The sequence below is a fragment of the Thrips palmi genome, unplaced genomic scaffold (genome assembly GCF_012932325.1).
Source record: "Thrips palmi isolate BJ-2018 unplaced genomic scaffold, TpBJ-2018v1 HiC_scaffold_1, whole genome shotgun sequence".
Classification (NCBI taxonomy): Eukaryota; Metazoa; Arthropoda; class Insecta; order Thysanoptera; family Thripidae; genus Thrips; species Thrips palmi.
Genome location: NW_023144620.1, coordinates 2,953,518 through 3,229,351, shown reverse-complemented (window position 1 = coordinate 3,229,351; position 275,834 = coordinate 2,953,518). Strand labels below are relative to the sequence as shown.

The following is a 275,834-nucleotide window of genomic DNA, read 5'->3' as shown; positions in this document are numbered from 1 at the left end:
GAGACGGGGGGAGAAGAAGAATTATTTAATAACCACTCCCGCATGAGGAACCGGCTGGAAGCAGACAGATGATGCTGCAATGTGTCTTCCTCATTCCCCGTGAAAGATGAGGGTGGGATCTTATTCGGAGGGAGGCAGGGCTGACCCACGCGCGCCACCTACAAGGCTTGCTGCAAGGGGTTCCCTAATGGTCTTCTAATGGCACGCACCGACCGGTTTTCGCACTCGAAGGTCTCCGCCGACGCACTGCCTCCACCTTGCCGCACAGCCTTGACACGCGCCACGCGGGCCCAAATATGCCGTCCGAATTTCTCATCCCCAATTGGTGTTGGCCGGCCGGCACGCGTGCGGGGAAGGGGGACATGGATTATTTTGGCGGAAGCCCGGGCAAACCACCCTGTTGCACGGGTCCACCCCTTACGCCCCAAACCACCCAGTCAGCCCCCACACAGCCATTAATTACATCGGCTTGTAATTTTGCGCGGTCAGCAATCAAAATGAAAACTCACCGCAGTTTGTGTGCGCACGCGCGCCAGCCCTCGGCTACCTGTATTTCTTCATTTTGTGAGATTTAACGCATTTTACATGTCTGAAAACAGTGCTCGAGTGCACTCATGACGCCGTTTGTCTAATGTGCTCAGGTACACTCAATATGTGGGATAAGCAGAATATCTCTCAAAAATTTATATTAAAAAAAGCTCCGAAAGAAATAAAACAATGCCGCGTTTTCCGATACGCTTGGCCGAGTCGTTCCACAGCGCGGCGTCGGTAAAAATGGCGTAGCTCCTCCCACAAGTCATTTCTTTTGTTTTGTCCGCCCCGCCGGCGCCGCCATTGGAGGGGGAGGCGGCGTGGTGGGGGCCGGCGGCGGGGGTGGTGGGGGTGGTGCGGCCGGCACGCGTCAACTTCTGATAGCCGTGCGGGTGGATCGGGGTGGAACGGCATGGCCGCCGCCACCTCAGGCCTTTTTCTAAAAAATGACAATTACTGTGTGCACTAATCCACGTAACGCTGGTCGGTCGCCTTGTCTGCCTAGCGTGTCAACGCTCTATCCCGTGCGCTTAAGGCCCAGGCGGCGTGGTAGCTCAGCGTGGTAAACCTCCGCGCTGACAATAGCCGTATCGAGTTTTCCTCGTTTTGAAACTGTAGAGCTTTGGACGAGCGCGCTCTGAATTTTGGGAACCGGGTTGCCCAGCCTGCGGTCCCCGCGCGGGCTCCGGTCCCAGCCCCGGCCGGCCCTGATGACCAGTCGACACTGATCCGCTATGGCTTCTTTGAGCAAACTACATTCATGGAGCTATTTGCCTCCTAGGATACTCAGGATGTATGAAATCCGAGCCCGGCAGCTCTGCTGCTGTGGGGACGCTCGCTCGCTGAACCCCCTCCCTCTCCCTCCCTCTCGCCGCGCCGCTCTCTCCGCGCGTCCGGTTTACTTTTCCATCATCTTTCCATCTCTCGTTTACTTTTCCATCGCAGTTCCCGTTTTCTATCACGGCGCTGAAGGGCGGCGCGAGCGGCGCGCCTTTGGCGTGTTTCACGGGAATTATACTTACCCCGCTTCTCCCGCTCGCTTTGTGTTTATTCGTTAATTTAATGAGTTTCTCTTTCCTCGGCCCGGGCAGTCGGGCTGGGCCCCGCCTGCCTGGCACACACCATATTTTCTCCGTCCGAGTTTGTTTGCCAAGAGTTTATTCCATGTCGTGTTTTTGTAGCCTCCGCGCGCGCTGTGCCCTTTTAATTATACTTTTGTGAATAGGAAATTGCGTTTCCAGTCGGCGTGGTGGAGTCGTCGAGCACGCCAGCGAGAACGCCGGCGAGGGGGGCTCCATCCCTCACGGCGAGGGCAGAACAGAACGCCACGCCACTGTGAATCTGATTTTCGTTGAAAACAAAAATTATCACAAAATATGTAATTAAAATACGAAGTCAAGCCAAAAAAGGCAAAATATTGAAAGAAAGCATTGGCGAACCCCGAGTCACAAGGACTGCGTTTGTGCTGCATGTGCGTGTGTATGTATGTGTAGGTGTGTGTGTGTGTGTGTGTGTGTGTGTGTGTAGGTGTGTGTGTGTGCGTGCGGCCGAGCCTCGAGCACGCGAGGGAGTGCAAGAGAGTCGAGCCGCGGCGCACAAACGTGTGGAATCCGGCTGACTAATACGGCTCGGTGATGTGGCCGGTCGCTTCGCTTTAGACAGCGGGCAGCCTCATATCTCTTCCCCGTGGCGCTGCCTGCGGCTGTGTGTGTGTGTGTGTGTGTGTGTGTGTGTGTGTGTGTGTGAACGGCGGCCTCGCCAAGCGGCAGGGCGGCCCAACACGCCCCGGCGACGACGACGCCCCCAGCAGGCACTGCCAGGCAGTCCACTTGTCGTTTCTGGTCGGACGGCCGCGTTCATATAAACGGCGCGGAACGCCGGAATGGCGCCCTGGACAGCAGTACCTGGCCGTGGCGTGCCGTGGCGTGCCGTGGCGCGCCGCTCCCCGATGCATCCGCCGCACACACGTCACGGGGCACCGACCAGCACGGCACAAGGGCGGCGTCGGAACGATGCGTCGGAACGATGCGTCGGAACGATGCGTCGCGACGGCCGCCTCATTCAGTCCGCCGGAACGCAGCGCTGCACGTCCCTCACTGTTTGCGCCCCTCTCTTCACTATCCCCGTTCCGGGCCCCGGACTCCGGACGGACGCGCCGCCGCCAGCGCGACGCCGCCACACAGTGGGCCAGAAGACCGGTGGAGGCGGCCAAAACTCTAGACGCGTTTTGAGCTCCAGAGTCGCGAAACAGGACTCGAACCGAACGTGTGACCCCACCGATGGATCGCTCTCCAAACGAGGAATCCATTGGTGGGGTCACACGTTCGGTTGGAGTCCTGTTTAGCGACCCTGGGGCTCAAAACGTGTCTGGAGTTTCGGCCGCCTCCACCGGTCTTCTGGCCCACTGTGCGCCGACCTGCGCGAGGCCATGCCGGCCAGGCCGACGGCCAGGCCACCAATCACGTTTTGTCGTTTTGTCGTTTGTCCGCGGCGATAACGACCGTCGGACCGTCAGCAGGTGAGCGGTGCTGCCGGGCGTCCGGCCGGACTGCGCAAACTCCCCCGGCGGCAGGCAGCCCCGGGCTCGACAACGAGTACACGACGGATGTGTGCACGACGCCGTTCCGGAGGAACGGGTGTGGGGCGCTGCTGCTGGGATAGCGCACCGCGCACCGCGCGGACAAAGAAGCACCCCGTCGTCGATGCCCCGGAAGGCGGTGTGCCAGTTATGGGCACCCGATGGCGGCGCTACAATGGGGCGTCCATACTACTGCCGAGGGACTCCGGGTTTCACCCGCGGAGACGGGCGCGTTCCTCGAGACTCTGTTTCGGGAGGCAACTTCTTTGAAGACAGGACGCCAACGACGCCAAGAAGGGCACGAAGGGCACGAACGAGGCCGCGTCGATTGGCCGGTGTCCCGGAAATGAAAAGACTGATGGCGCGGCCGAGTCCTGGGGGACGTCCTGGGGGACGCGGTGATGGATAGCGCGCCGCACCGCCGCCCCGCCCCGCCCACACTGCTGAAAAGACCGGGCGAAGAGGAGGTCGACCTGCAGGCCGTGCGGCCGTGCAGGCCGTGCCTGGCAGGGCAGGCGGCTCACCACTCCCGGGTGCCATTCCGAAAGCGAAACTCCCCTGGATAGCAGTATTCCGGCGGCCTTTAAAGCTCTAACGACCCTTTGAGAATCGCGCCACTGCTAAGGGCTGCCTGCCTGCTCGGGCGGGGCGGCGGGGCCATGCGGCACGGCAGTGAGCGGGGCTCCACGTTTGTTTTCGATCAGGACGCAATAAAACACGGACTGGGCTTAACTAGCTCGCGGGCCGACGACGCCTCCCCCGCCCCACAAGGCCCCGCCAGCCCCGCCAGCCCCGCCAGCACGAACGGCGTCATTACCAAGTTAAGCCCCGCCGGAAGAAAAGTGGCAGTCGCGGCAGAAAACACGATTCAGTCCCATCCGCCCCACCTTCGCACGCGATTCGCCCGCTGCTCGAATTTGTTGTTTTGCGATACTGTACACAATTTCTATTTTTAACTGCCGTCCCCCGTTTTCGCGCCTCTTTTTTGGCAGCGCCATTGGTTGCAGTTCAGCCGCGCGATGAGACAATGCGGGGCCTAGTCATCTATCACAATAAATAATGAATAATAAGAAAATAATAAAACATCACAGCTATGCAAAACGCGGCCGATACGGTAGTGTGCTCTATGCACTCCTCTCTCCCTCTGTCGCCCACACTGCCCACACGCACCCACACTAGTTCGCTCACACACACGACGGGCTGCAACATCCGCTCATTAATCGCGCATTTTATTTTCCTCTCGTTTCCGCTATTCATAAAATAGTTTTGCAAATGGCGCTTGGATAGCTGATCGCAGCCCCTGCCCCGTCCCCGTTTCTATCACACACACACATGCACACACACACACAGCCGTCCTTCCCCGGCTAGTTGTACACACCCTAGCGCCCCCACCCCCAGGCCAGCTAGGCGTAGGACAGCTCGCATCTAGCTCATCATTCGAAATCCATATCCACCACGCCTGCGGTTTTGCTATATTTTTAGCTCGCAAACGTGCTGACACTGACGCAAATGCGTCACTGCAAAAACGATGGACAATTTTTTTCGGAATCCTATTTTCGCCTTGCATTTTCATATGTTTCTATTGAACAAACTGACATTCTTTCCCCGCCTTGTTTTCTCATACAACATTGCCGCGCCACTGTTCGGCCCCTCCGAGCGGCGCCATGCCTCTCCCCCCGGTGCAGCGGCCGGCCGTCCCAGCGCGCAGGCCTCGCAGGCCTGGCAGGCCTCGCATCGCATATAAACGAGGCCTAGACCAGGCGGAGCTAGGCGGAGCTAGGCGAGCGGCTAGGTCTGGCCGGGGCCGCCGGCCAGTGGGGAGGCTAGACAAGCCCAGGAACGAACTAGACGCGCTAGACGAGCGGGGCGGGGCGTGGAAGCGGGGACGAGAGTGATGGGGAACTGGTGAAAGGATGAAAGGGGAACCAACTGCACGCTGCACTAGCCACGCCTGGCCACGCCGCGCCACGCCCCGTCGCGGGGCCGCGGTGTGCTTTAGCAGCGAGGGATGCGTCCCGCGCGGCGAGGCACGACGAGTGTGTGACGGCCCTTAGCGACCGGGGGAGAGGGAGAGAGGGGGGGGGGGAGCGACGTGACAGTGCGTCGTCCAGCCAACGCACCACGCAGTCCGCGCAGGGCATCTGTCTCTCTCGCACCGGTACGGAGCGTACCATGAGTGCGAGAGAGAGAGAGAGAGAGAGAGAGAGAGAGAGAGAGAGAGAGAGAGAGAGAGAGAGAGAGAGAGAGGCCTCCCGCTCGGAATCAGTCCACAGACACGGCGCGCAGGAAGGAGTGACGCGTCATGACGACGCGATGCCCCCGCCACCCCCGCATCGCGCGCCGGTACACTGCCACGAGTATCATCTCCCTCTCCCTTTTTTTCTGGGACTCGCTTCTTGGGGATTCTCAAGATTTCCAGCCCCCACACTACTACTGATTGTCATGAAAAAAGTTGCTGCTAATCCATTACTGGACTCTGTTTGTCCGGCTGGTGTGGCATGGCAGGCGGGGAGGCTGGTGGTACCGTCCGCGTCCCCCGGTACAGTGACGTCCTGCGGAAGCGCAGTGCTGCAGCGGCCGCCGCGCCGTGCCCAGCCGCGTTATCCTCGGCGTTTATAACACGTCGTCTAATAAATCTATCCGCGACACCCAGCCAGCCCAGGGCTTGTCCAGGGCCACTCACGTGACCCTACGCTGCACTGCTAAACGCGGCCCATCCATTTAGCAACAAAAAATGTAGCTTGGCCCTTTGATGATTTTTGGCCACGTTCGCTGCCTTGCTCGGCTGTCGTCAAGTGACCTATCGTCCGGAGGCCTTGGCTCGCCCCAGCACAGACCAGTCGCCTAGAGCAAAGTGGGCCAGAAGGCCGGTGGAGGCAGCCAAAAAAGTCTAGGCGCCTTTTGAGCTCCAGAGTCGCTAAACAGGACTCGAAACCAACCGAGTGACCCCCACCAATGGATTGCTCTCCGAACGAGGAATCCATTGGTGGGGTCACACGATCGCTACTAGTCGCGGTAAGCGACTCTAGAGCTCAAAACGCGTCGAGAGTTCGGTCCACCTCCACCGGCCTTCTGGCCCACTGTGCAGAGACGCCTCCCCGCTTACGGCCGGCCCCGCGGCGACCCCTTGGCGTCGATCAACCGGCCGGGCAAAGTATTCCCAACGAGAGCCATCGAGGGTGCGAGCAGCGAGCCCAGCGCGCCCAGCGAGGGAAGGGAAGGGGTGGAGCTTAGAGGGTGGACGGGGGTTGGCGGCGCTCCCCGCGGCTGCCCCAACCCCAACCCCGCTCGCTGCAACTGCAGTGGAAAAACCGCACGGGGCGTCGCGACCATGCCGGCTAGCTCGCCTTTCTCATTTATTTACAGCCACTTGATTTATTTCACGTCTAAAAAACTTTGCTATTTCAATGAAAAAAAAATCTTTTTCTCAATAATTCCTCTGCGGACCTTTATTGTAACTAGTGCCCACAACCTACAATTATTTTTAAAAACTGCTTAAAATGCAAAAATTAAATTAATTGCTTAACAATAAACTTCATTAAAATTGCACAAACCCATTATTTTCCGAAAAGTCTGCTCGGGAAAGTCGCTTCCTCTTCCCGCGCCGTGTGCAATATGCAGGCTGATGAGGCCGGGCCGTCCCGCCGCGTCCCGCTCGGACTTGGACGATGTCATCAGGCGCCGCCGCGCACTTTGGCGTTAAAAATTGATCGCGCGGAGAAAGGGGGCCGCCATGGCATGCCGCCATGGCCGCGCGACCGCACGTATCACGTCGCAAAAGGTCTTCTCTCTCTCTCTCTCTCTCTCTCTCTCTCCCTCGCTCTCTCTCGCCCTCTCTGGCCGGAAAATATTTCGAAATGAGGCAGTGAATATTTCATCGGGTGTGGACGAGCCCGGCGGCCCAGGCAGGCGGGCCAGGCGGGCCTCGCCTCGCGCGGAGAGCGGCCGAGAGCGCGGGGATGACCGGGCCGGGCCGGGCCGGGCCCAGCGCTCCATAATGCACGACTTTGCTTAAAGTCGCGGACGAAATCCGCTCAGGGTGGACGGCCGGCTGTGAAAACGTAAGGGCAGCGCGCCGAAAAGTCATTATTAAAACGACGTCGAGTTTGGAACGGCCCTCGCGTGTGTGCTTCTTTTCCTATGTGCCCACCATACCCCCCCCCCCCACCTTCTCGCTGCTCCTTGTCTTCTTCTTCTTCTTCTTCTTCTTCTTCTTCTTCTTCTTCTTCTTCTTCTTCTTCTTCTTCTTCTTCTTCTTCTTCTTCTTCTTCTTCTTCTTCTAGTCCACTGGGGGCTCGCGGTGTCGACGCCTCTCCCCCCCCCCCTCCCGCGGGGCAGCCACGCTGTGCGCTTGCGTCCCATGCATTGCTGAGCAGTTTTTAGATTTTACGACAATGTGCGTGTATGTGTGTGTGTGTGTGCGCGCGGCGACGCCAACGACTGCGGCACCGTCTCCCCCGCGGCACCTTGGCGCCGGAATAGGCTTGCATTTCTGACAGGGCCCCGCCCCGCCCCGGTGGTAATTTGCGACGCGCCTTGCGTTACGGTTTGCGGAAACAAAAGAGCCGCGCGATATTAGACGCAATTACAAACGCGCATGACAAACGTGGAGGACGGCGGCGAGGACGACGAGGACGGCGAGGACGACGGCCGAGATAAGGGACTGCAGCGCGGCGCGCGTGACGCGTGTGACACCGGCGGGGCGTTAAACGGGACAAAGAAAACGTTAGTGGCAGTAAAGCCCTCGCTGCGAGATTAGGCGACATGTTTCGCGCGGTGCAGGGCCGAGCAGGGCCGCCACCGCGACGTCGAAGACAAGCGTCTTCGCCTTGGTCTCCGCCGCCATCGCGCCTCCACCGCCAAAGTCTTCGATAGTATCGATGCATTCGATACCGTGCCAGCTCACGCCGTGCCGCCGCGGTCTTCGTTCGATGTCGCCGCGCCCCTGGAGGGTATGCTCGTGGAGCTGCACTCCGGACACCGCAGCGTGGCGGGCTTGCCTATCTGAGCGCCTGACGGGCCCGCCTAGGCAAGCCCGCCACGCTCCGGCGTCGCGCATCGGGCACTCCGGCAGGCGCCAGGGTCGGCTGGAATTTCTCCTCTGCCGTGTCTTGGCAGTGGAGTGAACGGCCGCGGGTGTGTTGGGGGCCGAATCGGCACATGCGTTGGTGGCCCTCTGTCTCGAGTCCGCTCTCGGCGCTGCCCACGGATAGGCGGAGGCGGGCACGGATTTGGTCACTGCCGGAGCGGGCCCCTGTCGTTCGGCCGGCGTTGGCGGACACCGTTGGCGTGGCCGTCTGGCCGCGTCAGCCCGGCCAAACTTTCTTATTTTTATTTCGAAAATTCAAAATGTGGCTGACGCTGTCGTTGTTAATGACATGGTCTCCAAATCGGCGACCTCGTTGGAGCGGACTAGAACGAAGCGGCGAGGCCGGGTCGCTGGGTCGGCCTGATGGAGAGCAGGGAGGGCCGAGGCGCAGCAACGCGCAGCACCTCCGAATCTCCCGGTACAACAAATAAATGGAGGCCTGCCTGGGCCCCGCCACGCCCCGCCGCGCCCCGCCCCGCCACGCCACGCCACCCATCTCCTCGCTAATCTTGTTCGTTTTCTCTCCTTCTTCCCCGCTAACGGCACGCTATCTCCTGCGCGCAGTACACTATTAATCAAAGCCCTGCAAGGCGTGGCGAGGCGCGGCAGGCGCGGCAAGGCGTGAGGTGGCGGGGCGGGGCGGGCCGAGGCCGAGGCGCCGGGGGCCGAGGCGCCCCGCGACGTCGTACAGTACAAGAATAGCAACAGAAGCATCTCCGGAGTGATAAATCCACGGCCAGAGCTCTTCAGTCCGGGATTACAATGCACGCATGCACGCCCGCCCCGCCCCGCCCCACCCCGCCCCGCCTCACCTAGAAAAGGGAACGCCGCGAGGTGATTGCACCCGAGGCTGAAAGGGGCTGAAAATGGCCGGCCGTTTGGCGGGATAGCGAGGAGGTAGGGCCCCGTCGAGCCCGAATACCTCCGGAGTAGTGATTCCGCGGGTGGAGTGGTCGCGGCGCGGCGGGGAAGCCTCGGGGAAGCGGTCCCACATGTTCACCGCGTTACCGCCGTGCGGCTGTGCGACTGCGTGCGGCGTGGTTGTCGCCCAAGTTGGGGGTTTGTGGTTGCAGCGCGCGGTTTGTTCCGTGATGAATGAATTATCAGCAGTTCCCTCCGTGTCTCCTGGCTGCCTCGGTGCGACGAGGGCTGATCCTGGCTGAACCTCGGGTCGCACCTTGGAAGCAGGTAAGGCGTACTTTCGGAGCCCTGGAGGCCCGAAACGAGGCCCGAGCCCGGAACGAGGCCCGAAGGGTGGCGGGTTCGGTTCCAAGCCGTGCCGTTGTTGTGGCTACACGCTTTCCTTGCGACGGGTCCTTCGGGCCCAACAGGCCCACCAGGCCCTTCGGATCCTAATTGATTAATTAACCGTCCGGAATGCCGACAGACGCCTCAATTTCCATAGCCTTTGTCGCCGAGGCCCACCCCGCCCCGCCCCGCCCCGCCCCGGCATGGCAGACACGCCGCAAGCACGCGGTGGCCACACGGATCAGCCCACCGCGGCGTTTCTTCTCCGGCCCCAAACAAACACGTGTTTACCGCACGGCCCCCGCCCGGTGCTGATTATTGTTTCCAGTGGAAAGGGAACGAATTCGGGCCGCGCCAGCGAGAAGTTGAAGTTGGAAAGTTCACCTTGGCGGGGCCCGGCCCGGCCCGGCCGTCGGGACTTGGGCCGTCCACCCACTAGAAAGTCCGCTCGTTCCGTTCCTTCCCCCGCTGTCGTGAGAGCGCGCTATTACCAACGGCGGAGGGGGAAAAATGGGGGATCGCTTCTGATTGGCGCAGCCCTGGCAGCCCTGGCGGCCCTGGCGGCGCGGCCGGGGCAGCACACTGCGAGGCGGACTGCGAGGCGGGAACTGCCAGGGACATTAAGAAAGGGGAGGGGGACTTTAATTAAAGTATGACGCTTTCTTCCTCCCCTCGCCTCTGCTCCTTCTTATTTTTTGCCACTTGTTTAGTAAGAAGGCGGGGGAGGGAAGGAGGCCGAAGGGGTGGCGCTACGGGGCGGGGCGGGGCGGGGCGGGGCGCACCAATATAGCCCGGCACGGCACAACCCTTCCTTATTTCATTTTCTTGAGTCATTTTTACCATCCATCACGGGGGTGTCACGGCACGCGAACGAGGGCGCGAAGGGGGTGGGCGAAGAAAGTGGGAAAAACGGAGGAGAAAGAGAGAGTCGGCTCCGTGGAGGGAAAGGAGGGTGAGGGGCGGTATGAAGAGGAATATCCATCCGAGGTGCCGTCCCAGAGTCCACAGCGCCGCAACTAAAAGTAATGCAATTGCTTTAGGCTGGGATCGGGGACGTCGGGGACGTCGGGGACGTTCGTGGGACGGCCGTGGAGGCCGGCCAGACCGGGCAGACCGAGCAGGCAGCCGGGGCTCGCTTATTGATCGCAATGTAAGAAGGGTGAAAAGACGCGGAATAAGAAAGAGACCTCGCTCGCCTCGCCTCCCCCTCCCCTGCAACCCTCTGGGCCGGGCCGGGCCCTCCGGGCGGCGGGCGGCGGGCGGCCCGGGCGCCGGCACTACCCTGCCTGGCATGGCCTGGCCTGCCTCCTCCACCCCACTTTCTTTCGTGCTCGCGGGGAAATAAGAACAACGGCTTGTGACGAAGGAGGGGTGGGGGAGAAAAATAAGCCTCGGCGCGTGGCGGACAAGGCGGTGGGTGGGACGGCCCGGCACGGGGCCCGCGCGTGAGCTGCCTGCCGAAAAAGAGGACGTTTCAAGGGCAGACGCGCGGAAAGAAGCATTTCGGACTATTTGCCAGTCAGGATCCGCTTCGCGACGAGTGACTTTATTTCGGGGACTTTAATTCTTTATCCGACTATGCAATACCTTCTCTGCTGGTCCATACGACTCTGGAGCTCAAAACGCGTCCAGAGTAGTTTTGGCCGCCTCCACGAGGGGTGAATCACTTAGCGTTCTTCACTCTAAAAAAAGTAACAGAATTTTGTATCATTTTTGATGCAGGATTTTGTATCACCTGCATTGGTTACAAATATTTGTATAAGTGATATAGAATTTTGTATCAGATGTGCCGGTTACAGAAAAATGAATCATTTTGGAGCTTGATACAGAAATTTGTTACATGAAGGTTACAATATTATGTTTGTAACATAACTGATACAGAAAATTGTAACTGGATACTAAATTCTGTATCAGAGATTAAAACATAATGTTTTAACGGCAAAATTGAACAGCAGTGCCCATAGAGACAAGTTAAACTTAGAGTTTTCGTGTGCTTTTATTTTTCCCGACTCTGAATAAGAGATTCAGTCTCGTGTATGCTTGGCTGGCAAGGCCTCCGTCCCTTACCACGCGCGCCTCAGGTCACCGGCTACCTGCGCCGCTCCCTCCACGGCGTCCGCACAGCGCAGTTGGTAGCGTGGCGGGCCGCCAACCCAGAGTTTGGGGTTCGATTCCCGACTTCTCAAAGAACATCTGGGGAAGTTGTGACTCGAAGGATGGCATAAGGACCTTCAATCAGACCCACGGAGACTACGTTCGAACAAAATTCTCATTTTGAAGCTTGATTTGGAAGACTAACGACTGTTTACAAATTTTGTAACCGTTACGAAATTCTGTAACCAAGTTACAAAGAAAAAAAATTGTATCCATCGTGATACAAATTTCTGTAACACATGTTATTGAAAAAGCTGCGTAACCATGTTACAAAATTCTGTACTGATTTTTTTTAGAGTGTTGTGTACACATGAGTACATGTGTACGGGTGAGTACACCTTGTTTTACTCATAAATTTCACATTTGTAAGCATTTTTAGGCTTTATTTAGCGTTTTAAACGGCACTCAACGCCAAATCGGTCGAAAAACTAGTGAATTTCACCCTTTTTAAACTTGTGAGTACACTGAGTACGGGCAAATTTGTACACGTGAGTACACTACTGATTCACCCCTCGCGCCTCCACCGGTCTTCTGGCCCACCATGCATCGGTCTATCTCCCTCGCATCGCCATGGAGCCCCACGAGTGCGTGAGAGCGAGGGGCCGCCCGCTCGGAAGGAGTCTAACGGCGAGGGCCAGAAAGAACGGGGAGGCGCAGCACTGCGCGGCACTGCGCGGGGAAAAGAAAACACTCTGGATCCAGCTTCATTCCGAATTCTTGGAACGGGACGAAAACTTTGGTGCGCCCGCCTGCCGCTGCTGCTGCTGCTGACAAAGTTATAAAGTTTGGTCTAACTTCAAGGAATGGACGTCAACAAACGGCTGCTAACTCACACAACGTTTAATTTATTTCGCCCACTTTTCATTCTACCCCCGCCCCCTTTTCTTCCAATCCCTCCACCGCTCTGCGGCTCCGAAAATATTCCATAGTCTCTGTCGCCGTTCGTCAGGATTAAAAGCTTCGTCGAGTTTAACGACGGGATGGCAAACGTAGCTCTTGAGACGGATAGATAGAGGGCAGGCTGCAAAATTTCCGAAAGAAACCGTTTTTAGTGTTGTTGTTTCAGGTTGATCGCGGCGGAGGCGCCGTTCTAGACGGCAGCGTTCCCTCGCACAACCTCGACGACGACGTCCTGGACCACCGCAACAAGCAGAAGCAGGTCCAGCTTGACCCTCCAATGGACACGTCGACTGCCGGGCAATTACACGCACACACACACAGTCACACCCACACACGCACCGCGGGCCGGTTCCACGCAATGCGAAATGATAATGCTTGACCCTCGCCAAGTAAGTGGACGCACGAATCCACGGCAAGCGACTCGGCCACTACACTGCGACTTGCAGGGCAAGGGGGTGGGATCCCACACACCCACGCACACACGCACACACACTGACACTTGTCGCGGTGTCAAAATAAGCATTCATCTGCCAACAAAGCCACCGTGTGTGTGTGCGTGCGGTCAGTGCGATGCGTGCGCGGGGGTGTTGTTGCGCGCGTGAGGCGGAGGTGGCGGGTCGGGCCGAAAAACCTGCGCGACCACCACCCACACAGGTCTTAGACACTCACCTCCCAAACCCGTTTCCGGACGCGGGCCGTACGCCGACGGCCCGACACGCCGACCCCTCGCGCACACCCACCCACACAACACCCTCGCCTACACCTGCAGCGACGGCGGGGCGGGGCGGGGTGGGGCGGGGTGGGGCGGGGCGGGGCGGGACCCCCGCGGAGAACAGGCCAAACTAGCCGCGCTGGCCGCGCGCACCTGATAGCCGCCCGGCGCGCCACTCAAAAACTACCCCTGCGTTTTATTGGACGCCACGGCCAGATAAGCGAGGGAAGAAAAAGGGTGGAGGGGGAGAAGGGCTGAATGGCTGAGATAAGAAAGAGAGAGAAAGAGAGAGAGCGGCGGCGCCCTCGCACTGTTAACCTGAGTTTTGCGTTTCTGCAAGTGACAAGCTGCTACTTTTATGAATTGAGTCGCTTGCGAGCCTCGGCATTCTGTCCATGCACCTCGAACAAAGGCAATTTTGATGATGCTTTGCCGCTTTGCGGAGAAGCACGTGGGCCTTGCGTTGTTTAAATTTTGAGGAAGGTGTTTGTTTCCCTTTCGTGCATGGACGTGTTTGCCCCGGTGCAAGCCTGCTTTGCGGTCTGCTTGCAAAATTGCAAGGCAGCCCTCACACTCACGCAAGAAAAATGCAAGGGACATCTTGCGATCCAGCTTGCACTACTGCAAGGCAGCCCTTGCATCTCCATGCAAGCCCCGCATCAGATGCGCTCTTCCTCCTCATCTTCTCTTGTCATTGATTCCCGGGCTGATGGCGGGTGGGTGGTCGGGCCGAAAACCTGCGGGGACCACCCCAACTACAGCTTGTCTTCGACCCACTCATATCCCAAACCCGGGGGGCGTTGCCGGATGGTGGGCCGTACGCCGACGGGCCCGAAAACGCCGAGGCCCTCGCGCAAAGCGCCTGCATTGCCAAACACCTGCATCGACGGCGGCGGCTGGGCTTGGTGTGCAAAGCGGGGTGGCCGCGGGCGGGGCAACCCCGCGCGAAACAGGGTCCTTGCCGCGCTGGCCGCCAAAAACCTGATGCCGCGGCCGGTTGCCCAACCCAAAAACTTAAACCCTTTGCGTTTTCATTGGACGCCACGGCAGATAACCCCGAGGGGCGAAAGGGTGCAGGGGGAGGGGTTTGCATTTTCCCTTGGCCTTGCACTGGCAGAAGAACAGGGGGAACGGCGGCGCGGGACGCGGCCTGCGATGCGCCCCGCTCCCTCTCTCTCTTTCTCTCTCTTTTTATTCGCCGGGTCTTCTTCTTCGCGCCCGGTGGCGCCTCGCTGCTTTTGTTTCGAGTCGCGGCGGGGGAGGGGGGATATGGGTTCCCCTGGGACGCCACCCCGCCCCGTCCCGCCCCGCCCCGCCCCGCCGGGGCAAGAGGATCGTTAGGAAAAAGCGCGCCCCGGCATGGCCGGGCATGGCAGCTCTCACGTGGCAAACTGCACTACTGGAGTCGACGCTCGCCCTGGCGGGCCCGGCGAGTCGCCCCGACCCGAACGGCGGCGTCACCTCGCCATGGCGCCGCCTGGCTGAACACAGCGCGCGTGGACTTCCCCGGACTCCTTTTTGAACGTGTTTGCTCCGCACACCGCACCGCGTCGCGTGGGTTCATACGCGAAACGAAACTGCGCGAGGAACTGTCTCTGTTTTCATTTTTAGGGGTTCCCAAGAACCCCTATTGTCCGAGGTCCGTGGATTCTTCCCCCCCCCCCTCTCCAATTTTCAAATAAACAACTCTAAACTATTTCAACCATAAAAAAAACGAAAATTCCAATTTTTTTCGAAAATTCATCGTGGAAATTTTCCGTAAACGCGAAAAACATAAATTTGCAACAATCGAAAACGAGAACCGTTAATGATATGAAAAAATGGTTCAAATAAAAAATGTGCCACTCCTCAAAACTAAACCTCCTGGCTCATCAAAGTAACAAGAAATCGTATATGTTCTGAGCAAATGGTCAAAACATGAAAAAAAATCTCCATGGCAACGGCATGGTCCCATCGTACCACCCGTCAAAATTTAAAGTCGCCCATTTAAAAAAATCTAAACGCCGTGAAATTTGAAAATGCTAATGCTAACACATTGCACGGTGTCTCAACGTTGGAACATCTTTAAAGTCTGTCACTACTAAAAAGTTCGTAGCAGAAACGACGCATCAAATTAATTTTCGTGGGTTGGCACCAATATGCTTCCCGTCTGCGCCCTTTCGAAAATCGCGAGGCTGAAAGAACGAACAGGCGCTCATTGAAACTGCCCCTCCATTGTTGCTGAGGTTGGATTGTTTGGCATGCTCTCAAAGGCTGCGGTTGTCTTGTCATGTTTTCCTCGATTTTCAACCAGTTATGGAAACGGGAACACCGTGCAATGCGATTAGCATTGGAATTTTTATCTTTTCGCGGTGGCTGCCTCCTCCAGCCCTATCGCCGGCTGGGTGCGGACGGCCCGGGACGGCCCGCGGGCATCCAGGCGGCGATGGGGAGCGCCGGGGCCTCCAGCTCGCTGCCCCCCCCCCCCCCCCTTTTCGCTCCGCCCTGCTGCTCAGGGGACAAGATCGGGGAATATAAATGCCAAATTATAACTCTTGAAGCAAGTCCCGAGGCGGGCGAAACGAAACGATGAAAGCAGATATTGTAGCCATACGCATGGCGCGGCGCGGCGCGCTCTCGTCTCGGGGCGGGGCGGGGCGGGGCGGGGCGGGCGGGGGGGGCGGGGTGGGGCGGGGCGGGGCGGGCGGGGCGGGGCGGGGCGGGGCGGGGTGGGGCGGGGTGGGGGGGCGGGGCGGGGCGGGGCGGGGCGGGGCGGGGCGGCGGGGCGGGCGGGGCGGCGAGGTTCTGGCGGACGCGCTAAATGACTTCCCCGACGAGGAAAAGGGTCTAAGACGCGGCGCGGCGGACGGGGCAGAAAAGAAGGAGGGGATGAAGAAGACGGGGGAGTGGCGGCAGCGGCTCGTCATGGCCGGCACGGGGAGGCTCTGGGGACGCCCGCCGCCCGCGCCTCGCATCGGAAAGAAGTGGATGGAAGAGCATCAAAAACAGAAGCGGCGAGGGAAGGGGATTTAGGTGAGGCGGGGCTGGGGGTGGGGGTGGGGGTGGGGGGAAGGCCAGCGAGGCGTGCGTTTCGAGGATGAAGCCTCGGCTCGGCTCGGCACCGCGGCCCTTCAAGTGGAAGACTTTCTTCTGTGAATGAGGTTGGTTGGATAGGAGCCCGCGGCCCGGCCCGGCTCGGCTCGGCTCGGCTCGACCCATCAGCTTCAGCCGCGTCTATCTTCGGAAAGGCTTGTCTTGTCTCTTTCGCTGGCACGACAAAGAAATGGGGTGCACAGTCGGCTGAGCACATCGCCTTGAACGCATCTCGCGGGACGAAGAGCCCGAGGGCGGGACAGAGAGAGAGAGAGAGAGAGAGAGAGAGAGAGAGAGAGAGAGAGAGAGAGAGGGGGGGGGGGAGGGGGCGCAAGACCAGGAAGGCGATGAGCGTCCCAAATTTTCCGATACGCCGGCCTTCGAGACCAGCTGGGTGCCTGGCGGCCCTGGCGGCCCTGGCGGGCCTGGCGGCCCTGGCGGGTAGGCAGCCTCTTAGACAGCCCTGACTTTGCTGAACGAAGTGAACCAAGCGCGCTCGCTCCGTCCGCGCGAACCAACGCGGCCTGAAGGTCACGTCTGAATCACCCCGCGTTGACATTTCGCAGCCATCGCGTCGTTTTCTTTTCGACGCTGCAAATTACTCGTCTGCTCGTGGAGAGGGGAAAGGCGGCGAGGCCCTGCGCCTTCAATTAAAAGTAATTATCACCCCGAAAATTAACTTGCCAATTTCAACACCTCTCCTCTCCTCCACTGTGCGGCGCCGGGGAAAGGTGAGGCTGCCCCCGGAAACTTTCGGCACTCTTCGGCCGTTCCATTTCGCCCTCGCTCCCAGTGTGCTCGCTCCACGGCGGCTCGGCGACGCGAATCCAAAGAACGAAATACGAGCGGGATATAACGCGCGGCGAAAGTTTGGCGCTCGCGAAAATATGACGCATAAATTGTAATCATTTGGAGCGGCGCTGTGTCAGTTGGTTACGGCGACGCCATTTTGTCTGGTCGCTGTAATGCACACCGCTAAACAGACGCGGTTCTCCACTCTAGGCCGGCGGGGCTGGCTGGCTGGCTAGAGTCCCCCTCGCCCGCGCCTCGCCGCGCTCCTTCCGCGAGCCGAGCCGCGCCGCCCCCATCCCGCTAGAAGTGTGCGCGCCTTTTGTTCGAGAATCTAACGAAGCGTCCATTTTTATCACGAGCACGCGAGGCGAGGCCGAGAGGGACTGCCATTATCCCTCCCTTCACCGCCCGGCCCACCGCCCAGCGACAACAACCCTTGCTTTTGTTTTTCCCGTTTTCCCTTCTTTTCCCGTCCGGCTCCTGATTAATGCCTTTCATTATCACGCGCCGCCGATTTCGCGTTATCAGCAGAGCGCTTTTCGGAAACCATGCTGTGTTCTTCTGTTTTGTTGCCATTATTTTTTTCTGTTTTTGTTTTTCAGTGTGCTGTCTCGGGGGCCCACTTGGCGCGCGTCCCAGTGCGGCCGGCCCCGCCCCACCCCAGTGCAATGAAGCGTCTGCTATCTCTCCGTTTCTTCTGTAATTATTTCATATGCTGCGGCCACTGCCAGTATAAATCTCTATAATCCGCCGTTATGGCCGAGCCGGATTTGTAATTGCTTAACAATAAGGGCCCCAGCATGGCGCGCGAGGGGCCAGTTTTACAGCATTTGTTTCACTCGGGTCGCGAGCATTGCGGGCCCTCTTTTTTCGCGGAAGTTTTGTTTTGAGTGTAGAAGCTTTTTCTTTGCCGGCGTCTCGGTGTGGAAGTACGCTGGAGAGCTCGATCGGCAGAGCGCCAGGTGGTCTCACCTGGAGGTCCTGGGTTCGAATCCTGGGCCGGTGCCGCGCGAGGCAAAGGCAGTGCAAAGGCCCAACGCAAAAAAATAATCTTGTAATCATAAGGTAACTTTTTAGCCAAAAATAAAAAAAAAAAAAACAATGCCATCGTCAAAAAATAACTACCGTAACAAAAAAAAACAACTTAGTTTAAAAAAAAAACCGTAATTGTATAATTTAAAAACATTTCTAAAGAAAAATGGTAATTTTCAGGGGCAAAGTTTTTGGGAGGCAAGCCTCGGCCCGGACGCTGGAGTCGGAGTCCTTTCCGATGGGACTTAGCAAAGAACCTCGCGCGCCGAAAGAAGCAAAGAGGGAAGGGGGAGTTAAAGTTAAGGTGGTAGTTGGAGGAAGGCGGGGAGGCGGGCAGACGGCTGCTGAAATTAAAGTGAGATTTTATGGAAATTCTTAACTTTACTTCTTCTCTGTGCTCCTTCGTGGAGCGCTCTCTCTCTCTCTCTCTCTCTCTCTCTGTAGAGACGCCGTCCCGAGTCCCTCTCGCCCTCGCAGCGCTCCAACACCTCCAGCCAAGCCCCCTCGAGATTTTAATGGTGCATCAGCGACGAGTGCCGCGCCGGAATTCTTCGAGAAAATACATTATTTTTGCCCCGCCATACTCGTGCCTACCCTCCGCGACGACCTATGCCGGCCGAACTTATCTGGAATGCCTTTGACGCCGGGGAGAAGAAACCGAACCTGCGCTCCGCCTCCGCCTTACGATGCTTTGCGATGGCACGAGCGAGATGTCGGATCCTTTCTTTCTCCACGTCGATAACTCTCGACGCGCAAAAAAAATGCGCTGAACGCACCTGCCACCTGGCCGAACATAACCTTGTTGGCACCACGCTGCGAAGGGACACCGTCTTCTTTCGAAACATTGCCGCCTTATCTCGTGCCCGTTGTGTGTGTGTTACGTGTGTGTGTGCGTGTGTGTGTGTGTGCGCGGTAAGGCGGTGTGTGAGTGAAGTTTGCGGGTGTGAGCGTGCGTGTTTGGCACACCGACACCATATATCTCATACACTGGCGTGTGCGTTTCGGCCCACTAAATTACCGGTCGATCGCATTTAATCGATAATCGGGGATCACCGCCTGTGGTGTCCCGCCCGGGCTGTCCATTGAGCGCGACACGCCCTCCACGCCGGCTGAAGAAGAAGAAGAACGAGAAGAAGAAGAGAAGAAGAAGAAGAAGAAGAAGAAGAAGAAGAAGAAGAAGAAGAAGAAGAAGAAGGCCGCCACGGCAGCTTGGGCACGGCGATCATCACTCCAACGCGTCGTCGTTAGATCGTCGGCCCGTACAAGACACGGTCCCACACGGTCCAGCAGCCGGGCTGTGGGTTTTTGCTCGGCGCGCACGGCGCGCACACAGAGGACACACATGGCGTTGTTTGACTAGAGCGAACGGACACTCGAGAGGCGTTGGCCGCAAAAAAGGTGTCCGCCGGCCATCTGCCGAGGCCGCGGCCGCGGCGCCGAGTTCAATGATTGGCCGATTGGCCACGCCTGTCGCCCCGACACGCGTCATCTCGCATGCGCTAAGCAGCGGCAAGGCCCTGAAGGGGTTATACCGAAAAAAATAATACGTGTCGAAGGCTTGCAACGTTTAACGCGGTCTGTCTGAAAAGCTGCTCCCGCCCCAGACACCACCCGCGCTTACACACACTCACACACACACACACACACACACGCACGCACCCACGTATAACATTGACACCTCAGACTTAACACCTGTTGCGCGTCGCGAGGAGGACGCATACCTCCAAACATTCGGCAGCCCACCCCACCCCCACTCGGCGCTGCCTCGCCCGAACACACTCACACACACTGACACACTCACACACACTGAACACTCACACACACGGCGGCGCGACGCACACACAGCGTGTCACACGCCCACCCACACGCACACTGACAGACCGTCCTGGAAAAGAGAGTTGATTCCGGTAATCCCTGGCATGGACGATGACGTCATGTGTTGGGTATCCGCATGTACTTCATGGCTCTGAGTGCGAGAGAGACAGACGAACGGCTTGGCGGTGCATCGGCCCGGCGTCGGGGACAGCTGCGGCAAGAACAGCAGTCAGGCGGCGCCTCGCTGGAGCGGCTGTGGAAGCGCTGGAAGCCTCGCTGGACACGGAATGGACGCGCCGGGCTGCCGGGCTGCGTCCGCCGTCCAGCATCCATCTTTGTTTCGGACTGCAGTGGCGTGGCGGCGGCGCCATGGCGGCGCGCAGGGGGGGAAAACCACACTTCAGCACTGGGCCTGCATCCTAACGCAGCCCTAAGAGCCGCTGGGAGCCGCTGGGAGCCGGTGCACAAGTGCAATTAAGTGCATTGCGTGGCGTGGCGTGCAGTGGCGTGGCGGCCGGCCTGACGGACTCATTGTCCGCGCGGGGGAGGCGTACGGCACACACACACACACACACACACACACACACACAGACGGAAGTAGAGAGGCCCCACGCCCCGTACGTGACCCATGCAAATTTACCGCTCCTGGAGGGAAGACAACCAATCGGACACGGCCGCCGCGCCCCGCCCCGGCCCGCCCCGGCCGGTGTAACGGGTATGGTGTACCCCCCTCGGATGTGTACCCCCGGTACACCAAACCTAGGCATGGTGTACCCCCCGGTACACCATTCCTAGGAATGATGTACCCCCCACCCTCGAGGCCAGGGGGTACACCAGTCCTAGGAATGGTGTACCGGGGGGTACACGATTCCTTAGGCATGGTGTACCGGGGGGTACACCATTTCTTAGGCATGGTGTACCCCCTCCCTTGAGGACAGGGGGTACACCAGTCCTTAGGCATGGTGTACCGGGGGTACACTATTCCTTAGGCATGGTGTACCCCCACCCTCGAGGACAGGGGGTACACCATGCCTAAGGAATGGTGTACCCCCCGGTACACTATACCTAAGGAACGGTGTACCCCCCCGGTACACCATACCTAAGGAATGGTGTACCCCACTCGGCGTCAAGGCCTTTATTTCCAGACATTTTTTGGAAAAAATTATTTCCAGATATTATCTGGAAATGCCTTTTGATTTCCAGATATTTATCTGGGATTTAACATTCTCCAGATACTCTCTGGAAAAGGTAGACATTTCCAGACAAAATCTGAAAAAAATAACGGCATTTCCAGATAATACCTGGAAATGCAAAAAAAATATCTGGAAATTGCCAGACATCAAATTGACCGTGTGTCCTCAAGGGAGGGGGTACACCATACCTAAGGAATGGTGTACCGGGGGTACACCATGGGGGGTACACCATGCCTAAGGAATGGTGTACCCCCCGGTACACTATGCCTAAGGACTGGTGTACCCCCTGTCCTCAAGGGAGGGGGTACACCATGCCTAAGGAATGGTGTACCCCCCGGTACACCATTCCTAAGGACTGGTGTACCCCCTGTCCTCAAGGGAGGGGGTACACCATGCCTAAGGAATGGTGTACCCCCCGGTACACCATTCCTAAGGACTGGTGTACCCCCTGTCCTCGAGGGTGGGGGGTACACCATGCCTAGGAATGGTGTACCCCCCGGTACACCATACCTAGGTTTGGTGTACCCCCGGTACACGATGCCTTGGGTATGGTGTACCGGGGGTACAGGCCAGCCGGGGGGTACAACAACCCGGAGACACCGGCCACGTCCGCCAGGTCCTTGACGTCGGCCCCGGCGTCGGCCGGCGGCTCTCCTCCGCACTCGGCGCACCGCAGCAGCGACGTGCACTCGTGCATCACGGGCAGGATGGCCGGGACGGCCAGGGACGGCACACCGCGTCGTCCCCTTGACGTGTGGCAGCCACGACGGCGGCCCGGCCGAGCTGGCAGGCAGGCAGGACGATGTCGGGACGACGGCAGGACAGCACGCCGTTAGTGGATTCCCTCGTTCTTGGAAGCGGCCGGACGTCACTACAGAGATATGATTCGCAGTCGGAGATCAAAGTTTCTGCTTCAACGATTATTGTCCATTATTGTCCTCCGGAAAATCAACGGTCCAGTTAACCGCAACCAAAATTCACCCCCGACCCGCAAAAAAAGCTGCCACAACTAAATAAATCTTATTTTTGTTCTCACCGCGGGAAATAATGGAGGCAAGGGAAGCGTAATCAGTTCGCGCCTCGGCAGGCAGCGCGGCAATCAGCGGGGCAAGGTGAAAAATGGCAGGTCTGCGAACGCGCAAAGTTTACTTTCGGAGAATTGAATTAAAGGCCGAGGGTTATTAGTTTCTGCACGAAACCCCGCGCACTGCCCCCCCCCTTCTCCCCAATCCAGGGGCCTTTCTCTCTGTCTCTCTCTCTCTCGCCTCCCCACCAACCCTTGTTCCTAAAGGGGGGAGGGGGTTCACCCGGAACGGAAGCGGGGGTTTCGAAACCTTTGCAAACTTCCGCCACGGTCGGCCTAAACAAAACACGTCGCATGCCGCGCGCAACAACGCGCGCGAGACATGAGGCAATTTTCTTTCCAATGCTTTTTTGTTTGTTTGTTTGTTTGTTTGTTTATGCTATTCGGGATAATTGGAGTAAGTAAGTAAGTCGTAAGTGTATGCAGCGAGGGGGAACGCCACGCCACGCAAAAACGGAATAGAAGGTGGAGGGCGCGAGGAGGGCCCTCGTGCGCCATCAATCTTTTTCGCCTTCTCAGGTTGCACGCCCTTCAGCCCCCCCCCCCCCCTCCTTCCACTTCGCACCTCGTCCTTCATCAACCGGCGCGGCCTTCTAGCCCTTCCACCCCCTACTCGTTACTCCCTCTCTTTCTCCTTTCCCGCTTTACCTTTCGCTATACTTTTGTGCGCGCGCCAAGTTTGTAGGCGTGGAAGGAGGGGGTGGAGGGGGGGCAGTACCGACTGCACGCAGCGGGGCGGCAGGGGAGGTTAATTTTTCTTCATATCAGCAGTTTCGCGCTGCCGGCGACGCCGCGCCGCGCCCCGCCTCACCTACTTCCCGCCCCGCCCCACCCCGCGCCGCCCCGCCCCACCCCGCCCCCGAGGCCCCCGACCGGTAGTGGCCACGCCCCTTCTACAAGTCATCCGCTAACGAACGAATTGTGTGCTCCGGCCCCATTCATTTGGACGGCATAAACTAGAGGCACGTTCAAAAATGCGACTTGCTTGCATCGGGCTTCGCGGCCGCTCGGCGCGGCGTACTTACTGGTCGAAGGCGTCGGGGAAGCAGCCTTAGATGAAGCTGCACCGCCACGGGCGGGCCGGCCTCGCTCAGCGTCTCTCCACACCATAAAACCCCCAGCCTAGCCCGGTGACTTGCTCTACGCGATGTCAACTTTGGTCCAATAACAACGTGACAGGTCAGGCTCATCGAAACCCCCCCCCCCCCTCCCTCTGCCCCTCACTCGCACACGCGTACGCTCGGATAAGCGCCCTCTCATTCGCCCCGTCAGTTTGACTCCGAGCTGTCACGCCTCGTTAATTTTCTTCGGCGTTTTCATCGTTTTAATGTTCGTGCGCGACATTTCGCTGCTCCGTTTCGCGGAACGTCACAACGCATCACTCCGAGCGTCGCGCGCGTTCGCAGGCATGAGGACGTCCGCGAGTTTTGCGAGTGTTTGTCGGGACTTGTGAGCGTGTTCGAAAGAGTTTGGACGGAAATAAAGGTTTGTCGGCGTTTGGACGGGCGTTAGGGGTGGGGCCAGGTCACGAGGCGAGGCTGCGCTGTGCGGCTACGCGGCGCCTTGGAGAAGCAGCGAGGCGGCGGTGAAAACGACGCCCGCAACCTCCACTTTTATGGCGCCAGTAAAATACGACGCCAAGTCGTTTATCCAGGTCACGGAGACAGCGCGCCCTGCCGCGCCCTGCCACGCCCTGCCACGCCCTGCCACGCCCTGCCACGCCCTGCCACGCCCTGCCACGCCCTGCCACGCCCTGCCACGCCCTGCCACGCCCTGCCGCGGTCGGGATTTATTTTGCACGCAAGACGAGGCGGGGACGGCGCGGCGCCGCCTCCGCCCGAAATGGGTCGAATCGACGGGGAATTTATCGGGAAATAGTTGGGAAAAATGGTCCGAGATTGTCGAAGACAAAAAGAAAAGTGTCGGAGATTTTACAAGATTGTCAAGTCGGGACCGATCATGGCTCGAATCGTCCGAAGCCATCCAACAACGTGCTGGTTTTTAAGACTCTTCTTTTTGCTGCCCAATCGTCTCTGAACGAAGTTCGATTAAATTTCGGCAAATCTCAGCGGGCTGAAAAAAAATTGCTGACTGGGCTCGAGGACTTATCACGGAGGTTCAAAATCTTTCAGAAGAGCTCCGCAGCGATGCTGGCGCCACCAGCGATGTGAAAACATTTTCAAATAAAAAGTTGGCCGCCCCCATAAAGTCTGGGCCGCAACCATTTCCAACTTGCGATGAAGTTTTCCAGCACGGCGCCATCCGCGTCCGCCCGTCCGCACCCCTTCTCCCCCGCCGCGCCCCGCCACCTTCGCCCGATATGGCACCGGGATGGCGACCGAATTATTAAAAAGCATTTTCGAACTGCCGATAACAGCGACAGTGCAGCGGGGCGCTGTTGAATTCGTTGGATTGCCGCGCGGACAAAGGCCTTCTTCGCGTCCCTCCGCGCCTCGGAGCGCATCGATTGCGCCGTCCTGGCCGTCCTGGCAGTGGCGTCCCCTCCACCGCCCCGAGCGAGAAACAATGTCTGCCATCTTGGAAAAGCAGCGTTTCTTCCCGCCTCCAGGCACTGCTTATTCTTATTCCTCCCACCGCCCGCGTCCTCGCCGTCCTCGCCGTCCCCGGCGTCCCCGCGCGGCCCTCGCCAACTCCGAAGCCACCCCCCCCCCCCCCACCCCCGGCCTGGCCTCGGCCCGGCTGGGACTTTCTGCTCTCTTTCTGAATCCACCCATTTTCTTGGCAACGACCCACCCCCTTCTCTTCATTATGCTTTAGCTCCACTCCAAGTCGGCCTCTGGCCCGGCCTCGGCCCCGGCCCGGCGCCGCCTCCCCTCCAGGCCCGCCTCCGGGCGTCTCCAGGCGCCTCCGGCCTCCGGGCCAGACGTCCCTCTGGGGAATATTTCAGCAAAGTTTTTATCTCCCCCAAGTAATTGACTTCGATCGTCGCCGCCATTCTTCGGCGCGTCGCCTTCCCCAGCGCGGGGGCCGCCCGTAAGCCCTGCGCTGCGACCTCCTCGCGACCTCTGAGCCCGCCGGGGGGCACCCCGTGTCTCTGAAACCAAGAAACGAAAACATGGAAAATTTGCTACCAGTAGTTCTACATAGGAGGGTGCTTTTTATTGTTGTCATCCTCAGCTAGCCAGCAGGGCCGTACTGTCCCCAGCGACATATGGACGTCGCTGGCGCCGTGGCTGTCCAGCCCCTCCAGCCCCTCCAGCCCCTCCAGCCCTCCAGCCTCCGCCCTCCAGCCCGTCCAGCCCCTCCAGCCCCTCCAGCCGCTCCAGCCCTCCAGCCTCTCCAGCCCCTCCAGCCCCTCCAGCCGCTACAGCCCCTCCAGCCCCTCCAGCCGCCCCAGCCCCTCCAGCCCCTCCAGCCGCTCCAGCCCCTCCAGCCCCTCCAGCCGCCCCAGCCCCTCCAGCCCCTCCAGCCGCCCCAGCCCTCCAGCCCTCCAGCCGCTCCAGCCCCTCCAGCCCTCCAGCCGCTCAGCCCCTCCAGCCCCTCCAGCCGCCCCAGCCCCTCCAGCCCCTCCAGCCGCTCCAGCCCTTCCAGCCCCTCAGCCGCTCCAGCCCCTCCAGCCCTCCAGCCCCTCCAGCCCCTCCAGCCCCTCCAGCCGCTCCAGCCGCTCCAGCCCCTCCAGCCCCTCCAGCCCCTCCAGCCCCTCCAGCCCCTCCAGCCGCCCCAGCCCCTCCAGCGCTGCGCCCTTGTGTCCTACAAGGCCGGCCGGCCGTGCCGCATTGTTCCCCAGCCGCTTTAAAACACGAGATAAAACGCAGAGGACTGCTTGTTTTTGTCCGGAGTGGAAAATATAGCCGGACCAGCAGACGACTGCCCGGGCCGCCCCTCCGGGAGCCCGGCTAGAGGCCCGAGGGTGGAGGAGCGGGGCGGGGCGGGGTGGGAGTGGTTTCACAGCTGCTGCGGGTGGACTTGGGCGACACTAAGCACACCGCTGGGTAAGACCGCTCGAAACTTTAGACACTATGCATTTTAAAAATGCTAAATTCAGCTATGAAGTAGAATCCCAACTTTTCATTTTTTTAAAAACCCTGTAATTTTTGTTATTTTTGTAACTTTTTTTTTGCGATTTCACTGTTTTAAAATTTGCATGAAACTGACTATCGAGCACACAGCGTCGGAACGGTGCTAGAAGAAATACGGCATCCTTGGCATGGTGCCGCCCCCGGCCCGCCCCCACCCCCAGCTCGGATAAAGAACCTCGGGGCGGAAGGCGGCGGCACACGGAAGCGGCAGGCAGGCCCGACAGGGTGGACTTGTTTCGGGCGAAGGTTTTTGGGGTACTTAGTCACTCCCTTTTTAATCCTGACTGCTAAATCCGGCGCCAACCGCCCGGCCCACATCAGTCCCGCCCCTCGCCAGGTCCGCCCCCGCACCGCCCCCGCACCGCCCCCGCACGCCTCCCGGGGGGCGGCGCGGCTGGCGCGGCTGGCGCGGCGGGCCACCGAATACGGATGGGCTATGCAGCCACGCCTTAAGAGGATTTCTCGCGTTGACGCAACATGTATTCAGTTTCCGAGTGGATTAAGGAGACCGCAGACGTTTCGTTCTTAAAAGCAAATATACGACTGTTGCCCGGACCCACCCACCCCTCACGCACACGCACGCACGAGCACCAACACACACAGGCAGGCACGCAAGCCCTTTTCAAATAATTGGCCTGGATTTCACCGAACCCTTGGCTTCGGAATGTGGATCGGATCGGTGCAGAAAGCAGCAACGAGACGATAACTTTTTTCTGATTTGTTTGAGTTTTATGAAATGGGTGCGCGCCTGAGAATTCCATCCTACCCACCCAGGACGTAAAGCACGCGTAGGCGCGCGCGGCGCTGTCATTTTAAGTTCCACGTCGTCACGAAAGCCTCCCCCCTCCCTCGCGCGCCCAATCTTCGCTTTTATTCAAGTCGTAAAACTCTGGTGCCGCTTTATTGCAATGTTGCATACATCCATCTCAAAATTCTGGTCGACGAGATTTTGTTTTACGGCCCCACCGCCCTGCTTTTCATATGCAGGCAGCGCCATCACGCCGCGGAGGGGCGGTTCGCTAGAAGGCGGTGAGGATTTTGCGTGACTGTACAATCTCGGTGGTGTTGTCAACGGCAAAACAGTAGCAAATATGCGCGCTGCGGTGCATCTTAAGCTGTATTGTCAAAACAAGATAAATGGAAGTAAAAAGAATTTGCTTGACGAAGCTGTGACGACACCTGGGACTCAACATTATGCCGCATCCCACAATCGATTTATTTTTACCCTTTTCGCTTGGATCACGGGACTGACATGCTCGCAGAAGCGGCTCACGCGGGGTCTTCGTCTTCCGCGCCGAGACAGGGGCGCCCCCTTCTGGCCGTGGCTTGGCCTCCGCGACGCCCCCGACGCCCCACGGAGGCTGCGGGTCGCCACCACTGGCGCCACCTAGCGGAGCGCCGCCGAAACAGCGCCCCAGGCGGCCGCCACCGAAGTCGCCGCGTCGTCCCGACACAGAGACCACATCATTTCTACCAACTTAATTTTTTTTCTAGCGGTGCCGTCACCGTGCCGCTACACTTGGGCCGTCCCACATCGAGCCTCAGCCGGTTATTCCCAGCCTGGGCAGACTGGCGCACTCAGAGAAGCAATTGCCGAGTGGTCTATTTCCAGCGGCAGGCCGGACAGTACTCGACGCCGCTGGCGCCGCTGGCCGCTGAAAGACGGCCACGTGTCCGATAACGCCGCGACGGGCCGCGCCGCGGGCGGGGTGCGAACCCGCGACCTTTCGCTCTCCGCCGGGCCGCCAGGCCGGCTGGCGAAAGTGGCGGCATCGCACGCCGCCCGGCACCCAGCAGAGTCGCTCCGTCTCTCTCGCACTGGTGGGGCGGCCCGCTGGGTGCGAGGGAGACAGAGAGTCGGCTGGGGGCGCAGGCAGGCCGTTCCTTTCCTTCGGTCCGCGGCCCGTCCAGGCCGTCCAGGCGGCTGGCGGAAAAGAGCGAGAAAGAAAAGGAAAGAGAGTGGGGATGGCGCGCCGCCCCGCAAGGGGCCCCGCGGCGCCCCCGCTGCCCCCCTCGGCGCCCTGCCGCCGCGCGCCATTGGCGGAGACCGCGCCAGGCTCCTCCTCCGAGGGCCCCCCGCCGCCACCTCCGCCGCCGCCGTCCGCCGGGGCCCCGCGACGCCCCGCGACGCCCCGCGACGCCCCGCGCGCGCCCCACCCCACCCCACTGCTCCACGCCGCGCCGCGTCCGAGCGGACCCACGGAGCGGAGCGCGGCCCGGCCGGGGACAAGGACCGGGAGAGCCGACGGCGAGCTTGGGCACGCAGCGGAGCGGAGCGCCGAGACGCCGCGCCAGGGCCTTCATGTGGGCACGCGAGCACGAGCAGCGTCCGAGAGTGGCGCCGATGCGTCTGGAGGATTCGATAAAGTCACTTGGACAATAAATTGATATTCAAATGCAAATGGCATAAAAGTAACTAAAATTATAAAAATTGAAATTTTACTAAATTAGTAGGTAATTACAAAATCTAATCAAAAAGCCTGTATTAACTTTTCGGCAAAAACAATGATAACGGACGCCAGGACGGTGATTGAAACTGGAATTCAAAGGGAGGACTCCAAATGGGTAATTACTGTGCACATCGCGACCGGTGACCGCGCCAGGTACGCTTTCGGTCCTTTCCGCTTTCACACACACACACACACACACACACACACACACACAACGACAAACACACTCGGTTCCGCAATGAGGACAGCTAAAGCTAGCCGTTTATTCAATGCACGCTGCTGGCTCCGCGCACATCCTCGTCTGCTTCCAGGCCATCCGGGCCATCCAGGACATCATCGTATTGTTCTAGCCCGTTTCCCACGGTGGCTCGACGGGGCCGGGTCGTCATCGCGGAGGCAGGTCCTCAACAGGTTGCTTATGCCGGAAACAAAAGGTGGACCCCTCTCGTTAGCCACAAAAAAACAACGGAAGGGTTCCCAATTTTTTCCTGCCGCCACCTCGTCTCTCTCGCACTCGGTGCTCGGCGCCCAGCAGAGCCCAGGACCTCGCCCGGGGGTCGTCATCAACACTTTTCATTGTTTTGAGGAGCGCGTTAATTTATGCAGATCAACCTGCCGAGGATGCAACCTGACGGTCACTGTTGGTCCCCACGGCGGGTGGCCCGGCCGGCCAGGGTGGCCACCACCCAATCATCCAATTACAAGTCGCTGTGTTTGTTTATCGGCGCCGCCGAGGCGTTTTTGTCGTCTTCCCCGTTGAATAAACTGCGCCGCCCGAAGGCCGAAACTATCGCCCACGATCGGCCGCACATAAAGTTGCGGTAATGACCGTGGCTCGGGTTCAAGTCCCGTCGACGGCGCCCTGTTTTTTCGGCGCCGCCCGTTGGACGCGCTCCAGTGGCCGCTGGTAATGGCCGGCAAGTGTCCGGCCGGGCGGGCGGGGCGGGGCTGGCATATGGAAGGACATAAACACTGTCTGGAAGGAGGCCCCCGCCACCACTCTCCGGAATCACATGCGGTGACCTTTCTTCCGGCTGGTCCGCAGCAAGACGTCGACGGCGTCCTCGGGGCTGCGGGGGCCGCGGTCAGGCCGCGTCCGGCAAGAAGCGGAGCATTACGGTGGAGCGCCAGACAGACACGGCGCAATTCGCTGCAGACTACGATGAACAAAACCGACCCCAAAGGACGGCGGCGTCCTGGAGGACACCCTCGGCGCCCACCGCCACCCAGGACGCCGTCGAAGAATCCGGGTCAGCGCCGCGGCGGTTGGCAGTAAACAGTGGCGAGGTGGTGTCGTCGAGAAGTGGGGCGACGCAAGTAAAGCTGTACGAAGCAGCGAGGCAGGCGAAGCAGAAGCACTTGAGCCTGACTCATATTTCAGGGTCCGTTTTTGCCTCCACGGCCCACAGGGCCCAGAGGCCGCCGCAGGCCGCCGCAGGCCGCGCTGCAGGCGAATGTCTCATCCGGGCAGTGGGGCGGCGAGACGGGGCTCCTCAAGACGTCGCGACGCCTGTCAAAAAAATCGTCCTGCGGCTGGGGGTGCACCAGTGTCGCTTTTAAAGGGGGAGGCAAAAACTTCCCGGGATTCATCATCGGCACAGGGACGTCCAATTCCAACCCCAGCAGCTCCGCAATCAAGTCGGCCTCAGCCAGCGGGGGCCTCTGGGGGCTGTGGGGCCTCTGGGGCCTCACCACCGCCTGCCGACCAGGCCATCCGCCGGCACGGGCGTGGCCGGGTTGCCTACCCAGCAGGCTGCTGGCTGCCTTAAAGGTGGGGAAGCAAATGCTCTCTGGCTTGAGCAAATGCTCTTCTCTTGGAAATCGCTTGGCGGGAAAATGCTCTTGGCGGGAAAATGCTCTTGGCGGGAAAATGCTCTTGGCGGGAAAATGCTCTTGGCGGGAAAATGCTCTTGGCGGGAAAATGCTCTTGGCGGGAAAATGCTCTTGGCGGGAAAATGCTCTTGGCGGGAAAATGCTCTTGGCAGGAAAATGCTCTTGGCGGGAAAATGCTCTTGGCCGGAAGAAATGGGGTGGATAGCTCACTGTGGCACGTCTTGGACCGACGGCTGGCCCGGCCGGCGGGCTGGGCAGGGTTGCGCCGAAGGCAGCGCTGCGTCACTGTCTTTGGTCTCGGTCGGCAGAGAGGGCGCGGTGCTCGCCGCCACGGCCACGGCAGCGCCACGGCTCACTCATTGCTTTTCTTCTTGTCCATTAAGCTGCGAGAGGGGCCCTGGTAATGGGGCGTGGTGGAGCCCAGGCGGGGTGCGGCGGGGTGCGGCGGGGTGCGGCGGGCCCCCAGCGGGGCGCAAAGTGGACCCCACATGGGGCCCGCATTATTATTGCAAGCACAGTCATATTCGCGGGTCTGTCGGGGCGGCCATGTCTTGCCTTCGTCGACACGCGTGTGGCCTCTTCAAACGCTGGCGCCTATTTTTGCCAAAGAGCCGCGTTCGGCACATGAAATACAAGGCACTGACTGCCCCCCACGGAGACATCCGTCGCAAGTTTTGAACTATTGCCGCCAAACATACATCGACTTGCGTGCCCAGTGTGGAAGCCGTTGATGGCCTCCGCGAAGTTGGCCGCCATGGTCTCCGGAGACGTAGAGGGAAACAGGACCCAACTACAGTCGAAGTGTAGCCCACCAAGCGATGAGGAAATGTCGTGCCAGAGCACCCAGCCCGGCGCGGCGCGGGCTACCTCCTCGCCATCTCGCCATCGCGTGGGAGGGCATTGTTGTCCGTCAACAGCCGCCGGAGCGTTGCCACCACCGCGAGACTTTCACCAGCAACTCGCTGTTTTCCTTCCCAGAACTGGCATGACTCGCACCCCGCGCGAGGCTAACTGACACAAGTTCCCTTCCGCCCTGCTTGTACAAAATTCCACTCTCGTGCTGGGCGGTGCTGCGCGGTGCCCCCTGGTGCCCCCTCACCTGCCGCCCGCCCTTCACCGGCGAAAGGTTACAGTCATTGTTGTTGTTGTTTGCTGCGTGTTTTGGCGGCCACATTACTTTCTTGGCCAAGTCGAGCAATTTGTTTGCGGGTTATTCCGACTCCATTGTTGTCTTAATTGTAGTTTGAGCGTTCTTGTGTGTGCATGCATGCAGACGGCATACCTGACCGAGCCGGGCCTGGCTGGGCCCTACACTGTGTGAGCGCGGCGCGCCACCAGCCGCCACCAGCCGCCAGCACGAGGAAGCAAGATTGCAGCGAGATAACTCGAAAAATTATTATCACCGAGAGCCTCCAGGCACGCCGAAAAAACGAACTGGCAGTAGCCAAAACAAGTTAATTTTTTGGAAAAATATTCTGCGAGAGAAGAGTGAAAGTGTTCGTCGGAGTGGCGCTCTGCCTCGGCGCAGGCAGGAAATATTCGTGGCCCGGGCGGCGCACGCGGGCGGGTGAACGCACTTTCACGGCCGGTTGTCTGGCCGACTGTCCGGCCGACTGTCCGGCCGGCTGTCCTGCGCACGCCGCCGCGATTTCAAACACGTAAAACCCGCGTCCCTCTTTCCCCTTTTTCCTCCCTCATGGAGTCGGCATATTTTCTGCCGCCGCCGGCACCGCATCGCGTTATAGTTAGTAAGTCCACCCTTTGGGGAAGGGTCCGGCCGCATCCGGGCGGGGCGGGGCGGGGCGGGGCGGGGCGGGGCGGGGCGCGGCGCGGGGTAGTCCGGCAGGCCACCGCGCCGCGTCGCGCCGCGTCCATACGGTCAGTCTGACCCCGAGCTGACCCCTCCGCGACGGCGAGGCAAGGCGAAGCGACGCACCGGGCGGCACATCCGCTCCCTGGCTACGGCGGCCGAGGAAAAAGCAGAAGGGTGCACCGAGGGGCCGTCCCTAAACAGCAACGCTCAAAAAAATTATTTCAGAGGAGGTTTTTTGTGAGTGTGGTGGAGTCGTCGCTCTCCGAGGCCTCTCGGAGCCGATGTGTTATTTCGGCCTTCCCGAGAGCGCGCGCCGTGCCGTGCGGTCCAGCCCGGCGGGGCGAAGAGTGGGTCAGGCAGTGATGAGCGAGCCAAAAAGAGAGATGCCTTAATTTAATTATTTTCGAAGCCCCTCAGAGAGCCCGGCGGGGCCGGCGAGCCTCCCTACGTGGCGCCCGGCGGCGTCCCGGACAGCCCCGGACAGCTCTGTCAAGCCGCGCCTCGCTCTCTCGCACTCACTCGGCGCGCCCGAAAAAGGGTGGAAGTATTCATTCATTCCGTCATCAGACGTAATGCGAGAAAAACGCGGTGAGCCGTCCGAGCGAGCCGGCACAGCTCTGCTGCCTGTCCTGTCCCTCTCTCCGTCGCTCCCCGAGGGCGTGCTGGCCTGGCCGGCCAGGCCGCGGCCCGGGGCTCAAAGGCTGAGCGGTGTCATCAGCGCGTCGCGTGGCCGTCTCATTTTTCCAGCTTTTATCACCGCTTGAGCCGCCTGTCCAAGCAGAGTGTCCCGTGGTGGGACAATTTGCTTTATTAACTAACGAACGGCTGCCCCCTTGGGCGTTAACTTTGTTAGACATTTTTCTCCTCCTTTATTTTTTTGGCATGTTTACGTGTGCGGGTCTGCTGTGCTGGGTGCTTTGTCGGTGCTGGCGTGGGGCAACGGGCCAGGGCCGCCAGAGGTCGAAATAAGACCTCCCTTTTGCCGATGCGGTGAATTTCGCGCAGCGCCGCCGTTTCGTATTGAAAGCAGAAAACACGGCCAGGGCCGCGAAACCGCGGGCTTGGCCACGGCACAAAGACAGAGAGAGAAAGCCATTCCAGCGGGCAGAGGCCGGGGCGCGAGGCCCGCCTCTGAACGAACAAAAATATTCCTTTATTTATTTAGCGTCCGCCCAGCCGAGCAGCAGTAATGTGCACCTGAGTGTGCGGCGCGGGCGGGGCGGGGCGGGGCGCAAACCAACCCATTACAAATGTTGGGAAGCGCGAGTGCCGGCCGGGCTCCGCTCCCTCCCGCGGAAAAACCCTCGCTTCCTCTCTTTTCCGTTCGGCCCCAAAAGCGGCGAGGTCGACCCCACTGGGCGGGGCGGGGCGGGGTGGGGCGGGGTGGGGCGGGGTGGGGTGGGGCGGGGCGGGGCTCTCTGGCCGGCTCGGGCAAACAAAGTAAAATTGAAAAATAAGCGCGGTGGGAGTGACCCCGGCCGGACCCGCTGGGCCGGGCTGCCCACGCAAAGGGCCCTTGGCTCCCTTCCTCTGCGGTGGTGTATACTTTTACGCTGTGGGGCGAGGCGCGCCGGGACCGCAAGGGGTGCATGTGTTTTTCGGGAGGGATTTGGCTTTATCGCGACTTGGCGGCCACTACACTGCACATGGGGCGCGAGGGGCGCGAACGAGACCTCCCCGTAGCGGGCACGCCGACAAGAAGTGACCACTGCGTCTACCGGGGACGGAGGGTGTCAGCCACTCGGTTGGCCCAGTTTTAAGAGTGTATCAACCACACCCACTTGCAGTGTCTTGACTCAAATATTTTCTCGCACCGGTCGACACTGAAGGTTGATTTTCGAGGATCGTCCGAAGTCATCGTCAGGATGCTCGAACCGTTCGGTCTGCCTTCCCTCTCGTCGCGAGCCTTCCCTTCCCCGCGACGTGCGCGCCATCCGTCGGCCGAGCCGCGAACCGCGTGGCTGCGGCAGGGCGAGGGGTGCCACGCCACAAGGCTCATGTAACCGCACTTTTAATTCGCTCAGGGCAGGACACTGGTGGGGAGGGGAGGGAGGCGGCAGCGGAGGGGAAAGTTGTAATTCTGCTCGTATCATTCATATGAATAGTTGCGGGGGGATCCGCTAGGTGCCGCCACAGGCCGACCCCGCTGCGTCGCGCTGCGTGCCGCGGAAGCGTAGAGGCAGCCCGATGGAAAGGCCGAAGCGGCCAAGGCCTTCAAAGGACCGAACTGTCCGCATTTATTCTCCACCGATTACTCACTTGAGCCCTCCTGCAGGCCTTGCTGCAGGCCTTGCTGCAGGCCCTGGACGTGAGGGCACAGTGCCGGCCCAGGCGATGCAACCATTTGTCATTCGAACAACAGCAGCGGCGCGCCACCGCCTTGTACGAACGGCGCTGCGAACGGACACAACAGAAGGCGGCGGTGAGTCGGTGCGGCCGGAAGGCGGAAGGCCGGAACCGGAAGAGAAGAGGGCGGTGCTTTTCACGCCGAATACTATCGGCCGCGGCACGCGAACACGCCTGCTCTCTCTCTCGCTCCTACTGCACCACTCTGTCCTTCTCTCTCCCACCAGTCTACAGGGGGCGCTAGACAGCACTAAGAAATGACCGCCGTCAACGCTCACATGAGAGAGCGACTTCAAGGAATGAAACCAGCGCGGCCTAACGGGCCACGGCCCCACACCTGGTCACGGCGTCCCCGTCCAGGAGGCCGGCAGGGCAGGGCAGGCGATGACCCATATTTTTCTCCCCCGCCGCCGACCAAACACCTGGACAGGAGGGTTCGATATCGAGACATCGATACCGCCAAAGGAGTACCGGGCGGCGTGGACAGGCACCACGACAGCCGGAGCGGCAAAAAAGAACCTGGCGCGGTGCCCCCCCCCCCCCCCCCCGCCGGACATGATCCGATACCCATTCGTGGCCGCCTCCGCCTCGCCTCGGCGATGCATCGAAAACAAACACAAGGCGCGCCCCGGGCCGCCCGCGCTACCCGTCCGAAACCGTCCACGGCACCGTCTCTCTCGCGCCAGGCTCGCAGCTGCAGCGCGACGAGGACGGAACGAGGCCCTGCCGCGCCAGGCTCCAGGCGTCGGAGGGAGTAGCCGTCCGACACGGATAATATTTTATCGGGAAACAAGGCGGTCACGTATGGCCAGCTTCCGGCATTATCCACGCTGCGTTTTATTGTTTCTTTTTTTTTGTGGCTGGCATTCCATGGGGCGGACCCAGGATGTGCACACGGAAAGCTTCAGTTGAAAATTCTGGAGTTTTCGCTTGAGCTTTGCTTTGTGCTGCGCGTCCCGCTAGGTCCACCCTGCCCCCACGGCCATCCCAGCAGGACTATGTGCGCTGCCTGCTGGCTGGTCACCTCACGGGGCCGAGCATAGAAGCAGTTGCGCCAGGCCAGGTGGGGATCACACAACGCACTAAACAAACACACAGGACAAGTATCGGGGTCCCACGCGGGAGAAAGCCCACTGACCTATTTTCCGGACACACCCTGGTCGGGCCTAGTGAGAAAGACAGTCACGATGATGCCTCCACGTGGGAAGTGGCGGCCACCCTAGCCTGGCGAGGAGTGGGGACTCGGAGCGCCGCGGGGGTAGGCAACCCTTTCGACGCGGCGGCATCGCCATAGTCCGTCTGCGAAGGGGACGCGCGGCGCGGCGTGGCGCGGCCTGGAGACGGCGATACCCCGCGCCCGCGCGCCGCGCTCGGGCCTCCTGCTTCCACAGCGGAGCGCGTGTTCTGTAAGGAAACGAAGTTATTTTTCGAAAAAAAAAAAATTCAGGGAACTGCTGGGATTAAATTTTGTTATCAGCGTTTTCTTCTTCGAATGAATGCTCCTCAACGAATCCGCCTCTGCGGTCACTTTGAGATTTGACGTCTTAAGTTTGTCGTGTCAGAAAAACAATAAAAACTAACTGGCCGAGTTTTCAGTACACCTTCTGCTATCGATGTATGGCACTAAGCAATAACGAAATTTTCCCGAATGTCGTTCGAAAACGAGCTGGGCGCCCGTTGACTCTCCCGCCACGGGAGTCGAGTCGGAGAGAGACGGTGACGCCATCTAGCGGCGTCGGCGCGAACTCGGTCGGGACGGCGCCGCCGCCGCCGCCCGCTCCGTCGATACTGCGCGCGCAGGGGTGAGCTCGTGTTCCCTGTTCCTTCTTTCAGAACGAAGGAAGAGAGTTTTCTGTGTGGCTTCTCACTGAGATAATGACCTTGTCATTCACGAAAAGGTTGTGCGCGATGCTAGCGATGCGATACGGCAGGTTTGACCAATCAGGCATACGTTAACCTAACAACTTCTTGACGTTTTAGACGGCGCGCGTATTCGTTATTTTCTTTTCTAATTTTCGTGGAATTTGTGGGAAAAAATGGGAGGTACTTGTTGCTTTATGAAAACGAAACGAAAACACAGGGGAAAAAAATGTTGTTGTGACCAGGCTGAGGCGAGAAAATGATCGGTTGGCGTGATGGGCGTCGCGTGCCGAGCGGCACTCGGCAAACAAACAAAAGGCGGCGCGATGCACGGGGATGCACGGCGATGCGTGCGCGCCGCACCTTTTGTCTCTCCGCCTTTGTGTTATTAGCGTTTCGATTAACCAATTTGCTGCCCGTCCGTTCCGCGGCTCCCCTTCCCCTCCGAGATGTTTTTTTCTCACGTACGTATACTGTAGGATGACTTCTAAAGTCGCACTGTTAATTGGAAACCTGAGAAGTTAAAAAAGAATTACTTAAAAATTTTCATTTCTGTGCGAACCAGAAACAGAAACATAACCTGTTAAAGTAAATATTATCAAAACTTAAATTTAAAAAACTTTGAGATGGAAATTTTTGCAGCGGGTTCAGGCTGCTCACGCCTTGTGAAAATGAATTGGCACTGCGGCACACCGCGAGCCTCCAACGCAACGCCCTCGTCAGGAGAAGAGTATTGGCGCTGGCGGGCTTCGGGCTGGAGGGGCCAGAAGGGGGAAGGGCCAGAGGGCCAGAATGGGGTGCGGTCTGAAAGTCGTCTCGCCAGCGAGGGCGTTCTGCAGGGCGTTCTGGCGACCCCGCGGGCTGCCCCTTTTCCTGCGGCCGTGTCTGTCAGTCCCTCTGAGACCTCACCCGTTCTCTTTCCGTCGCCCCTTCGTCCCTTCTTCGCTCCCCGAGCGTTCTCGACGTCCTCCAGGATCAGTTGGGAGTGCCAGGCTGGTCCCCGCGGCGCCCGACGAGCCCGACGCGGCGCCCCCAGAGGACGTAAAGTTGGCCTTCGTTCCGCTTGTCGACTTGTCCACGCCCTTCCACGGTCATGGCTTTATTGTTCCTTCGGACTCAACCGGAAGTTCGGCCGCTCCCAGGTGGACCAGTCCAATCAGAAAGGCCAGCAGCTGATGCCGGCACACTCCGAGTTAGTTTTTCGGCGCCAAAGTGTCGGAGCGCGTTGCATGTTTGAAGAGTCCGCAGCTTTTAGCGGGCGGCCTGGCCATGCATCATTCAGGAGCCTGGTTCGTCCGCACGGCCAACTTTTCCGGCCGACCCCTGAAGCCAAGGCCCGAAGGCCCGAAGCCCACATCACACGTACCGCAACTTTTTGGCCCCCGTCCGAGCCCCCCCAGTCGGGCTGGGCCCTGCCGTGAGTGATTGGGACTCGTTGGGACTGGAAGTGTCCCGACAAGTCTCCCGATTTGCAAACTTTTCAGCGCCATGGCCGCCGGAGTGGCGTTCGGATGACCCCACCGAGGGCCTCCCGGGGGAGCCCCGCAAACTAACCCAACGAGGTGGGGCGGGGTGGGGCGGGCCTTCATTGCGCACTACTTCTATCCGGCAGCAGCAGGGGCCCGGCGTGGGGCCTTGGAAGCCCTACGGCGTGTCACGTGGCACGTAATGAGAACAAGAAGAAGGAGGAGCAGGAGGAGAAAGGAAACACCGAACACAGCGGAATAATCCTCGGCCCGCAAATAACGCTGCAACGTCCCTCCGTTTTCCGTTTTCGCGGCCCGTTTTTGCTTCTGCACCTCACGTTATCATCCGCGTTCGGATCTGCGATGGCGGCCAAGTCGTTTGGCAGCTCCATGGGACCGTTGGCCGAGCCTCAGCGCCAGGTTCAGCGCGGTGCGCCGAGGGAGGAGGCCTGCGAAGAAGGGGAGCTGAAACGGCGGGGAATCGACCCCCAAATGAAAGGCGTGCTTCTCGACATCGAACGGCGGTCAACATTTTTCCGCGCGCTGCCGACGCGCGTTGAGGTCTCCGCGCGCAACGCGAGTGGAGAAAAATGAAGCCTCGTGAGCCTCAAAGCTGATTCGGTCCTAAAATCTCTCGGGGAGAGCGCTGGGCACGCTGGTTGCGCGCTGGAGTCCGTCCCGGCACTTTCGACGAAGGCAGCGCGACAGGCAGGGCGCGACCGGACCCCCGAAAAATTTGAAAACTTGTCGGTGCGGGCCTGCGGGGTGGGTTAGCCGGGCTGGCCGGCGCATGCCAAATGCGTGCCATTACCATACTGGCCAGCACGCACGCCACGCACAAGGTATATAATGATGCCGAATCACAAGACGACTGTGATTAGAATGCGCGCAACCCGTTTTCCAGGACGGGCCGGTCGCGATGGCGCGCTTTGAGGGTGCGTTGCGTTGCGACGCTGCGTCGTTGCGTTGCGTCCGGCCGAGCCGAGCCGAGCAGCCGAGTGGACGGCGGCCAGCCGAGCCAGGTTTCGGCAGCCGAGCCGAGCCAGGGGGCGCTGGCCCGGCTGTCCGCTCGTCACTGCATGCCAATAAGGTGGACACACTGGTCGAACGACTGCGTCTCGGCCAGCTGCCGGCCGGCCACCCGGACACAGACCCCAATGTCCATGGCAGTTGCGGCCTGACGCAGAACTCGCGAGTGCTTGAGGTCCGTCAAAGTCTGCCCGAGCTCTTTTACTTGATTTTCCCTCAAACTCTCTAATTTGTACGACTTTGTGACCGCTCCAAAAAACGTGCAGAAGTTGTTTCCCTCCCTTTTTTCCCATTTTTCTTCCGCTTGGCTTTCAATATTGAAAAGTAACGGCCGCTGTCCACTACGCATTCTTTTTTCCGATATCACTTCCAGTTCACAGGTGACCGGCAGCCTCGCAGCGCGAAGCGATTATGCTAAGTGGCAGTGCTCGCGTCACCTGTCTCCGCAGAGGCTGCAGCTGCAGAGCCATTCCATGTTGTATTTTTGTTCGTTTCGAGCTGAAGAGCTAGTATAGTGCGTGCCGTCGTCGTAGGCGCGGGGCATTCGTCATCAAGGGCTATGCCTGCCGCGGACATGCACGCGGCTGCAGCTACAATAACGTTTTGACTCAATCTCCAGCAACGCGGCGAGGAGGGCCCTCCTGGATGTAAATGGGCGTGACAGGGCGCACACTTTACGCGGGGCGCAAGCGCACGCACGCACACACACACACACACGCACGCACACGCACGACATGCACTGACCCACAATAAACCAGCGCTTCACCCTCCAGTTGTGTTACGAATACTACGGTGGTCAAAATGATGCGAGTTGCGGCAAGTTGAGCGCGTGCGTCCGTGCGTCTACCTGGCCTCTCCTCCGCGGACAGAGAGGGCGCGCGGCGCTCCGGGGGAGCGACGGAGACAGAGAGACAGGCAGACGGAGGGGGGGAGGGAGGTTGAGAGGATTGTGACAGCGGTTCTGTTCTGTTCGCAGAGAATTTCCACTCCAACGATGAAAGGATTCATCATCGCGAGTCTTTGCCAGCGGCGCCACGTCTACTCGCTTCATACGTTCGACGGCACAAACTTTGCGTTTGGATTCCCCCCCCCTTTCCCGACGCACACACATAGTGCACACACACACACGAGTTCTGCTGCCATGCAGGGAGGCTCGGCGTTCGTTGGAGGCGCGAGAGTGAGAGCAAAGTTATTGGAGAGGTGTGCCAGGGACTTAGGGCACGGCACACACAAGCACATATACCACGACACGAACGCGGACACACGACAGTACATCTACACACACCTACGTCTACACCTACACACACACACACACACACACACACACACACACACACACACACACACACACACACACACAGAGTTCCTCGCTCACTCGCACTCGGGTGGACGCTCCTCGATTCATTAGGCATTACCTTATTGTGGTTCGGCTCGGCGCGCACGGCCGGCCCGGCCTGCCCTCGGCCCGGCCGGCACAGCAAGGCTCCGCGTGTCGCGACAGTGCAGGCAACGAGAAGAACGAAAGTGCCTCGACGGACGCAGAAAATGAAACTAAATATTTAGATACGAACCCTGGCCGCATGGTTTCTCCAAAAAGCTGTTATCGAACTGATCGGAAATTTTCGCGGGGGCGGGGGGTCTGGTCACAACTTTGGCGAAAATCATCTCCTGGCGGAGGGCAGTCCTAGAAGCGCGTGCTGTCCGTTCTGGCCCGGGCTCCGCGATGCACACGTCTTGTTTGCAGTAGAAGTGAGGCCCCCGCCAGCGGCCAGGATGGCCAGTGGGCAAGGGGGGGGGGGGGGGGGGCACCGCGGTGCGGGTCGTCTTGGAGGAGCCCGCGCACGACGAGGCGCGACCCGCGGCGACCCGGGCCACCCTTCCCGCGGCAGGTTTTCTCCGGCGGGACGGCGGCGTCCTCGCGGTCCTCCTCAAGGTGTGCGTGACCCTCGCCGTCGGACAGGTTCCCACAACGGCCGGCCCGGCCTGGTGGTCATCTTGACCCCCGCGACTTCCAAAAACGGCGTCCCGATCGCAGAAGCAGGTTTTGGTTGCTGCTGAGATAATCGGCTTGGCGCATGGGAATGAAGACGGTCGGCTAGAACAACGTTCAGCTTTTGCGATCCCAATGCGTTTCCGGCAAAGCAAGGCGTGTAGTAACACGTGGGTTTTTTCATTTTTTTTTAGGACTGGCATATAGACTGGTAAACTATATCGTGTCTTAAAACATTCTGTGGATGCTAGAACGAGGTGTCAGACAAGACTCGCGTTGAACATCACATACACACAGCCTGGAAGACTGCCTCCCTTGGCATCGTCGCGAAGAAAGTCTCGCCCGAGGCGGCAATTTACCCAACAAGTGTGCCCCCTCCCCCCGCCATCCCCCCGGGCCGGTGGTCAAGCGAGTCCGGAAGGGGGTTGACCAGACAAGAAGCGACGCGACTGCCTGGCAATGCCACTCATTTGCAATCGATTCTAGCAGGTTTTCCCACGTCCAGGAAGACACCAACTGACCACCCCCCTCCCCTGCCCCTGTTTTGCATACCGACCGGACAGGCCGCACTCCGTGGACTCCGTGCACTCCGTGGAGCACACCGTGGTGCCTGGCCGAGTATTGCGCCCCGTTATTATTATTCTAATACGCACGCCGATTTTTCCGTGTCGTTTCCTCCTCCTCCTCCTCCTCCTCCTCCTCCGTCCCCCTCTCCCTCTCGCCCGTCTTCGGCCGCTCTCTGTCGTCTGCATATTTATTTATTCGTCCACGAGGTGCGCGATGACCAGTCCGTCAGTTGCGTGGAGGTGCTCGTCGAGGCCAGCGGCCTGCTCGTCGGTCGTGGTGCGCGAAAGAGGCAGGACTGCAGTTTAAGGTTTAAGGATGGACGGTCAACAAACGGCTCCGGCATTTGACGTTGGCGAAATTCTACGAAAATGGCAGCAGAAAATCATCTCCGGAGGATGTGTGTGTGTGTGTGTGCGTGTGGTGGATGAACTGTTCACGTAAAGTGCTGCCAACCTAGCGGAGGAGGCGCACGAAATTTCGCAAATGGAGTTTCTGCTCGGATGCCGCGGCGTTCTTGAGGAGGTGAGTTTGTTGGCAGTGTGGAGGCAGGGAAGCAAGGCGAGCTAGCACGAGCTAGCAGGGCCCATGGAGTGGAAAGGCTGCTTTTCTCTGCGGCATTTTCCTCTCCTGCCAGCCCAGATTCCTCCCCCCTCCCTTCCGCTTCCTTCGCCAGGGGCGCATGGCGGGCTGCGCGCGCAATCTGATATTAAAGTCTGGAAATAAGACCGCCAGGCCCCGCGCCACGCCACGGCGCCACGGCGCCTCGGCACAGCGCGATATTAAACTCTGCAGACGTCCATAATTTGTAGCGGGAAGGCCGACCCAAGCAGCCCACGGCACACCAAGGGGGTGGGCCTGTCCCGGCCCGTCCCAGCGTGTCCTGCCCGGCCGTCACAGTCGCACGCGGTGGGGTGGCGTCTCCTTTCGGGTGTGGGGCTCATTGCTCCGCAAGAAAGCACGGGCATGCTGCAAAAAAAAAAATGGTTCGGAAGAGATCTACGTCTAGACGTAGGGGTAAATTTTTAGCAGTTATTTACCATTTGATGACTTTTGCGTTTGAATACAATTTAAAAGAGCCACGCGAGGAGAAAAAAAGCAAAAGAACAAAAACTGGTGAAGTCACAGTGTATTTTCAAAATAGCGTTACTTAAGGAACCTCTTAAAAAGTCGCATGCTAAATGTGATAACAAAACATTTTTCTAAAAATTGGAGGAGTAAATTTTGCAGGTATGGTATTGAATTGCCCACTTGGTCCGTTTTAGCAGGCTGCCCAGTGTGCCGACCACACGGCTCCCCTTTTCAGCCGGCATTCCAACGAGTCGAATTTCCGAACGAATCCACAGCCCCGAGCCACACGGCCACACAGCCGCGCGCTAAACTACAACTCTCCAGGCGCTTTGCAGGCCGCGGCGGGGGGCGGGCCGTGGCGGCCCCCAAGTTTAAGGCGTCCCTGAGCACGCCCCGCGCCCACCTATACGCCCTGGAAACCGCCCCGCCGTGCCTGCCAGCTGCCTGCCAGCTCGGTCTGTCCGCCTGCGCGCAAAAATGGCGACTCTAATGGAGAGAACCGCCACCCCTTCCCTTCCACCCCGAGCTCTAATTGTACGCCGTACTGTCTTCTGGGAGGTGACGCCTTCGCCACGCCGGCTCGGCTCCCCCACCCCCACCGCCTCTCTCTCTCTCTCTCGTTCATTACCGCCATCGTAAGTTTTAAGCGTTTCTGCGTCTCCCGTTTCATTTGGAGTCCCTGATGTCCCCGGGCAGCCCACCCCCGCGCCCCGCCGCCCCCGCCTTAGTAGCAGACTTCTCCCTCTCTGCTCCTTTTATCTGATTTGCTTTCTGCCGCTCGTTACTCTGAATAATTTATCTTTTTCCTTTGCGTCTTGGAGGGTGGCGGGTGGATAGGGGTGCGGGAGCGGCCGAATGAAACTAAATCAAAGAAAGACCGGGCCGGAACGGTTTGCGCCCCTCCCCTCTCGGCCTCTCGGCTCGCATGGCTGCGATCGCACAGTGGCCGCGTGGGGCGTCTGGAGACTGCAAGGATTGTTACCGAAAATTCAATTCTATTCTGAATTATTTTTGAAATAATTAGAAATTATTGTATGCTTTGGAGCAGTTGGGCTAGACTGTGCCCACAGGCAGAGTTTGTACCACGATGTGGCGGAGAGTGACAATGGGTTGACTATACTACTCATTTTAGAACCCCCGTCGTTGCAGCTGGTTCGCCATAAAAACATCTTCCATTTTTAATTTCGTTTCCAAACCTCAGAGAATATGAGAATGTGCCTTCATTTGTACTGCCCCTTTGAGTTTAGTTCCAAAATTCGTAGTCAAAGCCGTTTTTCTTCGGGGGAAATTCCCGTTACTCCGGTCGAATTGGCCCGTTCAAAGTCTAGGCCCCTCCGACTCGGCCCGCTCGGCGGCCAACTTTGCCGCAGTCGGCAGTAAAACGAGCCGCGGCCCGCTTTGGATTAAAAGCGATTAAACGGCCCGGCCAACAAGGACTCGGCGAGGACTCGGCGAGGACTCGGCGCGCACCTTTGCTCGGGGCAGTTTCGGACCGAGTTTCAGAGGCGGGGCCGAGGCGGGGCACTCTCTCTGCCCGCCGAACGTCCGTTTGGCGGCGCTGGCAGAGCCACACGGAGCCAATCACTTTGGGAACGGGCCACTCTGGGTAAACCTAACCTAACACATGGCGAATCAACTTTATTTTCAAATTTCGCAATTCAAAACGTTACTTACTGTGGCAACATCACCGTCTCTATCTTTCAGAAAAAATCGCGAGGAAATGGGATAGGAGATGTCGCTAGTCGTTCGAGATTGTGTACTTTCTGCTTTCGGCCGTGCTGACGCGACCTTAGGAGGCCTCACAATAGTGTCACGCAGTCCAACAACTAAAAAGCCGCACGTCTGGAACGGGGGCCCGACACCACCCCGACCTCCACGACAATGGGGTTGCCTACCCCGCCTCGCCGTGCCCCACGGCCCCGCAGTCGTACACTCCATTGCGAGAGCGCCTCGCCGCCCTCGGCGCCGCCGTCTCTGCGAAACTTACGTCGCCGCCGTACGCCCTCGGTACGCCCTCGGTACGCCCGGTGCTCCGGGAAGCAAATTGAAATTCAAAACAAGTTGCGCTGCCGAGTCTGCCGCGGCGCGCCTCGCGCGCCTCGCGCCTCCGGAAGGGCTTGCGCGGCTTGCGCCGAATAAGTAGTGCCCCGCGTCCTCGTCGTCCTCGTCGTCCTCGTCCTCCGCGTCGACGCGTCCTCCGCAATCAGCCCTAATTGCGAGCGCAAGGCAATGCACACAGTATTGACGCAATACGGCCAAGTTTGTAATTCGGCCGTATTTGCATACGTCATATCCATGGAGAGCAGGGCCCGGCGATGGCGAAGGCGCGAGCAAGCGCGCTTCCCTAACTGTGTCACAACCAGCAAAAAAAAGTTTTCTCCTCCATTTTTTTTTTCACAATTTTTGGCTTATTTTCATTCTTTTGGACCGATTTTTTGCCTTGCGGTGTAGTTTGGCTAGAAATTCGTGCTCCCGCGCGCGCAAGGAGAAGGGAGTGAGAAAGAGAGAGAAAAGCCAACTCACGGGGGCTGATCCTGCTCCCACACACTACAACCACTACCCCTGGAAGAGCCCATAGCCCGGGCCGTGAGGGCGCTGAGCCGAGGCCGGAGGGCCGGGGCAGGGCCGGGGCGGGGCGTGGGGGGAAGACCAACATGGCCTCCATAACCTCAAAGGGTCGCGGCAACGACTCGGGCGCCCTTCTTAATGCCGCAGGGGGTGGGAGGGAGACCGATAAGGAAAAAGGGTGAGTTCTCCGCTCGCCTTGTGAGCAGGCAATGCTAGCAGGCAGGGCGCGGCCCAGGGCGAGGCGAGGCCCTGCGAATGCTGCCGGTGTTTATACTACTTCCCAACCCTTTATCACCCCCGGCTCGGCCCGGCCCGCCACCACCGCCTTCCCTCCGGACCGCGCCGCGCCACCCGGAGCCCTGCCAGCGCCTCTTTTCCGCAACTACCCCATTCCCCGCATCTTTCTCCCCCTTTCCGCTTCTTCTCCTGCTTCGCGCAAAAGGGCAAAATGGAAAGGAGCAGAGGAGAAAGGACGGCGGGAAGGGACGGGAGGTTCTCAAGTTTTACTAGTGCGACTGGTGCGGACGGAGCTCTGGGCGCTTTGCCCCGCCCCATCCCACCCGCCCCGCCTCCCCTCCCGCCGCAACTTTCTCAGCTTTTCAGAGAGGGAACTTATTTCGTTAGTACGCCACAGCGCAGAGGCGGCCCCGACGGGCCCTGCCCTAGTCTGGCGTAATCACGGAGTGCCCTGTCGGAAACTTTGTGGGAACAAATGGAGAAAACAAAGTTTTTTGAAAATAATTTTCATGGTTTAAAAGAATAGTTTTCTGTTTTTTTTATGGGCATTTTTTTTTTTTTGGAAAACAACGACCGTCAAGTATGGTTGAACCGACTGAACTAGGCAGAAGGTCAAGAAATGTCCATTTTATGGGTGCCCAGGCGGTCACATTGAATAATCCTGCCTTTTTTCTCTCCTTTTCTTTCGAAATCTTGGCTGGGTTTGACGGGTAGCTCAAGCAGCGCGCCGAATGCGGAGCACGAAGTCGCGGAAACCACGGCGAAGTTGTCGACGAAATTAGTGTAATTTAAATGCCATAATGTAACTGACAGATGCTGCGGGGCTGGCGGGCGAGAGCGCCCGGCAGCCCAGAAAGAGGGGCAGGGCGGAGCTCCGCTGGCGGCGCAGGCAAGCCAAGACAGGCCCGTGATGGATGGCAGTTTCGGGATGGGGAAATGAGAACGCCCAGCCTTCCTTGGAGCATTTCGGCGATGACAGCGCGCAACTTCTCGGAACCCATCAACAATTTCAAAAGTTAGCAAAGTCCCGGGAATATTTCGAGGACTCTGCCCGTCAAGTTTGCGCGTCTCAATCCCGCTGCTGCTGTGGCTCGTGGATTCTCCCCGTCCTCCGGGAGATCTCGCTCTCCGAAGACGTTTCTCAGAATTTCCCTCCAGTTTGGCTCGGAGGCCCGTTTGAAAACGTCCGCGTGATTTAGACCCGCGCGTGGCTCGGTCCACAATAACTCAGCCATCGGCACGGGGCGTGACGCGGCTAGCACCACCATAGCCCTGGAGAGTCAGTCCAGCTCAGGTCGATGCTGGTGGGCGAGAGAATACCATTAAGGGCGTCTAAAACTCAACGTACGTTGAAAACAGAAAATCACGGAAAATCAAGTATATACCGCCCTTGCAGTTTTCTTTGTTCGAAGATATTCCGACGATTTTCATGGGGTGAAATGCAGTTTGGTTTTCATCACCCGGTGCGGCAGCGGCGGGGTGCGCTTTACGGCCCAAGTTAAATCAAAATATCTCAAACAGTCTCGCGGCTTTAATGCGTCAAGATATGAAAGCATTCCGCCAGTATACGTTGCATTTCCGCGCTGATGGTTCGCGCGGCGGGGCAGGCGAGGCGGGGCGGGGCGGGGCGTGGCGGGGCGGGGCGGGGCGCGGTACCCTGTCCTCAAGTCCCACCCGAGGCGGCGGTGGCAGCGGCCCGGCCCTGCCCGGGCAGTATACAGTCGGATATAAAACAAATATGGCGCAGTATTCTTAGGTTTACGAGCGCGCGCTCGCCCCGAGCACGCCTCGCTTCACTCGGCTCCACCCACTTGCCTGCCTTGGTGGCGCAAAAACAAACGAATCTGTACTTTGTGCACTATAAAAAATACAAAAATAACAACGACAACATGACAATTTGAGCAAGTCGAACCCAAGCTAGGCCAGACAGATACAAGGCTTTAGAGGACTGCCTTAGACCACTGGCACGCAGATCATAGGTCAGGTGTGCATTCGCCAACGTTCCGACTGTCACGACATCATCGATTCTGTGAAATCAAAATGCACCGGATGACCCCGTGCGTTTCTACATAAATCTAAAACTGTGTTTTCTCTCGTGTCGCACGCGACCGCTGGCCGCGTTCTTCCCTTCACCCGGCTCGCCTACACTCCAAATCCAGGGTGTCTAGAAACTATACGCCTTAGGCGTATGCCACAGAAATGGAACTGCCTTAAGGCGCCTTGATTCTATACGCCAAAGGCGTATACCCCATTGAGCACCTTTTGCAGATAGAAGTTAGCATGTGAGCACCATTGGTCGAAGGAAAGGTGCGTGCATCGTACACACCCTGGATCATAGGCACTGAGCTCAACAGGACTCAAGGTGCGTAGAATGTAAACACCCTTTAAGGCCTCGGTAGGCATGGCCTCGGCCAAGGGCGGTGTTTGCATTCAACGCACCTAGAGTCCTGTTGAGCTCAGTGCCTATGATCCAGGGTGTGTACAATGCACGCACCTTTCCTTCGACCAATGGTGTTCACATGCTAACTTCTATCTGCAAAAGGTGCTCAATGGGGTATACGCCTTTGGCGTATAGAATCAAGGCGCCTTAAGGCAGTTCCATTTCTGTGGCATACGCCTAAGGCGTATAGTTTCTAGACACCCTGGATTTGGAGTGTAGCTGAGGCCGGCCTGCCCTGCAGGATGCTGGCGGTCCAGCCAGGCCGAGGCAGACGCCGTCACCCCTCGCAAGGAGGCGGGCGGTGGGGGCCGTGGGGTGGCGGCAAATAAGAAGGGGTGGCGAAGTAAGAAAAGAGGGTGTGGCGCGTGCCGACGGAAGGGGAGGGGCGGCGCCACAGGGTGCCCCTCGCGCACCGACCTCCACCGCGGTTTCACTCGCGAGGCCGTTTTTACCAACTCGCAGGTTTAGCTTGGTCATGTCAGACCCTGGGGGAGCTGAAGGACGGCCATGTCTCGTTTTGCAGTGCATATGTATGTGTCGGGCCCGAAATGGCATACGATCATGTGTGGTCTAGCCTTTAATGGTAATGGTAACGGTTGGCAACTTGGGACCAACCTGTCCAGTCGAGAAAACCAAGGCAATGTTTTCGAAGTAGTTCGAAACGACGTGGACGGACAGTCTGTGAGATACCGCGGTCTGGCCCGTAATGGTAATGGCAATGGCGGGTAGGCCGCGCGGGTGCAGCGGTGTGGGCGTGTTGCCTACCCTGGGACTGCAGGGGGCTCGGGGGCCCCGTCTGCTGTGACTCCTCCAGAGAAAGACGTTTAACCTCGCGCGTTTTCGTGCCCCCTCCCCTCCTTCCGAAATTGGTTAAATCATCAACTGGCTGGCGGCCGGGGCTGCGCGGAGTCCAAGACTGAGGCGGCGGAAGGCGGCCGCGGAGCCCGTCGGGGATCCCGTTGGGGAGCCCGGCGGGGATCCGGATCCCTTTGCAATAAAGATGGCAGACTAATGGCGGCCTGCCTCGCGGCTCGCAGGCGTGCCAGGCGCTGCCAGGCGCTGCCAGGCAGGCTGGCGGTGAAAGATGATAAATATGGAAAGGGAGGCTGGCAGCCCTGGCGGGGCGGCCCGAGGGCGGCCCGTCGAGCCAAGGCGGCCAGGCCAGGCAGCGCCACGCAGCCAAGGCGGGGAGGTGCCAGAGGGCAGAGCGGAGTGGCTTACGAGAAATAAGATTAGAAAACGAACAAAGGGGAAGGGAAGGGTGACAATGGGCCCTGGGGTGGCTCAAGGCGCCCTTCGAACGCTCGCCCCGCCATCACGTCCCTTGCAGGAAAACTCAGGAAGGGCTTGGGCGCAGCAGCGCGTGGCGAGAAGGTGACGTCACGGCCCTCGCGTCGCCGCTCGCGCCCCACGTGGGGCACCCCGTCCGCGGGGGGTCCGCGTCGAGGCACCGCCATGCCCCGAATACGTGATTTCGAGACTAAAGGCCGTGCGACGCGGTGCGACGCCGCGGGGGAGGGGCGGGGCCGGGCGGGGCAGTCGCCTTGCAGTCTCTTGGAAGGTGATCAACATTTTACCCGTTTAGAAAGGCAGCCCCTTCCCTCGCTGCCTTGCCATTCCGGTCACAAAGCCAGCAGCGCGGCGGCGCGGCCCTGAAGGCTCACTCCGAAGGGTGCGCTTTCGCCGCACTGCCTCTCTCGCACCCGCGGGGCGTGGCGCAAAGGTGCGAGAGAGGCAGTGCGACGGAGCGCCGCCCGGAGTCATCCCGGCGGCGGCACGTACATCGGGAATGTGCTTCGCTGGCGCCCGTCCGCCCCGTGCCACGCCCTGCCACGCCCTGCCACGCCGTGCCGCGCCCTGCCACGCCCTGCCACGCCCAGCCGCAGCGAGACGCTGCCAGGGCCGCCAAGGCGAGGCGATAGCGCGAAGAATGACTTTATCGCGACTGGCCCGAGATTTGTGACGTTGGCAGCCAATTTTCGTGCGCGGTGGGTGTCCCGCCCCGTGGTCCTCCCCTGGGACTGGGACCGGCTGAAAATGTAAAATTATCAATTGCGCAAAAAGCAATTGCTGGTTCTAACAAAGGCTTATTCATATTTTAAATTTGAAATGCTGAATGTTTTGAAGGCATTTTCAGAATTTTTCACAGAGCGGGTGGGATGCTGGACAATGGACGCGCCCGGCGCGGCCCTGGTGCCACCTCTACCGCCCGCCATCGTTTCCTTGCCTTCCTATTTCGTGCCGCGGCGCCCGTCCCAAAAAAAGCGCCCTCTTTCCGCGCAGCCAACCAGCGGGCGCGGCGTCGCCCAACCCCCACCCCGCCCACCCCGCCGCGTCCGCCGCCGCTCCCCGCAGCCCGCCTACCGCGCTCGCCCCACCCCGGTACACTGCGGAAAAGCAAAAAAAAAACTAAGATCCGAAGTGCTGTTGTTTATCGACACGACTGTGGAAAATACAACGACAACGCACTAAAAATTTTCTAAAACGCAAACAAACATTATGCATAAATTTGTTTTGAACGCGCAGGAGGCGGCTGCAATTAAGTTTCAACTTGAATGGCAATTTTGAACTCCAAGCAGTGACTTGAAAAACGATTCGGCGTTTCGCGGAACACGTCGAGGTTGCCGGAGGTCCCCGGGGCCGGCACCGTCTCAAGGCTTGCTCGAGTTTGTCGTGATAGGGAGGGAGGCCGCGGAGGCTGGGCCGGGCTGGGCCGGGCTGGGCCAGGCTCGCGACGCCTTGTCGATAAATTATAGATAAGCCTGTGCATGGCGCGGCATGGCACGGCCGCGGCCCTCCAGCGATCTTTGCCACCCGTACAGAACGACGCGCCAAGAAAGGACTCTGTTAGAGACGTCGGTTCTGTTTCAAAAACATCTCTCAGTTAACATACAACAGAAAGATTGAAAATTCTCTCAAAGTGGATTTCCTACAGGATTTGTTAATACTTCCTTCACTCTCTTAGTTTCATCTGTTTGATTCATGCTCCAGCCAAAGAAAACTAAAAACAATTTATTACCGATAAAAGTAGAACCACTGATCGGTGGCGGGTGGTATTCGAACCCCCGATTTTCGAGGCCAAAGCGTCGCAAATGGGCGTGCTGATGGCGAGGTAAAGGCACGGGGCGGCCCCCTCCCGGCGTGTGGGGGTAGTCTAAGATATAGCCTAGCCTAGCCTTTCCTGTGAGAATGTTAATTTGCAAACTTTGTCGGCGCCCCAGCCGGGCCGTGCCGAGCCGTGCCCTGCCGTGCCGAGCCGGGCCTCTGCTCCTTTCTCCGCATCGCTGCTTTCCTATTTTCCCGCCCCGTCTAGGCAGGGTAGGCGCTAGGCCGGGCAGCACTCCAGCGGACGATGCGTGATTAATGGTGGAACTCGGCCCGCTAGCCCGCCGGGCGCGAAGAAACTGATACACGACGGCTACACTGGAAAAGCTGGACCGATCATCATTATGTTTTTACCCTTCATGACCAACTTTGTAAGGCTACCGCTCCCAAACTATTTGCGGTCAAAAGCCTTCCCGAAGCAGGGCATGAAAGAGTGGGGTCTTAAGAATACTAGGACGCTGAGGAAGGCCTTTTACGGCGACTAGATATGACAAAGTGGTCACCCAAAGTCAGCAAAATCAGCAAATTTCCGAGATTCGACCACTTTTTGACCAACTTGGTCGGAAAATCGTTGCGGTCAAAGCCAAAATCGTTGTGGTCAACGTCTTCCCGATACAGGGCATGAAAGAGCAGGGTCTTAAGAATACTAGGGCGTCGAGGGACGCCGTTGCCCGCAACTAGATCGGACGCAGTGGCCACCCAAATTCAGCAAAAACGGCTACGTTCGGAGACTCAATCACTTTTTGACCAACTTTGTGGCGTTACTGGCCCCAAACCCGAAGGCCCCGGCAGATTTTTCTGCCTGTCTGCCCTTGCCAGTCTGAACCTGCTACTGAAGCCGAAGAAAATTGGAACTTTCCACGGGCTTTGAACCCACGTCAGTGAGCCAATCAACAGCGCTTGGACACTGAACTCATTGTTCTACCAAAACCCTATAAAGTTTTTTCCCAACTATTCATCAAAATTTTTTCAAAATATGATGAGACTGAAAAATAAAAATGCAATGAGGTATGCTAGAGCGCCTCTGTGTCGTTTTTGTGATATGAAACGCGTCTCCGCCATCCCCATTTTGTCCCTTGCGTCAAAGTCCGCCGAGACAAAGAGCCCCAATTTGGAGGTCCAGGGCCGGCAAGCCCCGCGGGGGGCGCTCGCTGGTACGTCTGTCTTGCGGCGCAGAGAGGTGCGAAGAGGCGGAGAAGGCAGGGAGAGGGAGAGAGAGAAAGGAAAGCGAGGCAGCGCGAAACACTGTAGCTGATTTGCATATAAGGAGGCGTCTTTCCAGGCGGGCGGGGGAAGGGGGTAGGAAGGAGTCGCACTCATTCAGACGACGCCAAATTGAGTCTACAAGTCGCCCCCTCCCCCCTCCCCCTCCCCTCTCATCCAACTTGCCACAGAGGACCGAGGCGGCTACACCGCGCGCCGCTAGCGGAGCTCCTTGGCGTTCAAATTGGCGTAATAGGAGGAGCGCGCTGCACAAATTGGAGAGCGTCAGAAAAGGACGCCAGCGTTTCGAGCCGGGGGAAGAGAGGGGGGGGGGGGCGTTGGTGCATCGAAGGGCCACCGCCGCCACCTGCGTGCCACTGGAGCCACACCACTGCTGCAGCGCCACAGGCACACGTTAGCGGGCAAACACGTGGTAGGTGTGCGGTAGGCTCTCGCAGCCCACTGCGCGCGAAAATGTGTTTCTTGAACGAAGGTCATCTGCTTGCTACAAGTGAATCCACTCAAAAGTTCAAGTCAAGTCGATACCCTAAAAAAGGAGTTCCTTGAACCAAAATAATTGAATTGAGCATTTGAGTTGATTCACTTGTCCCAAGCAGATGACCTTGGTTCAAGAAACACACCTATTTTACGCGTAGTGTGTCCAACAGGGGTTGCGGAAAAATTAAATTTTGTCGGGAAGTTCCACCCAGCCAGACCCCCGTCCAGCCCCCGCCCGCCTCGTCGCTAACTTTCTTCGCGGCTGCCGGTCCCGCCATCGCGAGCCGCGGCAAAGAGGTTCCGCCCAAATCACGGCCCGCTAAATTAGTGCTGGGGAAGGGGGGGGGGGGACTCGCCGCGCCCCGCCCCGAAACACTATATCAGCGAGGCGTCAGCCAGCGGCAGCGAGCGACATTAGAGCGCCTTGTCTTTCGAATAATTAATTTTGTCGAATTTTCAGAGGTGTCAACTTTGTTGGCGGGGCGCCTGGCTGTTGGAGGGGCGCGTTGAAAAGGGCTGCCGCTGCCACGTCGCCGGGGCGTGCCTCGCGAGACTTACAATGGCGCTCTTTCGCGCCCCGCCCCACCAGTGGCCCCACCACGCCGCGTCCTGCAGGACGCCCGGTCCCCGCCGCGCCCCGAACCAATGGCTGGCGCACGACTTGACTCGTCCACCGGCGTACGTGACGGGGTTCTCCGGGGCGGGGCGCACGGCGGGGCGGAACGAAGAGCTGATGTAGGATGGAGTTGGCGCCAACCTTCCACCTAGGCTATACAGTACACGTAGTGAACAACGAACGTCCCGTCTCCGCGCGCTCGTCGCGTGGCGAGGCGTGGCGAGGCGTGGCGCGGCGAGGCGAGGCGGGATGATGATGCCGCCCGTGCCAGAAAGTTGCCACGCACGACTCGGAGTTGGCAACTCAGCAACACGGAGGCATCCTTTGCGCAGCCAGCCTCCTCTCGCCTCGCTCGCAGCGCGCAGCCTGGCAAGGGGGCGTCCTCCGTGAGTCCCCAGTCCTCCATGCCCCGGGCGGGTCACTGCTTTCTACTCCCGGCCAGAGGTGTGAACGGCCACCCGCCTTTACCTTTTCAAGCTTCCGCCATGGTGACCTCCACGAGTATAACGGTAACGCTCAGAAAGATGGAACTTTTTACGACTGAGGTTATCTCATGTATGACGGTTGTAAAATTCTCCCTTTCGGGGATACAAGCCCCTAAAGTGGTCCACATTGTTGAGTGGGCTCTCTGTATGCTGCCCGGATTTTTGGAGCGCACGCCCGGCTTCCGGCGCCTCATGGGAGTGGGTCCGCCTCGTCCGCCCCGTCCGCCTGGAGGGACGGAGACGGGAATAAGTCTGGCTGAGCAAACACGGCGAGGAGGACAAGGAGGGGAGGAAAGGGGCGGAATGTTTTCGGAAGATAAATAAGGAATATGCGGAACGCGCTTTGCCGGCGCGGCGCCCCGCCGCGCCCCGCGGGGACCATTTTCAAGTTAAATCCGTGCTTACACAGGCGCAGCGCCGCACCGCGCAGCACCAGGCGTTTGCTGTTTCTCTTTCGGCGTCATCCCGGCGAAGATCGCAGAGATCGCAGTGGCGGCAGCGATAACCTCTCCGGGCGAGGGCGGCGCGGGGGGAGGGGCCGGGAACACGACCCGCATCACGTGGGCGGCAGCCATGCATGTATTTCACCACCGGGTTCCGAAAATAGTGTGAAGAGCCTCTGGCAATGGAGATAGACAACACTTTGAGACGGTTCGAGCCGCTGTGGACTTGGCAGCAGCAGCAGGGCCTTTAGAACGCCAGAGACAACTGCTGGAAGGCGCCAAAGGCCACCAACTTGAAGCTTACGTCCCGCACCACCACGCCCAGCCAGCCCAAGGCCCCCATTATATTCGGCCGGATCTTCACACAGTCATCGCGATCAAGTTTCCAGAGACAAAACAACCCCCGTCGTGAAAGCCCCCAGCCCCCACCCCAACCCCTTTCTCTTGTGCCCTGTCGCTTTTGGCGTGGAATGAAAGCCGAGAGCGCGACAGCCCGCCGAAATCCACGCGGAAGGCCGTCTTTCACGTCGTGCATACGGCTGGGTTGTGTGTCCCGCAAAGGTTGAGGAGACCTCTCTTTGACCCACCAAAAAGCGGCCCAGCGCACAAAAATTCTACTTGCATACCTACTCTCTCTTTGCCGCGGGGTCGGCCCCTGTAACGACAGAAAGCCAGAGCGCCTGAGGGTGCCGTTACGTGTTACGTGCACGGCTGCTCCTTTGCGACCGAGCGTTACGCCCAGGGCCAAATGAAAATGACAGGAATTTCTTGCGACTCGTAAGCACTTTACGGGCCTCCCGCACCGACCCCCTCCCCCGGCGTGCATAAGCCTACGGCATTTATACGACCACGTAAAACAACGGAGTTGGACGCGGGATTGCCGGCACTGCAAAAGAAAGGAAGGACAGGAGACTTTCTCGGTGGGGGACTTTGATGAAATCGTGAAATTCAGAAATAAACACCGGACCTGCGTCTTAATGCGTAAATTCATACATCTGAGCAAAAATCACGCATTTAATTAAACTTTTCTAATTTTTCCTTAATAATCAAGGACGCTTTGTCGGGCTTGTGTGCCTCTCTGCTGCCTGCTAAGCCGTGTGCTCCCCACCGGAAATATAATTAGCAGAACGCGCGCCACGATTGGTCCTTCCCCCTCCACTGTTGGTTTTATTGTCTCCGTCTTTTTGTGCGGCCTCGCCGACCGAGCGCTTCTGCTGCGAAGAATGGCAAATGTTTTAATCACCAAAGTTGGACTCAAATCCGCGCGCTGGGTCCACCGGCCTGGTGCGGTGGGGCGTGGCGGGGCGTAGTGAGGGCACTAAAAACGGCGGTGGAGAGTCTCTTCCAGCCCCCCTCCGCCTTCCAACCCCCAGCTGCCCTCGCGCGTCGTCTGCGCGGTAGACCACATATGGGAGACCGTGGACTTAATCCTTACGGGCAGGCCAGTTTTGAGAGGCCGGAATTCTGGAAACAGACAAGGTGCAGCGTAGGTAAAAGTTCCATTTTTTCCCCCTGACTAACATTCACGTCGCAAAAGGTTCTGTTTTGGTCCGAAACCTGTGTAAAAAATGAATGCAGATGGAAGCGTGGGAGATACCTCTTTCTTGCAATTCTATTACATGTTTTTCTTTTGTGCAAATAATTTTAGTATTTAACACGTGCTTGACAGTTTATAATGCATCTTACTATGCCGTATCCCAGCCACATCCCACAGCTCAAAGGCGGCTGAATCGGGATTCTGGAGGCAGAAGCCCCCCCAGCGAGCGTCATCTTTTCTAGCGATGTGCACTGCGGAGACCTCCACTTCCAAGCGCGCTGAAAAACTCATTACGTATTACGCATTCATAAGGCCTGAAACTGGACTAACTTTTCCAATCTAGAACGAGGGTCGTCGTGGTGGCCCTTTCTAGGTTGCCACCCTGCGCCCTCCGCCCTCCAGCGCATGCGTAACCACGCGCAGCACAATATCCAACTGCCAAGAACAGCGCTAGGATAAGTGGGTGGCAAAAAGCTTTCCTGAAGTTTAATTAAAGTGTGGCAGCGGAGGCGGCGAGGAGGAGGGGGCGCAGCCCGCCTGCACGCTAAGAAAACGATGGCGCCGTAAGGATTCAGCAGTGTGTGTGTTTGTGTGTGTACGTGCGCGTCAGTGTGAGAGTTTGTTTGGAAGGGCGCACTATTATTTAGAGCCTGGCTGCGCCCAACCTAACAGGTTATCTTACTCTGCACGCCATTGCGTCGTTCGCACCCAATTGGTTTTATGCAAAGAAAGTCTCACTAATTTCTATTCAATTTCATGAATATTTACATGTTTGTATAAATGGTCAGAAACCACCTATATTTAAGAATGAGGAAGTTAACTGCCAAACTCGGCCACGGGTGGCGCCACCATCGCTTGGGCCGGGACTGCCTGGACCAGCCTGGGCTGTATACTAGTGTTGTGCTTGCTTGTCAGCCAAAGCAAGACAATTGGGTCCTCTTTATGTTACATAAATTTTATAATATTCACACAAAATGATAGAATTCTGTGCATTTGATTGCGAACAAAGAAGAAAAATTTAGGATTCTGTTTCTGTTGTAAAGTAAGATTTTCATGTTCTTCATTTTTTTTGGTTTGTGATGTAGGGCTGATATGAAGGATGAAAATCCAACCACTAATAGATGAATTCAATCCCAAAGTTACAGGCCCCAACTCTGTATGGTTTTCGATTTATGGATGTTTACGTTAACTTTTAGTTGTTTCGCTCAGTTTTTTGCTTTCGACTGAGTAAAAGGTATTCAGCCTTCAAAAAGATAGCGTTGTCGCTCAGTTAAGTCTGTACACTAGTTCAAGCATCATTTTGGAGGAAAATTGTTGTACGGCAAATGTTATCAAAGTTGAGTTGTCGTTGTGAATTTTTACTTACTAAGGAATCCAAATGCAAGTTGATTTCCCATATGTACCTTGTGTACCTTCCATAAAATTCCAGGATCTTTATATGGTCAATACGCATGCCACATACCACAATCACAACGCTGGCATAATTTTTACAAACTTTCGACAACCAAAATTCTCAAAAAGGGGTAAAAATTGGTCTTTTTAGCATTTAACTCTTTTCAAAATAGGATTTCAATCTAGTCAACTTTCTGTAAGTACTTTGTACCATTCATTTTTTCGAACAAAACATTTGAGTATTCTTTTGGACAGCAAAGGACATAATCTTTCAACGGAATTCTTCGACAAGCATAAATTTGGGACGACAACCCAAGTATGGTAATTTTTGCCGTAGAACAATATTTTTGTTTGCAAAATAAGGCTTTTACTTCAAGAAAATTAGATGCCAAAAGGAAAACAGAAAATGTTGTATAATGCAGCTATCTAAAGACCTAGGAACACACATGTGAGTATATTCACTAAGAAATAAGAGCATATTTCAATAGACTTTCCCATGCAATACAGATGCTTGGTGGTCTTGGACTTCTCAACAAATATTATGCCACGTGTCAATGAAAAACACCAATAAAAGTTGGTAATTATTGAGACACTCAAAGTAACTAACTGCAGGTGGCTCACTGCCAGGGAAGCAGGGGAAGCAGTAACGTCGTCGAGAGCGTTCTAGCGGGGCTTAATGAAATGCATTCGTTACAGAATTACTGACTCGTTTACCACAGAAAGTCAACTTAACGTCTTTATAGAGAGTTATTCATCAATACTCCGAGAAATACCGTGCCGACAGCCCGGCCAGACCCGGAGACCTCAGCCGAGGCCTGGCCCGGCGGCCCGCGCGGTGGTGGCGCCATCTGTCCCGAGCTTTGCCTTAACTTCCTCATAACAAAACCTCGTGAAAGTTCATTAGCTTCTTCTATGAAGACATGTTTAAGGTTTAAGGATGGACGTTCAACAAGGCTCCGTCGTGTGATAGGTTTAAAAACCTTAATCCTGGTTCGAACCTCCGTCAGGCTGACTCCTTCTTCGCTGCCCTGTCCGTTCCCAGTACTGTGTCACTACACCGCACTTGGCAGGGCCCCGCCGCTGCCATTTTCCCCTGCCGAGCAATGGAGGCTCCCTGGTTTATTCAGATGTGCCCGGGCGCTCTCGTTCTCGCGAAACTTCCTCCGGGCCGCGTAGGATGCGGCTAGGCCGGGGTTTAAAAGGGGGAGGGGCGGGTGCTTTGGGCAGCGTGCTGCCCTGAACCGCGTTTCGCGCACAGCACAAAGTTAAGAAAAGTCGAGTAACTCAAATTCATACTTGTACCATAATGCCATGACATGGTGGCAACATCCACGCGCGACACGCCGGTTCTCGCGGGTCCTCGTTAAGCCCCTCCCCCTTTCCACCGAGCGCCCTTCCCTTCAAGGCGCGGCCAGAATTTCCATTTCCTTTGTGCGCGAGGAAAATCGCTCCGAGACATCCACTGCGTCTCCTGTGACGAGGCGGGGCGGGGCCGCCCCTCCGACTTGGAGCTGTCGAGGACTGGAGAACGGGCCGCGAAAGTTGCCCGGGTGATGGCTCCATTCGAAACTTGTCTGTCCGTAATTTTACATTCAGTCTTCGCAGCCAACGCCATCTGCGCCAAGCCGCCCCTCTCCACCCCACCCCGCCCAACCCGCCCCACCCCGCCTTGGAGTTCCGTGGACGCCAGAAAGAAAGGGCCGCCAAGAAGGCAGTCGTTCCGAGGCAACTCGAAAAACGTACGGTTGAAAACATTACCACACACTCGTTTGCTGCAAAACTCCCTTTACACTCTACGACGACCCGCGAAATGGAGAAAAGCCGTCACACTTGAGTTCGCCTCCTCCGACAGTGGAGGCAACGGGCGCGGATGATCGAGCGAATCAGCCCCAGGCTCGCCTAGCCCGCCTGGCTTGCCTGATGGGGTATCAGCAGTACTCCCCGAGTCGGTAGCGGCAAGGCGGGCGTGGCGGGCCTGGCGGGCCGACTGGCAGGCCGTCGCTCATGGCGCGCAATGTGCTGATCTTTGTCTTTATAAAGCCCAACTTCGCCATCAGCAGCCATCATGCCTTCCCCTAAAACTACACCGCCGTTGGCTTCCGCCGTGAGCGCACCGCCGCGTCGTCGTCAGAGTGCGCACACAGCGGCCCGCCCCACCCCGTCCCGAAGCCTCCAGCAACTTGTCTTCAAACTTTCTACTCGTTCTGCACTATGAATGCCCGCTTCGCTCATTATTTATACATCTCTCTGTCTCGCTCTATCGGCAGCGCCACCGTCAGGCACCGCCCCACCCCTCCCGCACCCATTGTGCGCGCGTCGTATCAGCGAAGTTGCTGAAAAGCTCGCGGCGTTGTAAGGTGAGCCGCGCAAGGAGTGAGAGAGGCAGCGAGAGAGTTCGCGAAGATGGGCGTGGTGCTCTATGAGGGAGTACTCTGCAGTCAATAATAAGGCGCAAAAAATCAGCTCCATCATTTCGAAATTTATACCAGCATCTTAAAATTTACTGCGATTCTTGAGAAAAGTAATTTGGGGCAAGATCGTCCAGCAGGGTCGTCGGTCCCGGACGGCCCCGCTGGCGTGACGAAGGCCCTGCCGAAGCCCGGCCGCTCCTTTGTGCCGCAATTTCTGAATTCGGTGCGACAAAAGCGTCCGACTGGCGCGCGCTACCGCGGGCGGAATCCTTCCTCGGCACGGAACGTCTCGCCGAAATGACGAATGGAGCGGATAAGGCGCTGGTAATTGGAAGCTTCTGTCTGGATTACGCAGAGCCCTCTCCCTCCCTCCCTTCTGCTCCACACCTCGTCCACGGCAAAAAACAACAACAAAATTTCCAGGATGCGGTTTCCTCGGGTTCGCCATCAAAGTGGCACTGGCAGGTTACACAACTGCAAACACGTGTCGGCGTAGTTCGGTGAATGGCGACTTGGCTGCTAGATGGCGCCACCGCGGCGGGGGCACGCGCATAACAGCGATAGCGATACGGCTCGGAATGGACGAACCACAATAATAACAGAAAGTTTCCACATCCACATCACACATTTCGTGTGGCAGGTTCTCCTCACAACGAAAACACAACGCCCGCCTCCACCGCACACCTACACCTAACACGCCCACACCCACAGCGTGTACACGTGCGCACACACACCAGCACGCCTGGCCGGCTCTGCGCTCCCTCCTTTCCCTATAATTCCAACATCAAATATCATGCAAAACTATCCTCGGGACGTGGCCCGTTTTCCCCGCCCGACTTATATAACTTTGCGGTTCTCTGCCGTTGGCTTTCTCAATTTCCGCTGCCTCCCCTTCCGCGCGGCCTCCTGGGCGCAGCGCAGCGCTGCGCACACCTTGCGGACTTCCCTGCTCCCACCGCCTCGTCTACGCCGCCGAATCCAAACCGCGGCTGCTGAAAATGCAGCGAGGTTTCTTGTTGGGCGTTCCCGAGGGCGTGGGGAGGCGGGGGACGGAGAAGAGCTTCGCTCGGAAAACAAGCAACTCCCAAAGTGTGCCGTTAATAATGAAGGGCCGTAAAAAGTGCCGTAAAGGAGGCGTGGCGGTCGCGGGGGCGGTCGCGGGGGCGGTCGCGGGGGCGGTCGCGGGGGTGGTCGCGGGGGTTGTCGTGGGGGCGGTCGCGGGGGCGGGCCCCGGGGGCGGGCTCACCATCACCACCACCATCAACTTGACGACCCCCGCAGCGTCTCTCTTTCAAAGGCGGCGCCTGACAAAAACAGCCGCCAATGACTTGTGCAGGCTGACTGCTGCCTTTGTGGGCCGTGGCGCCGTGGCGCCGTGGCGCCGTGGGCCGGAGACGGAGAAAAGCCGGTCCAAATAAGAGGCCACCCTCCCGCTCCCCGGCTTGTCGCCGTGTTTTGCTGGCCGGCTGCCCCGCGAGGCCAGGCTCCCCGCGACAAAGCCCTCCGCGAGGTCGGCTCTGAGGACACCGCGTCCACAGCGGCACCTGTCAACGAAGCGTCGATGACGTGGTTATGTGTTCGATTGCCCTGCGTTCGGAGCACTATGCGCGGGAATCCCGCGAGTGTAGAAGCAAATGAGGCGGGTTTTCGCGGAGTGTTCGCCGCTTCCTTCGTGTTCGCCATCTGCAAGCTTCTCCCGCCGACTTTGGCGCTGTGAGCCGCTCCGCCCCGCCATGGCTCCGCGCGCGATGTTTACATAAAACCCCCTTAAAACTTTGTTTGCTCGTGTTCGCAGATATGACTGGGGCGCCTCGCCTGCGGCCCGCGCTGTCTTCTTCGGACGCGGCCACGCTGGGGCCACGCTGCGGCTGCGGACGGTTTCCTCGTACACGCTGGGGCGAGACGATCTGCGTGGTCACGGGTACGGAAGAATCTGAAGGTAAATCGACTTAAAACAAACAAAAAATTAGTAATTTTGAACTCGACACTCTTTTTAAAAGACCGACAAGGTGTAAAAAAAGATGCAATTTTTAGGTAGGGTGTCGCTAACAGTCCTTGCAGCCTCGTGGCGTGTCGCTCAGTCTGCAGGAAACGTGTTCTGGGGCATGCTCCTTATTTCCGAGCTGGCTGGCGAGGAGCGAAGAGGGAGAATGATGACTTTGCCCAAATAAGCCGCGCTGCCGCCGAGGCGCCGAGGCTGCCGCTGAAGTCACCGTCTCGCCGCGGCCCGGCCATGACAAATGACCTCGCGGCAACGCGGTGGAGACGGGGCCCTCGGAGAGTTCGCAACAGCGAAACAGAAGTTGGTTTTTCTTGTGTAAGCACAAAGTTTCCGATCTGCGAAAATTTGGCGAAAGTGGGAAAATCTTAGGAGACCTCGTTACGTTGGCACGGGTCTGACTGTCGTAGGGCGGCTATAACTACATCTAAGGGAACGGACCATTAAAAAGGAAGCCCTTTGGAGCACCCCGCCTCAAGGCGCGAAGGCGGGGCGGGGCGGGGAGGGGTGGGGCGCACCAGTGTGCAAGGGGTTGTATCACTACACTACTCGCCTCGGCCCACCTCCCTCGCACGCAGACGCAAGAAACAGAACAACACAAAAACCGAGGTAATTTTTCAACGACGTGCATTTGAGTTAAAGGGCAGCGCCATTTGTTCGAGCCCTTGTTACAAATCCACCGTGCACGCCCTCCGGGAGGGGCCCTGTCCTTCCTCCGCCCTACGCGTGTCCAGGCACACGAGACACGGCCCGCTAGTCGCGTGGAAGGGTGACAAATGGGCGGCAGGGAAGTCCCGCGTCTCCCTCCACGATGCCGTCCAGGAGGCCGTGCCGTCCGTGCCTCACGAGCGTGCCCGAGAGCGTGCCCCCCATGCCCTGCACGCCCCGCACGCGCCGCTTCCTTCGCGCCGTTCGAAAACACGCACCGTGTTGGTCGGAGGCCCCCGAGCCCCCCGGAGCCCCCCGCAGCGCGAGCGCCCCAAACTTGACTGTGTACCTATCGAGCGTTTATCTTTCTCTCTCAATCTAATGGCGTTGTTTCAAACAACACAACGCCCCGCCTCGCCGCGCCTCGCCGCGCCTCGCCACGCCGCCGGCAGCCACTCCGACTCGGTCTTGACTTTCTCGCCAAGTTGAAGCACCAGTCACGAGCACACATCCCGCTTCTCTCCGCCCCTTAACACTGTTAAAAAACTTTTCTAAACGTAATTTTTTTCCCTTTTACCGGTCTGCTGACGGGTCATTTTCCCGGGATGGAAAGCGCGGGAGATTCGAAGTCGGGGATCGGGAGGTCGGCAGGTTGCCAGTCGATGCTTGGCGGGACGCGCGCCAACTATTGGAGCGGAAATAACGAATCCCGATCGTCGGCAATTATTTTCTCGAGCGCGTTGCGGGGACGAATTCCGGGCTAATCATCGTGACGCGCAAACCATCGGCCCAAAATCGCTGCCAAGAAAATTTTTTGGGTGACGTCACTAACTGCACAATCAGCAGCACAAGCACTCTGCCAAAGAAATAAAATCTGAAATAACTTTATTGATTGACCGAAAAGTGCCCACAAGTCGACATTTCCAAAACTCGTCCTTTTGACAAAACCATTTTTCACAGTGAGCGGCAGCATGCGCGCGCTCGGGGGGGTATTTGCTCTGCGGGGCGGGGCGGGGCGGGGCGGGGCGGGGCCGGGCGGGGCCGGCCCGAACAAACACGGACGTTGTTTTCGATAAGAACGAAACTGCGGCGCGCGGAGCGGATCGTCTTGTGTTTCACTGCGTTCCGCCGCGTTCGCCGCGTTCGCCGCGTTCACTGTGTTTACGCCGAGTTGGGGGATAACAAGGCGATCGCTGTACCAGGTACAAGCCGACAAAATTAAGACGCCTCGCTGCGCTACCCGCGTGGAAAGTGCCGCGAGCAGACGACGCGGAGAGAGGGGGGGAGGGGGGATCCTGATAGAGAGGCGAGTGCGCGGTGCGGGGCTTAAACTTTGCGCCATGCACGATTTCGCGTGGAAACTGCCATTAAAAGACGCGGCCCAGCGCCGTTCCACAGCCCATTGCGGACCTCTCTCCTCCACCCCCCCCCCCCCCCCCCCCGCATTTCCCCCGAGCCAAAGGGCAGGCGAGGCGAGGGTGCGAAAGGACGGCCGGCTTCGTAATGAGTGTCGGAACGGGGAAAAACGTAGCCCGTGTGTGTGCGTGTGTGTGTGTGTGTGCGTGTGCGCGTGTGCGTATGTGTGTGAGGGCTGTTTTAAGGGGCGCCGGGCTGGGGTCATCGTGGGGCTCAGCAGCACCGCACCTGGTGGCGCACTCTGGCAGGGAGAGCAAACCCACCGCCGCCTTCAACCACTAGGTCGTCGTCGTCACCGCTGGAAAAAGGGTCACCCGGAACGAAATTGATTCCGATTGGTTGGCGGGCGTCCTCTTGGGCCGTGCGGGCGTGGGCCGGGTCATCGCCAAGCAGGGCGCGGCGGTGGTAAAAAGAGGGAAGGACGCCGCAGCGCTGCGGTGGTCCGGCCGATCGGGGGCGCGGACGAGTGCGGCGAGCGCGGCCGGAGGATTGAAACAAAAAGAGGAGCGCTCGCCGTTTTATAGCCACTTTCCCGCTTTTGTGGTGGGGACCGTTTGGCGCGGCGCGTGGCCAGTGCCACAGCGACACAACAAAAAATCGATCAAGACAAAGGACGTGCTCAATAGTGCCAAAAAGCCACAATTTTAACAAGTAAGAAAAGATTGGGAAATTTGTAAACATGAGAAAACTGATGCACGGTTTAGCAGTTGGCAGGCGGCCCAACAAGATGAACGATTGTGGTGCACTCTCCACACCACTACCTGTTTTCTGAGTGGCTGGCGAAGAAACTATTTTCATAATTCAACCAGCAGCCCGTCACATTGCCCACCCCCTTTTCCCCTTCAAGGGATCGGAAAGTAGGCTGGTCTAGAATAGAGCCGGATATTATGGGCGAGGCATTTGGGCAGTGAACCCGACTGATGAACAATGATGTACTCAAGTGAGCTACCTGTGCCCTCCCTCGGCGGCCGCGGCGCCCCGCCCCGCCCCGCCCTCGTTCCCCTCGGCTGCCCCGAGTCTGGGGCGCGCGGCGTGCCGTGGGCGTGCCTAGGCGAGTCTCGAAAATTCGGTCTAATGAGTGGCGAGTGTGTCCGATTTGAAGCGCAGCGAAGCGGAAGTCGGACGGGCTGGCGAACACGGTCGGAGAATCTACCGGCCCAACAGTAAATCGCAGGAACTCAATAAACTCCGGAGTGCCTGGCTGGGCTCCAAAAATACCTCCCAATATCGAATTGAAAGGTCGCAAATAATGGCCTGCCAACCGCAAAAACTTAAGGATTCCTGTGAGTGTGGTGGTTGAATCAACTATTCGACATCCGTTGGTTGAAGGTCATCAACCGCTCTTCCATTCGCGCGCCTTTCCCGCCAAATATTCGAAAACTTCCCCGCGCAGTCGCTTCGACACCTGTAAGGAAAAGGCACGCAGTAGCGGCCGCGCGATCCAAAAGGCGCTCAGTTGCGGCCCTGCGATCTGAAAGGCACGCAGTTTGCCGCGCGCGATCCAAAAGGCACTCAGTTTGCCCCGCGCGATCCAAAAGACACGCAGTTTATGGCTGGCGGCCGGCAAACTGCGTGTCTTTTGGATCGCGCGGGGCAAACTGAGTGCCTTTTGGATCGCGCGCGGCAAACTGCGTGCCTTTCAGATCGCAGGGCCGCAACTGAGCGCCTTTTGGATCGCGCGGCCGCTACTGCGTGCCTTTTCCTTACAGGTGTCGGCTTGGCGAGGAGCCTCAGCGCCTGCGATGCGGAGGATAGGCCAGCCGCACGGCGCGCCTGCTCGACGGGCCTGGAAATGATCGTCTGGCTTTCGGGCCCGCCCGGCCATGTCGGTGATACACCAGCACGTGACGGGGCGTCCCTACTGAGAGGAGTGGTTTTCTCGGTAGACCGGGTACATACGCCCACGCATCTGGGCATGTAGCGGGAGCAGCTTTTGGCCGTTCACCCCTACACACCTTAGCCGAGTCTGACACTCGTCTTTGTTCACCCCGTTTCTAGGGGCTGTGTTGAGCAGGTCTTCTAGCCTTGCTTCAGCCTCTTCACTCCTACCCTCCTCTTGATGCGACCTTGTAGTTAGTGTAGGGCACCGCGCGGCCGGCAGGGGCCGAGGCCGAGGCAGAAACTAGGAAGGGCCGAGACCCACGGGCCGAGCATAGGGATGCAAAATTACCGGTAATTTTCAAAATTACGTAAAAAACGGTAAATTACCGTAAATTACCGGTAATTTTGGTAAAAAACGGTAAAATTCGTTTCATTTAAATGGTGTGCTATATTTTAATGATTTTGTTGAAACTAAGTAGTAAGCATGGTTTTTTTTGGGTCAGAAATGATTAAATCTATTGAGAAGTTCAAAAGAAACACTCCCAAGGGAAAAAAATCACCAACGTCCCTAACTAAAGGGATATTTCGCGGCTCCTTGGTATAGGGACGGTCCCCATGAAATGGCCAGTCCCTATGGATAGGGACAGTTCCCTTGTCAAAGGGCCGCGAAATATCCCTTCGAGTAAGGGACATGCCGCGGAGTGTTCAAGTGTTCAAAACATTTACCTCTTGAAGATCTATGTACAATATAAGAAACGCTTTGTTGAGTGAACTTTTGACGCTGATCAAATGGTAGTGTCGCCGACACTACGTATCTACAGACGTTTGCAAGATACCTTTAATAGGTGTGTAGCAGGTTTGCTTACCTAAATGCGTCACCTAAGTGCGTCACCCTTTTCAGAAAATGTACTTGAGCGTTTCTAAATAAGCGTTTTATCATTAATATGGGGAATTGAAAGTGTATTTTGCAAAATACCGATAAAATTCGAATTTTACCGTTAATTACCGATTTTTCGGCTCTTCGGTAAATTACGGTTATTTACCGTAATTTACCGTAAGTTTACCGGGTAATTTACCGCCTTCGCATCCCTAGCCGAGCAGGGCAGACACAGAGCCGCTTTTATGTATTTATATTTCAATTAATTCCGGAATGACCGAGAGCTAGGCGGCTGGAGGCGGCGGCCGCGGCGTCCTCTGCCGGTTCCTCCCCGCAGTTTTTGCCCATCTCTTCTGCGGCCGCACCGGCTGTGTTTCATTTCCATATTTCATGAAAGAGCCGCGCGAGATTGCTTTCGCGACCGGCACAGAGTTTTCATTAAACTTTGGGAATGTAACGGGAGTAGTCACGTTCCGGCAGCCGGCAACGTTTTTCGAGCCGCGTGTTCGAGCGGTGCTGGTTCTTCCCGGCCAAGCGGCCCGCCGCGGGCCACCAGCTTACACAGGCGAGCGCTCTCTCTCTCTCTCTCTCTCTCTCTCTCTCTCTCTCTCTCTCTCTCTCTCTCTCTCTCTCTCTCTCTCTCCGGCTTTGAGTCCGACGAGTCCCTGAAGAGGCGCCGCATGAAAATTTAGAGAGCTCCGGGCAGGAAAGTTGCTGGTTGGTTTCTCGATTACAGAGGCCGTGGTGCGGAGGGAGAGGGGGGGGGACTTCCGGAGGCGCTCCTCCGCGAAGTTGGGGCGCGGCGGGGCGGACAAGAAACAAAATGAAGGCGCCCCGCCCCGCCCCACCGCGGAGGCCCTGCTCGATCTTTTCCATTATTAACGTAAGGCAAAGAGCACGCTAGGCCGGGCCAGGCCAGGCCCTCCCGGCCTCGCTCCCGAGTCATCCGCCGGGAAGAAACTGATGTTAGAAAAAATTTGAGGTACGCCGCGGGGGAGTGGAGGGAGGGGGTGGGGCAAGCTCCCTTCTTCAACTTTATAATTGAACGGGAACTTACTTGATAAGAAGCGAAAACTTGTTCTTGCTCTGCCTCATGGCGCCGTGGTGTAGCTTCGGGCCAACAGCAGCGCAGACCTGTCATATTCTTCGCAGGCGGCTTGGTTTCAACACGAAAAAACTATTTCATGTGAAATATGTGTCCGCGTACATTTGTCCACAGTTAGGAGAAAAAACAGTTGTTCAGGATGTTTTTTCCGTTTCTTTGCTTCACGACTCGAGTCCACCAGCAGGACGACGGCGGCCTCGACGGTGGAGCCGCACCGCGCAGTCCGCATTCTGGGGGATTTAAATGAAAAGGGCGGGCAAGGACGAGAGGGGTGGTGGGGAAAGGGTGGAGGCACCAATTAGGAGTTGGAGCTACGAAAAGCTTGCTGCTCCAGGGCTTCCGGATGTTTCCAGGAAGGCGAGCGAGAGCGGTGGGAGCGGCGAGAGCGGCGAGAGCGGGGCGAAGATGGGGTTGCAAAGAGAAACGCAGCGAGGCGCAGCGCGCAGCCGGGCGCAGCGGGGCGCAGCGAGCCCGTCTTTCAATTTCCTGACCGAAATAATTATCCTCTTCTTGCTACTCGCGAAAGGAGCCGCCCGGCGAGCGCAGCGTGAAAAACACGAGCGGCAAGTTTGAGAAGGCTGTTGTTGGTGGTGGTGACTCTCATTGCAAAAAGCGCGCGATTTTTTGTTTTCCTCCGCAAGGTCTTCAAGTTGGCCCAACTGCTCGCCCCAGCCTTGCGGCTCTGGCCATTATCAAGGCGGAGTAGTCATAAAAGGACACGCCCAGGCCGCCCCCGCACCACCGCCCCCGCGCCGCCCCCGCACCGTAAGACTTCTCGGCCTTCGTCTCGTGTTCCTTGCCTTCGCCCCGCAGCAGCGCGGCACCGCCAGCGGGGGCGTCCTTCTAACGACTTGGGGCGTAAAAAGAGGAGGCGAGGGGTGGGGGTGAAACCGGGTGAAACGGGAGCCCGTTGTGTTTCGGTCTCGATGACTGATTACCAGCCGGGACCATTGTGCTGCCCGCCCTTCCCTCCCCCAGGCTGCCATTATTATTTGAATCTTGAGACCGGCCGGCCATTGGCGTCGTTAAAGGTCCGGCGCACCTTCCGCCTCACTCCGAACCCCAGACGGCGCCGCTCACGGCACTGTGAAATTGCAATTTTTGCACGCTTTGGATACCGTTTTGGCGCGAAATGGGATGCAAATGGCGCGGTCCATTCGTCTTGGCGGCGCGCTCGGCGGGCAGGCGGACCTGGAGGAGCAAGGCGGGGCGGAAGAACGCCCCGGGCACGCCGCAGCGCCGCTCCGCCGCGCCAGGGCAGGTGCGGGGGAGGGGGGGGGGAGAAGAATCCCTCTGATAACCTGATAAGGAGCAAGGCATTGTAACAAATTATTAGTCCCCAACGCCCCCTAGCGCTCCCTGGGTTCTGCTGCGCGGCGCGGGGGCGGGGGAGGTGAGGGTGGTGGGGGTGGCGGGGGTGAAGGGGGCCGGCGAAGAAGCGGCAGGGGGAAAGGCTGCTGCGGATGAGGAGGGCCTAGATGACTAACGATATAGATACATAAGACGGCCCAATAATAACAAGCGCCACTCCCCGCACCGTGCCGTGTCGTGCCGTGCCGCGCCGCGCCGAGGCGACTCTGGTGGCGTCGAGATAAGGACGCTGGAGGAGTCGGGGACGACGGAGGAAGGCGACGGGCCTCGCCGGGTGGCTGCTGTGGTCTTTGCAGTGCAGGAGCAGGTCTTTGCAGTGAAGGCACGCCCTTTTGCAGTAAAGGCGCGGCCTTTCAATTTTGCAGAAAAGGCGTGACCCTTTTGCAATGAAGGCACTGCCCTTTGCAGTGTAGGCGCGGTCCACAGCAGTGCAGGCTGCAGACTGCTGGGCCGCGACGCGGAGAAAGAAGACGAGCACGGCGTCGTGGTGGCCCCGGGGCTGCGGGGGCTGCGGGGGCTGCGGGGGCTCCTCCGAGGCGCTGCCAGCCATAAATTGGAGTAATTAGAGTATCAACTGGCACGCCGCGCCGCGCCCCGCGAGGGCCGTCGCGAGGCGGGGCGCCCTCTGGCGGCCAGCACGGTGCCTAAAAGTGCGCCCATTGGATGTCTACGCCGTAGACTCTACGGCCTGCAGAACTATAGAAAACTCTTTTGAAAAATTTTTAACTTTGAAAACTGTCAACGTACTCCCTATCCTTCTTCTCACTGCTAAGCGGCGTCCTCGGAGGCGGCGCGCAAGAAAGGAGGTGGCGCAAATTTAATTAAAACTCGCTGCTTTTCCTCGTCGACTGCCGCCCTACCGCCTCACCCCCAGGCCCAGGCGCGGCGTCGGCACGGCGTCGGCAAGGAGAAAAGGCTCCCCGCCTTCCCCGCGCGGCACGGCACGGCGCTGCGCGTCGGAGCCGAAAGGAAGGGTGAAAAGGGTTCGGGCCGGCGCCGCCCTCCGTGCCTCCATGCCCCACCCACGGCCACTCTTCCTTACTCGTTCCTTGTGGCCCCGCCCCGCCCGCCCCGGCATAGAGGGTGGCTCCTCCCTTTCATCCAACCTTTACTTTCAGGGACTACTCCTTATCCCGAGGCAGGCTTCCACAGCGAGTATCAGTGCCCTGGCCAGCCCTTCCGTAAAACTTGGCGTCCACGTCGTCGCTGTTTCCGCGCCGCGGCTGCCCGTCCGTCGGCGTCCTCGGCAGCGTCGTCGGCGACGTCCTGGCGGCGCTGCTCTGCTGCCGGCTGCGGGGCATAGTTCCTCCCCCATAAAACAGCAGCGCTTAGTGCCCGAGTCGTAAAGGTTTTACTGACGTGCCTTCTGACCGTCTTGAGCTCGACCCGCTCCGGTGCACAGCGCCCTGCCGCCAGGCAGCCCGACGGTGGCGCCGCCATCAAGAACTCCCTTCTATTCCAGGGGCGAATTCAGGGGGGCGGGAAAATGTGAATTCATTATCAAGGCGGGCCCATTGATAAGACGGCGAGTTAATAAATGAACGCGGCAGCGAGTGGCGCTGCAAACTTTTGATTAATTAATTAAGTTTGAACGTCTTGAATTATCCAGGGCGGTGAGGCGCACGGCAGCACGGCCGCGCCGCGCGCAGGGCCAATCTTTGACGAGCCAACAAAAGCGTATCACCTTCGGGGGAGAGGGGGGAGTTTGAAAACGGCGGCACGCACACTGTAAATCACGCTCGAACGTGTCCCGATGCAGCGCGATACTCCTCCGCCACGGATTCGGATTGGGGTTCGGATTGGACCGCGGCCAACCACGTCCGCGTAATGCATGGCGGCCGTGCAGCGACTTTCTCCAGTTCCGCGTCCGCCTGGAGTCCTGGAGTCCTGGAGTCCTGTAGTCCTGTAGTCCTGTAGTCCTGGAGTCCTGGAGTCCTGGAGTCCTGTAGTCCTGGAGTCCTGTAGTCCTGTAGTCCTGGGGTCCTGGAGTCCTGGAGTCCTGGCTTCCCTGAGACGGAGGAGCAGGGCGCCCGAAAGCACATAAATTTTTCTCCGGCGGCGCTGACGTTACACTGCTAACATGCCTACATGCCTTAATTAGCAACGTTCAGCCGTCACGGAGAGGGGGGAGGGGCAGGGGGGGACAAAAATCTGTGAGGGTGGCAGCGCCACGTCTTGATTTACCGAGCGCGGCCGAGAGCCAAAGTGCCTTAATAATTTGTCGGGGAAAAAGCAACTCGCGGTGCGCCGTGGCTGAACGTGGTGGCATCCGAACGCAATATTATCGTTTTGGCAGTGGTTTCAGAAAGGAAATACATTCTGGTTTAAAAAGACAATGCGGAAAAAGCTGCTTCTCCGAGTCTTATAGTGACTCAAGGAACCAGCCACCGCATTGCCACAATCATTCCCTTCGCAACTGTATCATCCTCCTCATTTCTTACTTGCAGCCCCAAGTCACTGTGTCGAGGCGCTCCGTCTCCGTGACACGAGGGCCGACTTTCGACGACCGTTTTTGCTTTCGCTAAACTTGCTCTCTGTTTTGTCGCAGGCCGTCCTCGGCGTTCCATCTGCTGGCTGCAACGCATGCCTGCAAGACCAGGGAGACGGAAGACGGACCGCCACCGCCGCGACGCGCGCAAGGCAAGTGCGAAAGGCCCTGGGCAGATTGCAAACTTTTATTCTTGAACTTTCATATTTTTCTACAAGGTTTTAATTTTACTTACTGCTTTTGTGTGTTACAGTTTCGTCAACGAACGAGGGCCAACAAGATGGAAGATGCAAAACAATCATTGTAAAAACATCCAAAAAATAAACGACAAAAATTAAAATTATGTCATAGCGTTTCATTAACGAAAGACGCCGAATCTTATACCAGTCTTACGAAACAAAAATGAAATAAATCCCCAAAATAGAAACACCACTTTATTGGCAGCAGCACCGTAACCTAACCCAGCAAACACAGCGTGAAAGTTGTTGGCGACCAAAAGGCGACCAATTCTTTCGGCAGGTTCCGCGCCACTCGACGGCGGGGCATTTCCATACCGCAGCGCTACACATCCTACTTGGCCCGCTCGGCTCCGAGCCGCGCCGCTCCGCGCCCCGCCTCGACAACATCAAAATATCGCAGTAATGGCGAAGGAGAATCAGTTTACGCGCGCCATGAATATGGATGGCTGGGAAACTATTGTAAACGGCCAGGCCAGGCAGCCAGCCAGCAGCCAGGCAGCCCGCCTACTCGCAGTGCGCCTCGCAGTGCCGGGAAGACGTCAAACTTTGCGAGGGAACCGGCGAACGCGAGGAAAAGGCGGCGGGGCGGGAAGGGAGCGCGGCAGGTGAACGAGCCGAACCCCGCGGGAAATTCGCTGAATCCTCTTCGTTCTCTCCTCCCTCCGCGGATCCTGCCGACACGGAAACTCTGTCTGGCGGGAATGGAAGCGGCGGTACCACCCGCTGCGTGATGATGGCCTCAAGGCGTCCGCCCAAAAGTAGCGACGGAATTCACAAATTTCGCATTGGATCAGATGAATTAGCTTAAGGGGAGGTTCTACTGAAAATCTTACTTTCTTCAAATTGAGTCCCATTATCAATATTCATTATAAATTTAAAGTATTTCATAGCTAATAGTTAAATTTGAAGTTTGGAGAGCAATACCTAGCCCCCAACCCAGTCGAAGAGGAATTTTGTGCTATTTCCAGTCGTAACTTGAAAAATTCTCCTACGCAAAGTATTTCAACGTAAACTGATGTTCTGGGCATTTTTCACTTCTTTGGTTGATAATTGATAAACCGTGGCATTAGTAAGATACTGGGACCATTACAAAACCATATGCTGTGTTTTTAAGACAGCATGTCAATAAAATTTCAAGAAAATGTTAAAATTTCTGATATTTTAGTGACTTTTTTTCTGAAAAGCAACGACAAAATAAATTTGTTGGGTCCCTTGTCTTGGTGATGCCACGCTTTATTGCATATGAGCCAAAGAAGTTAAAAATGTCCAGAACATCAGTTTACGTTGAAATGCTTTGCGTAGGAGAATTTTTTAAGATATTGCTACAATAGGCTGAAAAAACCTCTTCGACTAGATTTGGAGGGAGGTATTGGGCTCTAAATTTCATGTTTGACCATTAACTATGTATTACTATACATCTGCAACAAATTTTTACACTGGGTCTCAATTTGAAAAATGCAATATTTTCAGTAGAACCTCCCCTTAATTTCTCTCGAATTTCCCCCAAAGTAAAGAAGAGCAACGTTCCCAAAATAGCGACAAATGTGTTTTTTTTTTCCTTTCTCTGGGGATCGACATCTCGAAGACGACATCGAGAGTGCCACACGCGCCGTCGTCGTGCCCGCCTCGTGCCGTCACCAGTGGCGTGACCGGGGCGCGGCCGGAGCTGGCAGTGGCGCCATCTTTCCTAGGAGCGCCGCACTACCGGGCGCCATAGTGCGGTCGGAACGGCCGGGAAAGGCGAGAGAAATGAGAGAAAATGGAGGGGAATGGTGAGTGTGAGTGTGTGTGTGTGTGTGCGTGTGGGTGGGTCGATACGAGAAGGAACGAGGGGCCAGGCACGAAAGACGCGGAGAAGAAGAGGATAAGGGAAGAAAGAGTAGGCTGCTAGTGCAGGCATCGTCCTGCACTCACACATAGACACACGCACACGCACACACACGTCTTCGCTTGGAGAGAAAGCAAAGCGAGAGATCATTGATTTTCCTTGGACGTCCCTCTCTCTCCCCAAGGGCTGCCAAGGCCTGCCTGAAGCCGCCTCCTGCTGCTGGCACTGCTTCACGTCCGAGCGAGGCTGAGCGAGGCCTTCGCGCCCTCCTCGCGTCACTCTTTGCCAGGCTGACGACTGCAGCGCCACCCAGCGGCGGATCGCGCAACGACGGGTGAGATGCTGGCGGAACTGCACTGGTGGAGGTGACCGTTAGTTTTGCTGGACGAATCAACACAGTAGGCCTACTTGGGTGATCGGCTGGTGCATGGCGGAAGGGGTGTGGGCTAAAGCAGAGAGCAAGGGCACGCCCGAAAACTCACATGGAAATTTAATAAAAACTTCACTTTTTGCGACTTATTGTCGGTAGGAGAGCGACTGGTCAACTCAAATCCGACCTCACTCATCTCGAACAGTCGGTCCTATGAGTGGCGGAAAACAACCGACGGCCCTTGCGGATGGGTTGGGCACGGCAGTGTAAATCTTGCGGACACGTACTTATGCGGAGCAGCAGCAGTGGCCCCAGCGTCCGGGGAAGAAAGGGTGATAAAAAATTAAATAAAGGAGAACACGTGTGGGGCAAGCGTAGCAAGCGTAGCAGTGCGTAATTAAGAATTAAGGGAGGAACGAGGGACTCCGAAACGCCCCAACAGTCCGGCACGGCCCGGCCCGGGACCGGACCAGCCGGACAGGGGTTTCTTTTGGGGCCACAAAAGCGTAATATGCTCATAATGCTTTGGAGAAGTGAGGCGAGGGGGCCCCGGCCCGTGAGGGGAAGGCCGACTGTGCGTAATCCTTAGTAATGAGCCAGAAAAGTCGGAGGGCCGGCCGGCAGCTCGTTGGGGCTCGGACTTAGCGCCGGGGCAGCCCTGGGGCAGCCCTGGGGCCGGCCGACGCCCAGCCCGCACCCCGGGGCCTGCGGCGGAAGGTCAAAGTCGTTAAAAAAACAAACCGTCGCAATATGCTCGAAGGCAAGCAGTGTGTCCCAGCTGCAGATGAAATTTGATGACATTAATTTTTTATTTTTTTGTGGGAAGGGTTGGGCAAATAATTTGCACGAATTACGAAAGTGACTCTTCCATTTCGCTTTAGTCCTCAAAACACTCGGTGAGAATTTTCAACGTCCTCTGAGACTATATTTTTCATCCTAAAGTCGAATAGGAGCGGTCGGACTCTGACCTGACCCCCTCCCTCCGGCTCCAGGGAGGGAGCGGAGGCGGGTTGGCGATACTCCGGCCGACGGCGACTCTAGGGCGGCGGCGGTAGCGGCTCTAGCCAACCCCGGCCTGTCCACACGTAGCCTGCAAAGCAGAGAAGCACTCGAAACGCTATCGTTCCATCTTGTCGGTCCTGATCATCTGCCCGAAGGAGAAGAAGAAGAATTCGCCGACCGCAAGTTTCCGTACTTGGCGTCAAAGTTCCGGTGAATTTTGTTACAAAATGGCGTTTTGAAACGCATGTTATTTTTTGGAGGATCCAGATGACAAACTCACAAACGTGAGGGCAAGTCGTGCCGACGGGTAGGAGAGTAGCGTGGAGGGGAACGGCAACCTCGCCGACAGTCCGTATACTCCGCTTCCGCCGTCGCTACTCCGCGCCGCGACGCACCCTTTCGCCGCGGAGTATCGCCGCGCGCGAATCATCCCTTCGCCTTACACTTTTATAGACGATGAACGTCCATCGCGTCGTGCGACTGTCAGACAACGGGCGAATAACTGAACGTCCCCCTTCTTTCGCAGTGCTGGTAATTGAATCCGGTACTAACACGGACGAGCTCCACTGCCGGCACACTGCCAAGGCCCTTTTTCATTGCTGGGCGGGGGGCTGCGTGCGAAGAGGCTAATTGTCGGAAAGGCCGTGTCAACACGCAGCATTAGCCGAGCGGAGCCAAGCGCCCTCGCTGGGCTCTCTTTTCCCTCTTTACCGTGTTGACGGCGTGGGCCGTGTGGCCGTGTGTGGACCCTCCCGCGGCGGGGCTGGGGCTGGCCGGCCCACCGTCGCCCACCCTCTGTGTGGCGATCCCTGTGTGAGCCGGCCACTTCGGCCACTTTCGCTAATTTGGAAGCGCTTTAAAGCCGATTCTTTGCGTGGGCCGGTGGGGCCGGCAGCGCCCGCCCTCAAAAGAGTCCGGGAAAGAGTCAAAGGGTAAATGGAGCCGCCCGGGCGGGGCGGGACGGGGCGGGGGCGGCTGGGTCCACAACTTTACACACAGCAGACGGCACGGACGGTGATTTCCCTTGACCGTGCCGACGAAGGAAAACACAACAACACCGACAAAAAAAAATTGCACCGCAGTCGTCCTTGGCTTATGCTGACGCTCGGACCCACTTTTGTTTTTGCACTCGCCTGTACTGCCCGGGTATGGCCCAGGCCATGCGATGACCCCGCTGCGAGGCCGGCCGAGCGCTCCACCGTTAATGCCGTTCCGGAGTTTAAAGTAACGGCCGAACTTTCTGGCCGGCACGGCGCTGCACGGGGTAGGGCAGCGAATAAAACTAGGAGTAACAGTAGGGGCAGGGCGGCAGGGCGAGTTGTTGTTGCTGGCCAGCGGACTGGCAGCAGCACTCCACTCGCACCGGACTTGTTGTTTTCGCCAAGTAGTGTTTGGCTGGTTTGGCGTCTCACGTAGACCGGGCCATTCTTGCGTCGTGCCTGTGTCCGCGCGCTTGTGTGTGTGGGTCTGTGTGTGAGTGAGAGAGAGGGAGTACATACTCGTGTACATTCGTTGCTAGCACCTGTGAGAAGCACCAGACCACTGTTCAGCATAATCTTAAAAGATTAAAAACAAAAACGATACAAAATAGAAGGACAATATAGTCAAAAAATTTGTTTGAATTGTTTTTTTTTTTTCAAACAGAGGTTTTACCAACACAGGATCACAGTGCACTCCCCCGCCGGCTAGATTCATTTAAATACATACGCTCTGGCGTGCATCCCATAAAAGTGTCGCCCTGTCCATTCTACGACCGCCTGGGCAGCCCTGGACCTGCCGGGGGACATAAGTACTTGCACTGTTGCATCACCTGTCAGCTGCGAATGCACATAACTCCCAGCATTGTGTGTACTCCCCCCTTCACTTTTCTGCACGCCCCGCGCCGCGCTCCCCGCCGCCCAAACCACGCGGCCCAACCGCAGGCCTGGACGCGCACATTTACACATATACGATCGCCCCCCCCCCCCTTCCCTCTCTGTCTCTCTCCCACCACCACCACCACCACTTTTCCCGCGGTCCTAAGCACACACTCACACACGCGCGCGCACACACTCACAAAATCCCGCGAGCATTTGCACTCACACGCGCACAATCCCCCCTCGACACACACACACACACACACACACACACATACACACACACGCGCAGGCCGCGGGGCGTTTCCCGCGGGATATACGAGCGCCGCCAGCACAATACCACTGCAAATTCGATCACTCGGTTAAAAAAACGTTCCAAGTTCATTTTCGGTACAACATTTGTCGCAGCCCGTCGCCAGTCCAAATAACGGGGCGCTGGAGTCCACTGGAGTCCGGCGCGTCCCCCCGCGGTGCTCAGGTCGCTCCCAAACCAGATTACCAAGTTAAGCGTGCATTTACACACTTTAAGAGCAGGCAAACAGCGTCAGCAGGCACGCGTGTGTGTTTATGCACGCGTTTAGGTGCCCTGCTGCGCCCCGTTGTGAATGAGTGTAGGCGACTCCGCAGGCGTGTGGGCGTGACAGTGTGTCGGGAGGGAGGCGCGCGGGGTTTGCGGCAACCCGCGTACACATTGGCTGCTGCGATCGCGCCCACGCTATGCGGGCGTCACACAAAACCGTGCGCGACGCGTCTAAAGTCGAAAGTAGTCACTGCCAGGAAACCGGGCGCTTACTTCCCCGAGCTGGTCCTCTGGCCTGGACGCCCTTACGGTGTACCCTCTGCGCTGGGTGGCCGCTGCCTCCTCCCCTGGCGAGAGCGCCTGGGAGGTAGGCATCCAATCCAGCGCCACTGCGTCGCGCGCTCGACGGGTTGCCTGCCGGCACGGCGCTCCCACCGAGACGGGGTGCAGACCACTGCGGCTCGACACAGTCTTCGTTCCAGAGGCCGTGCCGGGCGCCCGGCTGCCCCGGATGGGCCAGCCGAGGCCGGCCTGTTCCCCGGACGCGCCGCTCCAGGCTGAGGCTACGCCTGGCCACCGGCTGTGCGCACCGGCGACGGTTTTGTTTCGATTCCCGAGACCCCGAAGCAGGATAGGGACTTGGCAAGAACTCGCCGCTGGACGGACTGACTGACCCATCTCGTTAGAGGCGAGGGGTTAATTAGCGAATATTTCTGCCCCCCCCCCCCTTCTCTCCTTCCTCCCCCTTCCCCCCGTCTCCTTTTCGGACAAACGAGGTCAGCCCAGCAACGAGGCCCCATTATGACTCGGGCGATGGTTCGGTTTGGCGCCAAACGAAACTAATTTCGTCCGACAGGCGAGTGCCCCTCCCCCCTCCCCCACCCCCTTAAAATGGCGGCGGCACCGCGGCCGGGTGCGACGCGCAGCAACGCGCGGCGACACGGTCGGACCGACGAAATCCACTCTCGGCGCCGCCGACGTCGACACACCCGGCGGTTTATTTGTTCATTTATTTATCTCGCAGCCCGTGATTGAATGGGCGCCTATTTCACGGTGGAAAACACGGTTCTCGCATGTTTGCTCTTCGTTCATAACGGCGAAACGGTGTCGGGAGGGGGGCGAGGGGGCGGCCGCGTGGCACTGCAGTGTCGCGCTGGGGGCGCCCCCACGGCCCCCGCGTCCCCCAACGCCCCCACGGCCCCGGTCAGCCCGTCTGGCCCTGGTGCAGTCCGCTTCGCTCGCCTCGCCGCGCTTTTTGTTGTCGCCTGTACATACATGTGGGCGGGCACACATAATGACGTGCCTGCAAAGCCAAGCGGACCAGCGCCACGCCACGCCGCGCCGGCCGCGCCACGCAGCACAATGAGAATGGGCGCACAGAGCGGTCAGCCAAACGCGTATGAATCGCACGCCGCGTAGAGTACGGCGGGTGTGACAACGCCACCGCACCACGAGGAGAGCCAACTTGACAAAAATATAAGTTTTCGCTGAGCAGGGCTTGGAGTCCTGTACAACTTCCCCACCGAGATCCACCTGCCAAGGGCATATGTGGCCAAGTAGGATATTTTAAGCTTCAACTCTAGTTTCTTATATCAGACCATGAATGCAGTTAGTGCATACCGGTGCACACCCAACCATAACCAATTTAAACATAAGAATTCCATGACTGTGAAATTTAACTTGCGACTCGCGAAATGCTGGGGTGGCTACGCCCGCGGCAGTGAGGGCAATTTGTTTGGGTTATTTGGCCGGTCAGCTGCATGCGCCGTCTAGTGACAGCGCGTCGCATCGGGGCTGCCTGCCCTGCCTGCCCCTCGCCTGCCCCGCCCGCCCTGCCGTACAGCAACATGTGGGCGGCGACGCATTAATCAACTACTTTCAGTTACCTAGTCCGATAGAGCCCTGCCCTGTCCGTGTCCGTGCGACAGAGACAGCCGTGCCAGGCTTTTCCAGCGAATAACAAAGCCGACAAGCGAATTAAAAGGACTGGGGGGAGCGCGACGCGGACGCGGCGGGCAAACCGGCAAAACCTCAGGCCGGCAGCAGCGCGCGGCACCACAAAACAGAACAAACTGAAATTAATTACGAGAGGTGTCGGAGGCACGCAGGTGGGCACAGCTTTTGCCGATACCCCTGTCTGCAAGGGACTTTATTGGAAACGCCGCCCGCGGAGGCCGCAGGCCCCGCGCGGTGGGGGAGGAAACTTTGAGTCTCGGTGGCGGGCGGGGCAGCCGAGTGAGGAAACTACCGACGGGCATTCGTCGTCCCTGACAAGACTCAATGCAATCTTTAAATCCAGATATTGCACTGGTTTGACGCCCCGCGGCCTCCCAGGCCCACCACGCCCCTTCCGTGTCCGCTGGAGTGGCTGGAGTGCCTGGAGTGGCTGGACGATGTCACTGTCACGGTGACCGCGGAGGAGGTCAAGGAGCAGCGCACTGGGCCAAACAGAGCAGATGAGTGACACACACGGAAAATGTGCTAACCAAAAATTATGAAAATGAAAGGTCTAGTTTGCACGAAGAGAAGAAAAATTTATAGAAAGCGGGATTTATTGAACCCCGCGTTAGACAGCGTGTGTCTGTCATCCAGAGCAAACCTAAAGATTTTTTCTTTTTTTTACTTTTAAAAAAATATTTTTTAGAGAGGCAGGAAGCGTGGCCGCCTGCTGGGCGCTCCTTGGCGTTTCGGGCGTGGGCCGCGTGGCCGCGTCGCGCTGGGCGCTCTTTTCCATCAATCATGCTGTGCATACATCACGCGAATGGACAGCGCGGCCGCGGGACGCGTGTACGCGTGTACTCGTGCCGGGCGCAATTTTCCCCGCGCCAATGTGCGGCCTGACTCGTTGAGCCCCAATCTCTCCCCGCCCCACCCCACCCCACCCCGCCCCGCACTCGGACAGGACTGGCCGCTAGTTACCCCTGCACACGTACTGGACCCCACCAAAAACAAGTGGTAGTCGCACTGGAATTTGAGGAGTGGAATGTTCATGTCGTTTTGTGACGGTCTTCATGCGCGGCAGATAAACTGCAAAGAGATGTAGTACACTTTATTCAAAATAAGCACCATTTAACATTTTTTAACGAAATCAGAATTTAGTGTCAAATTTATCGAGGGGTCGTCAAGAGATCGAAAAAAAATGTATCCATGTAGTGTGAGGAATGCTTTGTGGTCCGGCTGGCCGTTGGCGATGCCAGGCGAGGCGAAGCAAACCAAAACGCAATCGGATTTTGTCGCAGTGAAATGGGCTTAAGCCGGCGGGGCCGGATTTGGCGCGTCCATGTTGGTTTAGCGTATGGGCCCATTGCGCGAGTACGCGACGTGTCCCCGCGGCTCGGCGGGGCGGGGCGGGGTGGGGCAGGGCGTGCCTACCACAGCCCATCCCGGCCATGCGTGCCGTTTTGTGTGTCAGCTTCGTTTTATGGATCAGCCCGCCATGGGCGCGGCCGGCGCGGCCCTGCGCGCCACGGTCCCTCGCCATGGCAGTGTGACCGCGAAAGTGTGGATGTGCGCCGCGTATATGTACGCGAATGTGAATGCGATGTGAGTTTGCGGAGCGGCGCTGCGGCCAGCCTATCTCCCAGGCGCACCATGGCGCACCACGCGGGGACATGCATAGGAATCGACCGCCGCGTTCACAAATCGACATGACCACGGGCACCACGGGCACCACGGGCTGCGCGACAGGAAACGAAGCACCGCGGCAGCGCGGCAGCGAGGAGAGCAGCAGAGCGGCCTGGCCAGCGGCGCCACCACACTGCTGGAAAAGTTGTCGTCCATACCCCGCGCCCGAGCGAAGGCGCGTGTACCAGTCGTCGAGACGCCGCGCTCTGGCTTCGGCCTTCGGCGGACGCCACTCGACGCAACCTCTGAGCCGCAGCCCTCATGTCTCGAATAAGACAACCGGTGGACCCATTGGATGGCCTTAGGAGTACATTGGCACCATCACGTGCTTGACCGAGCCCAAGTCGAGGAAAGGGCGGCACGGAAACGCTCTGGGCGGACATTTCAGCAGTGCCATCTCTCTGATTGAAAAGCCATGGAGTCCACACCGGAGTCGCGGTGGCGGATGCCGAGATGACTTGAAGGGTGCCCAGCTTCGACAGCAATCTCTGCCAATCTGTCTCTCTCTCTCTCTCTCTCTCTCTCTCTCTCTCTCTCTCTCTCTCTCTCTCTCTCTCTCTCTCTCTCTCTCTCTCTCTCAGTCTTCGTCCCAACGCCACCTCTCCCCCCGTCGTTCCCTCTCTCTCGCCCAAATTAGTGTGGTCAGCGGTCATCCCGTCAGGGGAGAGGAGATTTCGGGCGGGGGAGGGGGGAGAGGGGGGACGGGCGGGCAGGCGGGTCAGTGGGAGAAGGACGGGGCTGGCGAAACGAAGGCGGCCGCCAAACTTTGTCGCAAACATTCCGACGGGCCGTCGCCACGACCGAGCTGTGTTGGGGGTCGTCCGCAAATTAGTTCGCAATTACAATATGCCCAACAACTACGCCAGTTCGTTACTTATTTATTCTCCGACGAGGGAGGGTGGGGGTGAAGGGCGGCGCACGAAGGGTTGCCTGCCTCACGGCGCTCTGCGCGTGTGGTGTGGCAGTGTACCGACGCGCTGCTTCTCCTTCTCCGCCTCGCCTTCTGCGGTGCTCTCGCATAAAGGATGGTAATAGTAAGTTCCATTCCAAGACGGCGCCGTGCCGCGCCCCACGCCCCGCACCCCGCGCCCCGCGCCCCGCCTCGGCAAGGGAAATTGGAACCGAGATGAAGGCGGCAACTGGGACTCCAGGACCTCCCGGCGTGGCGAGGCACGGCGGGGCGCGGCGGAGCGCGGGGAGGCGGGGCGCGTAACCCTTTGCGTTTCTCTCCAATAGCGGGCCCCGCCACCCCACGCCCCGCCCGGGGCCGCGCCGCCATCTTCGCGTGGCAATAGAAGGAGGCAGGGCGTAACTACGTTGGAATCGCGAGTGAGGCGAGGCGTGGCGAGGCGGGCCTCGGCGCGCGGACTTGGGGCCTCTATACACACGCCCAAAGCATGCCCAAAGCGAGGCTCCACGGCATTGAGGAACTCTAGCGGCAGCGGGAAGGGAACTCACAAGTCGAATTGTTGCCTCGGCGTTCGGCCTTGGACGCCTTGGACGGCGACGCGCACACACTACAACACCAACGAGCGCGCGTGGCTGGGGTGCTGTCGAATGGGCTGCCTACCTGCTGGGCGCTCGCCAACCCTTGCCAACGAAGTGGATTCGGTTCTGACCGCTGGCACCGCTTGTATCTTTGAGACTCTTCTGCGCTCGGGTGGTTCCGAAGGGGGTCAAAATGGCGGCCCGTGACGCTGGGGGTTCCATACTACTGTCGGCACAGTGCGAATGTCACCCACTTTCTTCTCGGAGATTTTTCATTTCTTGCCTGCAGTGAAGGTGTTATCCGGGGCCGGCTGAGGAGGGGAAGGGAGGGTTGAAGCCTGCTAAGAATGTGCCACACGTTCGGCTCCAAGACGGAACGCCTCCGGGGCACACAAGGCGAGGGGGCGCTGCGCGGATGTCAGCACGTTTGTCTGATTGGTGACAGCTACGTGCCCGGCGTCGGCAAAGGTGTGCTCCAGAAAGTTTCAGCCAGCCACAACGCGTACCAAAACACCACCTTTTCTTTAAGAAGTATTTTGGTAATTATTTTTACAATTTGATGTTATGACGAGGTGTCTTGAAACAGTTTGGCCGTACTGCATTGGACCGTCAGTGGGAATCGAACCCACCAAGCCGTTCATCGAAGATGAGGGCTCGCACCAGCTACAGTTTTATCCATGCGCTACTCCCAAACCGTATATTTTTATGAAACAACGTTTTTGAGCGAAACGATGACAGCAGTGGCTGGCTACAACCTCACTGGAAGCAGCATCTGGATTCACGTCGAAAACTTCTTGATCCAACATCCCGGGTGAGGCACGGCCGTCCGCACCCACCTCTGGCAGCCCTTTGGTGGGACGGGGAACGGGCCGAATGAGTACGTGGTGCCTGGCCTTGGGCTTGCCTCGTGCTCGTCCAAATGAACGGGAAGGAAATTGGAAAGCCGTCCGACTGAAGCCCCGCTCGGATCTCCCTCCCCCTCCCTCCCCCTCCCTCCCCCGCACGCCGCTGTCTGAGTTCCCGCTCACGATCCGCCTCCCCGTCCCTTAGTTGGCTCGCTCTTTCCGTATCAAGGATGTCAGGAGGACGCGATGGAGTGGGGCAAGTGATGCTGGGGAAAGTGACATTCAACCCGAGTCAACCTGAGTAGTGAAAGTGACCAAAAAGGAAAGGGCACCTTGTCCGCCTGAAAAGAAAAGAAAATGATGAGGTCTACTTTTTTAGGACCCGTCCAACGTTCCACAGAAGACAACTTGCCCAATATTTGGTATAAAAACCGTAGAAGCCATCTTCGGTGAACTCGTCGCCGTCTTCCATGCGGGGTCGGGGCGCGGGTGGGGCGGCCTTTCAAGGCGTTCCGAAACTTTGCGGAGGCAATGCTCCTTCCTACCCACCCCACGCGCGCCGCCGCACCCTATTCCGCGGTGTTCGGCGACCCCACCCCGCCCCGCCCCGCCCCGCCCCACCCCATCCGCTCGATCTCACAACAGGGCCGCCCCGGCGTGCCTCTGGAAGGCGGCCCCGCGAAGCCACCGCGTGGAATAAGGAATAAGGCGTATAGGCGGACGGGGAAGAGGGCCGAGACACGGCAGGGGCGGGGCGGGGTGGGGCGGGGTGGGGCGGGGCGGGGCGGGGCGCTCTGGGGGGCGGGGGAATACGAAGCATTCAAGACGCCGCTGAATATTCAACAGACACGCTAATCCACCGCAGCGTCTTTCGCCGCGCCCCACCACCTTTCCACCTTTCTGCCCCCCCCCCCCCTCTCCCTTCCCCCTCCCACGTCTTGCCATCGCCGCCCCTCCGCTAGCGCCGCCCTCTGTAATCCTCCTACTTCCGCCTTGCGGCCAGAATTAATAATAAATTCTCATCACCGCAGCGCTCGTTTCGGAGGAGCTGCCTCCCGCCCCGCCCCACCCCGCCCCGCCGGCTACGTGGGGCGTATATAAGGTTTTGGGGTGGAGGAGCGGGCGGCATCCACCGACATCCACACTGCTAACTTTCTCCATTACGCTCCGATAAAGGACTGGGGAGGTCGGCCTTCGGCTGGGCCTTCGGCTCGGCCTTCGGGGTAGCGGGCGGCATGCCCGTCCCGCCAGCCAGTTTATATCTAATTTATTTATCGGAGGTGAGGCGGGGCCGCGAGTTGGGGAGGGGGCGGGGGCGGGGCGGGGGCCGAGGAGCGCTCAAGTTGTTCTCGCATGAGGAGCCGCAGAAGCCAGCCGGTCGGCCGGCCGGCCCCGCCTGGACCCCGCATGGAAGACTTGGCGGGAAATTCAAACTCGGCCCGGCCCGCCGGCCCGCCACGCAGGCTGAACTTTAAACTTTCCGCCACAGCGCGGCGGCGTGGGGCGTGCGGCGTGGGGAGTGCGGCGTGGGGCCTCTGCGGCGCTTTTGCGGCGCTTTTGCGGCGTCCAACTCGGAAACCCAGCGGAGTTAGAGGGGGAGTTCTTCTCGAAAACAGGCCGGCCGGGCAGCCGCAAGCCAAGCCAGCCAATCAGCGAGCGCCCCGTGCTTTCCGCCAAAACATGTCGGCCCTCATTGGCAGCGCTGCCAGCAGTGGTGTAAAATAAACCCAATGCGAATGAAGGGTCGCGCTCGCAACGTCCAGAGCGTCCAACACTGCGCGCCTGTGGAGTCGAGCATAGGCAACCCGGTGGACTCCTGTGTGTTGCAGACCGTACCATTACCATTAAAGGCTAGACCGCACATGTCCGTATGCCATTTCGGGCCCGACCGACCCGTCTTGTTTGTTCGTTCTTTTCATTTCCCTCTCATTTCAATGTTGACACCAAAAGTGCCACTGCTGACGCTTCCATCACCGCGCCAATAAACTGGTGCACTCCTTCCCCACGGGGCCGCTGCCGTGCCGCTGCGCTGCGGCGGGGCCGGGGCTCCATTGGCCTGCAGCTGCAGCGCGGGCTGGGGTTGGGGCTGGGGTTGGGGCTGGAGTTGGGGTTGGGGCTGGGGTTGGGGTTGGGGTTGGGGTTGGGGCTGCAGGGAGGCGCGGTTTGCGGATAAAATGCTGCTGGCTGGGCTGGGACAACGGGGCCGTGCACCGCCATGCATTGGCGCCCCCCCCCCCTTCCCCCCTCCCGGTCCCCGGGGCCCACATCCGCTAATGGTGGCGAGTTTGTCATTTCGTGCTTTTCCCTCTCTGCCGCTCCGCACCGCTTTGGCGCCGTGTCCGTGCAGGGCCTCGTTCCTCGTCGCACTCTTGGACAAAGCGAGCGAGAGAGACAGGACACGGCGGCCGACGGGGCCGGTCGCGGCCGCGTGCAAACGAGCTATGCGGACCGCGGCCGCTGCGTGCGCGAGTGAGACACACTGACGGGGAAAAGTAGAGTTCGTTCGCGAAAGCGCGCCTGCAGCGCTGTGGTGGGCAATGGGGCCGTGTGCACACGCTGCACACAGCGGGGCGGGGCAGGGCGGGGCGGGGCGCTGGGCTTTTGGCGGCCGCAGCGGCGCCCCCTCCCCCTCCTGTCCCCTCATCTTTATTCTCTGTATTCAGTTCGATGCAGGGGGGAGGGGGGCAGGCCGTTGTGTGCAACGGGAGGAATCGCAAAGGCCGGCCGCCATGCGCTGCGTGGTGAGCACGTCCAGCGTGCAGTGGCGTGACCCACTCAATCGGCCTATCACAGCGTGGACCGCGAAACGGGCCTAGATGGCACGAAATCGCGAATGTGGCTTTTCAAAGTACCGAGCTGGCAGAAATGCCGATAAACGGCAGACTTCAGTCAGCAATGCTTTTTAGGTCGGTCCACATTATATGCCTTGGGTACGTGATGTAAAGCCCATTTGAACGCCAGCAATGTGGCAGCAAAGAGCCTCGCGGACGGAAAACCGCTTTCTCACGGTGGACCGCAATGACTCCTGCCCGCTCGCGCGCCGTGTCTATTCTTATCGCCTTCCACCGTGTCTCTTCGCGCGTCGCGAGAGTTCCGCGTCGATGACGCGTCCGCGACACGCCGACACTCCGAGCGGAACAAGAGTGACACGTCGGAAAGTGACAAGCCCGTCCCACTTTCCACCCCGGCGCAGCCAAGATAGCGACGGCCTTCTTCAGCAGTCTGGTTCCGAGAGTCGTTTTCGTCGCTCTGTCTCTCTCGCACCTATACGGGACGCCCCATGAGTGCGAGGGAGACAGAGCGACGCCAACGACTCTCGGAATCGGTCTGCAGGGGCAGCAGCTCGTCGAGGCCGTCACCGCGTGGACGGGGAGGGAGGGGAGGGACGGTCCCTCCGATGCAGTCTTTTCACTCCCCGCGCGGTCCACGGCCGAATCATCGGCGCCAGTGCTGGCTGGCGGAATGCTGGCGGTGTCTGTCTGAGACGACGGCCGGCGGGGGAGGGGGGGGGGGGCGTCGGCCAGCAGCAGCGTTCGGGGACACCCACACATTTCAACAAGGACAAGACAACTAATTGGCAAAGTTGCACGCCGCATTTATGATTCTCAAGTCGCGCCCGGCCCGTCTCGTCAGACCCCCCGCCCCGCCCCGCCCCGCCCCGCCCCGCCCGACGCCTGCCGTCTCTCGAATGGCGACGGCGCTGCCATGGCGGGGCGGGGCGTCCCCAGTGCCCCCTTGTCATTCCACATTCCGCCTTGTGCTCGCGTTCGCGTAATTTCTTAGCTGTCGGGGGGACTTGTCGGTGCCGGGGGGTGGCGCGGCGAGGCGAGCCAGCGACCGTCGTCGGCCACGCCGCGCGGAGGGGTTCCAACCGGCGAAGAACAATCATCACATCGGCTGTGGAAAAAAAGAACTGTTTCAGATATTTCGCGTGACATGGACTCTTAGTGAGCACAAATGCTATTATAGTGGATCGAACGTGCGTACGGCAAAGTCATCTGGCGGAGGCCTCTATGCGCTGCACGTCCTCTGTGTCGTGATTTCCGCTTTACCCGCCTGCTGTACCCTTTGCCTATTCTCTCCCCCGCGCACGCACACATACACTCTCGCACACACACACAGGCGCGGCTGGAAGAGACAAGCCCCGCTCTTCCTATCCGCCATTAACGCGGAGACTCCACCCGCATGGGATTACGTCTAATTAGATTATGATGCAGCCCCGCCGCACCCGCCGCGCCCCGCCGCGCCCCGCCCCGCCGCGCCACATTGCGCTTACTCCCTCGTTTCCTCCAAGGAGCCTTTCTTAGTGGAGACCGGTGACACATCTCCTGCCCTGGACTTGAGCAGCTGCACTGCAAACATGGGACAGTCAGCAGGGGTGCAAAGAGCTTTAAAGACGGTGCGTAGAACAATGTTGTCATCTGCAATTTTAAAATTTATGTCACTAACGTAATGGGAAAATACAGCAACAGATCTCGACAGGCCTCTGAGACGCACTAACCGCTGACGGTGTTCTTCTTCGTCCCTGCTTCCTCTCTCCTCCACACACCTATCCGCCCCGACGCGCTGCACAACGCCAAGAGCAACAACAACTGCTGCTGCTGCCGCCGCTTCGCTACTTTGCACGTGCCGCGTGCCGTATGCTGATTTACTCGATTCCAGAATCGTCGTGTTCGATTCATGAATGAGAATGCCCGCATGTGTGCTTGATGGAGTAGGCGCGGTGTGCGAGCCCACACACATGCGCCTTCCTCTTCTTCTTCTTCTTCTTCCTCTCCGCCGAAGCATTAGCCGACAAACTCTCACTTTAAATTATGTAAATAATTAGAGGCCGAAGCAGCAGGCGGAGACATAACTTTGGAGAACTGCGGGCGCGGTCCACTGAGGGCACGCGGACGCGGCAAAACTTTCGCCCTTCTATCGAGATGGCGCTCGCCCTTGCGACTAAGTATTTCTATCGTAACTATTCATGATTGGGATTGGGAATGTATGAGACACAGACGCTTAAATGTATCTTAAAAATGATAATTTTCACAGTTTCGTCCTGCAACGAAGGTTGGCCTCAAAGATTGAAACGCCCAAGTGCCTTGCCCTGACTGACTGGTTTCTCGCAGGGCGCCAAGATCTCGGGGCGCAGCGACCGCAACGGGGCGACGCCCCCCGCCAACGGATTACCTCGAATCGTTAAACCGCACGCCATCTGCGAGGCGGGGGCGGGGGGTGGGGGCGGGGGCGGGGGCGGGGGGTGGAGGCGGGGGCGGGGGCGGGGCGGGGGGTGGGGGCGGGGGGCGGGGGGGGGGGGGTGGGGGCGGGGGCGGGGGCGGGGCAACTTCGGTGGCAGCAGATGTGCTCCGCGCCACGGCGATCCTTCTTCCGCCTCGCCGAGGCCGCGCGCTCCGCCGGGCTCCGCCAGGCTTCGCGGCGACGTAAGACGTGAGCCACACCCCCGCCAGCCCCGCCCGCCCCGCCAGCCCCGCTACTCAGCTCGGGTCGGCCCGGGCCGGGTGGTTGCCGAGAGTTGAAACTTTGGCGTAAATTACACTGTGACCTGATGCCGCACCCACCTCTGCCGCCTCGCCCCGCGCCGCCCCGCGCCGCCTGCCAAAACTCCGGTGGAATCCTCTGAAGAGAAGTCGGAGACAAACGGCTGGAAGGCAGCTAGCGCGCTGCTAGTCCCGGTGCCGGGCCTCAAAAGGGCCGGGACTCCTTCATCCCATCCCCGGCAGCCCGGCAGCCTCGCATTCCGACGGCCGAGACGGCGGGCTTGACGGCGGCGGGCACCGGCAGGGCCTGATCCTCGTCAACGTCGCCGTCGTCCTCCCCCTGCCGGTGCCTCGCACCTCAGAGAAAACGGCCAAGAAAACGCTATGCCGACTAAGTGGCAGCCCCGTGGGGTTGTGCGCTGCTCGATCTCGGTTCTGGTCTTGGCTTGCAACGTCGCCATGGCAACACAGCGGAAAGGAGACGCGACTCCACTGGGAACGCGGAGCATGGCGGATGCCTGGTGGGTGCCTGGCGGCCGCGCCACCCAGCGGGCCGCACCCCGCCACCCTCGCCACCCTCTTCGCGCCGCCGCCATGAACCTATACCGCGGAGAAAGACGACGCCGAAGACGTCTCTGAAAAAAAAAACTTATGAAACCCGGACGGGGCCTCCATTAAAATCAAAACAAAATGACACATTGGAAAAAAAGAAGATTCGTGTTGTTGCTTTTTCAAAAATGAACATGATGAGGTGACTCTTTGCAGCTTAATTATGTCCCTTTCATCTCGACTTTCGAGGTAAACATCACTAAAACACACGTACACTCATCGCGAACACACACACACACACACACACACACACACACACACACACACACACACACAAACGCGTGCGTGAGCTGACACGTGCACACCCCCACCCCCTACACATCCGCCGCGCCGATCTCAGTTCTAAACTTAGTTAACTCGAGCCGGTGATTTCATATGTTTGCACTGATTTGATTCCAAGTCCCCGGAGCCGGGGGCTGCGTGGCCAGGGCCAACGACACCGCGGCACTGAGACGGAGAGGCTGCTGCTGGCGTCACGCTTCGTTCGCAACTTTGTCAAAAAAAAATGGAAGAAGAAGGTTTAAAAATTAACGACGACAGATCACAACGTTGACGACACGCCGCCTGGGAGGTAGGCCATGTTTCACCGCGGTGTGTGCGGGTGGCCTGCCTCCCAGGCGCCTCCATGGAATGTGAGAAGATGTGTAGCGGGGCGTGGCGCGGAGGGGCGGGGAGTGGCGGGCCGTGAGGACGGAGACTTGTTACCTCTCTCTGGAAGCTTGGCAGGTGCCAAGGAAAGGGCGGGGGCGCGGGCTTTCCAGATGCGCCCCCCCCCCCCCCCCCCAAGACTCCTCCGAGCGTGTCTTCGTGCTGCAGTTCCGCGCCGCCGCCGCAAAGCCTGGCGCGTTCCTCAAACAGACATCACATTACTGTACGACGCACAGTCACACACGGAGAGCCACGCTTGGGGCACCACGACTCCCTGCACTGCAAAATAAGGACGTGCCGACCCGCAAAATTGAGAGTTTTTGTTTATAGAACGAGGCTTTTCTCCGTCGAGCCACGATGTTCTGACAGATGCACACTCTTTCTGACAAAGTTACACTTATTTAATGGCCGAAAAAATATAGAAATTTTAACCAGCAACCAAAATGAATGGATTATGTTTTGAATCACTAATTTGCGCCCCTCGGAATAGAGAGAGTCGAACGCAGAATTTCGGATCGGTCAGCGTCAGACTGATTGTTCTTCGACGTGGGAGTGAAGCCAGCGTGGCTGCTCCCCGAAGACGGTCTGCATCGCCGGCAGGGAGGGCCACCGTTAAATCACGCGGCGCTCTCCCTTTGGCTTTGGTAGGGCCGTGCCCCGCCCCGGACGGAACAGCGTCCGCCAGTCTTAAGATTGCCAGTGGCGGGGCGGGGCGGGCAATAAATTCACATCAACCGAGACAGCAGGCGAGCCAGGCCGCTCCTCGATTCGCCTTCTCTTCTTGCACATTCCTAGGAGCCGCCTCGCTCGGCCCCCAGAGGTCTGTCTGACTGTCTGACAGTCTGTCTGTCTGTCTGTCTGTCTGTCCGTCCCGTTCAAGGTGGGGGAGAGAGGGGCTCTTCCCCTACACCGTGCATTGGTTGGCGTTGGCCCCAGAGAAATATGCGCTGCGCGGTATTCCAGCATAGTTCGATTCCAGATAATAAATGAAAAGCGGCTCCAGCATACCTAAGATCAAGTTCAATTTTAGGAGGTTGATCGAAAAATTAAATTCAGCTAACTACTTCAACGTCTCTGTGGAGATAGCAAAAAAACCAATTGAGTTCAAATGAATGCAAGCACACCCAACTTTCAAAAAAATAAAAATCTCCAACCAAACGCAAGGCTCCTCTGCTCTGGAAAACTGCTAGCTTTCGAACGTCAGATTTTTCTAAGCTGGCAAAGTGAGGTGCACCTCTGATTCCAAGAAATTTAAAAAAAGAAGAAAGAAAACTTAATGTTAAGGAGTTTTGAACCCGGGATTCATGAATTGAACCCACTAGCGCTAAGCCAAACCAACCAACTCCTCTTTTAATGGATTCGCGGCCTCATTGTGATGCCGCCGCAATAAAGAAGGCACAATCAAAGTCCGTGGAACAGGAGATGATGTTCGCGTTCATCCACCTGGTTCACACGAACGCCATCAAAACCGCCGCAACATTCATCTAAATTCAAAACAAGGCCCAAATTAGCATCCGTTCCGCGACTGGCTCGGCTTTCCCGCTGCGAATGACCTCAGGCGCTCGGTTCTCGTCGGCAGCTGCGCGGAAACTGCGCGAAATACATATCAATACTTGGTCCGGACAGCCCGACAGGCCCTGTGTCGGCGCGGCTTACCCCGCCTGCCCCGCGCCCGGCTGGGACGAGGCTCTCGACGAGGCCCCGGCGTCTTATCAGGGACGCTATCCATCTTGTCGCATTCGCTTAAGACTCGGCTAAGCCCGGACTTTCTTGCCACACCTGGTGCTGCGCTGCGCAGCCCGTCTCCTTCAAGGCGCCATGTTTGCCGCGGCCTCCCTCCTCCAGCTCCAGCCACTCCAGCATCCCGTCCCCCTCTTCGCCGCGCTCCAGTGCTCCGCGCGCGGAGCGCTCCAGCGGCCGCGAATTTCAAGATGGCGCATTTGTCATTCCTTGGCCTGCGCACAGATTAATCTTGCAAGAGGGAATTCTATGGGCGTGTTGTCGCTGGCGCGGCTGGCGGCGCTGTTGTGCGAACCTCAAATAAATGGCCGGTATAATTCGAAATGAGTCCCGCACGCCCGGAGCGGTGCCGGCCCCCTGGGCCCCCTGGGCGCCGCCGCTAAGGAGGCGAGCAAGGTAGCCAAGACTGCCGGTGAGTAATCGGTGTTGGTTGTTGGCGAACTGAATAATTTGCGCCTCGGTGTGTGTCCACGGTGTGCACAGTGCGCGGGATGGGCTATTAATGTTCCGGATTAACTTTGCGCTGATTTATCGCGCCAGCGAAAGTTCGGCCGCCGGCGTCGTCGTCGAGGTCGCTGGAGGTTCGAGAAGGCGGTGGCGTGGGCGGGCCACCGACGCAGAGAATGTTGGTGGCGTACTTGGCGGTTCTTTCGTGACGGAATTTTAAGAAAAGCACTACCAGCTCTACTTTCACAGCACAGACACACCCGCGTAACCCGATTGAGCGCGGTAGCCAGGACGTCCCAGCCCGACGAAAGAGCGACACAGACTGACCAGCCCAGACTCCTTACACGGCGGACGTGAGGCGAACGTCACTTTCTTATTTTTCCACGGCGAGCGCCGGCAGCGCCGCGAGCGGCCGGCGGCCGAACTAACAATCTCAGCGTGTGAACTCCGTGCGCCGCAGTGACAGCATTTCCATGCAGTCCCGATCATACATTTTAATTGCGATTCGGCCACAGTCGATACGGGAACGGGTTCGGCGACTGGATTTTCCAGACGCGCCGTCCTGGTCCGCGCCGTCTTGGGCCGGCCGGCCGAGCAGGTTGCCGGGCCGCCCCGGCCTGCCCCGGCCAGCCCGGCCTGCCCCCACTGACCACTGTCCGCCGCCGCCACCCCGACGCCGGCCACCCCCTTGGACACCCGGCCGGCCGACCGGCACCCTCCTCAAGGAGGGACACCCTCGGACAAGGCGACCAGGTCAAGATGCGCTGCCGGACGGGGAGGTGACACCTCGGGGGTAAAAAAACGCTATTCTCTTTTTATGCGTAAGTTTCGTGTTAGAATGTGGTGACTTGGTACCCCTAATTTTCAAAGTATTCTGTACTTTTGGACAACCAGAAAAATAGCAGCTTCCACCTTAAAAAAAACTTGTTTGCAGTAATATTTTTATGATTTGTTCACCTAAGATTTACTTACGTGACTTAAATTCGCAAGAAACAACAACAAATCCAAGAAGCAATACCTCTTGAAACAGCGCAGAGAGGCAGGATATGACATGTGCCTGTGCTGCCAAGACGGCCTTGCCTGGCCCCGCCCGGCCTTGCCTCGCGAGTCTCACGGTAGTCACCTCGCCGACGTGATCTGCATACACGACGGGGCGAACGCGCCAAGATCCTCAAAGCCTTGCATGTTTTCCACGAGGGCGTCCTTGATTTGCATCCACTTCCAATTCACCCCAAAAAAGCCGACGGCCGCGGGAACGGGCTCGGCGAGGCGCGTTTTGCCAGTGGGCCCGCGGATCAGCCCCACGCGGAGGAGTGTTGACCTGCCTCAGAAGGGGCCGCCGAGCACACACGAAATGTTATGTGCAATTCTGTACGAGACACCACAGTTTCTTTTTTTTGTGCACAGGAACGTTTTGTACAAATTTTGTGCGAAAAACGGCACATATCTCCCCAGTTTTGTGCAAAATCGCGTACAAATTTGTACGAAAATTTCGTGTGCTCAAAAAAACTGTGATGTCTCGTACAAAATTTAGACAAAAACATTTAGTGTGCATGTGAACAACTTAAACAAAAACGACAACCCCTTTCAAAAACCACTGTTGCCGTCACCTCCTAGGTTGATATCGATATTCTAGATGATGTTTGACCCCACTCCGATGTTCCCTTTAATCATTATTTCCATTACGCGGGCGGTCCAGAGAGAGGAAAGTGGAGAGAGGAGCTTCTCGTCTCGGCGGCGCCATGATTCGCTCCGCGCTACGCCCGGCCTCCACTCAGTTTATTAGCTTTAGCGCGGTCTCTCTTGACGTGTCCGCCCCTCCCCGCCCCCTGGAGAAGGATATCTCATAACCGTGGCTCGGCACGGCGCCGCCTCAAAAGACGGCGCAATCAAGAGGAGCTATCTTCCCCGCAATATCACGTCGTCGTCGTCCCCCACTGCCAAAGAGCTGCCGCCCCGCCCTCCTTCGTGACGTCTTTGCGCGTGACGGCCGTCTGGCCGGCGAGGCGGGCGAGAGCGAAAGTGGCCGGGTGGGTGGCCGAGGACAGTCGAGGGGCGGCAGGGCGGCCAGGCACAGTGGTCCGGTTGCCTATTGACTCGACACGTGACAGCGAAAGTGGCTTCTTCGGCCTGCCACGCATGAGGGGGTGCAAGCTCAGAAAACCTTACAGACTAGTTTTAGGCCTTACAAAGAGAAGCAGCTCGTTATAACAAAGTGTTTTGAACATACATAAGTAAGCGTACAAAGAAAATACTTCGTAATTTACGAACTATTTTTTAACAATATGTTCAAAATACGTCGTGCGGTTTTAAGGGTGCGCAGCGCAACCGGGCTTCGAGTAAAGACAATCTGTATAATATTTTGTTGCTAGGAGGGATTTTGATGACAACGGGCGTTGTAATGAGAGAATGCCTTTAAAATTATTTCGTGGAATCCAGTGCAGGCTCGAGAAAAAGTGGAAAAACTATCCAATCATCCAAAGCTCAAAGTACTTGAAGATGCCCGCGATAAATCAAGACGACGTCAAGAGGAATGTTCCAGCGCGGCGGCTCGGTGCGGGGTCAAAAATCCTCGGAGACGCGTTGGCCGCGGGGCTGCGAGGAATGAGGGAGAAAGCAGCGACGCCGCGCCGCGCCCGGGCCACTCCTTATAACCCGTCCTCCCCTCCTCCCCGATTTTTCCGAGTCGGGTGCGCGGCTCCCATTGGCCGGGGCTCGACCAATGGCGCGGCGCCCAGGCCTCGTCGTCTGAGACGGGCCTCCCCCCACCCCTAGCTCGCCGCGGCCGGGCTGCCGGGCTGCCAGGCGCGCCACCCCCCTGACTCAAGGAGCGCGGCGGCGCGGCCTAGCCTCGCGCAGGGGAGTGCGGAGCGCGACTCGGCAGCCCGCGCGCTTCGAGGCGGCAGAAAAATGACGCCTAGTAGTGGCCGGTCTGCCGTCCAGCGACGACGACAGGAAAGTTTCGTTTTGCTGTGGAACAGAGCTTCCTTTTACAGGGAAGCAAATTTACTGCGTTATGGCTGCTCCCTTTTGGTTAAATTTTCTTCCTGAATGTAACTTTACTAGCACTGCCCTTTATTTTCGCTGTTATTCCAACCGTCTCTGTTCGCGAGTCGACTATTTTAGGTTGGCCAATTCGTCTTTCTCCTCGGCGTAACGCGGACCTCATTACGATTCGAATTCCAGATAGCTGGAAGCACCGTCCCCTTCACACTTTCCGGGCCCGGCGCAAATCCCGAGGCAAAGCAAGGCGAAGCCCAAGGAGGATCGCGTCCAGGCCAAACAATGGGCATTCCGTTCTAATTGGAGAAGTTGAACAAAGAGGCTTACTTGATGAATGAGTCCTTTTATGGCAGCGACGGGATAGCGCGCTCAGAGGCGCTCGACCCGCGAAGCGCGCGAGGCTCTCGGGACGGTCTTTGCACTAGGATAACTCTCTCTCTCTCTCTCTCTCTCTCTCTCTCTCTCTCTCTCTCTCTCTCTCTCTCTCTCTCTCGTGCGAGCGGGCTCCCTAAGCTGCGGCTTCATCCTCTCAGACCTAGTTACTGTATTCTTTCTTGAGGAGTTTTAGAAAATAAAAATCGACTTGTGCCAAAAGTTTGTGCACAGGGGTGTAGACGTGCCAATGTTGCGGCAAACCTAACCTAGCCTGAAGCGGCGTCGGTGCGGTATAACTACTACAGCCAAATTGGCACACGCCGGCTCTGTCGCTGCGGCCCGCCCGGTGGGCGGCGTACTGCCCGGTGTACCTGTGTCCACTTCGCCTTTCAGTCTTCCACCCCACCGTCCCTCGCAGCGAAAACAAACCAGACACATATTCTGGAACGCCATCCCCGCACTCGGCGCGCTCTACCCTTATCAGTGCCGCCTCACGCGCTGCCCGCCTGCCGAGGCATTCCGAGAGTCCTTTTCGCCGCTCTCTCGCACGCACACTGGGGGTGCCGTGAGTGCGAGAGAGACGGAGGGACGAAGGCTGAGTTCACGCGTCCCTCCGCAGGGCCCTCTTTCTTTATGCGGATGGAAACCATAAGGGGCACTCTCCGTCTTTCCGGAGCCCTTGTGAGAAGGGGGTCTGGGTGTCGTTGCCAAGTAATTGAGACTCATGGTGGTAGTTGTGAAAGAGAGTCACAGAAGAACTAATTGGGAAAGTCAAGAAAGCCTCCGACGATATTCTTTCGGTTCGTCGCAGAAAAACCGGCCTTACGAGACACCTCACCGCCTTCTGATATTCCACCAAAAGGTTCCTCGATAATGGATGGTGCCTGTGCTTTCAAGCACATTGTTTCCAAGCTAATAACACTGCAGCGGAGATGGAAGCGCCAAATTAAATTTCCGCCTCACTTTCCCAGACAAGGTGACGGGAAGGTGGAGTAGAGTAGGGTGTCCATGAGGCGGTGCTGCGCGAGGGGACTCTGCCCAGTCATGCGTGAGGGGAGAGGGGCAGACTAGACAGTGCTGACTGCTCCAAGTTTGTGCCCTATTGCCGTCATCCGATTTTCCAGACTTGCTTTGAGGCGACCACATCTAGTGGTTGGATGGGACAGGGGAAGCGCCGGGGGTGGGGGTGGGGGGAGGCCGTGGGACGTGTCTCCTTATTGGACCCAGCCGTATTGGCGTCGTAGCGGGGCACAATGAAAAGCATCGTTGGGTTGGGTACAGACGACTACATTACCGACCAACGGCAAATAATTTATTAAAGGTACCGTTACCTTACGAGACACACAATCAAAAAGGTCGAAGGTTAAAAAAAACAATCCCATGCTATTTTTCTACAGGCGTGGATGCAATGAGAGACTGAAGCCGCGCCTCATGACATGTTTTTGACGTCTGCCCCTTTGGTCACACATATGCCATGCGCCTGTCACGATCAGGGGCTTTGCCAATCGCCGCATGTGTGTGTGTGAACGTAATCGCAGTAGTATGAGTGGCGGTGACAGTGAATGCCAATGATGACTGTCTTTGTCACCTTCATTCTACTACACTGGCGGCGTGGCAGGCTCGGGCAGGCCGGTTTGCGTCGCAATATTGATTGCAGGGATTATGGATGGCCACCTGGACACCGACATCGGGCGTAATTTATCTCGCGGGCACTGACAGCGGGCACGTCCGGTAGACTAAGGAAATGTACAGTATTCGTTTCCAATGCCTGTGCTTCCAGACCGTGGCACAAAAGAGAAACTGATTTAAGGTTCGGGTACGCCTTGACTGCCAGCCGTAGCGCTATCCACCATGGAGTTGTGGTGGATGAAACTCGCTCGAGGCTGGAAAGAGAAACCGGGAAAAGAAGAGGGGTGGGGAGGCGACGAGAGGGTTTGGGGAAAGGGGGTGGTGGTGTTGGTGCAGACTTGGGGCGTATCGCTCTGCGTTATTTCCCACGTGGGCACGCCTCATTGTCAACTCGAGTCGAGGCTGCTGCTCGGTCGAGGCTCATCGGGCAAATAACCTCGCCGTGCCGCAGCCTCTGGGACTCTGCGGGGCGGGGCGGGGCGGGGCGGGGTGGGGTGGGGCCGCGCGACTCGTCTGCCGCCACACCCCACAGGGACAGCAAACCGTAGAAGAGACACAAAGTGTCGGAAAGTAGGAAACTGTGAAAATGCGACATCGTCAGGCACCTTCTATTTTTGAAAATCAGACCGCATTCTTTTCCGGGCTATCTCCCCCGCGGCGGCGCCATGCCACGCAGCCTTTCTGGTGTGGCGAGGTGGAACTTTGCGAGGCGTTGGACCGGGAACGCTCCCCTCCCCAAAACGCCCCGCAACGCCCGGCAATGGCACGCACTTGGAACTTCCGCATACCGATCAGGTGCCGGACAGAGGCGGAAGCAGGGGGAGGGGAGGGGGGCTGAGTTTTCCATCAAAACGCATCGTTCCGAATCGTTGGCGGCGGGCGGGCCTGTGTGGCGCGGCGCGCTGCACCGCGCGGCCCTCTCCCGGCCCGGCCGGCCTGCCTGCTGCGGGCGTGCCGATATGCCGATGATGGCTATCATTGCAGCGCGAGTCTGACAGCGCGTTGATGGCGGCCTTCACAAACCAGTGACACTGCGCGCGATGAATTCGCGGCGAGAAAATACGGCGATATTTTATTTTGAGAGAGGTGCGGATGGACTTCGCCCCTCTCTCATTTCTCTCTAATTTTATCGAGAGCCGCGCCGCACGGCCATCAGAGCGCCACACCTCTGCGCCGCCAATTACGCGACCGCACGCCGCGACCTTTTGATGGAAATTGGTTTGAAATTAGTAGTGCCACGGTGCAGCTCTAGCGTCGGCCATGGGCCAAAGCGCGTTGTCCACTAGAAACTAGAAACTAGTGGAACGCTGAGATCGTGAAGGCAGCGACGGCCAGTTCTCTCAAACCAGCTAGGGAAGGCGTTGCAGAGACGGGGACAAGGAGGGTCTGTGCAAAGGGACACCGTCACGTTGCGGAAGGAGATGATAGTCACTGGTTGACCATTATTGCGAATGCCACTTTATCGAGAAGAATGGCTTGAGTCTATGGACCAGAAGAGTGCTAGGACTGCGCGTTCAAGTGTTGATCCCTATTTCACTAGGGTTTTGATGTTTTAATCTTTATCTGGTTTAATTTTAGCCACCCCGTCTCTCCCGATTGGCCAAGCGCCCCTCGCTGCAAGAAGCCCCTGCTGCACCGCGACCACGGCCCCCTAGCAGCGCCCTCCCCACCGGCCTTTTATATTCTATTTGGAAGCTCGTTTCGGCCGCTGCCCTGCTCCCTCCCACAGCCGACCGATTCCGAACATGGTGCATCATCACCCTATCCCTCTCGCACCCCCATGCCCCGCCCAACGAGTGTGAGGGAGAGGCAGAGCGCTGACAGCCGTATTTTCATTTCCATTTGCAGCCCTTGCGCACATATGACGCGGGGCGTTAAAACTGGCGCAGGGACCGAAGGGGACCGCCAAAGGCTAATCGCTGCGGGGAAGGCCAGAGGCGGGCCAGAGGGCAGCAGCGCCGCTGGCCGTTTTGCGCGCGATTACGAGCTGCAGTAATGGCCGTGAATTCGCACAAACGCAATTTGAAGAGGGTCGCTGGGGTGACGGGTGGGGGGAGGGAAGAAAAGTGCAGAGGCGTTTATGATTGGGAAAGTTGGGGCTAGTGGAGTGTGAGCAGAGTGCACTTCGTCGACGTACACAACAGGCCTTAGTGGTGCTTCGGGGTCACAGATCACCCACCCTGCCGGCACAGGATCCTTTAAGATCACACGAGGAATATCAGGCGAGTGCGTGTGGTCAAGGCCTTCGTGACAAAATCTTTACGTTCTTCGTCCATGCTTGCTTAACCTCGTTCATATGTTTCAAGGAATCTAGTAATGAGTCTCTCCATGACACCCTCTCTTATGCAACGCACCCGTCCTCACCTCGCCCTTCCCTCACCTCCCCCCTCTCCCTCTTCCGGCCCAGTCTGCGGCGCCGACTGACCCGTCCGGTCTGGCCGAGCCTGGCCGAGCCGTCCCGCGCACCTGTTGCATGCAGTGTATCGTCCGGGAAGCCTGGCCGCGCCTGCCGAAGGCCGACGACCAAGCCACAAGTCGGCCAGACGACGCCAAAGACCACCTTGAGCACTTCGCTTCAAACGAACGGCGGAATCAGAGTTGTTTCTTGACGGTTATCTTTGGAAAATCGAAGCCCGGTGCACCCGTGTGGAAATATTTGCGCGGGAGCCCATGTATTGATGGCATTAATGCATAGTGCGATATTGAAGGAGGATATTACTGTTTAGATATGGTACTACCCGTGAACGTCTAAGGATTCCATGGCCTGGTTGAAACGGCTCAGAAACTACCTGCCCAGCTCGCACGGTTTCGTTCACGTGGCCTGTTGGGAAGGTTTCGCAAACTACTAGTTCGTTATAGTTACATGCAATCAGCAAAGCAACCACAAATTAAAGTTCATTGTCAAATCAACTTCGTCAATCAACAATTGTCAATCAAATAAACTAGCCTTCGAGTAGAATCGGAGGAGCCACCGGCATGCTCTTCCGTGTCATGCTGTGGCAATATTCGAGCGAATATGAACAAATCTTTTCTTGCCAAAGTTGACACCTAGGACATCGGGGCTACGAAGCCGTTCACTGGAGCACCCAAGTTTAGGTCTCGAGCGCCCCCTAGGGCAGGATTCGGTTGCAGTCACAACCCCGTCAGCAACACGGCATAATCAAAGAAAAGCGGACAGAGCTTGGCCAGACTGCACCTACGCACGAGGGCAGCTGGATCGCTAAGGCAACGCACGCACGCCCGTGATGAAAACACAATCACCCACACTCACACACAGCCAGCGATGCACCCACGGGGATGCTGCATTGCGCGGGTGTACGAGCTGGTCCAGCAGGTTTACTAAAAACGCGCCGAGTCGACGTGAAGATGGCCCAGCCAAACCTGGCCGGGCGGGACAGGCTCTAGTACAGGTCGAGCCATCTGCCTCCCTCGCACCGGCCAAACCGGACGCGGGGGTGCAGCGTGCAGCGCTCCTGCAGTGGGGGCGGACTCTCTTTTTCGTTCTCGTTTCGGCACTGCAACGACGCCAACGCGCAGCGGCCAAACCCGCCGCACGCTGCAAAGACCGTTGTAGAAAGAAACAAACGCAAAGAGGCAAGGAAGACCTATCTACCTGCGACAGATGAAGAACGCCATCGGGTAGGTTCATCAGCTTCTGATGGAAACTTTTGGGAAAGCTTACGCAAAACCATCATGGATGTGCAAAAACTGATCACAATAGTTAAACCACAAGTCTAGCAAAAGCACACGGCCAGCGAGAGCATCACTACGACATTCACTTCAAACAGAATTCACTTCAAACAAGCGCCACCTGTTCGGAGGAGCACCCTCATGTCCATAGACGTGGTTTGTCAAACGGTAGCGGTGTGGCTCTTTTTCGGCCCTAAGAAACACATGGAACTTCTGACCTAAGAAAGAGCAGACGATCCCTTCGCGCCTTGGTGACTGCGGGGCGTCTCGGCGTCCACGGGCCCGCGCAAAGGAGCCTCGCAGGGGGTCCCCGTCGGTCCCCGTCGGTCCCCGTCGGCGGGCAGCGCGGGCCACCCGGGCGGAGCGCGCGGCGGACGGACACTACGACCATTGGTCAACGCGTGAACAGCGGGAGCAGAAAGACGCGAATAAAAGCAGTATATGACTGTGCGAGAGAAAGAGACGGAGTGTCGTCAGCCTTTTTCGCTCTCGCTATGTCCCTCTGTCCGTTACTTTTTTCTCTCCCCACCACCACGAATATCTCCCACCCCGGACCATGCGGTCCACTCCCGCACACACTCAACGCTCACATGCACACATATTCGCACTCTTTCTCCCTCGCTCGGCCGGCCAAATTCTTTATTTCTCTCTCTCGCACTGTCCCTCCTGGTCCTAGCGCCCCAAATCCAGTAGCACCACCTCCCCTCCCCATAGGCCCCGCTGTGTGTGTGTGTGTGTGTGTGTGTGTGTGTGTGTGTGTGTGTGTGTGTGTGTGTGTGTCCGTCCGTGTGGGTGTGTGTATGTGCTATGTCCCTCTTTTTCCCCCTCCCCTGGCACCCTTTTTCGGCGTCCAAAAAGCGCGCTCGGCCACCCCCCACTACGAATAAAAGTGTCCGCCCCTCCACCCACGCCCGCCGCGCCCGCCGCGCCCGCCAGCCTCCGCCCGGGCCGCGGGCTGCAGCGTCCAGCAGCCCCAGCAGTCCCCACTCCCGAAAAAGGCAGGCGAATGTGATAAAAATGGTGTGGAGAGAGGGACGAACTGCGGGTGCGACGAGGATGGGGCGTCCCGGGAAAAAGGCGGGAGTGAGAGAGACGGGGCGAGGGGCGGCGTGGGGCGGAGAGGGACGAGACCGGGAGAGAGAGAGGGAGGAAAAAAGACGCAAACGAGCGGTGGGCGGAAAAACGCGCGGACTGCGGGGAGGCGGGGGTGCGGGCGGCAGCGGCACAGAGCGACGGAGGGGAAATTTCGTTACACCTCTGGCTCTGGCCCGGTCCAGCTTCTCGTCCAGCCTGCCGGGCCGCGGCCGGTTCGCCCTCATTTGGGCGTATTTTTTGGCGGAGGGATGACGCCCGGCCCGGTCCAGGCCGCCACCAGGCCCGCGTCGCCAGGCAGCGCCGGGCGCTGGACAGCCCTGGACGCTGGGCAGCCTCCAGGGCCCCTCGCGCGCGCCAGTCTCTCGCACCGGTCAGTGCTCCTTCAGAATTTGGGTAATTTTATGAGCTATGATTTTATCCTGTGGATCTCTTCAAGAAGTGAAAGTGGTCAGTGGTTGGAGTTTTTGGATACTTCTGCTATTCAAGCTATTGGATAACCTTACACCGAGGTAAGTGCCTTAGAAAAGAAAAATCTGTTCCCAGACGTCGTTCTGGACAAAAGGCCTTAAAAGCTACAGACTTTTTTGAGCCAGCATCCCTTTTTTTAGGTTTTCCTTGTTTTTATCATTTTAAGAACGCATGGAAGTTAGAACTTCGTTCCTTTTCTGCTTTGACTATTATTATTGCTCTCATTAACTCGTAACCATTTTAACCAATAAATTGGTTCAACTTAATTTTTTAACTTGCAATAATACTACCTTATTCATTATTTTTCCAATTTATATAAATGTTTGGGTTATTTTGAGGCAAAACGGACCGTTTCACCCTACGGCTGAAGTAATAAACTCGCGGATTCGCGAGGCGAGGGGTAAACGGGGGGATGCAACCGCGAAAAGAGGGGACAAAGAATGCGGTAAACGCTGCATAATGCCGCACAGTGCACCAGGGGTGCATATTTGCATCCAATTTCGCACTGTTGATAGAATTAGCGAGAAGTGTTGACCGAAAAAGTCAAGTATGTGTTAGTTTCCGGATAAGGGGGATTCTATTTGACCCCCAAAGCTGATGCATGGGGGGGTTGAAATGGACTCGGAGGTGTATCACAAAACGACCTGTTTTGAGATTCTTATAAAAAGTTTCAGTACAAAAACAATTTCAAAGACTATGGACGTCTGAGGGAGTGCGCGTCTCCGTCTAAAAGAGACCATAGTGCGTTGAAGTCTCCATGCGCGGCGGGGGCGGACGGAGCCGCAAGGGATACTTCATGCATGCGGCGCGGCGTGTCCAGGAAGGGAAGACGGGCATCGCAATTCCCAAACAAGACGTGAAAATGGCCTTTAAAAGTACAGTCAAAAAGCTTTCCAAAAAAGATGAAGATTTAAAAGGAAAAAGAATCGAGCCAACACTTAATGATTTGCCCGTGTTGCCTCAGTGCTACTCCAAGGACACACCCTCACTCCTGGGCGTAAACTGAAAAAGTTGTTGCCTACTGCTATGAGGATGTCCAGCGGTTGCATCTCTTGGAATCCTAGTCCTCTGTAGAGGAGAAAAGGCCTTTCATTTGGTTAGCGTGGACAGACCGATAATGAGTAAAGTAGGTTCTGGTGGAGGGCTGCTGCGCAGGGCAATAACTATCATGACGTACTTTGCGCCCCGCCAGGCCCGCCAGGTCTGTCCAGCCCTCAATGGAGGCGGGAGTGGCAGGGAAACCTGTGGCGCCACCCAGCCAGGTCTAGCCGCGCATAGAGCGGGCATGCATGCCCACCTCATTGCGCGTGTGCGCCCGGACGAGAGCGAGTGCGAGTTCACCTTTGTTTCGCACTGTAGTCTCCGAAACAAATTTTGCAGTGCCTCCAAATCGCAGACGCACACCACCATCTCACGCGCTTCACAAAGAACGCCGCGATGCGTAGATGCAGTCGAACTGGTTGCGGGGGATGCTGCAGTCTGGCTGGCGTAGGCGGCGGGACCTGCCGCGGTCAGACTCGTCAGGTGAGGACCGGGGGACCGGAGGACCGGGCCGGAGAACGGGTTCCGCGAGGTGTCTGGTCGCGCCGGGGAGTTCGGCACCCACGTTCATTCCTCGGGGGAGCCAAGCTGCACCCACGCCGCGGAGCCTGGCGTAGTTTGGGGAGATGAATGCGGAGAAGCCGACAACCAATTCAGTGAAGTTGCAGTGCAGCTTCCACTCAGATGCACGGGAAAAAAGATGAGCTCAAACTGAACAGACCAACATTAATGGCCGCCTACATGACAGCCACGAAAACTTACTGTTGCAGCTGAATTTTAGCTGGGGCGTGTGATCTTTAGTTGTATCAGGTATACGACTAGTTAGAGCAGACAACACGCGATGCAAACAAGGCGTCTTTCTTTGACTCAGCGGACCTTTCGATAGGTCTAAGTAACAACTCAAGCTTCCTCCTTGCCTTCAACGTCCTCCGCCCCGCCCCACCCGGGGCTTAGCAGCAAACTCCGAAAGCTGTCAGGGCTGCGCCACGCTGCTGCGCCCGCTCCGCCCCGCCGCGCCCCACGGGGACGTCCTTGCCAGCTTGCTGGATTAAGGGCAAAGTTGGAGAGCGAACGCGCATATCTTCCGCAGACTCTGCTGATATAAACTCTGTATTATGCAAGACCACGGCTCGGAATTTTCCGGCTCCCTGGCACTTGAGCCATCAGCGCCACCGGCAGAGCAGCCTTCCTCCCGGAAACTCTTCCTGCCCCCTCCAGCTCCACCCGACCCGTCTTGCCGCTCCCTGTGGAGCGGAGCGTCTGTCTATGCGAACAGGGCCACGATATCCACTAGAAAAAGGTCACAACCGAGGATTTACTTCAATCAAAGCCGGTCGAGTTGTTCAACAAAGCCAAGGATTCCAAAAAAAAAATATGGACAAATATTGGAAAACTAGTAAAATGGCTTACACTGTTTTTATCCAGGGTTGCCTACCCTCGCTCATTGAGTACCTGCGATTCGTACCGGTACCAACACAGCGATGCATGTTGAATGGCGAGGTTGGCACTGCGCTGCGCTGAATCAACAGCCAGGTGGCAGCTAATCCATTAAACATGGATGGAAAAACAGAACCGCGGCGCCGCCAATAAATGAATGGCTATGGCAATGCACCGCGTGCACCATGCACAAGCGCAGCGAGGTTCACAGTGCCGCTGATGACGGCAACAAATATGATTCAAAAGAAACTCGCAAAAAAAGACAGAATGTTGTGCAAATGATGACGCGTATTATTTTATATGGGGTTTTGTTTGGTTTGACAACAGTCCTCTAGCGTGACCTAGCACAAGGAAAGCTTCGTTCAAGCCTGAAAAACGTTTTACAAAATACGATTTATGCGTACAACGAAACATTTTCACATCCCATTTTTTGGCGGCAGGCCGTGGCACAATAGGATCGACGCCCCGCAGTGGCGGTGCAGTTAGGCCCCGCGAGGAACAAAAGGCCGCGAGTGCAACAATTGATAATTTATCAAACGGGAATGCCGCTCGGCAACAATGCGTCCGGCCAGTGCCAACAATGCGGCGAAAGTCGCTCATGCATAACCATCGCGCAAAATCCAGCGCCATGACGCACCAGCGCGGAGCACAAAGCGCGGACTAGCGCCCCGCCGCCCGATGGAATTTCTTTGACGGATAAACGCGTTCCCGCGCTCACCATCAATTCAAACCAAGCTGGAGGACACTTCGCACAGAACGAAGCCAGCTGGAAAGAAAATGAGGGGGTTGCACGGTTGTAAAAAGCTTGATTTAGCCTTGTCTCAATATTTTGCATCATTCTGGGAGTAAAAGACCGATGGCTCGTGCAAGCAGCAGTATCTAATGGGCACTCTTATCTGCCATGGCCCCGCCTGCGCCCCACTCGGTGGACTGGGAACGGGCAAAACTAAAACGCACGCTGCGATATGGGCATCGCACTCACGACAGAACGGCCGTATATTTTCGCATTAGTCCCTGGTGCAATGCCTGTCTCTCTCACACAGACACACACCAGCATTCACAAACACACACATACACACGCCCACTCTCTTTCTGTGCACTGGGCGGGCCGCGCCGCTCCAGTCTGCTGTTATTTCGGGCAATCTATGATTTATGTTTACCCTGCTGCTGTATAGTGGTAGTGGCACAGCCCCCCCCCCTCCCCCCATTGCAGCTGCACAACACGCCATGTATTTTAACGCCCCTGTTTATTTCAGTCAGTGGCCAGCGCCCAGCGTTTTAACGTCGGTGTTTATTTGTGTTGTGCTTCGGCGTGCTTCGGCCCCCGCCCACCAGGGCCAGCAGCGCCGATGCTTTGTCCACGTCCGTCGCGATGACGCCGCTCGTGCCAAATGCTGCCACCGGACACAGGGAAAAAACGGCACATTGGGTTTATTGTTTACGTTTCCAGCCGTAGGCAAGGCGGGCCAGGATAAACGCAGCTATCATGTGCATCAAGCAACAAGTAATCATCCACGGGGCAGGAGGGGTCAGCCGACTCGGGATTGAGCTTGATGTGCTGGATGCAAGTGGGTGAGCCCGAGAGTTGCGCAAAGATAAGTTAAGATAAGTTAAGTCCCAACCATCCTTTTTCTGCTTTCTCTTTTCAAAAGATAAGTACATATCTCGCGGGTGACTGCACGTCTGGCAAGTCCTCGCGGCGCCAGTACTTCGAGCGGAAGAGGGACTCGCGGAAGGCACTGGGACAGCCAGCAGCAGCGAGTCGAGGAGTGTCTCGGAATGATTAAACTTTGATGATGCGAGGAGCATCCGTGTAAGTCTGTGTGTGAGTGTGTGCGAGCGTGTGTGCGTCGTCCAAGGGCCATGTGGGCGAGGCGTGCGGGGCGTACCTAACCGCTGCCTCTTCGAACTCCAGTGGCCCCGTCCCCCTTCCCCCGCGGCCCCGCCGCAAAGGGGCGTGCTTCCTTTCCTCTCTCTCCCTCGTCTCATCTCCTTGATTGCTTTTCATCTGGGCCGTCTTACTCCACCCCCTCCACCCCTCTCCTTTTTCCACCCCGCAGTACCCTCTCTCCTCTCTCTCATCTCGCTCGACCCTCAAGCTGTGAACCCCCCACCCCCTTTCCCCATTCGCAATTTCTCCCCCGTATCCTTTGCGCAGACCGCAGCGCCCGCCGCCGCGCGTTTCGGAATATCTTGAAAGGGCCTCCTCGCCTCGCCTCCACTCGGGCCGCCCCGCCGCCCCGGCCGCCCCGACGACGAGTCCCGCTATTTACAGGGCCCCCGCCGCCCCGCCTTTGCCATCACGCTGAGATACCGCGGAGCACACCGTCGGAGGCCCGCATGACAGCTACACAGCCGCCAGCCCAGATGGGATTGGACGAAGGGCTGGCCCTTGAAACTGGCAAGCATCAAATGAATCACCGACGGGTTCGCCGACCACCATCAGACTGTGTTCAAAATTCAAAATTATTTTTTCGAAGCCCAGTATTTTTTGCGAGTTGCCTTTTTTCCTGGGCGCAGAGTGCGGTCTGGTAATGAGATTTGCGCGGGGCGCGGCGGGCGCGGCGTGACGGCCCGGTGAATGCCGGATGCCGCGGTCCGCGGGGAGAGAATGTGCGGTCGCCCCCCCCCCTCTCCCACCGTGTCCACTCCCCCCGGGGGATGCTCACCGTAATCTACTTTGATGGAACGATGTCAGCGGCGCTGGGCTTTTCCATTCAGACATCATCAGTCAGCCTGCGTCATGTCCCCGCGCGACGCGGCGGCAGAAAACCGAGGAAAAACAGCGCGTAATGCGTCAGGGACGGGTCTGCGTGTAAGTGGGGGGGGGAGGGGGGAAGAAGTAGAAGTGTATGCTGTAGGTAAAAGAGAGCATATGAAGAGAGACGTATACTGTCGCTGTGCACGGAGGGGGCCAAGCAAGCAAGCCGCCACGGACCGCACCGAGTCGCGAAACTCTCGCTCGCACGGTGCGAGTTTTGACTACTTGGCCGCGGCGCGGTTCCATTTCCGCTCGGGCTTCTGGGGAAATCTCGTCTCGGCTTTTCTGCGAACTAATCCAGTTGTGAAGCACGAACAAACTTTCTCGCTGCCATTGGGGATAGGCCCCGGGAGAGGGGGGAGGGGGGGTGGGCAACGCGTAGCCTTGGTGTTTGGGTCCCTTGACCGGAGAGCGGCCTGGGCTTGGGAAAGCATGAGGTTCGTCAGTCACAAAGGAAAAACAGCAACCACGTCAACAGATAATTTTACGGGGTTTTCATTTAATTTCGAGCTGGTTCGGAAATTGCATGGGACCTCGACGACGGCGAGCTTGGGGTCCTTTCATTCCCCAGACGCCGAGACACTGCAGGGATGAAGCAACCCGGCCGCGTCGATTCCCGCCACGTCCTCCGAAGGCACCTGCGGGCAGGTTGCCTCCCCCCCTCTTCCCTTCCCCTTCCCTCTCCCTTCGCGGCGTTATGGCGCGCGCTTTGTCCGACTTGGCGCCCAATTTAAATGCTAAACTATAAAGTCAACTATGCGGAGCGCGGAACGGGCTGGGTGCTTGGGCCGGATGGCAAGGAGACGGAGGGGCCGGCCGGGAACGCGAAGCCCGCAGGTAACGGCGAGGCACGTTGAGAAAAGGGCAGAATCGCAGCGCCGTCCGCAGCGCTCCGCGCGAGGCGCGGGTAGGCCGCCCAACGGCACGGGCGTCGTCGGGTTGCCTACCCCCGACTTCACAGGCGCCAAGCCACCTCTAGGCAAAGCCCCACTTGGAAACAAATGCACGCATCCAAAGTTTTTTTTTTTTTTTTTGCGAATTCCCGCCACAGCCGCTTGGGAACGCCGCCGCCACCACCACCGCTGCTCCCGACAGGAGGTATGCGTTATGGTTATCTTTCCGCCATCAATTTAAATTAGCCGCCAAACTTAAACAGGGCAAACTTGGCGGGTCGGCCGGTCCTTGTGAGGTTGGCCGCAACGACCACTAGCCGTAAATTAATTATAAAGATGAAAGCGGGCGGCTCGATAAGGCGCGGTGCCGTCCGCCCCTCCTTTGCAGACTTCTGCCCTGGCCACCCTGGCTGCCCAGTCCGAGTTTGCTATCGCGATGCTGGATGCCACCCGCCCCTCCAAGACCGTCATCTTTCTCCTGGCGCCGCGGACGCGTTCCACTGCCGAAATTGTGTGACGATGTTTCGGTTATATCGTGATATTTTAGTTATACTTCAGTAGTAGGATCCCCCCATTGTGACATCCGCCATTTTGATGTAAACTGATCGATGGTGTGTACTAATCTAACCATCGCGCACTCTTGTGCTGTCTGTCGGCCAGGATGTCACTGGGGGTCAGGTCAGCACTCTGGAGGACGAAAATTTGGGAACCAAAATGGCAGTTGCTACAATGATGAGTCTTTACCACTTTTTCTCAACAGTTTGACAGTGTCCTTTGCCAAACGAATCCAGCTGCAGATTTTCCCCGCCATGTTCGTCTCTTCGCACCCTCCCTGGCGCGGTGGGCCGTACCCGGAACGGTCCACTGTCGTCCCACCGCACCCACGCCCGCGCGCTACGCACACACGGGGAGCCAAGTTTGGATTTGCCGCTCGCGCGGCTCCCAAAGTGCAGTCCAAATATTGCCCCGCCAACTTTCCGATTCCTGCCGTGTGGAAGTTTGGGCCCCGCAGTGTCCCCACGCGCCCCGCAAGTGCCGTGCTCGATGTGGGGGTCGGGGAGGGCCGCCAACTTAAATAAAACACACAGCAGCTCGCCTAGGCACTCAGGACATGCGAGGGTGGTGGTTTCAGCAAGGGACAATTTCTTCAGCTTGAAAAGCCGCCATGCTTCCCTTCGTGCAAAAATCCCCTCGGCAGCTCCGCCCTCCACGGTGGCGGGGTGTTAGGCCCCACAGCGGCCCTACGGTGTGGCCCCACACACCGCAGCGGGCGCTGCGCGGGCCCTTCACGCCCGCTTAGATACACATCCCATTATCTTGGGGCTCAAGACGCTGTCGCTCTTCGTCAAGGCGCCGCGGCGCCACACCCTCGGGGCCTTCCTTCCCTGGCTGCCTGCCTCGCCTGCCTCGGCCCTCGGAAACCTATTCCGCACACGTGCAAATCCGCAGCGACTGTCAAGGCGCAGGCCATGCCGAGCCGCCGTGCCGAGCCGCCGTGCCGACAGCCCCGGGCTCAAGCTGACGTCATACTTTCGGGTGCAAACCCCGCGACAGCTCTACGCGGAAATCAGCCACCGCACCGTCTCGGTGGAGGCGGAGGTACGCGAGTCAGCGGACGGGATGCTTTTGACGGCGTTCGACGCCGCACCAAAGCAGTGCTGCTACCCCCGCTGTCCCCACCCCTCCACCGGCAAACTCATTCCCCTTCCCCGCCTACCCGTCGGTAGACTTCGCCATGCTTCAGGAACGCAAGGTAAGCAAGACGCCCTGGCAACGGGGACACCGCGGCCGTGCCGTGCCGTGGCGTGGCGTGCCGTGCCTCGCCCGTCTCGTTAGCGACAACACGCAATCTGAGCACAGCCCCTGCCTGCCATCTCCTTAAACATTAAACTCATCTCAAAGTACCTCCTTAAGCCTTCGTTGCCCCTCCCCCGCGCGCCGCGCGCCTGCTCCGCTTCTACCTCGTTATAGTTTCAAATATCCATCTCTCTAATGAGTCCCCGATCTATTTAACGACACCGACCCAGCCGAGAGGTGGAGGGGGAGGGGGAGGGGCGTTCTGATTGGACGGGCCGCAGCGCGATACGGCCAGGTTTCAATCAGCGGCGCAATTCGAAACTCGATCAAATAAACAGCGTCGCTATTTATTTATTCTTCGGACAACAAACAGAATAAGATCGGTGGCGCGCACGGGGCGGCACCGTAAGTGCCAATACCGCTCCGGCCGCCACCCCACAACGCGCAGCCTCGCGCAGCCTCTCCCTCCCCCGGGCGTCCCGGCCGGGCCCACCGCCGGCGGCGGCGTGTCTCCCATGATTGGGTAAGTTAGAAAGATGGAAGACTTGCGGAGTAAGCTCCCCGGCCGCTCGATGGAGGCCCCGTCCTCGCCCACCCCGCGCACCCCGCGGCCTCTTCTTGACGTTATCTACGAGGACCCTCCACCGCGGCGCTGCGGCCCCGAGGGGCGGGCGCGGCACGGCACGGCGCGGCACGGCACGGCGCGGCACGGCACGGCGCGGCACGGCACGGCATGACACGGCACGGCGTGGTACTTTGTGGGCGCGGCACGGGAGCAGAAGCGCCTGCAAAACTATTCTCTCGATATGAACCAAGTCGACAGGATTCTCAGCGAGAAGTTTCCCTCGCGGGGGTTGTGCGGGCTGGGTGGTTTGGGAGGGGGGGGGCGCTCTGATTTTCCAGAGCACTGTGAGTAATGTATTGTCGAGGAGGAAATTGAGGTGGGAGGGAGTTGGGGCGTTGCTGTGGTGGCAGCGCTGCAGCGAATACCAATAAACTGGAGGGTAAATTTTGTTTCTGTTAAATTTTGGATTCACAACTTACTGTGAAAAGGGTAGTGTGTCGATTCAGAGTCGCTTTAAATACAAATGCTGATGATTCGGATCACGTAGGGTATTCCTTGAGAACTGGAGCAGAACACTCCTACCACTGCACTGCCATAAGCGAAGCACTTCTAGGGAGGTCGTTCCTTTCCGCTGCCTCGCTGCCCTCTTGAATAATGCGTCCGTTGCTTTCGAATCGCCCTCCTTCGCTAAACCCTCCTCCACCGCGGCGGCCTGCCTAGACGCCTTCCTCCGAGGATACAGAAGGCCTGAGTTATAGCAACGGCAGGGAGGCCATTTATGTAAGCTTAAGACGCGACGCGGCTCTGTCTGTCTGTCCGTCTGTCCGTCCGTCCGTCTGTCTGACAAACTGTCATCTATCTGTCCGTCCTTCTCTTTGTTTCGTCCTTCACGTCCGTCTGCCAGGACGGGCACCCGTTGTTCCTGTTAGGTTTGTTAAGGGCACTTGCGACAGCCACCCCCAGATTGCACCCTCCTCTGCACCTGCAATTTTTATCGCGCTCATTTTTGGTGTCGTTCTCTTTGACGCCACGTAGTCATAATTGTCGTTGGGGAAACGGTTTTCCGGCGCCCAGGGCCCCGCGATGCGCGATAGCGGGTGCTGCCCGACTGGCGTGCCCGCCTGGCGTGCCCGGCCCTAACGGCACCAACTTGGGACTGACCATTTATTTTCCGCCATAATTAAACCACGGCAGTGCTGTGTAAAGGGGACCGGTCCAGGCCACGGGCCGCGGGCCGCACAAGGTGCAAGTGCGGGCCGCCGAGCACCGGTAGCCAGTTTCTGGACCCCCCCCCCCCTACCCGGCCTTTTTCGGAGGTGTTCACGGCACCGCTGCCCTAGGAATGCCAAGGAAAATTACTTTCCAAGTATCTCTTACTCCAGACCTTGACCGTTTTTCCACGCGTTTTCTTCGCAGCAAGTTGGCAAGTCCCCGGGGGGGGGGGGGGGGGGGGGGGGGGCGCGCGGCGCGCAAACAGGGAAGGCGGCGAAGGCGAGGCTGCGACGCGGCGGAGGCCCCCATGGGCGTGGCCAGGGCGCGGCCGCGAAGACGGCGCAGCCTCGGCGGAGCCTCGTGACGGTGAGAGACTCCCACCTCGCCTCGCCCCGTCTTGTCTTCCGCCTCCTTATTCTGCTCCCTCCTCGTCCTGCTCCTCATCAGGGGCACGTCTCGCGGAATTAAACGCCCCACCCCCACCCCCCTCACCGCCGCCACGCTGTATACGCTCTCAAGGCAAGCTCTCATCATCTGAAAACGCCGCCGGGGGAAGGCATTACGTCCCGCTCGCGAGAGTGTGTGCGGTTGCGTGAGAGTGTGTGTGCGCGTATTGTGCGCCGCGCGTGTGTGTGTGTGTGTGTGTGCGTGTGAGGGTCCGCGGTGGGGTTTTGAGTCGAGGGGTGGAGTAAGGGCGAGTCGTCATGTAAGAAAATGAAACAGAAATCCTTGCCGCGTTGCTTTCAAAATTAGTTCAAGTGAAAAAAGCACGCGTGACGAATAGGTCAAGGTTCTACAGGAGTGCCCGTACAAAATAATTAATTTTTCAAAAAAAAAACTACATTCTAGTTTATCTTTTTGGAGGTAAAAACACGTCCCAGCCGCCTCCTCGTCCCGGCCGGCCACGGCCCGCCAGGCCGACCCCGAGCCACCTCGTCACGAATTCCCTTTACTCAGTTTCAGTCCTTTCTCCAGCGCCTTTGCGTGGCGCGGCGCGGCGTGGCCTCCAGCCTGGATAAATGAAACTCCTTCCACTGCCGGCCATCCTGCCTGCCAGGGCAACGTTACCTTCCACACGCATACACACAGTCAAACACACACACACACACACACACACACACACGCACACACGCACACACACAGAGTACGGCGCCGCGGCCGCCAGCCCCACGCCACAGCCCAGGCCGACGGTCCGGCCCCACAAACTAAAACTTTGCTGGCGTAATATGGAAATGAAAATGTCGGGACTCGGGCTCGGGGCGGCAGGCCGGCAGGCCGGCAGGCCCGTCCGGCCGCAGCCACAGGAAATCCCGGCAAACCCTTCGCCTGGCCTGCCTCGCCGAGCCTCGCCGTGCCCCGCTTGCCACGCACCGCCCTTCTTTCCCGCCGACCGCCCTTTTCCCCCGACGCGGCCCTCGGCTTCGGCCCTTGGGAGACGGCTCCGCCGGCCGGCGAACGCTATCAGGAAAATGCCTTTTTGAACGGTCCCGGAACAACAGCCCGTTGCCACGCAAGTTCCCTCGTGCGCGCCGGTCGCGCCGAGGCCACGGCAGCGCGGCAGCACGGCACGGCCGAGGGTTTCTGCCTGGCTGCTTTGAGAGGTGTGCCGAGCCGAGCAAGGAGCCGCAAAACAAACTACTCCACTCCATTCCGCAGGAATCCGCACCGCGGCAGTGGCTCGGAATGAGACGAGGGGGCGGGGGAGGGGGGGGGGAGTCCTCTGAAATTCTGAAACGGGGCGCGGCACTTACCCGACGACGCCCCGCCCCGCCCCGCCCCACCCCGCCCCACCCCGCCCCGCCCCGCCCCGCCCCACCCCACCCCGCCCCACCCCGCCACGAGAGCTGGTCGGGCCGCCGCCCCCACTTTTTACGCGGGTTCACGCGTGTAGGAATGAATATGCATGGGAACGCGCGTGGAAAACTGAATGTGGATGTGGATTATTTTGCAAGTGGGGAAGCGACGCGTTGACACGCCGGGGGTGTTGTTGTCGCACGACGAGCGCGGCGAACGAACGAACGAACGAACGACCGGAGGCAGGGCTGTCAACCCGACAGTGCAGCACCGGGGATTTTTGGCCGGCTTGCATTTTGACCGCACGGACACGGGCAGTCGCCGGTCGGCCGCCGTGCGTTCGGACAGCTGGGCCCGTTCCGCCGCGGTGTCCGGCAGGAAGCTCGCCCCGGCGCCCTGGGACGTACGGCCGCGTACCCAGGGACGGACCCCAATAACAGTAAGTCCGGACGCGGGACCCGCGGGGCCGCAGCGCCGAAGGCTGAAATATGCTGCGACGTCCGGACGGACGACCAGCGGGAAGGTCACGGCCTTGCCTTTCAACGCAACATGCGTTTTCATGCTTGTTTCAACAAAAAAAATTAAAAGTGTGGGGATATTGATATTGGGCAAGTGAAGTTACTTACTAACGATTGAAAAAGGTCTCGAGTTTCGAGGTGAGGTCCTGGAATTCGAAAAAGCTTCCAGGAACGATTTTTTCAAAACGCAGGCTTTAAAATTGTGACATTCAGTAAGCAAATTAAAAACAAACCTAAAGAAAGTGGAAGTATTTTTTTTTCAGTTTATAAAAATTGTGAAAAAGAATTGCCTTTTTTCTTCTTTTTTCTGTTTGAGACTCCGCCCTTTTCCTCCCCGGCACCGCGGTGCCGCGTCGCGCCGCGCAAGGTGGCCGGGCCGCGTGGACACGTATTGATCCGGCCGCCCTCAAGACGGGGCGGGGCGTGGCGCTCCGTGGCGAGGCGAGGGGTGGCGCGGGGTGGCGCTGGCACTGCGTAATAACGTGAGACGCGCGCCTAAAATTCCGGCAGAGGGCGTATTATATTCCAAGCAGCAAACCCTTGTCCGCCCGCCCCGCCCCGCCCGCGCCACGCCACGCCGCGCACAAATCTTGCTGGAAGTCCCCCAAGCACCCCGCGCACCGCGCCGCCCTGGCCGCCCCGGCCGCGCCGCCATCCCCCACTGCTTCCTTTGCTATTTCTGAGGGATTTTGTGTAACTAAGCCATTTGTGCTTGGCTGGCTCGGCAACTGTCGTCGTCCGGGCCGGGAGAGAGGGCCCCATGAGGGCCGCGGGGCGAGGCGGGGTGGGGCGGGTCGAGGCGGGGCGGGGCGGGGCGGGCCGAGGGTCGGAGCTGGCTGGAACACGGTGCTGCGCGACGCGGTGCGGCAGGAAACTTTATCCCTTTTCCTCCCTCAGTTTCTCTACAGCTGCTGCCGCCACGCCGCCACCACCACCACGGCCATCGGGCACTCTCGGCAGAGAGACGCCCGACATCATTAGCACTACCAGCACGAGCAGGCGAGCGGGCCAAAATACACAGTCGTCGGAGTTCCGGGAACTGCTACGTTCCGAAGGTTTCATCCGTATTCGGCACCACTAAATTTATTTATTTTTTCACAAAACCGTGGGCTGCGTAATAACTTTGAATTAATGATGGCAATCCTAGCGATTCAAGTCCGATGCCCTCGCTGGCCGCGGCCTCCGCTTCCCCACGGCGCCGTGCCGTGTTCTCAAAGCAAACCGTTTCATCTTTCCCTCGCGCTAGCGGGGCTAGGCGGGGCGGGGTGGCCTCACACATCCGAAAGACCTTTCACGGGCGGGCCTGTATAATGCACGGGCCCTGTGACACGAAATGAAAGGCTGGCTCCAGGCCCCGCTGGCCGGCACAATGGGCGAGAGGTACCGCTGGGGAAAAAGGGCCCTCCACGAGCACGGCAGGGGCGAGCCAGGCCGGGCAAGGCGCGCCACAGCCTGCGTCGCCGCGCCTCGCCCCGTCACGTCACGACGCGTCACAGATGGCGCACACGGCGCGCATCTCCCTGGAGGCGGTCCTGGCCGTCACCGCCAAGACACTGACGAGGACGCCGTCACGCCGGGGCGTTGTCGACGACGGCGTGCTCCGTGGGAGTCAAGGCAGCCACGCCAGCCCTGAGGGGCCACGCCCGTTTTCTTCCCCACTTCGATTCGTCCGTCCGGGGCGGCGCGGCCTCGGCCGAGGCCTCGACGGCTATCTCTCGCAGAGGATCGGCCAGGAGTGAAGTGAGCCTCTCGACTCGCTCGCCGAGGTTCGGCGAGGCTCGGCGAGGCTCGGCGAGGCTCGCAGTGGGACTCGGGATTTCAGTGAGAATTAATCCACGGCAAGCCTTGGCGCCAGGCACGGCGCGGCTCACGGCACGGCGCAGCTTTGCTAATGGTTATGTGCCACAAGAGGAAGCGGCGACGACAGCCAACTCAAACTTGCGCGCGGAGTTCCGCGGCGGAGGAGTAGCAAGATTTTGAGGGGGCGGCCGGGGCGGGGAGGAGGCCGGCGGGAAGGAAGCAGTTTAGCCTCGCGAATATGCACACAGAGCGGCGAGCACGAATGGCGCCGAGGGGCGGGCCGGGGGAGGGGGAGGGGGGGACTCGAATGGAGATGCGGAAATCTGTTGGAGTGTGATGGCGCCAAGCGCGCCGAGCGACGTCTCGAGGAGGGGGAGGGGGCGGCGCGCCGCGGCGGCGGTTTGGCGAGGGCTGTGCGGGGCTGTGCGGGGCTGTGCGGGGCTGTGCGGGGCTGTGCGGGGCTGTGCGGGGCTGCGCGGGGCTGCGGCGGAGCGCCGCCGTCGTCTCGAAAGACGCCATCGGGCGCATTGCAAGTCAGATTAGAGTCAGGGGAAAAGCCAAGGGAGGCGGAGACCGCGCCGACGACGACGGTACTGGCGGTGCTGGCTGCCGAGGGGACGACAGTCGCAGGAATGTTTCGCGCCGGCGCTAAGATTAGGTTCGGGCTTTGGCCTGCAGACCGCGCCGAGGACGAGAAACGAACGAGATAAACCGGGCGCACTGCCCCCGCCCCGCCCCGCCCCACAGCACGACCATGCATTATGGAGCGAGCCGCAACGGCAGCGAGTGTCAGCACGAGGGGGGGGGCGCGTGTGTTTAGCGCCACTGCGCCTTTCCGCTGTTTCTTTCCCGGAGTGACGCGACAGCGTTTTTAATTGTTCCTGGAACAAGCGAGCGAGAGCCGCGCGACGTGGCTGCTCGACTGCGTTCATTTATTCAAGTGGCAGCTACGGGGTGGGAAAAACATTCTCGTAGAAAATCCTTCACGAAACTAAAGCGTTTTTACTGCAAGTAGAAATACAAAATGGAATTTTGAAGTTTTGTGGACTGCTTTAGAGCGCAAACGCTCACGGCAACTCAAACAACGGTTCGAAACCCCCACGACGAAATTGCTATGCCGCACAGAGGGGCCCTCCGATTAAAATTTTCCCGTGTGCATGCGCTGCGCTGCGCGTTGTGCGTTGTCGTGAATTATAAATGACTTGCCTCGTTCGCCCTGGCGGCAATCCAGCCGTGATAAGCGGCCGGCCCGATATATGAATGGGCGAGCGTTGCCGCGCGTCCCAGTGACGCAAATAAAGCCAACCAGCGGCGGGGCCCCGCGGGGGGTGCAGGGGGCTCGGCATGCCCCGCCCCGCGCAGCCCCGCGCGCCGTTTCATCAAACTGAATCGTCTCTGTCCCCCGCAGGCGCACCTTCCGTCGTGCATTGTGGAAAGCGCGGACGCCGATGAAAATAATCGTTGGCCCCAACCCGCCGCACAGCGCCACCAACCCTGGAAGATAAAATTTTGCTTTCGCTGAAATCGCCACCGAAATTACAACAACTTTAAAAATGCAGTTTTTATCGCAGAGTTTGCGTACTACAGGTAGAAAATTGGTTTAACCCGGTTTAACCCTTTGGTTCAAATTTTAATCACTCGAGGCAAGTTTAGCGGTTGGTCGCTGTGGCGAGTCGTTCCGTCAACAGCCGCACTGCGTCCACTGGGTTCGGAGCCACTCCGCTAGACAAACAATAATAAACCGGGGATGACAAATCGAACGAAAGTGTGTCGGAAGCAGAGACCAGCAGCGCCCGACGGGCAGCGCCATTGGATTTGGCAACGTTGACACTGTGGATGGACACAGTGCGGGAAAGGCACCGAAAGCACAGCTCGCCTCATCTTTCTCATGTCGCTGACCGGGACTGGTTGTCCCAAAAAATCAGGTCCGCCGGCGAGGAGGAGGAGGGTCCGGCCTGCCGAGGTGAATCAACAACATTTTGGTATAATAAACTAGTTTCCCGATTGATCATAGATTCGGCCAGTGACGAGTCGGGCGCTGCGTGGACTAGACTCGGTTCCCACGAAAAACTGAAACTAGACGAGGTGAAACGGCATTACAACATTACGCATTCGGCGACATTCTCACGCAGTCGATACATTATGCATACGCGCCTCTCTAGCACTGACCAGCGGGCTGCGCCGGGCTGGCCGGGGTGGACACTGGCCAGGGCGGCACCCAGAGGCCGCAAGACGAGTCCGACGTGTCTCGGGACGCGCAGAGGATTCCATTGCACATGTGAACGATATAAATAATTAGAACCGTTGTCTGCTGCTTGCGAGGCTGCTTTGCGTTTGTTGCACGTCCATATGCTCCTCAATTTTATTTCTGTCGACTGGCAAAGAAGAAAACTTTGATAAAAATTGAAAGCGGAACTTAAACTTTGATAAAAATTGAAAACGGAACTTTAACTTTGATAAAAATTGAAAACGGAACTTTAATTAATAAAAAGTGCGTTGGATTACCTCAAACATCATCAGTTTAGGTTTGTAGGATTGTTTTTTAATTAGCTGTTATCATCTTTGATTCATCAGGAGAGTTTTTCAACCTCACGCGCGTGCGTGCGTGCGTTCGTCGCGTGGAGGCTCGCTGCAGGGGAGCCACTCGTCCCCAACCTCCTCGAGGTGTCATCCCCGACGGTGTATGTAAATGTTTGCCGATTAAGGTGGACCTGTTCGCGTGTCGGCGGACGAGGCAGACAATGCCGACGACCCTTTTACCCTTTTTTTTGCGCGGAGGCGACCGCTGTGGCAAGTGACGCCGCAGAAAGGGGTTCGGCAAAAAAAAATCTCTCACCCCCGAGGGTGCCGAGGGTGCGGACGATATGGTGACCAGATAATTGTCCGGCGGTCGGCGAGGCGCGTCGAGGCGTCCCGAGGACTGCGGCTTGGTTCCCTGGTGTCTGGGCCAGAGGCGGCCAGAGGTCCTAAGACGTTTGGGGCGACCTGTTGGACCCCGGCTGCCCTCCGCTGGCCTCCACTGGCCTCGGCTCGCCGGCCTTGACCAGAGACTGACCACTGATTACGCTGGCTCCTATCCGGGTGGACGCCCTCGAAGACCCCCGTCGCCCCGTCGCCAGACACCCCAGACCGCCAGACGAGAAGGCAAACCATACGCCGCGCCGCCACCACCCGGACCACGCGATGTCTTAAACCCGATGGAGATCTAGTCAGAAAGAAAACTGGCAACGCAAAACTTGTCTACAAGCCTCACGTGTCATTCAGGGTTAGGAAACTTTCAAACTTCTTGAATGATGCTTCCATGAGAGGCATGAACGAAGCAAAGAGAAAGGTGAAAGTGTCGGTGTTTCTTCGCACATGCCTTTCGCCTCGGCCCCTGGCCAGGTGGGCAGCATTACTGTCTGGCTTACTGCTCCACTCCACACCCCTCCGGAACAAGGGCGCTCCCAGACAGAGGGTGGGTGGCGGGGCGTGGCGGGGCGTGGCGGGGCGTGGCGGGGCGTGGCGAGGCGTGGTGGGCCGAATTCACTGCTGACCCCCGTCGAGTCCAGTCCATGCCCCAGTGTACGGGCCCGTCCCCGACCTAGGACAAACAGGCGACCCATCGCATTGAGACCGCCAGGCGTGTACCAGGCCGCCCCCACAACACCAAGATCCCAGTGCGACCGCACATGGGCCAATCAGGGAAGGGGGATTTTAAAATCCCGCGAAAATGTTGAACGCTGATTGGTCAGGTTCGAGAAACCTTGGCGCTGTAGACCCTGCTTGCCTTATTTCATATTCCAGTCGGCTCACTGTTGTTGCGTTCCCACGTCTATGGCCCGACTCTCTGGCTCGGCTCGGCTCGGCTCGGCCCGGCTTGCACCAGATGCATCAGCATGCAGACGGCGATCCTGGTCAGTTTTCTTTCGACAGTGGTAGAGTGGATGTCTTGGAAGGATGTGGTGCAGTGTGCGGTGAGACAGTGACGACGCGGAGTGCAGACTTTACTTCCATTCTACTCATTTTCGGTCCATTTTCACTTTTACGAATGCTTGGCGGTAAGTCAGTCTGTGATTCTGAAAGCTCTATTTTCGGATCTGCAAACATCCACCCAACACACTTTTCTGAATTCTTTGATCTGTCATAAAACTTCTCCAATTTAAGAAAACATCGAGTTAATTCGATCTGCTTCTCTATTGCAGAAGTCTGAAACCATATCGGAAGTAAATTTAGAAAATGTCTGATTGTTAGGAGGGAAACCAATTCCAAGGGTGCAGTCGTTCTTCTGGGTTCTGGATGCAATGTTGGATGGTGGATAAACCGACTACTTTTCATTTTGTTAAAATATTTTTGGTGTATTGCAAAGTGGAAAGGAAAAATTCTTGGTACTTTCTTTTCATGAAACAAACCATAGTGTTTTGTCAGTGTTTCTTTTTTCAGTGCTTCAGCGCTTGAGACTTTAGTTTGGGCAAATATCGTCTTACCCTGAATACAATTACGGGCGGCAGCAGGCCGGGCGCGCCGGGCGCGGGCATAAATTGAATTTTGACGAGGCGGAGAGCCATCTTAGGGAGCGGGGCGGCGGGGGTGGGGGAGGCCCGAATAAAGGAGGCAGCCATCTTGGAACGCGGCGCGGGGGTGGGGGAGGGGGTGAGGCAGGGAGATGGGATTACAAAGGCTGGGACGAGACGGGCGGTGCGGCGCGGCGGGTACAACGAGTGCGAGGGAGAGGACAAACAGTCGAACGGAGGGTGTGTTCGGGTTACACACGGCACGGCACGGCTCACGAAGGAACGAACGAACGAACACACCCCAGGCTCACCCCCTCCCTCGCAACCACGCCCTCTTTCTCGTTCCCTTTCTCCACCCCGCGCGTTGCCATGACGACCACCCCTCCGTGCCGCCGAGCCACCCCCGCGCCGCCTCCCCCTCCCCTCCCCCTCCCCCGCGCCGCCTCATCTGAACCAGCGGGGAACTTTTCGCCCGACGCAGAAGTCGGAGCGCGATTCGACGCTGGAAACTTGCGGAGACCCCCGCGCCACCTACACCGCCTCCACCGCACCGTGGCCCACGGGCCGGGCTGGCCATGTTGGCAACGACTCAGCCAATTTTCCTCATCTTGATATCATGCACTTTACATTTTGTAACCATCAAAAAAAACAGTCTTGGTTGTGGGTTTACACGTCTGTCTGCAAGTAGCTCGCGGGCTCAACAGCTCCAGAGCGTCCTACCAATCCTGTGTACCTTCACTGGTGCAGGTTCAATGGCACGCAGAAATCGCTTTGAAATTGTTATCTCAGCACTGAACCTAACTGTCATCCCCGTACACTTTAACCGGACAAAAATTGTTTTATTACGTTTTCTTCACGGGAAAGGGGTAGATATGCTCGCTTCTATTTCCCTCTATTATTGCTGTGAGTTTCATTCACTTACTTCTACCAGGCCAAAGAGTTGTTTGCATCCAGGTGCAAAAGTGTCATACTTGACGCATGGGTGGTAACGGCGGCGAGCCTAGTGCGGACTGGACCTGGACCCCTGGCCATCGCTCCCCTCTCCCTTCGGCCCGGCCCGCCCAAAGGATGTGCCCTACGGTGTCGCAGGCCCTTCCGGCCACCCGGATCCTTTTCCAAGCCTTTCCTCGCGCTGGAAAATGGTGGCCCCTCCGCCCTCCCGGCCGCAGCCCGCCGCAGCCCGGCCGCTCGGCCCGGTATTGATCCCTCCGGCTCGGCTCGCCGTTCCTGCCCTCTCTTCGAGTCTCTCTTCGAGTTTCTCTCTTCGAGTCTCTCTCTTGAAGGCTCTCTCTTCAAGTCTCTCTCTTGAAGTCTCTCTCTTTTAGTCTGAGTCTCTCCCCTTGAGTTTCTCTCTTCAATCTTCAAGGCTCTCTCCTCGAGTCTCTCTCTTCGAGTCTCTCTTTAAGTCTCTCTTCGATGCTCTCTTCGAGTTGCCGCGCGCTCGTTCTTCTGCTGCCTTTCCCGCCATGGCGTGCACGCGTGTAGGCTCATACGCCCCGCAAGCATCGCTCTCTATTGGTTGCAGCAGTGCAACAAGACAGAACAGCGGCAGCGAGAGTCCGCCTGTCAATGTTGCGTCGTCCGCACTGCCCCGCCAGTCACTCTTATTTCCCGACGAGAGGCCGGGAATGAGTCTGACGTGCCGAAGCAGGAGAAGTGCACCGTCCGCAGGCAGTGTTGTACACACAACGACGCATTAGAGGAGAGCAGTTTCTATTACCACTCAGCACGATTACTAACAGTTGCGGTGTAAATCATAATGGCTTCGAAAAAGTGGTGCAGGCCAGGAACTAAGAAATAAGACAGGCTTACTTCTTGAAGATAAAATTCCGTTCACATACAGTTACGTGTCGGGCGTGTACTGCTTCTCTTTCTTTGTGTATCTCTCTCCTCGTTGACGACCAACACGAGTGAGTGAGAGAGAGAGAGAAGAGAGAGAGAGAGAGAGAGAGAGAGAGAGAGAGAGAGAGAGAGAGAGAGAGAGAGAGAGAGAGAGAGAGACAGAATGTGTGTTGTCGGGCGCCGCCAAATGGGGCGATCTGATTGGCTCGTTGTGGTGGCGGGGCCATTTGCATCTTTTACATTGGGGCCTTCCCTTCACATTGCCCGGCTCGTAGTCTTTTCGCCCCTCCAGCGCTGTGGGGGCTCCGGTCGGCCGGCGGGCCAGGAGGTGAGCACACATTTAAATTACACTCGTCCTTATCACGGAATGGCCGTGCCTGTGCCCGGCCGTCGTTATCTGCGGCCGTCGGCCACGAGGCGCGGCGCCAGGCCGTACGCCAGGCCGCCACCCTCTTTCCTCTTTCACCCGCACTCGGGGCGCACCGGACCGCACGGGACGCACGAGGTGCACGAGAGGGCCAAGACCGAGGTGGCGGTCGTAAAAAATGGGCTGGACTTTGGCGAATGGTGGTCGCATAGTCAGGGTAGCAATCGCAAAGCGACGACGAGGCTTGCTTCGCTGTACAGTACACTCACTGTGTGTTTGCGTTTTGAAGTATAAAACGTCTTGCAAAAACAATGAGATTTTGGCTCTTTGGAAATGGGAACGTCATCGATGGGTTATTATGCTACGACGCGCCCATGCTGGGTCTGGCAGCTTGCGTTTTCCAAGTGTGCGCCGATAAAAAGGATCGGTCTTTTATTTTTCAATGAAAACGCACCCCCGAAGGGCGCACTGCCCCCGCAGCGGGCATAAGGCTGGCCGCCGGTTGGCACCCCTAGCACGTCCGCGGCAGGCCGCTGGCCGCGTTGGGGTGGGCACTGCCCGGGCAGGGGCCACGAGGCCACAGCGGCCGCACCGCCCACTGGGTGTCCACTCCGGCCCCTTTGTAGTTTTAAGTTCCGGGCTTTATGTCGCCAAACTGCAGACATTACGTTTTAAAGCTGTGTGGGGATGTTATCCGGGGCGTCGCAGGCGGTTTCGCAGCGGGGGTCCTCCCAAGGGGCAGGCCTCTCTCTCTCTTTGGGTAGGCCGGCCGGCCGGCCGGTCCAGGATTCAAAAGGGTCGGAAAGGAAGGGAGAAAGGGTTGCCACCCCAGCCTAGCCTCTGCTGGCGCTGCTGGAATGTGTAAAGATTACCGAGCCATGGCTCTCTCCGTGAAGGGCTGAGTAGTCCAGGAAACCAAGAATATAAGGTGCCGCAACCTCGAACAAAATTGTATTGAGCTGATTTTTTCTGTGCGGGTAGAGCTCAATGCGCTGTTTAAACGTAATTTTTTTTTCCACGTTCTAGCCCTTGAGACTTTTTGGGAAAATTTGAACACAAAGGGCGTAAGTGCAGTTTTAGTTTCCGAGCCGCGGCGACCGCAGTTTTCATCCGATCGTCGCGGGAGAGGACTCCAAATGACCAGAAAAGAATGCGGAACAAAATAGCAGTTGCACATTTTCCAAAAAACGTTTCCTTCTGCCTGATCAAGGGCGTTAAAGGCAAAACTTTAGGTGGCGTCACCGTTCAATTTTCAATCAACTCGCGCGCATTTTTGGGAAAAACCCTCCTAGCTAAAATTTCCTCTTATGAACGCTGTGCGCCCAACCTTCCCCCGTAAGTAGCCGTTTTCTCCTTCTCTGTGCGACCACCCTGCGCCTGTCAAATCGTCCTGGAATGAACCCCTGCAGCCTGCGCGCTGGCGGCGCGCCGCCCGCCGCCGCGCTGCTCCACTGCTCCCCCCTCCACTCTCGGCCTCGGCCGCATCTGGAGGCAGGGGTTGTCTCTCTCGCTCCCCTTTTTAAACGCATTACTGCGTGAACGGTACTGCATGCCTGCCGCTTCGGAGCCCCGGGAGAGCGGCCGGCTCGGATGTTTACAACGCGCAATTCCTACTTCGCAGTTTTAGTAACCAAAACAAATATTATTGAAGGAGTGGTTGGGTTTAGCTCGATAGAACGCGACGCGCTCTACAACCCCGCTTTTCGTCCACATTTTCGGAAGATTTCTTCCCCTTGTATCGAACGAAAGGGCCTTAGCGCGTTCAAAGTCCTACACCAAAAAAAGGTGGCACTTAAAAATGCCGGAAAGAACCCCAAGAAAAGGAAAAATCGGTTTCCCTCCCCCGAATTTAAGCAGTAAAATTTTAAACAACTAATCCCTTTTTTCACTTTTTTTCATTGTTTTCTTCCCAACTTCCACCATACTATTGCGAGAAAAAGGAGCTGAAATCACAAAATGCGTCCCGAGGAATCGTCAAGCGCTGGTGTTTCAGCTGAATGTGGGTATTTTCAGAATTTCGCTAAGTGCAACGGTTGCTGAGAAAAGCTGTTGGAAAGGCAGCGGCGCACCCCGGGGGCCGCCGCGCGAAGCCAGGCGGAGCGGCGGTCGCGCGCCCCGGGGGTCAAAACCCTCGCCACGTCGCTTGGGTGAGGAAATCGAAAAATTGGCCCCGGGGAACGTCAAGCACCAGTCTTTTAGCTACACGTGGGTGCTTTCGGATTTGAGCTAGGTCAAACGGTTGTGTTGTAAATCCAATTTTTTGTCCAGATCCGACAGTGCCGCGTCACTACATTGCGCGCGCCACGCTACTGAGCAGCTCAGCCCGTGTAGGATTTAATTTTTACCTGACCGTTTGACCCAGCTCAAATCCGAAAACACCCCCGTGTAGCTAAAAGACTGGTGCTTGACGTTTCTCGGGACCAATTTTTCGATTTCCTCACCCAAGCGACGTGGCGATGGTTTGTCCGCCGGGCGCGCAACCGCCGCTCCGCCCCCGGCTTCCCCGGCGGCGCCCCGGGGGCGCCGCTGCCTTTCCAGCAGCTTTTCTCAGCAACCGTTGCACTTAGCGAAATTCTGAAAATACCCCCATTCAGCTGAAACACCAGCGCTTGACGATTCCTCGGGACGCATTTTGTGATTTCAGCTCCATTTTCACGCAATAGTATGGTGGAAGTTGGGAAGAAAACAATGAAAGAAAATAGTGAAATAAGGATTACGCTTGATTATTTTACTGAACTGAATCGGTGGACGGTCAAATGATTCCTTGATGCATTTCGGTCGTTTGGGCTTCTTTCCGGCATTTTTAAGTGCCACCGTTTTTTGGGGTAGGACTTTGAACGCGCTAAGGCCCTTTTGTTCGATACAAGGGGAAGAAATCTTCCGAAAAATGTGGACGAAAAACGAGGTTGTAGAGCGCGTCGCGTTTTATCGAGCTCAACAAACCACTCCTTCAATAATATTTGTTTTGGTTACTAAAAATGCGAAGTAGGAATTTCGCGTTGTAAAAATCCGAGCCGGCCGCTCTGCCGGGCTCCGAAGCGGCAGGCATGCAGTACCGTTCACGCAGTAATGCGTTTTCAAAGGGAGCGGGGGAGAGACAACACCCTGCCTCCAGATGCGGCCCAGGCCGAGAGTGGAGGGGGGAGCAGTGGAGCAGCGCGGCGGCGGGCGGCGCGCCCCCAGCGCGCAGGCTGCAGGGGTTCATTCCAGGACGATTTGACAGGCGCAGGGTGGTCGCACAGAGAAGGAGAAAACGGCTACTTACGGGGGAAGGTTGGGCGCACAGCGTTCATAAGAGGCAAATTTTAGCTAGGACGGTTTTCCCAAAAATGCGCGCGAGTTGATTGAAAATTGAACGGGTGACGCCACCTAAAGTTTTGCCTTTAACCCCTTGATCAGGCAGAAGGAAACGTTTTTTTGGAAAATGTGCAACTGCATTTTGTTCCGCATTCTTTCTGGTCATTTGGAGTCCTCTCCCGCGACGATCGGATGAAAACTGCGGTCGCCGCGGCTCGGAAACTAAAACAGTGCACTTACGCCCTTTGTGTTCAATTTGCCAAGAAGTCTCAAGGGCTAGAACGTGGAAAAAAAAATTACGTTAATCAGCGCATTGAGCTCTACCCGCACAGAAAAAATCAGCTCAATACAATTTTGTTCGAGGTCAAAACCTAGGTTTCCTGGACTAGAGGGCTAAAGGCTGAAGGCCCACATACTGTGCCCGCACTGTTTATCTCCGCCGCCATACCGTCGCAGAATCTTTCACTATCTTTCCTCTTTTTGTTGCAGATGGGGCTGCGCGAGCCTTACGTGAACGCTAAGGTAAAAGCAGGTTCAATAAAATTCAAGATTACAGTGTGTCTGTGCTTCTTCGCAGCCCAGTGACAGATCATTCTTTTTTACTTGATATCATTATTACCCAATCACATAGCACATTAAGACGGTTTCCCTCAGCAGAAATGTGACGAACAGAATTGCTTCATTTAAGTGGAATCCGATACAACAGAAGGCGCGATGGTGAGGCAACACAAAAATGGCTTGTCACCACAAATTAGGTGGGGGTGGTATGGAAGCTGAAAGCAGCCCTTTTTTATGAGCATTCCGCTGCGAAAGGCACACATTCAATTAATCGTATCCTCCCTCGTTTCAAAAAAAAAGATGATCTCCCTATCATGCACTCATCCCCCGAATTTGACGCCCCGTAAACACCTTTTGTTTATCCCGCGCTGAAGGGTGTGCGTTTCAACAAACCACCCCATCACGCCCCTGTCCCTTTTTTTCCGCGCCTGCGTGAAAGGCTCTTCTTTTTTTGCCGTACGTGTTGAGTGCGTGCGTGTTGCTAAACACAATGTGTCTGCTCCCCTTGCTGTGGGCAGACCGCCGCCAATTACGAGAAAAGGACGAGCAAAAAACGGCAAGCCGCAGCGGAATACGCGGAGGAACATCCCCGACACAATCACAGCAAAAAGCGGCAGAAGCGGCAAAGGGGTGTCGGAGTACTTAATTCCGGCTTCATCTCGTCTCCTCCCGCGGGGTTTCATCCTCCCCCTAGACACACACACACACACAAACACACACACACACACACACACACACGGCATATTCTCCGCATGCGAAAAAAACAACAGGTTGACTCCCGGTTCAGTAGAGAATTTCCTTCGCGGTGGGCGTCAATGTTTCATTTTGTGGGCGATGACTTAAATGTATGATCTTTTTTTCGATTTTATTTAATTGAAGGTACTTTTAATGTTTCGAAGTAGAAGACCGTATGCATGAGTTCCAGGAGGGAGTGCGTCGACACGTACCGTTTAAGCGTGAACGGGTGCTTTTAGTGCTTTCGTACATCTGTTTGGCAGTAGCAGTGTGCTACCGCCGAATGAAATGCCAAAGATGGATTCGTAAAGGAGGTACTATCTGGATTGGTCTCCTCTGGACTTCCAGTAGTTCTACTTTCCCATTCCCAATAAGCGCCACGGCTTCCAGAGCCAGAGCTCCACCCGAAGCACCCCAAAGCCTGCCGTTTGAAAACTATCAGTTGTTGTTGTTGTCCTTCTTGTTAGATTACATTGGACGGTTCATTTATCATCATTATTATCAAGTACGCGTCCCATTCCAAGCGCCGCGAGAGCGCCGCCGAGTGCAGGCTTGGTTGCGCCGCCGTCCGCCAGGGGGCGGCAGCAGGCGGGGTGGCGGCTGCAGAGACGCACCCCCGACGCCGGGCCGCGCGCCGGGACTTGCTGGGACGCGCGATGCGACGCCAGCTCCGGCCGCGCGGTGACTGAGCGAGCTTCGGCCGGCCGCCGCCAGGGCGCGCCACCGAGCGGCACGGCCAGGCGCGAAAGAGAGCGAAGAAGCAGAGCGCGAGGCGCGGCGCGGCGCGGCGGCCTTCCCCTACTTTCCCTTCTTCTGCCTCTTCCGCTGCTTCTGTCCGCCGCCCCCCCACCACGCCACGCCGCGCCGCCCAATCGCCGCCTCGCTGCCCCCACGCGCGCCGCCGCATCCCCTCCACGCCGCCGCGCCCTCCCCTCCGACGCCGCTCTGCCGCGCCGCCGCCACGCGGTTCCGCCACCCCCCGGCAGAGCGCGCCACCGTCGGACGAAAGCGCGCCCGAAGAGCGCCCGTTTGAAATGCCGCCGCGTTCTTCCGTTCGTTCGTCTTTGCGTCGAAGAGCGTTTTCGACGAGGCGATCAGTTGTCAGTATTTTTGGCGCTGCTTTCATTGGCAAAATCCGGAGAGAATGAAGACGGCTTGCTTGACGATCAGATCATTTTCAACTGTCGGAGTTGAACGCAGAGGACAGTCTGCATTAGTTCAGAACGCACTGCATATTTCCACGAATGCCTGAGACGTCCTGTGAGATCAATCCGCAAAATCAAAATCAAGCGAACGGGAAAACAGTTTTGCAGGGCAGCGTGAACAACACAGGCCGGAATGTCCAGGCCGGCAGAATCCTGGAAAGGGGAGGTTTCTGCCGCCAACAAAGTCAACCCCTCGTCGAGTGTGCCTGTGTGAGTGTGTGTGCGCGTGCGTTTGTGAGTGTGCTTGTGCCTGTGTGTGTGTGCGCGCGCGGGGGTGCGTCCACGTGGACACGGAGGGTACGCATAAATAACATCAAACTGAACACGGCCGCACTCACATTTGTTACCGCGTGCAGTACATTGTACACTTGCAGCGAGGCCCGAGCGAAGCGCCAGTCCACCCATCTACCCGGCTTTAAAAACATCCCCCGTTGAATAGAAGCGCGAAAAGTTCATCTGAAATTATCCGAAATATCCGAAGTCATGTGTTCTTGGTCACAGAGAGCTTTCAGCTGAAGGCAAGAGAATATTACTGCATTGCGATGATGCTCGTCGTTAGACAAGTCCAAATTTAAGAACAAGATCCTACTTTTTGGGGTCATCGTTCTTGGGTCTTGAGAGTTGTGAAACTCTCCGTCAGCAGAGGCCTCATTTCGGAGGTGAGCGCGTTGGTCTAGGAATAGCATTCATATATTTTGTCGCAGATTGAAAATACGAGTAAGTTATAAACGAGACCGCGCGAGACCGAGTCCCGCTGGAAAACTCAAACGCACAACCCTTGCCTCAGCTGGTGCCGCAAAGCGTTGCAATGTCCGGCCGATCCCCGAATGGCGTTGCATGGCGTTGCATGGCGTTGCATGGCGTTGCATGGCGTTGCATGGAGAGTGCCCATGTTAGGCGCGTCCGACTGTAGGCAATCGATAATCCCCGCAAGCTGCAAGAGCTGCGAGCTGGGAACGGAGGCCCGGCAGCGCGGCACGCGGCCGCCGGTAAAAATGGCGCGCGCCGCATAATTTCCCCGAGCTTTCCGTAATATCTATTGATGGCGGAGGCAGGGGTGGCAGCCTGCAGGCATGGGGTTGGGGTGGCGGAGAGCGAGAGCACACTGTCAACAACGAGCTGCTGCTGCTGCTCGACGCGGTCGAGTGCACCACACCGGCGACGGGGCGCCCCTGCGGACTTGGAGGTAGGCAACGCGGCCAACACACGTGCCACGCCACCGCCTACCTCGCAGGCGCCTCGAAGCAAAGCCAGCGAAGCCAGCGAAGCCCTGAGGAGCACGCCCTTGACGATTGCTGTTTGCTTTTTGTTTCGTCGTCCCGTTTCTTGTTGGGAGTCGTGATGGGCGGCAAATCGGCCGTTTGCACGCGACAGCCTCGAAAAGAAACAAACGGGCCGCTCCCGTTCTCTCTTTCTCTGGGGTCGTTATCGCCGACTCGTCCCCGCGTCGCTCTCTCTCTCTCTCTCTCTCTCTCTCTCTCTCTCTCTCTCTCTCTCTCTCTCTCTCTCTCTCTCTCTCTCTCTCTCTCTCTCTCTCTCTCATTTCCGACGCGGAAGATTTGCCCGCTCCGTTCGTTCTTCGCTCCCCGATAATTGCTCTCCTTTTTTCCTCCTCCCTCCGCGGCCCCGCTCCCCCCCCCTCCCCTCCCCTCCCCTTTCACCCTTCCCTCCTCACCCCCTTCTTCTCCTCACGGGCTTTTATAGTGCGGGCCGAAATTCCAAACATGTTTTTGATTGTGTTATTTTTCCTTCCTCCCTGTCCGGTCGGCCCGCGAGGGGCAGAAATATACAGCCAGAAGAAGAAGAAATATAGCCGGGCGCGGCGGCATGACAAGGACGGGGCGTGGGGTGGGGGAAGTGGGGGGGGAGGGGAGCGCGGCGCCAGCCAAAGCATGCTTAAGCACCCTTGCAATTAGTTCAAAGATAAATGAATCTCCTTCTTTCGTTATCCAACTAAGAAAAGTGCGCCAGGGCCGAGGCGGGCTGGCAGGGGCGGGCAAGGGCGGGCGGGGGCGGGGAAGTCCGCCGTCCCTCCACTTTACCGATCTTCTTTTTATTCCCCGTCCTCCCTCTTCCCCCTCCAGCCCTGCAGCCTGCAACGAATTGGCCATCTCGAGGCAAGTGTCTTTCCCTCCCCAATCCGAGCCGCGGGCCGCGCCGTCCGCGCCGTCGTTCGTGTTGTGGATGGCGCTGGCCCGGGCCGCGCCGCCCGCGCCCGGCCGCTGTCGTGACCAGTGCCCAAATACCGAACAAAACTATTTAACGAGAAGACGCTAACTCCTATCGGACCACACCCACAAATGAAAACAAAACCAAAAGCACTAGTATCTTTGGTCGTAGAATTTTCATCTAAAATCATATAACCGGATTTTAACATTGAAAAGAGCGAATGCCATTTTTGTCTCGTATTGGAACTGCGTTGCCTCGGGCTGGAAAACACAAGTCCAAATGGAACAGAATTTCGGCTGTACATAATGGGCAGCGGGTGTAGAATCTCGGCGGGCCGCGGCGCCATGGCACACCCTCTCACACTTGGCCCAAATCTGCGGTGGCACGCCGCGGGCCGCACCACCGCACCCCACACGCCGCAACAGGTGGGGCACCACGCACTGCGGGCCCTCGGGGTGGGGCGCGGTGGGGCGCGGTGGGGTGGGGCGAGGTGGGGCGGAAAGCGAGAGTGGTGCGACGCAATCAAAAGTCCGCTTTTACTTATTAGGGGCGGTTAAGGCAACTCACTTGCCCCAACTGGGCCCTACTTTCGAGTTGCTCGAGTTGCAACGGCTCCACGCAAGGGCCTTGCAAGGGCCCGCCGCAGGCTGAAAAATGCCCCGGGGTCCTTGACCGGATCAATCGTCGATTTTTCGTCAAGATAACACGCGGCACTTCGCGCAGTACAAGAAGCGCCTCAATTTCATCCCCTTCTTTCAGCGTCCCTTTTCGGCAGCACTGGCAGCGGCACGGATCCGAGATCGGTCGTTCTGATTTCAGACAAGAATAGACAGGGGGAGGGGGGAGGGAGAGCGCGCGCCTTTGCCAACAACAGCAGCTAGCCAGCAGCGTCGCTTCATTCTTTATCATTCTTAATCTTATTTGTTTATTTCCATGTTTCAAGAAAATATATTACGCCAGAGGAGGCCTTGGCCATCAGCAGCGCGTCCCTCCGCCTCTCTCTTGCGTCTCTCTCTCTCTCTCTCTCTCTCTCTCTCTCTCTCTCTCTCTCTCTCTCTCTCTCTCTCTCTCTCTCTCTCTCTCTCTCTCTCTCTCTCTCTCTCTCTCTCTCTCTCACTGCTTGTGCGTCCGTCCGGCGTACAATCTATCCACTCGAATACAAGCCCTGCCGCCCGGCCCGCTCGCCCGCTCGCCGAGTTGGCAACCAAATTAAATGTGCTGAAAAGGAGAGCCCGTTTTCTTTCGGCCCCCGCCTCGGCCCGCCTCGGCACGGCGGCTCGGCCCAGCGCTATAAATCCAGGCTCCTTAGAAGGATGCCAAAAAGTGGGGCTCCGCGTTGGTGTTCGGGCGCTAAACGATCCGACGCCTGTTTTGTTCGTAAATAGACTATCACGTTGGCCTCAATTTACGGAAATAAACATTAAAATTTTACAATGAACAGCAGAGAATCAGTGTTTAGTCAAAAACTTAAGTTAATAACCCTGAAAATTTGAAAAATCTTAATTATTTTGACTTTATAAAAAAATGAGTGCATTTTGAAACAAAATTAACGCCGTCCATACTTCAAAAAACTATTTCCATGTTGATTCGGTTTATTTTTTGTTGTATTTTGTTTGTTTGCTTTTTTTTTTTCACGAAACCCACAATGCTTTCCCTCCTAAATGGCCCTTGGGGGGCGGGACATCTTGAAGCAAAAATAAAACTGGCGAGCCAGAACGAGAAGCGCGGAGGCGGGGCCTTGGAGGGGCCGTGGCGGGGCCGCGCGGAACGGCGAGAGAGAATGGCCAGTGATAGAGACATGAAGATAGCACGGCGCAGAAAGGGGGTGGCGGCGGAGGCCAGAAAGATACAGCCACGCCAAAGACAATAGCGCAAGACACAAGCCGAAACAAAAGAAAAGAGAAGAGAACTCCTGTGAATGCGTAGTGGCGGCGCGGGGCGGCGCGGGGCGGCGCGGGGCGGCGCGGGGCGGCGCGGGGCGGCGCGGGGCGGCGCGGGGAGGCCTGGGGGTTGCCGCAGCGAAGCACAGCGCGGAGACGTCCAATTCTCGTCCGAAGAAAGGCAGGAGGTGGCGGCGGTGGAGTTTTTGGCGCCCCGAGCAAGCCGAGCAAGGCGAGGGGGAGGGGGGCTTTTATGGGAAACTAGGCTGCGGAATGGAATGCCATAACGACGCTGACAGTGAAAAATGGATTTGCGGCGTAAAAATGGCGGACGCGTAATTATTTCGCGTTGCCGTCATCGTTGTCCTTGGCGGAGGTTACGATCTTAATTGATAAGGACGCCCAGGTAGTCCTCGTTCGAGGGGGAGGGGGAGGCATTCTTGCGGGCTGCCGAGCGCCTGGTGAGGCGGCCGAGGAGAAAGACTGAAAGGGCGGCCCATTACCGCGCAAAGTGATGCAATGTCTCGTTTTCATTGACTTTGCGACAAAAGCGCAGTGTGCTGTCCGCGTCGCCGCGTCCCCTCGCCGGACCGGACGGACCGCCCGGCGGCTGCCTCGCTGCCGGCACGGCCAGGCATGGCCAGCTCGCGGACGCCGGGAACTCCCGTCGCGGTCAGCACCGCTCTCATCGTTCTGTCTCTCTTGCACTCATGGGGCGTTCCGTAGGGGAGCGAGAGAGACAGCATCGAGAGCGGTGCTCGCAGCCAGCCTGCAGCCAGTGCACACGTCACAGCGCGTCAGGCCGCGTCCCCGTCAACCGGCCGGCCTGGCCCAGCCCGCCCAGCCAGGGGCTGTCCGAACCGTTTTCGGTTAGTGTAGCTGCGTCAAAAGGTTCGCCGCGGTGGACGCCCCACGTTCACAGTCGCTTCAGGATTCCGCGATGCCCGCGGCAAGACGACCGATTTCATTCCACGGCCACGCCGTCGCGTTCGTCCGCGAGGAGCGCAGCGCAGCTTTGCCGGCAAAAATTCTTGAGGTGTGAAATATGCAAATGGACGCGAGGCTCGGCGAGGCGCTCCGTCTGTCCGGCCTTTGTTCTTCTCCCGCCGACGAAACAACACCCTTCCACCCCACCCCACCCCACCCCACCCCACCCCACCACCACTGCCACCCCCAGCCCGCGGACTGCCGCTCGTTGAAGAAATGAATCCCAAGTGAGAAATGCGGAGAAAAAGGCAAGGTTACGTCATTGGTGTTTCCAAAAATTTCAAGTGTATTCGAAACGGACGGGGGATGTTCTAGTTGTGAACGAGCGACTCTCTATCAGAGAGTGTGCGCCAGACCAAAACCACCTCCGGTTTAAGTCAGCACGAGCGAGACCTTAGCTTAGACTATGCACTAGTGTGAGGAGTGGGGGCAAAAAAAGGGGTCGCGAAAAAATTTCGAGGGTGGGAGGGTTGAAAGGGGTGGGGGGAGGGGACGATTCCAGCTAGCGGTTTACAAAACTGCCGTAAATGCCTTTGAAAATTCGTGTTTTGGCGACTAAGAGCAATGCGTCGACCGACAAGGTTTCGTCTTCCAGCGGGCATTTGGTCTGGACCTTCTTTAGCATGCCATTGTTCGGTCGATATGCCTTGTTGGAGCCTATTGTCTCAAAGTGATCAAAAGCTCAAAGGCATTTTTTCGTTTCATCAACTTTGAGACAATATGCTCATTTAGGCCATATCACCCCGTACAAGGCGCTAAAGGAGGCCAAAGACCAAGCCCTTTGAGGAGGACGCAATACTTGTCGATAGAATGGCTCTTAAAGTCGGCCCACGATTTAAAGCATTTCGAGCGTTTTCAACTTTGTGGATTCTGCCCCAACTAGGCCGTATCAGACCCTAACAAAGCACTAAGAAGGTCCAAAGCCAAATGCCCGTCGGGCGTCCTTGTCGGATCGACGCGTGGCGCTTAAAGTCGGCCCAAAACCGTTTTAAAGCTTTCTGCTCTGCAACTGCATTGTGCCAACAGGAAATTTCCCCGGCGTGACAATTGCTCTAAAGGAAAGGTTTCCGTCAGTTTGAAAGAGATTTAAAAAGGCGCGGAAACTTTACCGCACACAGCGAGAAACGGACCGAAAGCTGGACACTGAAGGCTAAACAGAATAGTTTAGCAAGGGGTTTTGAAAGCCTTGTGTCGTCAATTAACCAAACGTTTTGTGATGTTTTTTGCTAGTTTGCTTCCCTTCCGGTAAATCGGAGACGCCGTGATCCAACCGGTCCGGAGGGGTCGTTAGGGCAAGCTTTCCATCCGGGCCGCCTGGGCGCCCGGGCACCAGGCACCCGGTCCCGGGCCCCGGCGGCGAGAACCCTGCAGCGAAGGCGAGTTCTTCTTAAATGCGTCTTTGGATTTCCTTCCCCGGGCGTGGCCGCGGCGGTGTGCAGACGGACGGCCTTTGAATCAAACCCAACTGAATTAATGTCAAATGCTGGGGCGACTTGCAGGCCGTCCGTCGTCGGTTCGTCGGGCCGCCGGGCTGTTCGCCCCCTCCACGCCCCGCCGTCCCGGACGGGGTAATGTCCCGTAAATGCCTCGCCCTGCACCGCAGTGTTGGTGAGCCGTGGGAAATTTCCCTCGGCGTGACAAGTTTTCCTTCATTGGTGAAAGGTTTCCGTCAGTTTGAAAGAGATTAAAAAGAGCGCGAAAGCCGTAGTACCGCACACAGCGAGAAACAGGCACCGCAACCTGACGACACTGAAGAAAGCAGCAAAGTCGTTTGACAACGACGCATTTTTGGCAAGCCTTGTGTCGTCATTAACCGACAAACCGTTTCATAGTTTCATAGTTTTTTCATAGTTTTTTCTTCGCGCTTTGCCTCTGAAAATCGGAGAACGCTGATGACCAAACCGTCCGGAGGAGGTCCTTTTCGCAAGTCAGTTTCCATCGCAGGGCGAGCCGAGGGCAAGCCCCGGGCAAGCCCAGGGCGAGACCCGGGTCCCAGGGCCAGGCCGGCGAGACGCCGCGGGCGGAGTGCTCCAGCGCTCGGCCCGCTCCAGATTGACGTTGGTCTCGAGGGAGCAAATAAATGACCCCCCATTCCCGATGGCAATTTGCAATTCCTCTTTTACCATTTTCTTTCCCGAGTTTCGGCCAAGTTGCGCCGCGAATCCGGCGGACAAACAGCCCGCCAGTCACCTCGCTGGAAAATTGAGGACGGAGCGAGGGAGGGGGGGGGGGGCAGAGAAATCGCCTCGGGCGGGAAAAAGAAAAAGAAACTGTAGTTTATCCGTAGTCCACCTCAGTCCGGCACCGACGGGAATCGAACCCGGGAACTTTTGTCCGAAATTTTGCTCTGTCTGTCACCACCGAAAAAAACGCCTCCCAAGCAACGGCGTTCAATTTCCCATTTTGGAGCAGCATGATGGTCTCCGTCCACCCCACCCACGCGCCACGCCGGCGCCATCTTCCGCGAAGCCGCCAATAAAGCTTCGCTTCGAATAAGTTTTGATTCCTCGGCGCATAAAAAGACAAAAGAACTGCTGATGAAGGAGGGAGGGTGCGCGCCGCGGGGTTGTTCGGGAGGGGCGGCAGAATCAATATCGGTGTTGGTGCCGGCGGTGCTGGCGGCGCTGGAAAGAAGGAGGGAAGAACCAGGAACGAGTCCGCGGCCCGGCGGCCCCGCGGCCCCAACCCCTTCGAACCAGGAATCACGAGACGGCCCTCCGCGGGGGGTGGGGTGGGCGTCAGAACGGGGAGGACACTGCGGCGACCACGACGCCGCACTTTCCATTTACACTACAAAAAGTTCGTGGCGCCCCTTACGGAGGGCGGGTAGGCAGTCCCGCCGAGGCAGGCGGTGTAACGGGACTGCCTACCCACAGGCGCTCTTGCCCCTTAGGTACGCAGTCCCGTTGCACATGCCTCCTAGGCGGGCCTGCCCACCCCGCAGGCGGGTGGGAAGAAAGAGCCAGCCTGCCCACAAGAAGTCGGGCGGACGTGGCTCCTGCCCGTCCGGGCGTCTGCTCAAGGTCGCTGGCGGAAGACAGACGGGCCGGCGAAACGGAACGAAAAACTAGACGGCGTGATAGTGAAATAGAGCGTTCGTCGGACGACGTCCTTCCTTCCCTTCTCGTTCCTCTTCCTCGGGGACGTCGAGCCTGGCAGTAGCCTGGCAGTAGCCTCCGGACGACGGCGAAAAACCAACAGATAACAAATGTATATTTAAATTAGGCAGATAACAAACGCCCTTCCCTCGCTCCGCCACGGCCTCGCCGGTTCGCCGCTCCGCGCTCCGCCCGCGGCCCCGGGCGACTCTAGCGCCAGCGATCGCCCGGCCCGCCAGAGCCTTATTCCTTTTCCTCTTTCCTTTTGTTCATTCAGTCCGCCGAGGCGAGCACGACGGCCTCCGAGGACCCCGGGGCTTCGCTCACTCTGCTCATTTATTTCCTGCTTTCTTTTTATAAATTTATAGTGACACAGACCAATGATATATACCCCGTTAAATTTTTTAAATCAGTTTTTTTTTTGTATTGGCAGCTTTGACATTTACGCGCGGCCCCTCAACCCCACGGCCCGCTCGGCAATAATATTCAACTCGGAGAGGATCTCCAGACCCCTCTATTTGTCCAAATACTTGATTCGCCGAGATTCTTCCATTTCTTCCCCTCCGCGGGCCTCCCCCTCCCTCCCCTTTCCCCGGCAGACCCCTGCAGGCGCCACCCTCCGTTTGCTCTGGCCTCCCCCAGCGCGTCTTGACACCCAAGAAAAATCGTTTTTATTTGACGGCTCCAGTCGGGCCGAGCCACCCCAACCCTTGCCTGGCAGTGCCTGGCAGTGCCCTGCAGCGAGGTGCCACTCCAGCGATCAAATCCCGCCTTGTTGTTTTTACCGCCCCGCTGCCTGTCACAGTGGCCCGCCATGGCGGCGCAACTCGCCTAGGAAATTAAAAAGGGTCAAAAATTCTGCACCCGTAATTTTCCGTTTGGACAGGCCGGGGAGCGGCGAGGAGCGGCGCAATCAGGGGAGGGCACTCTGGAATAAGAAAGCTGGAAGGAGACGACTCGAACCTCAAGCGGCGAAGCGGCGCCCCCTCTTTTGTGCGCAACCAGTGGAAAGGAAAGTCCGACTTCAAGTGGCGGGCGGTGCGCGCGGGCCGCACACGCCCACCGCCCCCTCGCGACCCGTTCGGCCAATTTAGTCGAAAAAGGCGCGAAAATTGGCTCGAACCGGGAGATGGAGGGTGTTGTTATTTCTGGCGGCGCGGCGTCGCTATCTTTTGTGTCGTCCCTCTCGCCTCGGCCGTAATGATAATGGTCTGTTTAATGGCGACGTGAACTTTGCGTCACTCGAGAGGGACCTCGATAATGCGAGCGCGGCGAGAGCGGCCACCTAACCTCTTCTTCGCGACTTCACCTTCCCGCGCTTTCGCGCGCTTTCCCGCGCGCCCCGCTCCGCCCGCCAGAAAACGCCGCTTGTTCGCGCCAAATCGTCCGCACGTGAAATAGCGCCACAAAGTGCAACTATTTTGATGCGCAAATGGCGGGGACTGTACAGTTTTATCAAAGTTGCGGTGACGACCGCTAGAGTACGCCATGAACGGACGGAAGAGTGAACGGTTCCGAAATGGAGCGGGGGCGGCCGGGGGCGGCCGGGGGGCGGCGTGACGAGTTGACGTCGTCCTAATCCCTAATCGGGCGACCGGCCGCGGTCGGAGCCCCGTCGAGGACCACCGAGTCATTTTTGGCGAGCAATTTTAAAATCGTCAAATTGGGCGTCGTCTCTCGCCCCGCCTCTCGCGCTCCCCTCTCTGGCTGGTCCTCCTCATCTTTTTCGACGGACTGGCAATTCTTAATTCAGAAGGGTGAATAATTCCCTTCAGGCAAACTAGCCCAGCGAGCCATGTTTTCTGCGAGAGACTGGGGCGTCGTTTCTGTTCTGCACCACGGCGGAAGGGGAGGGGGAGGGGGAGGGGAGGGGGCTCCTCGAGCAGAAGTCATCTCGACAAAACGAAAGGCCGGCCCGGCCTCGGAAAAAGGGAACGATGTCACTGGCAGCCTCGCTGGCAGCAGCATGGCCGGAAGGACGACGACTGGGTCTCCCCAGAAACTGCAATCAAGGAGGAGCGAGCGAGACGGGACGAAGCGAGACCTCGAACCGAAAAATAGAGGAATCGAATGGCAGCTCTTTCTCGGAGGCCGAGTCAAAGGGTGCTTTATCACAGCGCCCCACGGACCGCCCCGCCCCGCCACGCCACGCCACGCCCCGCCACGCCCCGCGGAGGAAGCAATAAAAAGACGCCCTCTCTCTCTCGCTCTGCCGTGGCGCCGGCCATCTTCTTTTCCAGTGCGGCCAGAGGCGGCCGTCTTTTATATTCGTTTCAAAATTGCTCCTTCTCCCCAAATGATGTTACAGTGCTAGGGCTGGAGCAATCCAACGGACTGGCGCGAGGGACGGGGTGCGGTGGAGCGTCCTCTCGCTCTCCGCGTCTCCCCCCACCCCTCCCCTCGCCCGACCCGTGGCACTGGACCGCCGCCCCGACGTCGCTACGGTCATCGCAGACCGCATTGGGCAGGCCAGAGATCGCCGGCCGCACCACGAGGCTTGCCTCAGAAAGTTTCCACGGCTCTGCGAAACGTGCAACGTCTGAGTTTTTGCCGCGCCTGAGGCCGGTGCGCGCCGCTGGAATTTCATGGAAGAATTGAAGGGCCGGGGAGGAAGGGGCAGAAGGGAGCACCTTGCCGTGAGTATAAACAACGCCAATAAATTTTTGATGCCAGCCAAGAATGCGGCCGTATTCTATCTTTTCCGTCACCACGGCCACAGCGCTGCGCCCGCTGCGCCCTCAAGCGGGGGCCTTGTGGCGCTACAACAATGGTTCAGACGGGGTGGGGGGCCGGGCCGCGGGGAGGGGGTCCTTTCAAACCTTTCTCTGCGCCGTTGAGTTAGTTGTTATCAACACCGCCCGAACAGAAAATAATGCCCGTAAAGATTTCTTCGACGCCTTAGAAGCCCTTCCCCCCGGGCCGGGCTGGGCCGGGCTGACGGGACGAGACACAAGGGCGAGACAGAGCCAAAGCGACGATGTTACCATCGCGAAACGGAGCCCTCTCAATATTTCATCACGGACCCCCCACCCACCCCCACTCCCTATTCCTCAGTTCTATCGCCCCGTACTTCTCCGTCCCTTTCTCCTTCTTTTATTTCCCCCTCCTCCTTGCTGGGCTCATTGTGCTGCCCGCCTTCGTGACATTTCGATTTTTGTTGACGCCGCTCTCCCCTCGCCCTTGCTGCCCGACGAGGCCCTGATGCAGCGCCATCTTTTCTCCGTAATGATTCATTAAAATTTTAAATTCAGTTTCATTCCGGCGACGCGGCGCAGCGCAGCGCGCCGTTTAGGCATCGGGCTTCGGCAGCGCGGCCGCGAGGGCGAGGGCCAGGGCCGGGCCAGGGCGCCGGGCCGCAGGGCCGCAGGGCGCCACCCCACTTTTTCATTTGTACAGCGAGGCCGCCCCGACTCCACCTCCTTTCATGCAAAATTCATCAAAATAGGCGAAAGCGTTTCACTGATGCCAACTCGCAAACAGCGTTTTGCATCTGTTTGCATTTTTCTGTCCCCCGCGACGTTTCCAAGTGCGCGTCGCCCCGACTCCGCGGACACACACCCTTACCACACCCACTCCAAAAGACGGTCCTCCCCGCGCCCACTGCCACCCCCACCCCTGGCGCCGACGACGCGCGTGTAGCCCGGGCCACCAGCATTCAGGTCACCCACATCCTCCCCCGCCCCTCCCCGTCGCAGGCCGTCGCAGGCCGTCGCAGGCAGTGGCTCCCGAAAGATTAGTTTAGGTTGGCAGCACTTTCTTGCCGCCTTCTTTCCGCAGCGGAGTGGCAGCCCTGCAGCCCCGCCGCGCGAGGTTAGCGCGCCCTTCGAAATAATCCACCAATTCCGCGGTGCCTATCAGAGCGCCGCCACCCTCACAATATAATCTCTACCCCATTACGTGCCAAGGGGTTGCCCCTTTTTCCTTCTTTCTGTTTCCCTTCGACGCTCAAGCGAGCCCTCGAGGGTGGTTTCGAGGCGAACGCGGGAGTTTTCAACTCTTGGCGTGTCTATGGTTTTCGCCCTCTAAGCGTCTCTCGCGGTGACGCGCTGCCCCGAAGGTCTCCCAGAGAATACTTTCTGCGGCTCTTTCCAAATGCCCTCCTTTTTCTTCTCCCGCGCGGAGAAGGCGCCTTTGAAATAATCGGCCGGAGGGGGGGGGGGGCTTCCCTTGATGGCGCTCGCTGTCCTTCTCCCTCCATCAATTGCTTCTTATCTCCATCTCGCTTTCTCTCTTCAGCCGCTCCTCCGCCCGCGCCCCACGGCCCCAGCTCCATCAACGTGACCAAAACTTTTCTTTCCCAACTTAAAATGTTTAATGTTCCTTTTTTAGACCCCCGCGGCAGCGCGGCAGGGCGGCCACCTCACTCAATGGCCCGGGCGTCGCTCGGCGTCGCTGCGAAAGTGCGAGGCGAAGCTTCCTTCCCCTCCGAGCCTTTCTCAGCCCCTCCCTCGCCAAGCCCTTCCTGGATTTCTTTTATGCCAACATTAAAATTTTCTTGTTTGAAGGAAGTTTTACGGTCGCCTCGGCCGGTCGTCGATCGAGGAAGAGTTGGCGGGTTGCCGCTCCTGAGAGCTTTCGCTCCGTGCGCTGCGCGGCAGTCGCCCGTAAAAAGGGACTACTACAGTTATTCGAAAATGGCTCAATCTTCGTTTCGCGGAAAGAAACTCCCAGCGGCCCTGCTGCCCCACCCCGCCCCACCCCGCCCCACCCGGGCCGGGCAGGTCCGCGACAAAAGGAGAGCCAATCGTTGCCTCTGGACGGAAGTCATTAGCGAGACGTTCCGAATCGCTCGGGGCGGGCCGAGGCCAACGGGCAGACAGACAGACAGACAGACGGACAGACAGACAGACAGACAGACAGACAGACAGACAGACAGACAGACAGACAGACAGACAGACAGACAGACAGACAGACAGACAGACAGACAGACAGACAGTTTTGTTTGTACAATGATTTTAATGGAAGGGTTTGAACTGACGAAAATTAGGTAGCTGCTCGACTATGTGTAAATTTTGTTGTCATAAAACGTGCTGGTTCTGTTTTAATTTGTCTTAGGTGAATGAAGGTTTTTTTTTCGTTTATTTTTATTTTTCAACGACGCACAGACAGACAGACAGACTGAAAGGTAGGCAAGCAGTGAAACAGACCTACCGGGAGGTAGGCGAGCGACGACTAAAGCGGTCCGACAGACAGTCAGACGGACAGCTCAACCAATCCCAAAGGATTTGAGTCCCTTTGACGCGGCGGCGGATCACCAGCGCCAACCTTATCTTTCTAATTACTCTTCTGCCACAAGCGAGACAAAATCGCTGGAGAATCGTCGGAGGATAAAAACAAAAACGGCAATCGCGCGAAACGCGGCGGCGGCGGCCCGCGCTGCAGATGGCGCTGTTGATGGTCATGACCCGGAAGTAAAAACTTTGGATCAAACTTTGCGCCATCCAGATGATCGAGTTGGCGACGTTGACGGCGTGGACAGGCTACAGGTCCGGGCGAGCGGCGGGGCGACGGGGCGACGGGCCAATGGGGCACGATGGGCCATTGCCAATGGGAATGGCGCCCGGCCCGGCCAAGCCCGGCCAAGCCCTGCCCCCGGCCCGGCGGCAGCGCGCGAGAAAAACGACCACTTTGCGCAAAACAGGCCATATCAATGAAAACGTACGGCGGAAGCCCTCCGCGCCCCGGGCGGCTTGCGAGGCGTGGGGGTCTTGATGGCGAACAGATAAGCGACGCCAATATACACCCGGGGCCGCGCGCCGCTGGTGACGACGACGACGCGCCCTGCGACGCTGGGAGAGAATACGTCTCTGCGGCCTGCGTCACCCTGGCCGGGCCCCGCGGCCGAACGGTGTGCATTGCTTCTGCCGTCGTCCCAAACGACGGCCTCCGCGACGTCGACGGCGGCGTCCCTGGCGGCGTCGCGGCGCCCCCCACCCCCCGCTTGCCGCTTGCCCTTGGCCTCCGCGCCTCGCCGCACTGCCTTGGCACTGCCGCACCGCCCCGACGGCCCTAGTGGAGCGAAAGAAAGATATAAAGATAAATTAAAAAGATAAAGCCCGATGAAAGGCTGAAAGGGACGGGAAGGTGATAAAAGAATCGCAGGCAGGGCGGCGGGGCGGCGGGGCAGGGTGGGGCACTCGTGCCGAAAGTGGCTCTGGCAGCGCGGCCAGCGCCCCGCCTCGCCGGCAAGGCCTTCCTCTCTTTTCGTCAGGATTAAAACAAACAAAATATTTGGCACAATTTCAATGCGCCGCCTCTCTTTCTGCTCCCGCTCCTCTCGGCCGGCGCCAGGGCTGCGGCACGGCGCGGCCCCTTCAAGACCCCCTAGCCCTTGCCCCTCGCCTTGCCCACCCCCCGGGCCCTCCTTCCCTCTCGGGCTCTCGGGCAAATGGCCATGGGAAATCTTCATTTCTTTCCCTAATTTCTTTGTGTATCTCAAAGGACCAAGTGTATACAGAATTCATGGCGGGCATTCTTGCCTCTCTCTCTCCGCCTTGTTGTTGCAGCGCGTTGTTATTGCTTCTGGCCGCCAGCTCTTTCTCTTTCTGCGCCGGAAGCTGGCCGACGCCTCCCCTCGCCTGCTCCGCCCGGCCTGCTTCGCCTCCGCCCTTTATGATGTCTTTGAAGTCGTCACAGTGGATGCGCCAGATCCGTACAGTCGCGCAACGCGGTAATTATTAATACGAGTTTTTCGAAAACGCTGCGCGCGTTTCATCTCCTTCTCCTTCTTCTTCTTCTGCTTTTTCTGCTTCTCCTCCTCCTTCTTCTGCTGATAATCTCCGCGTCGCGCGGCAATCAGCGGCGCGCAGCGTAAAACAAAAGAAGGGGGTGGAAAAAACGGGGTGGCGAGGGGATGAGGGGGTGGAGGCGGCGGCGGAGGGTGGGCCGTGGGAGGCGGTGGCCATGGCGGCGTCAAACATGGCCGGCCGACCGGGCCTGCATCGCCAACATTTTTCCCCGCCAGCCTGCCCTGCCTCGCGAGCGGCAAGCGCGTCTTGGCGTCCTTCACGACGCCGGAGAAGCAGTGGCAAATCAGCGTGCGCTGTGTCCAAGCCTCCAACCCGCGCAAGGTCGTAAGTTCGCAGGCCCACAAGAAGACCGCCCTCCCCACAGCGTCGGCGTGGACGGCCGCCCCCAGGCCGCCCCCGCGCTGCACCGACGGCAAACTTTCTTCAATCGGTGCGTGTTGACGTCGGAAACTCCCGATCAACTTTTCTTGTGGCGTGATTCGCCCAAGACTGCAGCGGGTCCCCGTAGCCGGCAGGCAGGCAGGCAGGCAGGCAGCTCGAGGGCGGGCAGCCAGGCTGGCAGGCCAGGGCGCTTTCGGCCCGTTTTAGGACTCTAATGGCCGTCATTATCCAGCAGTAGCTCCTTCGGAAGCCTTCGGAAGCCTTCGGAACCCTTTGGAACCCATCCCACCGATGCGCCTTCTTTTCAACCCCCGGCCCCTCGCGCCGCGCCGCGCCTCGCCTCGCGCCCCGGCCAGCGCCGTGCCAGCCACCTTAGTCGCCCCGATACTTCACTCTAATTTATGTATTTAATTCAACTTTTCACTTAAACTTTTCCAAAGCAAGTTTTGCAAAAAGCGCGCGCTGTTATGTCGGAGGCGGCGCCGCGATGGAAAGAAAGTGATTAAGGAAAAACAGGACGAGGGAGGTCGGGATCGTTTTCGCGTTCAAAGGGACGCGCCAACGCGCGCCAAGCGGAGGCAGTGTGGCGGCAGTGCGGCCAGGTGAGGCAAGTTGGCGGAAAGTCGGTGAACGGAGAAGAAAAGGGAGAGGAAGAGGAAGAAGAAGAATAATGCTAAGAAGAAGAAGAAGAAGAAGAAGAAGAAGAAGAAGAAGAAGAAGAAGAAGAAGAAGAAGAAGAAGAAGAAGAAGAAGAAGAAGAAGGAGGAGGAGGAGAGGGAGAAGGAGACGCAGCAGGAGGAGAATAAGAAGAAAGAGGAGGGGAAAAAAGATCCACCTATTTCGTTCGAACATTAATTACAGCGACTTAAACGTGCAGTGAATAATTAGAAGGAGAGCCGACGTGCGCTAGGGGCAGGCCGAGGGGGAGGGGGAGGGGGGAAGGGCGGCCAGGAATGGCCCTCGGGACCAAAAAGACAACACAGAGCCCCTGGCGGCCCTTGGCCATGCCTTGGCGCCCTAAAGACAAGACAAATTTCTCAATTTCTGGACCAATGGCTACTGCTATCCTGCTAGGAATTTCAAGAGCAGAAAACTAAAATCAATGACTGGAAAGAAATCAGTTTCAAGTTGATGTTACAGGTTAGGTTCGGCGCAGGGGCGCCGGAAGTGGGGTGCAGGGTGGGCAGGCTGCCCCCCCCTGGAATTTGGCAGGGGGGCATCGCCCCCCCTGGACTTTGGTGGGAAGCTGCGAAAATCGAGCCTAGGGTCAGTTGGAGCAATTATAGGACACGGGGTAAAAATGGGACAGCATATTCCAAGGGGTACCCGACTCAAGATAATCATTGCGCGTCTAGTTGGTAACCAGTGAAATAATCAACATCATCCAATGAAATGACAATCATACTTGCGGGGATTCAATCACTTTTGACAATTTTTGCGAGACCACTGCTTCAACTATCAGCGGTCAAAGCCTTCCCGAGGCGGGGCATGAAAGAGTAGGGTCTTTAGGATAGTAAGGCGTCGAGGGAGGCCTTTGACCGCAACTAAATTGGATGCAGTGACCGCTCAAAGTCAGCAAAAACGATGATTTTTTGAAATTCTTTCACTTTTTGACCATTTTTGCGAGACCACTGCTCCTAAACTATCAGCGGTCAAAGCCTTCCCGAGGCGGGGCATGAAAGAGTAGGGTCTTTAGAATAGTAAGGCGTCGAGGGAGGCCTTTGACCGCAACTAAATTGGATGCAGTGACCGCTCAAAGTCAGCAAAAACGATGATTTTCTGAAATTCATTAACTTTTTGACCATTTTTGCGAGACCACTGCTCCTAAACTATCAGCGGTCAAAGCCTTCCCGAGGCGGTGCATGAAAGAGTAGGGTCTTTTTAAGCACCTTTTTTGGTGGGGGAGGGGGGTAATTAGGAACGTAGGATTTAAAATTGTTTGCCCCCCCTGAGGAAATACACTTCCGGCGCCCCTGGTTCGGCGCCAATCCCAGTGCCTCTGCGCGAAGGCCACGTGTTGTAGTCCGCTAATTGTAGCTGCGATCCGAGGCCGAGCCAGTCGGGCGGAAGACTTTCTCTGGCGGCCCTCCTGACTGTCGATCAAAGCACTTTCCAGATTTAATATTGACCGTGATGATAAATCCCGCCTAATAAGAGGTTTTTATGCAAATAATCCAATCTGAGTTGCCCGGCGATGTCTTCCCCCACCCCCACCGCTCGCCCCTCCGCAAATTATTTCCATTCAATGAAGCTCCTCAAGAAGCATCCGGCGATCGAGATTTCCCTCTCGCTCCCGTCTTTGCGTATTCTTTCCCTCCCTCCCCCCCTCTCTCTCTCTCTCTCTCTCTCTCCGTCACGACCACCCCGCCGCCTTTTCAAAGTTTGGCGCGCGTGCGATGCGCCGCACCCGGACCGGAACCGGGGCAAATAAGCGCGAAAATAAATACAGTGATGCGACGTCGGCGACGTCGGCGACGATGATGACGACGGCCAGGTGCGAGTCCGAGACTGAAACAATGCCGCAGATGTGCACGCACGGTAGTTAGTTATGACCGGCGATTAAAAGCAGGGGTGCTGGGCGTCGTCCATCCCCTGCTCGGCCGTGTCCGGGCCGCGTCCGGGCCGGTGCAGTGCAGCCCGAGGGCCAAGGCCGCCACGCCGCGCGCACCATATGCCTCGCGCACCCCGCCACCCTGTCTGCGTCTCCGTCGCGCGCGACGCCCGACCCGGAAGCCGCGGCGCTCTCTCTCGCACACCGGTCAGTCCGGTTTACCCTTCTTCGACTCATCCTCCTTTTATTTTTCGGCCGGGCCGTTCCGTTGTGTTTCCATTGAGTGGACAGGGCAGGGCCGGCACGGCGGCCCCAACCCTTCTCCACGGCCTCGGGTCGCCGGACGGGCAGCTGGCCAGTACGGTCACTGCGGGGGGAGGGGAGGGGGAGGGGGAGGGGACGGGGGAGGGGGAGGGGACGGGGAGGGGACGGGGAGGGGGAGGGGAGGGGGAGGCGTGCCGGTGCAACGCGCGCGCGGATCATGTTGACCCTTGACGCGGCGCGGCGGCGTTCCATCCGCGTCGAGGCCGTCAAGGGCGAGGAGCACCGCGTCATCGTCATCCTGGACTCGGAGCGACACTCCTCGGGGTGCTATGTCGTGCACGGGGATGGCGGTGGTACGGAGGCACGCGCGTGGCTCGGCCGTGTGAACCAGGCCGCATCGCCGCACGGGAGTAGGTCTGGATCCAGGTTCGTTTCGGCGAAAAGGGTGTGCCGGGTGCACCCAGAATCGAAATTACTTTAATTTTCAGTTTTCTAAGGTTGTACATGTTGCGTCTCACTGGGCGGGCATCCTGAGTTTAGAGAGACAGCACCCTGCGTGCCCGGCCTGGGCAAGCCTCGTGGCGGCCTCGTCCGCGGCAACGCGTCCTGATCGTCACCGTCCTCTGTCCCCCCGATGACCGGGCCGGCTGCGATGCAGCGGGCAGGCTGCACCGTGGCGGACCGCCGAAAACCCTTCCACTGGACAAACCAGTTTGGCGAGTGGCGATGAATGGGCCGTTGGCCGGCGGGTCCGCGCTGCCCGGGCAGGCCGCTGTCCCGCTCGCCCTGCTCGGGGTGCTGCGCGGTGCTGCGGGAAGTGGACATGAACCTGAGACCCGCGCATCGCGTCGCGTCCCCTCCCCCTGCCTACCTGCAGCGCGGGGCGGCGCGGGCCGGCACATCCCATAGTCCCGCCGTGCCTGGCCGTGCCTGGCCGTGCCGCCGTCGACCTGCTGCACCGCCTTTTGTTTCAGTAATAACCTTTCTGCGCTGCGCCGCGCTGCGCGGGAAGGAAGGAAGGGTTGCGGAACGTGCGGAACGGAACGGAACGGAACGGAGCGGGCGGTGCAATGATGATGAGAAGAATGCCGGGCTGCTTGGCCTGCTCGGCCTCTGTCTCGCCGCCGTTCGCTCGCCGCCCTGTCTCTGTCTCGCTGGCCTTTGCTCGCCGTCCGCAATGCAGTGCAGGGGCGCAGCGCGGCCGCCCAGGACCGCGGCATTATCCGTTCAGCGCACCGATTCGTCGCTCTGTCTCTGTCGCACTCACGGGGCGTCCCGTGGGGGTGCGAGAGAGACAGAGCGACGGAACGACCCTTCGCTTTCGCTGCGGCAGCACTCTGGGCGGATCGCACGGATGAGACCTCCAGCCCCGCTCCGACTGTCCGCCCTCGTGGCGGTCAGCAGCGTTGTACTTCTCCACAGCAACTTGCCCAGTTTTAAAACACTTTCGCGAAAGATTTTTGGCACGGATGTCGTTGTCGACCGTTCGTCCACTTCTTCCGCGCCGCCTTACGGACGGTCCCCGAGGTTGTTTTTTCTGACCGCGATGATGACGGTGATGGCCGGCCGCAGTGCACCTGGCCGGGCCGGCGGGGCAGTCCGGACGGTTGACCACCGCGTCGGATGGCCAGCGCTTGGTGCTGCAGCACTGCAGCGCGGCAGAGTCGACCCATCCCAAATGATGGCCTAAAACAATGCGTCGGATGCACGGCCGCTGCCCATTGTCCAGCTTGTCCAGCTTGTCCAGGGTTGTCCGGCGAGGCACAGGCGAGGCCGGGACGCGGCCGGACAGCGGGCGACAGCGCTGCACCCCGGCCAGTGCACACGCTGCACTACACCCTGAAACAATGGAAGTATTACGGCACCGTAACCAGACGCCGGGCCCGTCTGGGTGATGACGGCCTCCTTGGCCGCGGCTGGCGCGAGGTGCGGGGCGCGGTGCATGCGGAGGGTGCGGCCGCGCGGTAAGACAATGGGAAGATGATGCCACGCCGCGCCGCGCCACGCACCCCACAGTCCAACTGCCGCCCGGGGTGTCCTCGCCGTCCTCGTGTCGAAACGCCGCGGCAGTGTTGGCCCACTCTGCGCGACTCAGCGGATTTGGCACGCCGACCGACGCTACCCCGCGCGCGAGAGACGCCGCGCGAGTGGGGTATCGACGAAGGGCCCAAGCCGCCGGCCCGCGGTCCCTGCGTCCTTTCCCACGGACAGGAAGTGAGGCTTCCGGAGGGCGAGCTTGCTGCAGGAGGACCGGGAGGCCCTGGAGGACCAGCCCCCGGGCGAGGTGTCGGTCTTCCTCCGCTCCCTCTCGAAGCAGCTGGACACCGCGGAGGCATTGTCTGACCAGGCCGCCTCGTTCGGCGTGCGTGTGCGTGTGCGTGCGTGTGTGTGTGTGTGTGTGTGTGTGTGTGTGTGTGTGTGTGCGCGTGTGTGTGTTTAATAAGATTCTCCCACCGTCGCCACTAATGATGTAAAAACTCGTCGACGCCCCGCTTCCGTCGCCGCGTCGCCGCGTCGCCGCGCCCAGTCGGCGCTCGTCCAACGCCAACGCCACGCCACCGCCAAAACGAGCCAAGTTTGAAACTGCACGGGGCAAAATGATGCGGCGGCGGAGTTGCGCGCGCGGGCGTTGTTGAAGCGGGACAGTGCAGGCCTACGCCGAACAGCGAACGCTGCCGTCGCCCCGTCCTGCTCGCACTCGTCCGGCTCGGCGTGCCGCGGCGTGCCGTGCGGTTGCGAGAGAGACGTTGTTGGGGATCGCAGACAGCGGGAGCAGGCGCGGGCGGTGGAGCGCACGTGGATAACGAACGTGTCATACCTACGGCGTACGTAGCCACGGCCGCGCACAGTGTGCCGCACACGGCCAACGAGTCGAACCAGCCAGGCAGGCAGCCAGCCTGGCGGCGTGTGCGTTGTCACTCCGCCGCTCGCGCCGCTCGACTCAAGACAACAACAACTGCGCCATGTCATTATGACGGGCCGAACAATGGCGTGGCGTGGCGTGCGCCGCGAGGATGTGGGGCCGCGCCGTGCCGTGCCGTGCCGTGCCGTGCCGCGCCGAACGAACCAACTTGGATCGTTATTTATTGGGAAGAGGGGGAAGGGGCGCACGAGTGTGTGTGTGTGTGTGTGTTTGTTGCATCAGCGGGGGCGCAAACAACCCTCACAAAAATGGAGCGGTTCGCATGGACGTAGTTTTATCGGAGGTTTGACCGGGTTCCCCGTTTCCCAGTGGACTCTTCACCGCACGGTGTGGTAGCGGCGAAATAGATTCCGGAGAGAGTGGCCATGCCGGCGGGGGAGACGCCGCTCCGACGCCTGCGACGCCTGCGGGAGACGCGGCGGCCACGCGGTCACGCCACTGCGAAGCGTGCTGCCTACCCCGCGACAGGCGGGCGTTTGGCACCGGTACCGCTTCGCTTGGCTGCGCTCCGCGCTCCGCTCTGCTGAGGCGGCAACTCGCAGTGGCGGTGGCGGCACGGGGTGGCGAAACGACGTGCGACCTCTCGACGACGCGGCCAGCGCGGCCAGCGCGACCAGCGCGCAGTGGGCCAGGAGACCGGTGGAGGCAGCCAAAATTTTAGACGCATTTTGAGCTCCAGAGTCGCTGAATGGGACTCGAACCGAACGTGTGACCCCACCATTGGATTCCTCGTTCGGAGAGCAATCCATTGGTGGGCTCACACGTTCGGTTCGAGCCCTGTTTCGCGACTCCGGAGCTCCAAACCCGTCTAGAGTTTTGGCCGCCTCCACCGGTCTCCTGGTCCACTGTGCGGTGCGACGCGGCCCGGTGTTGCAAAGTCACGCCGTTTAACTGTCTTTGTGTGTCCGGCCAGTCCAGCTGCGCGCTGCACCGCCGCCTCGCCCGCCTTGCCCAACGCAAACATCTCACTGCCGCCGCTGCCGATTAATTACAAAAGAACAAAAGAGTCTGCCGAAAAAAACGAGAAGCGGCAGCGCGACCTGTTCCGCTGACCCCCACCGCCACCCGGGCCTCCCCCCTCCCCTCCCCTTCCCCCGTCCTGCTCGCTGTCCAGCCGGAAGTAACGCCGCATGTGTGTGTGTGCTCAGGTGACGCAGGCGTCGCAGTCTCCTTGGTGTCGTCGGCGAGCCAGCACCGCGCGCGGTGGACGCAGAGCCGCGGACACGTCAGGCACTAAGTGCCGTCCCACGCCGCGCCACGCCACGCCAGGCCGCGACAGCTGTAAGCACTGCAAGGAAGCTGCCGAGTGCCGCTCTGGACACGGCGTCGACTTTTCCCCCGGAGGAAGAGAAAAGTGTCACGGAGACGTCGCACTCCGCCACGCGGACGGGGCGGACGGGGCGGACGCGGCGGGGGTCACTGCCTGCCAGACGAGCCGGCGTGTTCCCGATCAGCGACCTGCACTCTGTGACGGTGCACGTGCGTTTGAGTGAAGCGAAGTGAAGGCTTCCGCTGTGTTTCAGAATGTGATTGGTTGTTGCAGACGTCGGCGACGTTGGCGACGTCGGCACTGGCTGAGGCTCGGTGGCGGCATTGGCGCGGACGGAGACGGCCACATTCGTCGGCCACTCCTTGAACTAGCCGGTAAGAAACGTAAGGGAGGGAAGACCATCCGCCCGGGAGGAGCAGCTTTCGTCGCTCTATCTCTCTCGCACCTTGCGAACCGCCCCATGAGTGCGAGAGAGACAGAGCGACGAGGGAGCGGCCGTGAGGCGCCGCGGCGTCGGGAATAAAATGCTTCTTAGAATAAAATAACAATTTCCACAATTCGCCGCGGCGGGAAGAATGCCGCTTTGAAGGGCCAAGCTGGAACGGGCGAGGAGGCCGCCGCGCCGCGCCGCCGCCCGCGGGGCCTAGCAGCGCCGCGAGAGAGAGGGACAGAGAAAGATGGAGAGGGGTGGGGGAGGCCGATACTGTCCAGAAGGCATGGCAGATAACGCCAAAGAAATAAGACATTTCCATCTCAATTTCTCCGGGCCACCCAGCGGGGCCCTGGGCGGGGCGCGGGGCGGGGCGGGGCGGGGCGGGGCGGGGCGCGGTGGGGCTGGCAAAGGCGTGGCGGGGCCAGCGAGGCGCGCTGCGGAACGAGCACGGGCCCGCCCCCACCCCACCCCACCACGGACCTCCAGGGGATGATTCTCGACAGTTTTATTTTTAATATTTCTCTTCTCGGGCTCCTCGGCGCTGCCTCGGCCTCGGCGCCGCGCCGCCCCCGCCACCCTCTCGGCCTTGCAGCCGTCCGTCCCGTCGCTCTCTCTCCCTCTCTCCCTCTCTCTCGCTCGCTCGCTCTTTCTCCTCCCCTCCCGATCTCATCAAGTTTTTAATCCTTCGGAAACTCGGGAGATGAAAGTATTCCTTTGTCTCCCAACTGTCTTCTGGGAAATTGAGGATTCGACTCGAGATAGTCCCCTCCCCCTCCCCCTACCCTCCTTTTCCTCCGCCAGCATTCGCGCTTTTTCGTTTCTCTCCCCCGGAGTGGAAGGGGTGCGAACGGAATGACCGATAATTGGGCGAGTTCATTGTGAAAGGGGGAGGGGGCTCCTTCACGCCGGAAGTGTCTTGACGGCCATCTTGAAAAAGCGCAAAGGAGGGAGAGAGAAAGAGAGGAGAGTGCGGCGCTGCCTCGCGCTGCCTTCCCTGGGTGGGCCTGCAGGGCAAAGAAGGCAAATCGAAAACGGCAGCGCGACGCGCCGCGCGAGTCCACGTCTTGCTGTCCTTTCTCTCTCTGGTACACGGACTGCAGTGGAGAAGGAAATGGCCCTGTCTCACGCACGCCGAGTATCAACGGTTGGCACTCCAAAACCATTACAGTCGATTTTTTTTAACGATTTTAAACTTTGTGCAGTTCTATGCGCGCTTATCTAGACACAAGTGGGAGCGCAATTTTAAAGACGTATAAAATAATGAATCAGTTTATTTTTGCTGCTGTTTTTAATACGTCTTATCTGGTAAAATATAGCCTCTTCTCACTCGGAAGAAGTATTTATGATGCACAGTATCCTAAGCATAATGCATTGCTTTTGCTGGATAAACGAGAGAATTATGACCTGAATTTTCATTCCCGAGAAGGTCGCAATAAAGTATCAAATCACGCTATAGACATATCGCTTTATCAGCGTGTCACAGAAAAATCATTTGTGGTAGTTTGGAACTGGAGTGCACATGTCGAAATAAGCATCACTGTAAATGTCTTACGGTGAAAGGCTGCACCAACATATTATGGTGGAGATTTTGTCCATAATACCAACGAAAATCGTCAATGAATTCTCAATGGAACTCTCACAGTGAATTCTCAATGGTGAAGTCAGCTGCTGCACCACCATATAGTAAGGAACATTTTCACCGTAATATGGAGAATCTTCACCGTACAACATTAGAGTGTACACATAGCTAGGATGTACGCGGGTTCACGATGAGATAGTACTGTCTTCAATCGGTCATAAACTTGGCAAAAGGTGAAACTAGTAAAAATGCTGGCAAGGACGGTCCGCCATAGGCCGATGGTGACAACGCAACGCACCCCACTGGGCCTGCATCCCCCACCCGCTCCACCCCCGGAGTGGGGGCGGGGCAGGCGGGGCGCGCTCCGAGGGTGGTGGGGGGTGGCGGGGTGGCGGTGGGGTGGTGGGGGTGTCGATGACACCCCCGACACACGTAATTAGCACGCTAATCCCCAGTGCGGGATGGTTTGACCGACTGGGCTGAATCTTTGAATTTCCCTCGGCATTTTCACTTTTTTTCCATGTCTTTCTTCATTACGTACTTGAAGAACAATTTCTCGTCCGAACAGCATCGCAGACTCCAGACGGTCAGGCAGTTTCAATGCAGCCTTGTTGCAGTGGCCCTTCTGCAAGGCAGCGTCACCTCGGCGAAGTCATCGAGTCGCATCGCATTGTCTCTGATGCTTTCCATTTCCTTTCTGGCGTTCGTCTGTCCGCCCGGACCGCGGCCTGCTCGCCCTGCCCGGCCCGCCCCGCACAGACCCCGTCGTCGGCATCGTGGTTGGTGTGGCCACGTTTGGTCTTTCAGTGGACCGGCACGTAGTCCCACTGTAGGACTTCACCGGCGCGCTGCCTTGTTGGGCCTTTGGGAATTTAGGTTTCTGAGGCGTATAGTTATCGGACACCACGGAAAAACAGTGTCAGGACTACGGTCAGGACCCGCTGGACGCGGGGCCGCCAGTCAGTGGCCGTGCCAAGCGGCGCGAATTACAAACAGCTTCCCGCCTCGCGGCTTGGCGCCTGGCGGCCTCGCGGGAGATTCATCTTTTCAGCTTGTTTTGCAAAACGCCACAACAATGCCCCTTCCGGACTCTCCGGACTCGGCGTCAGTTTCTGCCTTCTTTCTGAGCGTTCTCGCTGTAACGCCACGCCTCGCGTAGCCTCGCGGAGGCAGACGGTCGAGGGCCACCATTGTTCTGGTTTGTTCGCGTCGTGGTTCTGGGTTCTGGTTTTGGTGAAGCAGGGCGGCCGAACCCCGAATAAATTGCCGAGTTGGACACTGTAAGGACTCGCCGCACAACCAAGTGGAAACGAGGCTTTCCTCCCGGTTCAAAATAAATAGTTTTGGTTCATTATTCTAATCCATCATTTTTCGACGCTGTCTTATGGCGTCGCGCTGCTTCATTTTAAAACATTATTCCGCTCAAATCAAACGACGGCGGCGCGGCGCTTCCAGGCTCGAGACTCCGAGACGACGGCGTGCCTCCCTCCTTTCCACCCTCCCCTTCGAATCAAAATCTTTTTTATTGATTCATCCGCCCCGCTCCGCCGCGCCTCGCCCGCCGCCAACCCGCCTCCGCTCCCCTCTGCACAAAAATACTCCTCAACTCTCTTGAATGGCCGTGCAAAGAAAGAAAAGAGGGTGGGAGCGGGAGGGGGAGAGGCAGATTCGGTGGGTGGAATTCATGAAAGTTTCTCTCTCCTTCCCTCGCCTTTCCTCGTCCTGCTTCTCACTACTTTTTCGACCCTTTTTTCATTGTTCCTTTTTGTGATGGAGACATTTGGCGCAGCGCGCTTCGCGCTCAAGACGAAGAAGTGGGAGCGAGAGGTGGGGGAGGGAACGGCCATCATGGTGCTCTATCAGCAATCCTCCCCGCCCCCGTCGCCTCCCCGTCCCGTCCTTGAGCGCGTTGCATTTTAAACGTTTATTTTTCCACCCTTTGGAGCTGCCGCTCCACTGCGCCGCCCTCTTCTGATTATTTCTTTTGGCAGCAAAGCTTCGAAGGACGCCTCCAAGTCGCCTGGCCTAGGTTCCAGCCTCCAAAGTCACTCTCCTCTGAGTGAACGCAATTCTCACCCGAGCATTTCAGCCACGATGGCCGAGTGTCCCCTATCGCCCTCTCGTCACCGTGGCCGACTCATTTCCAGCCGAGCAAAACCGCTTTCCACATTCGTTCAGGGGCCGATGTCTCTTTATCCCTCTCGTACCTTAAGGAAAAATAGCAAACTGTTGCCTGAACCACTTTTGAAAAAAAATTGTATCGTTTTGTTGCAGGACGACGGGGATGAGGAGAATCTTTCGATAGAAATCCCGGATTTCAACGAGAGTATTTTGACTAATAAAGAGCTTTACCAGTATGAGTGTTGTGTGATGAAATTGCCCCTTCATTAGAAATCAAGTTGTGAACATCGTATAGGTCTCAAAGTTGTGACTTTTTGGGAAAAGGAAAGGCACAGAAAATACAAATCATGTGTAAGCACAGATTTAATGACAACAATAATAAACAATATAGTACATAAAAATGCACAGAAGAATATATCATCAAAACTTGTGGAATATGGAAGACAAGATTGATTACGTTACAGTAGATTGGTCACAAGCAACATTTGCTACATCATAATAATTTAACAATAAAATAAAATAAAACAAAACAAAAAAATAACAAAAAAAATATTTTATAACCACTAACATGAACATCAACAAATTAAGCAAGGTCATCAATAATCTGCAAGGCTCTTCTTGACAAAAAAAAACTGATTCTTATTGTCAAATTCACAATTTCCCATACACTTTCAGAAAGAAACCAACTTGTTTCTCTCAAGAAGACAAGAAGACAATGCCATAATGACTATTACAGAATGTTTTAAATATTTCACATCTTTCTTAGTGTCTGTGCTCTCCAGTCATCAAAGGAGCAGCAGCTAAACTTTTGATCCACAAAAAAATTGAATACTTAGATCAGTTTAGCTATATAATGAATTAATTCAAAGCATAGCCTATAACCATGAATAGTTTGGCTCTTCTCAATTATGCACACAATACTGACTGCCAAACACACTAAATGCCTTAAATCAAAGAATTGATACCGCATGGTACACCACTTTGGGATTTTCAATGTCACTTTTGCTCTTGATAAGCTTCAGCTCACGGTCAAAAACTGACAACTTTTCAGTATCACCTACAACAAGAAAATCACAAAAATATTTAATTCTTTGAAACAGGAGAAAAGGCTTAAAGGGACCAAAAATTATAGAAAAAGATACCTTTACAAGATGCTTCAGTACGCTGTAGCACAGCTTGTATAGTAGCAACAGTATACTCCAGAGATTGTTTTAAGTTATTGTGAGATCGCCACATCCAAGCCAAGAGAAGAGCAGAAAACAAATCACCGGTTCCTGTATATGAGCTCTTCAACTTTGGGAATGTTATCATAGCCTTTTCTTGTCTTCCATCTGCCCAAAGAATTTGTGTTAACAGTTACCTTTCAAATGACAATACCTATATTTAAATTTGCTGATGATATGTTATCTATTTACCTATTATTGCGCTCCCCAGGCAGAGGAGAGACTTTTCATCACATAATTCTGAAGATGAGATAACAACAGTCTTAGGTCCCATGCTGTGCAATGTTGCAGTTGCTGCCCAAACATCATCAATGGTTTTTAGAGTTATTCCTGTCAGTAGCCTAGAAGCAGAAACATAAGTTTTCAGTCAGAAAATTTAATTCAAAACAAACAAGAACTTAGCATCCAAAGATTGCCTAAGTTTACATGAAACTTACTCAAGTTCAAATTGGTTGGGTGTCACGATATTTGCAATTGGTATGATGGTTTCCTTGTAGACATCAATCAATTCTGTAGGGACATATATGCCTCTTCCAATGTCACCAATTACAGGATCACACACTTGAAAAGAAAGATACAAAATTAACTTAAGCTGAGATGAGTGTAAGCTGCTACCAGTAAATAATTGAAGCGCCATTAAAAATACTTACAATAAATCAAACCAGAATTCTTTTTACGCAGCTGAGAAACTATATTTGCTATGTGAGTTAAGAAAGATTTTGAACGACTGTACCCAGTCAGCAAATGAGTGTAAGTGCAATCAAGCCCATTATGAGCTAAACCCTCTGTTAGCTCAACTGAAAAGAATGCAAAGAAGTGTTATCACTGAACAGTGTACAACTGGGTACAGCTGCACATGCCAAGGATTTGCTGATACTGAAATAAAGAAACGGTGACTCCTCTAGAAGGCAAGAAGCGGCAGATAACTCACCCAGCTCTTGTTCAGCTAATACCTGTCCTTTCCAATAGCCATATCCAGTGTGGTTTGAGAACTGGACAGAATTGATGGCATCAACATCAAAGCCAAGAACCTAAGCAAAGAAAAACGGTCAATGATTAGGCATGCTTTGGTCCAAAATGGACTTAAACTAGGCGTTGACTCACCTGCAAGGGAAAAGTGGCACTCTTGTTTCCCACATAACCCGATACAACATGACTTTGGATGGACAGGACACGGGGGCTAGGGGCATCCATGACGGGGGCAGCACTACTGGCGAGACTGCGGCCGCGGCTCAAGTTGACGGGCACATGAGGAATGGGAGATAAGAGGCCAAAGACGCTCGCTTTCGTCAGGCTGGCTTGGCTGCCTTGGCTGGCTGCAGCCGCTGTGTTTACATTATGAAGGCACAGCCATAGCCGTGTGTTACGCAGCATTTGCCTCACTCAAAGTGCATTGCTGATCGCTTAAAGACACTTCTCAAAATGCAAGGACTGGAAACGTGGAATTCTCTGCGATGTCCCTCATCCTGAAAAAAAGTTGTCGATAAAACAACTAGTTGAAAGGCGGAAACGAAATTGGGTTGATTGGAGTTGGGAGTGTCTTCTGCTGGTGTCTGCTGGAAAGTAGCTCCAAATGTGCCAACTACTGTGAGCCAAACTAGTTCTCGGTTCATTCTTCAAGCAGAAAATTATGCATTTCTATGAACTTATTCTTAAAATATTAAAACCAATTAAAATTTTTTTCTTGAATGATCTCATCCCAAAATAATAAATGGGCACTCATTTAAAGGCTACGGCGTCTTTTAGAGCCATCAGCTGTTAAAATTAGGTTGGTAATGTTCTCACCGCTGTTAGGTTGTCTTTTTCGCAGCACCACGACGGGTCAGCCATTTTAGACTTACGCTGAGACCAGAGGACGTCGCCAAACCGTCCCAATTTTTGCCTGGAGCAAGGGAACGGCATTCCATTGGTAGGGTGAAGTTGTCTGGATATACTGCATGTTCCGTAGTGACTGTGAATGCATTTTTCATGCTGTTTTGTCGCGGCTTCGTGAATTGGTGTTGGACTCTCCAAGTCTGCTGACCACTCGTACTTTTGCCTTCTTTTGCTTTGTATTTTCTGTTTGTGAAGCTGTATTGATTGATTTTGATTCTTCTCATGCATCGTAATGACGTATTGCCAAGTGCCAACCCAGTCGCCCCATGCGCAGCCCTATCGGTAGAATTTCGATGACTGTCTGGTTGAGTGTAAGGTTATAAGTACCTAGTCAAGGACAGTTGCTGTGTGACTCTTTTAAATGTATGCTCTGGGGCATCTAAATTTTGATGTTTGCCCTGTGTTCGTGGCCTCACTACATTTCATTGGGGGAGCTTCTTGTTCTCTAAGAATCGCGTTCCCGTAACTGTCGATCAGCTAAATCACATTTATTCTTATCTACAATGTCATGGCTATACATTACCATCTCTTCGATCAGTTGATCCCCAGTTAATACCCAAGGAATTATTCTTTTTTATTATTTTTTTTCTGTTTAATGTTATTTTGACTACTGTTTCTGTAGCAGTAATATGCGTTTGACAGCCAGCCTTATTCCTCTCGATAAATGTTGCATTTAGTTTCAGTATCCCAGCTGCAAAACATTTGGTTTCTAGTCGAAACCCTTTCTCCCCTTTGCAAATGCATGAATCATCAAGATATAGCTTTCACATGAAATGTACTGAGCACTTTCCCATAGTTGTTGGTTTGGTTTTCATATTTGGTTACAGACAGTTAATTACTCACAAAATATGCCTATTTTGTTGCTTTTGGTTGCCTTAAACCTGTCATTGCTTTTGCTTGGACATTCAATCTCTTATGCTGCACATATGATGTAGTGAAATTGTCAACCTCAATCACTTTACTAAGTCAAATTTATCAAGTTCAAAGCATATGCTTCTCAGCAGTTTAGCACTTAGTACTTAAACAAAATGAGCTATTCCTCACCAAGCATATTTCACCTGCTGAGAATCATGTTGCTTGTTAGCATTAAGCGTACAATGATGGATTTTGGTTCAAATTTTCTGGGCATGGTGTTTACACCAGAAAGTTCTCTCTTTCCATAGGTGATTGCCATGGTGTATCATAGGTCGGATGGGGACACCACCCCTTCAGCCAGGGACCGAGCTCCACCCACTGCTCAGTCTATGCCTGAAGCTCATCAAGTAAATGCTTTCCGCAACGATGGGAGCTTTCTTGAAATGTTCAAGAGAATGCAGGAAGCCAATTCAAGTGCATCCTCAGGCAGTCCCAGTTTGAGCAAGAACTTACAGCCAGCAAAGCCAACAACCTCAGTCAGCCCAGTTAAAGCAGAAAGTGGACAGTCTGTGATGTCTTCAGATAGGGTTCATCCAGGCCCATCTGGAAATCCAGGTTCATCTGGAAATGCCAGTAGTGGAGACGAGAGTTCAAAGGAGGTTGCCAAGCGAGCTCCTCTAGTCGGCAAGAGACGAGGTGGGCGAGTGTTGCCCACAGGTGTTGTGAAGAAGAAACGTGCTGATGAGGAAGGCTCTGAAGAGAAACCCAAAGACGCTTGGTCTCTTTACATGGCTGAAGTTAAACGATACAAGGAAACTTCCTGTGAGGAGGATGGAAAGACAAGACCTCTTGTGAAATAAATATATTATTTTGCTTTATGTATGCTGAAACAGATGACTAATTTTAAGATTGTTCTTAAGTGCTGTTGCTGGTTACTGGCAATGCAAATTGTTTGTTATGTCGATCTCTTTAAAAATGTTAAAATAGTTAAATACATTGTGGAAATGTGGTTGTTTTGTTTTCTTCCCTGTTTCTGTGAGATTGAGAAGATGTTTTTCTTGTGTTGGTAAGTGAATCCTCATTGTTGGAGATAAAATCCATCATTGTATGCTAGTTCAGTTCCTTTGGTCTAACTGCAGCAGATATGCAATTTGTCATTTCAATCAGTGTATGTAAGTGTTTTGTCATCTGACCTCATTAAATGTACCATTATTCATGTGGCACTTCTAAAGCGAAACCTCATGACCATCAGGTCAAAGTGGAACATTTATGGTCTTTTTAAAATTCCCATTGGCATTGGCACTCATTCACTTATTAATTGAATTTTGTCATGGTAGGGGTTTTGTTTTCTCACTGATGTGTTCTGTTATCATTTTAGCGGGCCTTTTGACTTCTTTGTGTGTGTTCCAGATTAATCATGCCTCCTGCACTGGTGGAGTGGTATGTGGGCAACTTGAAGAACTCCAAGCCTGCCCAAGCAGGCCACCATACTGTCCCCACAGATTCCAGGTTCCCCAACATGAATCAGACTAGGTAAGTCTGCTGTAGTGTCAACTATAATTGTTCCGTTTGCTACTTGTCTAACTTTTTAATTGTGTCTTCAGGTACTGCTACCAAATGTACCTGGACTACCACCGGTGTGTGAAGAAACGTGGTGACAAGTACGAACCCTGCAACTACTTCCAGCATGCTTACAAAACACTGTGCCCACAGTTTTGGGTAGAGAAGTGGGATGAACAGATTGAAAATGGCTCATTTGCTGGCTACATTTAGATCAATGATTTTAGAATAATTAGTAGGTCAAATCCATAAATCTTCAAAGTATCTTGCTCTACAATTTAGGCAATATTTTAAATTACATAAGGAAATTCCAGAAATTTGTTTAACTGAAACATGATTGAAAATAAAAATGTTGAAAGTTCTCTTTACAAATGTTATTCATTATTCTTTCCTACCATTGACAACCTGCAGTATTGTTCTTTGTCCCAGCCATGAACTGAAATTAAGTGCTGCAGCTTGGCCCTCCAAGAATAGCATTGGAGTATACAAATTCAGTAATTCACTTCTTGCAGGATTTTCACTGAAAGTTCGTGCATCTGATTGAGATAGTTATTCAATTCAACAATAGCTTCCAGCCTAAGTCCTCAGTTTAGCAATGTGGTTAATGATATGGAATGAGTCAATTTTTTCATTTCTTACTAAAAAAATATTTATTATATCATTTGTGATTATATCATTTGATTGAGGTACGATAAAAATTAAAACTACATGACAACAGTCTTATCATAATATCAGGGCCAAAAACAGCCAGTCATGCTTAAAATAAAGGAGAAATGTTACTCAAGAAAATGTTTAGGTAGTGCAACGCCTAAGTAAGATTTCTTCTCTACACAATACTTAACAACACTCCGCCAATAATGGTCAATACACAATACTTCAGGGTCACCACATATTACAAGTAAGGCTCTTGCTCTGGATATGGCAACATTTAGCCTTTCCGGGCTGTTGACGAATCCAAGAAGTTGTCTCACAGAATTTCTTCCAATTCTGTCAATGTGATCAGATCCCACACTTCTAACTGTTGATATAATTACAACCATCTTTTCCTGACCCTGGAACTCCTCTACACTTCCAACTTTCAGTTTAAGCGTTTCACTGGGATCTACCGATTTCGAAGAATCGAGCTTCTCCAAATGAAAGCGTATTTTCATCGCCTGTTAACAAATAAATAAAAAGCAGTCAGACAAAAGATCAAGCCACTTCACTAAGATATCAAAAGAATTATTGTAACAAAGTAGTAATACCTGCTTTTGATATGGAGTGATGACACCTATGTCCTCTCTCTTAATGTCAGCTGCAAGAAGTTCTTGAACAAGCATAACAACTTGGAAGCACTCTTGAAAATTCCAGAAAGACGGATTGTCTGGCTCTCTGACAGTGTCACCTTTGATACCTTGAAAAACAACAGCAGAGTTTGGGAAATTAAGAGCTGTTGTAGCCCTAACCATAACCTTAGCTTCATAACTATCATCTTCCTGGACCTGTAACACAAAAGTGAAAAGGAGAATCCCCCATTACAACCCTGAAAAAAACAGACCAAATAAAAGATACAATAGAAAGATTAATGGAAATACCCATGGTTCTAAATCAGAGTCATAAAACAGTGAACTCGGTAATTCCAGAATATCAGGCAGTGATCTATAATTTACGGATAAGCGGGTCACAAGCCTTGGGTCATAACCACCAGTATCAGGAAAGCCTGAGGAGTCCCTGACGTAGGGAAACCGAGAAATCAACCTTGCTAAGAGAGATTTGCTTAGACCAAAGTCTGCAGCCAATGATGAGGGCACAACCGGCCCAAGCTGAAGAGGATCTCCTGCCAAGACTATCTGTCCAGTCTCATGTGCCAGGAACCCTGCAATCCATAGAAATTAACAATAGAGCACACCAACCCACACACAGAAAAAGACAATAATGTAAAAAAAGGAAAAAGAAAACAAACCAAGAGGAATCAAGATTTCTGGTTCAGAGGCTTGACCAGCTTCATCCACAACAATGTGGGTAAAGTGGCCCCGAGAGAGGCTTAAGCTCATCATCTGCCCTAAGGCCACACAGGTTCCAATGATAACCCGGTGCCGCATGATCAAATCATTGTTTAAGCGTTTGGTTCCAGTTAAGATCTGTAAACCAAGGGGGATCACATTCAAGACAAGAGGACAATGTGGTGCGACTGACATGAATGCAAGAGGAAATATACCAACCGGTTCATCATCTGAGGAATCCAATTCAACTGTTGCACTATAAGGAAGGAGCCTTGGAGGGATTTTACCCTCAAGAACTAGGTGATGTGCAACAAGCCTCGTTAAATCTCCAGGCTGCAAAAGTTTTGAGTCCAACAGCCTCTCCGCAATAAGGTTCGCAGCACTATTAGAGGGAGTGGCTATTAATATCCTGAGAGGGTAAAATCGTAAGTTACTAATAATAATTTAATTAAAAAATTAGCAGTGAAGAATTTTTAAAAGATCCTTATCTAACCTGCTGTCAGCCATGAGAGAGTAGATCTGAAGAATTGTCTCAACCAGTGTCATTGTTTTCCCCGTGCCAGGAGGTCCAAAAATGATATATGGCAAAGGCCTAGCTTCGCCCTGTAGAATGTTTCGGACAGCCTCTTTCTGTCTGTGATTCAGTCTTTTGTTGAACCAATTAAGTTTCTTATTACACATTCCACTTTTAGAATTTTTTTCTTTGGCCGATTCCTCATTATTGTTTGACAAGTCAAGGGTAATTCCAGTTAAAAATAAATCGTCATCTTCCTCAAACACTATCTGAGGTGGTTTAGAGCTGACACTCTTAGGAAAGAGCCACATGTATGCCTGGTTAATTTCACAAATTTCTACTGCATGATGGCATTTGGCAAAACTGCCTCGACTTGGACAAAAAGCCACATCATAGTCTTCTGAATTGTATAAACTGACAAAGTCACGGTTAAATAAAATCCAAACTTCTTTTGCCAAAACTTTTGTGATTCTTCCCTTAAAGCTTGCACCTGAACAGGAAAAACCATGCCTTTAAAAAAATTGCACTAGCTTATTACAGCAAAAGACAAGTTGCTACCGATTCTTACCGGCACTTGAGTAACTATTTGTGGCAAAAACTGTGTCACCAGGAAGCAGAGACAGTCTTCCCTCAGACAGTGCAGCCACTTCCAGCGCCAGATATTCACCGGCAGCACCCCTGCGCATGAAACTGACTCTATTCTTCGAATAACGATCCATATCAAAGTTTGCATCCATTTCAGCAATGTACAGTAGATTATGAAACTTTTTCTTATGATTTGCAGGTGAAAGATTCTGGCCCAGCTCTGGGTACTAGAGGAAAAAAGAGAATTGAAGTCATAAAACACTTTTTTTTTTTAAAGTGGTCTCCAGAAGTACATCTGCAATTATAAGAATGCTTTTACTCACATTCTCTTTCAATGCCTTGGAAACATCTCTTTTAACAAACATGCCATCACATCCAGCTGCCATAATTTTCCCAAATGACTCCGGTAAATGATACTTTGGGATGTTTTTCTTCTGAAATCCTGTACGTCTTGGTTTGGGAGGTGGTACGAACTTTGATCTGTCAACAAAGTACACCAACAAATTAGTCACCTGCTCATTGCCAGATAAAAGAACATTTTTATACTACCATACATACAGATTCTCTTGCAGATGCAGCACATTTAGGGCCATCTCATGCCGAGATCTTTTATAGCAATTTTCATCAACCGCATTGGAAGCTGTTTCAGAGCTGGATAAAATTGTTCTGTTTACAACTTCCCATTGAATCAGTCGACCAATTAAAAAATCACCACTTTCAATAACAAAGACTTCATTAAAGTAACTACAGAATTTGTGGTTGTAAATAAAACTAAATATAACTGATTCTTTGGGCTCGATAAATATTCCTCCTTTTTTGGGCGACACCAAATTGAGGTTGGATGGCTCAGTATCAATATAATATTTTGAGATGTACTTTCGAGATTCTCCAGCATTTGTTACAACGATCTGAAACACATGCAGCACATTATAACCCTCTAGGATATGAAAATAATTCATGATCAATCAAATTTAGTAGGAATTCACGCATGATTACAATACCTCTATTTTAAAATTCCCATCTGATGGAAGGGCTCCAAAATTTGTGTTTTCCATTACAACTAAGGAACCCTTGTTTTTAAGTAGTTCTGGGTCAATTCGATGAAAGACACGCTGAGGTTCTCTGATTTTTTCTTCATACTGCTCATTCAGGTGCACAGGAGACACAGATATGGCACGCCAGGAAAACCTCATGTCATCTATATCCATGTCGCATTCAATGATTTCCATTTTCACCTGTGATTAGACAGAAATAGAAATACATATGAGTAATCAAGAAGTATTGGTGACATCCAATAATAGGTTTAAAAGCTACAATCACAATAGACAATCTGTAACAAACACACAGCTCACCTCATCCTTTTCTTTGGGAATGTAGCCTGGTTCACACACCTCTCTCTTGATAAATATTTCATTATTTACATTGCCCCTTCCATTCTTCCTATGCCAATATGTCACAACCCCTTCAGCCATTCTGGCACGGGCAGGTTTAATTGACAACACCTCCACAACCTGGCCACTTCCATCAACAGTCTCATCTGAGACCTCAACAAAACAATCCATACTCAAAATATCCCCTGCAAAAGACACGGAACGTCATGTTATGATAGTTAAATTAGTTTACCCCACAAAATAATAAAATAGAGTAACACAAGGATTACCTCTCAGAGGCACAAATTCGGATGAAATTTTATTCAAACTGAAGATGGTTTCTCTGCACTGTGGGGTGTGAGTGTCTGTGCGCTGTAAGGTGTCCCTGACAATAACATCTCTATTTGCAACATTCACAACTTTACCAACTATTGTGCGTTTGTTGGCCATACCCATAAGACCCATTTCACTCTGCTTAGGCTCTTCAATAACAGGATCAATGCTCTCTGTAACTTCTTCCTCCTCTGTCCACTGTTCTTCATGAACATGCAAGATTCTTGTAACTTTCCAGGCATTATCTTCACTGCTCCGAACAGCATGATAAGTAACTGTTCTTCCCACATCAAGACCCTCTCCAGGTGCATTTTTTCTATCAAAGAAATATTGACCATCAATGACACCATCACTGTGAAATAGGCTTGTAACTTTTCCACAGCAGGTTCGGGTTAAAAGCACATTAGAAGGAACTGGAATGGGAGCAACCTTTGCTTTTTTTTCGTCTTCAGAATAAACATTGTTAATCAATAGATCAAGTGAAGCATCGGTCTCTGTAGTTCCCAGATCCTCTTCATCAGAAAATTCATCAGAGGCCTTCCGCCCCACAACATTACTAATAATTGATGACAGTATCCCCCACATTTTAATTTGTTGACAGACAACAGATTCGAATGGACTATTTCAGAGCAGAAAAGTTCTATTGACCAATAAATTTGTCAACAGGCTGGTACATCCAATTGGAATTTTTTAAGTAGTCAAGTTCTTTGCGTAAAACTTTTAAACGTTTTTGATGGGCTTCTTTTAAAACCTTGAAAGAAAGAGTTAAGTGATAAATAAAGCAAGAAACAAACTTGCCCAGACTGAACCACAACACTCGTAATTCTCAAAGTCATACCTGTGAGCGTGCCTGATCAACTGCATGTTCGACTTTGTACCGAGCCAAAAGTGATAACTGATTGTTCATCAATTCGGAACTACCTGTTTCCTTCCTTGGAGCCCTGGTAGTTGATAGCACACTTCGATTAATGTTAGGTGAACTCATAGCAGATGTGGAAACCTACAACAACAGAAGGTATGGAATTTAACGATTAGGAATGTGTTGCAGTAAGTACATGAGAAGAAGAACCCTAGTCCTAAGAAGTATAGAAATGAGCTGGTGAAGTCAACTCGTAATTCCACGCCACAGGTGCATGTGCATTGGATGCGTTCTGCAAGTGCGAGGTAGGCAGCCTAATAGGTTAGGTCGTGCATGAAAACAAAGGGAGGACCCCGGTAAATGGGCAACATGACTTTTCCCTGCGTGCTAAGCTCTATGAGTACTTACCTGGTCGTGGAACACAGCTGCGAAATGTCTTGTCAAATCGCCCCAACCAAGTCACTTGGAAGGTAAACAGTCAAATCGACGAGACAGCAAGCAAAAGCAAGCTGTGCCGTGCGTGGCGTGGCGCGGCGCGGCAGGGAGAGGGGGAGAGGGGGAGGAAACAGGCGGAGGGCGGAGGCGGAAGACAAAGCCATGCGGAAACGGGGCGGAAAGTGAGGGTTTTGCCGAGTTTTGGCAATTTGTATGGTTTGGCACTTTGCTGCCAAGCAAGCAAGAATAATTTTGATTTCTTATGATGCCCCCACATGCTAGTGCAAAGTCTTTATGACAAGAAAAATACGGTTGGTGGAGAGAGAGGGAATGACCACATTCCTTTAGGCCTCTAGAACACACAGGGTGCGGAAATCTTTCTTTCGTCACCTCCAAGGTGAATTAAAATTAATTTGTCACAACAGAATTGCCATTACCAGCTTTTGCTCATGTACAATTTGTTGCTGGGACATCTCCTCACCATCACATCATTCGTGAACGGTATTGCCTTGAAATACTTGAAAATATGATCTTGAAAAATGTGTATCAGCAGGGGTATAATTGATAACTTTCTACCTTTTCACATGAGATAACTTTCAGGTTTTCTCAAAATGTTGAAGTCTTCCTTTGAACCCGCAGATAACGAATTCTACCGAGTTCACCCATTGGCTGGATGTAGGGACAGAGAGGGTCGCTAGCTGGATGCAGTGATTCAGTTCATAAATAAATAAATCTCTCTCATTAGATCCGACAATTTATTTTCTTAATATAGTTTATAAAAATACTTTATCACAGAGAGAAGAAATATGTACAACATACATAACATACAATCTATAACTTATTACAATTTGAGAAAAAATAATACTGAGTTGGAAAGTACAGTCAATTTTTCCAGTTGTAGAATCAGAGCATAGCAAAGACAAGGAAAGGTAAGAAAAGATATCTACAGGAGCAACAAGGCCTTCAAAATACATTCTAATAAATAAGATCAAAAGATAAGAAATTTAACAAAATACATGTTTTTTTTGTTGTTGTTTTTTTAATATATAGACTGAAAGCATGCTTAAAAGTGAGGCAAACAAACTTTTCCAGCAAATAACTCAGAAATTACAGTTATCCAAAGAGCAAGGACAAATAATATGTATGAAATGCCCACTTGATGACTGTTCGGAAGCTGATAAGGCTGACCACCTATTTCGTCAACGTGAAAGCCCATCGGAAATATGACAGCAGCTAAGCAGAAAAGAACCACTAGAAAAGAAAAAGAAACAGTATTAATTGGGACAAATTTTATGGAGGTCAATTACAATATGAAACTTGCTGACACTTACTTGCGGTGAACCCTACCCATCTTGCGTAGGGAACAACATTACGGTCCCAATGAGATGATGCAAGAAGTATAATTGTTGTGGTGATACAAATACAGCCTACAAATATGCAGACCAAAGCTAGTAACCACTCTGGCTGAAGATCAGGTGTAAAGCATACCTGAGGCCTGTCGTATAGGGTCATGCATGTCCACATTAACCCTAACCGTGTGTCACCTGAAAACGTAAAACAAAATACAGGAAAAGTTTTCAAAGAAAAATAATGCACTTATTCATAAACAAAGTGGAAGAGACGGAGAAACAACACTGATTAGTATTTTGTTCTGCAAAACAGAGGGTTAGACTGACCTCCAACATCTGTAATTATCCAGTCAGGCATCGCGAGACTCACGATAGCAAATACGTCTGCTGCCATAAACAGCGTACCAGATATGATCGTTAACTTGTCCATTATTGAGATGAAAAGTTACAACCCGTTGTGTTGAACGTAAAAAGATAATACGCCAAAACCATCACCATCCATCCATAACAAACAGAAGAAGAAAGAAAGTTTGTCCTCCGTGCATCATGGCTGCCATCGGCTGCTAGGACCAATCAGAGACCGTCTCTTGTGTTCGCGAACATTTCTCTTCTTCTTGGATGCGGAAGTGAAAGGAAGTGATATATTGTGATCATTTAGTGTTGATTATGTGGAGATTTTTTGGCAAAAAGAAAAGCGACACATTGAGTTACAGTACATATTTATTTTCAGCAGACACACAGTTGTTTTTCTTCAGGAAAAGAATGATCATATTGGGACATAAACTGAACTTTCTTGGGAAGAGCAGAGTACCACAACTACCAAAGGAATGACATAATAGCAGAAAAGAAAATTCATGCATCTACATCAGAACAGAAATTGTGTACAATCTTACCACAGCATGAAGACAGTCTCCATGACCACAGGCACAAACCATTCAGCAACTTTTATCCCAGCCTATGCAAAGTCAACCGCATTCAATTAATAATCAGGAACATAAAAAGGGAAAGAGACTTAAAAAGTGGAGTTTCTCTATACAAAGTGTGTGTGCGAATCCTCACCAGAAAACCATAATGGCACAGAAATGTTCCATTGATCCATTGCACCAAAACAATGGCAAAGTCACTGCCAAGTTTTGCAAGATTTACAGCCTTATATAATCTCTCACCCTTCATAGACTACTGCATTGACTTGGTCTGATCACATATGTACCCAACCAAAAAGAAATGATCAATGTACATCTCCTTTGGATATCTAGCATCATTCTCCACTGTTATAGGTATATCACTGAAATTAAGACAATATAAAATCTTTTCAGAATAAACTTAACACTTACAAAATAATCACTGACGGAGAACGTCTCCAAGTATAGTTACATAACGCTCAAACAAATCTACATAACACAACCCAGTAAATAATAAAAATATTACTAATAATAAGTGGCCTATCAGCAAGCATCTACAGCTCTCAGCTCACGTGAGCATACTTTGGTAGCTTACCCTACATTTCTCCAAGGCACCATCCACACACTAAATCCAGACTATACTTTCGAGATCTTTCATAGCACAAGTCAAATTAGAAGAAAAAAAAACAGCATTCTGCTTTCATCCAGTCATAAAGTTAAAAAACAAAACCTAAAACAAATCTATGAAGAAGATACACATTATACAAAAAGTTTTTAAAACAAGATCAGACTGTGACAGTGACAGGAAGGCCATTCCTTGCAAACTAATTCAAGCTGAATTTTGGGGGGGAAAAAGAGGGGGGAACGCTTTAAGTGGAATCCTTCTGGAATGTTCCCGTAAACCACTGATTACATTCTCATTCTGACAACCCATGAAAGGGAACCTTAAGTCCTGGACAGATAAAATAAAGGATTACATTAAACCCAAATTTTACAGCAACTGGCTCTTATTGTTCATTGCAAAGGCAATGATATCAAAAGTAAACATAAATACTGATAATTTTTTGTCCTAAGAAGTAGGATGTTCACTTAAAGAATCAACACACATAAGCATAAACAGTTATTAAGATTAAGATTGCAGCTGAAACTGTAGCACATAGGACACTGGATTTCCCATCTAATAATTCACTATCCTCCATCCACATAGTAGCTAAGAATTAGGTTTTTACTACCAGCCACTTTGACTAACAGTGATGCATGTGCACACACAAACTTGTTACATACAAAATTTTACAGGGGCAAAAAAAAAGAGGGGGAAAAAAAGTTAACCTGTGGTAGTTTAGTTCTGAGATTACCACAGTACAATTTAGTTTGAAGTCATTATGCTGGTAGAACATATCACAGTCACTTGACTATCATCCTTATCTTCAGGCAATGACAAGAGGCTCATCATCGGAGAATCCACGGATCACTGGAGAGTCTTCTTCCTCTGTAACATAAAAGAAGACACAAAGCTTGTAAGTTCCTTAGAGCCATGTATTTATTTTATAAGCTTTTGCAATAATGACAGAATTTTCAAAATGCCCCAAATTACGAAACAGCAAAACAATATCATCTGGAACCACTATGATCCAGAAGTATTCCACATGGATCTGAAGACAATGATGCAGTACAAAAATGTTCAGAAACCCCACCCTCCTAAAAAGTAATACAAGTAGGAAAAGAAATAATGATTGGATAACTCCTTTTTTGCACATTCTTCTGCTTCAATTTCTATTGAAAAATAAGATTAAAACTAAGCTAAGACAGAACAAAAAGCAAAGGCCCCAAACTACACAACATTCAAAGACAGAAGTGGCTTACCAATGAAATCCCCCCCTGAAAGATGAGAAAGAATTCCAAATTTGAATAAGTTATGTACAAGACAAATTGCGCCTATGGCCAATCCAATCACACAAATTTATCAATTGGTCTAAATAAAAAAGTTAGCTGAAAAATTCTTACCTAGTCCATCACTGCCTCCAAATGTTGCTGCACCAGATCGAGTGTCATAATGACTATTTGCAAAGGAAGCAAAACTATGTTGTAAGCGTCTATGGCGCCACACAAAGAAGAAAATCGCCATGACAAGCCCAACTATTAGAATCAATCCTGGAAGAACAGTCCACATCACCACTCCACTCTTCACTGCAGCAGACCACGATCCTAAAAACCAGAACAGTTATTATTATTATTAGGTATTTATTATTATTATTCACACTGTATTGTTATTAATATTGAAGAAGGGTAAAAGTTATGGAATGTTGTGCAGACTTACCAAGTGGAACTTCAATGGAACGAATTTCTGATAAAGATGACTTGTAGCCATCATCTGTTACAGCACGTATGGCAAAAGAATACACGGTTCCTTCCGAAACATCAGTTAAATGAAATGGGGGCCCAGGAACAAGGAATGCCTTGGATTCCGATTCATTCATAGTGCGTCCCTTACACACCAATATTTCAAACTGAAACCTGTAATACAATGGGGTTTACGGTGCTGACTTTACAAATAAGAAAGCTAATAATTTCTAAAAGGTGAGATACTCACTTGTCCAAATTGGCATCATTCTTGTCACCAAATGGTTGACTTACAGACCAAAACAGGATATAGGTACCATTTGTAGTTGGTTCAACTTTTAGTTGATGGGGTGAAGGAATGGGAGGAGCATCATATGACACAGGGCCCGCAACTAAAGCATCATCGGCATCTGTTTGCACAGTAATGTTATAATGTCCACCCCAATGAACTTTAAAGGGGGCTTCCATATAATTTGCATTTGTTGGCAAAGTTGTTATTGAAGAAGTGTGATTCAATTTTATTTCGGTTACAGTCACCTATCAAAAAGAAATTAGCCAGAATAAGAGATGAACAAGAATGGACTCAAACACAAGTGAAATATAACTAACACTTACAATGTATCTCGTAGTGGTGTTGCCATTCAATGTGGGACAAGATGCATCCCAATGGACTATCATATGAGTATCCCTTCCATGTTCCAAAACTTGAGATCGCACACCTAGGTGTCTTGGAGGAGCTCGAGGATAATACACAGTAACTACTGACTGATAGGACGGAATTGTAGAGATAGGACCAACTCCTAATGGCCCAACAAGCCCAATGTAAAACATGTATGAAACGCATGGCAGCAAATCTTTCAAGTCGATAGATGTTGTTTCAGTAATTCCTCTGGGTTCTGGAGTGCCACAAAGAAAATGTAAAGGACACAATATGTAAAAGAAATTTGAGCCACAGAAAAGAAATAAAAATTATTCCTTACTTTCAAGCGCTTCAGCTAATGAGAGACCATAATACACTCCATACTTCCATGTTTTAGATCTAGAGTCCTGAACAGGATTCCAAGTAAGCCGCACCACAGATTCACTATCTTTCAAGACTTGAGCTTTCAACCCATCAACTTTAGGAAGGGAATCTCCTGCTCAGAGACAAGATTGATTAATAAAGAATAAATTAAGAAAATTTGAGATTGTGCTAAGTTTCAAAATTACCTTTCATCTTAGTATGCACAGCAGAAAAAGCACCAGGGAAATTATTGTGCCAAGCTCTAACTCTGAACACAAACGCCAAACCCGGTGAGAGGTTTGGAACTAGAAAAAAACAGCAAATAATAACAGTGAGTTCACAACTTAATTCATAGTTTAGAAAACACATGAAATTCCAAATATTCACCGGTAAATGAGGTGTTTGTCGTTCTGTAAGGTGCTATTTTAGGATAATACTGAGGAACTTGAACATCAATTTCATATTCTACAGAACCTTGTGGAGCATCAATAGCATTCCACTCCAATGTGACAGAGTCATTAGTCCTGATTGTTATTCTTAATGACTTAATGGTCATAGAAATCTCACTCATTTCCAGTTTAACAACAAGGGAACCATTGCTTTCTCCTTTGCTATTGTACGCAACCACCTTGAAATAAAAAGCATTGTAAATTATTTTTAGAGTATGATAAGAGAAAAATGTCACTTACAATGACAAAAAAATGGCAATTACCCAGAAAGAGTATGTAGAGTTGGATTCAAAGTCATATTTAATTGATGCCTTTCTCTCCTTTGTGTTAATTAATAGAGGGGGCAGAGGTGGGGACATAAATACTTTGTAGCCCAAAATTGTTCCTCTTGGGAATAAAGGATGCTCCCAAGAGACCACCACTTCATCAAAGTTCACAGGTTTGGCAGTAACTTTGTATGGTTCACTAGGTGCTGCAAAGGATTACAAACAAAAGGTTACAGCAAGAAGACACAACTGATGACAAAAGGGATCGCTCTTTTAGTTGGTAAATGCGATAAATATGGAAAGGTACTCACTATCTTCACCAGTGGTAGCTTGGACATACTTTGCTGGGGGGAAAACGTTGTTTGTTCCATTAACTCGCACATAAACAGTCATGTTGTACTGGGTATTTGCTGTCAGATTTGTGAACCGAAAATCAGGCACAGAGATCCACTGTGTATGGTTCTTCCACACAGGACGCACTTCATGCCCAGCAGGAACCACTTTTGCAATAGAAGGCATGTACTCAAGGAAAACTTCTTTGGGAACTGCCATCCACCAATACAGTAAAAGAGAGTTCGCATCTTGTAATCGCTCATCATAACCCATTTGGAGAACCTGAACACACATGTCATTTTATTATTTCCATGCTTCCAATTTTTAGCACCAAATATAAACAGTACCTTTAGAAATAAATCATACGCACTTGGTAAACTCTTGTGCCATTTTTAGTACAATTATGCTCATCATACCCATCAATGCAGTGTGTCTTTCCATCACAGAAGTTGGCAATAGGAAAGCATGTACCGTCAAGACATGGCAAGTATCCAGATTGACAGTGATGTCTTGTTGGATCCACTAATAAATAAGTATTTTATCAGAAAATAGTTTGTCAAGGAAATTACAGTTAACAAACCACACTTAATTGTAACCTACCTTCTTTATCTTTATCAGTAGAGCATGATGCTTCATCAGATCCATCAGGGCACTGTGGACTACCATCACATACCTGGGCCATACTGAGACAAGACCCATCAATGCGACATGTGAACATGTTGCGTTCATGACAGTCAGTCGCTCCATTACAATTTTGTTCATCTTCTCCACCTGAACACTCTACTGCCTTGTCACAAACCCATGCATCTGGGATACAGTCCCCTGCAGACACAAATTCCTCATATTAGTTCTACGCAATGCCAAGAACATACATGCATTTTAATTATTATTTGGATAATGAACCTGTGTAGCACTGGAAGTAATTTGGGGGACAGCTATGCTTTGGCAGTTCTGGTACCAATTCTTCTTCATCATCTGAATTTTCATCATAACCACATCCTATTTCATCCGTCTTGTCCCCACAATCATCTACTTTATCACATTTCCACCAATCCAGGATGCAACGTCCATTTTTACAAAGGAACATCCACTCAGCACATGTATTCTGAAAAATTAAATCACAAAACTCACAATAATTGTAATTAATTGATTTTAAAAAAAGCTTGATACAATGATTGCCTACATTTTTTGTTGGTGCAAATGGGGCAGGCGTAGTAGGAGTTGCAGGAGCAGTGCAATTGAGTTCATCACTTCCATCATCACAATCTGGACTGTTGTCACACTGCCATGTTGCATAAATACATGATGTTTTTCCAGATAAACACTAAATGGGAAAAAGTTTGAATTCAGACAAGGAAACCAAGATTCTGATAATTATTATTATTGGTATTGTCACAAACTTCAACTTACAGTGAACTGCCATGGTTTACATTGCATATGTTGCGTACAGTTTTTCTCATCTGAGGCATCAAGACAATCCTTCTCCCCATCGCATCTCCATGAAATTGGAATGCACTGAGAATGATTGCTGCATTTAAACTCATTTTCTAAAAGAAACAAAAGCAGAAAAAAAAACAAGACAATTAATTTGATGACTTACAACAAACTTCTTTTTTCCAATTGTGTTAATCCTACAACACTTACCAGGGCAATTTGTTGGAGGAGAATGAGAACAAGATAATTCATCAGAACCATCATGGCAATCATTCTCACCATCACAAACCCACTTTTTATCAATGCAATGGCCTGTTGCACATCGGAATTGAGTAGAAGTACAGTTCTTTTCATCTAAAATCAAAGTCAAAGGTTATAAAGCTGCAAATTTAAAAAGTGAAAGAGAGTTAATGGAGAAACCAACTTACTGCAAATTTCATCACTGCCATCTTCACAGTCTTTGTCCATATCGCATCGCCAAACAGGTGAAATGCACTTGCCATCATTACACCTGAACATCTTGTTCCCACAGAGGGCCTGCGTGCAATTCACCTCGTCGGACTTGTCTCCACAATCGTCCACAGTATCACAATGCCAAAGACCAGGAATGCAGATTCCATTTTGGCACGCAAAGAATGAAGGGTCACATGTGTGCTCTACTGCAATACAAGCACAGACAGTGAAAATAGATTGCTTTGATGAGTATTTAACAGTCAAGAGGGAAGATAAAATGCAAAGCTTACCCTGAGGGCATGTTCCATTTTTGAACGGAGGTTTGTCACCAGGACACATGCACACACCATTCACCATTTTCATTTCATCTGGGCACAAACAGACATGGCCACCATTAGGTGCTCCCACACAAATGTGGGAACATAATGTCTTATTTACACAAGCATTAGTGGCTTCTTGAAGACTATGAGCATAAACCTGGAAAGAGAAAAGAAAAAGTTAAGAGTGCCCCAGAAATGGCAGCAACTGAAAAACAAACTGTGGTCCTGTTCTACGCTATTCAGCTCACCTTTATTTCCATTAAGCCTAGCAAAGTGCCGGTTATATTTTGAACTGCCACTCCATGATCTTTGTCAGCAACAAAGATAGCATTGTTCTTCCAATCATCCCAATACAAGTTATCTTTAAACACTGCAACGGAGAAGGGATGGGACACTCGATCCTGTAAGCCCAGAAGTTTCCAAGTAGCAATAATTTTCCATACTATAGAAGCCACTTACAAAGGAATTAAAGGAAATGAAATCTTACATTGTCAGTGATAACCTTAACAACATTATCTCCATCTAAGTTGCAGGAGGCAATGTAGTCTTCACGGGCATCAACCCAATACACTCTTTCAGCAATGTAGTCAATTGTTACACCATTGGGCCAAACAACCTTCGTTCCTTTGAACAGACGTTTAATATTGCTTCCATCCATGTTGGCACGGTTCACACTTGGGCGTTCAGGAGTCCAATCAGACCAAAATATGTACCTGGCATACATGTAAGTTAATATGTTACCACAGAGTGATGTAGGTGTCAAGGAGTCATGTGTGGCTAAGAACATACTACTAACCCTGCTTTAGGATGTAAAGCTATTCCCCTGGGCTTTTTCAAATTAGGAGCATTTAGGATGGTTCTTCTCATGCGTCCTTGATGATTGATGTCAGTGCGCACTACTTCAATGGTTGCACGAGCACCATCCACAAAATAGAGCAATTTGGAGACCCAATCATAAGCCATTCCTTCCACAGATTTGAGATTTGTGCTAACTATTATTTCAGGGAGTTCAAGTCCAGAGTTCATGCATTGTCGCTGAAAGCGCAAAACAAGGCAATATTAAATAGAACAGAGTTACAAATGAGCGTTGAATCAAAATTGACAGAGTCCATAAAAAAAAAGTAACATACCCCAATAGTGTCAGTCACAATATCTGCCCAAAACACACAGTTATTGCGCATATCAAAATCAATAGCAATGACATTCTTCAGGTTGAGAATTGGAAGAGGGTCCATTGTATTCGACTCTAAATTAATACGAACGATTTTGTCTCGCTGCGCTGCAAGCATGAAGTCATTTTGTTCCCTGAAAGAAGATGAGAAATGAATGAAGTAAAGTACTTGAAAGATTGTAGCATATAGTGAAATTGGATGTGACTTACTTTACGGGACATGCTATATGATCGGGTAAATATCTCTCCTCATGTCCACCTACACAAACATCTTCAGGAACCTTGACATAGCCTTTAGTTCGAGCATAAAACGTTCCTTGTGGACACAACTGAGGAACAGCGTATGGCTCAGCTTTCATATCTCTGTCTCTCACACATCGAGTGGTAGTATGATGAAGGTCTCGCTTAAAACCAAAATCACTACAAAACAAAGCCTTAGAGTTATAAAAATGTTTCCCCATAGGGTACACAGTAAAATAGAAACAATGCCACAACAGGAGTCCTCACCAATCAAAGTCCTCAGCTGCACAACCACAAACTTCCATCTTGACACGTCTGACATAATTACGGCTATTGTAACAATTAGAATGAGGCAATCGACGCTGATAGGTTTCTTGGCGTCCGAGCAGACAAGGAACTCTGACACCATCACTTCCTAGTGGACCACTACCAGGAGACCAAAACTTGTAGTCATCATCAGTGCAGTTGTATTCTGTGAGGGAACACACAAATTATATAAAAAACCGAAACAATTATTTGCCAAAATCAAAGAAGAGTTACCTTACTGCAAGAAAGAGACTTACTGAATGCATTCTTCATGTCAACTTTCACAATAATCCATTGGTGCTTGGGTTTACCAGATCCAAACATAGTGAAAACAGTTGTGTTGCCACCTGGTTCAGTCATAAGACCATACATACGCAAGTCTACATTGGTAAAATTGTGAGAATTAAATGTCTGCCCTTCGTCAGTTGAATACAAAATTTGTCGAGTTTCTCCGTTAGTTTTAAAATATTTGACAGCAACAATCACACCACCATAGTCACCAAAATTGAAGAAATACAGATCTTTCAGCACCTAAAAATATGAAAGCAATAATTAATGGACTGATTCGAATATTTCATGATCATTACGCTTTGTGAGCAAACCAAGTACTTACTTGGCGCCAGGTAACCCCACCATCGGCACTTAGAAACACACCAGCATGGCCTTTCAATGATTTACCCACTACACCAGTGGCAAGAATAATACCAGGAGCAGATTTGAAGTAAGAATAGGAACATATCTTGTTTGAGGGTGGAGATGGGAAAAGCTCTGGGCTAGATGCAGAGAGCATCCATCTTTCTGCAAAGATTCAATTTGTATGATTAAGAGTAGAGTTTTGTCAAATTAACCAACTAATACAAATAACAAAAAAGGGTGGAAATTTGTATAAAATAGACAGGGAAACTCACAATATCACATTTAATGGGGTTCCCTTCATCATCATACTGAGGAGGGTTTAGAAGCCGCCACTCTCCACCCCTATCAAACGTTATCATCGTAGCTAAATTCTCCAATCCTATATGGGCACTCTTAGACCTTGAAGTTACTACAGATGCAATGTAGATTCCTCGCAAACCCTCAACACGGGTTAGTGTAGCAAATGGTTCCTCAGCAACATCACTGAAACACAAAATTGGAAATTTCATGCAATGAAACGTAGTGCTTTTATTTCTGATAAGAGGCACCCATGTACAATTAGATGGCATACTTACACTAGCCACGAATTTTGCCACGTAACATTAGGCATATAGCAGAAAATATTCTCAAGAGACAGGGCAAACTTGACGGAGTCTTTAGAGACATCCACTGAGACATAGAGGTTGGCCACATTAGGCTCATGTACAACAACAATCATAGCTTGTTCTCCATTGACATCAGCAATATGATATTTCAAATTAGAATGCTCAGATTGAAATTTAGCTTTCACAAATGGTCCTCGTTTGAAGGAAACATACAAATCAAGGCCGCCCTGTAAGAGGTATACAATGTTTTATAAAAATACTTGTGAAGATCTTTGGTTATTTTGAAACACTCATAATTGCATAGAAATAGAAATTCATTAAATTATGGACTAACCTTCTCTGATGCTTTGGTGGCAAACAAAAAGTCGCCTTTGACATGAAAATCTTTCACATCAGGAATAGTTATTCGGAAACTTTGGAACAAGTCTGTTGAATGCAGCACTATCGAATCTCGGGCGGGCTCCTTCCGCTCCACATACAATGTTGGGGGATCAAGGGATGGATCCTCTCCTTGGGCATCCATATCCACTTCATGATCAGGTCCTACTGGGGTACCGAGGGTCCAATAGAAGGACTTAACCATTTCTTGAATCACCGTCCAGGTTTCACCAAAGTCTTTTGTCAACCACAGCTGAAGAGGAATCAATCAAAAAGAGAGGACAAATAAATTCTGATGATAAAATAGTTTGAATTAAGAACTACTTTAGGAGGGGAAAAAACATACCTTTTTTAATGGGTCAACTTTGTCATAAACTAAAAACGTAAAAGGGTCTGTATCATGAAAGAGAACATCTGATGGATGAAATTCCACCTTTATTTGCTCCATGGTTTGGCCACTGTCTCTAGTTTTAAGAATCACTTTATTCGTGACATCTGTCAGAACAACCTTCAAGAGAAAAAGGAGACATGTCAGTTGAATCAAGAACAAATGTACAACCAACCAGGCAAAAAAGGATACTCACATGTGTTGTGTATCTGTGATGGTTGTAAAATTTCTCAACAATGGCATATTTACCATTGTTTAGCTTCAGTAGCTCTGTTTTATTGTCAAAGGTATCACCATAGTCATATGAAATGTATAGAGATGATGGCTTTGGAATCACTGCAGCTGCAGTGCGCTGAATGGGATCTCGTGCAAGACATAGCACAACATCAGAGCCTTCACCAGCCCAGTGAACCATCAGGAGAGAGTGCGAATCATTGAGAAAGCTGACCTAAGTTATTAAGAGAAAACAAAAACAAAACAGTACACAATTTTAGAAATACATGATAACTCAATAGAGAAGGTTGTTGAACAAAAGGAAGGTAGTCAGGTCGTCAGATTCTGTATACAAAAACAATGATGTGGTTGCTCTATCTTATCTCACAGCAATAGAAAGATAACTTAAGAATTATAAACAAGTAGGATACATCCAACAGGTCTTTCTTTTAAAAAAACGTTACAAAAGGGGCAGTCAAGATTTTGGATTACAAGAGAAATAATCAACAGAAAAAGTTGAGTCATTCTCTTTGCTTGTTTAACCTGTCTTTAAATTGGCAAACTGCCAAATGATACAGAGGGATGATTTAGCATCTTCACAGGGACATTGAGACACAAGCACAGTGTTACATAAACTATATACATCTCTGTCCTCTGAACTGCACAAGAGGAAAGCACAACGCTCCCCATCAAAATGCAAAAATGTTCTTTGCTGGAACATATATTTGCGCAACGTATTAAGGCAACTCAATTAGTTTTGATCAAGTACAAAATAAGAAAAGTTTCATTCAAACAAAATAAAACAGGCCTCTAAAGGAGAAACTGCAGGAATAAATGTGGGTTTGGCGGTATAAACGTCATCCATTCAAATGACAGATAAGTGAAAATCAGCTAGTATCTGTTCAGCTCTTGTCCAACACAAAGGGGACGGAGCCTATAGCGGCACCCGCATGACCCGCCCATGCTGGTCAGTGCAGCCTAGTGCAGCCTCCCCGGCTCCAGGGAATCAATAACATTGGGCAACGGACATCACTGACACTTGAAATAGGCTCGACACACCAACACACCCATCGGCGCGACGCACCAACACGGCTAACCAACAACGCATTCTCTCGGCATTACCTTGGTCCCTATCGCCGATTTCTCTGGCTGGATGTCCCTCTTGGACCGATGCGAGGGAAGGAGCTCGTCCAGCGATGCGTGGGGCGACAGGCCATCGTCTTGCGTCGAATCAATTATCACCGGGCTCCTCTTGTGGCCGGAGCTGTCTTTGTACATAGAAATAGTGGACGGAGCCAATCCATGTCTATCGGCCCAAGACACAGATAAGAACACCAGCAGGAAAATTAAACGTGACATTTGGTGGCTGTCGACGAACACCACAACATAGCACAATCACGTCCCGATACAATGTGCACTCGCAGAGCTCTGCTTCTGTTGCACTGACTTGTGGAAATGTCCGTCAATGTCGTCTCCGTCTTTCTGCTGACAACGACAACACAAACTGACTGGCAGCGCGATCTGGGAGACAGTCGAGGAAGCACAAAGGCAGTCTGGCGACGCAGAACGAAAATCTCCGTCTAAAATCTGTGGATTAGAACAGAGTGCCAAAGAAGCAAACTGTCATGAAAAGAAAACAAACATATTTTGATAGTGAATAAATATAACTTTCTTCAATTCAAGTATTTTTAAGACCATATACCGGTGGATGAAAACAGTGATGAATGGACGTTGGTAAGTTGGTAAGGACACCGGCCAAGCAGAAGAGACAGCTTTCCACACACGGAAGAAAGGATTTTCTTAGTTTATCGTTATTGGGAAATGCATAATTGAATCACCATTGCATGTAAGTACTGTTAAATCTATTACTTTTACTACGTAACACGTCATGAGGAGAGATGCCGTGCATTTTAAAAATAAGAGCTTTAAACATTGTGGTGTAGAGGTTAGGATTCTCTTGTGTCTACCGTTATTCGGTTACCCGCTCTTAATTAACCTCTGTATTGTTTCATTTTATCATTGAAGTAAGGAATGAGAAGCTCCCACTTCAGTCTAATTCGACGCGTTTTCCTGGTACTGGGTCGCTACGCGACAAAGTTTAAGACGCGGAGTGTAACCCAGGCGTTGCATGAGGTGTCTCAAACTGTTTCAACTTTTGGGCAAGACCTAGCTGAAACCGACTCGTGGTAACGTTTCGGTGCATCTTTCATTGAGTGTCCGTCAATTTAAGGGGTACTTTGGCGTCTTTTAACGGCGCGCGTATCGTGCCTGTGGCGTGTGTGTGGTGAGGGGGAAAACGGGGGAGGGGGGGTAGCCTTCCTCTCCGCTCGCTCCCCTCCCCTCATCTGCCTCTGCTGCCCGTGGGCGGCAATGCATGGGCATGCATGGGAGTGCAGCTTTAAAAAATCTCGATACTTGGAAATGCCGTAGTGGCAAATCTCCCTTTATGGTGAGACAAGGCGTCCCAACCGGAGGGAGGAGGGGAGGGGCGCGCTCCAAGCTCCGCACTGCGAGTCGAATCATGCCACTTCCGCTTGAGCCATTTTAAGGCGTTTTACGGCTGTCTAAACCAATCGACTGCGATGACCGCACCCTTGTTGAGTGGACGGCCTCTAACTGGACGAGAGACGAGAGGCCCTACCTGGTCGAGACAGGCGTGCCCTTCCCACGCGGGCGCGGCATGCCGCAGGGAAGTCCAGAACGTCGATAGGCCACCTGTGTCTCCGGAAGTATTTTCTAACGATATCTAAGCTGCAATAGCCCTGGCTGCTATTTTTTTTTTTTTTTTTTGTATTTTTAGGTGGGATGCACTGCACGGCCTGCACGCCCCCTCGCGGTGGCGCTCGCAAAGTCGCGGCGGTTGCCTGACTAAGGCGTCGCGGTGAATCACACGGCTTGCCAATAAAGTGCCGGGCAAACACTGCCAGAACTGCCAGCCGAGCGATTCAGAAGATCGGTTCGTCGCTCTGTCTCTCTCGCACCCTTGCGGAGAGCCCCACGAGTGCGACAGAGACAGAGCGACGAAAATAACGATTCTTCTGGATCGCTCGGCAGAAGTGAAAGGCGTGCGTGCATGTGGCGAATGAATCACGCCGAGAGTCATTCATGCTCGCTACCCCGCGAAGCGTCGCGCAGCCGGATAGATAAGAGTCGCCTTACTCCGCAGCCAGCCGTGCCCGCTGTCGCTGGCCGCAGTTCACCGCGGATTCTTGGGTTCCGGTTACTCGGTGGCACTCGGAACGCGGGCAGTGACAGCTCACAACCAACACCCGATACTGTACCATGCGATAAACTCGTCATAAAGGAAATGAAAGAAAAATAAAACGAACCTCCGCCACGGTAAACACCGAACCTGGTTTTCCCAGGAAGCCTATGGTGCAGACATTGGCGATTTCCAGGGAGTTCCTGGGAAAGCCAGGAACCGTTTTCGCCATCACTGAAAATCAAATAGTGATACATCTCACTCTCTGAGGGATGAGACATAACTGTCTCACCAAAAAAATGGTGATACTAAAATGTATCACCAAAAAAATAGTCGTACACGCATGTATCACCGAAAAAATGGTCGTACACGCATGTATCCCCGAAAAAAAGGTCGTACACAAATGTATCACCGAAAAAAGGGTGATACTTCCCCAGGAAAACAAGGGCCAATCTCGCTCATGTCTCACCGTTTTTTCGGTGATACATTTCTGTACTACCCTTTTTTCGGTGATACATGCGTGTACGACCATTTTTTCGGTGATACATGAATGTACGACCATTTTTTCGGTGATACGTTTTGTATCGCCGAAAATTGGTGAGATGTCTCACCCTTCGAATTTCAGTGATGGGACTTCGGCGATGTTATCGTCGGTTAAAAGCTACAGGAAGCATTATTATTGATTTCGGAGCAGGGGAAAACAAAACTGTAGCATGCACTTTTGCGAGCTTTCTTCTTCTGTTTTTGTTGCTGGCAAGCTTGGCGAGCTGCTGGTCTGATGGCTTTCCTCTTCTTGCCGCGCTTTGCCGGACGTTTGGGGATCGCACTGCAGTGTTTCTGTTTATGCTTGTCGCCGGTAGGGGAGGGGGGGGGCACCCGAAATATACTCCGCGAACCTATTTTCGAATCTCATTCCTGGCCGCGGTACCCATATTTATAGATGCATTTCAGTGTCACGGTTGGCGTGGCTGGCGTGGCTGGCGTGGGGTGGCGCGTGCAGTGGCTGCAGCACGTGCTCCCGCGTGAGATAAAGACCCCCGGCTTCCTGGAGGCTGCAGCGGTCGACCGGCCAGCTGCCGCCCGCGTGACGGTCACGTGTGTGTGTGAGTGTGGTGTGTGTGTGTGTGTGCGCGCGCGCGCGCGCGTGTGTGTGTGTGACTGGTTCCTGAACCGAACCGCCCGCCGAAGGCCCCGCTCCCGCGGCGTCCTTGGCGGCGGTGCCGCGCGGTGTGCAGTGATGAGCCTATGAATGAACCCGCCCTATTAATAGGAGGCCGCGCCCTGCCCCACCCCCACCTCCGCGGGGGTGCAAGTTCAGAGTCCCGTTCAGTTGCGGTGCGCGCGCGGACGCGAAGGGGTGGCCGGCGCGACGCCCCCGGTGCAGTGACGTGTCGCCATGTGAGTGACGGCGCGTGCACGTCGTGTCTCCAGGATGGCCGTGCCAGACAAGGAGATGCGGCAGAAGTGCTGGGACGCCCGCGACGCGTACTGGAGGTGTCTGGACGACGGCAGCGGCGAGCGCAAGGACCGGGAGGACAAGTGCAAGCCGCTCAAGGAAGCCCTCACCAGCCTCTGCCCCGCCGTTTGGGTGAGTCCGAATGCACGTCCTTTGTGGAGCACGCACCGGTAAATTCATCCCTGATTTGACATTTGGAATTCCCCCGTCTCCGCTGAGCCAGAGCTGCCTAAGAGGAGATTGCCTACCTACTAGGCATCTCAGTCCGTCACACTGTTGATGACTCTTGGGACATTATTCTTACCCTGTAAATTCCTGTAAAGTCAAACCAGGCGGGAAAACTTCGGAGACTCCCAGCCGACATTCAAAGTCTTCCAAAGCCTTTTGTACTTTGCACTGTACTGTATCGCTGCGCGGAAAGGCTCCATGTGTCTTCTGCTTGCAGGTGAAACATTTCGACCGGCGCTACGACTACCTCAAGTACAAGGAGCAGCTCGAGAAGCACGGGTATGAGCAGCCGCATGGGGTTAACAGCCAAATGTAACACTCGCAGCACTAACACTCTTGCTGACCTCCGCACGGCCTCTCGGCCAAGGCCCCGGCCGGCCTCGGCGCTGACGGCGAGCATCTTGCTCGAGAGTGCTGACGGCCTGAGAACAATCCTGGTGGAGAAAGGAGGAGGGAAGGGGGAGAGATCGGGCCTCTCCTGGTCCATGTGATATTTAAGCTGCCGTGTCTGTCAACATACCTCTGTACATGTATTTATGTAATTTTAGTAGGATTGAAATAAATTGTATCGTAATTAACTTTGCATTGTTCATGGAGTACCCCCCATTTGTGTAACACATGCACCAGTGGATGAAAACAACATCTGAGTTTCGTTTTATTTGTAGTTTTACTAAAGCTTTATTTGTTTATTAACACTCCAACAAGTTCAACTTTTTGCCTCGACGTAATGTGCTGCGCACCGATTTTGGTTCACAACTCTGACCATGCCTGACGAAATATATTCTGAGCATATGTAGGTACAGTCTACGTAGTTTGTTGCACGAAGAATTGCTTCGTAAATTACAAAGTATTTTCTTTCTAAGCTTACGTACGCTCAAAATACTTCGTATAAACATACAATTTGAAAAAGCCCAAAAGAGTTTGTTTCCCGAGAGTGCAATCCTTCATAGTTGCCTGTCGAGCCTGGCGCACCGTCGCGGCGACTGTCGCACTCAGTCGCTGTCGCAGCGCGGCATCATCAGCCGCTCTAATTTCCCCCTCCCACCCCCGCGATCCGCTGCTCGTTAGCTGCCGTCGCTCTGTCTCTCTCGCACCCTTATGGAGGGCGCCACGAGTGCGACAGAGACAGAGTGGCGAACGAATCGGCTGGCACGCCGAGCCGCAGCCTCGCACATGTGGCGAGTAATTTTAGTTTTTTGGACGCGGACTAGAGGAACCGGTGGACTGGGCGGCCAGTAAGTCACGCCGTGATGTGCGACGCGTGGCGTAGCGTGGCGTAGCGTGGCGACGTCTCGTTAGGCCGGCTGAAGCCCGCCTGCCTGGCTGCCTGCCTGGCTGGCTGCCTGGTTTGGCTCGCCGGCCAGACCTGGCCAGACGCGCGAGAATTGGAAGGGAACGAGGAAGGGTCGGCGCGACGAGCCCCCAAGGCGATGTAGTGAATTCGTTCCACCGCTCACCCCACCGGCAACCACCCCGTCTGTGACGCAAATTTAACACGTCCACTCCGAAGTGAAATTAACGGGATGGGAAATCGTGGCAAGGGACGAGAACACCGCTCTCGTTCCGTGGCCAACGTGTTAAACCTTCGAGACGATTTTGGCCGCGAATGTTTCCGTGCAGATAAGAGAGCAGCTCGGGCACAAGATGCGCACGGTGCGCGTGGCGGTGCGGCCGGCCTGGTGACTGACCCCTCTCGGCGTGCAGGCCGGGCGGGGCGTCAGCCGGGCGTCAGCCGGGCGTCCCAGTCTCTAAATGGGCGGCTTCCGCCTGGTTCGCCTGGGCCAGAGGTGAACATGCACGCCGCGGCCAACGCCAGCCAACGCGTCCAAACGGCCCATCGGCTGATCGGGCCGAAGTCGCGCCTGCTGCTTCCAGTGGCGACGACGACGCCGTGGCGTCCGCACTCGGCCCCGATTGCCGGGTATCTGCCGCGCCGATACGGAAAGACAGGCAAAAGCCCAGACAGAGAGCGTTAGTCATTGATAAGGCGGCTGCGCTGCAGCCATGCTGCAGGCTGCGGGCGTGCTCTCCAACTCGCTCCCACTGCCACCCCCGCGGGACCCTCTCGCTCCCTTTCGAACGCGGAGAGCGGCGGAAAGTAACCGGGCAGTGGTGGCCTTGACTCTGGAAGCCAACAACGCCGGCAGCCCATTTCTGTACTTCTAGTAACTCTCACCGCGCGCGATGGCGATGCCGCGCCGGTACGGCACTGCCGAAATAACAAACATGCGGGCTGACCGGGGCTGACCGCGCGTGCGGTTTGTTCCCGTCCCGAAATGACCGCATTAAACAGTGCGGGATAAATTCTGCGGAACAAACAAACCGCAAACCCCCGAGTACGCGGTGCGCCCTGAAACAAACAAAGTCTTTTGCGACATGGTTAACGCAGCAACACCTGTAATAGAAATTTTTCCCGCATCGCGGGGACGAATTTTAGTTCTTGCTACTTCACGTGAATTGTGCACTGCCTCTGCACCCGCGTGTCGACGCTTGACAGGCAGCGAAAGGGAATAACGCCCTCGGCCGGCGGGCTGTAGACTGATTCCGAGAGTCGTTTTCGTCGCTCTGTCTCTGTCGCACTCATGGGGCGTGCAGCATAGGTGCGAGAGTAACAGAGCGGCGAAAACGACTCTCGGAATCAGTCTGCTGTACAGCCGAGTACAGCCGACTCGGCAGCGAATTGGATTCGAGACGCGCCTCTACGTGCCGGCCTGACGGGCCTGACGGGCCTGACGGGCTGCCGCCCCGACGCGGCCGCCTGCACCTGTGCGACGGCGAGGCGGCAAGGCGGCAGCGTTGTTGACGCCCTTTGTGATGACAGGTCGTGCCGGTCGCCGTGCGCTGACTCAGACTCGTGCTTCGCCCTCTCGCCGCCGCCGCGCTCGACGACCCCTGTGGCGCCCCAGGGCCCCCACGGCCCCCACGGCCCCCCGCGCCCCGCGCTATGCCGGGGCCAAGGCCCCACGTAGCGAACGGGGTGGACGTGGAGGGGCTGCTCCGCGAGGCGCGACGCGCCCTGGACGTCCTGGACTCCCCGCCGACCCCCGACGACAATGCGGGGGTGCCGGCAGTGGCCGCCGCCGGGGCCGACGGACGGCCTGCCGGGGGCTGTAGCGGTAAGTTCGGCTCGGAGTACAGTGGCGTGGCGAGCCCCACGCGCCGCGAACCGCCAGGCACCGGTGTGGCTACACCCTAAAGCCTAAAACAAGAGATTTAAATAAATTCAAAAATGCTTTTTATGTTTTCCTCTGGAATCAGCTGAGGACATCGCGCTGCTGCGACAACTGCTCGTCAAGGACCCCCACCGCATCAGCGTGAAGCACGACTACCACATCCTCCGGGTGAGTGAGGCATGCCCTGCATGCCTTGCCTCAGTGACAGCCCCAGCCCGCCGCCCGCGATTCGCCGGGTAGGCAATCCGCACACGCCCTTGCGCTGCAGGCCGAGGCGTTGCCTACCTCGCCTTTACCATTACCATTACGGGCTAGACCACAGCGGATTTAACCCCGTTTCGGGACCGACACATGTCCGCCTGCACTGCAAAACGAGACCCGCAGGTGCTGTGCTCGGTTCGCCCGCCCCGGCGCTCTAGCCGCGCTTTCGCCAGATCCGCGTCTGTTTACTGAACTTTGTCTGGGGCCTTCTAGACGGGCACTTTGTGCATGTTTATCTGCGCAGATGGGCTGCGCACGTTCACTCGCTTCGGCGGCCTCACGTGCACGCTTATCCACTTTTGGAACAGCCGCCGCCTAGATTTGCCATTCCTCAGTTCTAATTTTAATTCACTTTAGGTTTGCCCGTTGTTGGTCGCCAAACACACTCGTCTCACTCAAGCCGCGGCGCGGCGTGCAGGTTGCAGACAGTGAAGTCAAATACACGGCTCACTCACACACCGTGTTTGCTGCCGCAGTCCGTGATTAGCGGGTGCTGGGGTCTCCGCCACAGTGATGGTGCCGACGACGGGGTCCCCGCCGGGGCTGCCACCGAGGGGCAGGTCCTGGTGCTGGCGCTGGTGCTGGCGGCCCGGCTGCCCCTGGACGGCTTGCTCCTCGCGGCGCAGGCCCTGTACCACGCCCTGCCGGACACCCTGGCCCTGGCACTGCTGCGGACCCTGGCCCAGGACCCCGGCTGGAAGGACTCGGCCGTGCTGGCGCTGCACCACGGGCTGCTGGCCGTGGCCGTGTCCCTCGTGCCCTGCCTGGACGAGGAGGGTGGCGCCGAGCAGACGACGCGCAGGCCGGGGCAGCCCTCGGTCGCTGGCCCCGGCCTGCGCCGGGCGGTGGTCGACGCGGTGCTGGGCGCCACCATCAAGTGCACGCTGCGCGAGTGCAGGGCCACCTCGCACCGCACCAAGGCCGCCTTCAAGATGCTGCTCGCGTACCTCTGCACGGTGAGTGGGTGCACATCCTCCGTCGTCGTCGTTCGATAAATCGACACTAAACGAGAGCTCCCCTTCGAGTGCAGGTGACGCGGTGGCGGCGAGTGCCGGCCGAGCTGGACGAGATCGTGATGCTTGTGTCGACGAGCTGGGAGGTGCCGCTGCCCGGCGTGCGCGAGTCCAACGAGGCCGTGCTGGTGCAGCTGCAGCACATGGCCGTGCAGAGCGCCGCCTGGCCGAGGCCGTCCGAGAGCGTGGCCGAGGCCGAGGCCGTGGTGGAGGCCCTGCGACGGATCCGCGACACTGCCGGCCGCTGGGCCGCGGTTCTGCACGCGACGTCGTGGCGCTCCAAGGACAAGTACCTGCAGCTCAAGGTGCTGGCGCCGCACTTGGGCCGGGCCGCGCTGCTGTGCGACATGGACGCCGTGCTCATGGAGGGGCTGCTCCTCGGCACGGCCGACCCGCACCTGGCCTCGGCGGCCACGGCCGTGTACCGCGTCATCCTGGCGGCCATCGACGTGGACGCCTGGCACGGCCACTGCTTCAAGCACGTCACTCAGGCCCTCGCCGCGCGGGACAGGTACACGCCGTGCTTAACGCGTGCGTAACCGCAAGCAACAAGGGAACGTTACACCTCGTCTTTTTCAGGAAGCTGGTCATCAACGTGCTCAACTACTGGGTCAGCCCCACGGTGAAGGCGTTTCCGAGCACGCTGCCCTCGCTCCTGGCCGCCATGAAGGGCCCCATGGACGCCGCCATGGCCGGTGACAGGGCCCACGAACACACATTCGCCCACGCCGCCTTCCTGCACCTGCTCAAGATCGGCCGCAAGGAGGGGTTCTGGGACCCACTGGATCCGGCCCCCGAGGTACGTCCCGAGGCTGTCCGTCGTGTGTTAAGCCAGGAAAGTGGTTGTTTGACCCCTGCGGGGCGCTCTCGTGCTTGCAGGTGTCGGAGTACTGGGCCGCGGTGCAGTGGGGGCTGCGCCACGGCGACACGTGGGTGCGGGGGGTGGCGTTCGCGGCCGCGTGCGTGTCGGCTCGGCCGCGGCAGCCCGTGAGCGCGCGCGAGTTGGAGGCCGCGATGCGCTTCCTCGACGCCAACGTGCGCTCCGACGACACGCGGCTGCGCCACTCGCTGCTCGAGTCGCTGGGGTGGCTGCTGATGCGCGTGCGGACGTCGCTGCGGACGCTGCTGGCGCTTCCCGGCGGCGACGCGGAGGACAACGCCGAGCTGGCGGCCGCGGCGCGCTTCCTCGCCGACCTGCACCTCTTCGTGCTGGACGGGTTGCAGCCAGGCGCCAACTACCAACGGCGTGCCACCTGCCTCGGCGTGTACCGACTCATGCTCAGCTACTTGTCACCGGAGCCCGGCCAGCCCGGCCAGCCGGCCGCGGCCTCGGCCATCGGCCTCAAGAAGGGCGTCAGCAAAGACCCCATGCCGCGCAGCGCCGTCGTCAGCCGCCACCTCTGCCTGGGGTCCGCTGCTGCCCGACGCGTGCTGCTCAACTGCATCATGGACCCCACGGACGACGTGCGCGCCAAGGCGGCCGAAGTCCTGGCCATGCTGCCTGCCGACGCCGCGGGACGCCGCGGACGCCGCGGACGATGTCCACGACGCCCGAGGCCTGCCGACCTGGGACCACGTGCTGGCGCTGTGCAACAGCCCTCTCTTCTTCCAGGCCGAGAGTGGCGCGGTGCTGGGCGCCGTGCTGTGCACGTGGGACGGTAAGCGACGCCTCACTCTTTGCCGCTTGGCGTTGCAGGCACACGCGTAAAACTGATTCCTAGCGTCGTGCCTTGCAGAGCGCCACGTCGAGCCCATGGACTTGGTGGCGGCGTGCGAGCGGCAGCTGGCCGCCCTGCGCGCCGACGTGTTGAGCGCGGCGTCCGAGGGCAGCCCCCTCCACGGCCTTCTTGGCCTGGTGCGCCGCCTGCTGCCGGCCAGAAGCGCCCAGGGCAAACGCGAGGCGGGCCGGTGGGCCGGCGCCGAGGGCCGCTTGCTGGGCCTGCTGGAGGACAACGTGGACCTCTGCCTCAACCTCCTCGCCTGCAGGGCGTCGTCCGACTCGGGTAAGTTCGTGCTGTCGGGACGGGACACACTGGTCCGAATGGCTGACAAGACCGTCGTGTTGCACTTTGCAGCGTTCGCCCCGAGCTTCGCAGAGATGGGGGAGGCCATCGACAGCATGGTGTCGCGGCCGTCGTCGGACGTGGAGGTGGCGGACGAGGAGGCGCTGCCGCTGACGCTCTCCCCCGCGCACCAGCTCGTGCTCAACTGCATCTGGCTCAACCTCAAGGCGAGCTGCGCGCTGGCCAGCGACCTGGCCGAGGTGGACTTCCCCGGCCTGGTACAGAGCTGCTCGCGGCGCGACTTCGCGGAGCGGTGCGCCCGGCTCTCCGTCGTCGTGCTGACGCGGTGCCGCCACAAGGGCGCCATTGAGGCAGCAGGGACGGCCCTGCAGCAGGTCGTCAGGACCCTCACGGAGCAGGCGGACTTGGCGCTACGGTTAGTGGGGGGGGATCCTTCATGTGCAACTCATGGTGCGCTTAGAACAGCTGGATTAATGTGCGTTTCCTTACCTCAGGCGACTTCCTCACACTCTGCTGATGGAGTTCATGTCGCTTCTCCTGGAAGGGAGCACCGCGAAAGGGACCTCAGTGTCGAGGCGGTCTGCAGGGATGGCTATTTTGGTGCATCGTGTTGTCCTGGGGGATCAGCAGCCGGATAAGGTGTGAATCCATGTGTACATTTACAGGGTGATTGTGTGGTTTTGAGGGGTCTCGTTTGACACGATGCTGAGCCGGTCTTCCTCTTTTTCAGCCTCTACTGCATGATTGTATTTCCTGTTTGTTTGAGCTGCTTGGGTGCAATGTGAGCCAGTCTGCATTAGAGGGAGCTCAGCACGACCTTCCTCAGACCCAAGCCTTGCACTTTCTTCGCACGTTGGTGGCTGATGCTTCCTTACGTGTAGCAATGTCACCTTACGTCTGTCAGGCTGCCCTCTTTTGCTTCAGGCACCTTAACTCACCTGTATGGAGTATACGGTATGCTAACATAAATGTGTCAGTGATTTTTAAATTCAAATTGTTTGCTTGTCAATTTTAAAATTGGTTTTTGTTTTTACTTCAGAAATGCAAGTCTTCAGCTTTTCGGTGCTCTTGTGCCAAAAATTGTGGGCCAAGGAAAATCATCCAATGATGCTGAAGAAGAGGATGATACTTTAGTAGGGTGCATCAGTTTTGGAGACTTAGTAGTTCGCTTTAATCCTCTTTGTAATCTACTGCTAGAAATTTTAAAATCTGTACCAGCTGAAGGGAATGTACTTAAAAACCAAGCAGAACTTATTCCTGCACTCTCTCTTTTGGCACGATTGTCAGTTTCAGAACTAGTCCCGTGGTTGGAAGGGGAGTATAAATGTGTGAAATCATCTTTCCTGCAACTTTTGTCTAGTCCTATTTCAGTTGTACGTTCTCTAGCTGCCAAGGCCTTTTCAAGGTACTCCTCATGCCTTTTGAAACATGCCACCTCTGTGTTTTATGTTCAAATATTTCTGATTTCCAAATTTTTTTTGTAGGTTTACTCCTCTTGTTGGCTCAGCAAGTGCTTTTGAAGAGCTGTTGGAAATTCTACTAAAGCAGAGTAGTACTGAAAATGGCAGGAATGGAATTCTGACAGCCATGAAACTTATTAAAGAGTATATCAATCTAGAAGGCCAACTTACACAGGCAGCTATTTCAGAGAAAGAGAAAATGTCTTACTTAATTCGCAATAAAATGAACAACTGTAACTGGAATCTGTAAGTTCACATGCAATATTATTTGTTTGCCCGTTCCCTTTCTCTAGTCTCTTGCATTAATACGACTTTTTTCTTTCAGTTTATCTTACGCAAGTCAAGCTATAGTTTTATCTATTTTGGAAGTGCAAACTAATCTTGAAAACGTGGAAACCTCTCTTCAAATTTTAAGTAAAATATCCTCTGTTACTGGACAAACTAATATTGGAATCACTCAATGGGTATCTGCAAATATGAGACATATTGTGACTGATTGCAAAATTGAAGCCTTGCCAACTATTTTAAACAAGTCTTTAGGCCTGCCGAGTAGTACTGATGTTCCAAGGTAAGTTGTAAGACAAGTTGGGTTGATCTTTAAATTTCTGATCATTGTTATTTTGGTCAATAATTCATTTCCTCTTCTCCCGACAGGGCTGCTGCGTTGTATGTCCATAGAAGGTTGAATAGAAATGTTTCAACTACTGCTATGCAAGAAATTTTAAACGTGTGTATGAACAACCTAGGCAGTACTTCAACCCTCTCTAATTATGAAACATTCCATGTGTTAAATATAATTTTAAAAATAATTGTCATTGTCAGTGACAGACAGGCAACTCTAGTTTGTGACATGGATAAAGTTACCCAGATATCACAAGATTTATCCTCATCAAAACTTGGTGCTCGTTGCAAAGCTATCACACTTCCCATTTTAGCAGGGCTAATAATGTTTCTTGTAAGCAATTGGACAATGCAGGAAGGTCAAATCACAATTTTAATCATGGAAATATTTTTGGAAGATTGGCAGATACTCTGCAAAAGTATAGTCTGCCTGATAATGATGAAGACTACCGGTTTGCTGCTGCAACAGCTTTGAGATTTGCTGGGACAGTGGTGCAGCATAGGAGGCACTTGAGCCCAAATCAAGAAGAGTCAGAAGAGAACATAAAATCAGAAACTACTTCTTTAATTTTACATACAGCCATTCGGCTACTTCAAGATGAGGACAGTCAAGTACGAGATGAGGCGTCTAAATTCGTAACGTATCTTTTCCAAGCTGTTCCCAGAACATTAAATTCATTGGAATGCTTGGAAGTATTACTTACTTGTGAATTTCTGTGCCTCTTTTTGGGAAGTAACCAAAATGTTGTAAGGTTCTTGTGGCAGTTTTTGTCTATAGAAGATCTAAACTTAAGCTTATCTAAAGACAATTACATAGAGAATCCATTTGATCATGGGTCAAAAAATATTTTCTCTGAAGAAATATGGATTCTTGAGAAAGCTGGCAGATCATTGACAACCATTAAGAAACAAAACCTGGGCATGGAAACCTTCAGCTTAACCATCAATGAGCCTCCAATTGCAACTACTCAGCTCCAGAGAAACTTATCAAGTTTGGAAACATTAGGTCAATGCAAATCAGATAAAAGAGGTAATGCTTAATCATCACTTGTTATGCATGAACTTTGGAATTGCTTCAACATTGTATTGTCTTCTTTCCCAGGTTCTGTTCGAGAAAACTGGTTGGCAGCTGCTATGTGTTTACAGATGAGGAAAATCAATTTTAGACTTGACCTGCTCTCTAAAGACATTAATTCAGAGTGTGTAACTCTTCATAAAAAAATGTGCAATGTTTCAAATTTTACATTTTATTTGTAACTTGAGTAAAAATAAATAAATAAATAAATGTCTTTTGTAATTTGTAAAAAGAAAAGGGAGCATGTTTCATTTTACAATTTGATTATCTGCCCTACCAAAATCAAGTCGAAAAAAGATTATGGATTCTGAAATAGATCAATGGCCATAAATCTCCTCTTCCTTCACCAAGGCTGCAATCTCATTTTCAAGTTGTCCGAAAACCACACTCTGTTCCTTAGTATTTTCTTGAAAGTCAAATCTGGAAAATAAAGGGTGGAATAATCTTAGGTGCACTCATCAAGCAGTGAATGAAAGGATATCCATCCAACACTGTACTTACATTAATGCATCTAGCGTGTCAGTTCTAAATTCAGTAGTAGAAGATCCTGGCAATTCCAAAAGAGTGAAAGGCTCGTTCTCCATTAATCTTCTAGATGTTTCAATGTCTGGGTCCCATGTACTCTGAATTTCGAAAGAAATTTCTTCAAATTCTTTCAGATATACCTCAATTTCATCTGATACTTTTTCAACAGCCTGTTGAAAATGAAATTAACTTCAGCGGCTACAAATACATGATTAAAAATAACGAAGAAAAGATATGTCACCTACAAAACGACCAGGTGCCGATGTAAATCGATGACACATATCAGTTGTTTGCTCCTTCAATTCATCCCTAGAAAGTCAGACAGATGTGACAAGTATTTAAACAACAACAGTTTTAGGAATGCAGGAATGTTGGTACTCACAGTAATTTGTCACAATGCTGAGTATATATATCAACTTCTTCCCTGAGGGAGTTGCATTCTGCATTATGCTCCAAGGATGTTTGTTCCATCAAATCATTGAGCGATTTCCAATGTAAAACTCGATTGTCTTTCTTTGTCACCTCATCTGAAAAGTTTTAGAAAGTCGTACACAGATCATCATCATCAGACATTAGAGGGATGAATTGTGGTAAATACCTGCATGTCCCTTGGAGACATTTTGAGCAGTGGTTAGTTCCAGTTTTGTATCCAGCAATTCTTGAGCCGCCAACCGTCTCAAACTTTCTACCCTTGGACGATTCAGCTCCTGAGATGAAACCGAGGGGTCAGTGCAGGCTAAGGATAGAACACCGTGGAGCAGTCGCAAGAATGTTTAATCAAAAACGATCCGCAAAGTACTTACTAACATCTCAGCAAGAACAGATTCCATTCCAATTGAAGAACTCATTTTATCTTTCTCCCTTGAATCCGTGGGAGAAAAAAGAAATCCAAATCAAACCGAAACGTTGCCGCAACCGGAAAACAGGCGCGCGTGGGGTGAACGGCAAGCCGGAAACAACAACTGACAACCGATGCAACCATTCCATGGCTGCCAGTCGAGCAAAAAAGCAAGATTTTGTAACGATTCTACTCATTCAAAAGACATGGTTTCATTCAAAAACCTCGCACATTGTCATTTTCAACTCCACTAAAAAAAAAAACAGGTGACAATGATATCTCAAGTGTGCTTAAAATATATGATGGCGACCCTGCTGGCAACAAATGACTAACGCCATTTAAAAGTAAACCGTCTGCTCCAACAACAGTGTTTTCTAACTTTTATGTCGTTCAGTTCAGTGTTGTTTTAACTGCAAGATTTGTTTGTTTCTGACAATCAAAAGAATTAATCCACCAAGGTAACCTAACCTAACCTTATGAATGTCTCTTGTTTCGAGGCAGAAAATTTGCTGGTTTTTGACCACCTGCAGCTGCACTGTTTCCTTGATTTTCAGCAGTCTTGAAAAATGAGTGACATATCTGGACATAATGATTCCTCAATTCTGCGCGAGTTTTCTTCTCAGTATGAAGATATATGTTCTCAAAATAAAGAACAGGCCGGAATAATTGAGGTAAAATAGATCTACGTGTTAGTGAACTGATGTTTTGCGACTTTTGTTTTTACTACCTTACCGTTGCCAATCCGTTTTCAAGGCATTGCAGCAGGAGGTTCACAGTTTGAAAAACCGCTTGCAAGTAGCCGAAAAAATCCAACTGGACTACCAATCAGAACTGGACTGCCAACAGCAACAAATCAATGATGCGAATGATCTAGCTTCCATTGCAGCACTAAAATTAAAGGAAGATCATGCAATAATCGTCAAAGGACTTGAAGACAAGGTTTTTAGAAGTCCCAATTGTTATTTTTATTTTGTATGACCAACACTAATATTTAGTCATTGCATAAACCACATTGCATCTTTTATATTATTTTAGGTCCACAGTCTTGAATCTGAATTACAAGAGGTGACCAATGCATTAGCTGCCACTAAAGATGAGCTGCTCAAAGCCAAGAAAGAAATAAAAGATTGTCAAGATGTATCACCTGTTGCCTCCTTGAAGACACAACTGCAAGAGTTAATGGTATGACTGGTCATGAAGACTGTCTTGTGATCTTGTAGCAATTTACCAATTCAAATTAGCTTTACCCATTGTGTTTCTAGGAGGAACATGCAGCTAACAGATTAGCTTGCGTTCAACATCTAGAATTGAATCAAGTCCTACTGAAAGAGAAGGCCTATTTAGTAGACGAGCTCAATGCAACAAGAGAACATCTCGAAATAACTGGCGAAAAGTTGAAAATTTGCAAAGAAGATATGCTGCAACAATCTGAAACATTAGAGGTTTGTATAATTGAGTCTATTTCTATTCAAATAACTTTATTACCCATACCAGTCCAATTAGACCAAATACTAATCAGTGATTTTTGGGGATTTTTTTTTGTAGGACCTTAGAGAATCTCTGGCTGTTGCTCAGAATGAGTTAACTTGTCTCCAATCCGGCCCTCCTCCAGAGAAACAAGGAAACTCACTTTTTGCAGAAGTGGAAGATAAGAGACAAGCTATTCTAGCACGGAATAAAGTCCTGTCAAAAAGGTACATTGAAATGAAAATGGATTATGGTTCAAAATGTGATGAAATCTCTAAGCTCAAAGTAAGTCTACATTTTACAAAGTTAACATGCCTTTGTATGTTTTATTGTGCATGTACATTTTTAACTACGTGTCTCTTGTTTGTTAGATGGAAAATCTCAAACTGCGTCAGAAGTGGCGAGATGAAGCAGAAGAAAGGGATAACAGAGATGTTTGGCTTAAAGACAATTATGAAATCAGAATTCAGGTATGGTTGTTTAGTTTGTTACATGTTTGGAACCTTAACAGGGTGGAAAAGAATTTAAGTTACTTTGTTTTCCAGGAGCTCTATAAATTAGTTGAGGATTTGAGGCGTGAAGAGAAACCAGTGTTTGTCAATGGTAATGCACAGATTTTGGCCTATGCAGACCAATATGTTGATGAAAAAAAGTATGTAACAGAACGTTCAATTATTTCTATTAGTCTAGAAAAATTTCAAATATTGTTCCTATTTTATTTTTGATCAGGAAAGAAATAGTGAAATTAAGGGAAGAAATGGAGTTGAGGTCTGCAACACGGCTTAATGAAGCTAAAGCTTTGTATTTGGCAAGGAGCAAGGTCCAGACCCTTAATGCTGAAGTTATGCTTCTGAATGCTGAGAATCTTGTACTGCGAGACAAATTAAATGAAGCCAATATAACAGATATACCATCACCAGGTATGAGAAGAGGAACCATAAAAAATTAGTCAAAATTTAGATGCAGATCTTTACTTGGTTGAAAAATCAAGGAAAGTCTATGGACTGAGTTCCTCATATGACATTTTGTTTTGTCTTTTTTTCAGGAAAAACCGTCAAGCGCATTAAAGAGGTATGGGGAAGTGTTACAGAAGCAAAGTCTTGCAGTCCACTTGAAGAAACCCTGAAATCTTGTAGTTATGTTGATGAAACATCTTGTAATTCAGTTTCCAAGACACCAGAGCCTTCTAGTAGCGAAGCACCAACAGCCTGTGAGGAGACCAATACTACCCAGAGCCAATCAGAAGAACCAAGTTGCCCACCACCTATTTCTTCCAACCAAACATCAATTTCTTCTATCATTAGAAGCATACCAAAACCTCAACGTCTTCTCAGAATAGAACGCATGGAAAAGCTCAATGCTGTTAGTAATGATGAAGAAAAGTCACAACCAGAAAGTGCAACTTGTGGTATCAGTCCTGATGGAAGTGATGTCTCAACTTGAAGATGTATCATTGATAAATCCAGATAGGCAGGAGATGTTTGTGACATTCCCAAAGAGAGTGACCCAGAGACTGATGAAAATGCACAACATAATGAGCCAATTGATGCTTCACCATCACATCTAGATCACATTCAAGAGCCCATAGAAAATTCCTGTGTTGTGGAAGATAAAGAGAATGAAGCGCCCACATTTAGGTCCTCATTTGTGATGAAACCCGCCAATTCACTGCAGGAAGAAAAGCATACTGGTGGTGTGTGTAGTGAAGAAACTCTGCATCCTTCAGACTTTAAAGAGCCTTCAATTCAAATCATCAAGCAAGCGTGTGAAGTGTCAAATGAGAGCTGGATTGAACCAGCAATTGAGACGGGGAGACAGCCTCGACAGTCTATTCTAACTAAACCATCAGGGCTTTCTCTGATGCCAATCGACCAAAATGTGACGAGGAAGGTGAGATTTGCTGATCCATCCAACAAGGAAGAAGAGAGTCAAACAAGTGACCAGAAGACTACTTTTAAACATAAATTGCCCAGGGCACCTAAACCGTACAAAACTAGATATATTGTATCAAAAGAGCTGGACTAAAAACATTTTATCGGTGTAATTATGAACTAACAGTGTGAAGGGAGGGTATCATTAGTATCCATAGTATTTTTATCCCTGTAAATATTTTTAGAGTACAAATTGTTTTATTGAAAGTAAATAACTGATTATTCTATATTTTTTAATAGCTCACTGTATGCAGATCTTATACAAGATTTAGTTTCTGTGTTCACCCATTCAACCCACTCATGGGCCACCGTTTTCTGCATGGTGCATTCTGAAAAGACATCACTTCGACTGACCTACAAGGAAAAGAGAACAATAAATATGATATACCGAAGGAAATTAAATCTCATAAAAGCAGCTAGTTAATGAAATTCACCTCTACAAAACCTATTTTGGTGAACATTTTAATGCTAACAGCATTGTCCAATTTTATCTTCACTTCATAGATTTTTACATCGAGTTCTTCTATACCTGTCAGAGAATTTCAAAATATGTATGCTATTTCAAACGGTAATTATCATGTTTCCCAAAATAAATTATTACCATATCTCAGCATCAGTAGCATTGCCTCCCACCCTCTCTTATTCCCTCTTGCCCCTTCCTCTGCAATCATAATTTCTGCCTCGGCTTGATGTCGATTGTCGTCAGAGAAAAAGAAATTGGTATCTCCTATCATGGCATCTTGAACATAAACAAGCTATTCGTAAAATGAATGATAAGAACTAATTGCAAGCACAATTAAAAATTACCAATTTCATCTCTGCCATTTTCATACATCAGTTTATCAAGAACTATGAATGTGCACTCTGTAAAAAAGCAAAACAAGCAATTAGCAGTAGTCTCACATTGAATGAAAAACACAATGACTTGCTCAAAGTTAATTACTGTCGTTGTCCAAATGCCAACTCTTTTGCATTTCATATTCTTCCTGGAGCGTCAGTGGCTCTGAGCCAGTTTGATGTTGCAATTCCTCAGACTTCATCCAATTGTGGTACCTACATGAACATAATAGAGGTTAGGGTTTCGGGGCTTGACTCTGTAAAGACTCACTTTCGGAAATAACGCAGGCTCACTTGGGCACGTGGTGTTCTTTGTACGGGACCAAAATCACGGATTTCCCCACGATACAAGTATTTTCATTCAACCTCATGTTGCGGGGCTAGGGGCCGCCAGAGATCAGCTGTTTGCTTCGCTGTTTTTAATCTGTCCCGCCCGGAGTGACGCTCCCCGCTTCCCCTTCCTTCCCTCAGATCCCCTCCCCCGCCCCCTGCCCTTTCCCCCTCCTCTCCATGCCTCATGCCGACCGCCCCCGCCCGCCGTCACGACTGGATTTCCCCTTGCACAATCTTATTCAAAAATTCGCTCCAACGAAATTTATGACATTTCCTGCGAGGAAGTGCGTCACCACGCGAGAAGCCTGGGAACCATTTAGGGAGCGGCCGTCCGAGGGAATCGCAGGGACCGCTCGGTTTTTGGGTGTTTTGGGGTGGCAAAGCCCTGATTGTCATGGGCACAGGCACAGCGCGCACGCCACGTGGGCGGGATGCAGCCATGCACAGCCATGCCGCTATTGTGTCCATGACAACAAGCCGTCCTCTGCTCTGTTTGTAAACAACGATGGCGACCTCCATTCCCTGTGACATCGCGAGGACCTCCTGCCAGCGAGTTGATTTCGCTGTTGACGCGTTCGGAGCGTCGATTAAGGCGAAACGCGTCGAAGCCAGTCCGCGTGGCCGGAATGCTTGAAGCGCTTGAAGCAGCGCCGCGGCCCGAGTCGAGGACCGAGTCGAGGACCGCGTCGAGGACGTGACGGAGAATGTACAACACTGCCCTGGCGTGCTCCAGCGACAGTTTCGGCCCCAAGACGTACACCTTTGCCAGTCCTCCGCGAGCCGTCGCTCCGGGCAGGAGGAAGTATGGCAAGAACCCGCAGCCGCCGTCGTAAGTAGTTTCATTCTAATCGGCTGGAGGGAAGGGTCGCTAGCCTTACGCTAGCCCAGGGTGCGCGGTACACTGCGGTGATTCCACCATTCCACCTCACCGTCGCAAAGAAACGGCAACAGCCCCCTTCCCCCAACCCTCTCTTTCTCTTTCGCGCACGCAACTGTCGCAGTGACCTTGATTTTGAGTCGGCCGGTCCGATTCGTTGGCGGGGGTCAGTTGGAGGTGTCCGGCTGGCCAGGGCGCCAGGGTGCCAGGACGACGGGGCGGTGGGAGGTCGGCGAGGTCCGCGACGACGACCTTGCGCCCCGCCGTGACCAGCCCGCTGTAGCGCTGGGGCTGGGGCGGCCCTCGACGTTATCGCCACATCGCCTGCATAATGCGACGGCCAGCCGCGGCCAGCGCAGCAACGCCCCCCTTCTCTCTCTCTCACGCGCCGCGCGGCCTGGCGGCCTGGGGCGTGCCGGCGGTGCGACAGAGTGCAACGTGACGACGGCACGACGGCGACCCTTGCGGCGATCCGCGCGAGATCTCACCTGTTCGATTTCGAGCGTGCACTGCACTGCACTGCATGCGGCCCGGAGGCCAGGAGGCCCGGAGGAGGGTGAACGCCCTTGAGTGCAGGGGCCGCGCCCCTGATGAAAATGAAGGATAACGTTTGGAGCCTGGAAGCTTGAACGAAGCGTGAGCTAAGCATGAACGAAGAGGTAGTGCTCCGCTTACGCTCCAATCTCTTCGTTTATGCTTCCTTCCTGGCAGGGGAAGCCTAAACGGAGGTGGTTCCTCCTTCGTTTACGCTCCGTGTCTGACCGCTTCGTTTCCTCTTCGATACCACTCCGTTCATGCTTCCCTCCTGTCACGGCAAGCTTAAACGAAGGTGGCGTTTTCTTCGTTTCCGCTCCGAGGCTGACATCTTTACTTACGCTCCGATACCACTCCGTTCATGCTTCCTTTCGACCGGGGAAGCTTAAACGAAGGGAGCGCTCTCCTTCGTTTACGCTTCGTGGGCTGACCTCTTCGTCAACTCTCCAATACCTCCTCGTTTACGCTTCCGGCGACACTTAGAGAAAATTGCAATGAGTTGGCTCTGAGGCTGAACCATGTTGCAGCCGTACCCCCTCCAGTGACCCCAGCCGGGGGTGGGCCCGGAGAACACTCTCGCTCAGATAGTCAGGTGCTGTGTAAGGCATGCTCCCCAGACATCCTCCGTGGCGCAGTTGGCAGCGTCTTCAGCTTTGAGGTGCACCGAGGCGGCGTCGTGGGTTCAAAACTTCTACAAGCATCACTTTCGGCGCTTCCTGCGCGTGGATGAGTCAAACGAGGCACCAGGCTCGGAGAATCATCAGGAGGTAGCCTCGCCGGTCTGTTCCCTTTTACCCATTGCCACTCCGGTTATGCTTCGTTCAAGCTTCGTTTATGCTCCGATGGTCTCGAAGCCTTATGCTTCGTTCAAGCTTCGTTTATGCTCCGATGGTCTCGAAGCCTTATCCTTCGTTTAAGCTCCGCCGAAACAAGCGTTTACTTTCGTCCTTCGTTTATGCTTCGTTTTACCTCCCCGTTCATCCTTCGTTTACGCTCCGTTTTCATCAGGGGCTCTGTATGCGCGTCGTTAACTCTGGAATGCCATTATTTCATGGCTCAAGGCAACCGTTGGCTACCGGGGGCACTTCAAGACGTCCGCCCGCGTGCAGGCCGCGCAGGCGTCCGTGCCGCCGGGGCTGATAAACAGAATGCCAAGCCGGTGCTATTGAACCCGGGGCGGCCGTGGCCGAGCAGTGTATATTGGCGACGGATTGTTTCCCTGTCCACTTGTCACGGTGCTGCCTCCGTGTGCGCAGGGCAGGTCGCGCAGGTTTAGACTAGGTTCAGTTGGCGGGCCGTGGCGCCGTGGCCGTGGACTGCAGGGTGGCTTGGGCATGCTTGGGCGGGCAGGGCGCCGAGGTGGTGGCCGCGCTGCGCGCTTCGATGGCACGGCCGATAAGGATAAGGCCAACGAGGCTCCGAGCGACTCAAGGGGCCGGCCAAGGGCCCGACCACTTCGAGTGGACGGTGGAGGCCTTGAAGTTTATTCTTGGCGAGGCGAGGGCCGCACTGCCTCAAGGGTTGACCACCACCACCCGCTCGGTCGGTAGCCGCTTCAAGGGTCGGCCGTGCGGGTTCGTTCGCGGTTCCTTCTTCACCCTCACCCGACGGGCCGGGCCGACGCCAAATAACACCCGATCGAGACCTCGGCCCTGATCCTAATTCGAGTCGGCCGGTCCCACTTCATCCTCGTGTTGCCCACCAAGCCGATTTCCGGCTGGAGTGCTTTCCTGCTGGCATTTATTTCCCCGCGCGAAAAAATTGCATTTTCACCGAGCGTGTACTAATAGCTTTGAATGATTACGAAGTTGGCTAATTTCGCGACTCGCGCTGGTTGGTCCTGGCGGCGTTTTGTGCCAATCACGCGAAGGTCAGGTAGACGGCTGTTATCGCTTGGCAAGTCGTGCAATTTTTTAAAATTGTTTTCCTTTTCAAAGTGTGACACTAGGAGGAAACGGGGGCAGCACAGGGTAACGCGTGCCCGAGTGAATGTCCTCTGCGCGGAGTGCATAGCGGCACCCTCAGCGATAAGTCAACCCGCCGCGGCCACCCCCACGCTGGGCGCAAACACTCGGCAAACACTCTGTGGGTGTGGGGGCGGGCTCCTCCACGTGGCGTCAAGTAAAATCCACGACACACACACGTTCTCGGTCTCGTGTCTCGCCTACGAAAACGCCTGGTTTTCAGTGGGTTGATTGCTTGCTCACGGGCAAGTTGGTTTTCGCCAAGGTCACAGCGAGGCACTTTTTCATGAGATTCATATTCAGATCCGCGCTTTTCCCATACTTCCTTGCTGTAATTGCTGATCGAACCGGGCTCGTCGCATTCTAATTAAGCAAGCCACACCGGGGCCGGCGTGCCCGGGCCTACCGTTCTGCGACCGGGCACAACAACCCCCTCCCGCCGGGCCTGGGCCTGGGCGAAGGCACGCCGTCGGCCCCCACCGGGGCGCGGTGCACCTGCGCCGTGCGGACGTCGCGCTGGGTGGGGGCGGTGGCGGTGGCGCGGCGGTGCGGGGGCCGTCCCTCGTCCAGCAGGGCGCCGCTAGCGCCCCGCCGCGCCCCTGGCCGCGCGCCGCTCCGCAGGGCGCCCCACCCCGCAGCGGGGCGTAGCGGCTCCTCGTCAGCTTAGGCACGCCCCCCTTGACGCCCCCCACGAGCCGGCCGGGCAGCCGGGCCGTAGGCCGGGCCGTAGGCCAGGCGCCCCGCTGGACAGAGGCGGCCTGCCCAGTGGCGGTTCGACGCTGCTCGACGCTGGGACTCTCACCCTGCCACCGCCAGTGGCACCGCCAGTGGCACCGACGACGGCGGCGTCGGCGCCGCGCAAATGTGTGCGCGTCGCTCACTGCGGGCCGCCCCTCCTCTTCCGCGCCGCCCCGGACGACGACGCCACCCTGGACGCCCTGGACGCCGGCATCATGTACGCGGCCAAGCCCGTCACCATCGAGATAGTGGCTAGCGGCGCCGGCCCGGCGGAGATATCGCTGGTGACGGCCGGCGTGACGGAGGCCGAGTACGTCGGCGACGCCGGGGCCTTCGCCTTCCAGGTGCGCCACGACGGCGAGGGCCAGGACAACGCGGACGCGCCGCCCGCCATCATGACGGTCAACAACAACCTCAACAAGCCGAGCAACCTCCGCGCCGAACACAAGGTGTACAGCCGATCCAACGGCCACCTGGACATGTCGCCGTCGGCGCCGGGCGCCATCAAGACCATGTTCAGCGCGTCCAACGGCCATCTGCCCAACAACCAGGTGCCTCCTAGCAAGAACAACAACAACAAGAACTTCTTCCTGTCGCGCAAGAACAACAACGACGCCAACATGAGCATGACGTTCCTGCAGAGCCTGGACGCCAAGCTGCAGCGCCTGCACGACTACGCGGGGCGCTCGCGTGGCCGGCACCGCAGGGCCGTCAACGAGGAGGCCAACAACAACAACAAGGACGCGCACAAGGTGCAGCACCCGCGGCCCTTCATGACCGTGGTGCGGCAGGGCACGTTCCTCAAGCCGCCCCCCGAGCTGGCCGCGCTGCTGGGGCTGTCGCCGGGGACCATGTCGTACGCGTCGTCGGCCGAGTCCTCGCTCAGCGCGTCGCACCACCAGCACGCCTCCTCGCTCAACTCCAGCATGCTGTACTCGTTCGCGTCCCGGCCGCGCGTGCTCATGCAGGCGCACCGGCACCACTGCGAAGCCGCCCCCGCCGCCCCCGGCGCCCCCGGCCGCAGCAAGCGCGCCGCCCCCGGCAACGCACCGCCCAAGGAGGCAGAGGACACGTGAGTCGCGACCAGCTTGGCGGCGAGGGAAAGGGCCTGGAGGGCCTGGACGGCCCAGTTTCAGTGCAGTGTTTCTAACCGCGCACCCGCCTCATGAGAAATTCATGGCTTTGGCGTTCACGGCGTTTTCCATCGCCGCGCGCAAGTGACGCATGATTTGCATCGTAAACAAGCGGCTGTCGTGGCGGCGCGAGACCGTTATCCTTGTCGCTCGCGCGGCCCGGCGCGTGCGCGTGCGAGAGAGAGGGACGGCGCCCAGCTGTGTGGGTTTTACGGTGTGGTTTGCAGAGTTTTGACGAGTCCCGCGCGCGTGCTGCGTGCCGCGATGCCACGGCCTGCCAGCGCGTGTATTGATTCGCGCGCGGTCCACCGATAGCCAATGATACAGTTTAAAATTAGCCCCATTAAGGATTGATTCACGAGCTGCCAGTCAACGGCCGCCTGGCCTCGCCCCTGGCCCCTGGCACTTCCCCCGTGTCTCCGCGCCCTCAAGGACTCGGGCTAATTGTCCCGTCGTTGCCCTCGGTGTGTAAGGCAAACTGTCGGGTGATTACTACCGCCTTGGCCGTCTTGACTCAGCTGGGACTTTGCCCGCCAACGTCACTGTCCGTCTGGCGAGTACCGTTAAAGGCCCCCAGAATTGATTTCTGCATTCACTGCCTAAACTGCCTGACGAATGCACGGCTTTCAATCAGACGCCCGTCCCGTGGTCGCGTGCGTTTTCGAAAGGGGTCGAACACGCGTGCCGTGTTTCGCTTCGGCCGGCGGACGCGCTTGGAAAAGGCGCGTAACCGTGTCAGTTGTGAGGCATTGACGCAACCCCCCGCGCCTTCCTTTTCAGCCCTGGCTGTGAGAGCGCGCTGCGCGCTGCTGCTCCACGCGGCCAGAGTTTACATCGATCCAATAGCCATTCGGTAGTAATAAAGGTGCCACCCGGCCTGGCCGCGCCTGCCCCGCCTGGCGGCTTCCGTTCCGCACAACGCGTCGTCGACGCGCACCTCGCCGGGCTGAGGCTGCGGCAGGCCGGGCAGGCTGTGCACGAGGTCGTGACCAAGGTCAAGAAGGCGACGAAGGCGGTGACAATAATAAGAAGGCGGGCCGCCGTGGCGGAGGAGGGGGTGGGGGCACTGTGAAGTGGCCGACCTGTCGGGCCCTTACACGCAAGCCGTCCGTCAGTGCGGTCCGCCAGGTCCGCCAGTGCGGTGCCGCCGAGCACTGCACTGCCGCGTGGTCTCGCCGGACTGCGCCAACCTTTCAAAAATTGACCGATCTGAGACGGCGAAAAATGTCGGGAAAAAAGAATAAAATAACAAAAAGACTTTTAAGACCCGCGGGTAATACACTTTCAAAGCATTCTTATGTTTTTTTTTAAATAAAAAATTAAAAGTAGGGTGCACCGTGCGCGATGAAATTGGGTCACTTGCCGTGTCAAACCTCGCCGTCGTGGCCACCGCTTCTGACCTCGCTGGAAAACATGCGTCGCCTCCGAAATCAATGGCAACCGGGACTGGATCATCAGGGCAGGCAGGGGCAGCGAACCGGCCGGGTGTTTGGTGTTTGCCGCGCCGCGCGATGAGAGATAAGCCCGCGCCAATCATCGCCGTGGGGGAGGGGGAGCGAGGGGAGCTTTGCACCTGACCCTGACCCCGTATGGAGATTCCTCCCCCACCTTTCAGAGCGCGGTGCCAGCGCGGCGCCGCCGAACTGAGTCGCGTTGATCCGTTTCTGATCGGGCGACGAATCGAATCGAAAGCGAAATCGGGGTGGAAGACGCGCCGCGCTGGGCGCGCTGCCGGGTGCAGACGTCCTCCCGTCCATGGAGCCCCTGCGGTCGAGAGGGCGGGCCAGCCCGCCGCGCACGGGGGCTCTGCATGTGGCCGCGCCGCGTCGCGCGGGCGGCGGCAGCGCAGCGACGCACAGTGGGCCAGAAGACTGGTGGAGGCGGACAAAGCTCCAGACGCGTTTTGAGCTCCAGAGTCGCTAAATGGGACTCGAACCGAACGTGTGACCCCACCAATGGATTGCTCTTCGAACGAGGAATCCATTGGTGGGGTCACACGTTCCGTTCGTGTCCCATTTAGCGACTCTGGAGCTCGAAACGCGTCTAGAGTTTTGTCCGCCTCCACCGGTCTTCTGGCCCACTGTGCGACGGCCGCCTTGCAGCTCCCGGCCGCCGGCCGCGCCGAAGCCGCCCGTCGTTTCCTGTTCCTGTGTTGCTCATTTCCGCCTCGGCCGTGCCTCTGTTGCAGTGACGACGGCCAGCTCTACTCCAACCTCATGTACGACCGCAGGGTCGTTCGGGGAAACACCTTCGCTCACCAGCCCGTGGCCGCGGGGGTGAGTACCGGCCGCACCGGCCCTCCATCACGCCGCTGGCCTTTGACATCGCCCACCCCGGCCCCAATGGGGGCCCCAATGGGGGCCCCTTGACCCAAATGGGGCTCCGGTCCGGATACGACCCCATTGCAATGCAAGGCCATGTGGAGCACGCAACGCTTGCAAGACAATTGCGAATTGCATCCGCGGCGCTACGGCCACGTCAAGATAGGAAGCACGGCGTCGGGGCCGCTCGGCCAGCGGGAGGCCACGGGCGTTACGTAATATCGAAACGTGACGCTGCGTGCGCGCCGTGAGCAAGTTTTGCCGCCACCGGAATCCATTATTGGTGTACTGCCGGGCGTGACGAAGGCTCGCGATGAGACGAGACGCACTCTCCGAGTTCGATCGGTTGGGCTGGGCTCTATTTCCGGGCGATAGGTGGACGGAGACACAACACATCGCGTGCCCAGCGGGGCTGGCCGGCCCTACCCGGCCCGGCGCGGCCGGCGAGGCACGAGTGGAGAGCAAAGGTTACTGCACTCCGGCCGGCCGGTCAGCCCCGCCGTGTGGCTGACCTCCCCGACGTCCGTCCCACTTTCTCCGCCAAAGTGAATCCCGTTGCCACAATCCGATCGGGCCAAACTGTTTGAGCGGCGCTACCCCCGGCCGCTGAACTGGACCGCCGCTACTCCGCGCGCGAGGGACCCTCCGCGCTGTGGCTGCACGGGCTGCCTCTGCGCGCGGGGTAGCGACGGCGTCTCTTCTTCGTCCCGGTGCTTGCTGGTTTCGTTTGGCTGCAGCTTGCGTGCGCTGCTTTCAATGTGCGGTAGGGGCGAGGAGGGACCGAGGCAACATTTTCGCTGCACGCGCTCATTCCGTCAAATTGGCAAAATAAGTCCTGCTGCTTATAATGTAACCTCAAAGATAAACTCGAAATTCGGCTCCGAGTGCACGAAAGTGAGGCCGCTCGGTCTCCTCCTGAGTCGCGAGTTGAGTTGTAGAGCCGGAACTAAGCCGTGTTGTTTGTTTGACAAAGCTGCTGCCCGAGTGGAACCCCCACTTTGCGTACGCCAGGCTTCTTAGCCAGGTGAGTTTTTTCTCCGTGAGGCCCAGTGCACCGTGCAGCACCGTGTCGCTTGAGTCACCAGGCTTCGGGCTGCTTCAGGCCGCGCTTGAGGTCCGCAACGCCACGCCTGGCCACGTCACGACGTCGCCGCTTTTCGCTTCGGAAACTAGTTTCGCTTGTGTCGTTTGCTTGGCTTTCGCTGTGGCGCCGACCTCCGGAGTCTTCAATTATCGCGCGGAGGGAAACGGAAAGTTCCGAGTCGAAATGCATCGATCTCTCGCGGCCGGTGCTGTCGCCGTGGATCGAGGGTCTTGGTGCTGACGTCACCGGCCGGCGGCAGAGTCCATCAGCGTCCAGGGGCAAGTCCGACGCTCCGACCAAATGGTTGCACAGCACGGGCGGTTGTTTTTTTTCTTTCAGGCGGCCTCGTCCGAATGGCTCAATACAGGTGAGGTTAAGGGTGGGCCATGTGGTGGCCGATGTGGTGGGCCATGCGGTGGGCCGGTGAACCAGCCAGGTGGGGCAGTCCAGGTGGCGGGCTGGCCGCGTGTCCCAAGACGGTTTGGGCCTGTCCAGGTTGCGGTTTCGCGGTCGTGGCGAGCTTGTCCTTGGCGGGCTCATGAATGAGAGAGACAGCGCTAGCACTGGCCACGAGGCCCGCAGCAGGCCGCAGGGCAGCTTGCCGGGCGGCAAAGGCGGCAAAGGCGGCGCTCGGTCGATGCAGGGCCTGGCGGGCCCTTCCTTGGCAGGCCCTTCGCTTGGCGCTTAGCGTCTGTAAAACCCACGACCCACGCCGCGCCGCGGCCCTGCAGCCCCAGCCACGCCTCAAGACAACCCCACGCCTCTGGCTTGCCTGGCGCGCCACTTGCCGTACTCACGTCCGCCGCCACCGCCGACGGCGCCGCCGCGCGGCGGACGCGCCAACCAGCGTCGCGGCGGTAATTGCCACGGATCGTGTCAAAAGTCCGTTTTGCCCTCACGCGCACGTTTTTTTCTTGTTTTTGTTTGTTTGCACCGAGTGTTTTAGGTGTGTATCTGGGTCACGAGGAGATGAAAACAGGGAACGGCGCGACTCGACGAAGTATTCCAGGTGCACGTCAAGGACATGCAGGCATTGGCAGTGGAGTGACGACGACGCGGCACGACGCGGTGTTCCAGGACGCGCAGGACGCCACCGCGGCGGCGCTGCGGCAGGCCGAGGCCCGCAGGCGGGCTCTGGCGCGGCGGAAGGCCCAGCTGCAGCAGGGGCGGACCAACAGGGGGAGGCCCAGCACGCCACCGCCCGTCCCCGGGAGGCAGCACCTCGACGTCCAGACCGACCGCTACCTGGAGGAGGTGTTTACGCTTGCGATCGTTTATTTCATTTACTGTCTTTTTTGAAAATTGTCTAATTTTTTGTCTTGGTTCATGCAGATCTTCGACAAGCCGCTGGAGGCCGAGGTGTGCTGCCAAACGGACCTGTTCGCCGAGCGCCCCGTCACCCCGCAGTTCGTGCCCGCCGCCGTGGGGAAGGACGCGGAGACCCAGATCGAGCCCGGCGAGGTGAGCCGCAGACGACCGAGTCCGCCCAGCCGCCGCACGTTTTGTTTGCAATTCGCTCCTCTTTCCAGCTGTTCGACTTTGACGACGAGGTGACGCCGGTGCTGGAGGTGCTGGTGGGCCGCACCGTGGAGCAGGCGCTGGTGGAGGTGCTGGAGGAGGAGGAGACGGCCGCCACGCACAAGCACCGCGCGCGCCTCGAGGAGGCCCGGCTGCAGCAGCTGGAGGAGCAGGCCCGGCTGCAGGACATGGAGCGCAGGCTGCAGCTGGAGAAGGTCAGGCCTCCGCAGTGACTTTATTGACGCTGGACGAACGCGTTTTCTTTTAAAGTAAAAGCACGACTTTTGACCTGCAGGAGCGGCGCGTGGCGGAGTACTCGTCGGCCCGGCGTGCCCACCAGGAGCTGGAGGAGCGCATCGCGGCGGCCGCCCTGTCCAGCGACTACCTGCAGCAGCTGCTGCCCTCCGTGCTGGAGAGCCTGCACCACATCAGCGACCCGGTGCAGCAAGGCAAGGAATCTGAATCTGAAGTCCCGGCTGGAACGTAGCCGGCTCGATATTCAATGTCTCGACTGACTGCGGCGTTTGGTTTGGACAGACGTCGGGGACGACTTCATGCCCTGGCTGATGACGGAGGTGCAGGAGGAGATGCAGAAGATGATCACGAGTAAAGACATCATTTCCGGTAAGGGTAGCACCCCGTTCACCCCCGACAAACAAAGAAGGGCAACATGATGACCGTTCTTGTCTTCCGCAGACATCGTCCGCGACGTCCTGGAGACCAGGGCAGAACTGAAGCGCGCCACGGCCGACTCTCCGAGCGACGGCGTTGCCCGTCCGAGCCCCGAGGCCACCGTCGCCAGAGGTGCGGCCGGACTCGACCTGCGTGCAAACGGCTGCACTTTTCCGCCGCACCCAAGTTGACGTGGCGGTCTCGGTTTTGCAGTGGTGGGCGAGTCCGGGGACGCGGGCGCCGCGCCCATCGAGGACGCGTCGCCGCGCTGACGCCCGCCTCCTGCCCGCGTCTGTCTGGCCGTGCCGGGGCCGGGCACGGCCGGGCAGCCCTAGGCAGTCTGCCCCGGCTGGGCTCCACCGCCGCGCCCGCTCGGCTCGTCCGCGGGTGAGTGCCATATCATAAAGGCGTGGAAGATGTCATCGCGGAGGGGAGGGGGAGGGGGAGGGTGGCGGCACCGAGACGAAAGTCATACCACCCCTCGCTCGGTGCAGGCGGTGCAGGCGGTGCGGATAGGGGGTGGTGTTGCACCGGCTGAGCGGGCAAGCCCGGCAAGCCGCAAATCGGACACAAACATCGCCAGTGGAAAGCCTGCTTTTAGGCGCGGCACGCGCGCCAACTCGCAAGCCAGCTCGCAAACTGTTTCTACTTTGTCGATCCAGAAAGGAACCCTGAGTGGGGGTCGGTCTTCATTGAACCGGGTGTGCTCCTATAGTCGCAGAGATTCGTGAAGTCGTAACTCAACCGACACGGCAGAGAATCCAAAATGAAATTTCGGAAACCGAAAGTGGGTGAGCCCTGCCTGCTGGCCCGCTGGTCGAGGTCGGGTGCGGCCTGCTTCGGTCCCCGCCGGTCCCCGCGCCGCCCAGCCTGGAGGCCTGGAGGCGTGGAGGATCGCGCAGCCGGTGCAGCCGGTGCGGCAGGCTGCAGCAGGATCTGCAGGGTGCGGCCATGGTGCGGCACTAGCGGCACTGGCTGCCCGCGAGCTGCGTCCGCGCCGAGGCCGAGACCCCGCGTAAGCCGATCGGCGGCGCACCCCCGGCGAGGACGCCGCCGCGGACGCCGCCCCGAGGGTGTGGCGGGTGCGTCGCGGCCGTGTCAGGTGCATCCGTTCCCGCATATTACAGACGCTTTATATATATCGTTATGATTGGGATGGCCGGCTCTCTCGCCTCGCGTTGGCCTACATATCCGCGGACCCTCCCCCATTCGCCACAACGTGCTTGGTCCACTGCGTGATGAGGCGGCTTGTTCTCTTGCCGTAGTATTCCTGGCACTGCTAGCAGTGGCCTCGCGGTGCGCGGTCGTTTTCAATCTCAAAAATGAAATCAATATTCGAAAAATTTCAACCGGGAACTGATCAACCCAGAAAGCGAGAGCAAACGTCAGCAAGCGGAACTTGCTTCTAACCTCGTAATTATGCACGGAAAGTTACACTTTATTAAAGTGCCATCAGCGGCGCATTAATTCCCGTTTCCGCTGATGTTACTAATAAAGCTGCAGCGAGCCCTTCGTTATAAATGGCCGTCGTCGCCCTGCGCCACCTCGCTTCTCCCTCCCGCATCCATATACAGCGCGACTTATGGCCGTCCGCGCAATTTGGAAAGATGCCATCTATTCTGTTCATTACCGCCACTATTGTTTGACAGTTTTGCCTTATGGTTTCCGTGACTGCTCGCCCCGCTCGTCCGGCTCGCCCCGCCACAGTGACCTGGTCAGCTCGCGCCCTACTTGCCGAGTCCGCCGCCGGCCGCGAAAGCCGCCAACGCAGTGCAGTGCAGTATGCAGGCCGCGCTAGCGGAGCTCCACCTGTGTTTTCTTTCTGCTTCTACTTCTTTTTGTTTTCGCGGTCGACGTGGCCGATTGTATCGGGTTGCACCCTCCCGCAAAGAAAAGGGGGGGGGGAGGGGGCGTAAATCCAGTCAGGCTAAAACTCTTATTAATGATGTTATCGACCAACGTGTCGTCGAGGTAATCCAACCGGTAAATGTTTGCACGGCGCACTCAGTTGCCTCCCCCAGCAGACCGATTCCGAGAGTCCTTTTCGTCGCTCTGTCTCTCTCGCATTCATGAGGCGTTCCTATGGGTGCGAGAGAGGCAGGGCGACGAAAACGACTCTCGGAATCAGACTGCAGTGTACCCTTCGGCCAAGCTCAGTGCCCCCTCCCCCAACATCGGGGCAGCCGCAGGACGCTGAGTTCCTTGTTTACTTTTTTCATGGGTGCTGCGCCGGAGGAAAGCTCACTGTGACTGCGTTTTCAAACGACAGAATTGCGAATGCGAAAAGTCTACTTTAAAATAGTGCAAATTCACTGTTTGCATTTCGCCCCCAAAAAGTAACGTGAGCATCGAGACAGGGGACAATTAACCCCGATGCCGACTGCGGCAGTGCACGACGCGGCACGCGGCAGGGCACGCCGCACGCGACCCAGTTCTGCGATGCACGACCTGTCCGGCCGGCCCGGCTCGGGGCAGCGCCGGCAGCGGGTAGTCGGGGTAGTCGCACCCGGTTGACCCGGACGCAACGAGGCAGCCCACGCTGTCCAGGCCGTCCAGGCTGACAGACCCACCCGACCCAACGGGGCCAAGCCAAAGTCAAAAGGGACAGCCTTCACCTGCACGAGTAGATGGTGTGGTGGGGGGCGGCCAGTGGGGCGTCTGCGGAAAACAGTTTAGCTCCTCGGGATGTTGTGGTCAGTGGTCGCGTGCCGGACATTTGACGTCGTGATGGTGTTGTCGAGGCGCACGTGCACGCCACGCCACGCGCGTGACATCGAGGCGCCGCCCCTCCGCCCCGCCCCGCCCCGCCCCGCCACGCCCCGCCCGGCTCATGCCTGAGTTGGCAAAGGGCGTGCGCGCTTGTTGAGCATGCGAGAGGGCAGCAAGCAGAGACAGAGATAGAAAAGGACAAACAAGAATATCAATAACAAAAGCGGGACGCGGCGCGGCGAGGGTAACATCGGCACTGACAGCAGCTTCATCTTCAATGACAGCATGACAGCGCACCGCGCCGGACCCGCCGCCACCCCACCCCGCCCCTCCGCACCCACCCCTGCCCCGCCGCCACCCCTCGCACCACTCAATCCGCTCCCCATTGTAGTGGTGGATTCGGTTGAGCGCGAAGTAAATTGAGATTAAATTATTGGAACCCCCTCCAGCGCCGCTTGGCCGCTTTGCGCGGTTTTGCGTGCGGCGTATGCAGAGAGGCGCGGCTCACCACCACGTCCCTGCACTGGCACTGCCCTCCCTCCGGTGACCTGGCCGACCTGGCCAGCAGCGAGCGCGCAGGTGGTGCCAGACCGCCTTCGCCAGCGTGACCCTCGTGTTCCTGTCCAAGTCTTTTCGCTTTAAAGACTGACTTCAGCATCTGGACCCTGCGTCCAAGTCCCTCCAATGTTCGGGCACCTTTGCACGACGACGGCAAGGAACCGGGGGCCTTGACGTCGGCGTCAAGCGAGGCCAACGAGGGTGGCTGGGTGGCGGATGCGATTTGGCCCAGTGGTTAGGGTGTGGGTCCGTCGCGCTGGCTCTCTCGCACCACCGCGGATCCCCGCATGAGTGCGAGAGAGCGAGACAGAGCGGCGGGAGGACGGTTCGGATCCAGCCTGGCCAGTGGGGGAGATCCCCTTGGCTACGCGGCTATCTTTTGCATCTCGTGTAGGTGGGTAATGGCGGCACGTGCGGCTGCAGTGCAGGGTGTGGCAGTGCAGCGGACGGCCGCAGTCTTACTTTTGGCGCGAGTTGACAGAACCAGGTGCCGAGGGAGCGATCACGATGGGGAAGGACCAGAGCACACCTTGAACTGGCGACAGCTCCGAGTCGGAAAACGCGATTCAGCGTGTGTTAGTGTGCTGCACGTGCCTGCGCGTTTGTGCGTGTGTGTGTGTGTGTGGGGGGGGGGGGGTGCGAATTGGCCGCACGTATGACGCATTATTTCTGCATTTGGCGGTAACGAAGGAGGCGGTCCGGTCCGGTCGGGGTCGCTGCTACACTACAAAAGGCACGGGCCCTCCCTCCGCATCGCCGGCACCGCCCCGCCCGCAACGACGCTATCGCCGATCAGCGCGGATACAAAAAATATGTTTCGAGTCATTTCAGTATCGATGCGAGTACACTGCGAGGAGAAGTTGCTCAGGACGGACGGAACGGCTGGGGTGGTGGGTGGTGGTGCATATTCTGGTTCCAAAATCCGCTGTCGATCCGCTGTGGCGACGTCGGACTAGCCCTGCTCTTGTCATTATAAAAACCATTCGGGCGCGCGCGATTTTAATTCATTATTGTCCCCTGGCTGGCGGGGCGGCAGGGCGAGGCGGCGGGTACGAAAAATCCTATTACGGCACGCAGACTTAAAACTCTAGCACCCCTTTCGTTCCGAGCCTTGCGAGCCGCGGCTGAGTGACATAAACCGTATTCCCCCATACAACCCGCAGACAGATCCAGTGTAACGTACCCCACCTTACCGCACCACCACACCCCTCCGCTTCCACACCCCCCTCGTACACTGGTTTAGAATCGCCCGCCTCCCCCTCCCCTCGAGTCGCTCGCGGCAGGTGCACGACGGGAGGGACCAGGCCGACCAGGGACTCTACGGTGCGCATGGTCGACACGACAAGTGCCCCGGGCTGCATCGCTGCATCCAACTTCTGACACCTTTCTGACGCAAATCTCCCCACCCGTTCTGTTGCAGGAGAGAACTGTGATATTCCGTCCCCGAGAACCACTGCTACCGTCCACTCGGCGCCTGTCTTCGTACTCCGCTTTGGCATGTGCAACGTAGAAACGAAAAATAAACAAAGTTTTTCCGTGTACTGTTCCTTGGATTGGATTGGAAAGCGGAAAAAAACCTGTGTACTATATATAACCACGAGAATCTAACGCATGTGTTGTTTAAATTGACGTTATCTTGTTGAGAGTTACTATGTAACCTATTTTTAGTGTTTGTTTATATTTTATGCCTTAACATATAGATTATTTATACGCTGTATCCGTCCATTTTCGTATTGCAGCTTTGGGGGTCAAAATATCGGGTTAACTTTATCCACCAGGAACCAATATTAATTACTTGATACATTCTATTATATTAATAAACTGTGCTTCGATCACGAGGAATCATTTTGTCTGTTCGTTACCTGCGACATAGTCACGCTGCCGCGCGTGCCTTGTGCAAGCACACGCGCCGCCACCTGCACGCAAACACAGCTAATCGTGCGCGCGCCGAGCAGGCGGCGGCCACGCGCCTGGCACGCGTCGGGCACGCGCCGCCGAAAGGGGGTCTCCAGGGCGACAAATTTCTTTCCGGCGCCAGCATGCCTACGCAATTCCAAAACAAAACGGCGCCACGCTGCCTGGGCGCAGCGAGGGCACTGGCAGTCGAATTGGCAGTGATTTTAATCGTTATTCAATCTTGATGATGGCGATCGCTAATCTCGTCGCCACCCTCATCCCCTTGCTGCAACACACCCAGCCGGGCACCCTCACGGCACGGCATGGCACGCTGGCAAGCCGAGCGGAAGGACACGGGCGTGTCGAATCGGGTGCCGAGTGATTCGGCACGCGGTTTGGCTAGCCGAGCTGGCCGCGGTGACGCCGGATTTGGGACACGGGGAGGATATGGACGCGCGGCCGCGCGGCCGGGAGTTGATGGGCAGGCAAGAAGAAAAGTATCACATTTTGATTTCAGGGCTGCCGCCGCCCGCCGGGTGTTTGGTCGCATTTCGCGCGCGTTGAGGTTTCCGTCAAGGCGGCGTCGATACTCCATGCCTGAGGATTCAGCGCAAAAAGTCACCTTGAGTACGGGGTATCGCCGCGGCCTGACGGCACCGGCGCGCCCTTTTTCAATGTTTTGAGACCCGCTTTCGGCCGCTCGGCTCGGCTGCACCACAAGTCCTTAATCTTCGGCCACCACAATCGGAGGGGTGGTTTGCAGAGGCCGGCGCGGTGCACGGGGTGGCGGACAAGGAGTGCCAGGTGCCCGGCGCTGCTGGCGGCGGCGCGGTCCAGGCCGAGAGCGAGCAGGGCGTGGAGCAGGGCGTGGAGGCCGCGGCAGCTGATACAAACAAGGGGGACGAGACGAGAAAGGCCGGCCTTCCTTGTGTGGCAGTGCCAGGCAGCCCCGCGGACTCGGGACGCCTCTCAGGCGGGGTGCACCGCCCCGCACCGCCCCGCCGACATGGACTCACCCGGACAAAAGTAGCGACGTCTAGACGCCCCTGACTTTTCTATACAGCGCCCCGCCGCCCTCGCCGAGGCCCGCGGCGCGGAGTTGGGGAGGGGAGGGGGAGGGTCGGCGGGGAGGGTGGGTCCGGGAGGCCGGCGCTGGCCGGGGGATGTTTACGCACGTGGCTAAGAGAGCAGTTTATTGTAAGTGGTACTGTAGTGGTAGCAGCGAGAGCTCTTTGGCGTCGCTTTGGCGGGGTGGGGCCGCCTAGGACCGCCGAGCCGAGCCACGCAGCCATGCCCCGTTGCTTTATCAAGTGACATCTAATGCAGCCTTTGATTCGCACATCAAGCAGCTGCAGCCTTGCACTTGCAGTGTGGCGGGGCGGTGTTGGGCGCAGCACGGCAACGTAGACGTGTCGCAGACCGGGGTGCAGAGGGAAGGACACGTTTCGACCGAACTTCGTTGGAGGGTGTTGAGCTACAACTCAACACCTTACAACGAACATTTCGGTGTCTAAACTTGAATTTAGCTGAAAATAACAACGAGAGGCAGCGGGAAATTTGCTCTAAGCAACACAGTGCTGAACGTTGAAGGCTTTTGGTGCTGGGCGAGGAAAGCGCGACGCACGCACCTGGAGGGGGCGCTGAGCTGCGCTGAGCCCGGACCCAGGCTGGCCAGAATGACCACTTGTGGAGGCTGCTTGCCTGCTTGTCCGCCAGCCCCGCGCCCCGCCCGCGTCCTTCATTAGCCAGGCGTCCCCGCCCCGCCCCGCGCGGAGAGCCGCCAAGAACGCCCCGCGCACATACTACAATGACATATAAATTGAAGGCATATTTTAATATAGGCGCAATTTAGGAGCCATTGAAAGGACGGGCCGCCTTCCCCGACACACAACAAACCGACGAGTAATAACGCACTGGCCGAGGGGAGGGCAGGGGAGAGGGCGATACACCCCGAACCCCCACCCCTCCCCTCTCCTGCAACATCCCCTGCGCGATTCGTTCCACTTCTTTTAACTTTTAAGTATTGAAACGGGCCATCTCCACCACCCCTTCCCTTGCGTTATAACCTGCTCTACTTTCGCTTCCTTTTTTCAGATGATAAAAATAATAAAATAGAAAAAAGTCCCTATTTCTTCTGTTAGCTGCCTCTTTGGTGCTAGAAAATCTGCATGATTTTTCTTGCAGCTTTATGGAGAAAAAGGGAAGGGCGTTAGTGTTTCGGTTGTGGTTATTTCACCCCAACCCTTACCGCGTACATTCGACCGCGAACTGTTCGTGCGGCGCCCCGTCCGCCCCCGGGGAATGCACTTGCTTCCGGCCAAAGTCGTGGGGTTCAAGGCGCCGCGGTCAATTGCAAAAGAAAGGGAGCCGCCCTGCCGCGCGGCGGGGAGCAGGGCAAGCAGGGCAAGCAGGGGGGTGCAAGGTGGAATGAAATATCATATGTTTGTGGGTCCGGTCGGCGCGGGGCGGCGCGGGGCGGGGCGCTGCAACTCGATCCACCCTCCCTCCCTCCCCAGCGCACCGCCGCACCCTCCACCCTCTCTAAATGCAGTCGAATGGGCCATCCCGGCTCTGCAACACAATCATAATGAGTTGTGAATGTGGCTGTGTTGTGATTGGATGTCCCCGGCGACGGCGAACCACGGCGAACAGACGAATGGAGCCGCGGCGGGCAGGCAGACAGACCGGCGAGCGGACGGTCGCGGGGTGCTGCCGGTCCAGGACCGCCAGGACGGAGAGCACGTGGTGGCTGCTCTTCACTTGCTCGCGGTTCGCCGTCGGGGAGGGTTGTCGCGGAGTGTCACCGAGGTCGCCGACGTCGCCGTCCCTCTGCCGGCCTGGCCCGATAGCCATGACGGTAGGCCTGTGGGGCGCGGACTCTATTCGTGCTGCCGTTGCGTTCCCCGACGTCGCCATGTTCCCCATCGTGCCGCACCACCACCTGTCCGCGGCGCCCAGGACGCCGCCGTCGTCATCGCGGGGGAGTAGCAGCAGCAGCAGCGCCAGCCCGCCGTCGCCGCCAGTGTCGCCCGTGCTGTCCTCCGCGGCCATGGTAGGCGGTGGCTTCTTCCGCCTCGACGTCGCCACGCCCCCGCCGTCGACGCGCGCCACCTCCACGCCCGGCCCCGCGCCCCCGTCGCCACGCCACCGACTCTCGCCGCCACCCCCAAACGGCCCCGGGGTCGTGGCCGCGCAGGACATTCCCTTGCACGCCGTGTCCAGGGCGTTCCCTCCAGCGGAGCTGTTGGAGCTGGAAAGCCAGGTGAGTCATCCCGCCGATACAAAGTGGCAGTGCGGGCGGCAGTGCAGCCCTGCCGTCGTGTGCACAGCTAATAGACGTCCTCGCCCACAGACCGCCAACGGCGACGACGTGCTCCAGCTGCGGCTGTGTGCCGACGGCTACCTGGACGCCGACGTGGAGGCCACGCCCCGCTGGGTGCGGCGGCTGCGGCTGGCGGACGACTGCCACAGCGCCAACGTGCAGCTGCAGGCGGAGGCCGCGGGCCGGTCCTCCCCGCCCACGCGCTGCAGGGTCCGCGCCGTGCGGCCGCTGTCGCGGGGCCAGAGTGTGCAGCTGTGGTTCGCCGACGACCTGCTGCCCTGCCTGCGGCTGCCCTTCCTCGCGCCGCACAACATCCAGGGTGAGTCAGTGGCCACCGGGCATCAAGCGGCATCAAGGTGGCAACCCTCCTGTTTCTTGAGCTGACCTTTCGCGTCCGTTGCAGGCGAGAAGCGTTACGTGTGCCACCACTGCGGCCGCTCCTTCGAGTTCCCCAACCCGCTCAAGCTGCACCTGGCGCTGGACTGCGGCCGCGAGGACGTGTCGGCGCTGTGGAGGCGGCTGCAGCGGCTTGGCGAGGAGGAGGACCGGGACGCGGCGCGCAAGGACACCTCGGCGTTCAGGCCCTACTGGACCACCGCCAGCAACACGTCGACCGACAGCGGCGTGGCGGGGCTGAGCCGGCTCAACGGCAGCCTCAACGGCAGCCTCAGCAGCGCCAACCTGAGCGGTAGTCTCAACGGCAGCCTCAACGGCAGCATCGGTGGCGGCCTCCACGGCCGGCACAACGGCCAGCCCGCGACCAGCCCGTCCCTGTTCGGCGCGTTCCACCACTGGGCGCTGTCAAGCCCCGCCTTCCGCGCAGGCCTCGGCCCCGCCCTCCCCGTGCCGGCCATCACCCCCGCGCACCACCACCCCTTGCTGCCGCGACCGCTGGCGCCGCCCGCCGAACCCCTCGGCCTCGGCGGCATCCTCGGCGCGCACGGCCTCGCCGCAAACCGGGTTCGCGACGCGGCCCCGCACCCGGGTCACCAAGGCCACCAGGCCAGCTACCACCAGCACGCGTCCGACATGGAGACCCTGGTCAGCAACCTGGGCCGCTCCAAGCAGGGCCACCTGTGCATCTACTGCGGCAAGGTATACTCTCGCAAGTACGGCCTCAAGATCCACATCCGAACGCACACCGGCTTCAAGCCCCTCAAGTGCAAGTACTGCCTACGACCGTTCGGCGACCCCAGCAACCTCAACAAGCACGTCCGCCTTCACGCCGAGGGCGACACTCCGTACAAGTAAGCCACCACCCTCGACGAGTCACAAATCGGACAAATCTCCCTTGGACCATGAACTAACTACCATTTCCGTTTTTCTCAGGTGTGATCTTTGCGGGAAGGTGCTGGTTCGCCGGCGGGACCTGGAGCGGCACGTCAAGAGCCGCCACCAGGACGGCGTCGAGGGGGACGGTGAGGGCCTGGGGGACTGGGACAACGACATGGACACGGACAACGACAACGAGCACGACGACGACGATGTGGAGGTCGACGTGGACGTGGGCGATGAGGAGGACCAGCTCCACTGCAACGGCAACTCGATGAGGAAGGAGCAGCGGCAGCAGCGCGTCGGCGTGGAGCGCGACATCCCCATCCCCACCGCCTAGGCCGTGCCACCGTGCCGTGGCCGAGCACGAGGCGCTGAATGGGCCTGGGCCGACTGAGCCCAGTCCCTCTCCACCAAGCTAAGACTGACTGACTGATACGATAGATTGATAAAGTTGTTGAGAGAGATAGATAAATATAATTATTTTCTTCTATGCCTGTCCTTTTGTGAATGTTATTAAAATTAAGATGCAAGCACCTGGTGAGTTGATGATGTGAATATCCTGTAAATTGAGGTGAATAAAAGTTTGTTCAAATAACTTCAACTTACAAATCATTACCACCTACTCCGACACAATACTTGCTAATTAATCTTACCAGTGGGAAATCTGTTCCCCGTACCCAATGTGAGAGGAAGGTAATGTTATGTCCAAGACATATCAGAATCAGGTGTCTCTTATAATAATAATAATAATAATAATCCAAATTTATTCAAGCTCAGTTCAAAAAGTTCATTGGTCTTTGGTAAAGGCATCCTCGGGCAGTGCTTTAGCTTCAAATTTGTTCACAAAAGAGATCAAAGCTTCCCTCACATACCAATGACTCTCTATCAAAAATCTAAAACATAAAAATAAAGCATGATTTCTCAATATTAAACATATGACAAGAAGCTACTTTTGTCCTACTAACCTTGTAGCCCATTCCTTGTTGAGAGTGGTCAGTTGAGTCATTATGCAGGCCATCTGTTCTTTCTCCGTATCACTGAGCAGTTGAGCATCTTGCACTAACCATGCTGCTACAGGAGCCTCCACAGGAGGGCGTCTAATTTTGAAAGAGGCCTGCAATGTAATAATTCAATTTCTTTTTAAGCACACCACCAATAAAAAAGGGCCCCAAACAAATGTCATAAAATAACTATCTAGTGTTTTATGAAAAAAAAAATAATTCAAAACTGGAAACTTACTTCTGCCTGCTCTGTTGTAGGATTTGATAAATGAAGCTGTTCATTAGTAATTTGCCATTCATTAGGAGCAGTGCAGCGTAAAACAAAAACACGTCTAAAACTTCTCATTTGGTCAGGTTCTGGTGGAAGAGATGGTTGCTCCCTAAATATGCCGGATACTGAAATTACAGCTGCAATATCCTGGGTAAAGAAATTACAAGCAAAGTTGTTTAAAATATTATTGAAACACAGCAGGTAAGGAGAAAAACAAAACTAACTCACATTGTAATGCACGAGATCAACTGAAAATGAATAAGGGTCATGCTCAGTTGGGGGTAGACAGCTGAATAACTCAAGAATTTCATCAGGTCCATGGTACATATTCTTCTCAACTTTTGAGTAATCAGATAACTTAGCCAAATTATGATTGTAAGTTGTATACCATGTCAATCTGAAACACAATTTTAAAGATACATAAACAAAATTGGAAAAAGAGAACAAATGAAAATTAGTGTTACTACAACATAACAAATACTTACGAGCAGCCATCAGAGGTGCTCTGCCCAGCTAAATGTACACAAGTTAGAGAAAAGAGAGCATTGTTGTGATATAAACCATCAAGACACCGTCGATCTTTCCAATCATAGCGATCAAAGAAATGTTTTAAAAATTGATCAACCATCTGATGCCCCTCCTTGGAACAGAGGAAATTTTTAACTCTAGGTACTGATATTGAACCAGGAAATAAAGAGGCTGAGTCCTGAAAGCAAAATTTTGAAATTAATTTTGCCTCCAAACCAATGCTTAAAACCAGCAACAACTCATACAAAATTACCCACCAGACTTTTTAGCTGAGGCATTAATAATTTCATTTTACTGGAAGTTAAGGAAGAAAATACATGATATTAAAAACATTTGAGTGCAAAAGGTGATGGAAAAACAATGTCAAAAATCACTAACTTGATATATTCTTCTGGTGTTCTGAAGTCAGCACAAAGAGGGTTTCCATCCAATATAAGCCTGGTGACTTGACCCAATTCTTTTAAGTCTTTCACATCTTTTTGATACAAAAGCTGGGGGGAAAAAAAACTGTTGAAGACCCACACTGTATTAAAGTTAAGAGAAGAGGGCAGACCGTAAAAGCCCAACAAACCTCATTGTGTGATAAGTCTAATGTTCGCAGATAAGATGCTTTAAACAGGACATCAATTTTTAGGATCCGAATTCCATTGTAGGAAAGACGTAGAGTATAAAAATTTATGGGGATATTTATGGCTGTGGTTAGCACATAATGCAACAAACTGGGTTGAGAAAGTGGACAGTACAAAGTGGAAGCCAAATCTGTGGAAAGAGCATGTAAGTCAAAAGGTCAATGTTACTTTCACGTGAAGTAAATAGAAGAGATGGAAAGGTGCATTTGGCCTACCTGGGTCATGCTCAAAGTTTGACAAATCGAGGCATCGATCAGATGAGTTGAACCTTTTTTCCAAAACTTTTCGAAGAATGCCTAACGCATTAAGTTTTAACCTGTTTACAGGTGCGCATTGAAGGAGAATTCGCAGAATATACTGTTAGAATGAAAACATCACAATCAACAATCAGTTTGAAATCAATGAGGACTTAAAAATGAACAACGATTTTCAGATTCACTGATGAATGAGTAGGATTTGATTGTACCTTTTGACCATCAATTTCAAAAATCAAATGATTATTACGGCATAGCCTGTCAATGGCTGATCCACAGTTCCGAGCGTAAAACACAGCAGCATCTCCTTCCTCTTGGTACTGCAATGCAAATCCTCAAAAAATGGTAGAACTCAAATTTAATTAACACATCAGAAAATGCGTACTAATGCCTCACTTACCATGACAGGTAAAAGTAAAGTAGGATCACTAAGTTCTAGAATGCGTTTTAATATCTTTTCCTTGTTGTCAGCAACAGGTCCTGAAATCTAAATAAGTAAACATTTGAGACTTTGCAAAGTTCTTTTAAAAAACTGAAAGGATCTCAGAACTTACAATGAATTTATGCCAGTGATCATTATCATGAAGAATTCGAAAAGCACCATGAGGGAACAGCTTGTTACGAGTGTTTGTTGGTTCTAAGAGGATACTTTGAGTAGGCTGCTCTTTGGCAACAGGATATTCCTTTCCCATGCCTATTTCAGTGCTGAAAACTGGTGTGGTCTCTTCTGGAACTTGAAAATCTGTCTTGGATAAAACATCAAATGTAGGTATTTGAGGCTGCGTACTAGTAGGGAGTAAATTAACTGTGCTCCCTCCACTAGTATCAGTGTTGTATCTATGATTTCCAGTTGCCTGGCTTAATGATGGCAAGGTATTCACTCCCTGACTAGCAGTACTTGAGTCACTTCCAAAAGAGGCTTTTTCCAAAGAAGCTGGACTTTGGTCCTTTTTGGACCTTTTACCACGGATATAAGAATCTGGCAGTGTAATTTTGCTCGTCGTCTTCACAACAGTTGTGGGAGGTGGATTATTAGTTATAAAGGCACCAGAGGGTGGAGGTATGCTGGCTGCAAGTAAGGCTCTTGCAGTATCAAAGTTATTTCCGAATGCTGCTAAAGTTGAGTTGATGTCTGCTTGAGGCGTGTATGGATTGCCTGCTGTTTGCATCGCTTGATTAAGCATTGCTGGTGACCAGTAGCCAGACATTTTCCCTTCAGCTATAGGGTGTGTGGTTAATCATAAACAGACAGAGAGAGAGGTTTAATTAACATATAATTAGTCATAATAATACTTGAAAAATAATGAAAAAACAAAAAATTACCTTTTTAACCTGAAGGCTGGCTAGATAAATGAAAAAATAAGAGAGAGGTAAAGTTGACGGAAAGTATCAACAGAACAGTACGAGTGTCATGGTTTTACAATGAAAACTTTCGCATTATCACATTAATGTTCATCATAACAGAAACTTTTAGGTTAGTTCTCTGTGTCTGTAGGTAAATAAACAAGTTAGCCAACAGTGTTAAATAAAAATTAGGTGATTTTCTAAAAATTTTGGCAATGGATTTGATTTTAAATAAAGATAAAACCTAATTTTAAAAATAAGCAGGATCTTACCTATGAATAAAAAAATATTTCATGTTCAATGCAGAAAAATCAATATTGATTAGTTTGATTACTGTTCGTTTGTCATTCTGGACGCGGGTCGCGGCAAAACAAAAGCTATTTCTGCTGGTTTGATGGGTTAGCTACTTTTTCATGCCCGATTGTGCTCTGAACTATTCAGCTTACTGTAATTCCTCAAAACCACTTGTTATTTGTAATTTTCTGTTATTTACTCACTTTGACCAATTGATTGATCTTGTCATATCCTGTTTTAGGTGCTGACAATGGAGAAAATTAACAAGTTGGAGGCACCAGCTTCTTTCCCATTTCCATTTACACCTTACCCCATACAGCATGATTTCATGTCATCCTTGTATGAAGTTTTAGAGGAAGGCAAACTCGGCATTTTCGAAAGCCCCACTGGTACTGTAGGTATTTTATTCAATGAACTATGATGTCAAGTCTGTTATGCCTGCCGTCTCCTCTCATCCTCTCTCATATCTTCTTCCCGTTTCTGTTTGCAGGGCAAATCGCTAAGCTTAATTTGTGGGGCGTTGACTTGGCTGAGTGATCATGAGAAAAGTTTCCGTGATCACTTAGAGTCTCTTTTAAAAAGCTCTGATGAAGTTACTTCTAAGGGTGATTCAAACAACAGCGATCCCTTTGACTGGCTGAATCAACAAGCAGAAGAAGTGGCTTCTCGACAAAAAAGAGCAGAGACTAAATTGAAGTTGGATTTGTTGGACAAATACCAAACGAAGTTGTCGAAGATGAAACAAGCGAGCAAACAAAGAGTGAGTTGCGGGTTTGGCAAGAAAATGTAATGATCTGCTGATTCTTACAATCTTTGTTTCTTTCATTCAGAAAACTAAGGGAATGCAAGAGAAACTGCCAACAGATTTTCAGCGATATCCAGATGACCCAAAGAGAGATAATGCTGTGAAAATTGAGAAAGATGATGAAGATGAGCTCTTGCTGGAAGAGTTTAATGCCTCAGCATGTGAGGATAATTCAGATGATGAGATATCTCAAGAAGAAAAGCCAGAAACTACTAAAGTATGCATTTACCAATCATGATTTAATCTTGCATATGAGATATATTGATAACGGTTTTGCTTCAGATATTCTTTTGCAGTCGAACGCATTCCCAGCTTGGCCAATTCATTGGCGAAGTTCAAAGGAGCTCATTTGGAAATGACATCCGTGTTGTGCCCTTGGCCTCCAGGCAAAATAGCTGTATAAATGAGCATGTCAGCAAATTAAAAAGCTTATCTCTTATAAATGAAAAGTGAGTTGGGGTATACTAATGGCACATGATTTATGTGAATTTTTCCTGAACTTTTTTCAAATCCTTGTTTCTGTCTCAAAGATGCCTGGATCTTCAGAGAAAAAATCACAAAACAACTGCTGTGTCAAGTGAAGGCAAAACTACAAAGAAATCTCGTAAATCTGGAGGTTCATCTAGTTGCCCTGCTATGAATCGAAACAAAATCCAAATGTTATCAGAAGATGTTTTGAGTGAAGTTCAAGACATTGAGCAAATTGTGCGGTCAGGGAGGAAAAGTGAGGCATGCCCTTATTATGCGACCAGGGCAGCAGTTGGTGACGCCCAGGTAGATTTTATAAATTATACTGCTCCTTATTTCTGATCAGTTGGATGGAGAAAAAGAGCACCTAACTTTTTGACTTTTCAGGTAGTAGTTGTCCCTTATAACACTATACTTCACAAAGGCACAAGAGAAGCTTGTGGTATTCAGCTGAAAAACAATATAGTTGTAATTGATGAAGCACACAATCTTCTTGATGCCATAGGGAACATCCATAGTGCACAAGTCAATGGATACCAGGTAGAGATAATTTTAACCAGCCAAACGTTTAAACCTTGTTTGTGGATGATCTTTAATGAGGAACTTTCTGATTCCAGTTGTGTCATGCTCATAGTCAACTAGTTCAATACAGGGATCGCTACCAGAATCGCTTTAGCCCCAAAACACTTCTTCATCTTGGTCAAGTAATATTTGTTGTTGCCAAACTGATAAAAATTATTGGTAAATATGCTAAAATATATTTATAACACTAGGAACATATTTTTAAGTACATCACATAGACAAGTGTGAACAACCTTTTTTTTCCAGGTGGAAAAGCGGGTGGCAATCCAGATAGTGCTATTGAAAGAGTTCTAGAAAATAAAATTTTTACCCTGCCAGATTTTGTGTTATCTGCAGAAGTTGACAATCTCAACCTGTTTAAGCTCTTAGAGTTTTGCCAGTCTAGCAAAATATCCCAAAAAGTAATTTGAAAAAAAAAAAAAAAAATCTGCTTATTATTACAGCTGCTTGTTACATTTATATGATATTGTTTTTCTTCAGTTGCACAGCTTCAGTGCTCTTTACCATACAGTTGTGAACATCTCTAAACCGGTTGTGAAAAATCAAGGAATTAGAGCTTTTCTTAAAGAAATGGAAACCAAAAATAATAAAGGTTCTGAGCCTAAGCAACCAGGTAACTTATCTTTTTGTTCTTGTTTTTGCCTTTTTAGAAGCCTTGTTTTTATTTTAAGAAATAAAATTATTTCAGTTGAACAAGAGAAAACAGTGACCCCTGCGAGTGCCCCTGAGGGTGGTAATAATCCATTCCTGTCAGTCATGGCTTTTATGGAAACCCTTACAAATGGCTGTGAGGATGGCCGCATACTTCTCAAAAGGGGCCTCACTGTTGGTAAAGGTGTACTTAAATTTCTCCTCCTCAACCCAGCAGCCCACTTCCGTGACATTGTTCTTCAAGCACGGTTTGTTAACTATGGAATTGTGTCACCATGATCATCTAAGGCACTTGGAATTAATCAATTTGAGAGATTTTTCCCTTTTCATTCCTAGATCTGTTATCGTAGCAGGAGGAACTATGCAACCTATATCTGAATTCCAAGACCAGTTATTTCTGTCTGCTGGCGGAAAGCCTGACCGCATTTCTGTGTTTTCTTGTGGCCACATCATTCCACCAGAGAACATCTTGCCCATTGCCTTAGGATCAGGCCCTACTGGAAAGCCCTTTGAATTCTCATACAGCCAGAGAGATTCCATACCTATGGTAATACTTTATGTCCCTCTTATTTATTTCCCATGATTGCCAGCACAACTAAGATTAACATTTTAAAAAATCAACACAGATCACTGAGTTGGGTCGATTGCTTACAAATATTTGCAACATAGTTCCTGCTGGTATTGTTTGCTTTTTCCCTTCATATGATTATGAGAAACGTGTAATTGAACAATTTGAAAAGTCAGGAGTTATAAAGCAAATTGAATGCAAGAAGAAGGTAACAACTTTAAAAACAATTTAAATCTTGGTTGTAATTTTAACTCAACATGTGAATGTGTCTTATTATATTAGTTATTGATCTGATCCAGATATTTCGGGAGCCAAAGCTTTCAAGTGAAGTGGAAGAAGTTTTATCAGCTTACTCAGCTTGTATTCGACGAACAAAGGTTTCCTCTGGAGAGTCCAAATTATCTGGAGCAATTTTGTTCAGTGTGATAGGTATAGCTGTACTTACTGCTAGCATGACTAGTTCACTTACTAGTGGATAATTTTTAATTATTATGTATGAACTTTCTTAGGAGGGAAGTTGAGTGAAGGTCTTAACTTCAGTGATGATTTAGGCCGGTGTGTAGTTGTTGTGGGACTCCCATTTCCCAACATTAAATCTGTAGAGCTACAGGAACAAATGAAATATTTAGATAACACTGTGGTAAGCAAACTTCCTTTACTTTTTTAAAATGTGGATTACTTGTGAAGTTGCTTAATTTTCTGCATTGTTCTTTTCATCCATAGGGAGCTGGTGGTGGGCAAAGACATTATGAAAATTTGTGCATGAAGGCTGTCAATCAGTCAATTGGACGAGCAGTCCGTCACAAGGATGATTATGCCTCAGTTGTCCTTTTAGACCAGAGATACTTGCAGCAGAACCGGCAGAAATCACTACCACAATGGATTCTAAGATCTCTGGAATCTCATGAAAACTTTGGTTCAGCATTTGGGTCATTAAGAAAGGTAGCTATGATATTTAGTCAGATTTGTTGGAAGAGTTTTTGGTGAGACTAGCATTAACTTTTCTGCCTCAGTTCTTCCAGGAGAGGCGGTCATCACAGCAGTCACAACAGTAGTTGAAGATTGATTATTGCATCAATTTGTATGATAATTTTAACAGACTGTAAAATAGTAGGGTTTTAAAATATTTATTGTTAAGTAACAAAATGTAGAGTATTTATCAATAAGATTTGTATTGTACACAATAAGTATAGTAAAATAAATCCATTTCATTAAAATTACAGCCTCATAAAATCACAATTATTCAGTCCTCCTATTTTGACTTTTTCATGGCCTCAAGGTACATGCCAAGACCCTTCTGAATGTTGGGCTGAACAACCAAATCCATAAATGCCTTCAAATCATCAATGGCATTCTCCTCCATGTATTTGATTCCCTCTTGACGGATGCTCTCCTTTGTCATCCTCCTTGCCAAAGCTGAAAGAGATGAAAGCATGATACACATTTTCAGATAGCTGCAAGATTATTTGAGAAGTGGACATATACTCACGAGGGATCTTGGCAAATTGAGCAATAAACTTCTGCGCCTCTGCGATAGCTTCTTCTTTATTGGAAACCATTTTGTCAATAAGACCAATGTTCAAAGCCTCTTGAGTGGAGAACATTTTGCCAGCAGTCAAAGCCATCTCAGCCTGTCTACGTCCAACAGCATCTTTCATGCAGATCATAAACCTAAAAACAAAAAGCAAAGCAAAAATAAGTTTAAATGAACTGAATTATAAAGCAGAGCACTTATATAATGTCGGTATTTACCATTGAGGTGCAACAATTCCAAGCTGAGTTTCATTTAGTCCAATTGTAAATTTGGGACCAACCATTACTCTGTACTCACAAGAGAGTGCCAACAGACACCCTCCAGCGGGGGCATGACCCTAAAAAAAAGGGATAAAATTAATACAGTGTGTAAAATCTTTCAATGGACTTATTACACCAAGTACTTTGTCTCACATTAATTGCTGCAACTGTGGGGATGGAGGTTCGGTACAGTGATAACCATGTGTTTTGAAGAGTTGTCCAAAACAATGAAAGATTTTGCTTTTTGGGTTCGTACATTTCTAATATATCAAGACCTGCACTGAACACTGAGTTTGAGGACTGAAACAAAACCAATAAGAGTTAGAATGGAACAATTCAAGAACAAACTTCAAGAATAAAAATATGACAATACCGAAGTAAGAATAATCCCCCGAGTTTTGTTAGCTTCTAAATCTTTGATTGCTACTCCCAACTCTTCCAGAAGACCAGTATTTAGGCTGTTCACAGGTGGCCGATCCAATGTAACAGTTGCGACTCCTTAAAAATGCAAACAATGTCAGTTACACAAGCTTTTATGGTGAGTAATCTCAGACAACCGATTTCAGAACTAAGACCTTACCAGCTTTATCAACATCTACAGTGACCAGTTTCGGAGGAGCAGGTTTGGATTGAGAGTACAATCGAAGAAAATTTGGTGTGCATCTCAAGCTGGAGGTTTTTTGAGCGAAAGCTCTCAGATTACGACACACAACAGCCATTTTACACGATTCCTGCAAAACGGAAGCAAAAAAAGGGAAAACGTAATCCCATAAGTGAGAGTGAATAAGTATCTGTCAACAACTAATTGACATTTTGGGGACTAAATTATGCAGCCATGAAATACACAATGTTTACATACCTCACTTGGTTCAAAAAGAAGTGGTCACGATGACACGGGAGCACAAAAGATCGCAGTTCAACCAGCTTGCCAGCTTCACAAAATCTGTAAGATAACTAAGCAAGTGCAAATTATCCGGCTCCGGTGGTTCAGAGTCCAGTGTCTGTCTGTCTATCTGTCTGTCACCTGCTCGCCGACCAACTTTTGTAGGACAGTTATACCGATATGAAGAATTAAGCAGCAGCTTTTGTCCGCGTTCCCGAAAAAATACCCCAAAAAAGTCGTTTACTAGATTTGTAAAATGGGCTGTCGTAAAGGAAATTATTTAAGTATTTTGTCAATCAAAGGAAAAGGGAGGTGCGAGCAGTGAAATGAGGATATTATGATCGAAACTTGAATCAGTGGCAGTTCAGTTTCTCACAGACCGCGGTATGCGGTGCATGGAAGTAATTTCAGTCTGAGCCTGCGCTGCTCTCTGTCGGCCACCAGGAAAAACACCACAAAGAAAGGGCGCGCTGATTGAATCACAGGCGCAGATCGTGCCCGACATAGACTACCAAAGTCTTTCCCCCACCACGACTCCCTGCTACTGCCTCATCGGCCGCATCGCCAGGGTTGCTAAGCAACCTTGCATCCAAACAAAAGCGCGCGGAAAAGGACCTCTAAGATACTTCAACAGCAGAATAAAACCATCAAACATGAATACATGTTTTCTTCAACTGTTCTTGGAAAGGATTTCTGGTCAAACTGGTACATGGAGCCCGAAATGCGAGAGAAGATCAATTTAGAGGTTATGTTTCACGCGCGCTAAATTGTTTGGGATGCGGTGCTTAGCACCGGGTGTGCAGCCGATGAGGTAGTAGCGGGGAGTCGTGGTGGGGGAAAGACTTTGGTAGTCTATTGACAGGACTTGAAGAGAGAAGGAGAAAACGCTGCACGAGTAGTGAGTTAGAGATCCGAACAATTTTGCCCATTTCTACAAAACAGTTAATGGACCCAATTTGAGACGCTAAACCAACGAAAAACTCACTTCAAATCCCATGAGACGACTTCATGACTTTTTCTTGACGGCACGGACCCGTCTGCATCCAAGACGTACACATAATTTGCAACCCAATTTTTTCCTCATCGAACGGTGGATGGCAGAGGTAGTGCATTGCGGGGGATGGGGGACGCAATGCCGCATGCGGCCATGCGGCCGTCGGCTCCGTCGGCTCGCCTCGGTCTGACGCTCAGACAACTTGACTTGATCTGATGGGACTGCTGCTGCGGCGGTTAGGCCCCTCTGAATATGGATGTGCTGACACAAGGCCACGAGGCCCGGCAGTGCCGAGCAGTGCCGAGGCAGTGCCTGGCAGCCGAATGGGCTGGGCTGAGCTTCACCGCCTTCGCCGAGGCCTCGCCGCCCCGCTGCACTGCGTCCGCGTCGCCAGCGTCGCCCGTCCCGTCATCTCCCGTCTCGCTCGCCCCGCCGTGCCGTCGCCCCGAGCCGCCCGCGGACCTCCCGTCGGAGGGACGGAGACAGAGGAGGCGGCGCGGCGGGGAGGCTGAGCGGGACGCCGAGCCGAGCCGCCGCGGCCCTGGATGAGTCGGCCATTAATAGTCATATACGCTATGCTGTGCCGCCGTGATGCCGCCGCGATGCCCTGGGCCTTCATGGCCTTCATGGCCTTCATGGCGCTGCCCGAGGCCTGCAAGGCGAGTGCCGCGGTCTTCCCTCTCCGGCTGGCTGCAGGATCACTAGCTGGGGCCACACGCCTCCACGCCGGGACTTCCCCATTTCCGTGGCAGGTGTTACCCACTGACTAATCCCTGGTCGGGTCATCCCGGAGAATCTACGTCGGGGTTCCCTGCCGGTGTGCCGTCGCGGTCCCCATGCCGGGCAGGCGCCAGGCGCCGAAAGCAAACCCGGCGGAGCTCGGCGGCCGTGGCGCGAGGCTGGCGAGGCTGGTGAGGCTGGCGAGGCGCGGCGAAGGTAAGGGGAGGCCCTGCCTGCCGCCTGCCGCCTGCCGCCTGCCGGGCACTGCAGGGTGGGGTTGCGGGGGCGTGTGAACGCGCGTGCGCACAGGGGGTGGGGCGTGGCGGGGCGAGGCGGGGCGCGGCGTGGCGACGCTGGGGCAGGCCAGGCAAGGCACGGCCGGCAGGGCGCCAGCGGAGCAGCGGAGCAGCGAAGCCAGGGCCTGCCAGGGCCCCAGTCCGCTAGGCCAGCGCCAGGAGCGCGGAGTGGAGCGTGTCGCCGCGAGCCGAGTCGAGTGAACCGAGCCGAGGCCGAGCCGAATCGAACTCGTCGCACCGAGGGCGGAGTGGTCGAGGCCGAGTGGCTGGGGTGGCGCGGTCGCGGCGCGGTCGCGAGTGTGGACTGTGGATACTCGTGTCACTTCTAGGCCTCCAGGCCTCTAGGCGACTCAAGTGCTGCACAAAGGGATGCCTCGCGCGGACGTCGTGGACGGCGTGGACGTGTGCGGACCTGGCCGCTGACTTTGGCATGGTGTGAGTACCAAACAAGGCCTCGTTGGCGCCGCCCCCGCCGCCCCCGCCGCCCCCTTCCGGGAAAGTGGAGTGGCGGTGCGCGGCGTTGTAGGGCGCGCGGCCCTCCGCCCCCCCCGCCCCCGCCGTGAATGGACGTCGTTGTGGCGGTGATGAAGACCGTGGTGGTTCGTTCCAGCACGGCACGGTCGCACAAACACCTCCAGAGCTTGCCCCCGCCCCGGCCGCCTTGTGTTCAAACAGCGTCCCCATAGCGCCACGCCGCGCCGCGCCGCGCCGTTTCGTCTTCATCCTGCCTTTGATGTTGTGCTTCCCGAGTTTGCGGTTCTGCCGTCGTCGGCGCTACCTGTGCGGGCGTCGGGCTGGAGAGTGGAGACCGCGATGCGGTACAACAGGAACCACGGAACCTCGCGATTTGCCGATCAGCTGCGTCGAGTTTTGATCGGCGCGTCGGGTGCACTGGAGGGAGCGCGCCGTGCGGGTAGGCAGTCCCGCGGCGCGCGCGTGAATGCCGTGCGCCTGGTGCCTACCCGGCAGGCGCTCGCTCCTCCCTCTTTTGCTCTTCCCGCTCTCTGCCCCCTTTGCCCGGTCCGGCTGGCATGCTGGTCGTCACGCCAAAATAATGACGACTCGTGGATTTCTTTTTGTACACAGCCCGGCACCGCCGTTGCGACAGAGGGCTGCGTGACCGTTTTTTCGACTTGCACGGGAAGAACAGTAATCCGAGATGAAGGAGCAAAAAAGTGAGGCTTTTTTTTTGTCGCGGCATGTTGTTTGCCGTGGCGCGGGCCGGGCCACGCGAAGCTACGTGAGATAAGCAGGGCCTAACCCCTCCCACCCGCCAGGCCGCGCCAGGCCGCGCCAGGCCACCCGGCCGTCGTAAGGTTAGGCCCGCCGTAAGGCCGCGCCGTCGCGAGGTGTAAGGTGTGTACGGTGTACGACGTGTACGGCACACCGTGCGGAACGCCGTGGCCGCTGGATCAGGGCGCCAGGGGGCGGAGAGGGGCTGGGGCTGAGCAAGACTCCCTGGAACCGGAGCCAGATGACACACTGGGAAAATCTACCGAGGCGTTTAACTCCCCCCCCCCTTTCCCTCCACCATCGAGGGCCCCGTCCAGCCCTCACGCGCGCCTCCGGGGGCCACCCCCAGCCATGACACCCCCGGGAAACCCCTGGGCCACCCCCAGCCCACGCGCAGCGCAGCAAGGCGCAGCAAGCCCCAGCGCTTTCCGCCTTCGTCGAGCAGGGCCTGACGGCCTGACGGCCTGGCGGCCTGGCGGCCTGACCGCGGCGGCAGGCGGACTTTCCCCCGCGAGCGGCGCGTCGCCGAGCCGCGTGGACGTGGAAGTCAGGCCGCCTGTGGACTGAGGCCGAGTGGAGGGTCGCTCTCTCGCACTCATGGGGCGCTCCGTTCCGGTGCGAGAGAGAAGGCCGACGGGCGCACTGTGCGTGGCGGAGGCTGGGGCCGAGGATGGGACTCTGGGCTGCAGACTGATTCCGCACAGTGCGGAGCGGCCCACCCGCATCACTCTGTCTCTCTCGCACTCATGGGTACTGTCGGTCGGCGGGGCCCCTCCGCACTGTGCGGAATCAGTCTGCTGGCGCGGCGGCGGGGCGGGGCGGGGCGGGCAGCAGCGCGACACGTCCCGCCGCGCCGCGTCGTTAGCGCACTCGCTCAATCCGCGACTGTACACTGTACCTGCCGGGCGTGCCGGGCCGGGCGTGCCGGGCCGGGCGTGCCGGGCCGGGCGTGCCAGCTGTACCGGCAGGCGGCGCGGCGGCCTTGCCGGTGATTAGGGCGGCACCGTGACGCACTCCGAGTAGTACAGCGGGATCCATTTGCATCTCGCATTTGCCGCTCGCGAGGCGGCGACGGCATGGACGCTCCTCGGGCACGTCGCCCCGCCCCGCCCCGCCCCGCCCCACCCCACCCCACCCCACCCCACCCAGCCGCGCCCCGCGGCCCGAAACAAGAAGGATGTGGGAAGCCGAGGGGGAATATATATTCAGGAAATCAGCAAGTTGGGACCGAGGCAAGTTTTGTCGAACAGCGAGCCGCCCTTCCGAGCCGCGCGCTTCGAGGAGTTGGCGCGGACTTGCGCGCTCCAGCTGGCTGCTGGCTCCCGCCACTTCATCCGGCCTGGAGGCTGGAGGCTGGAGGCTGTGGCCTGGAGGCTGGAGGCTGGAAGGGCCCCGGCGGCGTCGATCCCAGTCGAATCCAGCCGAGAGCCCTCGCTGCCACCAACAAAGAAGAAAACAAAAACAATCCGACAGGGGCGAAAAAAAATCCGGATGGCGTGTACCTGACAATCAGGGGTGTCGCCTGCCGACCCGGCCCGCCCGGCGCCGGGAGTTTGGTTTGCTTGTTTTGGTCCTTTCCGAGGTCCTTTCCCTTGTATTGGTTCTTTTGGTTCTTTCGCGGCGCTCGGCGCGGCGCCGCCGTGGAGAGGGGTGGGAAAAGGGACGGGCGGTGTCCCCAGTCCCCCAGCGCCCCAGCAGCCCAGCGGTGCGCAGCACTTTGCAGACGAGGCTTCAAAAGGAAACAATCTGGCGAGGTGATTAACATGCAGCCCAGGCCGAGGCCCAGGCCCGCACAGCGCCGCGCAGCCTCGGCGGCCACGGCACTGCGAATCGACCGATGAAAAAACAGGCGGAGCGAGGCGGGGCGAAGCGGGGCAGGCGGGGTGGCAGGGCGGCAGGGCGGCAGGGTAAATAGAAATCCGCTGCAGGAGGAGGAGAGCGCGCGGTCGTTCATCTGTCTCTGTCGCACCAAACAGTGCGTCCCATGAAGCGCGAGAGAGAAAGAGGAGCCCCCCCGCCTCCCCCAGCCCCGCCGAAGCGTTGAAATGTGCTCCAGCATGATGCCATGCCGACGCCGACGCCATGCCGAATCGCCCGAATCGGCCCCACTCCCACTTTCGCGCGGCGCGACGCGACGAGCGGGGATTTGTTTGGGCAACAGATTTCGTATTCACTGGGGCGCGCTTGAATGACGTCATCGCTCTTCTCGCAGGGAAGGTGTGTGACCGGGCGCCGGGCGCACGACGCCGTGAGATTTTCTTTTTGTTTTCGCTCTTTTTGTTGAACTGACTTCTGGCGCCGCGGAGTCGCTCCTGGCGGGCAGGCGGCGCGACGGTCCGCCGGATGGACAAACAAATAACGAAGCGACGCCGACACGTGGCCCCGTCTTGCCGGCTTCCAGGCGTCCAGGCGTCCAGGCGACCCCCCCCCCCCCCGACCCGGAAACAGGCGTCACCCGGACCGGCGGATGGCGCCCCCCGCTCCGGCGGGCTCCGGCGGCACAAGCCAAGCAACTCCGGAGGGTCGTTTCGTCGCGTTGTCTCTCTCGCACTCCAACGGGACGCTCCCCGAGTGCGGCGGAGACAGCGATGAAAACGGCGCTTCGGGATCAGTCCGCGGCGCGACGGATGGGGCCGCTCTTCCAGTGTCGGCACGCATTCCTCGCGCCTCGCCGTGCCGGCATATCGGCTGCCTGCTGCCGGCCCGCCTGCCAATAATCAATAGGTATTCAGGGGGGCTGGCGGGGCTGGCGGGGCTGGCGGGGCTGGCGGGGCTGGCGGGGCTGGCGGGGCTGCGGGCTGGGGGGCTGGCGGGGCTGGCGGGGCTGGCGGGGCTGGCGGGGCTGGCGGGGCTGGCGGGGCTGGCGGGGCTGGCGGGGCTGGCGGGGCTGGCGGGGCTGGCGGGGCTGGCGGGGCTGGCGGGGCTGGCGGGGCTGGCGGGGCTGGCGGGGCTGGCGGGGCTGGCGGGGCTGGCGGGGCTGGCGGGGCTGGCGGGGCTGGCGGGGCTGGCGGGGCTGGCGGGGCTGGCGGGGCTGGCGGGGCTGGCGGGGCTGGCGGGGCTGGCGGGGCTGGCACTTGCTGGAGGCTCCTCGCGCGCCCCGCCTCAGCTGACCGACAGGGTGCAGGGATGCCATCGCGCGTGCCGACCATACTACATCCATGGTGCCGACGCATTGACGCATTCCAGCTGGGCGGGGCGGGGCGGGGCGGGGCGGGGCGGGGCGGGGCGGAGCGGCGCTGTCTGGCGGCTTATTGACAGCCTGGGACAAAGGAAGTGTGGCGCGGTGGCGCGGGAGTAGGACACTCGGAGCAAAGCAGGAAGAGAGGAGCAGCTGTAACGATTTCCCGATTCTAGCGTCTCGCGAGACCGCGCGAGACGAACAAGACGAACAGAAGACAACCTCCGCACTCTTCCTTTTTAGCAGATGATACCTTCACACTTGAAACATACTTAAAACTACTATACACATGAAGGTGTCAGCGTGCTTTTACTCTCGAGTCCAGAAACGAAGCGCGTATCCTAAACAATATAATAGGGGCTGGCTGCCGGGGCGGGCTGGTGCGTGTGGCTGGCTGGCAATGAGGCGCAGCCTGCGCGGGATTCGACAATCCCTCCTCGGTACAGCGCCAGCGGCACCGGGCGTAAACAATGGCACCACCTCGTCGCTCGCGACGGCCTGCGCGCAACATTGACAATCCCTCCCCGCCTGCCACGGCGCGGAATATCGCGCAACAATGCCTCCCGATTCGGCCCGGCCCGGGGCACTCGGGCCAGCTCGGGCTCGGCGGCGGGCGGTGCAGGCCACAGCTCGGCACGGCTAGTACCAAAGTACCAACACCGGCCACCTCGCTCGGGTCTATATATTTTGTTTCATACACAATTTTAATTACTATCTTTGGAATGAGCCCGCATACTACCCCGTATAAGGAAACCGAACGAGTATTGACTGAGAAATTTGAAAGGGAAAAGAAAAAAAAATGAACTCTACACCCCCTCCCCAGTCTTAATGGGGAGGCCTCCTGCTTTACTTCGGTGTTCGGGATGGGAACCGGTGCTATCAGGTACCTGGGGTTAATCCCGTCAGCGACCCAAGCGTTCGCCGGGGGACCCAGTAGGACCCCAAAGCTCAGACAGCTGGGTCGGAGCACCCAGTGTGAAGCTCTTTGAGGGGCGGGACGTAGAGTGAGACGACAGAGAGACAGAGAGAGACTCAGACAGAGAAGAGGTTTGGTGGGAGCTTCTTGTTTTCGTAGGGTTGGTTGTGTACCCCATGGTACCCCCACTGTCCGGCGCTCCCGTACCGAACATACAGCGTTTTAGGCCAGCTTCAAAGGACTTATCATCGCCTCCCCGACGAATCGAGGAGGCACCACCCGCAACCACACACCGGGTGGTCTGGATTGATGGATCAAATACGCCATCGCTCCAGTGCCGAGGCCAACCCGCCGAAGCGGATTGCTTTTTAGACACCCACAGCGGAGTGGCCAGGTGAATGTGACTCTGACCACTACGCTATCACGCTTGTACGTCTGGTAGCGTGTTGGACGACGGGTTTGAGTTGCAGTGGGAGGAAGGCAGTCGAAAAATGTAACGAAATGATGAGATTCGATCCCCGGACCCCGCCACCGGGATCACACGACTTTACGCTCTCGGCCACCACGGCCCATGATGAGGAGACCGGCGTGAGGTGGGTTCTTGACGCAACAGGACTCGACCGACCCGGTCAAAATTTCGCAAGAAGTTGGGGGAGTCGAACCGCCGACCCTAGCATCGGGAACCGACGCCTCTACTCCCTGGACCACCACGTCCCGTGCACGGAGTGGGCTCACGTTCACGGGTTTCAACCGCACTGGGTGAGGCAGTAAAATTAAATGGAAATATTTGTTAGGAGTCGAACCTCCGGCATGTGGGTCTGTTGCACACGGCTCCGCTCGGATGGCCTCGAACCACCACCCTTAGGATAGTAAGTCGAAAAAACGTACGTGACGCTGGTATTCGAACGCCCGCCTGCGGTAACTCGATCCCACGTCTCTAACCTCTCGGCTATCACAGCAGTTGTGAAACGCGACGGATCATCTGCTTTAATTAACGTTCGTTGAATGAGATTTTTTTTTCGTACGGTGCAACTCACATTTCGGCCTGAGTCACTCGCGGGAGCTAATTAGTCAGCGTCAGCATTGAATATTTTTTTCTTCTGAGGGTCAAGATCGGCCGTGACCCTGAGCAGTCTTTGCTGTGGGCGAGGCCCGGCGCGGCCTGGCAAGGCCCTAGAGCGCCCCGGGCACATTTTGTCTCGTAATTGGCCCCTCCAACTGGCTCGGCCAACTGCCTAGCCGCATCCCCTGCACTACTCGGGCCACCCCGCCCCGCCCCGCGCCGCCGCTGGGCTCGAGCCGCTTGACGCTCATGTTTATGCAGAGGAAGACCGGCGTGCCGGCGAGGCGGCAGCTGACGTTCCTCGCGGGACGCAAAGTCGAGTAAACGTGACGAAACTTAACTTGATTTGCCCGGCAGGCTTCGGGACGCGACGCAACGGGACGAGTGCGCGAGGCACACCGCCCATTTGCCAAGCCGCCTGGGCCTGGGACTGGGACTGGGCCGCAGCCACGGTCTGGAGGGCGTGCGTGCGCCTCGGTGCGCCCCCCACCCCCGCCCCCGCCCCGCGCCCAGCTGTCCTGTCCTCAGAGCAGCTAACGCGGAGTGCCAACATTTCCGCTCGTATTTACGACAGTCGTTCCCCGGGCTGTTTGGGCTTGACGCGCCCAGTGTGGTGGCGGCCAGAGAGGGCGGTGTGGGTACCCCCGGGCCGGGCTGGTCGAAACACGGCGCCTAAATGATGCATCGCTCGCCGCGCTGTATTGTAGCGGCGTGGCCGGGCGTGGCGGCCTCCAGTGGGGCAGAGGCGGGGCCATGCCGGTGGCCTACATGGGCATGTCTGGCGTCTCGGCCTCAGCCCCGGCCGCGCGGCCCGTCGCGTCGCCACACGTGTCCTGAACGCCCAGCTCGCCCTGAGAATAATGATTCCCTTGAAAGTCTGTGCCTCCGACAAGAAAGCAGAATTGTCGATTTCTTCCCGGACTAATTGGTAGACTTTTGACGCTCGGCACGCGTCACGAGTCGCGGAACGGTTCGCTCTCTCTCTCTCGCTCTCTCTCTCTCTCTCTCTCTCTCTCTCTCTCTCTCTCTCTCTCTCTCTCTCTCGCACTCATGGGCGTCCCCTGTGGTGCCGCCCCACCTGCTCCCCCTCGCCACCGCGCCACCACGCCCCACACCTCGGCGAAACATTGGCGTTGCGCGGGGCCGCGGCGCGGTGTGCGGGGGCGGCGCGGTGCGGTCTGCGGTGAGCCAGACAAGGGTCTAAAGCTGGACTGGCCGCGCAGGGGCGTGGCGGCCAGGGCGGAGGCGGCGCGGACCTGCCAGCCCCCTGTAGGGGTTGTCAGAACGAGAGTGTGGGTGCGTGTGTGCAGTGTTCCGACGGTTCCACTCCAGAGGGATTTTTCGCGAAGCCTGTCATTGTCTGCCCCGGCGATGGCATTCTGGAGGGGCGGCCCGGTTCATCGCCAACCTCGTCTGGATTTAATTCCCCCTCCGCCTTGGCAGCCTTGGCAGCCTTGCGCCGCGCTGGCCGCGCCGGGAAGCCAAAGCGCAGTCAAAGGGTCTGCACCGCGGCGGCGACGACGGTGACGAGGGCGACGAGGACGCAGATCAAGGCAGCCTGGCTGGGTGGGGCCCAGTGGGGCCCAGTGGCGCCCGGCCGGCAGGGTGAAGGGGCGGGTCCGACATTGTTGTGCTGCAGACAAACTGGCGCCAAATTGGGCGCCGCCAAGGCAGCCGAGGCACGCCAAGGTGACGTTGTTAGGCCCGGCCGGGCGCACAGCGCGCACAGCGGCGCACAGGCTGCAGGCAGGAGGGCGAGGGGCCGAGAAGGACGAGGAGGGTGGCGGCCTGGATGGCGGCCTGGACGGCGGCGGTGCGAGACGGTCCGAGACTGCCGCGAACGAATCGCAAAGCAGCGTCTCGCACCAACGGTACACCTCGCCCGCCGCAGGATCGTTCCGAGCTTTGTGCTTCCTTCGCTGTCTGCTCTCGCACTCATAGGAGAGAGAGAGAGAGAGAGAGAGAGAGAGAGAGAGAGAGAGAGAGAGAGAGAGAGAGAGAGAGAGAGAGAGAGAAGAGAGAGAGAGGAGAGCGAGAGAGCGACGAAACGCTGTGCGCGGAATCAGCCTGTAGACCCGCCAGCACCGAGGCCTGGCGACGGCGACGCCGACACGACGACGGCGACGACGCCAACTCAAAGCGGCCCCGCCCCGCCGCCCCGCGACGCCCGGTGTGCGTTATTGTTTCGGAGCAAGAAAACGGCGCCACTTTGTAAAAGCGAAGTAGTGAAACAAAGACCCGATACGGCCGCGCCGCGCCGCCGGCTACACCGGACGTTTTACTCCACCCCTCGACAGGGGACCGCCAGGGGGAGGGGGAGCTTGGAGGGAAGGGGGAGGGGGGGGGGCGACGCCGAGGCGCAATTTGCGGACGTTTGGCGCCCGCGCCGCCCCGCCGCCCCTCGCGTGCACATTGCGAAGTGCTGCCGGGGGCCGCCCGCGGCACTCTAGCTCTCTCCTTCCTCCTCGACGCCAACAACGACGCCGTGGTCGTGGCCCGCCGGCCGCGACCCCGCCGTGGGGCCCAGCCAGGGCTGCCCTGGGCACAGCCTGGGCACAGCCCGGGCACAGCGAGGAAACACCAATTACACGCACATCGTGTGTGTGTCTGTGTGGTGGTGGTGGGTGTGTTCATCAGATGGCACCATCCCCATTGTGTGGCGGGGCGTGGCTTGGCGTGCGGGGTGTGACGCGCGAGGGGTTGCTCAGTGCGAGACATAGCGCCCGGGCTTTTGTGTCAGCCTGCCTGCCTATCTGTCAGAATGATGCGATACCTGTGTGTGTCTTCCGTCTTCAGTCTTCGTCGTCCCCCACCCACGCCGCCTTCTTCCCAATGTCACGGGTGCTAATACAACACGGGCCGGCATGAAAAACGAGCAGAGGACTGGGCGCCTCTTGGCGGCGGGGGGCAGAGCAGGGCGGGGCTGGGGTGGGGGAGGCAATGCGGAGGTCTGGGGCACAATACGCGGCTGATAGCAACCTCGAGGACGCGGGGCGGGGGCCGCGGGGGCCTCGGAGGGCGGCGGCAGGGCGGCAGCAGGGCGGCGGCAGGGCGGCGGCGCGATGGATGAGGCAGCTCGGCAGCTCGGCAGCCCCAACCGCCACAACCACCCGGAATGCGGCATGGCATGACGTGCCGGGGGCGGCTGGGCTGGGCTGGGCCAGGCTGGGCCGGGTCGCACTGCCGCACTGGCGTGCTGGCACACTGGCACTGGTTGAGTCTGTTGCCGGCTGACAAACACGGCCTGGCCTGCTGCGATTGCAGCTTGCCGTGCGCGGCTTGGCCGAGTCCTGCCGCGGTCATCCGCGCACAGCCACTGTCATGTAGGGTCGTTCAAACAGGTGCACTATATCACCAGCTGCAGCACCAGCGACGCGATCCCCCCAGTGCTCGACGGCGAGGTGCACGACGCGGAGGTGCACGACGGGGCGGTCCGTGAGGGACGCGCAGGACAAAAGGGACACGCACGACGGCCGCGCGCGCATACGTGCGCGCTGCACACGAGAGCTGGACCTGAATTTTTCATGCGCGCGTGCGGCTGGGGCTGGGCCGGCTGGGTAGGGATGAGCCGTGCCCGGCTGCCTCCGCCTCCGAGCCTCCGAGCCCCCGAGCCCCCTGTCAACCCCTAGATAGGCCGACCCGGCAGCCCGCCAGGCCGCCAGCCCGGCAGGCAGGCCGGGCACGAGAGCGCCTCCCTCCAGCCCAGCACAGCCCCAGCCCAGCCCAGCCCCGCGCCCAGCACCGCGACGATCGATTCCGCCAGCAGAGTCAGTATTTTTGCGCGCCGCGAGAGATAATAGTTACTGGAGCAAAGTGGGAGACAGCTAGACGAGACAGGGCCGTGCAGGGCCTTGGCAGGGCCCCGCCAGGGTCGCGAACAAAGGGTTGAGAGGGGGCACACGGAAACGCACGGCGGAGGGGAGGGGGAGGCCCTTACTGTCCCCTGGCACGCACGTCGACCGAAGGGGCGGGGGCGGCGGGGAGGGCAGCGCGAACGCACGGGGGTAGCTGTGTGTGTGTGTGTGAGTGTGTGTGTGCGTGCGAGCGCGCGTCAGTGTGTGTGTTTTCACTTTCTTATTATGCGAGGATTCGTGTGTGTGTTTTATGGCGACAGCGAGGGCTAACACGGTCCCCAGTTCCCTGCTTGTGTTTCTTGCTTGTGTCCCGCTCGTCCCGCTCGTCCTCTCTGGGCACCCTGTAACTCCCCCTCCTCCTCCCCGCTCCCCTGCATCTGCGCCTGCCTCCAGCGGGCCTCCAGCAGCGGGCCCGGCCGCGCGGCTCTGACGCCTGTGAATCGCAGGGCGGGCCTCGGCGCGCGGCTCTGGAGTGCGGCGGGTCTGTCTAGCCTCCAGGGGCTCCGCTCCGCTCCGTTGCGTGCGTGCGGCTGCGTGGCGGCTGGCGCTGCTGGTGCTGCTGGCGGCGCGCATGCGGCCGCGTCTTCAAGTCTTTCGGGACGGCACACTGTGGGCGGGCGTGCCGTTTATTTTTTCACGCCGCGTCTCTCGAGGCGGCCGGGGAAATGGACCGGAAACCGGAAGTGACGGCGCCGGAAGTGGCGGTTGGCGACGCGGAAGTGGGCCGGTAACGCGACGCACTCCCCGCGCCCCCGCCCCGCCCCACGCACCTGGACGTGAACGGAAATTTAAATTGTTGAACAGCGGCGCGAAAAACGTGGCCTTCAAAGGAGAGAAGGGGAGGGAGAGAGAGACGGCGGCAACCGGATTTGCGTCGCCGCGTCGCCGGGGCGGGGCCGGGCGGGGCGGAGTGAGGCCCGGGAGGCAAGGTGTGAAAAATACATTACCCTATGCGCCCTTCCAATATGCCGAGCGGGCCCCGGGGAGAGGGGGAGGGGGCGCGTTCCACGCCGCGCTGCCGCCGGCTGCCGCGGAGGTATCCGCGGGGAGGGGCGGAGCGCGGAGCAGGGCGCAGGGACATATGGCGTAGTTTCCCATGCGGCAAGGCCCGGGCATGGCCAGGCCGTACAGAGGCACCATGTTTGATCGAGCTCATTGCTGGGATTGGACGCCAATCCGACTCGGCCTATCTGCGCCGCTCGTCGCCCGCCTCGCCCGCGGCAACGGGCAAACACCAAGCACGCTGCCAGATGGCCGCGCTGGCCGTGCTGGCCGTGCTGGTGTGCCGTCGGCAGTGTTGCGCGCCGGCTCGGCCCTCGGCGACAACAGTGACACCCCGGGCAGGCCAAGGTGCCAAGGTGTGCCGCACAGCCCCCCGATAGCGCGGGGCGATAGGCAGTCCAGCACGCTGGCCTTGTCCCGCCCAGGGGCCCGCCTACCCCCTCCCCGAGGGAGGGAGAGGGACGGAGACACGTCCTGAGGAAAGCGGCTCGCAGCACGCCGGCGACGGGACTCCACTTTGCAAGCCGGAAGTCGCTAGCGAGCGTCGCGCCGGCTGCTCCGGTCGGTGAGGCAGATGGCCATCAACAGGTGCAGTGGGGCGAGCGGGGCGAGCAGGGGGCAGGCCCCGGCCGCCCCGGCCGCCCCGGCCGCCCTGGCCGGCACTAAATGGATTAGGTCTGTACGGGACCCACTCGGCCGACGAGCACTCGGACGTGGCAGAAAGAAACGACTAGTCGCCAAATCCGCCTCATCTTCTCCTTCGGCGAGGCACAAATTTGCGGGGCCGTTTACATAAGAGGTGCGGGCTTCTCTCCTCGTGCGCGGAAAAGCTCGGAAATAGATCGCCCCTCTGTTAGCCGCTCCCGCCGTCCCTCCCTCCGATATCCGCCGCGATGCCCCTCCCATCCCAGCCACCTGAAACTGACACTGATTTGTTTTCCACCCCGACGGGACGGCCGGAAGTAAGTGGGGAGGGAAAAAAGAGAGCGGAACACGGGGGAGAGAGAGTGGGAACGGAGCGAGATGGACGACTGGACGACGAGGGGTCCATTAGCTGGCGGGTGACATCAGCCTGCATCACCTGGACGGGGAGGTGGCGGTGGAGGCCTCGGCCTTGGAGACGCTGCGGGACGCTTCATCTGCTCCCTGGCACTTTCTTGGTCCGCGACACCGTCGCACAGTGGGCCAGAAGCGGCCAAAATCGCGGACGCGTTCCGAGCTCCAGAGCCGCTAAATGGGACTCGAACCGAACGTGTGACCCCACCAATGGATTGCTCTCCGAACGAGGAATCCATTGGTGGGGTCACACGGTTGGTTCGAATCCTGTTTAGCGACTCTGGAGCTCAAAACGGGTGTAGAGGTTTGGCCGCCTGCGCGGGCCCTCTGGGCCACTGTGCGTCACACGGTGACGTCGGGCCGGTGGCAGCCGGTGGCTCTGCCTAGCTCAGCGGTTCTCAACCTTTCTCGGCTCGCGACCCCAAATTTGTAGCCAAAAATTTCCGCGACCCCCAGGAAAAGTTTCGCGACCCCACGGGACCCCTCCTTTAGCATGCCACTGCGTCTGATCCGAGGCGGGCATTTTGCTCCCTCAACGGGCAATTGGTCTTTGGACCTTCCTTTAGCATGCCTCTGTTACGGAGTGCGATTATCAGTCTTAGTTTGGGAGCAGTATTGTCTCAAAGTTGGCCAAAACGCTCAGAAATGTCTTTAAAAAATCATGTTTTGGGTCGATTTTAAGCAGCCACTGCGTCTGATCCAAGGCGGGCATTTTGCTCCCTCAACGGGCAATTGTTCCTTGGACCTTCCTTTAGCATGCCTCTGTTACGGAATGCGATTATCAGTCTTAGTTTGGGAGCAGTATTGTCTCAAAGTCGGCCAAAACGCTCAGACATGTCTTCAAAAAATCATGTTTTGGGTCGATTTTAAGCAGCCACTGCGTCTGATCCAAGGCGGGCATTTTGCTCCCTCAACGGGCAATTGGTCTTTGGACCTTCCTTTAGCATGCCTCTGTTACGGAGTGCGATTATCAGTCTTAGTTTGGGAGCAGTATTGTCTCAAAGTTGGCCAAAACGCTCAGAAATGTCTTTAAAAAATCATGTTTTGGGTCGATTTTAAGCAGCCACTGCGTCTGATCCGAGGCGGGCATTTTGCTCCCTCAACGGGCAATTGGTCTTTGGACCTTCCTTTAGCATGCCTCTGTTACGGAGTGCGATTATCAGTCTTAGTTTGGGAGCAGTATTGTCTCAAAGTTGGCCAAAACGCTCAGAAATGTCTTTAAAAAATCATGTTTTGGGTCGATTTTAAGCAGCCACTGCGTCTGATCCAAGGCGGGCATTTTGCTCCCTCAACGGGCAATTGTTCCTTGGACCTTCCTTTAGCATGCCTCTGTTACGGAATGCGATTATCAGTCTTAGTTTGGGAGCAGTATTGTCTCAAAGTTGACCAAAACAGGCACAACGATTTTTCAAAGACATTTCTGAGCGTTTCGGCCAACTTTGAGACAATACTGCTCCCAAACTAAGACTGATAATCACACTCCGTAACAAAGGCATGCTAAAGGAAGGTCCAAAGACCAATTGCCCGTTGAGGGAGCAAAATGCCCGCCTTGGATCAGACGCAGTGGCTGCTTAAAATCGACCCAAAACATGATTTTTTAAAGACATTTCTGAGCGTTTTGGCCAACTTTGAGACAATACTGCTCCCAAACTAAGACTGATAATCGCACTCCGTAACAGAGGCATGCTAAAGGAAGGTCCAAAGACCAATTGCCCGTTGAGGGAGCAAAATGCCCGCCTCGGATCAGACGCAGTGGCTGCTTAAAATCGGCCCAAAACACGACCCCAGCTACCTCGCCGCGACCCCTTAAAATTTTTTCGCGACCCCAAGGTTGAGAACCACTGGCCTAGCTGCGTGTTGGTGGCGCCGAGCCCTGCCGAGCACAGCGACACGCCGGCGAAAGGCCATCCCTCGGCGCCACCCTTCCCTGCCTGGGGCTGATTCACTCACTGGCGTCTCCACTGCGACAAGCAGAGAGAGGCAAAGGGCGCATTCCGGCGAGGACGACACTCTTTGTTTGGCGCTTCTCTGTCTCTCTCCGCCCGAGACTCATTACAGCCGCCGTAAACTCAGCGACCCCTTTCGCGGCGATTCCGAAGGGCCGTGTCGTCGCTGTCCCTCTCGCGGCCCTTCGGGACGTCCTTCGGGACGCCCCGTGAGTGCGACGAGGACAGAGCGGCTCTTCGGGAGTCGGAGTGGTGGCCGGCGAGCAGTCGTAGTGCCTGGTACTTGCCTACGGCAACACGCGTAACAGACCTCATTTGCGTTCGGGCGAAGTAAACAATCTCTCTTTGCTGCGCGCGCACACACGGACACACTCACCCTTCCGCCGCACACACACACACGCTTGCACACACATGCGCAGTCACACAAACGAACCGCCAAACACAGACGTCGTAGGAAGCCCAGCTAATAAGGGTTCGCACAAACACGTTGACACTCACACAAACACAGAGGCAGAGTGCTCTGCGGTCAATTGCTGCAGGGCTCAGCTGCTGGATAGACGACGTGGGCTTGCGGTGTTCACGGGCGGATGTAAGAAGCCTAGCGAAGTTCGACTTTTGCTGTACCCGAAAAAAGGGAGAGGGGGGGGGGAGAAGTGCAAAGTTGTTGTTGGGCTGGACTGGAGCCAAAGCGTTGCCCACAGCTCACGTCCCATTTTTGTCCGTGCGGTTTTTGTGTAAGAGTGCATTGTCCTTGTCCGGACTGCGGACAGCACTTTTGGCAGCGTAGGCCGCAGTGTGACGGCGTCGCTGAGGCGTCCGCAGCGACCGGGCGCCCCTGCTGGACAGTGGAGTTGGAGGCCTCGACGACGATGACGACGAATCGTCGTCGGCGTGCTCAAGTTCGTCGCGTCCACCAGGACTGCGGTGCGTCGCTGCGTCGCGGTGGCAAGTTCACGTCCCGTCCTCGCGCTGCTATTTTCGACACAAGAATCGGTGGAGGGGGCGCGTGGCGAACTTCGGCCAGGATACACTCCCGGCCGAGCCCCTCTGGGCCGTGTGCGTGGATCCGTGTTAGTAAGCAGAGTCCGTGTCAAAATGTTTGGCCCAGCCGCGGCGCCGGCCCGCCTTCCTTCCCGTCGGCCTGCCTTGCCGTCGGCTTGCCGTCGGCACGGAGCGCATCAACAATTTGCTTCACCGCTCTGATCCTCGACTCCTCGGCTTTCGCGCTTCGCGCACCGAGCGGCAAAGGCCTGGCCAAAGCGTGGCGAGGCAGGGCAAGGCGCCCCTCCCCCGTTCGACCGAGAACTGACTTACGGCCTGCCGAGGGCAGAGAACGAGAATTTAGCTCCCCGGTTTTGTTTTTAGGCGGTTCTCTCTCTCCTCGGCGTGCGGAAAGGGGCCAGGTAGCGGCACAATTTATCGCACTGCCTTCGCTACACGCTGCTCGCTGCTACACGCCACGCCGCCGATCGCACCGCCACCGCACCGCCACCGCACCGCCAGCAGCATTCAAGTTCAACTCTGTTTTCGCAACAAGTTCGCCGAGGCGGAGCGGCGGAGCGGAGCAGGCGGAGCCGAGGCCGAGCAGTCGGCATGTCGCGCGCCTGGCATCTGCGCCCCTGACGTGCCAGTCTCATAAGAGACACACGCATGCACGCCTCCGGGTGACAATCACACACGCACACACACTCACACACACCAGCGAAATGTCTCCCTCCCCTCCACTCCACTCTATAAGTTTCGTAATCCCGCGCGGCCCCGCGCGGCGTCTCGTCTCGGGGCGACCCGCTTCCGGAGGCGGGGGTGGTGGCGGTGGCGGCGGCGCTGGTGGCGGTGGTGGTCGCGCTTTGCTGGAGGCGGCAGGGGGTCGGGGAACGCAACACGAAATGGGGCCACGTTTTGTAGAGGAGCAGGGAATGGTGGAAGTACTCCAGCGTCGTCCTCTCATCGACGCGAGCGCGCATACCACCAGGGCCGCCGGGGCGGTCTTCTCCTCCTGGAGCTGCGAGGCGAGCACGCCAGGCCGGGCCGGGCCGGGCCAGCCGTCCGGAACATGAGGGCCCCTGGAGAGCAGCCCGTCGAGAGGAGAGGCACCGCTGGAACGGCAGGAACTGGAATCTCATAAAATATGCGGACGCAAAGGCCCGCGAAAACGGCCACAATAACAGGCAGCTTAGCGCCGCCACGGAGCGCCGCGCGTTGCGCGTTCGTTTTATTAACTCGAACGGGGCGGGGCGGGGCGGCCCTGAATGCCTGAATCCCGAATGCATGCAGGAACGCCCCGTTGAAGACCCGCCACCGACACCGACACGGACGCCGACATCTGTCGCCCGCGTGAATCTTTTAGTGGATCGAGGAGTGTCCCGTGCCGGCCGTGCCCTGGCCGTGCCACGGCGGCCCCCGAAAGAGGGGAGGGAGTACAGAATAGTTCCAGTCTTTACCCGTGCGCTTCCAGCACTCATTCGCTCGCCCCCTCCGGGCTCTCCGCCATTCGGGCTCTCGGAGCAGCGGAGCCGAGCGGAGCAGCCCTTCGGGTCCTCGTTCGGGTCCTCGTTCGGCTACTCGTTCGGCGCCTCGGGGACTTTGGCGGCGACCCTTGATCCCCAGCCCCCCGTCGTCGTCCCGCGGTGGGGGTCTGCCGTGCAGTTGGGAACGGAGCGGGCACTCTGTCAACCTGAACCCGAATTCAACCACCCCGAGACGAACGGATCAACAAAGGCCTGAACTAAGTACATAAAAAGGACGACGACATGAGCGGGCCGGAAAGGAAAGGGCGCCAGCAGCGCCAGTCTGGCCTCGAGTCCCTTTTGTTCACGAAAAACTTTTCACTTTCGAGGGCGAGTCCTGTTCCCCTGTTCCCGCCTCCCCCCGTCGGCGCGTCACGTATTTGTCTAACTGTCGCCGAGTTTCGGGATTTGACGCCGGAACGGGCCGCCCCTCCAACGTGCAGCGAATAGGTGTGTGTGTGTGTGTGTGCGTGTGTGTGTGTGTACGTTGTGTCTCAGTCCGTCTGAAAGGCATCCAGTGTGGCCGCGCCATGCCACGGCCTCGCTTTCGCGTGCACCTCACGCCCGTGTGGACGGGGTGTACTTTACACGCGTTACCACCGAGACAAGCATCGGCGTGGGGCGTCGGGGCGTGGGGCTCAGACACGGCCAAAGTAGACAGACAGTGTGTGCTGTTCACACTGTGTCGGCTTCCCGTTGCCTGGCAACGGCTGGCGACACCGAACTGTACACCAAGAGGCGCTGCTTCGCTGCTTGGCCCGCGGGGCGTTGCTGGCGCGGCTGCTTGCTCGCGAGGTGCGAAACAACAACACCAACAGTGTGCCCCGCTGGCCCCGCTCCGCTCGCGGCCCTCCATCTCCCTCTGCGAGCAATCCGCCGCGGGCTCAATGCCCTATTGTGACGTCCACTTTTTATTCCGCGTCATCCGGTCAGCTCGGCTAAATTGCTGCCAGTGAGGTAAATCGCGGCACTATAGTGGACGATGGGTGTGGGAAGACAAAGTAGGAAGTTGAAGTTAAAAGTCAAGTGGGAAGTTAGAGTGGGGGAATGGAGTGGGGAGTGGAGTGGGGAGTTGGAGTGGGGAGTCGGAGTAGGGACACTCTACAAAAAATGTCCTGTCAACGCCGTTAATTTATTACCAATGTTTGCTGTTATGCAATTCACGGCGTTTGCTGTGAACTAGTTCACGGCGTTCACTGTGATCTCGGTTACAGTGTTCACTGTGATCTGGCCACAGTAAACGCCGTGAATTGGAGCCTGATTTGCAGTACTTCGGTGCTCAGCGGCGTCAAACTCACAGTGTTTACTGGGGACCAGATCACAGTGAACACCGTGAACAAGATCACAGTGAATCCCGTGAGCAGATCACAGTAAACGCTGTGAATTGACCTACAGTGAAAACTGGTAATAAATTAACAGCATTTACAGGACATTTTTGGTAGAGTGGAGTTGGGGTCCGGGAGTTGGAGGGGAAAGTTTTGAAGTGGGAAGTTGAAGTGGGAAGTTAGAGTGGGGAGTGGGGTTCGGAGTGGGGAGTGAGTGGGGAGTGAGTGGGGAGTGAGTGGGGAGTGAGTCTGGTCGCCGGCGTAATGAAGGCCTGCCTTTGACGGCGGAACGGGGAAAAAGGAGCCAGGCAAGCAAAGGCAAAGGGCGGCGTTGTTGAAGGGGCTTTCAAGCGGCACTGGTAATACGATTGGGCCTTGGGCCTTGCGCCGTGCCTTGCGCCGTGCCGCTCCCGTGGTCCCGGAGCCGTGCGTGTCCGCGTGGCTGCGTGCCTCCACTGCTGCGTGTCTGGACGCGCTGTTTTCCTCCTCCAGCACAGTAACGGAGCCGTGGTTGAAAGTCCATTCATCGCCTTGAACCGACTCACTGGGTAGGAGACTGGCGCCGGCGGCCAAGACTATACTAGACGCGTTTTCAGCTCCAGAGTTGCTAAACAGAACTCGAAACGCGCATGTGACCCCACCAATGGATTCCTCGTTCGGAGAGCAATCCATTGGTGGGGTCACACGTTCGGTTCGAGTCCTATTAAGCGACTCTGGAGCTCAAAACGCGTCCGGGATTTTGACTGTCCCCAGTCCCCACCGGTCCTCTGGCGCACTGCGCGACTTCGTCGTCAAGGCGAGCGGCGGCGCCATCTCTCGGCCCAGCAGTCCCCATGCGTGCTATTGCTTTTGGATCGCAAAGGCCCACACAATGTTCCTGACTCGCTCCGTTCTATTTTCCGATTATCTGGAAATCGCAGCCAAATTTGGTGGAGTGAGGGTCGAGCCGAGGACCGAGGGGTCTTACCCCATTTGTGCTGGTAAAGGGGGAGTCTGTCGGGACCGTCGGTCCGAGCGGACCGCCTGTATCGCTGTGCCGCGCTGTGCCACGCTGTGCTCAACCGCCAGCAGGGTCTTCAAAGACGAGAGCGACCCCGCCGGGCCCCGCCCCTTCGGCCGCGCCGTCAGCCTTCAGTCCGCCGCAGCCCCCCAGCCAGCACAGTGGATTTGCCAGAGGACCGGCGCAGGCGACCGAAACCCGAGACGCGTTTTGAGCGCTCGAGTCGCTAAACAGGGCTTGTACCAAACGTGTGACCCCACCAATGGATTCCTCCCTTGAGAGCGATCCGGTGGGGTCACACGTTCGGTTCAGAAGCCCATTTAGCGATTCTGGAGCGCAAACCGCGTCCGGGATTCAGGCTCAGACTGGCCCCCAAAAGGCCCCAGCGGACAAGACCGCAAAAGGCCCCCGATCATCATTATGTTTTTACCCTTCATGACCAACTTTGTGAGGCTACCGCTCCCAAACTAGTTGCGGTCAATAGCCTTCCCGATACAGGGCACGAAAGAGTAGGGTCTTAAGAATACTAGGGCGTCGAGGGAAGCCTTTTACGGCAACTAGATTGGACACAGTGGCCGCCCAAAGTCAGCAAAATCAGCAAATTTCCGAGATTCGACCACTTTTTGACCAACTTGGCCGGAAAATCGTTGCGGTCAAAGCCAAAATCGTTGTGGTCAACGTCTTCCCGATACAGGGCACGAAAGAGTAGGGTCTTAAGAATACTAGGGCGTCGAGGGAAGCCTTTTACGGCAACTAGATTGGACACAGTGGCCGCCCAAAGTCAGCAAAATCAGCAAATTTCCGAGATTCGACCACTTTTTGACCAACTTGGCCGGAAAATAGTTGCGGTCAAAGCCAAAATAGTTGCGGTCAACGTCTTCCCGATACAGGGCACGAAAGAGTAGGGTCTTAAGAACACTAGGACGTCGAGGGAGGCCGTTGGCCGCGATTAGATCGGGCGCAGTGGCCCAAAATCAGCGAAAACGGCTACTTTCGTCGTAGGACTCTTTGACCAACTTTGTGACGTTACTGGTCCCAAACCCGAAAGGCCCCGGCAGATTTTGCTGCCTGTCTGCCCTGGCCAGTCCGAGCCTGCCGGGATTTCGACCGCCTCCACCCTGCTGGTCCACTGTGCCCCGAAGCCCGGCGCAGCCGCGATCAGCTGAGCGAAAGCCTCGCCGCTTGGAGGGCACTCCGACTCTGAGACCGTTGCGCACCAAAAAAATTATCGAGTCGGCGGCATTGGAATGCGCTGCCCAGCGAGTCTCGATGGAAACCCCTTTAGCACTCCCCACAAAAAGGGTGACTGACCCCTTGACACCCCCCCCCTCAAATTTCAACAAGGCGAGCAATGATGGCGCCTCCGTCTCAGCGCGACCGTGCAAATGGCCATTTCAGCGGCGCTAAAATAAAATTAGCAGCATGGCGGGGAGGCGCGTACCTTGACACGCTGGTGCTCACCTCGTTCCTCTCGGCCGAGTGAAAGGTCATCACACCGACGGCGGGGCGCGTTGTTTTCCGTTCGCCTTTTCGTCGGCGGAAACCAGGTGGTGCTAAAGCAGAACGACCTCCGCCGCTGGTGCATCTAATCACTGCTTTAAAAGTTGATCAACATAAAACACAAAGTTGGAAAAAGAGAGAGAGAGTCAAGTTTATCGATAAATTGGAGAGTGAGAGCGACAGACAAAGCCGGGGCAGGGGCCGGGGTGCAGTGCTGTTTCTTCCAGCCTCTTGCAAGGCTCGGCTGGAGTGTTTGGAGGAAAAGTAAAGTTCTCAAGTAAAATCCCTCTAGTCTCCCGCACCCTACCCCCTTCCCCTTCTCCCTGGAAACGACGTGACCCTCCACACCGCGCCACGCCGCGCCACGCCGCGCCACGCCACGCCTCTGGGGCCTGCTGCCCGGAGCACAGCCGAGAGCGTCTATTCAATAAAACAGAACTCTCTTTCGCCTCTTTTCACCATCCAGCTGGCCGTCGCCCCCTTCCCCGCCCCTTCCCCGCGCCCTCGCGTTCATCACAGCCCCCACGGTCACCACCCCCACCGCCCCCACCGCCCCCGCCACCCCCTGCACGCCGACCGCGCCTTGTCCCGTCGGTCCAAACTCGCCTTTAAAATATGCAGATCTCCCAAAAGCCGAATTCCACGGCCCGACGTCCGTCCTTGTCGACCACGTGGCCTGCCCCCCACCCCTACCCCCGGCACGCACGCAGCCCGACGACGAGATTCGCGACAGAAAAAGCTCACTCTAGTCCGAGGACGGTTAATCAAGTTTTTGTTTTTCTTTTCTCGTCGAGTCTCGCGCGCGCCAGCCGAACGCTCCTCGGAACACGCGCGCGTGAATGCAGATGGCGCCAGCGTCGCGCTCTGCCGCTAGGAGCGTGAGTGTTGCGAATTTGCCGAGAGAGAGAGAGGGAGCGAGACAGAGGGAAAAGGGGAGGGGGAGAGGCATAGGGATTCGATTGGTGAGTGATTACTCATCAAATTAAGGAAGCTCTCTGTGAGCTCTCAAGCGTTGATTGCACCGTGCTCTAATGGCAAGCATGGGGCGACACACAGGCCGGGCGGGGCGGGGAGATGAGAGGGATGGATGATAGAGCGTGATGATTGTGGGAATCTACCCGAGGGTCGGGAGCGCAGTGGAACGCAGCAGGCAGATTCCGTCTCTCTGTCTCGCTGTCGCCCTCGTGGCGCCCATGACGTGTAGGGGTGCGAGAGAGTGAGAGCGAAGGCGCGACATCACACTGTACTGCGCCAACGCGCTCAGCGCAACGCCCATGAACGGGCGACCGCCAGCCAGCCAGCCAGCCAGCCAGCCAGCCAGCCACTGGCACGACGACGTGCCCTCCGCGTGGCGCGGCTCCACTGCTGCCAACCACCAACCTGGTTTTCGGGGAAAATAAAGTGAAAGCAACGCCATCATTCGGAGAAATCTCCACTTCCTCAACTTGCTGTTGTTCGTTGCTCGTTGTTCGATCTGATCCCGTTGAATTCAAAACGATAACGATTGTATTCTTACCGTAACCTCGCAGCATCATGATTTTTTAGCAGATGATACCTTAACACTTGAAACATACTTAAAACTACTATACACAAATGAAGGTGTCAGCGTGCTTTTACTCTCGAGTCCAGAAACCAAGCGCGTATCCCAACAATATAATAGGGGCTGGCGGCCGGGGCGGGCTGGTGTGTCTGGCCGGCTGGCGGTGAGGCGCAGCCTGCGCGGAATTCGACAATCCCTCCGCGGTACAGCGCCAGCGGCACCGGGCGTAAACAATGGCACCCTCTCCTCGCATTGACAATCCCTCCCCGCCTGCCACGCGCAACAATGCCTCCCGATTCGGACCGGCCGGGGGCGCTCGGGCTCGGCGGCGGGCGGTGCAAGCCACAGCTCGGCGCGGCCAGTACCAAAGTACCTTCACCGGCCAGCTCGCTCGGGTGTATGTATTTTGTTTCATACACAATTTTAAATACTATCTTTGGAATGAGCCCGCATACTACCCCGTATAAGAAAACCAAACGAGTATCATCTGCTTTCATTAACGTTCGTTGAATGAGATTTTTTAAATTATTTTTTTCGTGTCCCTACTCAGCCGCGTCCCGTTCGGCGGTTTGGCGCGAGACAGGAATTCACGCGGAAAATCCCCGCGCGACCGAGAGCGAGAGACAGAGAATGAGAGAGACAGAGAGCGAGGCGGACCGAGTGACTTTTCCTGGCGGCGACATTTATCCCGAGAATTGAAATAGAGAACCACGCGCGGTGTGGCGGGGCGGGGCGGGGCGGGGCGGGGCGCGGCGTGTTGTGCACCTCGTGGGCCCCCCTCAAGTATCGCGTGGTGGGCGGGGGAGGGCGCGCGCGCGCGGGCGGAAGACCAAGTATTTTTAATTCAGCAGCTGTCCCTTTCTGTGCGCCGTGGTCGCCGTGTCGTCGTCGGTGTGCTCTGAGGCTGGCGGGGCGGCCACTACGCCGGCTACGCCGCCGAGGCCGCGAAGCACCAAGTAACAGCGACGCGCGGAGATCGCTCTTGATACTGCGGGAATGAAGAGGGGAGAGGCGTCCAGAGCCTCCAGAGCCTGCAGCCGCGCGCCGCGCGCCCGCGCAGTCGAGCGTAGGCAACCCGCTGGCCCGGCGGGACCCGGTGGGAACTTGAAGCAGTGTAGGATTTGGATTCCGCGACTGCCCACCATTGCAGCATTGCATCACGACGTTGATCCCCGTCCCGTTATAGCGGAGAGATTCCTGCTACATAATTCCTGTTCCGCGAACGATCTGCGGTTCGCGCTCGGCCCATCCCTCTGCTTTTTGTTGCGATGCGATTCGTCATTGATTGATCGTTTTTCTCCACACGTGTGGGCCGTACACTCCCTCTCTCTCTTCACACACACACACACTCCCTCTCTCTCTCTTCACACACACACACTCTCTCACACACACACACACACACTCTCTCACTCACACACACACACTCTCTCACTCACTCACACACACACACACTCACTCACTCACTCACACACACACACACTCACTCTCTCTCTCTCTCTCTCTCTCTCTCTCTCTCTCTCACACACACACACACACACACACACACACGGCGGTGGGCCGGGCGTGGCCGCGTCAGGATGGACAGGCAGGGGGAGATATTGCGGGCCTGATGAGGTCATCGGGGCACGCACGGCGCACGGCGCACGCACACAAGGCCGGAGGCCTAGAGGAGGGAGGCAGGAGCGAGCTGCCTCCCATTTTATTTGGGGGCGTGGGCCGGACGGAGCGACGGCGGTGTGATAGCAGACCGGCTGCTCCCCCCGGGGGCTGGGGCAGGGCTGGGCTGGGCGGGCTCGCGTGCCGGCGCCGAGCCGGCACCCCGGATAGTAACTGATTGGCCCAGGAGTGGAAGGGGGGGGGGGGGGCGTCGAGGCGGCGAGCGAGGGAATGCACAGGTGGATGTATTGTCGGGGCCCTCGCCTCGATGCGGCGGCGTGGCGGCGCGGCATGCTATTTCAGGCCGGTATCTATCCTGGGCGAGGGCCTTGAAGGGCTGCAGGGCGCCACGCGGGGCGCCACGCGGGGCGAAGGGCTCGCACCTTGAGTGATAACACTGCCCTTAATGACGGCGGGGCCCCGCCAATCTGACCTCATCTCGGGAAGGGCCGGCAGGGGCGGCCGAGGCGCCCGGATTGAGGGGGAGACATTCTGGAGGGAAAAAAGGGCTAGAGTGGATTTAGGGACGACGTCTCCCCGCCGTGCCGGCCGCGCCGGCCGCGCCACTGCTGATAGGGTTTGCTCCGGCCGAGGACAAGATGGCGACCAGGACGGCCGAGGGGCCGAAGGGTGCGCCTTATGGGCCCTCAGCACGTGTGCCTGGCTGGCTGCCTGGCTGCCTGGCTGCCGGGGGTCAGGGAGCTAATTAATTAAAGATGACTTGGTTTCCGTCCCCGTCCGGACTTCCTCGCGCTATCCGCCACGCGAGGATGACGTGATTTGAAGCCCAATCTGGAGAGGGCGGCGAGGAGGGGACGATATAGGGCAGGGCGCACATGCGCGCGCAGGCTCGCGAAATCAAGGATAGAAATGGACTATTCCGAGGAAAGGGACATTGCTACCCGCATTGTTTATGGCATTTGTTCGCGAAGTGTGTCTTGACGGACCCCTGTCTTGTTGTGCTTGCAGGCTCGCGGCGCGCGCTGAGCGCGGACTGGAGCGCGGGGCGCGCGGCGAGGCGGTGCGCGGCGAGGAGGTGCGCGGTGCGTGGCGTCGCGGGGCGGCGTTGTGCGACTCGCGTCGCACCACTTGATCGCGCGGCGTGGCACCAGCGGCAGAAGCGGCGCCAGCGGCAGCATGGGCTGCGAGCTGGGCAAGCTGGCCGCCTCCGAGAGGGGCGGCGGCAGGGGCGGTGACGGCGGCGGGGGCGGCGGCAAGGACGACCTGCCCGCGCCCCCCGCCACGGATCCGCGGCTACCGCTCACCGCCAAGCAGAAGTACACCATGGTCGCCTCGTGGAAAGGGATCAACCGCGAGATGGAGGCGACGGGGGTCAACATGTTTATCAAGTGAGTACGAGCTTTTGTTTCACGGATGGTTTGTACAGTGCTAACGGCGCCAACGCCGCGCTCCCCGAGGCCTGCCGGGCCGCGCCGGTCCGGGGCGTTTCCGCGCCAAGTTCCAGCGGAGCAGGATTAGAGCCAAAGAAACAAATGCAGGGGAGGGGCGCCGCAGGGCGCAGCGATGGAGCAGCGAGGCCCGCGGCGCGTTGGCGGGGCTGCCGCGGAGGCCGTGCTGGCCGTGCTGGTGTTGGGGCTGGAGCCAACGACGCAGGGAGCCCAGCCAGGCAGCCGCACCGGCCAACTTTCTCACTTTCATCTTCCTGGTCGCCGTGCCGTCCCCGCCGCGCCCCGCCGCGCCCCGCCGCGCCCCGCCACGCCCGAACTCCTCCGGGAACTCGGTGCGCCGTCGCCCTGGCCTGGCGGCCGGGCGGCCGTGGCCAACGTCGCCCTTACCCCATCGGAAAGCTGGAAAAAGGGCGAGCGAGGCAGGGCGAGGCGAGGCGGGGCGAAGAGGGGCGAGGCGCGAAGCACCACGGCGTCGAGCCCAGTCGAGGTCAGAGAGCTGTAAAGATATCACAAACAAAAAGCAGGCAGATCCTCGGCCCTCGGCCAGGGCACTTTGTTGTCGGGCTGCCGCTGCTGCCGCGGTGCTGCGCGAAAAAGCCGCCCTTCCCTCCACGCCGCCCTCCCCTTCCACACAAATTCCACTCGACTCCACCCCGGCCACCTTCTTATACTCCGTAAACTCGGGAACACTTGGCGGCGCTTCGCGGGTGGCGGCCCGCGGCCCGCGGCCCGGACTGGGCTGTCTCGGCCGCGCCGCGCCTCGTGCCTCCCCCTCCCCTTCCGACGCCATTGTCTGCGAACCTTCCGAACAACGGGCGGGCCAGAGCCTCCTTCCGGAGCGGCCCGGGTCCAGGGAGATGAGAAAGGTCGGCTGGGGGAGTCGCAACAAGCACGTGTATACCTCAACGGTACCGTGGGGCTATGCCGGGCTGTGCGCACGTGTGAGAGTGCGTGTGTGTGGGTGTGTCTTTTTATGTCGGTGTCTGTATGTGTGTCTGGAGTGTGTTCTGTTCTGCGCTTGTGTGAGTGCATGTGTGCGTGCATGGGGGTTGCCGTGGTGTGCAAAAGGATGTGGTGGCACAAGAGAGAGCAAAAGGAAAAGCAACAAAGACACGGCGGGGCGAGAGCGAGCGAGAACGGCGTGCTCAAGTAGACTGCTGCAGGCAGGGCCGTGCGGCCTGCCTGCCTGCCTGCCTGCCTGCCTGCCTGCCTGCCCGGCTGCCTGGGCGAGGTTGCAGCACCGAGGCTGTGCCGGGGCGGGCCCTTGTTGACCCCGTTGTGGGACCCCAGGGTGGAGGCCGGTTTATTTGCTTTAACATTTTCTTCTCTATTCAATAATTGCCGAACACATTTTAACACAAAAATGTATTCAAAGTAAAATTGAAAGCCAGTCTCTCTACTGGACCAGTCAATGAGGAGATCCGTAACGAATCGATCGCCCGACCCGAGTGTCGAGGACCGATGCCTCTTCCCTGGGCCACCCCGGCCGGCACAGCGAGGCGCTGCCTGCAGCCTGACCCTTGCGGCGTCAACGAGTCAAATAAAATTTTGGAGCGCTGTTGTGCCGCGCTCCGGGCGGCATTGGGTGTTTCTGACTCGGCCGCCGACGCCGCGCGCATTGCCGGCCGCAAAGTTTGAAAGCCGCGGCGGGAGAGGCACCGGAAGGGACGCGACGGACGCCAAGACGGACGCCCCCGGGGCAGCGCCAAGGCAGCGCCGCCACGCCACCCTCGCGGGGGCCCTGAAAGCCACTCCAACTTGTCAGTAAGTGACTGCAGCATAGTGGCGATGATACTTGTTGCTTCCGAGTGGCGAGGCGAGGCGAGGCTTGAGGCGTCCGCAGTCCCGCAGCCCCACAGCCCAGCCCGGCACGCGTCGCCCTACACCGCCACTGCTCGGCCCTGCCCGTGCGGAAGACGTCCCTTGACGGCGGCGTCCAGTTAGCGCCTGTTAGGCCCTCGGCTGTGGGGGGTGCGGGGGCGCCGGGGCCGCGGCGTGACTCCGGTGCAGTCAGCCTCGGCATGCGAGCCGAGGTGCCGGGGCCCGGGACGGCCTGCGTGGCGTGGTGGCGCCGGGGGCAGTGGGCCTGGATGTAAGGGAGGGGCAGGCAGGGCTGGCAGGCAGGGCCAGAGAGAGAGAGAGAGAGAGAGAGAGAGAGACAGACAGAGAGGGAGAGAGAGGAAGAGAGGAAGAGAGCGAGAGAGAGAGCGAGAGGCTCAGCTCCACAGCCTGAATCGACCGCTCCCTTGCCCCTCGCCCCTCCCTCTCCCTCGCCGCCCCGTAGCAAACTGATGGCACGCCGCTACCGTCGCCGCCGCTGCCACTGCTAAGCTCTTCCTCCCCGCCCCTGCCCCTCCCCCGCCGCCCCGCCGCCCCGCCGCCCCGCCGCCCCGCCGCCCCGCCGCCCCGCCGCCCCGCCCTCTGCCCCTGCAGCCCCAGCATCAACACACTCTCGCCCAAGACTGATCCCCTCGTCGCGTCCCCCTCGTGCAGGTACCTGCCAGATAACCCCGTCCGCACCGTGTTGGCCGTGTTCACGCCCCCAACGGCCCCCAAGGCCAAGGCGGCGGCCTTGCGCGAAAAGCCGACCTGACACGGAGCCGTGGGTTCGAATACCGCCAGTGCGACAACTTTTTCTGTCGCCCCTTCTCAACGCACGGTCGCGAAATGTCACTCAACGCCAGTAATGGGCGCGGCAATGTGCGCCTCCCAACTTTTATTCTCTTTTTATCGTGCACATTTCTTTCCCGCGAGGCAAAAAGGGCAAGAAACAAAAAACCAGTGGGGTGGGGGAAGGGTCTGTTAAGACCGCAAGCGTGCGCGGCTTTCGCGACGTTAGTCCGGCGGTGTGGCGGCAGCGGGCGGCAGCGAGAGGAGGGAGGGAGAGACTTTTTGTACGCTGTGCTGACGTGGCGCTTGTGTGAGTGTGAGCGAGTGTGTGTGGTGGTGCTGCTGTGGGGTGGGCTATTGCCTTGGTACGGAACCACGCGCGGTTACCCCCTCCCCCTCCCACAGGCACAGGCGCCCCGGCCTATGATTGAAATGTTACACGCCTGCGTGCGTCTCCGCTCGCGCGTGCACGGCTACATCCAGCGAAGCAAAGTCTTGGCTACTTTTGGCCGTTTCGGCCGGCCAGTGCACTGCCCGGCACTGCCAGTGCGCTCCAAGCAGCTCAGTCAAAATTTTTCCCTTTCCCTTCCCTCTCCTGACCACTCATAGTCGTTAGTGACCTTTAACAAAAAAAAACGTTAACGCTAACGCTAACGTGAAAGCAGATGATACTTATGAGAATGTTTATTGAAATGTATGAATGTGACATTTTGTCAATTTCTTTCAAAGAGTAAACACTCGGAACTCTTTTTTTCACAAATTTCTAACACATGATAATTCATGAAAATGTCAATTTTAGTATAACTTTTGAATATCCCAACGTGCCATTGTTTTGTGTTAAACATTTTCGCAATGACGGTGGGACACTCATATGTCCGATACCACTTGTGTTGGGTATCATTTTCGTTGTTTCAACGTGAGGATGCACAATTTGGTGGCTAATCACATAAATACTCAATACCCGTAAAAGTTGTGTTCGGTACTAGGGCAAGGCGCCTTGCGGCACGCGGCGTGTCAGCCACATCTCCAAGCGGGGCCGGCCGGCCGGCGCGCCAACCGAACCCGACCTCAAGATAGATAAGCAAGAGTGGCGCACACCGCCGACTGCCGACGCGCCGCTTCTCGAGAGGAGCAGGGGTTCGGGGGGGCGCTGCACTATGCGTTCTACGCACTCAAGGCTCAAGTGCGAGTGTGTGTAGACTGCTGCGGGGTGTGGCGGGGCGCGGCGGGACGTGGCGTCTCGGCTAGGGAATGGGCGAGGGGGGCAGCTACGCGATGCGTGCTAGCAGCGTCTCGTAACGACGCGCTACGCGAGGGACGCACTTCATGAGTAATAGAGAGCTGGGTGTCGAGGTTATACGCCGCGCGCGCAACCCGAGCCCCCGCAGGCGCCCCGATCCATGTGCGGCGCGCGGCGCGGCGCGGCGCGGCGCGGCGCGACGGCGCGGCACGCTGCGGGCCCTCCGCTCATAATCTTCTAGGCAGGCCAGCCAGCCGCTGCCTTGCCAGCGAGGCGCTCGGCCTCTTCTAGGCTTGCTAGTCAGGCAACGAGGCAACTGCTGCCTGGCTAGCCGGAAACTCGGTACTCTCTGCACGAGAGTACAAGCACGCTGATACGTGAACGTATCATCTGCTAAAAAACGTTAACGCTAACGCTAACGTGAAAGCAGATGATACTAATGAGAATGTTTACTTAAATGTGTGATGTTTTTATCTCCACTATTAGTAGAAAAATTTGACGATGATGAGTGACATTTTGTGAATTAATTTGAAAGAGTAAACACTCGGAACTGTTCATTTGACAAATTTCTTACGCATAATAATTCACGAAAATGTAAATATTATTTTAACTTTTGGATGTCCTAACGTGCCATTGTTTTGTGTTAAACATGTTCGCAATGTCGGTGGGACACTCATATGTCGGATACCACTTGTGTTGGGTATTTTCGTTGTTTCAAAGCGAGGATGCACAATTTGGTGGCTAATCACATGAATACTCAACACCCGTAAAAGTTGTTTTCGGTACTAGGGCGGGATGCCTCGCCGGACGCAGCGTGCCAGCCTCATCTCCAAGCAGGGCCGGCCGGCCGCGGCCTGCGACACCCGAACCCGAGACGCTCAAGATAAGCATGAGTGGCGTGCACTGCCGACTGCCGGCGCGCCGCTTCTCGAGAGGGGCAGGGGTTCGGGGGGGCGCTGCACTATGCGTTCTACGCACTCAAGGTTCAAGTGGGTGTGTGTGTGTTTGGACTGTTGCGGGGTGTGGCGGGGCGCGGTGGACGTGGCGTCTCGGCAGAGGAAGGGGCGCGGGGGGCTGCTGCGCGATGCGTGCTATACCAGTGTCTCGTGACGAGAGGAAGGGGAGCGGCATAGCGCGCAACGTGAGGGACGCACTTTATGAGAACTAGATAACTGGGTGTCGAGGTTCTACGCGCGCTCAACCCGAGCCCCCGCAGGCGCCCCGATTCATTGTGCGGCGCGCGGCGCGGCGCGGCGCGGCGCGACGGCGCGGCACGCTGAGGGCCCTCCGCTCATATTCTTCTTGGCAGGCCAGCCAGCCGCTGCCTTGCCAGCGAGGCGCTCGACCTCTTCTAGGCTTGCTAGTCAGGCAACGAGGCAACTGCTGCCTGGCTAGCCGGAAACTCGGTACTCTCTGCACGAGAGTACAAGCACGCTGATACGTGAACGTATCATCTGCTAAAAAAGTTCCGATTTCGCCGACGCCGCGACGCCGCGACGCAGAGACCGCGATGGCTCGAATGAATGAAACGTGCTTACATATATATGCGCGGCTGCTCGCGGAGTCGGTCTGCGGCTGTATGTCGGTCGGTGTTCCCCTCGCCGAAACTTTTAATTGCGCACGCCGTCGGGAGCGAGACGCAGCGAGACACGGCCGGGCCCAGCGGGACTGTTGCGGAGCGTGGAGCTGCGCGGAGCCAAAGGGCGGCCGGGCTGTCGCTTGCTGTCGCTGCAGACTGATTCCGAGAGTCGTTTTCATCGCTCTGTCCCCCCCGCGCCCTTAAGAACGCCCCATGAGCGCGAGCGAGACAGAGCGACGAAAACGACTCTCGGAATCAGTCTGCTGGGCTGTCGCTTGCTGTCGCTTGGCCGCCGTCGTCTGTCGAGAACCGCCGCGCCGCCGCCAGCAAGTTCAGTTCCAGGAGCTGCGACGGACCGACGTGCGAGGGGCGAGGGCAGAAGGAGAGGGAAGGGGAGAGAGACGGCGTGCCGGAGCAGGCGAGGCAGGCCGAGAGTAGAGTGAGATGAACAGCCGGGCGACTCCACTCCGATGGCGGAAGTTGCGCACATTATGCAATGATTTACTTGCAGCCAAAGTGCCGCCCTGACGGTCTGACGGCCCAGTCACCTCGCCGGCTGCCTCGGTGAAATAACGTGTGGTTAGTGTAGTCGACTTGCAAAGTCGCACCCCACCCACGCGGCCCTGTTTCGCGGAGAGAATTTGGGGGCCGGGCCGAGACGCAGTGGCGGGGCGGGGAAAGTTCGTCATTACGATTGCGGGCACGGCGTTAAGGGACGGCAAAAATGAAATGACAGGTCGCGTTGGGGAAAAGCCGACCCGGCAGCTCTTTCTCTCTATCTCGCTCTTTCTCCGCTGGCCGACGATGTGGTGGTCAGTGGCGGGAACGGACGCCGAGGCGAAAGAAATTAAAGCGCAAAAAGTGGAGAAAACAAAGCAAAAGAGGGTGCGGTGGTCGTCGGCGCCGGTCGGGGGTGGTTCTTGCCAGCGCCGCGAATGTGGCCGCCTGGCACCCCCGCGTCTCGCCCGCCCAGCCCGCCTCTCTAGCTGCGTACCGCTGTGCAGCGGCGCATCATAAAAACCGCTGCGGAGCCGTGGAACCTCGCGGGGAACCCGTTTCCAGGGCAGAGGACGGACCTTGGCAGCGGGCGCGCGGCCGGTGGCACTCGTTTCCAGGACTGAGCCCAGACCTGCCCTGCCGCGGCGTTCCGAGTCGTCGCTCGCCGTCCCTCTCGCACCGCCACGCAGCGCCCCGTGCGAGGGGGAAACCACTCGCGTAATAGTCGGGTCACCGATTCCTGGTATTACGCGTAATAGTAATAGCGTAATAGCCAAATATCTTAAAATTTCCCCTATTTAGGGTCCGATTTTAGCCTAAATCAGGATAGAACGTAATAGGGAGTAGTCGGGTCACAGTTTTTAAGAGTGATTTCCCCCTCGGCCCCGTGTGTGCGACAGAGACAAAGCGACTCGTCGGCATCGCTGCGGTGGGGCGCGACGCGGCGACAGCCTGTCGGCGAGGATCGGGGCGGACGAAGAAGGGGGAGCCTCGCGAATCGAAAACGCTTCCTCAGCAAAGCGACTCGGGCGAAGCAGCGCTCGGCCCGACAAGGTGCTGGGTGTGGCTGGGTGTGGCTGGGTGCCGGCGGGGCGAGGACCAGGGCGTGGTCCCTGGATCCCTCGGAGCGCCTGGGAGGTAGGCAATGTCGAGGCACGGCTGCGTCCCCAGCGCGGGGAGGTCTACCTGCCCGGCGCTGACCGCCGGGCCGCCGGGCCGCTGCCGCTTGTCGTCGGCTGCAACTATAGGCGGTAATTGGCCCCGGAAAGGGAGGTGGTGAGCGCGCCGGACCCGAGCCGGGCGGCCCGGGCGGTCACTTTTACTCGAGTTCGCTGATTGGCGATGCTGGAAACGCGTTCTGCAGGGCCGGGCGGAGCCACCCGGAGCCACCCGGAGCCCTGCGGCATTGCGAAAGTTGGTCTCCTTGCTCCCCGTTTTGCAATCAGAGAGGTTGGGCCCGGAGAGCGAGGAGGGGGGGGGGAGGCGGTGGCCGAGTTGGCAGACGCGGGGGGAGGGGGGCTGGGTAGTCGTGGAGGTCACGACGGGGCGAGGTAGCGAGGCAGCGGGGCCAGCGAGGCCACAATAAGGAGGAAATTGTATTGTTAATTGCCATCCGCAGGGCGGCGCAGAGAGAGGCCGGCGAGAGCGAAGACGCCGGTGAGGCGATGGCGGCGAGGGCCAAACGGGACGGGGAAAAAAGGAAAGCACTGCATTGCCTGCGCACGTGGCGCTTTTAACCGCGGTCGGTGTGTCGTCGCCGTTCCACTCCCGATCCACTCCGCTCCGCCCTCTTCGCCTCGGGGCGGGGCGGGCGGGGCGGGCGGGGCGGGCGGGGCGCTGAGGCCGCGGAGGGGCGTTCCCGTGTGTCACATCCACACGCACAGCCCACCCAGTGTGTCATCATCGAGGCATCAACGATCGACCGCAACAAAAAGTTGAAAGGGAAAATGTGCTGGAGTGGTCTCCCGACCCCACTGTCTCGGACGCGGGCTGGGCCGCGGAGCAGGTAGGCAACGACTTGTGGTAGATTGCCTGGCTGCCGCCCTGGACGGCACCGTGCCCCACTAAGGCCAGGCAACGGACATCGGCCACCACCTGTGGCGGCCGGCGCGGCGGTCGGCGACGTCCTCGGGGTGGGCAGGCCGCAGCATGGCGGCCAAGCGGGCCGGCGACGAAGACTGAGGGACCGAGGTACAGGTGTCTGTCTGGCCGATGAAAAAATAACGCTCACGTGACAATGCGGGGCAGCGCGGCGCGGGGCGTGGCGGGGCGGGGCGCGGCGGGGCGGGGCGGGGCGGGGCGGGGCGGGGCGGTGCGGGGCGGGGATGAGACGCTGGTCGATACGGGGGTGCTGCCCGCGGCGCCGTGCCCTGCCGAGCGGGGCCGGGCCCTGCACCGCCACGCCGTGCCGCCGGCCGTCCTTGGCGGCGAGGGGCGCGCGGGCCGGGGGCTGGGCTGCGTGCGGGGCAAGGCGTCGCGGCAAGGCGTCGCGGCAAGGCGTCGTGGCACACGCGTCGAGAGCCATTCAGGCTCCCTGCTGGTACAGGTGCACGCGCCGCGCACCCCTCGGCCCCTCGGCGCAGCACCACCGCCAGCATTTCCACTTGGCAGTGGGGTGGCCGCCCTGCAGCCTGCTCGCGGCGCGCGATAACAAACATCTCTTCCGAAACGTTTCGCTCGGCTGGGTGATCTCGGCCTCCGCTGGCACGCGCTTTGCAGGCTTCTTCGTTCTCCATTCATTCTTCCGGTGCCCGGCGCGCTCCATAAGTGATGAAGGCTCCCCTCGCCGCGCGTCTTAAACGGCAGCCCGCCCGACCACCTGTCGGCAATCGGCGCCTCCCCTCCCCGGTGGACGGCATGCACGTCCCCGCCGCGGCGCACCGCCGCAGTCAGCAAGTCCAGCCTCCGGGAAGACGCTTCTTATTCGACAACTTTGCCGAGGCGAGGCGGTCGTTGCCGTCCTCTCCGCGGACCGCAGTCCGGCGCCTTGCCGGCCATGGGGGAGGCTGGCGGCTTGTCTTGGAGTTAGGGTGCGCCCCGCCGCGGCTACGCCTCGCCGGCCAAGCCGGGGCCGGGCAGGCCGTGGTGTACGCTGCGAGCCGGCCCGCGAGCCAGCCCTCCCCCGGCCTACGGGAAACCCTTATCATTGCCCCCAGGGGTCCCATTCCACTTAGGGGCCTAACTCCTGGCGAGGCCCGCGCGAGGGGGAGGCGAGGCCCGGCCCGGGCTCGGGAGGAGGCCGAGGCGGGGCGGGGCGGGGCGGGGCGGGGCGGCCGGGGCGGCCCAGTCGGGGCTCGTTCGGCATATCATGTCATACGCTTTGCGGGGGCCGTCGGGGGGCCGCGCTGGGATGCGCGCTGAGAGGGCCGAGGCCGGCCGACCGAGGAAGGGATAAAGAAGGAGGAATTTCACCGCCGGGGAGCGGAGCTGCGGGGCGGCGGGGGGAAGGCACGGGACTTACAGCAGCGCTAGCACGCTCCGGGATTCTCTCTCCTGCTTCTTCGTCTTCTTTTTTTTCGCTGCCCGGCTCTGCGAACTTTGCAAATATTTGGGGGTAAACGAGCGGCCAACGCTAATTTCGCAATTCCTGCCTCACACCGCTGTGTAGTTTACTGGCAGCCCGGCGGGGCAATATTCCTCCGCACTGGGCTTCGCCGAGGCGGCCAAGGCGGCCGAGCCGGCCAAGGCTTGCGCGCTTGCGCCTTCCGGGTTGCGTGTACCACTGTACCGCGCGCATCTCGGTGCCCTTGGAAAAGGCAGGGGGCGGTGTCCGTCGTATTTACAGTTTACAGTGGGCCCCCTCCTCCAGGAGGCCGCGTCCGTTCTCGCACGGCATCCCTTGGCGTGTCAACCTCCCCGCCTTGGGGCTCGCGGGTGGACCGCGCGACCCCCGCGGTGCGCGGCTCGTGGGGCCGCCCTGTGATGTGGTGAGTCACCACCTCTCCCCGCCCCGCGGTAACTGGAACGCCCGGAAGTGCTCGGTTCACTGCTTTGAGGCGTACCGCTGATCTTGCAGCCCCCACCCCACCCCCGCCGTGAAATTCGCCCCGACATAAGAGTCCCCGCCGCGATCTTCAAAGCGCGCGCTTCCCTCCAGGCGGTCGTGCGTGGCGGCGGGGCCTCGGCAGGGCGCGGGGCGTGGAGTGGCGGAGCGTGGCGCCGGGAATTCTATCAGGCAGGAAGAAGCCGAGGCAAATGACGGTTGATTCTCGTGAAATTGTATCACCCCTCCCCCTTTTTGGGCGCCTTCCCCCGCAACCCGCACTGGTGTCATTTTAGGGACGATTCGCCAAAGTGCTGGTTGGTTAGCTCCGCGGCGCCTCGCAACGACGCTCTTTGGCGTCACGGCCCACAGGTGGCGCCACAGTCCCCACTTTACAGTGGCGGTTCAGAATGAAGCCATCCTTCTTGGTCGGGCCCACGGAGGTCCTACCTTATTGTTACCGAAGGTTGCTGAATTTTCCGCACTCGGTTGTTCCTGGTTTTGCCTTCAGCTGGTGCGACGGTGGTGGGTTGTCACCTGTCGCGCTCGACAAACACACTTATCGCGAACAAGTTTTGCGCGCGCAGACGTACAGTCCGTGCCCTTGTCCCATTTCCACTGAGTACACTGTGATGAAGACGAAGACACCGTCGGCCATGGATTCTCCGTTCCTCGAGAAGACTTCCACGTTCTAACCCACGTTCCTCCCGTCTCTCTGCGCAGGCTGTTCGAGGAGCACAAGGAGCTACTCTCGCTGTTCGAGAAGTTCATCGCGCTGCAGACGCGGGAGCAGCAAGCGAGCAGTGAGGAGCTGCAAGAGCACGCCACCAAGGTGATGAGCACGCTGGACGAGGGCATCCGCGGCCTCGACGACATGGACTCCTTCTTCTCGTACCTGGGCCAGGTCGGCGCCAGCCACCGCCGGATCAACGGTTTCCAGAGCCAGTACTTCTGGGTGAGTGCCCCATGCCCTTGGATGGGATTCATCGAAGAGTACCAGGATGGTACCACAATGGTACCAGGATGGTACCACAATGGTACCACAATGGTACCAGGATGGTACCACAATGGTACCAGGATGGTACCACAATGGTACCAAGATGGTAACACAATGGTACCAAGATGGTACCACAATGGTACCAAGATGGTACCACAATGGTACCATGATGGTAACACAATGGTACCACAATGGTACCAAGATGGTACCACAATGGTACCAGGATGGTACCACAATGGTACCAGGATGGTACCACAATGGTACCAGGATGGTACCACAATGGTACCAGGATGGTACCACAATGGTACCAGGATGGTACCACAATGGTACCAGGATGGTACCACAATGGTACCAGGATGGTACCACAATGGTACCAGGATGGTACCACAATGGTACCAGGATGGTACCACATCGGGATACCCCAGTGGTACCAGGATGGTACCACAGTGGTACCAGGATGGTACCACAGTGGTACCAGGATGGTACCACAGTGGTACCAGGATGGTACCACAATGGTACCAGGATGGTACCGGCACACTTGAACTCTAACCCTACATCCGGCTGGCACACCTTATTCTACGTTTCTATTCACTCCTGCCCAATATTTGAGCCCATCTCTTCTCCATTTCCATTGGGTGGGATGACAGAGGAAAGCCACCTGATCCACCCCGCAGAGTAGCGGTGTGTAGCGAGGTCGAGAGCAGCCTGCCCGTGCCCGCCTCGGCAAGTTGAAAAGCAGAGCGCGCAGCCAAGCTAAGCCAAGGCAGCCAAGCCAAGGCAGCAAAGCCAAGGCAGCCAAGCCAGCGCGGCGAGATAGTGGATGCCCGAGCTGGAGTCGGCTAATTCACCAGTTTAGTTTCGGAGCGCGCTCGCCTGGCTTGCTGCCGGCTTGCTTGCTGCCAGCCTCGGCTGGAGGCTTCCCCGTGCGACGCGCTGCCGCGATGCCGCGCTGCTGCTTTGAGTGCCCGCCGCCTTCGCCGCCTTCGCCGCCTTCGCCGCCTTCGCCCCGCGGCATGCCGGCCGCTCCTTCCCGATCGCGTCTTTGATCCGCCAGATCAAAAGCCAGCAGCGCGCGAAAGCCCAAATCCGAAAGTCGCGCCGCGCCAAGCCGTGGCATGGCATGGCCGAGCCAAATCCCCGCGACTCGCGCTGTGTGTTGTGAGCCAAGCCTTGGCGCAAGCGGCCGGAGCTGCCCAGTACAGCCACAGCCATGCTCGGCGCGCGGCGCGACTACACGGCCATCGATTTCTGTGGTGCGTCGCGGCGCGCGGTACGCGGCGCGGCCCGCTCTCCCATTAAGCCGTGCCGTTGCTCAGCGCGACAGTTTAAGGCGCCTCGCCCCGCCCCGCCCCGCCCCACCCCGCCCCGCCCCGCCGCGTACGTGTCTTAATAAGGCGCGTCGCTCTGGGCACGCCCGCTAATCGCCAGCTTTGTATTCGTCAGCGACACAATGTAGCGTTGCCGACTTCCCCGTGCCGGAGTCCGCGAGGGATGCCGCGTGCCCCCCCTAGCCCCGCTGCGCTCCTCCCGGCGCCGGGGCCCCTCCACCGAGAACGACCTGGAACCCCTTTGCGGATCGCGGGCCGTCCCGGGCCGTCCGGAGCAGCGATGTGTTGTCTGGTGTGGTCTGGTGCAAGCGACGGCCTCATCATTTGGACAGAGTTATGTTTCCCGGACCCAAGGACCCCCGGACCCGGGCGACGGGTCGTTGCTGGGGTGGTAGGGGGCGTGGCGGAGCGTGGCGGAGCGTGGCGCGGCCGCGAGGGAGGGGGCGTGGCGGGGCGCGGCGGGGCGCGGAGCGTGGCGTGGCGGGCGACAGAGTCGTGCTAGGCATACCACTGCGGGCTGAGACTGCTGTTCGATTGGGCTTATTGCTGGCGGCGTTAAGGAGGAGAGGGGAAAGGCCGGGCAGGGCCGCCCGGTCGTAGATTGTGTCCTGCGAGCGGAAGTGTCCTGTCGGCGACACTGGAAGAAAGACGTTCGCCTCGGCCATGCCGCCATGGCTGCCATGCCTCGGCTCACTCGGCCAGACCTTCCTCAGCACTGCTTCTCCCTCTCGCGCAATCTCGTTTCTTTTCGGGCTCGCAAAAGAAACAATATCACGCTCAACGCTCCTGAGAAATGATAATGGTAATCTCTCGAGTGTTGATGGTCCGCCTCTCCTCCTCGGAGCGAGAGGGCCGCCCTGGAACCTGCTCGTGGCCGTTTGGCCGTTTGGGCAGCACGCCCCTCGGGCGATAGATTTCCCCTTGTGTTCCCCCCGCCCTGTCCGAGGCCCTGTCCGCCCTGTTTGTATCGTATAGTCCACTGTGCAAACACGTGTCCAGCGTGTTGACGCCGCCCTCGGCCGCCCCGATGTGGTGGTGCGGCGCAGTGCGGCGCAGTGTGGCGCTCTCGCCCCTAATGTCTTTTTCATTTACGAACTGTGCAAATGTTGGACGAGGCCCCGGTCGGGCTGGGCAGGGCTGGGCAGCGAGCCCCGGCACGGCGGTACGGCACGGCCAGACGCAGCAAACGAGGCTGCACTGCAATCAGTATAATTGCCCCGCCCCGCCGAGGCCATGGCCCAGGTTCAGCTTATTCTGCCCGAGCGTTGGAAGTTGGAAGTTAGGTGAACGGATCGGCGGCGAGGCGGCGGCGCCGGTTTCAGGCAGAACAAACAGAACGGCACACGACTCCCGCCGTCTGTTGGTCTCGCGCTGCGCGCTGCGGTTTGCCTTCCGAGTGGTCGCCCCGTGCGCCCCGGTGCCCCGTGCGCCCCGGTCCCGTTCCATGACCCGCGCCGTCTCTCTGTTGCAGAAAATCGAGGGCCCCTTCCTCAAGGCGGTGGAGCAGACGCTGGGTGACCGCTACACCGCCAACGTGGAGAACATCTACAAGGTGACCATCAAGCTCATCATCCAGACGCTGGTTGACGGCTTCGAGGGAACAGGCCACGCCGCGGGCACGGCGGGGTCCTGAGCGCCCCCTTCAGGGAGGGCCGCGCCCCGCGGGGCGGGGTGGGGCCTGCGGGGGCGGGGCGGGCAGGGCGCAGCGGGTCTGCGTCCACGCCCCCCGCCCCCTCCGCGGCCCCCCCTTCCCCCCGCGGCCCCTCCGCCACCGCTGCATCACGTCAATTACCTCAAGGGACACTTCCTTCCTCTCTGGCCGATCGCCCTAGGGTTGCCAGCCGGCGCGGTGCGGCCCGCTGCAGCGCCCAGGTTGCCACCCGGCAGCATCCGGCCGGCACGGGGGCCACGGGGCCGCCGCGGCCAGCACGGCTAGCACCGCTAGCACGCCGGGGCGTCGAGTCGAAGGATGTGCGTCACGGCCTCCACCTTGGCCTCCTTGGCCTCCGCCTCGGCGTCAAGGCAAGGACCGGGCGGACCGCCCAACCCTCGCCGGGCGCCTGCCTGCCTGGCTCGCCGCAGTGGCGCGCACAGTGGTGCGGCCCCGGCGGGGTCAAAGCCCAAAATCAAAATGTTTCTTTTGTTTTCTGATCCGGCCGCGCGGGACGCGTCAACCCCCACGGATAGCGACAGTGTCGCGGCCCGGAGAGAGTGATGTCATGAGCATAAAAAAAATTGTAAATGTTTTTCTTTGGTTCCTTAAATGTGTACAGTGTTTTATTATTCGTGTTTCGTTGTTTTTATGGTTCGTTTACCCCTGTATTATCTGTGTTCATCATTGTCAGTGTGTTGTCGCCAAGTTTGTACGTACATTATGTATTTAAAAAAAAAGCGTCTGTGTTGTGTGCTGTGAGTGAGCGTATGTGTGTGTTCTAGAGGCCGTCGCGGTTTGTAGAGTAATAAATGTGGTATAACATGTCGCCTTCTCATTTGTGACGCGGTCTCTAATCCTCGCCCAGACAGAACAATCTAGTTTCAACCAGAGCGCAGCACAGCAGCACCGCCTTGCGTTCAACTCTTGAAAAAACTCTCACTCTTCTCGCTGCGGATTCTGAGGATAACTGCGGAGACAGGTACAGAATACGGTTCCCAATATTTTTACCGTGTGTCAAAAAAAGAAAGGGGCATAAAAAGGGTTTGAGTCGGCCGCAGCCGGGCGCGAAGCGAAGTGGGGCACAAAGGCTAAACCGGGGTTTGCCTCCATTTCTCATACTTTGCCGCTGGCTTACAAATCACGGACCATTGTCGGCTCACCTTAAGCAGAGACCGGCCATTCAGCGCGGCTTCGGAACGGCCGGGGCGGCGTGCCGAGGGCGTGCCCAGGGCGTGCCGGGGAGGGCCAGCATGTCTTCGGGGAATTTAATCAAAAGTCTCTCCCTCCCCCGCCGCCACGGCCGCCACTCCGCCACCGCCACGCGTCCGCATGTCGTCCGGAAAATGGCGGGGGAAGTGCCAGGCAGGACAGGCAGAACAGGCAGCAATCATCGTGCCCATTACACTGCCAACCCGCTCATTTTTTTCTTCCATTTTTTTTTTGTGTCGCTGAGTGACAGAGCGTAGATGACGACAATATTCCCCGCGGATTTCTTCCGTGGCAGGGGTGAATTATTCCTGGTGATGAAATTACACTGAGGGAAATGTTTTGGGGCCACACCTAAACTTACAGCTGTGACAACCAATCTGTTTGGTCGCTGGGGGTTCAATTAAACGTTCGATGGCCACATTTAAATCGTTTAGTCGCACTACTTTAGTTGTGAGATGTACTCTTTTTCTAACATGTCGTCTGTCTATTTTAGCCACTGCCACTAAATCAAATCTTGTTACAGTGACTGAATGCGATAAGGTCTGACGATTGACTGTTTAGTCCTGACACATAAACGTAAACCGATGAAAAAACGACTTCAAAACGAGTGCTCGAACCACGGACCTACGTGTTACGAGTCCGTCGCTCTACCAACTCGCCCACCTGGCTGACTGAGAGATGCCGGCATTGATGGGCCTCTTGGACTGACGAATGTGTGCGGACGCACCGAGAAAATGATAGCTCGCTCCCTTTCCTGGGGTCCCAAGTGTCCCACAGTCCATCTCCTGACAGCACAATAGTATACAAAGATACTATGCCAGAAGAAACTGGTTGCGCTACGGGGAGTTGAACCCCCGAACCCGGCTTCTTATCCAGCCTCCAGGCGCGGAGACCACTGAGCTACCGCACTGTTGAGAATGTGGCGGAGCGCTGGGCGATGGCAACGCGACTTCCGTGTTGAGTGTCGCATCGCCAGTGTTCCGGTGCCACACCTAAACGCTTTAGTCGCGACTACTGACCATCGATCAAGCCTATGACTAAAGCCAGTTTAATCGAGTCCTTTCATGCTGACTATTATTGGCGGTTCAGTCACTCTCACTATTTAGCAGTCTTATTGTGATCATCGGCTGAACAGTTGCAAGGATTGAACTCGTGTAACTGTCGCCATTGGGGGGTTCCACAAAACACAGTTTTATCGTGAGGCACCGACCCCTTCTCTCAGTGTAGGGGCGGCGCCTGGCAGAGATTGGCCAGCCAGCCAGCCAGCCAGCCAGCCAGCCAGCCATCCCGCGGCGCGGCCCAGGAAATTATTGTGTGCAAGGTCACAGCAGGTGGAGGAAAAGAAAGGGCGATATTAAATTTCAACAATACGATTTAATTGAAAAAGTAAAAATCATATTAACACTCGGAGTACAGCCGTGATTTTGGACGGAAACACCCTTACACCGTTTTAATGACTAAACTCGAAAGGAATGTCACACACACACACGCACACAGACATACACACGCTCTCACACACTCACAGACAATACACAAAAAGCGAGTCTCAATTTACATTCGTAAGTGACTCGATGGCCACAAAGTTGACTAGAACCCAACACAAAAAATGGAACAAAAACAGAAAGAGCGAGAAAACACAGGTGCTAGTGGGTCAAGTGTGTTGGGGGTAGCAAGGCCACAGACGGAGCCTGGAAAAAAAAAGTGGTGGTAGCAAAAGAGGGGTGAAACAGAGAGAAAAGGGGAGAGGAAAGAGAGGGGGCGGCGCTGCAGCTGGGAGAGAAAGGAGGAGAACTGGGGCGCGAGGGAGAAAACAGAGTGGGGACGCCGCCGGTCGAACGGGGACAGACGGGGGCGTGGAGCTCGGGGGGCGGCGCAGGGGGCGGCGCAGGGGGCGGCGCAGGGGGCGGCGCAGGGGGCGGCAGGGGCACGGGGGCCACAGCATAAATCACAATTAGGGCTGCCAAAGTAAGTTTACGGCGGGGCCGAGCTGAGCGGCCGGCCAAAGCACACACATCATAGTCCGATGCCCCGATGCCCCGCTGCCCCGATGCTCGGACGGGGCGGGGACCCGCCGGGACCACTATGGACCACGAGGGCGCGTCCAGGAGCGGGGGCCGGAGGGGAGCGGGCCGCTGTTTCGGAGTCGTCAATCTTAGTTTGCTCTCACACAGGCCGGCCGGTCGGCCTCAGAATCTACAATTTAGTGCGAAGCATCGCAGAAAGTGCTCCACCTTTTCCTCTTTTCCCGGCGCGTGGAGGCAGTGGCGCTTGGCGGTGTGGGCCGGGCGAGGCCGGGGGCTGCACACCTCCGGACACGGAGCCGCGCGGATCGAGAACCGCCCGACGCCCTTCCCTTCCAAGTTCCAAACAACTAAGACCGTTTCGCCGAGTCCGCGCTGGAAGCTGGGACCTCGGACGGGCACGACGGGCACGACGGGCACGACCTGCTTGATTTGCGCGTCCTCCTCCCCCTCCCCCTTCCAGAGGTCGCGAGAATGCAGATCGGCAAAGAGCCCCCCATACCTGCGCCCCTGCCGGGGCCCTCGCCGTGGAACGTGGAATGCAACCAGCCCAGCGCGACCGACCGCCGCCCGCGCCGGGGGAATAGCCAAAACGCGAAATGCACTCCGAGGATGATTGGACCTCCCCCTCCCCTCACCTCCACGCGCCTCTCCGCGTCGTCGTCGTCCTTTGCGGAGATTTCGATTATGCAAACAGAGAAGGCTGCGCGGCCGAAGCGAGGCGGGGCGCGGAGGGGAGAGCAACAGTGCCTCCTTGCCTCGACATTCGGGCCGAAACGGCCGCGCTGTAGACATAAGCGTAATACATTAGGAGCACATTCTCGCAAAGTAGCTGCCTGTATGGCCCGGGGCCCCGGCTGGCCCAGGCCCGCCGGCCCGCGGGGAGGGAAAAATAAATGATGCCCTGTCTCGGCTTCGGCTGAGCCGCCCCGCTCGGTCGCCGCGTCGCCCTCTGGGTCTCCAGCCGCAGGGAGGGGGGAATCACGCGGGGCTCTGCAGAGCCATGATTTTGACGCGGATTAAAGA

At 56.2% G+C, this 275,834-nt stretch overlaps 16 protein-coding genes and 2 long non-coding RNA genes across 24 annotated transcripts; 10 read left to right on the top strand and 8 right to left on the bottom strand.

Moving 5' to 3' along the window:
- The first annotated feature begins 102,124 nt into the window (after positions 1-102,124).
- Positions 102,125-155,240, top strand: LOC117651862. Its single transcript, XR_004588135.1, has 4 exons — positions 102,125-102,322; positions 126,588-126,620; positions 150,747-151,242; positions 155,155-155,240. It is a non-coding gene; the product is annotated as an uncharacterized LOC117651862 (long non-coding RNA).
- Positions 155,241-155,349: 109 nt separating this feature from the next.
- LOC117651682 (pyridoxal kinase) lies at positions 155,350-157,794 on the bottom strand. Its single transcript, XM_034395982.1, has 7 exons — positions 157,329-157,794; positions 157,156-157,255; positions 156,875-157,021; positions 156,662-156,785; positions 156,417-156,565; positions 156,144-156,332; positions 155,350-156,058 (listed from the first exon to the last, which is right to left on the bottom strand). Exons 1-7 carry the CDS (start codon positions 157,596-157,598, stop codon positions 155,952-155,954), a joined length of 1,086 nt encoding a protein of 361 aa, XP_034251873.1. The 5' UTR covers positions 157,599-157,794; the 3' UTR covers positions 155,350-155,951.
- A 185-nt stretch (positions 157,795-157,979) lies between these two features.
- LOC117651753 (cytochrome c oxidase subunit 12, mitochondrial-like) lies at positions 157,980-160,886 on the top strand. Of its 3 annotated transcripts, XM_034396289.1 has the most exons (3): positions 157,980-158,133; positions 160,365-160,487; positions 160,559-160,886. In XM_034396289.1, exons 2-3 carry the CDS (start codon positions 160,372-160,374, stop codon positions 160,725-160,727), a joined length of 285 nt encoding a protein of 94 aa, XP_034252180.1. In that variant the 5' UTR covers positions 157,980-158,133; positions 160,365-160,371; the 3' UTR covers positions 160,728-160,886. The 3 variants fall into 3 exon arrangements, with proteins under 3 accessions (XP_034252180.1, XP_034252001.1, XP_034252088.1); XM_034396110.1 differs by lacking the exons at positions 160,365-160,487; positions 160,559-160,886 and adding an exon at positions 159,263-160,170 and having other exon boundaries at positions 157,985-158,133; XM_034396197.1 differs by lacking the exons at positions 157,980-158,133; positions 160,365-160,487; positions 160,559-160,886 and adding exons at positions 158,137-158,252; positions 159,263-160,170.
- A 251-nt stretch (positions 160,887-161,137) lies between these two features.
- Positions 161,138-166,726, bottom strand: LOC117651626 (probable RNA helicase armi). The gene is made up of 14 exons (XM_034395847.1): positions 166,566-166,726; positions 166,137-166,298; positions 165,256-166,049; positions 164,948-165,171; positions 164,597-164,830; positions 164,154-164,503; positions 163,919-164,075; positions 163,579-163,822; positions 162,990-163,500; positions 162,716-162,905; positions 162,457-162,634; positions 162,089-162,369; positions 161,759-161,995; positions 161,138-161,668 (listed from the first exon to the last, which is right to left on the bottom strand). The coding sequence occupies exons 3-14, from the start codon at positions 165,881-165,883 to the stop codon at positions 161,291-161,293; spliced, it is 3,612 nt and encodes a 1,203-aa protein (XP_034251738.1). The 5' UTR covers positions 165,884-166,049; positions 166,137-166,298; positions 166,566-166,726; the 3' UTR covers positions 161,138-161,290.
- A 602-nt stretch (positions 166,727-167,328) lies between these two features.
- On the bottom strand, positions 167,329-168,509 carry LOC117644018 (uncharacterized protein C16orf52 homolog A). Its single transcript, XM_034383209.1, has 3 exons — positions 168,269-168,509; positions 167,924-168,136; positions 167,329-167,843 (listed from the first exon to the last, which is right to left on the bottom strand). Exons 1-3 carry the CDS (start codon positions 168,369-168,371, stop codon positions 167,656-167,658), a joined length of 504 nt encoding a protein of 167 aa, XP_034239100.1. The 5' UTR covers positions 168,372-168,509; the 3' UTR covers positions 167,329-167,655.
- Positions 168,510-168,643: 134 nt separating this feature from the next.
- Positions 168,644-180,888, bottom strand: LOC117643963 (sortilin-related receptor-like). Its single transcript, XM_034383152.1, is given in 34 exon segments — positions 168,644-170,332; positions 170,707-170,721; positions 170,848-171,048; positions 171,161-171,357; positions 171,434-171,720; positions 171,799-172,079; positions 172,164-172,319; positions 172,393-172,491; positions 172,574-172,814; positions 172,899-173,107; positions 173,213-173,516; positions 173,605-173,756; positions 173,835-174,056; positions 174,138-174,339; positions 174,418-174,558; positions 174,645-174,781; positions 174,879-175,022; positions 175,097-175,327; positions 175,412-175,598; positions 175,690-175,842; positions 175,929-176,154; positions 176,238-176,476; positions 176,572-176,746; positions 176,823-177,032; positions 177,120-177,324; positions 177,416-177,689; positions 177,772-177,875; positions 177,878-177,956; positions 178,067-178,277; positions 178,370-178,626; positions 178,734-179,030; positions 179,124-179,285; positions 179,362-179,613; positions 180,501-180,888. Coding segments are annotated over 34 exon segments (6,549 nt in total). The 5' UTR covers positions 180,738-180,888; the 3' UTR covers positions 168,644-170,270.
- A 51-nt stretch (positions 180,889-180,939) lies between these two features.
- On the top strand, positions 180,940-194,128 carry LOC117643164 (thyroid adenoma-associated protein homolog). Its single transcript, XM_034381886.1, is given in 17 exon segments — positions 180,940-181,224; positions 187,086-187,380; positions 187,523-187,605; positions 188,175-188,654; positions 188,729-189,222; positions 189,291-189,510; positions 189,591-190,361; positions 190,450-190,714; positions 190,787-191,150; positions 191,230-191,374; positions 191,466-191,689; positions 191,775-192,140; positions 192,220-192,441; positions 192,521-192,763; positions 192,850-193,285; positions 193,288-193,846; positions 193,919-194,128. Coding segments are annotated over 16 exon segments (5,199 nt in total). The 5' UTR covers positions 180,940-181,224; positions 187,086-187,208; the 3' UTR covers positions 194,074-194,128.
- On the bottom strand, positions 194,080-195,413 carry LOC117643991. Its single transcript, XM_034383181.1, has 6 exons — positions 195,220-195,413; positions 195,015-195,123; positions 194,799-194,943; positions 194,662-194,725; positions 194,393-194,586; positions 194,080-194,311 (listed from the first exon to the last, which is right to left on the bottom strand). Exons 1-6 carry the CDS (start codon positions 195,262-195,264, stop codon positions 194,209-194,211), a joined length of 660 nt encoding a protein of 219 aa, XP_034239072.1. The 5' UTR covers positions 195,265-195,413; the 3' UTR covers positions 194,080-194,208.
- Positions 195,414-195,587: 174 nt separating this feature from the next.
- On the top strand, positions 195,588-198,704 carry LOC117643973 (protein Spindly). 2 transcript variants are annotated; one of them, XM_034383170.1, is made up of 10 exons: positions 195,588-195,712; positions 195,812-195,925; positions 196,008-196,193; positions 196,290-196,436; positions 196,517-196,696; positions 196,800-197,006; positions 197,093-197,191; positions 197,267-197,373; positions 197,451-197,641; positions 197,767-198,704. In XM_034383170.1, the coding sequence occupies exons 2-10, from the start codon at positions 195,821-195,823 to the stop codon at positions 198,162-198,164; spliced, it is 1,620 nt and encodes a 539-aa protein (XP_034239061.1). In that variant the 5' UTR covers positions 195,588-195,712; positions 195,812-195,820; the 3' UTR covers positions 198,165-198,704. The 2 variants fall into 2 exon arrangements, with proteins under 2 accessions (XP_034239061.1, XP_034239053.1); XM_034383162.1 differs by having other exon boundaries at positions 195,591-195,712; positions 195,809-195,925.
- On the top strand, positions 198,345-198,776 carry LOC117644029. Its single transcript, XM_034383219.1, has one exon. It carries the CDS (start codon positions 198,372-198,374, stop codon positions 198,744-198,746), a length of 375 nt encoding a protein of 124 aa, XP_034239110.1. The 5' UTR covers positions 198,345-198,371; the 3' UTR covers positions 198,747-198,776.
- A 90-nt stretch (positions 198,777-198,866) lies between these two features.
- Positions 198,867-199,943, bottom strand: LOC117644001 (N-acetyltransferase 9-like protein). Of its 2 annotated transcripts, none has more exons than XM_034383191.1 (6): positions 199,784-199,943; positions 199,596-199,705; positions 199,460-199,516; positions 199,254-199,391; positions 199,087-199,181; positions 198,867-199,006 (listed from the first exon to the last, which is right to left on the bottom strand). In XM_034383191.1, the coding sequence occupies exons 1-6, from the start codon at positions 199,858-199,860 to the stop codon at positions 198,872-198,874; spliced, it is 612 nt and encodes a 203-aa protein (XP_034239082.1). In that variant the 5' UTR covers positions 199,861-199,943; the 3' UTR covers positions 198,867-198,871. The 2 variants fall into 2 exon arrangements, with proteins under 2 accessions (XP_034239082.1, XP_034239090.1); XM_034383199.1 differs by having other exon boundaries at positions 199,254-199,379.
- A 179-nt stretch (positions 199,944-200,122) lies between these two features.
- On the top strand, positions 200,123-210,935 carry LOC117643159 (radial spoke head protein 3 homolog). The gene is made up of 10 exons (XM_034381877.1): positions 200,123-200,651; positions 207,257-207,344; positions 208,363-208,413; positions 209,551-209,727; positions 209,806-209,934; positions 210,003-210,206; positions 210,287-210,440; positions 210,529-210,615; positions 210,688-210,795; positions 210,877-210,935. The coding sequence occupies exons 1-10, from the start codon at positions 200,527-200,529 to the stop codon at positions 210,933-210,935; spliced, it is 1,182 nt and encodes a 393-aa protein (XP_034237768.1). The 5' UTR covers positions 200,123-200,526.
- A 40-nt stretch (positions 210,936-210,975) lies between these two features.
- On the top strand, positions 210,976-215,769 carry LOC117640225. Its single transcript, XR_004587410.1, has 2 exons — positions 210,976-211,050; positions 215,351-215,769. It is a non-coding gene; the product is annotated as an uncharacterized LOC117640225 (long non-coding RNA).
- A 2,908-nt stretch (positions 215,770-218,677) lies between these two features.
- Positions 218,678-220,974, top strand: LOC117643150 (PR domain zinc finger protein 13-like). The gene is made up of 5 exons (XM_034381865.1): positions 218,678-218,683; positions 219,179-219,467; positions 219,552-219,683; positions 220,125-220,395; positions 220,478-220,974. The coding sequence occupies exons 1-5, from the start codon at positions 218,678-218,680 to the stop codon at positions 220,758-220,760; spliced, it is 981 nt and encodes a 326-aa protein (XP_034237756.1). The 3' UTR covers positions 220,761-220,974.
- A 186-nt stretch (positions 220,975-221,160) lies between these two features.
- LOC117640244 (nuclear RNA export factor 2-like) lies at positions 221,161-224,611 on the bottom strand. The gene is made up of 13 exons (XM_034376585.1): positions 224,430-224,611; positions 223,661-224,325; positions 223,507-223,593; positions 223,319-223,426; positions 223,068-223,209; positions 222,795-222,982; positions 222,602-222,714; positions 222,481-222,517; positions 222,181-222,401; positions 221,924-222,092; positions 221,663-221,842; positions 221,389-221,537; positions 221,161-221,316 (listed from the first exon to the last, which is right to left on the bottom strand). Exons 2-13 carry the CDS (start codon positions 224,312-224,314, stop codon positions 221,211-221,213), a joined length of 2,154 nt encoding a protein of 717 aa, XP_034232476.1. The 5' UTR covers positions 224,315-224,325; positions 224,430-224,611; the 3' UTR covers positions 221,161-221,210.
- Positions 224,612-224,785: 174 nt separating this feature from the next.
- LOC117640231 (ATP-dependent DNA helicase DDX11) lies at positions 224,786-228,997 on the top strand. 2 transcript variants are annotated; one of them, XM_034376576.1, is made up of 17 exons: positions 224,786-224,848; positions 224,986-225,138; positions 225,235-225,504; positions 225,575-225,766; positions 225,832-225,998; positions 226,080-226,323; positions 226,405-226,557; positions 226,635-226,758; positions 226,846-227,000; positions 227,080-227,212; positions 227,288-227,498; positions 227,587-227,797; positions 227,877-228,026; positions 228,118-228,247; positions 228,328-228,458; positions 228,542-228,760; positions 228,832-228,997. In XM_034376576.1, exons 2-17 carry the CDS (start codon positions 224,995-224,997, stop codon positions 228,871-228,873), a joined length of 2,676 nt encoding a protein of 891 aa, XP_034232467.1. In that variant the 5' UTR covers positions 224,786-224,848; positions 224,986-224,994; the 3' UTR covers positions 228,874-228,997. The 2 variants fall into 2 exon arrangements, with proteins under 2 accessions (XP_034232467.1, XP_034232459.1); XM_034376568.1 differs by having other exon boundaries at positions 224,807-224,897.
- Positions 228,930-231,758, bottom strand: LOC117640255 (enoyl-CoA delta isomerase 1, mitochondrial-like). 2 transcript variants are annotated; one of them, XM_034376607.1, is made up of 8 exons: positions 231,481-231,758; positions 230,472-230,555; positions 230,193-230,343; positions 229,986-230,110; positions 229,766-229,912; positions 229,571-229,689; positions 229,308-229,489; positions 228,930-229,234 (listed from the first exon to the last, which is right to left on the bottom strand). In XM_034376607.1, the coding sequence occupies exons 3-8, from the start codon at positions 230,329-230,331 to the stop codon at positions 229,071-229,073; spliced, it is 876 nt and encodes a 291-aa protein (XP_034232498.1). In that variant the 5' UTR covers positions 230,332-230,343; positions 230,472-230,555; positions 231,481-231,758; the 3' UTR covers positions 228,930-229,070. The 2 variants fall into 2 exon arrangements, with proteins under 2 accessions (XP_034232498.1, XP_034232488.1); XM_034376597.1 differs by lacking the exon at positions 231,481-231,758 and having other exon boundaries at positions 230,472-230,630.
- A 25,660-nt stretch (positions 231,759-257,418) lies between these two features.
- LOC117639797 (neuroglobin-like) lies at positions 257,419-271,595 on the top strand. The gene is made up of 3 exons (XM_034375718.1): positions 257,419-257,630; positions 268,323-268,554; positions 271,396-271,595. The coding sequence occupies exons 1-3, from the start codon at positions 257,419-257,421 to the stop codon at positions 271,555-271,557; spliced, it is 606 nt and encodes a 201-aa protein (XP_034231609.1). The 3' UTR covers positions 271,558-271,595.
- The last annotated feature ends 4,239 nt before the right edge of the window (positions 271,596-275,834 follow it).

Excerpts from the sequence above, each read along its gene's own strand:
- LOC117651682 (XM_034395982.1), bottom strand. The coding sequence starts at position 157,598 with ATGCTGCGTAACACACGGCTATGGCTGTGCCTTCATAATGTAAACACA. Across the intron at positions 156,566-156,661 it reads CCCAACCAATTTGAACTTGA|GCTACTGACAGGAATAACTC; the intron begins GTAAGTTTCATG and ends TTCTGCTTCTAG. Across the intron at positions 156,059-156,143 it reads TACTGAAGCATCTTGTAAAG|GTGATACTGAAAAGTTGTCA; the intron begins GTATCTTTTTCT and ends TTCTTGTTGTAG.
- LOC117651753 (XM_034396110.1), top strand. The coding sequence starts at position 159,272 with ATGGTGTATCATAGGTCGGATGGGGACACCACCCCTTCAGCCAGGGAC.
- LOC117651626 (XM_034395847.1), bottom strand. The coding sequence starts at position 165,883 with ATGTGGGGGATACTGTCATCAATTATTAGTAATGTTGTGGGGCGGAAG. Across the intron at positions 163,501-163,578 it reads AAATAGTTACTCAAGTGCCG|GTGCAAGCTTTAAGGGAAGA; the intron begins GTAAGAATCGGT and ends TTTCCTGTTCAG. Across the intron at positions 161,669-161,758 it reads TCACTCCATATCAAAAGCAG|GCGATGAAAATACGCTTTCA; the intron begins GTATTACTACTT and ends ATTTGTTAACAG.
- LOC117644018 (XM_034383209.1), bottom strand. The coding sequence starts at position 168,371 with ATGGACAAGTTAACGATCATATCTGGTACGCTGTTTATGGCAGCAGAC. Across the intron at positions 168,137-168,268 it reads GATAATTACAGATGTTGGAG|GTGACACACGGTTAGGGTTA; the intron begins GTCAGTCTAACC and ends TTACGTTTTCAG. Across the intron at positions 167,844-167,923 it reads ATGGGTAGGGTTCACCGCAA|TGGTTCTTTTCTGCTTAGCT; the intron begins GTAAGTGTCAGC and ends TTTCTTTTCTAG.
- LOC117643991 (XM_034383181.1), bottom strand. The coding sequence starts at position 195,264 with ATGAGTTCTTCAATTGGAATGGAATCTGTTCTTGCTGAGATGTTA. Across the intron at positions 195,124-195,219 it reads CTGTTCTTGCTGAGATGTTA|GAGCTGAATCGTCCAAGGGT; the intron begins GTAAGTACTTTG and ends GTTTCATCTCAG. Across the intron at positions 194,312-194,392 it reads GACACGCTAGATGCATTAAT|ATTTGACTTTCAAGAAAATA; the intron begins GTAAGTACAGTG and ends TTTATTTTCCAG.
- LOC117643973 (XM_034383170.1), top strand. The coding sequence starts at position 195,821 with ATGAGTGACATATCTGGACATAATGATTCCTCAATTCTGCGCGAGTTT. Across the intron at positions 196,194-196,289 it reads TCAAAGGACTTGAAGACAAG|GTCCACAGTCTTGAATCTGA; the intron begins GTTTTTAGAAGT and ends ATATTATTTTAG. Across the intron at positions 197,374-197,450 it reads CAATATGTTGATGAAAAAAA|GAAAGAAATAGTGAAATTAA; the intron begins GTATGTAACAGA and ends ATTTTTGATCAG.
- LOC117644029 (XM_034383219.1), top strand. The coding sequence starts at position 198,372 with ATGAAACCCGCCAATTCACTGCAGGAAGAAAAGCATACTGGTGGTGTG.
- LOC117644001 (XM_034383191.1), bottom strand. The coding sequence starts at position 199,860 with ATGAGGTTGAATGAAAATACTTGTATCGTGGGGAAATCCGTGATTTTG. Across the intron at positions 199,392-199,459 it reads AAATGGCAGAGATGAAATTG|ATGCCATGATAGGAGATACC; the intron begins GTAATTTTTAAT and ends TTTATGTTCAAG. Across the intron at positions 199,007-199,086 it reads CCAAAATAGGTTTTGTAGAG|GTCAGTCGAAGTGATGTCTT; the intron begins GTGAATTTCATT and ends TTTTCCTTGTAG.
- LOC117643159 (XM_034381877.1), top strand. The coding sequence starts at position 200,527 with ATGTACAACACTGCCCTGGCGTGCTCCAGCGACAGTTTCGGCCCCAAG. Across the intron at positions 209,935-210,002 it reads CCCAGATCGAGCCCGGCGAG|CTGTTCGACTTTGACGACGA; the intron begins GTGAGCCGCAGA and ends TCCTCTTTCCAG. Across the intron at positions 210,796-210,876 it reads CGAGGCCACCGTCGCCAGAG|TGGTGGGCGAGTCCGGGGAC; the intron begins GTGCGGCCGGAC and ends TCGGTTTTGCAG.
- LOC117643150 (XM_034381865.1), top strand. Across the intron at positions 219,684-220,124 it reads GCGGCTGCAGCGGCTTGGCG|CGCACCCGGGTCACCAAGGC; the intron begins AGGAGGAGGACC and ends GCGACGCGGCCC. Across the intron at positions 220,396-220,477 it reads GAGGGCGACACTCCGTACAA|GTGTGATCTTTGCGGGAAGG; the intron begins GTAAGCCACCAC and ends CGTTTTTCTCAG.
- LOC117640244 (XM_034376585.1), bottom strand. The coding sequence starts at position 224,314 with ATGTCTGGCTACTGGTCACCAGCAATGCTTAATCAAGCGATGCAAACA. Across the intron at positions 221,538-221,662 it reads CTACAACAGAGCAGGCAGAA|GCCTCTTTCAAAATTAGACG; the intron begins GTAAGTTTCCAG and ends ATTACATTGCAG. Across the intron at positions 221,317-221,388 it reads AACAAGGAATGGGCTACAAG|ATTTTTGATAGAGAGTCATT; the intron begins GTTAGTAGGACA and ends TTTATGTTTTAG.
- LOC117640231 (XM_034376576.1), top strand. The coding sequence starts at position 224,995 with ATGGAGAAAATTAACAAGTTGGAGGCACCAGCTTCTTTCCCATTTCCA. Across the intron at positions 226,324-226,404 it reads CAGCAGTTGGTGACGCCCAG|GTAGTAGTTGTCCCTTATAA; the intron begins GTAGATTTTATA and ends TTGACTTTTCAG. Across the intron at positions 226,558-226,634 it reads CACAAGTCAATGGATACCAG|TTGTGTCATGCTCATAGTCA; the intron begins GTAGAGATAATT and ends TTCTGATTCCAG.
- LOC117640255 (XM_034376607.1), bottom strand. The coding sequence starts at position 230,331 with ATGGCTGTTGTGTGTCGTAATCTGAGAGCTTTCGCTCAAAAAACCTCC. Across the intron at positions 229,913-229,985 it reads GGGGGATTATTCTTACTTCG|TCCTCAAACTCAGTGTTCAG; the intron begins GTATTGTCATAT and ends GTTTTGTTTCAG. Across the intron at positions 229,690-229,765 it reads CCACAGTTGCAGCAATTAAT|GGTCATGCCCCCGCTGGAGG; the intron begins GTGAGACAAAGT and ends CCTTTTTTTTAG.
- LOC117639797 (XM_034375718.1), top strand. The coding sequence starts at position 257,419 with ATGGGCTGCGAGCTGGGCAAGCTGGCCGCCTCCGAGAGGGGCGGCGGC. Across the intron at positions 257,631-268,322 it reads GGGGTCAACATGTTTATCAA|GCTGTTCGAGGAGCACAAGG; the intron begins GTGAGTACGAGC and ends CTCTCTGCGCAG. Across the intron at positions 268,555-271,395 it reads TCCAGAGCCAGTACTTCTGG|AAAATCGAGGGCCCCTTCCT; the intron begins GTGAGTGCCCCA and ends TCTCTGTTGCAG.